The sequence below is a fragment of the Melospiza melodia genome, chromosome 5 (genome assembly GCF_035770615.1).
Source record: "Melospiza melodia melodia isolate bMelMel2 chromosome 5, bMelMel2.pri, whole genome shotgun sequence".
Taxonomy (NCBI): Eukaryota; Metazoa; Chordata; class Aves; order Passeriformes; family Passerellidae; genus Melospiza; species Melospiza melodia.
Window position 1 is genome coordinate 82,211,828 of NC_086198.1, and position 262,442 is coordinate 82,474,269.

The 262,442-nt window shown below is 40.8% G+C and overlaps 6 protein-coding genes across 11 annotated transcripts; 3 read left to right on the top strand and 3 right to left on the bottom strand.

Annotated features, from left to right (window-relative positions):
• The first annotated feature begins 13,778 nt into the window (after positions 1-13,778).
• LOC134418799 (complement C1q tumor necrosis factor-related protein 7) lies at positions 13,779-128,619 on the top strand. 4 transcript variants are annotated; one of them, XM_063157657.1, is made up of 34 exons: positions 75,371-75,446; positions 80,866-80,954; positions 81,462-81,563; positions 83,357-83,458; positions 84,278-84,454; positions 84,626-84,773; positions 85,916-86,052; positions 86,994-87,125; positions 88,993-89,202; positions 91,362-91,465; positions 94,216-94,356; positions 94,772-94,928; positions 97,001-97,230; positions 98,123-98,300; positions 99,482-99,638; positions 100,730-100,877; positions 102,856-102,994; positions 103,824-104,027; positions 107,386-107,478; positions 109,282-109,373; positions 111,130-111,297; positions 112,706-112,811; positions 114,239-114,348; positions 114,468-114,564; positions 115,808-115,906; positions 118,455-118,631; positions 120,560-120,763; positions 121,237-121,326; positions 122,106-122,219; positions 123,527-123,661; positions 125,421-125,543; positions 126,155-126,213; positions 126,660-126,837; positions 127,873-128,619. In XM_063157657.1, the coding sequence occupies exons 1-34, from the start codon at positions 75,398-75,400 to the stop codon at positions 128,059-128,061; spliced, it is 4,638 nt and encodes a 1,545-aa protein (XP_063013727.1). In that variant the 5' UTR covers positions 75,371-75,397; the 3' UTR covers positions 128,062-128,619. The 4 variants fall into 4 exon arrangements, with proteins under 4 accessions (XP_063013729.1, XP_063013730.1, XP_063013728.1 ...); XM_063157659.1 differs by lacking the exons at positions 75,371-75,446; positions 80,866-80,954; positions 81,462-81,563; ... (29 more) ...; positions 126,660-126,837; positions 127,873-128,619 and adding exons at positions 13,779-13,967; positions 14,045-14,157; positions 61,763-61,961; positions 62,841-63,086; positions 63,825-64,829; XM_063157660.1 differs by lacking the exons at positions 75,371-75,446; positions 80,866-80,954; positions 81,462-81,563; ... (29 more) ...; positions 126,660-126,837; positions 127,873-128,619 and adding exons at positions 28,715-29,144; positions 44,576-44,767; positions 61,763-61,961; positions 62,841-63,086; positions 63,825-64,829.
• An 885-nt stretch (positions 128,620-129,504) lies between these two features.
• Positions 129,505-163,511, bottom strand: FBXL5 (F-box and leucine rich repeat protein 5). The gene is made up of 11 exons (XM_063157661.1): positions 163,365-163,511; positions 151,712-151,927; positions 149,936-150,031; positions 148,965-149,148; positions 146,534-146,716; positions 144,093-144,218; positions 143,464-143,612; positions 143,187-143,269; positions 140,679-141,401; positions 137,802-137,950; positions 129,505-130,145 (listed from the first exon to the last, which is right to left on the bottom strand). Exons 1-11 carry the CDS (start codon positions 163,500-163,502, stop codon positions 130,069-130,071), a joined length of 2,124 nt encoding a protein of 707 aa, XP_063013731.1. The 5' UTR covers positions 163,503-163,511; the 3' UTR covers positions 129,505-130,068.
• A 4,680-nt stretch (positions 163,512-168,191) lies between these two features.
• On the top strand, positions 168,192-185,950 carry BST1 (bone marrow stromal cell antigen 1). 3 transcript variants are annotated; one of them, XR_010027858.1, is made up of 10 exons: positions 168,193-168,570; positions 172,295-172,424; positions 173,451-173,586; positions 174,069-174,151; positions 174,745-174,821; positions 177,343-177,435; positions 178,917-179,003; positions 179,446-179,505; positions 181,002-181,113; positions 182,577-182,692. XR_010027858.1 is itself a non-coding variant. In XM_063157663.1 (9 exons), the coding sequence occupies exons 1-9, from the start codon at positions 168,404-168,406 to the stop codon at positions 182,689-182,691; spliced, it is 948 nt and encodes a 315-aa protein (XP_063013733.1). In that variant the 5' UTR covers positions 168,192-168,403; the 3' UTR covers positions 182,692-185,950. The 3 variants fall into 3 exon arrangements, 2 of the variants coding, with proteins under 2 accessions (XP_063013733.1, XP_063013734.1); XM_063157663.1 differs by lacking the exon at positions 181,002-181,113 and having other exon boundaries at positions 168,192-168,570; positions 182,577-185,950; XM_063157664.1 differs by lacking the exon at positions 182,577-182,692 and having other exon boundaries at positions 181,002-181,126.
• Positions 185,951-199,178: 13,228 nt separating this feature from the next.
• LOC134418802 (ADP-ribosyl cyclase/cyclic ADP-ribose hydrolase 1-like) lies at positions 199,179-224,424 on the top strand. The gene is made up of 8 exons (XM_063157665.1): positions 199,179-199,539; positions 213,201-213,330; positions 214,621-214,756; positions 215,450-215,532; positions 217,194-217,270; positions 217,893-217,985; positions 220,174-220,260; positions 222,068-224,424. The coding sequence occupies exons 1-8, from the start codon at positions 199,301-199,303 to the stop codon at positions 222,147-222,149; spliced, it is 927 nt and encodes a 308-aa protein (XP_063013735.1). The 5' UTR covers positions 199,179-199,300; the 3' UTR covers positions 222,150-224,424.
• Positions 224,425-240,489: 16,065 nt separating this feature from the next.
• Positions 240,490-243,220, bottom strand: FGFBP1 (fibroblast growth factor binding protein 1). Its single transcript, XM_063158057.1, has 2 exons — positions 243,158-243,220; positions 240,490-241,607 (listed from the first exon to the last, which is right to left on the bottom strand). The coding sequence occupies exon 2, from the start codon at positions 241,580-241,582 to the stop codon at positions 240,866-240,868; it is 717 nt and encodes a 238-aa protein (XP_063014127.1). The 5' UTR covers positions 241,583-241,607; positions 243,158-243,220; the 3' UTR covers positions 240,490-240,865.
• A 17,380-nt stretch (positions 243,221-260,600) lies between these two features.
• FGFBP2 (fibroblast growth factor binding protein 2) lies at positions 260,601-261,191 on the bottom strand. The gene has a single exon (XM_063158101.1). It carries the CDS (start codon positions 261,189-261,191, stop codon positions 260,601-260,603), a length of 591 nt encoding a protein of 196 aa, XP_063014171.1.
• Positions 261,192-262,442: the final 1,251 nt, after the last annotated feature.

Here is a 262,442-nt window from a genome sequence, read left to right on the forward strand (position 1 = left end):
AAGGAGGAGCTTTTAGCAGAGCTTGGTAACCAAGCAATTATTGTTTAGCATCACCAGCCTGAGGCTGCTCAAGCTGGCAGTGAAACACACTGGAGGCGAACTGTGAAAGAGGAACACCAAGAACGGAGGCAGTGGGGCTGGCCGGCGGTCCCAGGGACAGAGAGCCACGATGGCATTTTCACAAGTGCCACCAGAGGGCAACAAGAGGCAGAAAACGAGAGAACCTCGGGCTCTCTGGGGCTGGGCAGCTCTCGCCTCCGGGCATGGAATGGCCTTTGACTTGTCCTGGAGAAAAAATGTTCCTGTGATTTCCCTGCAAGGGAATGCGGGAGGATTTTACACCTCAACCCTTGGTAAAGGTTTCTGTGTGTCCGGGCAGAGCCCCCCGGCCCCGCGCTGTGCCCGCAGCTCAGCATCCCTAGGGACGGAGCACGTTCCTAAACCCGGCTCCTCCGGGGCAACAACGCACGGGCTGCAACGAGCGCAACCAGTTTTCCGCTGCTTTCGTTTCTTTCTTTATTTGTTTTGTTTTCTAATGGGGTTGGGTTTGATTCATTCCTAGGAAAAGTTGGTTGGATGGCTGATGTGGGGAGTGAGGCTGCAGAGGGAACCAGACTCAACCTCAGGCACACAGGGCTGGTGTGTCTGTGGAGCAGTGGCGCTGTGAGGATTTTCCACGTCAGGAAGGAGGCCATCACCTGCTCACATCCTGCATCCTCCTCATCTTCACATCCCCGCACTGCCCTGCCTGAGCGCAGCAGCTCTTCCCTTCCCTTCCCTTCCCTTCCCTTCCCTTCCCTTCCCTTCCCTTCCCTTCCCTTCCCTTCCCTTCCCTTCCCTTCCCTTCCCTTCCCTTCCCTTCCCTTCCCTTCCCTTCCCTTCCCTTCCCTTCCCTTCCCTTCCCTTCCCTTCCCTTCCCTTCCCTTCCCTTCCCTTCCCTTCTCCAGAGGGATTTTCCCCCGTTGCTCAGCAGCAGACACTGCCCTCAATGAGGGACTTGGGAGCAGCGATTCGATCATTTCTCACCATGCAATCCAACTGTGAACATAGCAAGTGTTGCTTTGACATCACCCTTTTTTTTTTTTCCTCTCTTCCTAAAAGTTTAAAAGTTGCAAATAAACCAAGAGACTGATTTTCTGGAGAACAGCTAAGAGGACTATTCTATTTCCTATGCCTTTTCTTTGAGGAGGAGGAAGGAAAACAAATAACTTACTCTTTAAATAAAATAATTTAGAAGCAGCAGATGTGAATTTGTGAACTCATACAGAGATTTTCTTTGAATCATGGGGAGACTGGGATCTGGAGCCTCCCCCCTCACTGGGGAGTGTCCTCACCCTCTCAATGATAAAATAATCTCGTTACCTAGTCTGTAAAGCTGAGCTTATGTCAGTAAGACTCAGAGGATCCACCCAAGAATATTATCACAGCTGAACATCAGGATATTTTCCTGGAGGGAGGGACAAATTCAGATATTCTGAAGCAGAGGAACGAGTTGTCTCCCACACTTCATGACAGTCACTTTTTTTGATTCATTGCTTTCAATATCAGTATTCAATAATTAATATTTCTCTCCAACTCAAAGCAGCTCTTCCATTCTCCTCCATTTTTAATTTTTCTTTTGCTTTAAAAAAAAAAAAAAAAAAAAAAAAGAAAAGAGAAAAGCAAATGAAGTATTTGGAAGCAGCTTAGCCAAATTTTTCTCTCAATTGGCAGCTAAATCAAAACAATCCATGAGCTGAAAAACCATTATCTAGACTTTTTAACCCCATACTGAAAGGTGTCAAACAACAATGTTTGAAAATAGCAGATTCTTTTTTTGTGGGTAAAAACCATACACACACAAATTCTAGCACAGAGGTGGAAAGAGTAATTTAGCTTATGTAGAAAATAGAGGGAAGTGGGCAGAAAGAGAATTAGCTCTTTGTGTATGTGGTGGCATACAAGTGGCATGCTGAAGCCACGCTCCCTTTCTATGGAATGAGTGTAGAGTTCCTTGGTGCACTGAGGCCTTGTGCTATGTTGGAGGGGAAAAAAAATAGTAATTTTAACCAAGAACTTGTGGGAAAAAAATTACCTCTTTTCTTTCAAGTGCTGTTCAAACCCATTTGATATCTCAACCCATCTTAAAGTTACTGCTTCTCCTTTCACTGAACTGGCACCAGGAGGGGCCCTGGGGATGGGAGCAGCCTGTCCCTCAGCGTGATGGCCTCTGGCCCTGGTGCCACTTGCTGTGGTGCCAGGTCTGGATGGCTGAGCAAGTCCAGGGAAGTGCACACCTGGGCACAGTGGGGTGCCCTCCTCCCTCCCTCCCTGCTCACTGTCCCTGATGCCAGTGGGATTCTCCCTGCTGGCTTCACCAGCACCTTGATATGGGCAGGGTAACAGCCTATCCAGGTGGGGGTTGCTGTTTATCAGATCTGCTAAAAATAACAAAAATGCCCTATAGAAGTGGTTCCAGTTTTCAAGTGTTCCATTCTCACTGGAAGGACAGGCTTTTAGCGGCAGAGAGGGCATCAAAGAATGATCATTAAAGCCACAGTTGCTCTCTCTGCACTGGGGCCATTTGGGAGCCAAAGGAATTGTGTCTCTCAAAGATGAGCCTGTTATGTGTGAGTCCATGCAGGTCCTTCTGTGCTAGCAGAGCAACCCTTAATGAGCCCTTTTTAATGCCACAAAGAGGCACAAAGACACATTAGTGCAAAAAGAGATCAAGTCCATGATTCCTTAGCAATTCCTAATGATGTAATTCTTTTGCTTTGCAGCTCTAATACTCCTGGGTTGTTTGGCTGGAGTCACTTAGGAAACTTCAAGAAACTTTGGAAAACAGCACTGCGGAAATTGGAGGTTTCTCTCATATCTGTGGGGATAATATATTCACAGCAAAATTAATTGCTCTGGAGTTAAAATCATGTCCAGAAAATCATGTCCAGAAAATATCAGAGGTGGAGAATGAGGACATTTTGGAACAAGAGAAAAAAGATATTTGGAAACATTTCAAATAGAAACCCTTTAGAAAACAGGTCACCTGGGACACAGAAAGGATATCCTCATTTTTCATCATTAGAAAGAAACAAGGCTGTAATTAAAAACACATTCCAGAATACTGATCTGTTTATTCACTATAGATGGTCTGAATTAGCAATTGGTTAGGAAACACAGACACATAAGGATAAAAAAATAAGGGTACATAAGACTGGGTTTTTCCTTTTAGACTTCCATATCCAAGCGCAGACAAGTTTTTAATCTAATGATGCATGTTCTTCTCTTTGCTGGAGTGAGGTAGTTTAACAGCTCCCAGCCTTAGATGGGAACAGGGCATGGCTGTGATGGCCTTTGCAGCTTTCTGGCCTTGCTACCACTCCAACTTCTGCTGCGTTCCATGATTTTCCAAATTCCTTGCTGCTCTTCATATTACATTTGTACCTTCATTTCCAAGTGGTGAGGGCTGAGCTGGGGGCTGGGTAGGGACAGAGGGGGAGGTCCCAGCCTCTGGCAGTGTCCCTTCCTGGGCAGTGAATCTGCAGAGCCTCTTGTTCCTGGCAGCAGCAAGGAAAGCGTTAGCACTCCTCCGCTCCCCTCTGCTCCTTTTTCCATAAAAACCATTTGACCACACCCATGGACTGTTGGGACCCTGGCTGGAGATACATCACTCCACCAGCCAGTTTTGGGCTGCCCCTCACTGCTGCTTCAGCACCTTCCCTCCATCTGCAACCATGCCTTGCTTTACCCAAGCACCAAGCTTTGCTGTGAGAGCAGTGGGATAGGAAGGAGCAGAGTTTCCAAGATTTTTCTCCCAGTTCAGTGCTCCAGCAGCCAGGCTGGGCAGCCTCCATCTCTCCCACAGAGAGGGATGCTGAGCCACAGAGCCATGGGAGGTGGCTCCAAGATTGATGTATCTTCTGCTTGAGGCACTCCAATAAAAGCCTAGAATGGAGCCTGGTAGATTTTAGTCTCTGTTTCTTTAATTCAATGAAATATATCCTTCAAACCTAAATCAAGCCCCATTACCCAGGGAAGTTTGTGCTCTCCCTGTCTCAGCATGTGGTTGCAGTATCACTGTCTCCAGCCACATTCCTGAAAACTGGACCTGAACTGGACTGAAACACGAACTGCAATATCTTGTACAACCCAGCATAGACAGGCCACTGTTAGTTTCTCAGCCTGCAGAGAAGAGGGTGGTGATGCCAGGGGGTGGCAACATATTCATCCACCCAGGTCTAACCTGCTGCCTGATATGGGTGGGCCCATCCCTACAGCATCCTGCTGCAGGGATCGCTCCATCACTCCATCCCTGCTCTGTCACAGCCCATTCACCACCTCTGATGCACTCTGAGTCCTCCAGTGACTGACTCAGTTTGCTAATTAGGCAGACAAAAGATCTAACTTCGTGCTGGGAGTGCCAGGTTAATGGGCTCCCACCAGCGAGGTGTCCAGCGAGTGGGAGGACCAGCAGCAGGAGCACAGAGCTGAGCAGGACAGGGTGCTGAGGGGCAGACACCCTGTTCTTGGCAGCAGGGATCTGCCAGAGAAGGTCAGTCTGTCTTTTGGATTGTACCTAGTGATGTCAGGTTCCCCATTGCCTGTGTGTTTGAAACCATACATGCTCGGCCCACCATGAGCTGATCCCCAATCTCCTGTCAGTAACAACACTCAATTGCAGGGAGGTAGCAGTAAATCTCCACCACGGCAGCACAGCCTGAGGATTTAAGATAGGCATTAAAACCTTTAGCTGTGCCTGTTGAAGTTGCTAACTTAAATTTCTGGTCTTTCTGCTACATCTCTGAATGCATGATAGACAGATTTTTCTGCTAACCAAAAATAAATGTTCTGGCTTTTTAAGATAAATTGCTCATTCTGGTCACTGCTGCTATGCTACCTCAACAGCTTTAAGTAGTCAAGTTAATTGTGACAGCAGTGATTTGTTTGTTCTGAATCAGAAGTTTCATTACAGAAAGTTACTGGCTATATTTTGTTACCATTAGTGTCAGAGAACTTGTATAAGTCAGGAAATGCATAGAGCCAGCAGTCTACTCACTTGGAAAGGTATCTGTAGACAATAAAATTTTATGAACAGAAGTTTAATGGCATGGATCTTTCCAGACCTTCTAAAGAGCCTAAACATAAATGATTTTTAATGCTGAATCCTTTTAGTTAAGTATCTGCTGGTAGCACAGGCTGCATCCTTCTCCACTGCTGTACAATGAGGCCATTCTGTACAATGGGGCCATCTGTAATTAATGAACCCTCAACCTTCCTGCATTAGTTTTGTCGAAGCTTTGGAGGAAGGTGTCGATTAAAAATTAAAAGAACCTGCTTTCCATTGAATTAAAGAGCATTTAAAAAAAGAAATGCCACCCTCTGATAGCAGTTTAGCAGCCAGGAGGATCGTCTACCAGGCAGCCAGAGAAGGAACAGCAGAAATGAATATACATGCACATCCATATGTAGTGCTCGGTTTTCTTGAGCAATTGCCATTTTATCCTGGAGTAACCCTTGAATCATTTGCAGGAGGGTGTCAGATAATGCTTTCTTCCAACCCAAGCCAGCTGTATGTGCAGTGTATGGCTCCTGGAGAGCCATATGGTGCCTCCTGTGCAAGGCTGATATTTGCTGGGTTCTGAAGATAGCTCTCAAGTCTGTCTCATGGCAGGAGCCCTGAGCTGCACTTGGCAGCTGCCCTTTCTGCCTGGGAGACTCATGGATCAAGGGACACATTGGAAGGGTTGGAAGGCAGGACATTTTCTGAATTATGTAGAAAAGCTGTCCCTCTTCAAGGAGGAGATTTTTTTTCAGTTTTGCCATTCATACAAACCACTCTCAACAGATAAAGTAAATGCGTAATTTTTTAAATGCTTTTGTCTTTCTGATTACACAGTTCAATAATTCAGTACAATTCCTGTCCTTCTTGGAAGTATGCACCCTTTTCTTCTCCAATTTTTTTCCTGTAGTGACTAAGTGTTAGAATTTAATCATGAGTTTTGAGACTGGGTAACTGTGCTGAGACTCATCTAAATGCTGCGTTTCTGTCTGGACAGGTCTGCCAACATTTCAGCATAAATTGTTTTGCATGCACACTTAAAAATTCACTTTTTTGTTGTTTCAATTTATTTTACAGTGATTTTTTTTCACAAATGCTCAAGGCCAATAGAGTTTGGCCTTTCATAAACATATTTTTGAGAGTTTTGAGTGGTTGGTGTTCTCTGCACTTCCTTTACTTTTGAAGGACTCTCCTTGTAAAATATTTCTAGAATAGATGCATCCCTTCACATCCATGGACTTGGCTCCTTTTTTAAATAGCATTTGTCCAGGGGAGTTTCATATGCAGGTGAGCATGAGAGAGTTCAAGTCTACACCTCTTACTGCTCAGGAGGGTGCCTGGCCATCAGGCTATGCCCAAAGGACATTCTCTACCCATCTGTGTCACACCGCAGTGGAGAGGTTGTGGATCCAAGGATCACTGAGTGAATGAAAGCTTTATTTTCTCTTTAGCCCCATGTTCAGTGTCCTTGTTTGGAAAAGGCATATCTTCATTCCCACATGTGCTTTGGTAGCCATTCCTAGCACTAGCAAAGTTAGTGTTAAAATAAACATAGCACTGCCCCCTGCATTTGTTTAGGAGTTTGGAGCTGGAAATGTGGGAGATCTGAACAGGTACATGGCACAGCAGAGTGGGCAGGCTCTGGAGAACCTCACCTGATGGCTGTGATTAAATTCCTAACTCTGTATCAGCTTGTGTATTGTGGGGGGATACAGTATGGGTAAATGAAGGTGGTATAGAAAGTAATCTTACCTCCTAAAGAGTTGCAGCTGAGCCAATTATAAAGGATTAGGAGCAGGCCTGATGTTAACAGGCCACAGCTGTAGCCAAGCAGCAGAGTGTTATAAAAGAGTGGGTTGGTTGGCTGAGGGGAACTGGAGTCAGTGGCTGCTGTGAGGACAAGACAGAGTCAGTGCCTGGAGGAGCTGCCTGCAAGAAACATCAAGGAGGTACAAAACTCTAGTAATGTGGAACCTTTGCAATGTAATGACAATAGAACTCTAGCACTAGAATGACAACAGTTTATCTCTACCTTTTTTCCCCTATTCACGTTCCCGGGGGAAAAAAATGGGTTAGAGGAGTAAAAATGATAGGTAAGAGACAAAGAAACTATGGAGTTTGGTTTTAGCTGTGTTAAATTAAAGGAATTGGCAAGATAGAAAGCGTAGAGACTAACAGTAGAAGTTAGATCATTATGAGAAACAGGAATATTAACTGCTTTGTACAGGGGTGATGGGATCACATAAGATTATTATTTTCCCCAAAAAGATTTAACAAAGTTTTGTAATATCCTCATAATTTGTCAGCAATTGTGAAGCCTAGGCACCTCAGTCAACTTTTCATATTTCACATAATCATCAATATCTATGGGAAATACAATGAAATATGTCCTGTTCTTAATTGATTCCTTTTGCACCGCATTTTTCACACAGACTTGGCTGTTGGCCTTTCTTTGCTAAGTGAGGGTTTCAACAAGTGAAGAAGATGGATGGCCAAACCAATCAACTCCAGAATATGAAAAGGTCAAAGCACTCAGCGAGCACACTGCAGACTGCTTCCAGATAGCCCAAGCATAATGAGTCAGATAAGTTTCTCTTAGAACAAACAAAATAAGGAAACTAGAAGTAGTTCAAGGCAGTAATGTTTTCTTTATGACCACCATGCAGAGCACTGTGGAGTACAAAATAAGATAAAAATCCTTTCCTGATCTATCCTGTTGAAATAGAAGAAACAAAACTAAACAGTTTGCATTTGCAATGATGAATAGATTTGTGTCAACATTTAAAGTAAATTAAGACTCATGTATGCAAGCAGAGAGATATTGCTAACTTTTTTGTGTATGGTTACAGCTTCCTTCTTTGTATAAGGGTTTTAAATGAGAGGCTTGTAGAAACACAACCTCTGTGTGTGCCCTTAGCTCCTGGGCAATGGGCACAGCTGAGCAAAAGGAGCACAGGAGGCTGCCATGGCCTCTCTTTGTGGTTTCCAATGCCAACTGCTCTACCTTGCAGTAACTGAATTGAAGCCCAAGATTTAATGTTTTGGTGGGTAGTGCTGGGGGTTCAGCAGGGCTGTGGGAACTCCACTGGTGTTGGCAGAGCAAGATGAGGATCCCCATAATAGTCTGGCTGCTGGCATCCCAGGGCCAGCAAAACCTGCCTTCTCACCTGGACAAACCCAGTGCACCTGGGAAGGGAAAACTGGTCAGAATGATCAGAGGAAGTATTTAGTTGCCAAATCCTCCCAAATCAGTATGTGTGCTAATTTTTAATGGGTTTCTGTTACTTTCAGGCTTATCTTTAGCTGCTGCTCTACTGCACTTGGCAGCAGAGAAATAAATATGAGCCATTACTGCTGCACTATCTTGAATACCAAGCATGTTTTCATTCCATCTAGCTAACATGAGTAGAAGATAAACTGGCAGCTTATTCCCTCTTTTTGTACCAAAATAAAGGAGAGTGATAAGTGGAGACCTCGTGCAGAGGCAGCTGTGGCTCTGGAGGGCACATCTGTACAATCACATATGAGATAAAGACAATAATACTGCTCTGAAAGGGACATGAGTGACAGATGTGTATTTTATTTCAATTTTCATCATGAACAGTTTGTGGGGATTCTGGAGAAATAAAATGTTGGGTATTTAATGAAACATCTCTAACCTTGTGAAGGATCTTCACCTCATCCCATGTGAGATCCTAACTCCCACTCAAGTAATGTGGAGGTAGACCTTGTTGTAACTTTGAGGAAGAACCCAGTGATATTACCCTGGCACTTTCTGAGAAACACAGATGTCCAGGTCTGGGAAAAGAAATACTTGGATCTGCATTTGATACAAAAGCCACTCTCTCTGCTTTGGCAAAACAGGCTAACCAACAGAAAATTAACTAGAAGATCTATACAAAGATGCTTTTTGCAGATATTGTCAGCTTACAATAGCCCCCACGCATTTCAGGAGCCTTTTAAATGTCACTGGCTTTCAGTGATGGACTGAGGTGTCAAAACCTTTGCAAGTCTGGGCTCTGGTGTTTTAAGACTCCTGCTGGAAAAGTGTGGTTGAAGGCACAAGGGGGGGGAGGTGGGGTGGAAAAACCCTCATGTGGACGTGTAGGCATGTGAAGTGAAACTCCAACTACAATTTTAATTGCAAATGTGTAGTGGAGGAAATGGAGCTGTAATGCTCTGCCCCATTAAGACTCCAAGCCCTAACACTGGGGTGATCTGACTCACTGGAGGGTGAGAAATTTAATGTGCTGTACTGCTTGCCACAAACAACATTTGACTTCAAAACAGTAAGTATACCAGAGTTGTTCCAAGCAGATAAGATTTAAACCCAGCATGCTAGCTTTACATTGGTGACTAATGATTGAATGGAGGTGCAGAACAGAGATATCTTTAGGTAGGTAATCTCACTGAGTAAATGAGATTTGGACTGTGTTTTCTAGCAAAATTAGTCTTGGAATAAATTATATTTTTTTGAAAAATTACAGGCCCTGTTGGAAATGTACTTTGTATCTCATGTGTGGTTAACCCATTAGTACCTGGCTGCCTCCCTGAGGTGCACAGCCCCAGCACCCATCTGGGCATGAGCTCTTCCCGTGGATCCATCCCCATCCTTCAGCCATTCACTGGATAGCATCTCCAGATGGATGAACCAACTGGAAATCATAGAATGGTCTGGCTTGGAAAGGACTTTAAAGGTCATCTAATTCAAATTCCCTGCTGTGGGCAGGGATGCCACCCACTGGACAGGATTGCTCAGACCACATCCAGCCTGGTTTTCAACTCCTCCAGGGATGAGGCATCCACAACTTTTCTGAGCAAGCTGTGTCAGTGCCTGAACAACCTTCCAGTAAAGGATTTCTCCTTAATATCACATCTAAACCTCCTCTCTGTCAGTTTAAAGCCATTCTCTCTTGTCTTATCATGACATATCTTGTAGAAAGTCCCTTCCCACTCTCTTGTAGGCCTCTTTATGTACTGGAAGGTGCTATGTGGTTTCCCTGGACTCTTCTCTTCTACAGGCTGAACAACCTCAGCTCTCTCAGCCTACCTTCATAGTAGAGATGCTCCATCCCTCTGATCAGCTTTGTAGCCTCCTCTGGACCCACTCCAGCAGGTCCATGTCCTTTGTATGTTGGGGGCCCTGGAGCTGGATGCAGAGTTCCAGGTGGGGTTTCACAAGAGCAGAGAGAGGGACAGAATCAGCTCCCTTGACCTGCTGGTCATGCTGATTTCTGGGCTGCAAAGGCACATTGCCAGGCCATACTGAGCTTCTCATCAATCCAAAAGCAGTGTCCCTCAAAATGTGCCAGGACTCATCACAAAAGGAGAACCCCTCAAAAGCAGTGCTCCCATCCCTTCCTCTTCCATGGAGCTGTAAAGGCCAGGAAACTCAAACCACACTGAAAGAAGCAAACAACAACAATGAGAAATCCCCCAATGCTCACCCATCGAACTAAGCAAAAACTTCCATGTTCTTTGACGTCTTATTTCTATGTAATAGTCAAATCTTCTTCTCATTTGGGGCCACTGGACAATGACATATTTTTGTTTACCTGGATGAAGCCAATCTTCTGCATGAGGGGACAGTTAGGCTTCTGGGTTTTAGCAGCTTTGTGACCTCCTGGAGTGCACTGTGCCATTTATACCTGCTCATTGTCTCAGCACTGGGGCAGGATGAATCCTGAGCCCTCACACCCACATCTTGGCAGCTGAGCTGAGCACTAAATGGATGTGAATGCACTCAGCCATAGCACAGGAAAATCCCAAATCCCAGCATCAAAGGATACTTCTCTTTCTAATGCCACAACATCGTAATTCCTTCCTGCCAACAAAACAACTTCTTAGGGGTTCACAGATGAAGGATTTTGTTTGATTGTTGGTTCAGATACTTGTGTTGGAAAAAACATCCTTTATATTTATTAAAGCCTGCTGCATCTTAAAACATTTTGTTCAGAGAAGGGACTTGAAGATGTAACCAGGAAAAATTATCAGCTGCTTGCCACATGAGAGGATTAAGGACCACAATTTGTCAAGGGTGTGACAGCTCTATTCCTTAGAGCACATGTAATCTCATGCAACTCTTACAAACATTCATGAGGTTTGTCTTCAAGATGCAACAATCTGTTATGCAACAAATGTCCACACACACAGGACCATATGGAGACTTGCACCCACAGGTGAGCTGGGGGCATTTGCTTTCCCATTGAAATTTCCCCAAGATGACCGATTCCTTTTTTCCCAACCCCTCTGTTGGCTGTTCCATTGTACCTGTGAGGACATGAATGCCAAGTTACCATTCCTGGTTCAGCTGCTGCACCAGGAAGCTCAATCCTACCTCAGCTGTGTCTAAACAAAGCCAAAAGCCAGAAAATCGGTGATCTGGTGAAGAGCTAAAATGTGAAATAGTTTCCAAGAATTGTAACTTTAGAGGGATTAAAAATGAGCCTATCACAACCACCAGTGAACAACCCTATAAAAATAAAATCTTCCAAAAAAATTGAACTGTGTTTTCTGTTGAGCATTTAGTCCTCCAGGGATTGCAGAGCTCTTTGCAACTTCTCCTTCACTCTTAGCTTTGTCTCCTTCCTCTGGTCTGGAAGGTCTGGTAAGCCAATGAAATGGATTCAACTTCTCCTTTTTCTGACTTTTTCTATGTTGGGGCTCACATTCCTTTCCCTCTGACAAAGCTTTAACTGCATCTCCCCCCTTAAGCCTTCTTTTCTATAACCTAAGAGTGGAAGTTCCAGCTGGTTCTTCAACTTGGTGTTGTGGACCACAGAAAACTATCCAGGCAGACTTAGTGGGCATAAAATGTTAACATATTAAAATAAATATTTGATTTTAATTATTGATGCTATAAAATTAGTGTGATTAATCTTATGTGCTACTTCACCAATAGCTATTTAGCCTTGGTCACATTTGTATGAAGCAAGTAAATAAGTGGCATTGAGGAAGATTCCCAGCCCAGATATAGGTATGAATCAGTGGCAAAGCCTAAGTTCTTAATTCCCACCAGAATTCTCCATAGACCATTAGAAAACACTTTTTTTTTTTTTGTTTTTTCCAATGTGATGGGCAACATCCCTTGCTTCCCCAGAAAGACTCATCATGAAGAGGAAGCACCATCTCATGCTTCCCATGCTTCTCATGATCTTAGAAAGAGATCAACTGAGGGAATGAGGACAATAATCTTTGGGTAATCTTTAAAACTTATGTTTGGTTCCTACAAGGATGCAGGGCCAAATTTCCAGAGGTGCCAGTACCTAAAAAGACAAGCTAAATGCAGGATCACAAAGTGAAAATTAAGATACAAACCAGGAATATTGAAGTGACATGATAGGATGTTATTTCTACTTTCACTATTGCTCACCAGTAACTAAGTTCACCAGCAGATCCATAAAGCAAAATAAAAATAATCTGATAGAAATACTTTGGGGGAAATTTGAGATTTGTAAAATCTTAAAATGAAGTTTTTACAGTACCATATGAATTTGTAACGGAGTTTTCTATAACCTGGTTATTACCATCTAGCACTGAAATGAAAATCCATTAGAAGAAAGAAAAAAAAAGGTTTGGTTTTCCTTAAATCCTTTATCCCAGAACTGGGCAGTATTTTATCCACATTTTTGAATGCATAGGACTCTTTTTTAATTGTCTATTCAAAATATAAAACACTTAATATTTCAGTGCCTGGGAAATTAGAACATTCAAACAAACAAGATCTCTCTTAGCTATGTCACACGTGGCACTCCAATGTTGGCTTGGTTTTTCACAGAAGATTCATTTCCTCTTTTAGTAGCATAAAACACCTTTGAAAATTTCAGTTTAATGGTTCCATCTTCACTTTCATTAGTCTCACAAGAAAATATGGCTTACAAAACTGAAGTCACTTACTAAAAACCACATCAGCCTCAGGCCACCTCAGCATCAGCAGGTCAGTTGGATTTCCAAAGGTGCTGGAAGATTTGGAGCACAGCCTAAGGTGGGCTTTTCAGGACTCTCATTTCTTAAACAAAAGTTTGTCCTGGTACCCATGGAGAAACTCAGAGCCTGAAATTCTCCAAATCACAATATTTTATCATTTGTTTATTAGTTTGTTTGCTTTTAGCTACTCTGCAGAGAAAAGTCACATTTGCAAAAGGGGACCTTTCCCTAAGTTCATAAATGCACACCATGTGTGTCAACCATAACTGGTTGAAATAAATTCCTTGCAAAGAGAAGGAAAGTCAAAATGGGCATAGGCAACTCTCCTCTATGAACAACACTTTACATGCTTCACTATCTCAATTTGAGCAAAGCAGGACAGAGCCATGCCCCATAAGTGGATGTGTTTGAAAACCATGCCTCTGTCTTTCAAGTCTCTATTACATTTGTGATTTTGCTCGGCCGTGACCCTCAGCTTGGTGTCCCAGCCACCCCGTGCTGGGGGCACCCTGCATTGCACTGTAGAGAAAGCCCCTGGACTGTGCCCCAAGCCTCAAAGCCAAGGACTGGAGACTTGTGGCCAGTGTGGGGACCAGGTTCCTTTGGGAGCTCTGAGCACTTCATGTATTTGAGGCTGTCACTTCCTGCACTTTGAGGCAGATGCTGCTCCTCCCAAATCCCATGCTGAGGGGACTATATGCCAAAAGCAGCTTGGTTTTTCCCTCTTTCCTGTGCTTTTACTAAGAAGGAGACAGCGTAGCCTGTGATGCTGTCCAAAGATGATATAACATTACCTCAGGGAGGCTGTGCCCCCAGTGCTGGTAGGACTCTGTCACACCACATCAGTCTGGAGCACAGGCTTGCTCCTTGCTCCACGATATAAAACAAGTTCCTTCCAGCAAGAGTTTTACAGCAAGCTTACAGTTGCTTTAAATTAGAAAAGTTGGCAGGTGGCCAAGGAACGGAGCAGGAGCTTGTTCAGCTGACGGAGACACAAAACTCTGTAAGAGCATCAAGCCTTAGATAGGTTTTCAAAAAGTACCTTTTTTTGTCATCTCAGCATTTAAATTTCTTTTAAAGGATTTTGAATCACCAAAAATTACCTGCTGGCTTGAATCTACAACTCTTACACTACCCAAACAGAGCACGTTGCTTTCCCTGAAAAATCAGATGTCATCTACTCAGCTGTGAAGGTAAGTTGTAACTGATTCTACTTTCCTGAAGTGACTTCTCTGAAATGCATTTGGAGAAAGGAATGCAATAGAAAGATCTTTCAGAAAAATGCATATTTTTTTCTGAGATACATGTAATTCTGTTAGAAATAGACTGTTGTGGTGTCTCGGTGAAATCTGCTTATGTATCTTCTCCTGTAAGAGATGAATAATAAACTTGGACATTTATTGCATGTCAGAAAGTTAGCAGACAGATTGTTTAAAAAATCAAGGATGTAATATTCTGGCAAAAAAAAAAAAAGTTTAAAATGTCTACCTTTCACAGGGTTTAGGGTGATTAAATTACCTAAAACATTTTTAAATTATTCCTCTCTATCTAGCAATAATCTTACATTCCACCAACCCAGACCAGAGATTATTTGGGTTTTTTTGCTCATGAATGATTCCATCATCATTCCAAATCTTCACTCTAACTGCAGTTGCTATGGTTTCATAGAAACTTATTTTGCAAAGAAAAAAAATCTATAAATACCAAATAAACAGTTTTGCTTCAGACTTGCACTATTGCAAAGTTAAGCTCCTGCATTTATCTTATTAAACTCTCGAAAATATATCCATTTGTTATTTTGCTGCTGTGTTTCTTCTGCTTGGTTGGGTTTTTTCCCAGATCACTTTACTTTTTGTGTTTCCATGCTACCAGCAGTGTGCTTTGTGTCTAAGAGTAGGCTGGTGAGAGACTGTGTGTTGTTAAATACAGATGAAATGCTGAGTGTAAGTGAATAATCACAACCTTGGGCTGGGTAGGTGAGAGTATCAGTGGATTAGCAGTTTCAAGCTCCCTTTTTTTTGCTGGGTCTCTGGTTACCATTAGCCAGGCAAGGCTGAGGTAAGGCTGCCCAAAACCTGATAGTCACACTGGGGGCTAATTCCTCCATCCCACTCATTTGCAAGGAAATGATGAAGCTTTTCAGGCTGGAGTTTTAGGAAAATATGGGTGTGAGCACAGCATTACCCACAGCCCTTGGAGCTGTACAAGCTGTGGAAATTTAATAACAGGAACCTGCTTCAGAAATCACACAACTGTTGTGTTGTATAGCATGCTGGGTTTGAGAAGCAGAAAATCCCTTCCTGTAGTGCCTGTCCCCTGTTTTGCCTGGCTTAGGACAACTTCAGCTGTGCCACTGGGGCAGATTTACCCTGGTGAGCATGGAGGGCTCTCAATGCCTCCAATGCTGTGTTCCCATGGATCACACTGTAAGAAATGCTTTTAAGAGCAGAGGAACACAAAGCAGGGAGGGCAGGGAGAAGAGTGCAGAAAATCAAAACTGGAAGTGAAGGAGCTGATATGCCTGCCCACTGTCATGGAAGAAATGCTAAAATCCTGTTGACTTTGAAGCCCCTGTGTTAAGTTTGCGCCAAATGGGAATCCCATTTTTGGGGCTTCCATCTTTGCTGATCTTTGGAAAGGTGGAGCTAGGAACATTTCCATCAGGTGTCTCCTGGGAGAGAACTACACAGTGTAGGGACTGGGAAGTGTATTGACTCTCTCAGTGCTTGCCTATTCCTTGTCTTTCCTCCACAATACCCCACCAATCTGGTGAGTAGGTGGGAGTAAAGGTGGTAAAAACTGCTCTGTGTTGCTTATTGATACTGGAGACAGGAGGGTTTCTGAAGCTGAACATCTCAGCCAAAGGGACTGCTTCTGGCTCAGCAGCAATGACAGAGAAGGATGCAAACAAAGAAGGTAATATTTTGTTATTTCATGCCCTTCATCATCTCCACTGTTGCACTTATCCATGGCTCAGTCTCAGTGGCAAGGTGAGGAGATAGATGGAATTCCACATTTCTGAGGGCTGGGTTTGAGTGCCTGCAGGAGAAGTTCTGTCCCATTCACATAGCAAACTTATATCCTTATTTCTCTGTGACATGCCCATTCACAACTCTGTCCCATGCACTGGTAAGCTTGATTTTGAGAGTCCTTAAACAGATGCTGTATGAACATTACATATACCGTTATTGCATGATCAAATAACATTCCTGTTACCAAAGGATCACCTTGCAAATGATGAAACTAAAATTTAGATTCACCAGAAAAATTTACCTTCACAGGGAAGCAAAAATCCTAAGGTTTCAACCTTTTACACAAGTAATGGTCATTTAGAAAGTGTTTCTGATTCAGAGACCTTGCTTGTCACAGATACAAGACAGTTAAACTCCATTTTCACTGCTGAACTGGATTCTCTATTAGCAAAAAGGACAGCAAAGTGATTGCCTTGGCAGAGAAATCTGGAGTCTTTTTAGGCTCATCTTCATGGTCCTACCTTGAATAAAAAGGCTGCAAATGAAATAACCACCGGGCAGATTTGTATTTTGGTTACAGATATAGGGCTGCAACTGTCAGCAAAGGTTATTTATGTCTGCTCCCTTCTCTCTACAGTAGAAGGTGCACAGCACCTCTCTGCATTTCTCTGTTGGGCTGAATCTGAAATCTAGATTACTCTGATTTCCCAAAGCTGAAATAAACAGTTTGTGTTTGTTGATAAATTGGGATTCAGCTTTCATTTTCTGAAAAGCAGTGTGAAACTGTTCTTGGTTGTCTGAGATTCACCTGATGCTGGATGCAGAAGGGAAAGCCCAAAGTGATGAAAGCAGAACAGCAAAGCACCTGATTCAAGTCTTCAAAGATACTTTACATTTTCATTAAACCTCCGAGCTGGGATAGGGCTACATGACCAAGGAGTTCACACACTTCTGTGAGGTTTAGGTGTTGGGAAGAACAAAACTGTTTGGTATAAAATTAATTCTTATCACAGAGGATAATGGTGACCACTATTAAAGGGGAAGAATAGGGTATGAGTAATGGGAAAACACATCCTGGCAGTGAGAGATATACAGTTATAAAATAATCCAGAGGGAAAGAAGGGAAAAGTCTCACTGGCTGGGATGTTTCACTTACTCTGGGCAAACCTAGTAGAAACCTGTGGGGAGCAATCATTCCTAGGCTGAGAGATGTGATAGTCCATATGTTGTGCTGGCTTAAATGTATTGGCTCATCTTCAGTCTATCTACTGCATTTGTCTTCCTCATCCATGTGAGTGTCACGTCTCTCAGACCCAAATGGGGCCAGATCTCAAAAATTTAATGGAGATGGTTGATTATGTTTGGACACCATCAGGCCACCCATCCTATTTTCAACTCACATTCTCCCCTTCTCTTTTGGAGAGACCCCAAACCCAAAATCAGACATCCTGCAAGAAACAGGAACATCTCCTTGGCAGGAGTCCAAGGTTGAAGTTAAGGGGAGGGATAAGGAAGGTTTAAGGAAAGGAACTGTTTGGTTAAGGGAATGGGGGCTTTGGGTGTATTGTAATTAATGCACTTTGTTTTATTTGTCTCTCTCTCTCATTTTTCTTTTTCCCTACATTCTGAATAGAGAGAAAAATAGAGATATTTTCTTTCAGGAAAAAATGAGAGTGGGGAGAGCATTAATAGCTGAGGTGGGACCTGAAATGTAGTTTAAAAAATGTGCAATAAAAACAGGGAGTGCCTTGCTATAAAAGCAAGGGGAGCTGGACAGGCAGAGCTGAAGAGATGAGTGTCCAGCCTGCTCACCCCACCTCTTCCCATTGCTGTGGTGGCCTCGTGACTGGAGCCCGGCCAGTGTAGGAGCCCCATCACTGCAGCACAGGAAAAGTGATTTGTGAGCTGCTGAGAGATAGACCTCCCCTGGGTTTTTTACCCCTTGGAAAAAAACAGAGAAACTTGGTTTTCTTCTGGATTTGTCCAGGAAAATGCTCCCTTTTCTTGGAGGGGGACTCTCTTGGTGCTGGAACATACATCTGCTATTCTCACTAGCAGTTACGACGCAAGACCAAAAGTCTTTTTCCTTTTCAGGAGTCCATAAAAACTTGATGTTATGCCAGCTTTGCTAGGCCTGCACTGATGTTCCTGCACAGCGCCAGTCTGCTGCCTCTCAATGCACCTGGGGATTCAAACTACTGCCCCAGCATGCCCCAATCTGCCACTTCCAAGCCTTAATCACTATCACTTAACAGTGGAAATGCAGACAAGCATGTAGATTACTCTTTGCATCCATTCCCCCTTCTAGAAACCATGCTGGTATTTATTTTACAGAGCAATTGGCTCCTTTGAGTCTCTGTAAGTTCCAGCTCTGCACAGACATGCTCTGAAAATTATCTCCCAGAGACTGTCCTGTTTTGGCCCCTAAACCTGAGATCATAGCCCTGCATTAGCAACCCACACAGTCCCACTCATCTTTGCTTGGCTCCTCCTGTGAACTACCAGCCTGGCAGCTGTGATGGTGTTTACAGGGGTGCCAGGATGAGGGAAGAGACGAGAATGTTGACTCCGTGTTTCAGAAGGCTTGATTTATTATATATATTATATTAAAACTATACTAAAAAAATAGAAGAAAGGATTTCATCAGAAGGCTGGCTAAGAATAGAAAAAGAATGATAACAGAGGCTTGTGACTGACCGAGACAGTCCGGACAGCTGACTGTGATTGGCCATTAATTAGAAACAACCACATGAGACCAATCACAGATGCACCTGTTGCATTCCACAGCAGCAGATAACCATTGTTCACATTTTGTTCCTGAGGCATCTCAGCTTCTCAGGAGAAAAAATCCTAAGCAAAGGATTTTTCATAAAACACGTCTGTGACAGGTATCCTCCTTCTCACAGACCTTCCATTTTCCTGGTGTGTCTGTGTGCTTCCCCAGGGTAAACCACTGTTCTGCTTCCTCACAGGAGGTTCCTCAGGGGGCAGCCCTTCCTCCCAAAACTACAGTGGTTGATGAGCCATCCTGTAGCCTGCTCAAATGACCAGGGAAGGCACTCTCCAGCTTCTTTGATTTCCCAGTGGAAAGACCAAGGCTGCTTTGTCCTTTCCTAAGTTACTGTTTGTGCCATTCATATTCCTGCTATGAAGTGGTGCTAGGTGTCTGCAGATGACTTCTGAGCACCAGCTTTGATGTGGGGCAACAAGAAACTATTCCAGGGAGAGGTAGCAATTTTGGGAGTGGGAAGAGGATGGCCTGCACTCCAGCAAAACAGCTTGCATAAAGCTGTGTGTCCTGGTGTCTGCATCGCAGCTCCTACTCCTCTTCTGGAAGAAGGGAATGTTCATTTCTTTCCCTAAGGGAAAGGAAAATAAAGAAAAAATGTTCCCCTTACTGACTCAACTTCATCATCATTAATTTCTCCATGTGTCTGAAAGTCCAAAATGGGAATGCAAAGATCAAGTAATATTAATAGACAGATGGGAACAGTTTAGGCAGGATGAGCAGGACCAGTAGTCCTGGCTAACTGTGAAACAGGTTATTCCCTCTCCCCTCCTTCCTGCAGCCCCAGAGGGAGTGGGCACTCCCTGTCCTGGATTGGCCCCTGGGGTCTCAGAGGGGCTGTGCTGCATGGCCTCCATGGACCTCCATGGCTCTGCAGTGAATATTATTTGATTCTCTAGAGAAGGGGCTGTATTTTTCTGCATTTTAAGCTTTACAGATGGGTTACACAGCCTCACATTGGACTGGGGTTTTGGAAGCTGCACTGGAGACTGCCTTCAGCTTTTTAAGGAGAATTGAGAATTTCCTCTGCAGAGCTACCTAAGATGGCTGTCTCCATACTGACAGGCCACACACCTCAGTCCTGATTCAAAATTCCTGTTCATGGAATTTCTCAGACAGAAACACATCCCTTTGCACTGTGTCACATCTGAACAGTGCATCCTGCACTACCAGGAGGTGCCTAAACCTGTTCTGTACAGTGAGAGTCTGCTCTGAACCTGCTGGAGTGCCTGCCTCTGACAGGTATACACAATTTGTTATCAAATGCACATAATCCTTAAACTCACCAGGAGAAAATACCCAGGAAAAAATAAAAGGGCACCTTGGGAACAGGAGCTGTTAGAAACTACTGCTTATCTTGTATTCTCCCTTTCTGCAGACATGCTCTGTCCTTGAGAGTCAGGGCTGCTGCCTGAGACTTTTGATTGCCAAAGGCTGGGAAAAAAATGTTTGAATGGTGTGTGTAAAACATCTGTTTCTGCAGCCCAACAGGGCATGTATTAAATCCCTGTAGTGAGAGTCAGGTCACAACTGAGGTCAGATCAGTGCTCACAGTTCCTTTAATGTGTGTCACACAAGGACATGCACAGGCTGGGTCTGCTGTGGGTGCAGCTCCAGGGATGCCCCAGGGCATATTTGGATTGCTGTATCTGGCAGGATTTAGCCCTAGATTTCCCCTCCTGCAGATAAGGACTTGTAGCCAGGAGGATTGTTTTCCTACCTCCTGAACAAGTTCAACACCCATGTGAAGCACTTTGATGCGATGTGTCTCTTGGCCATGTCCAACCTGACTCAGCAATCAGGAAGTTGTATCACCTCTGCAAGGACAGGCCAGGGCTGTAAAACCTCTCTGTCCCTTAGTTAGGACCATTTTCTTTATCAGAAGGGATGGCTGGGACACTCACGACCATCAGTGCTAATGCTTGAGCAGCCTCTGCATTGACTCTGGCACGAGCTTTGGATTCCTTGTCATTAAGACTTGATGATCCCACAGCAGAAACAATTTTGTTTGCATGGAAGAGCTGCCAAGACACCCTTAAAAGGAAGGCTCTGCCAAGATCACACTGCTGGAGATGCTCAGCACTGCTCCCACCTCCCCAGGACCATCCTGAGCCAGCCCAGGAGCAGGCATGGGCCTCCCCTGCCCGCTGGGCCCCAGGGCAGAGGGGACACCCTGATCCTGATTCTCTCAGCCCCAGAGGTGGGCAGGACATGGCCTGGCACAGAATCCCCCCTCAGAGAGAGCAGCCCAGCCATGTTCTGTGCACGCCTCCATTACAGGCTGTCAGCTGAAGCAGATGTTTCTAATTTATCACTGAAACCAAACAACTTAATCCACCAAATATGCAGCAGTGGGGGGTGAGGGGGGGGGCTTTCACTTAAAGCTGATTTATAAATTGGATGATTAAGGTTAATTTGTCTATGAATGAGGCAAATCTGTGTCAGATATTGTTACTAATGCTTTCTGCCTCTAATTTTTGCAAGTCCTAAACATCCAAAGCCTTTTCAACCTGAGGCAATGGGACACATTCCTCTTCTGCTAGCCAAAAGCATCTGGCACTCTTTCCTTTCATCAACAGCTCCAATATTTATCTATTTAGCCCTTCAGAACATTATTTGGGTGTAACAGATGCTGCAGCCCTCTGTGATATGGGTGCCAGAGGCAGGCCTCAGCAGCAACCCTGGCACACACCTTCTTGTTTTTGGGAGAGTTATTTCCCCTTGGCTGCCTGGCAGTGATGGCTGGAGGACAGCCTGGCACCAGAGAGCCCCTGGCAGTGAAGACTGTACTCAGGGCTTGCACAGAAATTGCATCTTCACAACATGCATGAAGGCCCTGATGGGAAGGGTCCTGAGTCCAAACCCATTGGACTGAGAAAATTATTGGGTTTCCCTATGTTTATTGGGTTTCCCAATCAATATGTTTATTGATCCTGGAGGTCATGGCCAGCCTCAGATCATCTGTGTTTCAGCACATGCACAGCTATTGATCCATCCAGCTACAAACAATACCCACCCCCTGCTCCTACAAGCAATACACATGTCCTGCTTCTGCTGACACCCACCTCAGCCCCCCAGCTCCTACTGCTCATAGCTCGTGCTGCTGTCCATGGAAAAGGCTCCTCTCCAAGCAGTGGCACTCAGCTGCCATGCACAGCAGCACTGAAGCAATAGCAATGCAGCAGCCTTAAAAAGACCCTAAAAGCATCAGCCTTGTGTGCCTATGAAAGGTGAGGGGGAAAGGCAGCCCCAGCCAGAGCAGGATTGTCAAAGCAGCTGGGCATCCACAAAACAGAAAATACCTGCTGCAGGAATGGGAGGGGGTCCTTGAGTAGGGCCTTGGCAGCCCAAAGACCCCCACCCTGTGGTGCAAGGATGGGAATACCAGGAGTACAAATTAGCACACTAAACCTAGTTACATGGAAAAGGAACAACTGTACTGATTTGTTCAGCTACACCTCTAAAAATAAGGATTTCACTAGGTGTCCTTGCCTGGTAGACATTGTAGAGCTCCTCATTCCTCACAAGGCAGTGCCCCTGCTGCAGAGAGGGACCCAGTGGCACAGGCTCACCCCTGGATGTCACACACAGGAATGAATGTGTGACATCCTCTAACCCAGGGGTGTGGGCACCTGTACTGCAGCCATGGCAGAGCACACTGCTTTTGGATATTTGGACTTTCAGGCTGGATTGCAGTAGCTGAGTGGGTTGTAAGGAAATACATAATAGCCTCACATGGGGTCACTGCAATGGGGACAAGGCTCTGGGATGCTGTTGAAGGACCAGTGCCCCTCTCCTCAGCAGTCTATTCAGGTGTAAGCAGGATCTCCTGGGGCTGCAGCAGTTAGGAAATCCTTCTCTTCCATTATTTCTATTAAGTGGTAGCATTAGACAACGTACCAGGATGTCACTGAGCTTCTCTTCAAGTGCAAATACCAGACTAAAGGGAAGAGTGGAAAGGAGAATAGAAGAAAATCAGGAGGAAAGCAGCAGCAGCAGCAGTGGGAGCAAGAATCAGAGCCCTTGGTGCTCTGCTACAGCTCCTGCATGCCCATCCCTCCTGTACACAAAATGTGTAAGGCAAGCTGGAAAATAATAGGTTTGAGAGGAAAACTGAAGACACCTTGCACAATACTGATCTTGAAAAGAGCTGAAGCAATTCTAGTTTTCATCTAACAAAAGAAATCAATCTTTTTTGTAATTCAATCCAGACAAGCCTGTAGCACTTTAAGAGTTTTAAGCTACATGCAGTGGGAGCACCATAAACAATTTATTCTGCAATGCTGCAGTGTGCTTTTCAGTCATGAAGCCTTTTCCCAAATGAAGAGATGGCATTCAGTTCACTTTTACCAGAGATACAGCTCTTTACTTCTTGAGAACCGGGCTGTGCTTCAATGGGGATATACACTGTCAGTGGCTTCTCCTCTACCTTCCCTCATTCTGTACCCATAAGGGATGGCCAGAGATATCCTCAAGTCTGAAAGCTTTGTGCTTGCAGGAAGGAAATTAATTGCAGCTCATTGCAAGAAAAGAACTTTTACTTTGATGTTTTCCTTAGCTTGGTCTGAAATAGCCTCAACCTCACTCCAGACCTGACGAAAAGTAATGCATTTGAATGAACAAAGTTGTTTCAAATTTCCAGATATATCTTGTACATGATATTCTGGGGCCCTAATTTTTATTTCTGCTTGTTTTTTTTCCAAGGTTATAGAGCAGAAAGGGATATAGATTTAACTTATGGGAGACTTGATGTGTGCATAAAGGACCATTTTCTTAAACTGTCAGAAGATCAAACGTAATGTTTTGCAATCATGTTCAAGGTACGCGAGCAGCAGAGTTTGGATGGCAAAGTGACACAAGCTACTGATGGAAAGCCTGCTCTCTAATTCCTGGGGAGTTTATTTTGCCTTTCTACCTCTGATGAAGTAGCAGTACTTGAAATAGGTTTTTGCTTTTGGCTGAAGATACATTCCGCAATGGAAGAATGTCCTTGACTTAAAACATCTCCAGGATTCATCCATGTTGTCTGACCTCTGAGAGGAAAGGCAATTTAATAAAAAATCCTTTCTGACCCTCAGATGGAAGATCACGAGTGCAGGCTCAGGACATTTATATCTGAGCGTGAGAGTTTCTTTTGCTGGGTTTTAAAGTTATATGTTGTTGATGTTCCTAAATTATACAGCTCAGTGAAGCATTCAAAAACAAATGTTCAGCCCCCCTGGGGTATGCTCAAGGCCTAAGGATAAGCTTTGATGTGGATACAAAGCCATGATGGCTGTCAGCTCCTCAGTCATTTTCCAGTGGCACCACTGTGACCAGAAAGGGAATATATATGCTATATATATGCTTTCACACAGTTTTCAGTCAGAACTTCAACTTCTCCTGCTGCAAACTGAATATCTGCCTTTACAATCAGTGCAGCAGCATGGGTGCATGTCAGCTCAAGGACTGGCTGCTCAGAATTCAAGACAGAAGTTATATGAGCAAGGTATTACACATCACAGGTTTAAAAGGGAGATTTGCCTTTTACATTTTAATGACATATTAAAATAAATTACAAACTAAAAAGTCAGAATTCTTTCCTTTTTTAATGTGCACTTTGAAGCATCAACAGGAATTTGCAGATCCTGAGGCCTTGCCCATTTTTCCCTAGTCCCCATACTTGCTGAGACCACATGAGTTAATGTCATTAGTGTCATTAGCACCTTGCCTCAAGTGAGAAATTGCTGCACTCCTAATTTGGCTGGCCTGGCAGGCCCCAGCAGGAATGCAGCAGTGTCTAGAATGGGGGCTGACAATGTGGGACATCCACATAAGGGTTGCAAAGGAGCTTAACTGGATCCCTCTAGGTAGCAGAACTAATCTAGCATACATCTGTGGCCCATACTGTATTTTTTTTTGTTTTCAACAGAAGTGATTCATCATTTCCTAGGTACATGCCATATACATATACATACATACATATATACATACATATATATATGTATGTATGCATACACAGCATACATACATATATATATATATATATATATATATATATATATATATATATATATATATATATGCAGCACCAGGTGCAAAATAGCATTACTCACCAAAATCTAGGCATGAGATCAAAATATGAGGGCCATGCTTATGAGCCACTCATTTAAACATTCTTGTCTTTCAAGAAAATACTATCTTGCCTTTCAATTCTTCCCAAGCCCTCCTTATGTATGAACTGAATTTCAAATTTGAAATTGATTGCAGGTGTCTTAAGTATATTTTTCTAGGCCTTCAATTTAAAAAAGTTACAGCAATACTCACCTTCATACAGTTTTTGATCATTATGATATGAATTCTCACTGACAGCAATAAAGACCATGGGGACCTTTCCTCATTTCCAGAACCAGATTTTTTTAATTTGGATCCTATTTTAGACTGTCAGAAGGGCTGTTTTCTGAGGAGAATTATTCATTTGATGATCCCTATTACAGCTGCCTACCACATGTCCAGCAGCAGTGTTGGCATTTTTCATTCCCCCCCCCTTTCAGCCTCAGCACTGGAACCCATTACACAGCTGGCATCTCAGAAGTGCCGTGTTACTTTGACCCTTGCTTCAAAAAATTATCTGTAATAGCAAGGTGGCTATTAATAACTAATAGCAGGAATGCACAGAGAGCTGACAGCAAGGAGGATGGCAGCCCTGAGAGATGACCACTCAGTTTCTTACTCTGCACAGATTGTAATCTCTGGCAAATACCATCCTTGTGCCCTAGGTCCACATCTGTAAAATGAGGTACAAGGTTTTGGCTTCCATGCCAAATAAGTATAATCAAATAACTGGGTGATCAGCTATGGCAATAACCACAGGTTTGTACTTACCTGGGATAAAAGATGCAAAATCCCTCTGGATCACAATCACATCTTGCTCTTGGAGGTAATGGGGGTCAGGTGTGCTCTATGGAATGGAAACCTCTGAATAATAGTGATCACTGAAGAGATAGCTGCCAGCTGATTAGACCTGCTTTTAGCAGATGTTGGATGAGATGAACTCAAAACGTCCCTTCCATCCCAAATTACCCCTGTGACTCTGTTCTGATGCTGCCCCTCTGCAAACACATCCCCTGGGACCACTGGGTACCAGAGTGCACATGGACAAAGCAGTGCTGCAGGACACAGCCTGCCTCCATCAGGGACTGATCAGGCCATGGACTGAACCAATTCAGGGCAGATTGATGCCTCCACCAAAAGCACTTTGGTTCTTGTAGCCCCAGCTCATCCTAGAAAGAGTTTAGGTGGCCTTAGGTAGAACTGGGCCTCCATGGAGCCAAGCAATTGCAGGTTCATCTCAGATGAGCTACCTAAAGGTAATGAAGGCTTACCATGTTGGGGAATATGCTTTCTAGTTCCCATTTACCTGCCATTTCATTTTACATCACCACTGCATCAGTGTTTCAGTCCTTCTTGCTCAGCCTTTACACAAGATAGCAAAATTAAGCCTTGTGGTTCCTATGGACTCTCTATGTGGCATCTCTCATGAAGTTATAAAGTTATGAAGTTATAAAGTGCGGGCTTTGTAAAAGCCCTGTACCCTGACATTGGAAATAACACCTACTGGGATACATATATAAATATATACTTGGGTGTTTTTAAAAGCAGTGAGTAAAATGAGACAATTTTCAAAGTCTGATCAGCGCTCCCAGCCTGCAGGCAGCACAGCCCAACCCATCTCTTGGGTGGAAAGATAAATGAGAAACATAGGACACTCATTTATATATAAGGATCTACACTTCCTTGGAGGGAAAGAAAAAATATTCTCATGTTTTTGATGTGGTTGACCATGACACAGACTTCACCCTACAAGTCTTGTACTTTTCTGTCTGTGTTACAGCTCCTGGGGCCCTGGCCAGGCTTCCATGGTCACATTCACAGTTGCAGCTGTAACTGTGACCCTTCTGTTGGGAACTGTTTTCTTAACTCTGCATGGACATCTGTGAATGCACACACAATAATATCCAGTAAGGCAAGGACATTTGCAGTGACCAGCTGCCTCCGGTTGAGAGGCAACATTGCACAGGGCCACAGCAGAATGAAGCACCCAGAGGCTTGCAGTGCTTACACAGTTGTGGTGGGGCTGAACTGGGCTGGGGATAAATGACATCATCCAGTCCTGGGGGCTGCAAGTGCACTGCCCAATGGCTTGTTGCTTCCTCAGTCAAAAGCCAAATCCCTGGGGCAGAAACCAAGTCATGCCTGGGCGTAATTAAATGTCACTCAGATTAGTACTGTGGTTTAGATGTCCCTACTGAACTGAACCCAGCTCAGCCCTCAGAAATTAGGTGTATATTCTGCTTGTCTCAAAACACTTCAGAGAGCAGCAGGTCCCAGGTCCCAGGCAGTTTTTGAAGCTTAGCCTCTGGTAGTTACGGACAGAAAGCTGGAGAGGATCCCGATACGCCCCACTCGCGGGACTGCAGCCTGCAGCCTGGGCGTGTGCGAGCAGGCTCCGTGCCAGGCCTTGCTCCTACACACCAGGTCACAGGGCCTCCAACATCATAAAACAGGACTGAAACTCAGAAATGCCAGCTATTTTCCAAAAATAGAGAAGATGAGCTGGGACAGAGGGAGAAGACGCGTCCTCGCCGATGGTTTAGCAGTGGGGGAAGAGATCCAGTGTGGCAGCTGGCAGCAGCTCACCCCAGCATGGATGAGCAGTACAGCAATAGATTTCAAACATGAATTTAAATTAAAAAAAAAAAACCCAGCAAATATTTTGAAATTCAAGATCTATGGTTTGATAGTGCCTCGTATTTTGAAACTGTTAGCAGAGAAAGGAAAAGTGAAAACAACAGGAAGAGTGAAAGGAGCCAAAATTAATTTACTATGGGCTTATTGTTTCAGTTTTCAACAAAGGAAATGGATATAAATGGAAACTAAATTGAAACTGAGGTCTCTCTCATTCAACAAAATATATCACTGCTACTAGTCAGCAGAAAGACAATTCAATTACTTATAAACAACTTTGAAGTTATAGTTGTGTTTTAGTGTCGTAATAAAGCTGAAAAAAATCCAAAACAATAAAAGCTGAACTCAAGTGTTCAGGTTCAAGAAAAACATGGATAACACACATACAAAATGTGTAGGGATTTTTTTCAAGTCCATTGTTCACACAAGAGAATAAAAAAGAGATCATTTGATCATTCTTCATTAAAAACTATTACTTCCTTAAGCTAGAAATGCTTGTTAAAAGTTTTGAGGGCTTTTTTGTTTGTTTCTTTTATCTTTACATTTCATAAAGCCATTAAAATTGAATTTACAATATTTTAAAGTTTGATTCTGGACTGTAAGCTTATTTCTCTTTTTTTCCTCTTTTGAAACTGAATACAATGGAATGAATGAGAACTTTGATTTCCTTTCTTATCTTTGCTGCTGCTTTTTTTTATCTTCTCCATAAAACCCCTGTCCTTAGTGCCTGAGAATTATATGACTATGTTTAAACTATTGTCTTTAGTCTTGAAGATGTAATTTGAAAATGGAACAGGGAATTTTTTTCCTGGAAACCCTGCATTTACCTATTTTCAGTTACAATATCTTTTTACTTTTCTTATTTGTCTCACTAGTTGCACCACCGAGGACTTGTTGCAAAAGCTGTGCTTGGTTTTATGAAATTTAGTAAGTTTAAGTAGAGAAAAGGCAAGAAATAGAGGGGAAAAAGTAGTAAACAGATCTTTTGTTTGAAGGAGAAAAAAAACCTGGAAACCACTCCTTTTGCTTTCAGGTAATTAATTGAATTTATGATATCCAAAATGCTAAACTTCAGTATGGGTTACATTTCCTGGCTGGGATGCAGAGAGATTCTCAGAAAATCGAGGTTTGAAATAGAAAGCCAGCGGCAGCCTCATCTGGAACACCAGGAACCTCAGCAGAGGGGACAGAGCTTGAGAGCGCTGCCACTTGGGACCCACGAGCTGAAATAGAGAAGGCTGTCATCTTTGCTTTGTTTCTAAAGGATGTGAACAAACGAGAAGGCAGAAGGCAGCCCTGTGCTCGGCTGTGGCTGTGCTGGCAGCCCTGCTCCCGTGCCCCGGCGCGGAGCACACATGCCACAGCTCCTGCTCTTATGTTACTGCTCAAGTATGCACCCAGCACAGAGCCAGCAGATACTACAGGAGATTTATTCTAGTTCTTGAGGTCAAGGACTCCTCTGCTTTGGATTCAGCAGAGAGGGAACTCTTTCCTCGTAGCACCAGAGCCTCCTGTCAGTGCGCGCCGCAGATAAAGAAACATCTGAGAGCGTTTTTAAAGGGTTTATCCATCCAAAGCACTGCTGAGCTATGTGCTGTCTCCAGTGTCAGAGTTAGGAGGCTTTCAACAAGGGACAATATTTGCACAAAGTGCAAGCCAGAGACTTCAGCTGCTGCAAACTTTTGCAAGCCATGTAAGTAAAGGGCTTTATTTTGCTGAAACAAAGTTTGTGTGTTCTCTTGCCTCATAAAAACACTGAGATTATATAAATTTTAGATGAATTTCCTAATACTAGAAATGTTGCTATCCTGCTGTCTCTTTGAATAATGCATGTATGTCAGCAGAATAATTAAATATCTTACTTTGTTTTGCTTGTGAGTCTTGTAAGGAGCAGAATCTGTAGCCCCTCAGGCAGGCTCTGTTTGCTTTTCTGATCGCTTTTTCATTCTGTTCCTGAATCATTCCTGATCTCTGTTTGTGATCAGCACAGAGACCTTTCAGATTTCTCTGATTTCTTTTGTTTCAAGGACAATGAGAAGCTTGCAGGGAAATGAAAAAGCTGTGAAAACAAAGAGCATAAAAGTAGTTTATAAAGTGTTGTCAGTGAACCCAAAAGTGCTGTGTAACCCTCATGTTGAACTTGTGGTCTTGTGAAATTTTTAGTGCTTTATAGTGAGGTTCAAGAAGGCACAGATTGTGTGACTAAGAGGAACATTAAATAAAAGAAGAAATATTTTGATTGCTTTATAAAATGTAACTTTATGTTCATGCTCATATTTAACTTTGTCGCTTTCTCTGTGGCTATCTGGAGCTTATGGCAAGGGATGGATCACCTCTCTCTGAGCTTCACAATGTAACCTAAAGTCATGAAATATTTCCTTGTCTTCTATGTAGTTCCTATACTTTTTGGTGTCAGTAGGCCTGGCAGAGAGCTGTTGAAATGTCGAATATCTCTTCTTCTCTGTAAAGTCCTCCCTGCCATTTTGATTGCTGCCAAAATGTAGACATGGTGATAAACAAATGGAAGCTACATTAGATTCACTGACTAGGTACAGGTGGTAGTACCCTGAGACAGAAATTTCACTCAGATTTCTCAGGGTCTTCCTGTTCAGAGAGTCTCTAGTTCCCTTGCATTCCTTATGCAGAAAGCATCTGATATGACTTTGCACATTCTATTTGGCTCACACATTTTCCCAGTTCCCAACAACTTTTAATAAGCCCTTTCCTCCAGGTCCACATGCCTGAAAGGTGCAAACCCTGCCCCCCAACCCTCCCAGTGCAAACCCTGCCCTCCAGCCCTTCAACCCTGTCACATACCCACAGGTGCCAGCACAACTGGATTTATTGCAGATACGCCACTGCAATCACCTCCTCCATCAGGTGCTCAGAGGAACAGGGATGCTGCCCTAAATAAATACCTGTGCCACGTCTCCCAGCCCTCCCCTCGCCCTTCATTTCCATGGCAGTGCATGGGGAGAGGGGAAATGCCCATCAAGGGAGATGCCCACGAGTCTGTGAAGGCCATGGGCAGCCCCTCCCTGCTGTCAGCCCGGCACTCAGACCTGAATGCCAGAGCAGCAAGGGAATGAACAGACCTGCTGGGCTGGGAGATGCAGCTTGCTGCTCCCAGGAATGCTGGGGAGTCACCTCCCTAAGCAAGCACAGGGAAAGGCTCTGCAGAAAGAAGATTCCAGGGTAATGAGGATCACACCTTGAAGGTGCACTGGCAGGAGCAAGTCAGAGGTGAATGGTGTGAAAGTCAAACTTCTCCAATGATGGAAGAAGATGTTGTTTTTCAAGAGTGTTTGGAGAATGAGAAAAAGTTTAATTTTCAGCACAGAGATGGGTGGGAGCTGTTTTCTTTGCAAGACAAAACTCTCTTATACCTAGCTGGTGCAACCACACTCCCAGAAGAAAACAGCAGTTTATATTACAGTTTTTGAATTTATGTATATTCATAAATTCATGTATATTCATGTGTTCTCTTAGCAAATGCATCTTTTGAGTTCTAAAGATTTCTGAACCTTTCATATAGTCCTTTGCTTTGAAGCAACAGATGTCAGCAAGAAGCAGATGGTTCTAGCTTTGAATTTGAACATCTTTAAATACTTTGTGTATATTTTATAATCAGGAATGCACTCTATCTTATTATGCAGAACTGATGCACTAAATGAAAAGTCTCCATGTCTGGGTGCTTGATGTCGCTTCCTAGCTCACAAACCAATAAATAATAAACCACATATTTTTCAGGATTATTTGTTATGAGATATTTTCATCTAATTATTCAGCTTGTGTTTTCAAGCTTGAAACAAACTGTGAAATGCTCTAAACTGACGTGAGCTCAAAGAGAGCAAGCAACAAAAAGAGCCAAAGGAGCTGCCCCAGTTGTGAATTGCATTTTCACTCTGCTGTATTCTGTGAGCAGGCTGAAAGTTCCTCTTGCGCAGTTTCCCAGAGGAAATAATGCAGTGCCTATAGAAACAACTGAACAAAATCTTTTGATCTTTTTTACTCTAAACTTCCATTTTCAGGCGGTACAGCTATGAAATTTGATGAGTCTAAGAACATAAGAATCTAAGAACATAAGATCTTAAATCAGGAATAAATTTGGGAACGTAAATAGAAAGAAGAGATCTGAAATAAGAAAATAACTTATTTTCTTTCAAAGAAAAGAAATCATACAAACAGATTTTATCCAAATGGTTTGCTATTGGATCTTAATTTACTGCTCTAAAAGTTCTTTTCTCCCTCTCTACTTGATTTTCAGTCCTGAAGAGTTTGTTTTTTCGAGAAATCACCTGAGACAACCTGTGACATGCAAACTGTTTAAACTTTACTTAGTTGATCTTAAGAATGGATTATTGCACATATTGTCAAAGGCTTTATTAGCTGTAATGACAAAAGAGATATTAGTAGTGCCTATACCTAGTGCACCAGCCTGGCTTGGAAAAAGAGAAATGCCTCATTTCAACCAAGCTTTGGAGCTTTTGCCTCCCTCTCTGAGAAGGAATGAGACTGTTGAAGGGTTCCTGGTGCTGAGGGGGTGCTAGAAGGTCTCAGTGGTGATGCAGGACATGCTCTTTCCCTCTCTTTTTTCCCTCTTTCTCCAATTCTTCTTGAAACCTTTTCCTTTCTCCCTCTTTCAGGATGCAGGATGTCCTAATGCCAGGCACTTCCATAATACAGGTTTTCCTCAAATCAGCCTGTCCTCACTCCACAGCACCTTGGCTGCTGTCCAGGCTCTGTGGAGCAGAGAAGGTTTGGGATGGAGAGGGAGCCTGATGGGGGCAGAGTGCCCAGCACAGCTGCTGAGCCCAGCTGTCCACATGGATTGCGGGGCTAATCCCCATCTCTGCAGGCACAAGTGAATTCACCCACATGTGAGCAAAGCAGGAAGGCTTTTGACCCTTGAAATCTGATGTCCAAGGCTAAGGGATGTTTTAATTACTGCCTTGCACTTCATTACTGCCTAATGTTATGCATTTCCTGGTGGTTTCCTGACCCAGACATCTTCTGGGACAGGTCGTTACCCAAAACAACAGAAGACTGACAAATCCAGTAGCTTGACAAAAGAGTACATTTCCTCCAGGTCCACTTTGAAAGTTTTAAGATCTCTTTTCTATCCAGTACTGTAGAGACAAAAATAAAAATAAAAAAGGGAGAAAAAAGAAAATTATTGAGGTGCTCTATTTTAGTATATTATTTGACAATATCAGGTTTTCAGGTTTAGGAATCTACATACAAATGAAAAGGAGTTGTGAAAGCTTCTGATTGATGGACTGTCTTTCTTTCTGACAATTCTAATTATTTAAGGATTGGAAATGTTAAAATACTTGAAAAACCAGAGGCAGTATTTTGCTACTTGACAGCAACATAACTCAGAGATTGGCTCTCTCAAATAAATCCTTGCAATTTGAAGAGGTTACAACCTGATGTGTGATGGACTTAGACTTCTCTGGTGTCTATCTCAAGCCCTTTTTCTCTTTGTGAATCCTTTCTATCCCTCAGTGCTCTGGTACAACATTTCAGCACATATATATTTATTTTGCCAACCACCTCTCAGGCTTACAGACCTGGGGCATGACTCAGTGACTGTAGAACTGAGATCTTACTAAAAGTCTGTGAAGATGCAGTAAACTGAAGGTAGCTCTCCTGAATTCTGGAAATATGTGTCCATCAATGGCCACCCACAGATAAACAGGTTCTTTGTAAAGAAGGAGAGAAATCAGCTTTTAATCCTTTCCATGGTGCTGTGTGCCTGCAGCTTTGCCATAGGTTCAGAGGTAAAGAAAAAATCTCCAAACCTGCTAGAAAGCTCTCAGTCTGGGTGTTGTACCAGACAATCAGCAAAACTGACCACAAAGGACCACAAGTAGCAAAATTTCCCCAGATGAGCAGTGTGGAGAGCTGAGAGCAGTGACCAGTACTGTGTGCCTGTAGTGGGAAAGCCCTTGGAAGGGCAGGAGGCAGAGCAGTGACATTCCAGAGTGCAGATGGAAAGCAGGTCTGGAAGCTGCTCTGAGCGAGCTGCTGCAATGGAAGGGTACAAGGGAACATGGACTCTTTGCTGTGGATCTGCAGGAACAAATACAACAAAATCCTTTGGTGTCAACAGATGATTGCTCGTGCAGCTTTTTTTTGAGTGACTGCCCATTTCTGAACTGCAGTGAACTTCACCTAAGTAACTTAGTGAAGTAAGAAGTAAAGTAACTTATAAACTTGATATCTTAAATGTAGCTGGGGAAAAGAGTGAAGGAGAAAGGGGGAAGGGGAGGGAAATCTGCTAGCATTCATATTCCAGAGAGAATTCTGTTTTATTTGTAAGGTTTCCTCTGTGGCTTTCAAGTTATTTCCTGAAATCTGCAATTATATTCATGCAAGATCTGCTTCCAGCTTTTTCTAAAACAATGCTGAAGCAGAACAAGTGATAAGTAAACCAATTTTTTCGTTGAATGTCACCTCTGTTTTTGTTTATCAGCTGATGCTCTAGCAAGTAGTTTCTGCCTTGAGGGGCTGTTGATAGATGGTTCCCTGAGACAGCTCAGTATCTCAGCTACCTTGTCCCTGTGAAGTCCTTTTAAAACACTGAGAAAAATTTCAGTGTTCACCACAAATTGATTTTGGAGCTTCTTGGTAGCTCAGATCCTTGACAGCACCGAAGGCATGTGGTGGAGCATGTGGGCAAAGGTGCAGGGAGTCAAAAGAAAGTATTGGGACTGTTTGGGGTTTTTTGGTGACAATCAGGACCAGATTCAGTTTCACATGGCTGCAGCAACAAGGCACTGCCAGCATGCCCAGATCACTGCCTCAGTGCATGAACAACCTCCCACCTTCGTGCACAGTCACCAGTGTGGCCTCTGAATCGCCTCCCTCAGAGGAAAAAGGGAATCCTGGAGTGTTGTATTTGTGGGGTGCCCCATGGAATGGTGAATCTGACTCCATGTTCTCAGAAGGCTAATTTATTATTTTTTTATATTATTTTATATTAAAGAATGCTATAATAAACTATACTAACTAAAGAATACAGAAAGGATACTTACAGAATGCTAAAAAGATAATAATGAAAATTCATGATGCTTTCCAGAGTCCTGACACAGCTTGGCACTGATTGACCAATGACTGAAAACAACTCACACCAGAATCCAATGAAACAATCATCCAAACACATTCCACATGAGCAAAACAGAGGAGAGGCAAATGAGATAATTATTGTTTTCCTTTTTCTCTGAGGCTTCTCATCTTCCCAGGAGAAAAATCCTGGGTGAAGGGATTTTTCAGAGAATGTGAATGTGACACTGGAGGATTACAAAAATCCTTCAGGGTACAAGAGAGCAACAAAATGAATGTCTGAGCATCCCAGGTGGGCAGAATAATCCCCACTTACAAAGCTGAAGATTTGGAAACTTATATGACCACTGTGTTGACCACAGCATGGCTGCTGTGTTCTCCTCCTTAGAGAAAATGTTCTGTCCCCATGGCCTTTTCTTGTTCAGGAACTGTTCTCTGGTCAGACTGGCCACCAGTGGTCATAGAACAAGAGAGTTAGAATCCATATTATCTAATAATTAAAATATTATATCAGTATAATTATTGCCAGACACCACACACACCTCAAATTTTTTAATCTACATATGTGGAGTCGTCCTTCTTTTATTTATACCCATTTTTGAACATTAGTTAAATTCCTGTCACTTAAATGGAAATGAGAGAAAAAACAACTACAACTTTTGGGGATTTCTGCTTAAATGATAGAAGTTAGAAGATGAGACACATAAAAGAACACAATACCTGTGGGGTTTGACAGGTCAAATACAATATTTTTAAGAATAGACATGAACTCAGTGCATGAGAAAAGTAATCTTCATGATCATCTTCCTAGTTGAAAAAAATTACAGTTTCAGGTCAACAGCATGCAGAGATGCCTGGAAGGTGTTGCCAAAGACCATCCCAACAGTGCATTTATGCTGTAAATATCATATTTGAAATTAGTCAGCAACAGCTATGTCCTCTTGATTTGCATGCTAATAAGATGATGAAATGATGCTCTGGAGAGATGGATGCACAGCTAGCAGGCAATAAAATATTTTACTTCTCTGAAGTACTGAAATTTTAGAATTCTCAGGGGTGTGTTTCTCTGACTTTGCACTTAAATAAAGAAACACCCCACTGTGGACATATCTAAGATACCACCTCTTCAAATGTCACACATTTCTTTCTGAAAACAGCACATGCAGAAACTAATATATGGACATTTTTTCATAGACATGAGCTATGACAAAAGTTTGCACATTATCAGCCTTCTTATTCAGAATAAGGCTACCTTATGGTTGAGAACAAGCTGTCTTGCAGGGCCTACTGGACTCTGAAACAGAGCACCAGGCCCTGTTCCAGGAAAATATCAGTTCAGGGAGAAATATGAAATGCCTTCTCATTGATAAATGCTGTTTCCAAGACAATCTCTCTTTGAGCTACAGGGCCATTTCCAAAATGTGAAAGGATCCTGACTCCTTGCAGACAAGGGAAGGATGTGAAAGTCCAGAGAGGCACTTCTGTGCATGGGATGGTGATGACTGTGGTCTTCCTCCTTGTGGCAGATACAGCAGCATGTGGGTCTTTTGACAGCTTTTGCCTTCAGGGAAGCCCTTCCTCACTTTTTTTTCTCACAAAAAAAGAGTGAAAAAAACTTCCTCAGCATCTAATCACTGAGAGAATTGTTCCATGCAGGATTTTATAAATCTTATCTTGCTACATTTATGGAAGTTATGACCCACGCTTCTGCAGTCAGGGCTGTGGGCATATTTACTCATACTGATTTCACTGTAATGCTAGATGGCTGCCCCTTGTTGTAATGAGGTCTCAAACATTTTCCCTGTTGCTCCGAGCTGGTATTTTCCAGGTCATGGGAGTACTTTCCCCAATGTATTACATATTATGGCAGTGTTATGTCTTTGAGGGCTCAGTTTTCATGCAAGTGCCTAAAGTCATTCTTGAAGATGATGCTCCAGTGCAGACAGGATGTTTGGCTGATTTCTGCCTCAGATGGCTTTTACCATCTTTTCTTTCTTGCTGCCAGGGTTTTCTCTTGCTTCCCTGGGGACGCCAGATGCATCTAATGAGTCAGTTCCAGCTTCGGAGCTGAAACGGGTCATGGACAGCAGCCATATGTTGTTCAGATTCTTGCATGGAAGGGAATTTCCTTTTTCTCTTGCTGGACCAATTCACTCAATAAGAACTTGTTTGAGATCAAATTGGCACTGCTTTTAGCTAACTCAAACCTACTTTTCTAACCTTATCTTTAATTCCAATTTTTTATTATATGCTAAAATATGTTAAAGAAAAGTGGTGCTTTGGACAGCGTGGTTGCTCCCAGCTTCAGTGATAGAAAAAGAATGGTTTAAACACAAAAGCCACAGGCTGCAGCTGGTGAAAAATGACAGCATGTAGCTGGTGCCTCTGACAACAGTCAGAGGCAAGCTTCTCCCCAGTGTTGCATAAGTAGATATATAATGTATAATGTACTGCAACATCACAGCAGGTTTCCCAAATTGAAAACAAAGAGGAATAAAAGACTGCCGTACCTTGGCTCTTAAATCCCTGAATGTGTTGCCTATGTTGATTAGTTACTTTGATTTGTGCTTCCCTGCACAGCTCATTTTTCCCTTTAATAAGAGTTTGGCTTGTAAATTGTCACTTGCATTTGCACCAAACAGTGCAATTAGGCTGGAGTGACGGAATATATTACATTGTTTGTTTTCCATTATGTTTATTCCAGATGGTTTTTGTCACTGACTCTTTTTCTGAACTGGGCTGTTAATAAACATAGGATAAATCTAATGAATAAATTTGCCTGCTTGCTGCAGATCTCTGGTGGTGGCTGAGATGGGTTTATGCAGCTGAGTAATGGGTGCTTAGAAAAACTACAGAAATGTCAATTCTTGCTTACTTATGAGAGGCAAACTGTGCCCATGGTTAGTGAAGGGTTAAAGAAGATGCTTGTGTGGTGGTTTTTTTTTCTCTAAAAGATATACATTTAAAATTTAAACTGAGGTTATGATGAGTTCATGGCTGTGATGCTTCTCTGAACAAAGGAAATATTTTATGGTACAGCTACAGAGTGAGAACCCATTTTCAAGCTTTTCATTGTCAGGAAGCTCCTCTGTGCCCTTGAGTCAGCTGTTTCAGTTTCTGTCTTGGTTCCTGAACAAATACTTCTTTCCTTCCTCGACCATCTTGTCTCGTCAAATAGAAGTTGTTAAAAGTCCCTGACTAGGCTGGAGATACAAAATCAATTTTAGAAAAAGAACTGGAACATTTTGGAGAAAACATATGGGATAAAGAAGAAATGTGGATGTCTAAAGGGCAGCAGGATTCGTCTTAATCTGTTCACTTGCCAAAGTGGGGTTGACTGGAAAAAAATGAATGCTGTGACAGCAGGTCTTGGAAAAGTCATAAAACTTAAGGAGTTTTCCAGTAGTGGCCTCTTAGTTTTTTCATCAGAAAGGAGCATAAGAAAACCCAGCATAAAATACAACATAGTCTGTCCTACCATCTTGCCAAAGTTTCAAAAGCTGCATGAGAAGAGGTGACTGTTGTTGCTCAGCTGTGGGATCTTGGTTAAAGTGAGTCTTGGTTAAAGAACACATTTTTTAGAAGATAAGCTAAAAGCAGATTTCAGTAAGTAAGTTTTGTTTCTACAAACATTTCCCACTTTCTCTGAACTCTTCCAGGGAGCTTATAAGCAGGAAGCTGCCAGCAGTGCTGCCTTTTGTCAGTGCAATGTCTTCTCTCGTGTCTGTCAGCTGCTTAGCTCTGCTCTGAGCAGCAGAAACAGTGACTCTGCCTCTGGAGGTAGTGCAAGGCAATGCTTCCCCAGGTGAAAAACCAAGTGATGAAGACTGGAAGGAGAAATTGTCCATCTGGGCTCACATGGACCCACTTGCAGCAGGCTGGGGGCCCAGTCAGTGCCATGAGCTGGGTGGCAGGGGAGAAGGGAAAGTTTCTAGGAACAGACAAGGAAGGGGAAGGAGAAGTAAGAGGTATGGGAACAATAATTGAAGAAGGCTCCAAAGGAATGCTGAGATAAAAAAGGCTAGAAAGATATGGCTGTTTTGGTAACTGAAATATAAGGAAAATGACGATACAGCCTGTACCCGCGGCACTGGATGCCTGGCCAGGCTGCGAGGTGTGAGAGTGTTAACTCTTCTGGAATTAATTCAGGACATTCCAGGGCTTTAATTCACAGAGTAAAAATAAACCTTGTGCCAGGCTTGTTGCCTATGGGGCTTATGCTCTGCTTTTTGATTCAATCATTTAGGAATGCAAAGCTCTTCTACACGGTCTGGGCTTTAACAGCATCTTTGCTTTGCCATTACCGGTTGCTGACAGTGGAGCAGACCCACAGAAATGAAATCCATGGTAAAAAGGCCCATGACTGCCTGCAGCTGCTCAGTCAGGCTGTTCATGTAGGGTCTGATTCACATCTGGACTGTGCTTTCCCTCCTGTGTGTCTCACCCACCACACTCTTCCTGGGCACCACTGCACGGCCGCTCACACAGCAGGGCAATGGTGAGTCTGCTCCATAGATGCCCAATGAAGGCTGAGAGTTTTCTGTGAAATAAGATAAATTAACCGCTTGTACATCAGATTCCTGAGTGTTTCACTGGTGGGGAGAAGGAGAGTTTAGCTATCCCCAGCCTGCTCTCTTTGCATGCATTGTCACACTAAAATGCAGCAAGGTGCAAGTTGGACAGCAGAACTCAGAGGCAGACAAATGGGGCTTGGCCAGGATAGGACTTGGTTTTTGTAATTATGAACAATAGTTCCCTCTTCTGCCACTTCATTTACTCCAGTTTCTGGCCCTTGGAGGCCTCCAATGAGAGTTGCTTCTCATTTCACATCTTTCACTTACTTTCAAGTTGACCATGATCAAACACTTTCGTGTCACTTCCCACACCACAAGGCATTTCTTTGGGTTGCAGATAAATTTGGATTTCAGAGTTAGGCTTCCTCTGCTCCCCAGATCCACCCGCTTAATTTTTCCTAGGATTCTTGAGGCTGGTAGTACTCTAATTCTCACACTGACACCTACTAAGAAGGTACATAAGGGAAAAATATTGTGGTGGGTTTTTTTGTTGTATTATAAAGTGGAGAAGATGCAGTGGGTGTGTTATTTTTGCTGATTTATTTATGAGTAGTTCTTAGACAAAGGAGTATAAGAGAGAATCATGGAATATGGACCAATTTCTATTTGGTTACTCCTTGAAAAACTGGAAATGACCATGATATAGTCTGATGATTTCCTCTGGATTTACACCAGTGCCAATGAGAACATAGTTGAGTCCACTGATTTTAAATCACATCCCAATGGACATGGACAATATATGCAGTGTGTTAAAACCTATCTGAAAGATGATTAAGAGTTCAATAACAATGCCATTTACTGAGAATTATTTAAAAATGCATTTTCTTGCTTCACTACTTCCATGCACTCTCTTCTGGTCTTCTGTGATTATTCCTGTATTCATTGTATACCTTGGCCATAAAAATGGGAAGCAATTGCAAAGTCTGTAGTGAACTTTGTGAAGTATTTCACACTTCTCATTTTATTTGTCATAGTATTTTGCTGTCAGCATAGACTTTCTGAGTCTTGCCTTTTTAACTCCAGAATGCATTATTGTATTTGAAAACATGTAGCGTTTTCATTTCATATAGAATTTTGAAAGAAAAATAATTTATAACATCCAAAAATTATGCCATGAACCAAATTTATTTTATCCATCTCCTTTATGAAAAAGATATTTTAGCCTGTTTAAAGAAATGTTGATAGTAATTATTGGATCTCAGCACTGACCTTGTTAACACCATCCAGGATGGTATTTAAAAACTGTTAAGGAAAACTGTTGCACTTAAAGATCAGTTGCATAGCAATTTTTGTAGCAAACTCAAATAGAAAAATGTTCTAGGTCTATTATTAGGCTCTATCCAATTCTACTCATGCTATTAAAGATGATTCATAAAATACTGCACATCTGATCCAAGCCAGATTCTGTCCTTACAGCTTGCATAATCCTACAAACCACACCAGTGCCCATGTATCACTTGATTCCCATCACTGCCCCCACTTAGTGATGCATTGCAAAATGTACAATGTACTTGAAGTTGATGACCCTTTCACCTTAAAAGAAAAAAAAATTGAAAAAGTGCCTGTGCTCTCACGGGAGTAGAAAACAGAAGAATAGCATTACAGCATGAATCCTCCATGGAGCTGGATGTAACAGGAGCTGCACCTTGCACTGAAGATTTCATGAGTCTTCTCCAATTTATTTTCATCTCTGTAATATGCTAATGGGCTAGCTTTACAGTGTAGCAAGCTGCCAGAGCATTGCAACAACTGCACTCAATGCCAGATGCTAAAAAAGCTTCTTGAAATATTACTAAATAAGGTATTGTGAATGTTCTTCGTGGGAAAAATAAGTCCATTCCCTGAGCAGCAAGAATAAGGGCATCTCTTATGTCTAATAGCTGTTTGTCAAGTGCTTGTGCTTCTTTATGGTGTCTTTCTTCCCTTTCATTTAATTTCTCTAACTTTCAATCCCATCTTGATATTTTTTTTAACTAAAATGATCTATAATTTACTATTGCTTTGTTATTGTTTGTGATACATCTTGAGCCATTTAGAGGAGTAGCAACATAGCGAGATTTCAGGATATAAAAACCTCCCAGTATCTGAGGGCTAGTTATTTGGAAGAAAATGGTGCTAAGAGCTAGAAGTCGGTACTGTTGCTGGATGTGTTACTGTATTTCCTGTATTAAAGGGTTTTTTAGGATAATAAAACACTTTCTGCCGTTTCCCTTGATGGCTAACTGCCTCAAGCAGTGTCTGGCCAGAAGGTGAGCACTGTACTCACTTGGTGAGTGGGAGCAAGACCTGGCTATGAGGGAGGGCAAGCCATGTTTCCCAAAGGATTATGATTATAATGCTAACACTCAAAGCTGGAACTCAAGATACTTTTTTCCACAGCAGGGTATTCAGCTCTGGGGATAATTAAGTGGCAGCATAATTAAATGCCTGCATCAGCCTGACTCAGTCCACTCCCAAAGGCACCCGCAATAGCCCTCGAGGCAGCACCAGCCCGCTCTGGCTCCTTGTCTCCCTCCTGCCACATCTCCCGTGCCACAGCAGGCTCCTACAGGAGACCCAAGGGCCTGCTCAGCACTCCCTGGTGCATGAGTACTGCAGATCTGCCCTGCCTTGGGCTGGCAGCGAGGCTGTACGGCACACGCTGGGTCTGCTGAGCCCACACATACACAGCAGGATGGTCACTGCAGGGGACAGGGACTGCCACACAGCCCCTGCTTTAAAGGGTAATGAACCTCAGCCAGGGAGAGCCAGGCACAGGGGCACCCCACAGCAGGAGCACAGCAAGGAAACAAGCCAATGGAACCTCTCTGGATCTGCTGGTCCGTGTGAAGGACTCCTGGATACTCCTGAGGCTGTGCGGTGCTTGCATCACCTGGGCACAGCATGGCTTCAGGGAGAAAAGAGACAAACCCCCTCTATCTAAAACATCTTCTATCTGCTGCATTAGCTCTCCCACAGGTTGCCAAGATCACTTTATTTACTGTTTAAAATTTTTAATGGAAACTGAAAAATCTCCAAGATCATCACTAAAATGTGCAGTTGGGACAAGCGGAAAAACTAAATTTATCACTGGAAAAACAAAGACAATACTCTTGTGGGTGATTAGAAATCAGTTTAGCACTGCAGTTACAGCCCTTCAGTGTCTTCTTTTTTATATATAAAAATAGTTTTTCTCAGCTTTCTTCAAGCCTAATCAGTAATCATTTGTTTTGTTGGGTTTTTATTGGTCTGACAGTTTTCACGTCTCTCTCATGCACAGCCTGATTTCTTACTTTGCTAAAGGACAGCTGATAAAACTCAGTTTCAGATAAACCAAAAATTACATTTATGCCATAAATACCCTCTGTGATTATGGGAAGACACGGTCAGTCTCTTTTCATTGGCAGTGAAATCAGTGCATGAAGTATGCTTGAATATAATTGTTCTTTGTTTTCTCAGGAACATCATGCCAAATTCCCTTTTTTCAGCACTGTCCTTATCTGAACCTTTAAACCCTTTCTTTGTAAATCATGAAAATTCCCTGTATACCCTGTGAAATCCTTTGTCTCTCCTAGATCCATATCCATTACACTCAATAAAGAGAAAAGGAAATATGTTACCTCATGAGCACAAGAGTCATACCAACTGCTGTGGTGAGATTTTCCCAGTTGCTATTGATTTACAATGGAATCCTTATGCTTTTCACTTAGCTCCTAATAGTGTTCAGAAATGTCTTAGTTCATGGTCTGGGCTATCAGAAGTCATTATGCATATGCATTATGCATGAATTACATATTTCAGTGGTAAAGTCACCAAAGGTCTTGATCCTGAGGATGTACAAGAGATGTTACAGAATCACAGAATGGGCAGGGCTGGAAGGGAGGTCCTCCAGTCCAACCCCTCTGCTTAACCAGGATTCCCTGGAGCACATTATTCAGGATTGTGTCCAGACTGCTTTGAGAAGGAGACTCCACAACCTCTCTGGGCAATCTGTTCTGGCACTTGGTCAGTACAGAAATTCTTCCTCATACTCAGATGGAACTTCCTGGGCATCAATTTCTGCTCATTGTATCTTGTCCATTGCTTGGCAGCACTGAGCAGAGCCTGGCTCCGTCCTCCTGCCACCCTCCCTTCACACACTGACAGACGTGGATGAGCTCCCCTCCCAGCTGTGTCTTCTCAAGGCTGAACGGGCCCAGCTCCCTCAGCCTGTCCTCAGAAGAGAGATACTCCAATCCTTTCATCATCTTTGTTTCCTTCTTCTGGACCTGCTTCAGGAGCTGTACATGTCTCTTGTAGTGACAGGTGTAGCACCAGCTCCTGTCACAGAGCTGGTCACCTTTCACAGTGGCTGCAGAGCACTGTGAGTAACCAGGAGCTTTAATTACCAATTAACAGCTGAACCACAGACTGCACCAAAGATTCCTCCCCTCAGCTGGAGGCAAGCTGGACTGTGGGTGGGGGCCAGGACATGCAAGTCATCATCCCTCAGCATTAGGCTCTTTCTCTGTCTCAGAGGGCTTTGGAGAGCAGCAGCGAGGCTGTTTTCACTCAACATGAAATTTCCATTATGAATTACACTGCAAACACAGCAACAAGAAAAACAAAGTATTTCTTTCATTATGTTTCATATTTATCCATACTCTATCATCATCATCATATTATAACCATCACAGTGTCTCAGCAATGGCAGGATGGTGCATGATGGACAGACCTGGACATCTCTCCCTTGCAAGTAGCTTACAATAGTTGTAAGAGCTTTTTTTCTCTCTGTTTGTGCTTTATGAGTATTAATTAACTCCTCTGGTATCACTGCAGGGCAGGAAATCATTGCCCTCCATATGGAAATGGAGAAATGAAGAGGATTATGTGATTTGCCCAAAGGAGAATTGTTATCAGCCCTAGGACAAGAACTGATGGTTTTTCTTAGTGCCTAGCCCTGTAATGCAATTAGCAGAGCAACCTCCCTTCCCCTCATCTTCTGCTGTGCTACTCTCCACCTGTGAATGGCACTGACTCCAGCAGTGCTCCATATTTGAAGCTGGATTTTGCTGTTAAGATTAATTTCCACTCAACAGGATGACTCCAACCAATACATTCTGGCATCTAAGAGAAACATTAAAATGTGCCTCTGAATTAAAGGGACACAAGAATCCCCTTTAACCGCAGCATGAGCCTGACGCTGAAGTAATTTTCCAGGAGCAAGCTGATGCTGCAGCAGCATTTTTTGTGCCATCTAGTGGCTGCAGAAAATCAAATGCCAGGCTCTGCCCCAATGTGCCACCCAGCTCCAGTGCCACAGCAAATGCTGCTCCTGCTCTGACAGCCCCTGCCCCTTTCAGGGCTGCTTGTGCCTCTTTTCCTTTTGCTTTCACTTGGGTGGCTGGGAGCTGCTAAAATTCTGCAGAGCTGCAGTAAGAAGCGGTGTGAAGAAAGAGATAAGTAAATGGGTATTCTCAGGACTGCTCTCATCTTATCTATATGCTGTGTTTCTGTGGAATAGGAAACACTTTCTTCCCTGCTTGGAGAGTGGGAAGGAAACTGTGGGGACTGAGGAAACAACCAGTGTACACAGAATATTAATTTGTTTCCTGAGGAGAAGGACACAAGCAAGGTGCCTTGGAGAAGGGAGCTGGCTGCTCCACTGGGCTGGACACCTTCAGGGAGTACAATCAACTCTCAGAGAGGACCTCAGGTATGGGACTAAGACCTGGGATTATTTTCAGCCATCTTTTTGATTAACTTCTCAAAAAAAGGGATAGGGACTGATTTTTTGCATATAGCCATGATCTTTAAAAGCATAATCAAAAGAAATAATTCTCTAGTAAGGGCAGTGAGGAAGAACTGCACCATATATGCTTAATTAAAAAGAGCCTCTCAGAGTTAAGGAAAGCCAGATAGCACCATAAGCAACAGTGACATTTTTCCTACATTTTAGTGGAAGACACCTTTTGTAAGGGATTTAAGTTGCTTTTAACCTAACACATTCTAACTGAAAATAGTCATGAGAAGAAAGAGTTCTTAATGCAGATAAGAGTTTAAGACACAAAAAGCAATAAACAAAATGTGTTTATTTCTCACAGTTGACGTTTGTGTTACACAGAAAGTCCAATACTATCTGCTGAGATAGTTTTGGCCCAGTGAAGCTAAGCAGCTCACCAGACTTGGTCAACATTGTTTCATGCTTTGTCTGTACACACATTAACACATTTGGTAAAAATAAAACAGCTAGATGAGAAAAGCTTCCGTGTTTGGATTGGACTGCCCTTGACAATCCTTCAGCATCCCCACGGCTCTGGGTCAAGCCAATGCCAAGACCTTGGTAAATGAGCAGTCCAAAGACATTGAGTCCCTGCCATCCTCCAAAGCTCCTCCCTCAGAGGAGCCACGCACCATGGCCAGCAGTGGGACAGGTTCCTGCTGTTCCTGCTCTCACCCCAGCACAGGAAAGCTGCAAACAGATTCTCCAGATCCAGCTGTGCCAAGCCCAGCCTGCCCCCTGTGCTCCCACACTGTCCCTGGCTAGTCAGGGCCCCCCACTCCCTGACTGACACCATGAACCAGAGCCACAGGAACTCTGTTGTTCCCACTGGACTAATTTTGACTGAAAGAGGGCAGGAGATGCATGTGGAGCACCCAGCAGAGCTGGCTGTGCCCAGGAGACCAGCGTGGGCAGGCAGGTGTGACCCCTCCTGTCCCCAGCCCTCAGTGCCTGTCTGCACCCTGTGGAAGCTGAGGAGGATCTGGGGTGGCTGTGCCAGCAGAGCTGCGAGGGCAACAACCTCCAGCAGTGTGGCTTGTAATCTTCATCTGGCACAGCTCTCTACAAACAGAACATCTGTCCACAGCCTAAAGAGATGTTTCAAAACTGATTTAATTAGACCAGCACAAGCACCCATCTGGATGCTTTTAGCTCTTTGGCTCCCATTCACCCAGCAGACAAAGGCAATGGATAAAAATCGTTTTCACCTGCCCCATTTGCAAAGTGGTCAAAAGGAAAGGATGATGCATCAGCCATGCCAGAATCCTAGACTTGTGACAAATATATCTGGTGAATCCTGGTGAGGTGCTTTGTGAAGGTGCCACCTGAGATCTCTGCTCAAGGTGGCCACACTGCAGAGGGGCTGTGGGGAATGTGAGCCTGCAGCTGGGCAAAGCCCAGAGCTCAAAACTCATCCTGCTGGGGCCAAGGAGGTCAGGAATTACAGAAATTACATTGCACTGTGCCTTGCTCAGTCATCTACCACAGGGAAGCCTTCCCTTACCCTTCTGGCTCCCACTTTCCCCTACACAACAGTACAGGATAGGAAAGAATGCTGGTGATTTAATGCAGTGCCAGATGGGTTAAACAGCTCATGGCAGTGGCAAATCCACAGACTAAGGGAGCCCCAGCAGACAGACAGAATGGCAACAACAAACTGAAGAGGGACAGTTGCATTGCAAACTGGCACACAGGTTTTTGCAGTGACAGACTGACTGTATCCTTAGTTTATATAACTCCTTATTTTTGCTTGGGCCAAGCAAAAATAAACTGACTGATTCTAGATTAATTAAAATGTCAACCAAGGATCTGGCATTCATCTAACAAATTATTTGAAGATAAACAAATGCAAGTTTGAGCATAAACGTTAGAAAAATATATTGTGGAGTTTAAAAGAAGACGAAAAATGTCACCTATGAGAGCTGAAAGCACCCTTGCTTTTTCAGCACTATTTCAAGACTGAAGATAACCCAGATCTCTGTTAGATTCTTTTCTAAACTCCTAATAAAAGGCTACAGTTTATGTATCTCATGCTTACTATCCAAATCCTTTTTAAGAAAAAATAATTGGAATTTTAACTAGCTACAGATGGTAGAGATAAAATTGGTCCTTACAAAATCTGTGTTTAAAATAGGATTTTCATGGAGAGGATTGTTTATGTTTGCTAATATTATCCAGTCTGTCTATTTGTAAACAGGAGTCAAAGGTTTACAAGCTTTAGCCTGTGATAAAAGTAAATCAGCATGAGGGAAGACCATGAGCAATGAAATCCCCTGGAGCTGTGTTATCCAGCAGGATAAAGACCAGACAGGCCATAGCAAGAGGCAAGCAATGAAGGGAACAGATGCCCTTCAAAAAATGTCTGTTGTTTTCATGGAGAGAATAGCATTGGTAACTCATCACATGGTCTTATCAGACTTCATGTGCCCTTGGCCTTTTCCTGCTATTCAGACTAGACCAGGATGGCAAACAGGCATGCACACAGCATTCCTGGGCTGTCTGCTGTGTCTGGGACATGGTGCAAGCTCATGGGCAAGAGGGATGCGGCACAAAGCCTCCATCTGGCCCCTGCCCACTGGGATTTTAGCTGCCACTGCAGGTGAGGAGGCTGAGGAGCCTCAGCCAGGTCCTGCTGCTCCTGGGATGAGCCTGTCTGCTGCCACTCTTGGAACACAGACATTCCTCCAGGCAAGAGCACAAATTCCCTGTTTGCTCACCCCAGGGACACTTGCACCACCTTTTGCTACACTCACTTTTCCCTCTCAGATTCCAAAGGCAAGCTGAGCTGCTGCCCATGTGCACTCAGGGAACAGGAGCCCCAGTGTTGTGTCTGTGCCACCCTCTGCACACAGATTTGGCTGCCCCAGCAGCTCCCAGCTCTTGGTGCTTCTGGGCCTGCAGCACACAGCAACAAGGCAGAAACATGGAAGCTTTAAAAAATTGTAGAAAAAAGAAAGCCCACAGCTTCAAATCAAACTCCAAACCAGAACAACCCCTTTGGGTAATGGGATCCCTTTTTTTGCCAAACCCACTGTATTTGCTAATAGTCAGGGGTGAGTCATTGCTGCCCCTCTCCACAGCCAAGAGTCTCTGGAGAGGAGGCTGCTTTGGCTGTGATTTCTTCTGTACAAGTGGTACCATCTGCACAGCAGCTCAGTTTCCAGGGCTTAGAAGAGAGAACTGGTCTTCAGAAGCCCCAGCTGAAGGGAAGGCAGAGACAGTGCATGAGGCCTGGGGCTATGCCCTACATCCTGTGGCCTCCCAACAAGTTCTTCCTCTGTAGCTGCTGGCCTGCTGCATCCCTGCCAAGGGCTGAAGACAGGCTCCAAACAGGGAGAAGTGACTGTGACATCTGGGCTCACCACAGCTTCAACATTCTCCACAACAAACACTCTACTTCAGCCAGATTTCTGGCAGGAAAAGCAAGTTCCATGTCTGAGATTTCCATTTAAGGACTTTTCCCAACCATCTTTTAACTCAGCCAGCTACAGCGTCCCACAGAGGAAAGAAGCCTTCTCATTGCCACCTTCCTGCTAACATTCCAACTTTTTGGACAGGTGCCTTTTTCTGTCCCATGTGGGCATGGAGAACAGAAGTTCTGGAGGAGCAGAAGTTCTGGAGGAACAGAAGTGCACCAGGGTGGCCCTGGCTGCTCCTGGGCTTCCTTCACATGCTGCTGTGTCTGTCCTTTCCCCTCACCTTCAGCCTCATGTCTAGCAATTAAAGCAAAAATCACAGGGGAATCCACATCCCAATACACAGGGAAAAAAGGGGGAAAGGGTCTTTTCCCCACATGCCTGTTGGGAGCAGGGCAGATTTCGACTTTTGGGCTCCTGGTAGGAGAGCTCAGCAGTGCCAGGGGCTCAGCACAGAGAGGGGAGCTCTGTGCTGGCAGGCACAGGAGGAGGAGGAGGAGGAGGAGGAGGAGGAGGAGGAGGAGAGGAAAAGCCACCCTGACAGGCAGTGGCAGTGTCCCCACCCTGTAACCCAGCCAGCACTGTGGCTGTGACATGCAGCCACCAGTCACACACTGTGTACAGCTGGCTGCTCATGAGGAGCAAAACCAGGGCCTGGGCAACCTGACAGTCTGAGGTTAAAACAGATAAATAAACAAACTAGGTTTTGAATAATAATGAGACACATCTGTATTAAGAAATCATGATTGTTTTGTTAGAAGTGTGCCAATGAAAGCAGTATTTTATAGAGTATTTGAAAGGCTGTCCTTTGAGCTGTTTGCAGCTGGCACACAATTTATGCAGCTTTGATGAACTCAAAGGGTTTTTTTTTTTCTTCCTATAAGAGCCACTGATTTCACCTAGAAAAACATTTTATATATATGACTTTCCTTGGCTTTAAAGTCTAGCAGAATGACAATTGCTCCAGTGGGCAGAGGCCAGATGACACAATTCAGGCAGCTGCATTTTTGCAGCCTTTTTTGTTAGAGATGATGGGTTTATGCTGACCTAAGGACATAACATGAAAACTGTTCTTGTGTGTCATTCACAATCTTGCTTACTAATGTTAATACACCACAGGAAAACAGCTCTCACAATTTGATGGACCATATTACAGCTAGAATTTTTAATTGTAAATTTATAATACTAAACAAAGAACAAGCTGTGGCTATCATAATCTTACTACCTTTCTGAGAAAGAGAACATACTAATGAGCAGATTAATCACTGTCTCTTAAAGCAAGAAATAGAAGGAACTGAATGAAATTATTAGTTAAAACAATTTCATGGGGGCAAAAAGGTTTAAGGGAAACAAATGCATTCTGTGCATAATTAATTTAACAAATTTACCAGTTATGAGAAATGTTGTGAAAAGCCAGAGTTTAAGCTCCTTCCAAGTTTGTGGATAAAGAGTCCAACAAGGCTGACAAGAAAGCAAGGACTCAGAAGTATCTCAGTTTGGAAGGCCTCAGCTGGAGGGGAACAGGCAGATAGATAACCTTGTGCAAGCCTCTCTGTGCTGCCCACATCCCTGGGACACTGCCCAGACAGAGGGCAGGGCCAGAAGGGCTCCTGATCATATTCACCAGAGTCCTTCAGAGGTGACATTCATCCCAAACCAGAGACAGAATGAAAGGACTGTTACAGCTGATTTCATCATTTCCCCAAGAGGACATGTTGGGACATCAATTAATTTTATTGAGCAGGAGCAGCAGTGGCTTTTGAACTTCTGAGAGACCCAGTTTCCTGCATTAACAAAATAAGCACAATAGATAAAAAGCCATAAAAGAGCAGCTATGCCAAGAAAATTGTCTCCAAATGAAGTGTTTTGATATTCTTTCCCATGAGTTGATAAATTTATGAGACCTATATTTTTTAACTTTACAGTGTGTGTACAAACATATAGATATCTGAGCAGACATACATTCACACTTTTCCAAAGACGGAGGAAAAAGAGAAGACTCATAGAAATCACAGCATCTCACAGGTAGAAAAGGAGAATTCTAAGAAGGAAAAACATGACTTTTGAGCCTAAGAGAGTTTTCAATTGCAATTACCTGTCCAAGACAGGGTAATTTAAGCAATAAACAAAATCACAAATATCACACTAGAACTTTTTGCAGAGCCCATTGAAGATAACTAAAACAAAGATAAAACCAACAAAACACTTATTGCATGTCAGCTTATCAGCTAGAAACAAATCTAAGTGCATTGTAATTTAGGCCATCAAAGAATAGATCTGAATTAAAGAAAATTAATTCCATCAGTCAAAGTCAAATAGAAAAAAAAATCTTTAATAAAACATTTTACATAAAATGTATCCACCATGCTCCAGGGCATTGAAGAAAAGTTAAGTGAAAACAGGACTCCTTTGGCTGTAAATGTAAGGATATGTGTGTGCATACACACATGTACACAAACACTTGTTTTTCTGTGATAAAAATATGCCCCAGCTGAGGGAAAAGTGACTGCCTGAACTAATCTGAAAGACTTTAAATTGCAATAATTTTTTTCAGTTTTACATCTTGATTCCCTGCCATAAAACTTAAATAGAAAGAAAGAAAGGTCATTTTAACCAAGGCAAGAGAAAGCTTCTCCATGTTTTATGTATTTCAACTTTATTTGCAAGTCAATATGTTCTGAATCTCTGTAGGTTTCCATTAAAGTGGAAATTGCAAAACCCTTTACCCTGATGGAAATTTGAAGCTGATACGCTCTAAGCCCTACATGACTCCTCTTTTTAATATATATTTTATTTGTATTAACAATTATGTGAGGACATTTCTGGGGGACAGATCATTAGAAGTGATTCTGGCATACTGTTTGTCTCAAACCTGCCAGAATTTCTTAAGAAATAAATTTACATCAAGGTCACTGTTTGAAATGGAAAAAGGCTCATGGCAATCTGCTGCCATGGAGCTGCAACTGCAAAACAACACTGAATTTATTGTCATCATTGTAAACTATATCTGGAGACACTTGAGGGAAACTCGAGCACAACTCCGGACACGACAATAACAGAGAATTTTATTCACTGATTATGGAATTGTGAAGAGGATTCTCTACAATCACTTCTCTTTGTAACAAATACATGTATTTTGGCATATCCCAGCACATGCCAGTGCCTGGGGTTGTGTTTGCACTGCAGCTGCACACCCTGGCTGTGACTGTGTGGTACCTGTGTGTCCTGTGCGCTCCGTGCCCCTGTGATGCTGTGTCAGGGTGTGCCAGCTGGTACCCAGGCACAGGGCACCCTCAGCCTGGGTCACCATGGAGCCCTCCTGGCTGTGCACACCAGTGCTGCTCTGGGGGTCTGATGGCCCCAGCTGGGCTGGGGACAGCCTGAGGTGACTCCAACACTCAGCAATTCAAGGTCAGGTGGAACTTGTTGACAGACTGAGATCAGGGGAAATTAAAGCGAAAATGAGATTTAACTGGTTGCTAAACACTCTGTGACCTTCAGACCATCTGGGAATGGCCACTTGTGTCCCATGGAGACTGTGCTGAAATCACATCCCACCACATGCAAAGTAAAGCCTGCTCCCCACCACACCAAGGCCAGACTTTCCTGCTGGAGAGTGGCATGCTGACTGACAGCTGCAGCTTTTTTGTGCTGTTCCCTGGAGGAACCCAAGGAAACAAACACTTCCCAGACAGGATGGATTTCAAAAGAAACCAGAACAATTATTGTTGCAAGAACTTCAGTGAGAAAACACCTTCTGTCAGGAATGACCGGTTATCAGATGCCAGACCTCATCTGCACTGTAATGAAAAAACTGAAAGAATTATGCTGACTTCATCCATTTTAATCTCCCATGAGAGAATTGATTTGAAATACAAAATGGCACTTACTTAAGAAAAGCAAAATCTGAAAAGTGCTCTTGGAATTACCTGCTTTTACATCAACAGAGCAATATTACCCCTGATGGTTTTGATATTGTTGTTTAACTGGTGAAGAAATAGAGTCATGTAAGATTAAAAAATTGCCATGGAATAGACTTTTCTGATTGAGGAACAGAAATTAGATCTTCTGAAAGAAAACTCTGTGCTCGGTTTTCTTTCTTCGTTCCTCTCCATGAATTTGATCAAATGCCATTAATAAAAGAGAGATTTGCATTTGATTTCAGTACCTACAGAAGCAGGCTGACAAATAATTATGTGTATCAAACTGAAGTAATTATATCACAAGAAAAACTGTCATTCTTCTAACAGAATGTGTGTCAGAAAAATTTGTGTTAAACAAAAGAAGACAAACAAAGACAAACCTCTCCTCTCCTCTCCTCTCCTCTCCTCTCCTCTCCTCTCCTCTCCTCTCCTCTCCTCTCCTCTCCTCTCCTCTCCTCTCCTCTCCTCTCCTCTCCTCATTAACTCTTTTCACAAAAAGATGTGTCAGGCCAGACTGTGACCAGGACAAAGAGTAGTCTATAGTAGTTAACCAAACAGGTGGACAGACCCTCCAGAGTTCTATATAACAGCATGAGTGTTTCACTTTCAAGGTTAGTAAAAATTAGAAAACAAATAAATGAGACAATACTTCCATTTTCTTCATAAACTTTTTAATTGAAAATTTAAAACTTCCTGCCTGAATAATCCAAATCAGAAATACAGAGAAAAAAAAATTGTCAGTGGTATTTCAACATGAAAGAGCTCTTAAAACAGACTTCAGGTTTTTACAATGTATTATAAGAACAATCCAAAAATTTTTTTCAAATAAGCAGGTTTGTCCCTTCCCAGTACATGGCAATTCATGTACTAAACAAACTCTAAACAAACTGGACTGAGACTCTACAAATCCAAACAGTCCAACATAGAAATGGTTCTCATTAGGGGACAGATGAAAGCAAGACAAGATTCTGAAGGACACAGGTTGTCTACGTGGCTCAGTAAATGCTTCAGTGGGGAGAGGCATAAAGATCCATATGGAATTAAACAACATTGGGATGCCTTGTGCTGAAAACTGTTAATTCCATGTGTGTAGACTGAACCAAATGCTTTCTTCCTCTTTGCATAAGTACAACCTGCAGCCTCCCAGAGCCCGGTGGGCACTGACATCCCTGAAGTCCCTGCCAGCCTCTCCTGGGGTGTGCCATCACCCTGCCCATGGTCCAGGACCCCATTTCAGCCCAGCTGACCCCCATCCACAAGGTGATATTCTGGTCTGGCCTCGGATGCCATGGCTCCTGCTGGGGATGGGCTCTGCCTGGTGAAATCCTGCCCTGCCCCCCTGTTCCCTGTGAGTTCCACCTCTCCCAGCCCCAGGGAACAGCCAGCCCTTGCCCAGCACAACAACCTGCACAAGATATGGAGCTGTAGAACATCAGCCTCATCAAGCCCAAGTGCAGGTCCTGAGTGTGCTGGGTACAGCTGGGTGCTGGAGATACCAAGGGGGGGCTTGGGTGCAGACAGCCCCCCTGGCCAGTCTGCTGGGAGCAAGGATGCATTGTCCCTCCTGCTTTGCTACGGAAACAGAAACCTTTGTTTCAGTAAGAGAATATCAAACCATACAGAATTTAAATGGAATTTTATTTCACAGCTCCAAACTGTGAGCTGTCTTTTTAATGTGCCTGCCCTTCTGTCTCACAACAAGGTCAGCCTCTCTGAAAATAAAAGTTTTGATTTAATCAGGAAGAAGCATACTTTAAAAACTGTTATTACCCAAAAGCAGACATTACATAAATTTTATTCTATTTTTATATCTTCCTGGCTCCAATCTCCTGAATCTGACATTAACCATAACAATTGCACATGTGACTAAACCAGGCCAAATTCTTCTTTTTCTGTTCCAATATAAATATGGAAGTAATACTGTTGGAGTAATAGCTTTGAGGTAGGCTCCTCCAGGAGAACAGGACTTTTCTCAGAACAGCCAGAGTCAGGAAAGTACGCTGATTTTCAAGCCAGGATTTTACTGACGAGTCAGAGCAGTAAAATGGAGACCACCAGGGTTGACATGAGAGCCTGTCAGTCCCAGAGGCTGGGGACACAAGCCAGTGTTGGTGGCATTCTGAAAGCACAGGAGGCTTCAAAGCTCTCATGCCATTTCAAAATGTCTTAGGCTTTCAGAAGTTCAAGCACCACTAATTTACAGTAAAACCTCAGCTCTAAAACACATTTATCATTTGTGCTGAGACGCAGCCACTCACACCTCTGTGAGATTCAGATTCACCATCACCTCTCTCATGTCTGACTTTCAGTTTCTTGAAGCTCTATGTTTCTTGCTCTTGACCAAGCCAGCATTACACCAAGGGTCAGAAGATGAATCCCTTGCAGCTAACTCTGGGCAGTGAACACTGCAGTGCCCTGTGGATGCAGTCCTGCAAGAAAGCTGCAGCACTGATATGTCCCCCATGTCGCTAACACTGTGAGGTGTGCACAGCCTGGGTCTCACACTGCTGTCCTGAGCATCTGTGCAGCCCAAGAAGGAAAAACTTCCGGTTTTCCTCATGGAAAAGCTATCAGCTTGATTTGTTGCAAGTGTACACCACAAAGCTTAACTATGATGGGTTTTGAAAAAATTTACTCATGTCAAGCCATGGACAGATATCCTCTTCCATTTACAGCAGGACAGGGACAAGACACTGCCATGGAGCTGAACAGGGCTGCTCCCTGCCCCAGGGCACAGCCTCCACAGCTTCCCTGACAGAGCAGTTTATGGGCACCTTCCCCAGCTTGCCTCAGAAAAATCAACCAGCTCAGTGCAGTCTAAGCCTTTAAACTGCTCCTTTGGTCTCTGCCTAGTTCAGTGTAGAATGCAGTCCCTGGCTGGATGCCTGCTTTTCCACACAGTTCCCAGAAAGGCACAGTGCCAGGGTGATATCATTGGATGAACTTCCAGAAGAAAACAATGTTCTGAGGGAGGAGTGTCCTTTTGAGGGTCTGGAGGCTTTCTTCTCTACACATTTTTCCTCTCACATGGTGAATGAACACTGTTCTTTGGTGCCATGTGCTGTACCAAGGGAGCAACTGGGTGAAGGAGAATCCGTCAGAGGTGTCCATGATCTAATAAATAACATTTACCTTGAGGGCATGAGAATTTAGCCATGCCCAGAGACCACAGCATGTTCAGCTATACATCCAGTGAAGCTCCCAAAGCAGCTCTTGCTTTGCTGGCTGTGCCCCACCAGTCACTCCTGTGCAAAGTGATTGCTGTCACAAGGGGAGCTCTCTATGGGCTTCTGCTGACAAAGCCCAGGTGGGAACACAAGCAAGCACAAGGTATGAGGCAGGGGAAGTCTGACCCCATGACTTGTGGCAAGAATCTGTGACTTTTCTTCTTATTTGTCCCCATGTACCTTGCAGTTTGACATTTTTGCGCCCTGTTTTTCCTCTTTCCAAACCATCCAAAATGGTTTACCCAGCCTGTTTTTTATTTCTTTTCATTACAAGGTTGGCAAGGCAGAATGATCTAAGACAGGAGATAGAAATTTTCCTGGTAAGGGCTGGAGAGGAGCCAAGAGGAGGAAGCCTGCTTGAATTGAAATACTTTTCACAGGAGATGGGCACACTGCTCTAAGCATCTATCCACATCTTTAGATGCCTGTGTGCTTCCATATGCTGTATTCCAGTCCAGATTCATAACCAACCCTTCAATTTCTAGGTCATCCCTGAAGACAGCTTCTAATTTATGGCTCCTATCTCTTTTTCCTGTGTGACCACTGCATTTTCCTATTTTATTTTAAGGAAATAGAGAACACATTTCAAATAATCCTGTACCTGAGGTGTAGGTACGCTCATATTCTGAGTCTCCCAGTGTTAAATCCTGGACATTTTTCTCTACACTGCAAGCAAACACGTATTGTCTCCATGTCACTTGCCAACTGTAAGCAACTGGCCTCACTTCTTGGCATTCTGTCAAAACAAATTCTGTCAGGTTGTATTTATTTGTGTGTTCTGGTACAGCTGGCAGTGAAACTGCTTTGCCTGCCAGCATTCTTGTTAAAATTCCCACCAGCTGAGTCAAGCTATCTCACCAGTACAAACCTTGACCAGGCTCTCTGGCATTTTTCAGAAAAACAACCTTCCAAATAATGGCAGTACCTGGAGAGACTATGTCTAAAGACAGATACTGAGAAATAAAATTGCTCCCACTCTTCTGATACTTTGAAAATCAAGCATACTAAACTTCTGGTCTTGGTTACAAGCACTTGATTTTTAATGGAGGCTTGAGACATGGTTGAAGAATCTGGCTGCATTCAACATAGTTATGAAGAGGATTGTTCAAACATGACTGACTGCAAACTTAAGTGAGTGAGACTGTTAAATGTCAGCACTGCTAATGAGGCCTTTAAGGATTTTTTTCTCAGAAATATTTAGCTAATGGTCCTTCCCACTGGCTGATTGATTCCTTTTGGCACTATCAGCTGCCATTTGGTACTGGGAGTCAGAAGTTCAAACTTCTCAAATACTATTGGGTCACTTTCCCCTTCTTACACAAGGGAAACAAAACAGTGCAAAGCCCTGTGAAGATTGCTGGGTTGTGTAGGTAACCCAAGCCCTGTGGTAATGGCCAGCTGTGGTCTTGATTCATTAGAGTAAGGTGTGGTGTTACAGGTGAAGCTCTGAAGTCCAGCATAGCCCCCAATAACACAAAACAAGCTGGGAGATGTATAAAGCTGTGGCCAACTGAAGGTGGGTGATCACTGTAAAATTCATGGGGGAAAAAAAAAAAAAACATCATTAAGATTCACATTTTGATGGCATAAAAATCTTACAGAGCAAAAAAACTATTGAATGTGGCATGTCAAGACATAAACACCTGTTTCTAAGGTCTTGTAGAAAGGTAAGTGGTGGTGGCAGATTTAATGGCAGGTTTGAACCCTTCAGGCATGGGGACACAGCTGATTTTTGTGGATCATGTTTTGAGAGGGAAAAGACTGGCATAGCCAGTGAGATTTCACATTAATTGCTGAAGATGTCTCTCTCTCTTTACCTCTCATCTTGACTTACTATCTCCTTACTCACTTTGTTTCTCCTACCCTACAGTTCCTAGATGGGAGAGTTGGGGAAGATCTGTGCATCTCACAGCGAGGATTCCTGGTAGCTATGAGGGGCATTTGGGGCCTTTGCATTTGGAAAGCCAAAGGACATATAGAGTATCTTGCTCTTTACCACTAATCCATTGCCAGGGCTGCAGACAGAAAGGGCCCACAGGTATCACAATTTCTCATCTATGCCTTTGTGCACAAGGAAGTTAAAACACATCTTCTACTGCCTAAACAGCTGTGTGTATGCATTGGAAGTGAATTCAAAGCTAGCAAGGCAAGACAAAAGTAAGAACATAGCCAGGGTAGCTTGTGACTAATAGCTACTGGCACTTGACCCAGTTTTTATTTACAACAGATTCATGGGAAATCTTCTAGGCTTGTTTCAAAACAATGCCAATTAATAAATTTTAGAATTAGCACTACATAGTTGAACAAGTGAGAAAGATTAGATCATATACCAGAAAGTCTCAAAACTGGCAATTTCTTACAATCCCTGAATTTCTAAGTTTAAAAAAATGTTAGTGACATAGTCTGAGTATAGCAGCAATGAAATGAGATTTCCTAATGTCTTGATGAAAAGCCTGTGCTGAGCCCTGACTTCAGTGGGGATCTAACTTACAGAGTACGTTCTCGAGGGAGATCATAGAATTACAGAACAGTTTGTGTTGGAAGAGACCTTTAAAAATCATTTAGTCCAACCCCCCTGCAATCATCAGGCACATCTCCAACTAGATACCTTTGCTTAGAGCCCTGTTCAACCTGGCCTTGAATGCTTCCAAGGATGGGGCATTGACCACCTCTCTGGACAACCTGTTCCAGTGTATTGCCATCATCAGGATAAGAAATGTCTCCCTTGTGTCTATTTTAAATCTACCCTATGTTAGTTTAAAGCCATATTCCCTTGTCCTATTGCAACAGGCCCTACTAAACAGTCTGTCTCCATCTTTCTCACAAGTAACACCTTTAAGTACTGACTCCCTCAGTGAGTGTTCATAGGAGAGGTGCTCCAGACCCTTGATTGTCTTTGTGGTCCCCTCTGAACCTGCTCCAGCATATCCATGTCCTTCCTCGCTGAAGATCCCAGATTTGGGCACAGCATTCCAGGTGGGATCTCACAAGAGTGGAGTAGAGAGCCATAAGCACCTCCCTTGACCTGCTGGCCACTTGCTTTTGATTCTTTGGATCTGCCACCTTAACAGACTGCAACAAGGTCCAGAAAAGTTTTTTTAATGTTTTTCCAGTATTAAATGAATGAGATAACTTTAAGAACTTACTTGGAAAATCTGTTTTAGAAACCATTTGGAGAAAACTTGTATAGTGAAAAGTGTCCCTGCCCACAGCAGGGAGGCTGGAACTAGATGATCTTAAAGGTCCTTTCCAACACAAACCATCCTGTAATTCTATGACTAGGACTGATCAGCATGTCCATCATCTTCCAGTGAATGTCTTGATGTGCATTCTTCCTCTACCTAGTGGATTTGAAACTTATTGAAATGCCATTTCCTAAACGTGGAATAACATTATTTTAACTCCGAGTTTGTATAATTTTCATTATTATTTTTGGTGATAGCTATAATGAAGATGTCTGTTATTGTTCTGAAGAAGAGTACCATGTGCTTATTCTGGCTTTCAACTTTTGGAAAAATACATTGAACTGCTCAAATGTTGTTTTTCTCTGGAGACAAATCACTTGGCATATATCAAGGACTTTGTTTCCTACCCCAGTTTATGGACAAAAATTTTTTATCTTTGAAAAGGACAACCAGAAGCCAAGAACAAAGTGTTATTTATGATTCACGTTCTGCCTGCCAGTTAACTCTCTGTGAACAAATATTTAACTACAACAATAAAACTGCAACAATAGGTGACTCCTGAGGAAGTGATCTGGGAAGTCTGTTATACCCTCTAACTTCTTAAAACCCTGTGAACTGAAATCTCTGATTTTGGCCTCCTAAGTCAACCTGAAATTTCAAAAGCCATGGTCATATGTTCTTTTTCACCTTTAACTTTTCAGTGGTGCTTTGAAGGGCACTCACTGGGAAATAGGGGGCATGGGTTCAGCATTGTCCTTCTTTCCTTGGTCTGAGGAGATTCCCTTTTGAGTCTCTTTCCAAGAGACTGCACTAACAGACAGGCATCACTCCTTGTTATAAAATAACTACTGTTATGTACAAAGAAATGCAAGAGTCTGAATTCAAAGGGCAAGAGAATTCCTGATTCCCTGGGTTAATGCATGGTTTCCCAAATGTCGTTTTTTGGCCACCACTGTTGGAAGCAGCTTTCTGTGTTCCCCCCAAGAATAAATTCAGGTCTGCAAACATCATCGCCTGAGCCATTATAATAATTTTCTCCCAAGTCCAGCTCTGTTTGCCTAACTGCATTCCCACCATTCAGTTGCACAGCCCTGTCACTCCTTAAGACCCCCAACACGTAGATGAAATCTCTGTATATTGTCCTCTATGCCTTCTCCATCCTGAACTGGTTCTCCAAACACAAAGCCCCAGCCATCTAAGGCACATCCCTATCTCAACAACCCCATTCCCCTCACCTTCTCCAAATGACATTTTTCCCATGGTCTATTCAGAAATACATGTCCCAGACCAATTAATTTCCTGCAGGCACATGAGAAGAACAGCAGGGGAGGTCTGGGAGCTGGAGACAGCTTCACACATCAATAAGGTACTGGCCAGCCAGTGACAGGAGCAGCTGTGTGTAGGTTTTTACTCTGATTTGTAAGATACCCTTGACACAGGCAAAACTAGAAATTGTTGAGATAGTTTTTGCCTGGCTTACATGCAACACAGTGTGGGAATATCCAGCCTACTGATTCAGACTTTCATCTGGCAAAGGGCAGGATTTTTTTCCAGTCCTTGATCCTTAGGTCATGTCTGCTTCTTATCCATCAGCTTTGTGTAAAATGCATATGCAGCTTGAAGCATGAAGTCCCTCCAAGCTGTTCCCTCCTGGCTAAGTGTTTAAAGTTTTTCTTCTCTGCAGAGAGCTTTTTTGTCCCTGATTTAAGTCCCATGAAAATCCATGAGCTTTATTTGAGTTTGCTCAGTAGTACATCAGAGCAAACGGTCGCTGTGAAGTTCCTCTTGTAGCTAACAACTGCCTTGGAGTTATCATTCACTGCTGTGCTGTAATGTTCAGCATTCATATGTTAATCCATTTGTGGAGACTGCTATGCCTGACTATATGGTAAGGCTTCATCAAATAATAGCAAAATTAATAGTTTGGTTTCTGCTAATTTGATGCAAGACGTCTAAAATGAAAAGCAAAATGTTTATCACTGAAGAGAATTTTGGAGCATTGTTTATTTCTCTACAAATATACTCATTTTATATTTTTTCTGCATTATCACTGATAACCATAACATTTTCTAATTTTCCACTCTGTAAAATAAAAGATTCTTCATAAAGACTGTGTATGACTGTGCATGCATGTATATACATATATGCTGATCTTTGCTGAATAGCTCTGACCATGCCATCCATATACCAGTTGAAATATCATGAACTGCAAATAAATGTAATGGCTTGGGGTTTTAAATCGGTTAATGCCAACCAGTATCACAGAGGGGAGAATGAGAACAACAATTTCTAGATTAAAAGGTTCTGCAGAGGGATCTGGACAGGCTGGACCAGGGGGCTGAGGATGGTTGTGTGAGGTTCAACAAGGTCCAGTGCCAGGTCCTGCAGCCCCAGGCAGTGCCACAGGCTGGGGCAGAGTGGAAAGGTGTCCAGTGGAAAAGGACCTGGGGATGCTATTGACAGTGACTGAACATGAGCCAGGTGTGCCCTGGTGGCCAAGAAGCCAATGGCACCTGGCTCGTAGCAGCAACAGTGTGGCCAACAGGACCAGGGCAGGGATTGTCCCCCTGTACTGGGCACTGGTGAGGACACACCTCAAATCCTGAGTTCAGCTTTGGAACCCCACTTCAAGAAAGACACTGGGGTGCTGGAGCATGCCCAGAGAAGGGCAGCAGAGCTGATGAAGGGCCTGGAGCACAGGTCCTGTGAGCAGCAGCTGAGGGAGCTGGGGGTGTTTAGCCTGGAGGTTTGGGGGAGACCTCATCCTGTTCCACAGCTCCCTGAAAGGAGGTGGCAGCCAGGTGGGGGTCAGTCTCTTCTCCCAGGGAACAAGTGACAGGGTGAAAGGAAATAATGTCAAACTGTGGCACTGGAGGGTTAGATGGGGTAGCAGGAAATCTGTCTTCACAGAAGGGGTTGAGTAGCATTGGAACAGGCTGCCTAGGAAAGCAGCAGAGTCACCATCTCTGGAAGCGTTCAAGAAACGTGTGGATTTTACATTGTTTAGTGATGAACATGGTGATGATGTTGGGTGGATGGCTGGACTTGATAATCTTATCTTAAAGGTCTTTTCCAACCTTAATGGTTCTGTGAGTCTATGACTCACTGTAAAAAAAAGATAGACTGCATTTTACAGATATTTTTTCTCAATCTCCCATTCCATTTTTTCTCCCTACAGAAACCTGTGGATTCCAATTTCCTTGAATGCTGTAAATTACTCTGACAGAATGGACAGCTCCAACAAAAAAACGCACACAAATTTTCTGAGAAGACAGCAAAGGAACTAGAAAAAACGGCTTGACTTGTAGGTTCTCACCTGACCCATGATTGACTCTCTGCTAATGCAACACTAAATTTAAGACACCTTTGTATATCAGGTACTGCAATTACTCAGCATGTCACTGTTTCTACAGTTACTTTTCTTTAGTATCCCAGTATACAGTGGGACAGAGAAATTTCTACCCAATCGTTTATGAAAACACCCAAATACCATATATAAAAATTTAATCATTTTTCTTGCAAGATATTGTGACACAGTTCATTGTATATGACAGCCTAAACCAGGCTTAAAAAACTCAACCTGTTAGCAGCCCATTCACACCCCACCATCCCCTGCAGGGCAGGGCAGGGCAGGGCAGCTGCCTGGTTCCACCTGAGGATTAGGGTGAAGTGTTTATTTGTGCTGTTTCCAAGGGGCACTGAAGCTGTAGCTCTCTAACTGCCTCCCATCCTTTCTGCAGTTTCAGCAAGTTTCTGCTGCAGTTGTTTAAGCCGGAGATTCATTTGCCACCACAAGGGCAAATTTCAAAATGAAATGAAGGTGTAAGCTTTATCCTGACTACAGGCACATGCCTCTAGCACAGACTAACTCCCTCCAGCAAGAGGGCTTTTAGCTGTAAAGCTTGTATAGGGACCAAAGACAAAATAAACTATGCAAAGGTCTTTGCATTGAAAAAATCCAGATTATTTTTTCATGTGTCAACATTTGGCCCCAGAAAGCTGAGATTCACCAGTTACACTATGTCAGTCTACAGTTACTTATTTGAAAGTCATACAGCAACTTGTACAGTGCCCAGAAAAAGCTCCAACCTGACAGACTTTCCTCCTTGCCTCCTACATGGATTTTGGTAAGGCATAAATTCCAGTTTGAGGTCTGCACCTCTACTTGTGCATAATGCATCACAGTGTCACACTTATTTGCATACTCAGAGCCATTTCCATGTGCCTAAAGTGTTCTGACAATTTTTTTTTCCCAGATCTGAGGATGTTTGTGCTGCTGTACATTACAAGTTTTGCCATCTATACAAGTGAACAACCTCTTCAAAGCCAGAGCAAAGGAGAAAATTACTACACCAGATATATCTGCAGCATCCCAGGTTTGCCAGGCCCTGCTGGTCCCCCTGGAGCCAGCGGATCCCCGGGGCCACATGGACGCATTGGTCTTCCAGGAAGAGATGGTAGAGATGGCAGGAAGGGAGAAAAAGGTGAAAAAGGGAGTGCAGGTATTGAATATTTATGTAAACTAACACAGTAGTAACAAGAAAGCAAGACCTGTCATCATCACTGTTATACACCTATATCTATATCTATATCTATATCTATATCTATATCTATATCTATATCTATATCTATATCTATATCTATATCTATCTATAGGTGTGTATATATATATATTTATATATGATGAGTGTGTGTATGTGCCTGTGTGGGTTTAAGTGTGTCCATATATAATTACAGTGAGAGTATGCACATATATCAGTGTAAAGAAATGTAAATACACAACCTTTCTTCACACAGATGCTAAGAAAAAGATTGGAAAGAATGAAGTATGCGTGGTCTCAAATAAATAGTCCCACCTGTGCCATTGACCAGGCTTAAAAGATTAGCAGGTGCTTAGGCATGCACTAAAAATGCTCTATTTTTAGGAAATGTGTAGTGCACAAGTATGATTACACAGGTAGTCATGCTGCTGTCCCTGCCACCAGTAGTGCCTGGTAGTTCAGGCAGCAATAGGTTGATTACCTATAACATTCTTTAATGTGTAATCAAGACACATGAAGATAAGTAGGAATTAGTGGCATTCCTTTTGCAAACTTTCTAAAACATTTTGAAAGTATTTCTAGACTATTTTGAAATTCTGACCATGTTTTTCTTGTTTGTTCAGGCACACACAGTAGCCCACACAATCATTTACTGAGGTGATATGTGCAACAATTAACTAACTTAAAATGTTTTTGAAGGTTTAAGAGGAAAGACTGGGCCATTAGGACCAGCTGGAGAGAAGGGAGACCAAGGTGAGTCTGGTAAGAAAGGACCTGGAGGATTGACTGGTGCCAAAGGTGACGTAGGTCCAGCTGGACCACCTGGACCTAAGGGAGATAAAGGAGACCGAGGAGAGCCAGGAGCACCAGGGGTCTGCAAGTGTGGAAAGATCGTGCTGAAATCTGCCTTTTCTGTGGGCATCACCACCAGCTACCCAGAGGAAAGACTACCAATTGTGTTCAATAAAGTCCTCTTCAACGAGGGGGAGCATTACAACCCATCCACAGGGAAGTTCATTTGTGCCATCCCGGGGATTTATTATTTTTCTTATGACATCACCTTAGCAAACAAGCACCTCGCCATTGGGCTGGTTCACAATGGCAAGTACCGCATCAAGACTTTCGACGCCAACACCGGCAACCACGACGTCGCTTCTGGATCCACGGTGATCTACCTTCAGCCAGAGGATGAAGTATGGCTTGAAATCTTCTACACTGACCAAAATGGTCTCTTTTCTGATCCAACGTGGGCAGACAGCTTGTTTTCTGGATTTCTCCTATATGTTGATACGGATTACCTTGATGCTTTATCAGATGAAGATGAGCTCTGAAGCAGATGGCAAATGACATTCAAACTGGAGGCGCCAGCAAAGGATTTTATTCATCTGTGTGGGGGAAAACAAAGCTGAAATGGAAAAAAAAAACCCTGGGAGTTCATTCTTGTTTTGATTGGAGCCAAACCTGAGTTCATAAGGATGTTTCTAGAATCTAGGATGGATTTTTTAACAAACAGCAGGGATATCAAAATGAACTGTAATTAACATAAGACTGCATCACTCCAGGACTGACTCTTCCCTAAAATTACATTTATAATACTATTTAAACAAATTTAAGATACTGTACATTGGATTTTATATAAAATGTATTAATTTGCAATTTAGAATGGCTATTTTGTATATTACATTAAAGTAAAATTGAACAATTCACTGCAATCTTGGTCATTTTAAGACAGGCAATACACTAAAAACAGATGGGAGAGGAATAAAATAAAAATGACAGTTTCAGGATGCCATTGCACAGGTCACAAGAACAGTCCCATCTGATATTTGCACCAACAAATAGCACTCATAGGTAACCAACCTCACAGTAAGTACAGGAAGATTTGTACTAGCTGAGGACTACTCAACAGCAGTCATAAAAGTCTAGAACAAAGCTATCAAACATATGAAGAAATTGAAAGCTGAAAGATCTGGAAACTTAGAGATAGTCAGTATTCAGTGGGTATTTTCAGTGTAATTCCAAGTGTCTTTGCTATTCCTTAAATGCTATCTATTATCTTTATGAGAAATGTGGAAAAAAACTTTAAACTTTTTGCTGAAGATAATTGTGGATGCCCAAAAATGACAGGTCAGTAATCACTAATCAGAGTAAATGATATGAAATTAAGTGAGTCACACCATTAAAGCAGAAGTTATGTTTCAACATGGCCAAATGCAATGAAATAAATTAAGGTCACACACAGGATGAAAACTGCATTCAGCAAATCAATGAACTTGGAAAAGGTACACGGGACCTCATGGATTATCAGCTAAATAGAAGTTATAAAAGTAGGCTGTTGCTACCACCCTTTGGATGTATGATAAATGGAATTAAAAGTAGAGATGAATAGTGGTTACATAGGAAGAAATTACTTCTGTCAGTGTCTCAAAAACTAGAAAGTTGAAAAAAAAAGTTTATACTTCTATTCATGGTGCTTACACAAGACATGCAACAAGGTCAATTTACTTTTCTTGTCAATGAGGTTAAGAGGTGATTTAATCACCACCTGCACCCATCTGGAGATAAAATATCTGGTAGTACCTGGCACTTCCCTCTATCAGATAGGAGCACAGCAAGGTCCATTGGTGAGAAACCATATCAATCCTCACTGGAAATGAGCAATCCATTCTACCAGTGGCAGCAACAATCATTGTAAAAATACCTAGGAACATCACGAGTTCTCCAGCATTCAACACCAGTCAAGACTGGCAATCTTTCATTGGGTTGTTTTACTTTCCAACAATTTACAATCTTTTATTCATCCCAGATTTACAGAGACCTACGATTTCTAACAGTTATTCAGATCATATTAAATGTTAGTGGTCTGTGTTGCACAACTCTTGAACCCACTTTAGTTATGACCAAGGCAGACAGAAATTTCTAGGTTGTTTCTGTGTATTTGATGGATTAAGAAAGTTACAACAGATTAAGAAAGTTACAAGCAGACAAAATGACACAAAGATGCTGCTGAGGCTGCAGAACCAGCAGGAGGGTTATGTATGGAACATCAGCCTGTGCACTCTGTACCCTTGCCCTCACTTCTCCCACATCAGCATTCATGGCTGTGAGTGCAGGACTGCTGCTTTATGCAGTGAACAGGTGCAAAGCCCGACCACAAATCAAACTGGCAATGCTTGTACAACCATTATTTTATTTGACAGTGAGAGATGTCTGATAGAAGACAATAGTAGATTCTTTTTCTAACTAGACACCTAATTTATTAGTGTCACACAAGGGCTGCTTTCTGTGAAAAATATGGAAAATAACACTTGGAGATTCAGTTTATCACCCTGCTGTACAATCATTTATACATCTGCAAATTAAGGACAATATGAGTGCAAAATGCAGTCCAATCATAATTTACAATTATGATTGATGGTGATGTCTCACAGCCATCATTGCCTATCTGAGGCACAAAGACCATCAGCATTGCCCAGTGCTGCCTGCACTGAATGCCACAGGACAAAATAAGGGTCAGATCCAGCCCATGACTTCCAGGAAGCATAATTCAAAAGATGCAGGACTGGACCCAGAATGTATTTATCATGCAGAAAAAGCAACTAAAATTAGTTTTTAATTAGATTATTATCTTATAAAACATGGAAATAGGTTTAAGACATTCGAATCAGTATAAAGTTTACGTTAGGAGTAACATATTAGTTTTACTAGAGTTAGAAAATCTGATAAGCCCAGCCTTAAGGAAAGAGTATGACGGATTTTCTCCAGACTCCACAGGAATGTATTGTAGTTATAACACATCTGGAAATTTTCAGACAAAACTAATTTTTCTCAATTAAACAGAGATAATATACAGCTTCATAGTGAAATATTGCTGGTTGCAATCCTAACTATAAGCAAAGTGCTCCCATGTAAAAATCTGTAAAAACGAATCCAATATAAAAGAGGTATTTCAACCACACCCATGCTGAAAATGACACCATGGGAATAAATAAACCAAGAGTTACTGCTTTCCTTTTCTTAGCAATTTCACATTTATGTTTGTACAATTACAGAAAAGTAACGTTAATTTCCCAAAGTTTTCCCATGTGGATTCTACACTTTTTTGAACAGTTTAATATTTTGGCATGAAGAGTTAAAAATAAGTCATTCTCTTGGATTATTTCTATAGATTTTGGCAAGAAGAATACTTCTACTACACATATGGACGCCATATGTATACAAGTACCATGTGTCCCTGCCCTCATTAAGGGTCTCAAGACATTATCCTAAACTAAATCATTGCTATTGCTTGTATATTATTTGAAAACATATCAATTTTGATGACATGATATTGCATTTGGGTATTTATCTGCCTAAATTTGAATTTATATGAAAAATATCTTGGGCTGATGTCTTCCCACAATTCACACCAATACACTGGGAGGTCTGCCTGGTTTCAAAACACTGTAGGAGCAAAAGAGCAAAATTTCTTCATGGTCAAATTTGAAATTAATCAATGATTTCTACACAATATATTGGTCATTCTACACATGCCTAATGACATATAAAATTAGGCATCCAGACCAAATTAGTCATCTAGTCTCTGCCTGCAGTCCACAGAGAGAAAAGAGAAATAAGTGTCACCAGGAGGAACTGCAGGAGGAAGAATGTCTTTACTGCAGCACCAACTCTTGGCCTTCCTGATCAAGGCTGCAAGAACTTGTATGATACAAACCTCACACCGCCAGGAAACCATCAAACAATATTAAGAACAACATTATTCCTGAGATTCTTAGGTAAAAGTATATATATATATTTACTTGGGATATGTGTATGTAAAGATAAGTAAAAATAAAGTTATTTGAAACAAAACAGCTCTCCACAGTCCTCTACTCTTTCAGATTTCTTTATACTTGGTGGACTGATGTTAAGGAAGAAATTAGTCACATGTTCCACTGCTGAATATTTTTAGCCTAGATAATTATTTAAACATTTCTCTAGATTTTCAAATTTTTACGAGTATGTCACGTAGAATAAATACTTTCACTTTTTTTACTATGGTATTCCTGTTCATATGGTCAGGCTGTTATACAATTTCTTCAGGAGCAATAGATCCTCAACATTTTACAATGCTGAGACAATAGAGAGGAAATAATTACTAATGGACATCAGTGCTGAGAACATTATCTACATTCTTCAAATCTTTTTAAATCTACCTAATACCATTTAGGTACTATTATGAGAAGCAAAAATATACAAATCTGGAAGCAATTTATTTCCTTTTCTACCAAGTATGTTACATCAGTTGTTGCAGTTCATTTAATACTCTACCTTCCACAGCTCACTGACTAGGTTCTGTTCATACACCAAGATCTTTACTGAATAAATCAGTTTCCAGTGATTGGTTTATTTATTGATTTATTTACCCATTGGCAGGGAATTCATATTCAGAATAATTGTACTAATGCTGTACTAAGCAGTTTGGTCAGCAGGAACTTCAGTTGTATGTGGAAATGGGGCTTGCTTTGGATACGTCATTCAGTAGCTGAGGAGTCACACCCAAGAAATAATAATGAAAGTACACAGGAAAAAATAGAGTTGAGAAAGAAATACACCACTATCTTTACCAATGAGTAATGCTTTCAAGAAGCAAATTAGTCCTTTCAGTATAAACTATCTAGAATTCAGCTCAGAGAGCATTTAGAGATCATAAACATTTTTCTGTAACTCCTTAGGTCAACACTCCCAACTGAGATTATATCATCATTTCTGAATTTCAGAGGCATAATTCTTCCTCACATACACAGGAAGAAATTTCAAAATACTGTCACAAAATCCTTGGTTACTGATATCTTGTTTTGTCCTAGTTGTATACATCAGATCAATTCATCAAAGTTGCTACCTAAGGGAAAAAAAAATTAATTAGACATATTATACATGCATCATTTAATAGCAAATATTCACAAAGAGAAAGGTGTCTTGGATTATTTGGCTCATATTCCTCAATTTTGAGTATAATTTTGGTATAATTTTGGAAGCTACCTGTTGAAAGAGGTGTAAGGAGATTTTTCCTCCATGCACATTGTTCTTGCAGCAGCAAGTATTAGTGTAAAATTTCTCTTACCTGACTTTAATTTCTAAAAGTTGAAAGAACATTGTGGGGGTTAAATTATTTGTTGGCTCTCCTGTTACCAGTGCAAAGAAATAGGTGGGGTAAATCTCTGTTTGGATGATCCTGTATTAGAGACTTTCATTAAGAAAGAAGGAATCAGGAGGTACCCCTGTCTTCACATCACCTGCATCTAAGCTACTAACTTAGGGTAGCCTTTAGCTTTGAGATGGCAACAGTTCAATAAGATGTCTGCTCTTCAAGAACAATCTACTAAGTGGAAAAATTGGCTGAATATAATTTGGCAATTTATATGTCTCAAAATTAGAAAGAAGATGTGGATTGATGAGAAGTATCCTGATAATGATGGAAGTGTCCTCTTGGCAGATCTTCCATAAAGTATTGCTCAGGTTCCTCCTGGGACAACTTCAACTGAAGTAACCTGGCTGGTCCCCAGAGAGTTTTGCAATATATTAAGATAGGCTAGCCTTCCTCTCATGCCTCCAAATTCAATACACACAAGTATATATATATAAAAAGATATTTTTAAGGAGACTTAAGGGAATCCTGGAGTGATTCTACTTACACCAAAGTAAAAAATAATAAATTTGTTTCTTTTCAGCTTTAAAGAACCTATCCTAAATAAAATAAAAAATATAAGGGAGAATTTGTAAAATTATCTCTGTGGTAGAATAACCTTGTTTATGGCATCTTATCAAAGGGACAAAAATACTGACTTCTTGAAAAATACAAATGAACTATGGTTCTCAGAGGGCTCTTAAGTAATATTTTTGTAAGAAGAAGGTGGGATTTTTTAGAAATTAGTGAACTGCATGAAGGAAATGTACCAGCAGTGATTTTTCTTTCACTACTTTCAATGAAGTGTTATCTCTAGGCTCAGAAGAAAGTGAAAAGGACTTAAAACTTTTGAGCTGAACAACAATCCCTTCGATCATCTGAAAACTTTCCTACCACTGATGTTGATTTCCCTTCCATGCATCACTTGCCTTCATGCACATTTTGTCAGACATTCTGATGTGTGAACACAGACCTCTAAACTGCATGTGACAAATTACAAAAAATGTTAAATTACAAAAAATGTTATTTGAGATTTCTCTCATGTCAGAGTAAGGTGTGATCAGTTTAAAAATAATGAGGATGAGCAGAGTTTGTTCTTTCTTGTTTGTAACCTCCCTGAAACTGGGATCACTGTGGGGTTGCACACAATACCTAAATTCCTACTCTAAGAACGCAGCAACATGTACTCATTCTCTAAGTGCTGTATGTGGCTGGTAACATTTGCTGTTTCCTTCTGTTGATTCGACAAATTTTGACTTTGATTCTAGGCAGGAAATAAGAGGGGTCTATGGCAAAGCAAACCTTACATTATCATCAAAGCCAGAGAAATAACTCCACTGCTCACTGTCCCCTGCTGAGTTTTAAAATGTTTTAACTCTGAACTGGGGGCCTATGATGCCACTGCCCGCTCTGGGCCACCCTGCACCGTGGGCACCCCAAGCTGCAAGGTACTCTGCCTGTTCTAAAAGCCAGCCTTGACCATCATTGACAAAACAGCAATAAATGTCCCAGCGTGCCAGTGTCACACCGAACAGCTCACACCACCACCTCAGGTGCAGCACTCAGTGTGATCAATGGCATTGGGCTGGCCATTCTTCATAAAGCTGACCAAGATAAATGACTTGCTCTCCACCCCAGGAAACACATGTGGTTCAGATTGTGGATGTCTCCTGTGAGCAGAGTCATTGCACTGACATGTGTTTTTAAGCAGCTTTCCATCCTGTTAAGCAAAGGACTGACTACTCCTTTAGGGTCTCATAGTAATGTCCCTTACATAAATGCTCTTCATATTTGTCCATATTTTAAACTGTTTGTACAACTGTTTCTGATACTGGAGTATATTGTTGGGACACAGACTTATTAGCAAAACAAGATTTTGAACCTGAGTTCTTGCCAAAATTTTGTATGAAGTTTCACCCACTGAATCATTTCCACAGTCCCACATGCAGTGATTCTTAGCAGACAAAAGAGATGTGTGCTGTGCATGTTACCCTAAGAAACCTGTCTCCCTATTACATATCTCTCCCTTTCCTGAAAGCTTTTGCCATATAAGATGTTTCTAGCTATGAAAACTCCTCTTTTTACAAATAAAAATGCATACCCCAAATCTCTTTTAACTGCTATGTTTACTCTTCCCATGGTTTCCTTCTTAGTACAGTATTCAGAAAGGAGAAGCAATTTATCCAACTCTTTTCATGTGATTCCAACTACTAAAACTTTGCAGTAATAGACCTTCAGATGTTACAGGCACTGTTTACATACAGACAATTATAAATAGGTCTAGTAACTCCATTTAGTATTCTCAATTTTGTTTACTCTGATCATACTAGAGATATAAATACACATGTTAACATGAGAAATTATTTTGTTAATAATTCAGTGCAGCAGAAAATACTCCCCTCCAGACTTGACAGGAAAGTTAAAAATCCCTTTTTAGCTACAAAAATTAGGGATGTATATAAGACAATCCACCTTTCTACAAACCATCTCACAGTGCTGACATTTCTGCCATTCCTAGTATCAACATAATCTGGTTGTCAGTATTTAACAAGCAGATAAATAATCTCTCCTCTGTTTCTCCAACAGGGGCTTCAAGAGTGTGATTCCCTTTAAGCAGGCTCTACAGCAACTATCACAGACTTCATATTCTTTTTTTTTTCTGCTACAGAAATATGAAAGTATATTGATAACTCTAGGAAGTTATGATTTGCCTTCTTACTCTGAGCATTTACTAATACATTTTTTAATCCTGGGGTGGCAAAAAGCCTGTTAGCCAATAACAGCTTCTGAGAGATTATATCTTTTTTAACTCTGCTATGTTTCCTGTAATTTTTCCCCCAAATGACAAGCTAAGAAGTTTGCTGAGGCTGATGCTGATTTGTAAAGGTCCCCTGTAAAGAATAATGCAGTTTTGCTTCCTTGATGCTTCTCCAGTAGTTACTCTTAGTACTTCAATGCATTGGAACACAGAGAGCACCAGGAAAACAATTGGCTACTAACCATCTGATTCAAGGATTTATCCTTTCATGAAGTTTCCAGGGATTTTTTTCAGAGTGAAATTAAAGGTTTCTAAACTAATCTAAAAAAATATTTACTTTCTGGAATGTTGTCATGTAGTCTGATTGAGAGGTTTAACACCTCTCTTTAGTCAACAGAGTGAACCAGTCTCTTCCATAAATGATTGGTATTCAGGAATCACTACTCTGGTTCACACAAATCCCAAGAAGGTCTGTGCTGCTCTTGCACTCACTTTAGAAGCAGTACAGAGAAATTGAGTCAGACAATTTAACAAAGTTAGATACTCAAAGTTAAGATGAGTATATTTATTATATTTCAGCCTGAAATTACCATCCTTGACCCTGTAAAAATATACCATGGATATTTGCTTTTTAAAATAACTGCAGTAACTGAAAAGGTCTGCTGGAGCTGCATCCTCTCCATATTTTATTTATGATTTCCCTTTTACTTTAGATGAAAGTGTTTACAAAAAGAAGCTTTCCAAAGTGTTTTAGTAGTTTAAGCAGGAAATCTGACTCTTTCTCTTTAAAAGCACAGCTGGGGGGCTGCTTTTAGGGGGAGTGTGGTGTTTGGTTCTTGTGTGTGATCCAAGAGCTGCTCTGCAAGAAAACCCAGGTAAGAAGCAAACATTTTCCTTAAGCTCTGTTTCAGTGCATTTAGTGTACTTTCATGAATGAGACAGATTTAAGTAGCACAAAGTCCTCAAAATCATTTTCTAGGTACATTTGATGCAATATTTCTTTTAAAGAGCGGTGTGAGAAACTTCCCTGTGTTTTTGTTGTTAGTTTTCAGTGCTTGGAAATCACCTCTGAGCTGGTGGAGAGCTTTATAGCTCTTGCATCCAGTTGTTTATTACATTTTAAAGTGTCTGTTATAGTACTTAACTTCAAGAAATGCTACCAAATTGTTAAAGAAAGCTACCATAAAGCACTTCTTCAGTCTTGTCAGTGTTCTACATTTACATGTGCCTTTAGGAAAGACTGTTTAAATTTGATACAGAAAGCTTGATATGAAAAAGAGATTTATGTGCCAAGTGATAAAAAGGCTGCTGCTCCTTGCAGTGCTGTACTTTTTGTGCTGTGAAGAGGGGATTTAATGAGCCTTGCCAGCAGCAAGGAAATGTGGCCATTTTTAGGTGCACAACCCTTAGCCTGGTGAGAGACACTGAGGGAAGTGGTGCTGAGGCAAACGCACAGGTGGTTTGGGAGGGAGATACATTTGTCTAGGAAAGCCACTTGCTCAGGGTGAGTTCAGCTGCCTGTGCTGGTTGAGACATATCAAGAAATCTGATCATACTTGGGGCCAGTAGTTGCTAAAGCTAAGCCTCAGGCAGGAGATAGATTCTCCTTTTTCATTTGGTACTTCCTAAGAGATAAGGAGGGATATGAAGATCACTCTGCATCTTCTAGGCTGGACTGGAAGAGCTTTTTGAAACAAGTATGCATGAGGCTGTACACACCCGGTACAAAGAAGTGACAAGGAAATCACAGGTGACCTGTGTCAGCCTCAGTTAGCCCTCTTGCCAAAGATTTAGCCAGGCCCCACATTTCACTGCCACAAGTTGTTTCATGGGGATTTTAAAATCCAGAATAAACAATGCTGTTGTGATTTACTTCATCTGTGAGCACAGCACATCAGCCCTTGGGTTTGGCACAAGTGCATCTAGGCTGGCACAAACTTTGTGCCAGGAACAAGTTACAGCCACGGCTGCTTTTCCCTCTGGGAAAGGCAAAGCAGGACGGGAACTTGCAGGAAGAGTAGCAAAAAATTGAGTTGTGTAGATATAAATGTAAAACTTTCCCCAGTGCTTGTAAACAAATACAGCCACTTTCTAGTGGAAACAAAACCGAAGTAATTTGGGGGATAGAAGTGATTTCAGCCCAAGGCTGAAAGCAGGGGGAAAGGGAACGCATCCCTGTGATCTGAATATTGTAGTAGGCTTTATGGATCAAAGATGGGTTGTTTATGTAAAAAAAAAAAAAAAACAAACACGAGTGTTCATACAGCAGGTACTGGCCCACATTATTCACTATTATATGGAATAACTGAATGCATACATATATTTTTAATCATTCCTTTATGAAAAAAATCAAGTTTTTTTACACATACTAAGCCTGTATATGTTACATCGTGTAATTTAAGTGTTTGGGGGGGGGGGAAATGACAGGTGGAACATCTCTCATGATCATTATGCACATATTGAAGCATATCTGAGTAACTCCTGAGTTGCTTGTGACAGCCAGGTATCAGCCACTGCCCAGGAGAACTGCAGTGAAAAATCCCCAGGATAATCATGGAGGTTAGTGTCCAGTTCTTGGAGACAAATATGTTTTATGATCATTTTTCACTGAGAATAATAGGAATCTTTCACATGTATAGCTGTGAAAAGTGAAATAAGTAAGGCAAGACTCTCTTTTAAGTTCTTCTCACCTGTCAGTACCATTCTAGTTCTTTCAGATCTGCACAATTAATTTCTGTGCAAATACACAGCAACTCTTAAGTACCAGTGCTGGAAGCAGGCACCCTCGATGTGTTTTGGATTTTTGGCTATTTCATTTTGATCCATACTCAAAGTATGAGTGCGGATTAAAAGCGCGGATTAAATTATGTTCAAATTATTGTTGAATATACTTAGCCTTGCGTAGGTCACAAAACCACGAAGTTATTCCGTTTGCTCACCTGCAGAGCAGTTTTTGAGGTGATTATGTTTAAACAGTAAAATGTCAGGAGGGGAAAGGAATGCCCAAACCCCAATGGTATGAGGAGATTAACTGTAAAGATAAGGCAGATGTGTATAAGTGTATATATAAGATATATTGGTGTGAAGCCAGCGCGGACGGCTGTCCGTCCGTCCGTCCCTCAGACCGTCCCTCCGTCCGTCTGTCCCGGCCGGGTCCCCGCCGCGCGCTCCCGGCCCCGCGCACGCGCAGCCCCGCGCAGGCGCGCTGGCTCTGCCCCGGGCCGGGCCGGGTGCCGCTCCGGGTCCCGCTCCGGGCCGGGCCGCGCCGCCGCCGCCATCGCCTCTCCCTCCCCGCTGCCGCCTAGCGCTGCGGGTCCCGCCGGGCCGCGGGCGGAGCGCAGCGGCACCATGTCGGCAGCACGGCCCAGCGCCGCCGCCGAGGCAGAGGCAGTGCGCGGTGAGTGACTCCCAGCGGCGGGCGCGGCTCCGGCGGGCTCCGGTGCCAGTCCCGGCGCTGTTCTGCGGGACCCGGCCCCGCTCCGGGGCTCCCCGCGGGCACAACGGCAGCGCTGCTGCGGGAGGAGCGTGCGGCGCTCCCGGGCTGCTCCTCGCTCCTCCTGTGTGCTCCCTGCTGGCATCCGAGGGTGGGCGGGGGTCTGTGCTTGTCACACTGGGTCAGCTCCGGCTTCGAGCGGGCAGGCAGCGCTGCCCTCGAACGACCTCCTCCTATTGCGGTTAAATGTGGTTAGATTATGAAAAGCCCTTCGTTTTTCAGATATATTTATGTAGACGTGCAGTATTTATGTAACTGGACGTGAACGGGCCAGTCAGCCTTGTCTCCATACCTGGGGAGGTGATGGAGCAGATAATTCCAGAGGTCATCACCCAGCGTGTAGAATAAAGTCATCAGGAGTAGTCAGCATGGCTCTGCCATGGGGAGAGCAATCTGACAGCTGCCTGTCACGGCATGGCAGGATGGATCAGTGAGGGGACAGCGATGGGTGTTGTCTGTCTTCACAAGGGTTTTGCACTGTCTCCCATGATATCCGTGCAGGTAAGCTCAGGAAATGTGGGTTAGGTGAGTGGACAGTGAGGTGGATCAGGAGCTGGCTGAATGGCAGAGCTCCGAGGGCTGTGGGCAGCAGAGGAGTCCATGGCGTTCCCTAGGAATCAATAGTGAGTCCAGTCTCACTCAATTTGTTTGTCAACAACCTGGACAATGGGATAGAATGTGCCCTCAGCAGGTTTCCTGGTGGTACAGACTGGGGAGTGGCTCAGGTATGCATTTATGCTACGCCTGAGGGCTGTGCTGCCATTCAGTGGGACCTCGATGGGCTGGAGTTGGGCAGAGGGAAACTCAGTGAGGTTCAGCAAGGGCAAGTGTGGGGTCCTGCACTTGGGGACCAGCACAGGCTGGGGACTGACCTGCTAAAGAGCAGCTCTGCTGAAAAGGATCTGGAGTCTTGGTGGATGACAAACTGTCCATGAGCCAGCAGTGCCCTTGTGCCAGGAGGGCCGGTGGTATCCTGGGGTGCCTCAGGAATAGGTGGCCCGCAGGTCCACAGGGGGGATCTTCTCCCTCTGCTTGACCATAGTGAGGCCACTGCTGGAGTGCCATGTCCAGCTGTGGGCTCCTCAGGACTGAGAAAGACATGGAGCTACTGGAGGGGTCCAGTGGAGGGCCGTGAAGATGCTGAGGGGTCTGGCCTGTTTCTCTTGTGAAAAGAGAGTGTGGGAGCTGTGCCTGTTTAGTCTGGAGAGGGCTGAGAAGGGATCTCATTAATGCAGGGGCCTAGAGAAGGGTGCCAGGCTTTTCAGTGGTGCCTGGCAACAGGACATGGAGCCATGGTCATAAACTGAAAAGTTTCACTTCAGCATGAGAAGGAATTTTTTACATAGAGGGTGGCTGAACGCTGGAAAATGCTGCCTAGGGAGGTTGTGGAGTCTCCCACTCTGGAGATACTGAAAACCCACCAGGACACATTCCTGTGTAAGCTGCTCTAGGTGACTGCCTTGCCATGGGGGTTGGATGGATGATCTCCAGAGGTGCCTTCCAACCCTATTGGTACTGTAAACCTCATAATTTGTGCTTGAAGTGTTTCTCATGGGTATGAAGATGTATAGATTTATTGGCATGCTATTTTAATGTCACACATTAAATACTCCTACAATGTAATGGAGTGAGGTGGTGGTGGGAAACTGGTAGAACTGGATGTCTAATCTTTCTGCATGGGTTTATGGTTTACCTAAATAGAATGCATAAAAGATCTAATTAAGAGCAGAATATTAAAAAAATCAGTAGAACAAAAATCTAGTGAAGTATAAACATACTTGGTTTTCATCAGCATCAAGTTTTACCAAAATAAAATGTACGTACCATCCTTAAGCACATTTTAACAAAATATGGCACAGACAAATTTTTAAAGACAATTTACAATTTAATTTACCTAATTCACAGTTGAGGGATGTTTCCAGCTCTTCAGTGTCTGCATACATTTCTTCTGTAAGTTTTCTGAGTCTCACTGTACCAGCTTGTGCTAGGAAGTGCTATGCTGTTGACAGACAGAGTCCAAACAATTTTCAGAGTTGATTGCATGGAGAAATTGAGGCACCTTCTAGTGATTTTTTTTTTTTATAACTAGATAACCTCTAGTTATTTTTTTTTTTACAGAAGCTATTTTCCAAGAATAAACAGAATAGCTCAGCAGTACTCTTCAGAAGAAAACTAGTCGCTAGTTTCCATATGTGATAAATGTTTTCTTTTCCTAAGTATTTTGCTCTGTTACTTTTGCTTCCAAAATACCTTTAATTTTGCAAACTTCATATCATCAAGTGAAAAGTACAATATGAGATATTCTGGGTAGAATTCTGTAGCATTGGTTTACTTAATTGCAGTATAAATTATCCATCTATTTGGTTGGGTTTTTTGAAGTTGCATTTTGAGAAAGGCTACACCTTGAGCTGAAGCCTTCATGTATCTATTCAAAATTTAATTCACTTCCCCTCACTTCTCCAGGATTCAGTTTCACAGATTTATAAATAATTTAAATTTCCGTGTTCTATATATTATGGTTTTGAATATGCTGACAACTGCTGTTAGCTATTGTGTTGCCCAGTTATCAAGTAAGAGTAGATTTGAGTTTCTCACTCCTTTGTTAGAGTGATACTTTATGTATTAATTTCTGATTATCATTTTCTTGCCAAATGATAGGTAACTATTTAAAAAATAATAATAATTTCCCTGTGCAGTTTTCCAGGTGCCATTGAAAAGTTCTGCATTGTCTGTTTGCCCCACTATCTGCTTTTGCTTTTATTTTAATGCCTGTGATAATATATCACCTCTATTCTGGGGCCTTTTTAGTTTGTCATAGTTGTCACCGTATTATGTTAAATCTGTGGTGGTAAAAATATACACACCCCCAGACTGCTTTTTTCAGGGAAAGGGAACTGTATTTTAAGACAAGTGGGAAGTAGATAATTTTTCTGGAATCATCAATTTGTCACATCCCTCAAATAGGTGGTTTATTTTCTTCTAGCATGGAATGATTATCATTCTTGGCAAGCTTTTCTTGAAACATGTCCATCAGCTACTTCTTCACTTAATATTCAGCATAATTTCTATACTAGTCTTTCAAACATTCAGTCAGTCTCTACTATTTTTTAATGCAATCTGTTTGCAGAAATTCAGTATTTTACTCTAATCCAATTATATGTGTGCTTAATGCCTTTATATCTTTCTTAAATGGAATGACATGGCTATATGTCAGTCCCCTAGTCAGACTAGTAAATAAGGGCTTCAAAAGAAGAATTGCTTTAAATAAAGAGCCTGTGTCTGGTAGTTATTGCCTTGTGAAACCAGCACAACTGCAGTGTTGCTGTGAATTTTTCTTCATTGTTGGGTTCATGTCTTACTGTGCATTTATGCAGTTGTATCCATGAAAAATACAGCAGTTTTCCTAGGATCTGTGCTGGAAGTTACCATTCCCTGTTTTCATTAAGGTAACTGATGCTTGGTCACAGCATTAACATCTGTCTTGTGCCTGCTTGCTGCATCCTTTGAGATCCTTGCAGAAATTCTGAGTCAGTGTCAGTGCAGAGAGCTTTGAAGCCACACTGAGATCCAGAGGCTTTGGCCCTCTCTGAGTGCAGGTGAAATCAAGGGAAAGCACTGCATGACATTTTCAGGTTCTCAGGTTTAATTTCAGTTTGACTATCCAGCAAACTTGTTAGTTCTACCTGACATAAAATACGAAGCCACTGTAGGATAATTACACTTCCAATGTAAAACATGGTGTGGATATTTTTAAGCCTTCTGATGGTGATCCTGCAAAGTAATGTGTTCCTGGATATCAGTTTTACTTTCTTCACTTCAAAGATGTATTTTGAAGTTGAGCACAACTTAGTTGGCTGTAGAGCCCATTCACATAAGCAGAGCAAAAGTGTTTGTCCAGAGAAATAAAGTAACAAAACCTTTTTTTTTAATGTGGCCATTTTTTCTACAGTATCTCATACTACAGTATCTCACAGTATTTGATGCAACTACCAAAGCCTTAAAATGGTTTTCATTATATATAGAAAAGATAATGACCCTGTTGTCTCAAGGAGCAGATGAATTAATAAAGAATTCTGCATACAGAGCATAAGCTCTGATGCTCTATGAGTGCCTAAAGTAGCAGCAGATTTTTTTCTGCCCTAATTTGTATGTTTACACTGTTGACCTAGCTTGTCTGGGAATGTTTGCAGACATTTGTAAAGGATTTCAGATCATCTAATCTGTTGCTTTCTAGTTTGCATTTATCAGAATGGAATTGAATGACAGATTTGCTGCAATTAAATAGAATATGTTTTTGCATGCTAACTGAACAGAATAAAATAGTAGAAAAAATTCACAAGAGGAAAATCTAAAGGTAACTCTAGACCAGCTTCTTCCTTGAAATATTTTTTTCTAAGTCTTGATACCTGGGTTTGTGTCCCCACGATAGTTTGGTGTGGTTTTTTTGTTGATTGAGTTTCTTTGAGGGTTGGGGTTTATCTGTTTGTTTGGTTTTGTTTTTTAACTTAAAAGTTGCACTAGTGAAGGTTCCATAACTGTTTAAGGGACTCAGTTCCAGTGTTAGAATAAAAAGTTAAATTTTTTTCCAGTGTGTACCCACCTTTCAAACTGCAATTAAAGTTCATCATTTCCATCTCCAGCAGACAGAGCCTTTTTTCTGTGTGTCATAATCTTTCATGAGCCTGAAATTTCAAAAATTGCTAGAGTTTTTTCTCAATTCCAAAAACTTTTCAAAGGCCATCTGTGAGAAAATGTGACTTTCTGAGAATTCTTCTTGTGTTTTCTGTACACAAGTAAAAACTATTGCACCATTCAAATCATTAATAAATCTTTTAAAGGTGTTAGATTGAGGCAGATGCTGAAAATTCTTGCAAAATAAGGGATTAGCACTTGCACCTTGTTCATTCTTTTGAAAGTTTCCAAATGCAATGGATGTTTCTTTTCTAGAAATACAAGCAATAAATTGTATAATTTGGAAATATTAGAATTCTCCCAAATCTCTTGATGATTCTGAGTAGAATCAGTAGTGATGAGGTTTATCTTAATGTATTTTTCTTTTCTAAATGTTGGTGGACTAAAAGTGTGCTTAAGCATTTCTTACAGTGGTTCAAAGTATATAATGAAGGATAGATGTGTTGTAGTTTAAAGGCATTTAAATTATAAGGACTGGATTTAAAAAAAAAATGTTTCATTCATTCATATTTTCTCATGCAAGTTCTTTCTCCTGGAACATGGAATTCTGGTATAAATGGTTTTATTTTCCATACATTTATTTCAGAAAATACTTAATTTAAACATATTTCCATTTTTTTTTTTGTTTTAGAGTTGCCACCTGTTCCTTCTACATCAAGGACAAGCTCTGCAGAGCTTTCAGTTAGGCAGCGAATGAGAGAGAAACTAAAAGCAGCAAGGGTAAGAATCCTTCAGAAGTCCTGTTTGATTGACCTCAGTCCTATAAGGAACACCCACTTCATTCTGCTTGCTTTGTGCTATGTGGATTTGAGTTGGGATAGCTGCTTTTTTATTTCTGAAGCTGAAAGAGTACTCAGTTCATCAGTACAGTTAAATTCTGTATTGCTATTTTCTTTTCTAAAGTTAATATTTAATTTGTTGATAGTAACCTAAAAGGTGTCATTGTTTTGTAATTCAGATGATACAATCATTACAAGTCCCTTCTGTGTTCTTTGCCAAAAAAATTCTTACACTATTTCGAATGCAATGGATTTCTTTGTGTGTTTGCTGTACAATTTAATAAGGTGTATTAATATATAGATCTGGAAAACCACTTAAGCTGATTTTATAATTATAGATTCTGTCCCTAACACAAATATTAGTGTTGAGTTCCTAGGAATCATTGTAGCTTTGATCTATTTCTGTTTCTATTACAGTTAAACATTCTTTTTTCATTTGTTTGCTTAGACAAAAGCTGAAATTACTTTATCACAAGAAGACCCCAGCTCACAACCAAGGCGCTTTAAAGTCACCAGAGAAAGGAAACCAGGAGTTGGAGTGGATAAAAGGGTAAAATGTGCATTCTGTCTTGCTGTTCTTATCATAAGAAAGGGAGTGTGAAACATGAAAAAATCAAAGTCTGCACACTCTTGAAGATCAATTTCATTTAACAGAATTATGCTGCTGTTTGAATTAGTAACCAGAAAGGAACCATTCTGATTATTGTTTTAATTATATATATTTAACGGTAATAAATTGCTTACATTGCAGTATGGATATCATGTGAAACTTGTGTCATTTAGAGGTTCTTGACTTCTATTGCTTAAGATCCCTTGTAGTATTTAAAATTTACTATAACAGGAGCTTTATATTAATAAGGCTCCCACTGTAATAGAGCTTTAAATAAATTTGAACAATGCAATTGCTAAATGCCAGGTATTAACTTTGTTGTTGTATTTTATTGCATTTCCTTGTTACCATTTTATATTGAGGTTTTTTTGTATAAGCATGTTCTTTGTCAAAAAATGAATTTTTTATTAAGAAAAAAAAACCAGAGGCTCTGCCTGTGCAGAACTGGCACTCATATTCTTCAGAATTCACAAAAAGAATTGCCTGTAGAAAATGTGTTCCAAAGAATGTGTTACTCCCAGGAAATAACAGCATATAGCAGTAGTACCTTGATATGGAATTCCAAACAATATGATTTAGCCTGGCTAAGTCACCTGTCTAGGGACAAATTGCCATGTTGTGTGTTGTGGGAAGATTCTTGGCAATGTTATATTATAAGAAGTAATTATTTACAGCTTTTATTAAGTAATACTGTTTTAATATATTTGTATTAGGAAAATACAGAAGTGATATACTTATTAGAGTTGTTTATTAATTTTATATCAAGTATATGTGAAACCTTCTACATGTTGGTTTTCTTTCTTGTACTTATTTATGCACAAGGTATTGTTTTGTTGTTAAACAAGTGGCCATCAGATTGACAGAGTCTGAAATTTTCTTTTTGCAATTATTATTTTGAAATATGGATGTAATAGAGGTAAACTTAAGAATTGTCTTCCTTTAATCTAACCATTAGGCCACAAAGAAGAAGAACCGATAAAATGGAAGAACAGATAGAATGGTAGATGTGTTTTTGTTGGTTAAGCCTAATGACAATCACTTTGAAGCAGTTAAATGAAGTTGCTGAAGCAACCTCAGAACCAGTGACCTTTACAGTGATCTTGACTGGGAGTGGATAAACATGATACCTCTTTTCAAGGAAAGGCAGGGGTGTGTCACCCATGGGGTTAGAGAGTAGCCTAGCAATAATGTTTGACAGAATAAACCAAATAATCAAGTGTGTATTTCAGCCACCAAGCAATGAACACCACATTTACAAACAATACCAGAGAGGGTTTTCCTGATTGCAGCAGGGCTTGTCTGAGAGGAGCCCTGGCTGCCCTGGCTGCAGCCCCTGCCCGCAGCACCCCTGGCCCTGCTGCCCTGCTGGGGCTGTCTGCCCAGGGCAGCCACTGCTGCCTCCCTGCTCTCCCTCTGGACATCAGCCTGTGATTGCTTGTGTTCAGGAGTGCAGGAACAATGATCCCAGCAGCAGTGCAGACAGCTACTGTCATTTAAGCAATGAACCTTTTCTTCATACTCTGCAGTCTATTTCTGGACCCAAAGGAATTAGCTAACAGTTAGATGTACCCTTGTAAAATAAATATGCAATCCCTTTGTTCCCACAGTGGTGATGTTTTCTTTTGTTATTTTTTTCTGTAAAAATCCAATATCTAATAACTGTAGTCAATTGTTTGCATTTTTTTCTGATTCACTAAATGTATGCTAAAACTTATGTATATGTTTTTTTGCAGTCTGGCAATGATAAATTCAGGGAGATGCCAGAGGGTGACTCACACTTACCATCAAAAGTAAAGTTTCGTGATTCTGTAAAAAAGCTTAAGCAAAAGTCAACAGTAAGTACCAATTCCTCCATTTCAATAATGAATATTAATTTAATTTAACCTTTATATGGCTTCATGATTCTGTTTGAAGAAGGAGACAGAATTCAGTCTTAAGCAGTGGCGAAGATTTTATTTCATTTAAAAATTCATAAGCAGTATATGCCAGCAATTGAAGTATATAAAAGGAACCTTCATCCAATACAAGAATGGCTTTGGGACATTTGATTAAAAAACCCAAAAAGCTCTAGTAAATCCATCTGGACACTACTGGAGTTTGCAGGAAAAATGCGTCTTCTGTTTAAATCTTTTTTATTGAATGCCACCAGTTGGCAGTTAAAGCATTTTGCATCCTAGTATATTGATATTTATTAGCCACAAAGTACTAATGTTAGTTCTTTTCTTAGAGGATTCATCCTAAAGCTAAAGGGTCCTGGATCCTTCAGAGGCAAAAGGCCATTAGAAATTTCTCTTGATATCATTTACCTGGGTACCTGCAATATGGCCAGAACTTAAACTTTGGCATTCTGATTCACAAATTATTTAGATTTAAAACAATAAGAATGTTAAAATTAGACCAGGTAACTTTTTAAACAAAACTTTGCAAGAAATATTGAATTAATATATAGAAATAGAGAAAGTTTCATGAATCATTTACAATTTCAGTTAGCTTCAGCATTTGAGTGAGTTCTGTGTGAGATAAAATAATAATTATCTTGTAACAAATGTTTATACATGCTGCTGTTTCATATTATTAATGGGCAGATTTATTCAATTTATTAACTTGCCCTAATTTTCTTAAGAATACCATAATAAATTATCTTCTTTTTTTAGTTACAGAATGATTTTCCTTCTGAGGAAGAAGCATATAATTTCTTTACCTTCAATTTTGATGCTGTAGCAGAGAAATTGAAAACTGGAGCCATGAAAAAGAATGGATTAAGTGAAGAAGAAGAGGTAGAAGAGGAATGTGACGAAACTCATGAAGATGAACAAGAGGAGGACGAAATGGTGAGAACTATAGGATTAATTTTAATATTTTTTATTCAGACTTTTATTAATTTTATTTGTCTATATAAAATAGCATCTTTGGTTTCCTTAAAAATTCTGAAAGTGTACTTTCTCAAGAAACTTTCTTAAGAAACAGACAAACTAACAGAGAAGTTTGCACTTAACCAATAGGATGAAGACGTACGCCTAGTGAAAGATGATTTATTCATAGGGCAGACAGATGAAGACCTTGTAGTAGTGAAACCTGTTGATTGTGAAAGCTACACTGAGCAACTGAAAAGGGAAAAAGAATTTCTCTTCATTCCCAGCATGTTAGCAGGTATGAAGATTGTGCTTATCCATCTGGTCCCTGGATTTTTGCATGGCATGGCACCCTCTGATCTGCTGAGTAAATCTTGTACTGACTATCTGGCAGCAGAGAGAGATGTTTCATTGCAGCTCTCTGACGCTGTTCATCCAGTCGAGTGTGAGAATGTCTGGCAGATGGATCAGCTGGGAGCATGCACACCTCAGCAGGTCAGCACCTGCTGCACTGGCAGGTGTGCTCAGGGCACCTCAGTTGCTTGGGGGTAATTTCCTCACTGCTGTCTGTAGGAAATGCAAAGTGCTAGCCTCTCTTCTGCTGTTATTTATTGTATGCAGCATTGATCATATCTCTGCCTTTTTTGCTTTATTCCCACAGAACTTCAAAGTCCTAAAAAAATGTGTTATATTATCACTTGCTATTTGATATTTGAACTGAAAGAAATAGAAGCAAGTCTCCCAGTATGTACTGGAATGGTACCAATGCAGCTTGCAGTGCAATGTCGTAATATTTGACACTGTGTGCCTCTGTTTTTTCGTGTCTTGTAAATTAGTTCTGACTACTTCTTGTGTGATCCACTGTGTTCTGATTTAGGGGAGAACTTTTGTTGTAACCCTCAGCACAATCCTTCCCTGTTTTGAGATTGCTTCTTCAAAAATACTGAATCCATACACACAGTGAAACAGCCTTGCAGGCAGGTCTTCAAATTCCACCTGCTGTTATTTGGCTGAAATAACTCTTTTAGGCATGTTTTGTATTTTGTATGAGACTGTCTTAAGCAAACTATTTATTAACTGAAGGTCTGATTAGTCTGAAAGTTTCATTTTCCATTGGAAAGACTTAGAAATGCTTCTCTAGTCAGTTGGTGCTCCAGGATTTTTACACTGTTCTGCAAGCAGCCATTAACACTTATTGCCACTAAGTAACTTGGAAGTAATTTTTGGTAAGGAAATTTTTAGTTATTGGTTTATTAGAATTGTGATGCTTTGTGGTACTAGTATGAGATATCTATCTTGATTAAGATAAGGACCTTACCTTTGCAGTAAAATACTTCTGACAGCATGCTTAATACACAATGCCAATCATTTTAAGAATTAACAAGCTAAAACTACAGTTACAAGATAATTTACATGATTTTCTTCTTAATGTCTCATTAGTGCCTGCTTCTGAGAAGATGCCTAGAAATATGCAGCCCAGGTACCTTGAGGATGAAGGTCTTTACACTGGAGAAAGGCCCTTTGTAACACAGTCTAATCAAAATATTTTAGAAAACAGAATACTCAGACAGGACCAAGTAAGTCACTGCTACCTTTTTAGTTGTAACTTTTATCAGTATTTTATTTATCTTTATAAGTATCTTATTTTTGTTATAGTTAAGTAAGTGGATGGTCTTGCTAATATAGGGCTTTCATCTCCAAAATGTTCAGCAGCATCAGATATTGGGAAATAGATATTTTTGTAGGAGCCTGTTTTTAGTGTAACGCCACTGTCAGAACATCAGACTGGGTCTTACAAAACTGATGTCTTTTCTAAAATTTTTGAATGGGGAGTTTGAACCCAGTTAGTTTTCTGCTTGGCTTCATGGTGTTCCCACATCAACATTTGGCTCAATGGTCAGGTATTGAAAATAATAATAAATATAAATACAAGGTATATAGAACAGGTATGAAACTAACAGGGTAGGGCAGCATCCTTGGACAGCTGCACTGGTTTAAGCTGTATTTGAATCCAGGTAATGAGAGCAGAGGGATAAATTAGGACAATGCTGAACATGCAAGGCCATGGATAGCAATTGCTTGTTAAATACTTACCTGGTTGGCTTTCATAGATGCTGTTTAAGTAGTTCAGGTTTTGGACTAGAAGATTTGAAAGGTGCATCTGAGCTGCCATTGAGCTCTTGTGTAAAACAAGACTTAAAATTCTTTCCATTTAAGAAAATAACATTTAAATAAGTGACATGTTGATTTTTTTTCTTTCAAATCTATAACACTGAATGTTGAAGGAAAAGTAAATCAGTATAATCAAAGTTCGAGCAACATCTTGGTCTTTTAATTTCAAGACTTACCTCTAGTATATTTTAAGATTTCATTTTGGTGTATTAGGAAAGTTTTGGTTATTTCAGTCACAAATAATCCATAGTCACCTTTTATTCTGTATTTTTTACAATAATTATGATTTTGCAAGTAATTCCTTTATAAAGTAAGAAACAATATATAATTTTCTTTTCCTTTGTAGGGGAAAGAATGGTTTGGTGATGATGGCAAAATCTTAGCATTGCCTAATCCAATTAAACAGTCTTGTACTAGGCCTCCAATATTCTCACTTGAAGAAGGCCTTGCACCAGAACTTGAAACAGTCTATAGGAAGGTAAGCATATTTCATATATGAGATTCCTGAGACTCAGTGTCCCAGTTCTTCTGCACCAGAAACCCTGGTGACATGAAGGGTTTTGTGCTAAGAACCATGACTATTGATTGGTTTTTGTGATTTCATATATGTTCTTTAAATCATTTCTACTTTATTAAGTATATATATCTGTTTTTTCCTTTAAAAATGCATACAAATGGATGAAGAGTTTAGGTGGTGCTGGTTGAAGGAGTAAAGTGTCAGCTCCTGACAAACACCTTAAAATCTGTGAGCCACTGAGATCATTGTGAGACTCCCTTGGATATTCTCATGTCAAAGTAGAGTAGTTCTATATTAGTATATATATGGAGTTTGCTCATGTAGACAGTGACTAATTTTGAGTTATGTAGCATCAATTTAGATATTTTGGGGAGGTTGTGGAGTTTTTTCTTTGTTGTTTTTCATGTTTGTTTTGTTTTGTTTGCAGGGGTTTTGTTGGTTTTTTCCAGTCACAGCGTACCTACCCTGGCAAACAGCAGTTTCAATGTGCAATCAGTGCAAATCAAAATAAGTTTCAATTAAAACATTCAGCAATCTTGAAGCAAGCTTTACTTGTTCTGCTTGCCAGAACTCTATTACCCTTTGGAAAAGCTGATTTTTAAGACTTTAAAATAGAGTGCTCATTTGGGACACATAAGTGTTTCTGACTGTTGTTGATAGAGATTTAAATGTGGCTCTTCAGGTGATGCTGGTGATAAATATGCAACCCACAGGGTTGCATATCCAGTAGCACAGATCTGTGCAGGGTGCTTCTGCAGGCAGGAGAAATTTCCTGTTTAGATCATGTAAAGGTAGGCCAAGGGAGCTCATGGTTCAGGAACACCATGTTAACATGAACAGTGACATAGAAATATCTAAGTCACAGTGGTAAGACACTGAGCTTAAGGGTCCTTTATGGGCAGAAAAATAGTTAAAGCATAAGGAATTCAAAGTTGTCATTCCTATGACACATGGTATCTTTTGATGAGAAACTGAATGTGGAAGGATCAGGTGGACTCCAGTGTGTTTCATGGGCATTTATATCAGTCCTGTAACAGAGCTAAGTAAGTCCTATGCAACAGCTAAATTTCCTTCCAAATCCTTCTTTTTCCTGTTCTCAGGAAGGGACTACAACAAACACTACATAACTAAAAATCTTTTTCAGCACCACAGTGCCTCTGGTGAATGTCTTCTGGTGAGTGTCTTCTGAAGGATCCTAATAAGGGAGCAGGAGTAGTCAGGCTGGAAGCAGTGTTAATTCTCTTCTGATTTCATTAATTTGAGGCTGTAAGCCATGGATGTCTTTCTGTCCAGTGGATTGAAGTAGTTTTTTTAAACTTTGTTGCTGAAAACTTTCATTTGCCTTTGTTGGTCTGAATTTCCCTGGTGTTTGAATGGGGAAGCAATATATAAAATATTAGGAAATATATTATATTTCCTAATCTACACAATTTACAAGGAGAGCTCCTTGTCTTCCTAATCTACAAAGAGAGCTGTTCTGAGGGCTGGACCCTATCCTAGAGCTCAGTTCTAAGAGGAAACAAAACAATACTAAACGAATGTGTCAAAAGAGAACTAGCAGGCTCTGCTTTTTCTAATCCAGTGTCATTCTCTTCATTGCTCAGCAGAACTTTCAGCATAGGAAGATGACTTCTTATTTCAGCCTCACATGGACTATAAAAATACTTTTTTGTAGAAGTACCACCCACTTGTCAATAAGGCAAGAAGTTAACACAGTTTGACTCAGCATTTAAATGTAGCTAAATGGGACATTTTCTGACAAAGAAAATCCTTGAAAGATACTGTTGTAAGAATCTGTAAATCTATTTTATTCTTTTTTTTCTTTCAGGCAATAAAAATGACATCTACCAATCAGTATCTTGTTGGACCTGGAGATTTTCAGGGGATGTTTCAATTGGATATTGATATTTCTGGACTGATATTCACCCATCATCCCTGTTTTAGCCGTGAGCATGTGTTAGCAGCTAAACTGGCTCAGTTATATGATCAGTATTTAGCAAGAAAACAGAAGAATCTTACCAAACTTCTCACAGACAAGGTATTTCTGTTCTGTCTCCCTACTTTGTTGAGACAATGACATGACAGTTTAAGGTAAAAGCTGAACTTGTCAGAAGTTAAAACCCTAAATATTTTACTGAGTTGCTATGTGTTCAGTGCAGAATTGCATTTTTAAGATTAAGAATTTATTTGATCTTTGAATTTGAATTTACTCTAAGGTAAAAGGAATACAATAACATTTTGCTTAGTATTCCTTAGAGTACCCAAAATGTTTCCCAGTGAGTGACAGATTAGACATTACAGGATTGTGTACAGCAGCTCTGACAGGGAGACAGCAAAAGACATTATTCAGTGATGGAGGGAAGTTAGTGAAGTTTAGTTTCAGTTATCAAATCAAAGTAAAAGGAAGCAGTTTAATTTCACCAGATTGTACAGAAGTGGAACCCATTTCCAGGTATGTGTCTGTGACAGATGCTGTATTTTAAATGCAAACTGCTGCCACATTTACTGTGGGACTCTTGTGACATGGCAGAACCCAAGGCTGCATGTACACTCCTCTGTTTCTGGCTCTGTTTTTGGCTTGCTGGGTGAGCTTGACAGGGCTGCTCATCCCCTGTGTACCACCTCTTCCTCTCTCTGTACATTGGCAGTAATGGCAGTGGTCTTCTCTGGTTTAAGTGTGTACATGAACATTAGGCATTGTCAGCACAATTCTGATGTCATCAGGGCACACAGGAACACTTGTCTGTCAAAGATTAGTTGGATTATTAAGTACATATACATTCAGATTTCCATAAACTAAAGGTCATTATTTTATACAGTAAAGAGCTATTATATGGAGAAAATAATCATTGTATACAAGCTCATTTTTATATTAGTGTAATGAGGGTCAGTAGGTGGTGTAGAGATATTTCTGAATTTTTATATAAAGCATTTGGTTCTAGTTCTAATGATGGACAGACATTTCATAGTGTTTCAAAATAATTCCTTGGTATACTTTGTTCTATTAGTACTTTTGAAGGATTTACTTTAGTGCTCTGTGAAGCAGACCATTTAGACATTTCATACAGTGTCTCAAAATAATTCCTTGATATATTTTGTTCTGTTAGTTTTGAAGGATTTGCCTTAATGCTGTCTGAAACAGAACAATTGGGTTATCCATGTCTTCATTAAGGTTGGAAAAGACCTCTAATACCATCAAGTTCAGCCATTAACCCAGCACTGCCACATCCATCACTAGCCCACTAACCCCCAAGTGCCAGTCTGCACATCTTTTAAATACCTCCTGGGATGGTGACTGTCCCTGCACAGCCTGTTCCACTGCTTGACAAAGCTTTCAGTGAAGAAATTATTTTTCCTAAGATGCAACCTAACCTCCCTGAGACTTGAAGCCATTTCCTCTTCTCCTATCACTTGTTACTTGACAGAAGAGACCAACATCTGTCTACAGCCTCTTTTCAGGGGTGGTTTAACCTGGAGATCCTCATGGGGGACCCTTATTGTTCTCTACAACTGCCTGAAAGGAGACTGTAACCAGATGGGGGGTCAGTCTCATATCCCAGGCAAGTCAAGAGGATTGACTGGCCAGAAGCTGTGCCAGGGAAGGTTAAGTTGTACATCAGGAAGAATTTCTTCAGTGAAAGGGTGATTATATATTGGAATGCACTGGCCAGGGAAGAACTGGAGTCACTATCCCTGGAAGTGTTCAAAAAATGACTGGATGTGGCACTTAGTGCTATAGTTTAGTTTATAACTGGGAGGTCTTTTTCAACCTTAATAATTCTGTGATTCTATTCTGTGATTCTGGGATTTTCTAATTCACTAAGGATTGCCTTTAGTGGCCCTTCCTAGTCCCAAAAAAGGCTTTTGTGAAACTTGGGGGTTTTTGCTGACTTTAGGTCTTTACCCACTTCCACCCTTCATTCCTGAGCTTTCAGAATGCTCTCTAGATCAGTCTTCCCCTTGATTAGATCTGCTGCAGTGATAAAAGTTAGTAATTCTTCCTCCTATATCCAGGGATCCTAATTAAAATGTCATGCTGAGGAATCGCCTCACAGACTGGGCAAAACCCTGTAAATGCAGAATCAGGGTAGTTCAGGGTTTTCTGTCATTAGTAATTGCTCTTTCCTTTCAAAGTGCAGCACACTGGATACCTTGTTAAGCCATCTGTTAATTGCCTTTTTTGTTTGTTTGTTCAAGCTGCATGCCTTGAGGAGTGCTGTGCAGTACAGTGTGGAAGGTGCTGGTGGGGATGGTGTTCCTGTGGCTCAGCAAAGCATACCTGAATACAAAATGGAGATCAGGTGGGTAGGAATTCATTCAATTCTTGGCTTTTAAACTTGTATTCCTTTTTTCCTTTAAGTGTTGGTACAGAATATGATTCATGTCAGACTTTTAAATCCTCAAAATTCTTCTAGAGCTATTTAGAGTAGAATTTAAGAGTTCTCACTGATAAGTTGCATAAAACATTATGAAGAAAATACAGTTTAGGCTGAAATTTTCATTCAAAAGTGGTATAATTTGATTATATTTATTAATTTCTTAGTAGCTATTTACTGCTATGTTTTCTATAATTAAATTTAATTACAGTTTCAGTATACTTCACCTTGATGCACAAAGCTTTTGCAATGCAATAAGGTAGTTTGTTTAACAGACAAAACTCCTAGTTTTTTCCATCCTCTTCCTCATTACACAAATGTTCTTGATTTCCTTCCCATTCTAAGGTATTTTGGCCATGTTTTTGCCAATGGGTTAATACAAATAAAGTGGTAGAATTTTGTTTTACAAGATCACAGTTATTGTTCTTGGAGAAAAGCTGAATTGTAAAAATGTGCTGCAGTTTTTGGCTTGGTAGTGACAGTTTGTATTATTTTTGGCAAATGGACAGTGATGAGCTGTAAGTGTTAGCAGTATGATAAAAAAGAAGTTATTTTGGATATCCATACTGAACAGCCTTTTAACTAGCAAATAACAAAAGTCTGAAAGATTTTCACAATCTAAGAGTAGGCAGTAATGTATTCATTTAAAGAAACAACTATAAAGTGATGTAATGGGTCACATTATACACACACAATTTGACGAAGAAAAATGTTCTTAATACCAATTCTACTTTCAGCCTTGAAATTTTCATCTGCTAAACTTATGCATCCACACACTCCTCTTAGAACATAAAGCAGTCTATAATTTATTATTTTATACTGAAGGAAAAAGAATTCCTTCAATTAAAATGGAATAGCTTTTACCAATATCTTATTAACATATCTGCTAGAGGACAAGGAGCAGGAGGTGTGCAGTTACCATACTGTACCTCAGAGACAGGAGCTGTCTCTGAGGAGACATCTCTAATGGAGATGGGAAGATTCACTGTGGAAATGAGATTCTTGGGTTTTGGCACCTGAGGCTTGCTTGGTGGTGAACTCCAGCAAGAAAGAATACATCTTCTGTGTATCTCATGTGTTTTTCTATATCTTGAGTGCTTTAGTTCAGTTTCATGCTATTATGAATCTGGAGAAACTCAGCTGAAATCAGTGAGATCAGTGTTGCTCAAGTAACATGAAATGAGTTTGGCGGGGATTACTCTAGAGCTTTTCATATCTGTAATTCATTTTGGCTATAGCTCTGTTACTGGAAGTTGTTACATATATGAAGCTCAGATGGGCTCAGGAATTTTTGCTGTCATGGTATTCAGTACTAACTTGGACCACTTATGTTGGTAAAATCATCTGACCTGCCTTGTCTCTCTCTTAACGTTGCATTTCCCTGATGGTCAATGTAGAACACTCGTGAGAAGTTACAGACATATAGCATGGAAAATAATCTGATTGTTTCCTCCACCCTGCAATAACATAACAGATGTATACCCTTTGCTTTCTGGAGATCAAAGCTGTAATTTTCCATTGGCTTGAGGAAGAAATGTCATCTGAATACAGAAAACTTTTGCAGATTGGGAAATTCATCTTCACTTCCTGAAGCAGGAAGCCAACATATGCTGTGGATTCCATGATTCAGGTTCCTGTGGGTAATGTATTTTAGCAGAGATGATTCTCTGCTGAAAGGTCCTACTTCCAAATCCCATACATGAGATAAGTGTGGTTACTGATCTCTGTGTTCCTCGTGTTTCATCTTCTGGAGTCATCTGGTAGACAAAAAAGAAAAGGTTGCTACATGGATAAGTAATGTGCAAACTGCTAGCTCATGAAGTGGACAAGTTACTCATATTGCTTTCTGAAGTCTGCATTTCTTCTTTGTTCATTGTTTTCCCTAGATTGGCTTATGCTGTTAAATGATGTATGATGTTTTTCTTCTCTTACCTCTAACTCTCTCTCTGTTTTACACATTCTCTGAACATTACAAGTAGCAATGTGTTAGTTTACATTGGGTTTTTTTTAATCACAGACTTGGTTTTGTACCAGGATAATAGGGGAAACAGCCTGTGCTTGTTCTGTATGGACATTTATATTTGAAGTGTGTGATGGTCATTAAAAGTGCTAATAAATAGCTCTTTTACAAACAAATTAGAGAGTTGAAATGTGAAATATCAATTCTGAGACACAAAAAAGACTGTGTTAATTTTGTTTGTATTAAGAATCCTCTACGTCTGTCAAAGGACTTATTACATTACTTCATCTCTTCAGGTCCTTCTTACTGGAGCTAGAGGCATATGAAGTTTAAAACATCTTTTGTAATGTACACATATAATGAGCATTACTTCACAGCAGCAGTGTAGGTTTTCTGGGCTGTTGTTTACATGAATTTACTTTAAAATATTTTAAATTATGTACAGCTGTAATAAGCATTTCTGAAAACTGTCAGATCTCTGCAGAACAGACTTAACTGAAGTCAGATTGTTCCAAATGAAAGAGACTGGAATACAGGAGGAAATCAAATCCTGCAATCTTCAAGTCTGGGTTTTATGTTCCTTGGATTTAAACCACTGCAGCCATCAATCAGCCTGAAACCCCTGTCACTTGGCTTTTGGTATCCCAAGTTTTCAATCTGTTCCACTGAGTGAGACAATTCTGATTGATTTTGTGCTATGTATGTGTATTTCTAGACAAACCAGAAGACTTCGTGATGCTGAACAAGAAAAAGACAGAACATTGCTTAAGACCATTATCAAAGTTTGGAAACAAATTAAATCCCTCCGGGACTTTCAGAAGTTCACTAACACACCCATGAAACTTTATTTGAGGAAGTATGTCTTGATAACACTTTTTGTAATTGATTTGCTAGCAGTGGAGTTGTAATAAGATTAATTAATTTAGAAACTTAGAATTTTGATATGCAGAAGTAAGACTTTGAGCAGTGCTGGCACTTTGAACCTGCCGCTATTCCTTTTGAATTTGGGGAAGAGGAAAGGTTTAAATAAGTAATAACTGTAGCAGAAAGGAATGTCTACAGACTAATGAGTAATGAAAGTTACTATCTGGAATTAATATAATTATCTGCTATCAGTACTTACGAGTATCTATGCTAGTCTTTTTAAATAAAACATACTTTTGATATATTGAAGTTAATTCATGGAGAAGTAGCTTTCTGTTATATGTTACAGACTTAATTGTGACCCTTATGTAATTTTATGTAACATGCTGCTAATGGTTGTTTTGAAGGGAAGAGGTTGATCAGAAATCAGATGAAAAAGCATATGAAGCAGAAATCCAGGCTGAGATAAAGGAATTGCTAGAAGAATGTATGGAAGAATATGAAAAGAAAATGGAGGAGTATAAAACTGAGCTACATGACTGGAAATCCTGGAAGAAGACACAGGTTTGTTTAAATCATTCAACTTCACAGAAAAAAAATTACTAGTAAATGTGTCAAAAATTTCTCCTTCTAATACAGAAAAAAATTTCAGAGTTATGTGTATATTTTATGTTCAAATACATTCTGTCTACTTAGAATTTGTCAGTCAGGTAGTTGTTAATTAAAAAATTAGAATGTATTAGGTTTTTGTGAGGCGCTGTTTTTCTGCTACTGATTTTCAGTACTTCAGTTCTTTCTTTCAGTTTGGTAATTTTGCAGCATTTCTGTTAAATTAATTTCTTTCTTGCAAAGAAAAAGCATGGATGAACTTTGCGTCTATGAGTGATGAAGCAGAATAATTAGGGGTGTTTCTAATGAGCTAGCAGTTGATATCATTTCGTGTAAATATGTGTTTGGGAATGCCTCGCTAAGTTTAGGAATGTCTGAAAGATTTAATTAATATTCTAGCCTTTCACCTTTGAAAAGCTTTATTGCTAAGAATCTGTGCTGTAGTTAAGGTCTCAGTTGTGCTTCACTGGGACACTGGGAATTACAGGTGCTGCAGCAGCACCCTGCAACAAGATGATCTTTGAAATCAGCTGTGGCAAAATCAGGTTTGCTTTCACAGTTAGCTGGCAGTATACTGGATTCCTTGGGGTGATGGTGATTATACTTTATTATGATTATTGCCCAGCTTGAGCACCTGGGTTTTTGAATACCAAAGAAAAATAAAGCTTAAGAAAATGCTTCAAATACTGTTTTCAAGAATCTAGTGTATCTGCTGATACTTTAATGGAGAGACTTTTCATGTACATGCAGCCTCTATGGAAGGCTTTAAAATATTTGAGAGGAAGCCAATATACAGGAATTGGAAATTCCTGTTATCAGAACACAAGTGGGCACATGACTCATTAACATCAGGTAGATTCACTTGTAGGATAAAATTAATAAGTGTAAACCTTGAAATGAAGGCAGGTAGTCATGAACATTGATCCCAATGCAAACTGTTCATCCATGCCTTCACAAATACCATTGTGGCATCTTTTTATTGTGATAGTCACAAACTATCTTGAGACTAAGAGGATTTTGGTTCTTTCCTTTTAGAATGAAATTACCTTTCTTTCTTACCCTGAAGTGCCTTATTTTATTTTACTCAAAGTACTTTTCAATTTAATCACTCCTGTTGGTTTCTTACTAGTACAGATCACATGAATCAAACACACTAGAGCTAGGTGGGACTAAATAAATATAAAAGCAAATACAGGAGCAAGAAGGATAACACAAAATTCGGCAAAGAAACATTATATTTAAGAACAATATGTGAACAAGTTGTTTGGCTTCCTGCTTTAGTTAATGAGCAGAATCTGTTTGCTCTCTTTCCTCTTTTGCTTATGATGTGTTAAGTTGTGAAGTGGCTTGGTGTTTCCAAGCAAGCTGTACTTCCAAGTAATCCAGAAGTCTGTGGAAGGAGGAATTGTTTAGCAGCTGTTTAAAGCTGGGCATGCATGTAAACACTGGAGTTTTGTAGCTCAAGAGATGCTGGAAGGCCTGTGTTGTTCTGTTTGTTTATTCTTGTTTGGCACAAGGGAGGGAAAGGATCATTCTGCTCATGCTAAAGATATTGCTAAGCCAACGGCACTTGTGCTCCAGAGTTTGTGGCACATGTGCATTTGTTTTGTCAGTGTGTATGCAGACAGTGCATCTCAAACAACTGTGTCTGCTGGCTGAGTAAGCTCCCTTCAATCCTAACAGAATGTACGTGGTAGCTCAGGCAAGTGAGAAGGCAGCATCTAGCCAGAATGTTCAAGAAACATGCTGATTTTGAAAGTTGGTAGAGAAGATTAAGTCAATGTTTTGCTTGGAGCTCATTATTATTTTGAAGTGTAGGAATGGAATGTATTGCTGAATTCTGAAACTGATGCAGTCCTTTACAATGAGAGAAACCTTTTATGTGTTTGTGTGTAATACTAAAATTATGCTGTCATTTTACTGTACATACACCATCTGTGTTTAGCACTTGTGAATCAAGAGAACAAGAGAAAAAATTGCAGAGATTGAAACACATTCAGAAAGAATGTTATTGTTTTTATATGCAGAAGTCCAAGAAGAAAAAGAAAAAAGATACTCTTGTAGATGAGGAATCAGAAGATCATGATTTTGGTGAGGAACGTATAAAACCCATCCCTCCTAAAATGGCCAATAGCCTGGAAATAGAGCAGCAGGTTAGAGAAAAAGCTGACAACTGCAGAAGGAAACCCGGAGAGCCTATTCTAGTTCCTGAGCTGACCCTCTCAGGAAGCATAACTCCAACTGAGCAGTGTCCTCGGTAAGATAAATGTTGGCCAGCAAATTACCTTATTTGTGAATTTCTATAATTTATTAATTGCTTGTTTATACAAGTTCAGATGCATGAGCTCACCATTCTGTTTCACCTAGTGATGAAACCTCTGCTTTTGAAGGTGATATAACCTAATTCATTTTCAAGTCACATATAACCTTGTACATAGTGCACTTAAAAAATGCATGTCTGCACAATCCCTTTGAACCCTCTACTGTTCCTTGAGCATCTGCACAGAACAGGGTGCAGATACAAAGAAACTGGTTTCACTGCTGGCAGTACCACTCTCATTAGCTAGTCCTTTGCACAGGGTCTGTGCTGTACTCAACAAAGGGAAAAGAAAGGAATTGTGTACTAAACCAGAGATTGCACTGTGGATAAAAGAAATAAATACACTTGTTTTCTGTTACTTTCCATATTTGCACACACAATTTAACATGCATCTGCTGTATTTCAGTAATTTAAACACTGCTTTGTTTTGTACTTGGTTCACAAATAGCCTCATCAGGGAATACTGCTTGGCTGTTGTACTCCCAATGACTGAAAACCTCAAAATTTTAACTTGATATCATTTTTGTGCTTTGGAGGAAGAGGGTGGAGAAGAATTTTTTTTTTCATAGATGACTTCTTTTATATGGAGTTAGTTTTTGTGGATCCAAAATTTTACTTGATCATTTTAAAATAATTTTATATTCACAAGAAGCTAAAGCACCTGTTAAGTAAGAGTTCTGAAGTCATTCCTGTATAGTGACTTTTTTGCAGGAATACCATCTATTTTTAGGTGGGTTCTTTCTCCCCATGAGAAATCAGATTTTCATTAAAAATAAGTAATAAAAATGTTATTAAAAATGCTATGATAGCTTGTTTGACATATTTACAGAGCAGAAGTTTTGCGACGAGAGGATGTGAAGAAACGCTCAGCATTTATTAAAGTCCTTTTCAACTCCAAGGAAGTGTCAAGGACTGTTACCCGACCAATAAGTTCCGATTTTAGAGTTCACTTTGGACAGATTTTCAATTTACAAATAATCAATTGGCCAGAGAGTTTGAAACTACAGGTAGATGTTGATTTATTGCAATAACTTTTAAAGATGATATAAAATGTAATTACTCCTGCAGTGCTTGTGTTTTGCTCTGTGATAGTGTCATAAAGACTGAAAAACTTATGAAAGACCTTTTGTAAATCATCAATCTTACCCTCCTTCCTTGCTTCCCCAGTCTTTAACTTTTAACTTTGCTGCTATGTTTTTGATGCTTATGCTTTCTAGAAATATATAGTAAAAAGCTATAGTTTGGATGGGAGAAATTAAATAATTGGGACTTGTGATTAAATATGTTAGTGGATCGGCCTCTTGATTTTGGAAAAACTGATTTGTGTTGCAGATCAAATTACTAACATGGTCATCTTAAAATGTTATTTTCCACACAGTAAAACCCTCATAATGTTTACTGGAGGGGAAGAAGAAAAAAAATAATTTCTAGTAATGTCCATAACTGCACTTGACTTGATCAGCAGTGCAGTTAAATCAAGGTACTGCCAACCCCAAATCCAAGTATTAATTAATAAATGGTTCACGTATGTACTTTTCAGAGTTAATATGAAACAGGATCAGGATCCTGCTTCTCCCTTTACAAGACTCCTCTGGTTAGGTAAAACAGGTAGTTCAGGGAAAGATGTAAAAACTCCTTGTCTGCTTATTTATTTAATGCATAAATTGAAAAGGAGAAGGAAGACCATTTTCCTGGATTCAAAACAATTGAATGGAGAATCATCCACCACTCTGAGCCTGCAGCTGGCTAGGAAAGAGAGGAGCAACCTGCAGTGCTGCCAGGATGGGGACTGTGTGCCACATCCTGCCTTTCATGTCAAGGGAGAATGAGCCAGGCAGAATCCCTCCAGAATCTTCAGCTGATCCAAGGGAATGTCTCAAGCAGTTGCAAATTGTACAGTGATGCTCTTAAAAGCCTGGCTTTGTCATACTTGTCTCAGGTGCACTAGAATAGTGAAGAAGATGGACTTGTAGGAAGAATTCACATCAAGTTAAGCTGCTGATAGCTGCTGAAATGTCTGCTAATTGGATATTTTTGAAAGTGAAATGATACAATTGCCTTAAATTATTTATTTCATGCTTAAGCCATAGTAAAACCTTTTCTCTGAATACCCTGCAATATGTTTTCAGCTTCTCAAGAATGCCCATGTAAATTGTTTCTTCTGTTCCCCATCGTATATTTTTTCTAGATTTATGAAACTACAGGTATCAGCAGTACCACCCTGTTGGCTGAAGTGTTCTTACCTGTTCCTGAGACTGCAGTTCTGACAGGCAGTGCTCCTCTGGAGGAAATAGAGTTCAGCAGTGATCAGCGTGTGATGCTGGATCATGAAGGAGTTGGGAGTGGTGAGGACTCTGGCTTTCCTTAGCTCAGTGTTTCTTGTTTTGCTGGAGCCATGTAGCAGTAAGAGGCTGGAGTGGGTTTCAGAATACACCCTGCTAGGAGCCTTCACAGCTTCTGTAACTGAGTCTTCCATAATTGTCGTGATTTTTATTATTGAAGTTTGCTGTGGAATTTTTATCTCTTACTAATTTTAAGCTCTGCATAATAAAAATGTGTCTGTTTATTATTTGTTGTATTGTATTAATGGAGCTTTACAAGCTATAGAAGATGTTTGGGATTTTTTGAGCATTTGAGTAATCAGGCCTCTGACACTGCAGAGCAAGCAGATACTAATCATTATAGCTCTAGTGATTTTAATGTTTTAAACCACTGAAAAACTGTCTGTAGAAGTGTATATGCAGAATTTTTTGTCCCCCTGTTTGCTTTGTTGGCAACCTGCACACACCTTTTCCCTGGGGCTTTAGGCTGAAGATAAAACAAGGGAGAGATAGGAAAAGGGGAAATGAAGAATACATAGCAGCATATGGACTTGTAAGTGTGTATAATGAATTTGAACAACATTGGGAGATGACTGGCTTGCATAAATTTGTCATATATAAATACAGATAAAGCTGAAGGAGAATAGATTAAAAAATGAGGAAAAAAATAGGGTAAAAAAATCATGACAGTAAATGTCACTGACTATGATGACCATATGTACAATTGTGTGTCAAAAGCTTTAGGACTGACTTTTCAGTCATACATAATTCTTTTGACTCTGAATTTCTGTTTTGTTAATATCAGTATGCTGAATCTGAAAAGTACCAGAAGTATTAAATGGTGTGCATCTGTGGAGGAAAACAATGAGCCTTTGGCATAGCCTTTCCTTCCAGCTCACATGGAAGGCCTTTCTGTAGGTGTAATAGAATCTTTCACTCATTATTGTAGAACAGAGTTCTTCCCCACAGCACACAGCAGAACCATGGTTCCACATGAACCTTTTTATACAAAGGCACAGGTTATTTGACTACTCATTTTCTGGAATATTTTTAAATATATTAAGATACTGTGTTTGAATGCATAAATACTACTTTGTATTTTTCCCCTTTGATAGGCGTGTCCTTTTCATTTGAAGCTGATGGTAGCAACAGAATGACTTTCATGACCTCTGGGAAAGTATCCAGTAGTGTCTCTTGGGCAGTTGGAGACAAAGGAATCCCCTTAATTCCTCCAGTATCTCAGCAAAACACAGGCATTCCAAGGTAATAAGACATGAATTTTCAGTGATTCATGGGAAACTGATTGTACTAGTATTAAAAAAAAATATTTCATAATCAAGACTTTAAAAAATCTTTTTCCTCATATTTAGATATTTTACTTTGTGCTGTAACCCTCTCCAGATATCTTAGGGTACATGTATTTGGTAAATGTATTTTAGTTAGAAATTATACTTTTTAGCCTATTATTTCTAGAAAATTCAAGCTAATTAATTCGATTTTATGATTTTCTAATAGAGAGTGAATATATTGTCAAGGAACCTTCCTGTAATTATTTTGCTGAGAGCAGAAACTCCACTTCTTTCTTATCTGAAGTGCATTTGGAGAGGCTATGTCTGATTTGCCCTGAGGCTGCAAGTTGGTTATTGTAGATTATTTGTCCATTTTGTTGCTTTTATTTAATTCCGTAACGTTGAAGAGATGATGCATAAAGGCTGCTTTTGTAACATCCTTAGGCACCTTCATTATAAACCCTTAACTTTTCCCATAGTTATTAATACTGAGCAAGTATCAATACTTCTTCCAGCTGATTAATTTGTCAGGTTTTTTATTTAGAGGCTAGACATTGGCTTACAAATCATTCTGTTACTATTGTTAACCAAGCTGCAGCCATTCAAGTACTTTGCTGATCAATATATCAGTATCTGCTGACTTCAGTGAAGGCAGAATAGATGAGGTCAAAATGTAAAGATGGATTCCCAATAGCTAACTTTAACTCTGGAGACTAATCACTGTAATAAATGGAAAACTGAAGAATTTCAGAAGGAAGTTTTCTGTGAAACACTCTTCTTTGAAACACCTTGTGGAGATGAACAGCTCTCTGTGACTTTCCATTGTCTGTTGGGAAGGTTAGAGACAGGATTTTCATGACTAATGTTAGCTTTTGCTGCCCGTGAGCTTTTTAGCACAAATGTGATTCAGTTGGCATTTGTTCAACACTGATGCCTAAAGATAAACTTGATGTCCCTGCTTTATCTGCTGCTCCAGTAACTACTGGGTATTTCTTTGTAACCAAGCACAATACAGACCTATAAGTTTAAAATTTTTCTTGAAAGTGCTCAAGTTAAGTAGAGATGAAAGACAAACTAGCACCCCTAACATGAGAAGGGGCAACATCCACTGCAGTGGTATTTGGCTAATAAATAACACACATGTCCTGGTGTATTGGCCTTATGTGTCAAGGTTTGAGAAGCAGTGAGCCTTCAGAGGTGGCTCCTGTGAGAAGATGCAGATGGCAAGCAGGGCAGTGTACAAATGGCCTGCAGACTACCTACCATGCTTCCTTGAATACAAGAAAGTGAGTGGGAGCACCCAGAGGATAAAGACTTGGGACTGGTAGCTACAGGGAGGATCATAGTGGTGCTGCATCACAAGAGAGAAGGCTGCTAGGGTTTCCCAAGTGTCCTCTCCAGGCAGCAGGCAGTGTGGCCGTGGCAGGCAGAGCAGAGTGCTGGCAGCAGTCCCAGACATGGTGAGGGGATGATTCAGGGTCTGTGCAGAAACAGCGAGGAGGGGGCAGAGGTGTGGACTGAAACACAGAGCTGAAAGCACCGTCCAGGAGGAGAGGTCAGAGACAGGAGCTAAGATACAACACAAGCAAGGACTGTATGTCTGAGACGTTCTTTGTCCAAATTTTTATGTTACCTTTCACTGTGTGAGGCAATTTATCTTCTTACTTGCAGCAACATGGAATAGCATAGGTATATCAGGAGTATATCAAAAAGCACCTTATTAGCTGTATAAAAGTTGTCTTCCATCTTTTCCTTCATATTTCCCATTTACTTTGCTTTGTGATTGATCATTCCCTCAGTTTCATAGTTACAGCTAAGAACTGTGAACTGGAATCTACTATTCTGGTTGTGAGGAGCTTTTTGGGTTTTTCTAAGATTGTTTTAAATACTTTTTTTATATTGCTAAATCAAATGTGCTTTAGGTGTAAGTTGTGTCAATTCTATCTTTTTAGTGCTTTAAAAAATATTGATGCAATTGCATCCATTGGCACATCAGGCCTAACTGATATGAAGAAACTAGCTAAGTGGGCAGCTGAAGCAAAACTTGATCCCAATGACCCAAACAATGCAGCTCTGATGCAGCTGATCATGGTAAGTGGTGTTTTCAGAGCTGAGGGGCTGCTGGAGCTGTGGAGCTCCTGATCAACAGGACCTCCCCGGGCAATCTGCATGCATCCAGGGAGGTAGCAGCATTTGAATTTGTGATGGACATTCTTGTGTGAATGTTAAGAAGCAAAATATCTACTAAAATATGATTAATGCATTTAGTACTGGGTTGTTTACATATTAATGAATATGATTTATTAATTCATTCAGTAGTGGCAAAAATAGGTGTAATGGAATGTGCATACAGATTGGTTAATAAATTAAAAACAAAATATGGATTTTGAGTTTGTTGTTTCCTTAAAATACATGGGAATTTCCAATGTACTTGTGTGGTACTAGATAAGAAGCTGCTCATTAATGAGGATTGCACAGAGATCTCAGGTTTTGTAGAGGCTTCAGCTTTTCTAAACAACAAATTGAGGAGCTGTTTACATAGCTGTTTAATTTACATGGCTGTTTATTTACATGGCTGTTTATTTACATAGCTATTTAAAAGCTGAAGTTCTGTAAATGGATCTCCCTTACTGTACAGTTTCCTAGGTTACTCTGGCATGTTATAGTTTTCATACTCTCTGATCTTTTGTTTATGATAGAAGGAAAAAGAATTTTATTACATTCTGTAATGTATAATCTCATATGCTTTGCTCAGCAAAACACTGCTATAAAATACTTCGTGTTTGGTCTGTGTGATCCATCTTTATTGCTTTTGCTTAAAATGAACATCCTTGCAATATGCATGCAAAACTTATAAAGGCTATTTTATAGATTTTTGTCACTTTGTATGAAAAAGTTCATATTTTTGTTACTAATTTAGATTACTACAAGCGGAGAGGCACACGTTCCTGATTTCTTCAGATTGGAACAGTTGCAGCAAGAATTTAATTTTGTTTCTGATGAGGAGTTTAATAGATCAAAGAGATTCCGACTGTTGCAGCTCAGAAATGAGGAGGTGGCAGAGTTCAGAAACTACAAGCAAGTCCCTTTACATGAACGAGAAATCAGTGAGAAAATCTTCCAGGTAGAATGTTTTCTGGAATACTTCTTTTCTAGTTTAAATGCTTATGATATTTGACTTGCTGTTAAGTCAAGTGTTTCTTTAAAGAATGTAAAGCTATGCTGACATGAAAAAAAAAATATTCCTTCAGTCTTTTCTAGTGGTATTTTCATCTAATTAAACTAGCTTCCTTCCAAGGCAATATTTCCCTAGCCATACTTCATTCAGAGTTAAATAAAACAGAAAAACTGCTGTAGGCAAAAATGTTATGAGTTAGTAGTTTTCGTTAAAGTTGAGATACTTTTTTAAAAAGTGATTTTAGATATAAAAAGGTAATTTAGAGATAATTCAGGTTTAGGCCTATTAGCTTTTGAGCCCGTTTTTGGGGGAGGGGATGACTATTAGAAGCAATGACTCTAACAAGAATTAAAACCTTTTTTTGTTTCATTAGAGCCTGTGTTACAGATATTTCTGTTTTAGTACATTGCTCCAATTAGCTTACCTTGCCCTTGCCTGTCTGTTAATTACCTTATTGAAATGCAATGTGTGCAATTTTTTATTTGGGTTATACTTCAATTATTTTTATCTCAACTCTGTTATTACTGTTAAGTCATGCATATTTTTTTTTTTTTTGTTCTTAGCAATTCATGTAGCTAAGGAACATTTTAGTATGTTCATTGGCTTAGGAGGGTCAGAGTCATCTCAGATTCTGGCAAATGCTGTTTCATCCCTACTTCTTCTGACATAGATTTACTTGAAAAATTCTTTTTTTCCTTTCTATTGTATGATAATATTTTTAAAAGATATTTATTAATTCAGACATATCTCTTTGCAATAAATATTATTATTTTTGTAAGTTTAGATTAGTTCTGTATCTTTTATTTAAAGATGCACCACATGTTTGCTGCACCTTTCTGATCCAGTTCATTTTATGGGCTATTTTCATTTATTTTATGTAACCATTCAAAATTTGAAAACCATAGTTAAAGAATTATTTTGATGGAGGTTTGTTGGTTTTTTCCATTAAGATAAATTGGATAAACCCATGATTGCCATTCCAAGTTTATTTTATGTGCTGTGATCTTCAAAATTAAGTTTCAAGTGATTTGTTCCCAGTTGATTTACTAGCTGTTTGGCAAAAAGGTCTGGAAGTTCGTAGAATCATGGAAATACTATTTGTAAAATATTCTCTGGAGATCATCTGGTCCTGCTTTCCACTGAAGTGGTGGTACTGTTGCCAGCACTAGATGAGGTCAGCTGTTTATTTGTCTAGCCAAGTCTTGAAAACCTCTAAATGGGAGACTCTACTGCCCTTTTGGATAACCTGTTCCAGTGCTTCATTATCCTTCCAGAGATTGTTCAAAAAAAAAGAAAGAAAAAAGTCACATCCAACCTGAGCCTTCCAGGTTGCGTTTAATGGCTGCTTTCCCTTGTTGTATTGTCTGGAACTAGAGAGATGATTTTGGCACCCTGTCCTTTTGCCCCTCAAAGAGTTGTGAGCAGATCCTGCATTGCTCATTAATCTCTTCCTCACCAGCCTGATGAATTTGATCACCCTGCCCAGTGCAAGAAAGACTCTGAAACACTGGAGCAAGTCCAGTACAGAGCTATCAGAATATGTGCACTGCTGAAGCCATGACCTACAGGGAGAGGCAGGAAGGACTGAGGTTGTTTTTGCCTAAGCAGGCAAGGCTTGTGAGACTTTCTTACTGCACCCTTCAGGCACCCAGTGGTGCAGGGAAAACAGAGAGGGACTCATCCTAGAGGTGAGATGATGATAGACACAAGTTACTCCCAAAGACATTGCAGTTAAACATATTGAAAACATTTTTCACAAAGAACGTGTTCAAGTTCTTGAGCTCATTGTCCATCAAGTTTGTAAAATTGCCATCTCCAGAGATACTGAAAATCCAAGACCCTGAGCATTCTAATTGGAGTTGTTCTGATTCTGAGAGTTTGGATCAGATGGCCACCAGAAGTCTCTTCAAACCTACATTAATCTAAGATTCTGACCTCTTCTTGTAGGTCATGTCCTCTAGGCCCCTTGCTGTGTTAGTAGCCCTTCAGTGGATCCCATCCATTGTCTCCAAATGCCTCTTGAATTGGCAGCTGCAGACTGGCTGCAGTATTTCAGGCATGCCCTCTGCAGTGTCTGGCTGGAGAGGATGGTGGTTTGTCTGTAGGACATGCTGATCCTTATCTATCCTGTGGTTTGCCTTTTGCCAAAAGAACTTGTCACTGGTTGCCATTAAACCCACACTTATTTTAATATGGCTGTTATTCTTCTGGTTGATTTCCAGACTGTGCCAGTGCATGAAATTTTTTGACCCTCAATGCAGAATTTTCCCTTTTTATAATTGAGGCTTCAGTTGTCATAGTTTTAAGTCATAAAGAGCCCTCTGAACTATGATTCAGTCACTCACATTAACCACTCTTCCTAATCAAGTATCCTTGGCTAAATTGCTGTCAGTACACTGAGTTTCCTCATCCAGGTCACTTGTGAAGAAATTGAATATAATCAATCCCAGGGGCCCTTTGCTTTTTAGAGGACACTAATTAGACATTGAGCTGTTTGTTCTTACTGTTAGAGCTCAGACCTGAAGATTAATTTTACTGAGTACTTTTACATAACTAGCTGTGGTTCTGAAGCCAGTTAGATTGTCAGATCCTGGGTGAGCCTCTTGTAAGCTCTGGTTTTTGCTTGAAAGCTGAGTGTTACCTCCAGCCTTTTCTTGTTTTATGAGACACTTTCCTAAACTTGTGAATAGAAGTTGCATCTCTCAGTAGAGCTTTCACTGTAGTCCATCTATCTCTCACAGCCCTGAGAGATATCCCACCAACATACTTCTCCCTAAGAACCAAGAGCAGTTCTACTCACCAAGTGAGTTTTTCACCCTATGAAAAGTAATTACTAATTATTTGGAAAAGTACTTAATAGTATTAAAACACAGTTCAGATTTCTGACCATCTTCCAAGAAGACTGCATCATTTCTGTTTGTAAAGAACTCTTCCTGTTAAAGCTGCAATAAGTGAAGCCACCTCCAGTTCAAATGGAATTTCAGTTTATAACAGCAGGTCAAAGTTCAGCTTTCAAAGAAGAGAGGGAAATTGTCAAGTTATTCATTGTAATTTAAACCACATGAATCTTGTAACTGAATGGTATTCTTGTCTCTATTCATGAAAATTTAGCATATGTTTTATACACTAGCATTAAAAATAGCTTTACATGAACGAGAAATAATTCACAAACTCCTCAAACTTCACTCTGCTGTGGTTTTCTGTGGTCCATACATTATTATTAATGAAATACTTAGCATTTTTTCTTATATGTGATAAAGTATTGAATATATATTGAAGCACAAACTGTAATAAATATCTTTAGGACTATGAGAAGAGAGTGCAAGAGAGGGATGTGATTGACAGCAAAAACTACCTAGATTCACACAGAGCAGTTGTTGCCAACTATCTGCAGAAGGTAAGATGCTAAATATGTGCTTCACATATTCCTGTAGGCTGTATGTTGCTTTTGTACTTGGATACTTTGTTTCCTTGAATATTAAAACCTGATTCATCTCTAAATGTGACCTACAGACATCTTTAAAATTCCAAGTTAGGCCTGAAACTGGAGTAATTGAACAAATGGAGGTCTGTGTTATTTAATGCTATTGAGAATGATGCAATATACAAAATGACAAGCCATTCTGTGTATTTCTGTCAGTTCTGTAAATTCTTCTTTGCTCCATGCCCCAGAGTTTTATACTGTTGAGTCCCAGGAATTCAGTGATTTCCCTCCTCCCCATTTTCTTTGTTGTAGGCTGTGATGCTAAGAACTTAATTAGCTCCACGAAAGTAGCCCTAATCACTTCTAAAAATCATTTAATGTAATACACAGAATCTTGTTCTGCAGCCTAAGGCAGAGGGCATATCATCTGTCACATTTACCTTCATTGTGGTATTACAGTAACATCTTCCCTTATATTGATTAAATTAATTTTTCTAGTTTTCATTATATTAAGATGACATTCTCTTTAATCCTTAGGGAAAAAGAAGGAAAATATTCATCATCTAACCAAGAAAAGTTTACAATTTCAGACTGACAAAAAAGCAAGTGTGAAACATGGCTACCAGTTTCTTATCAGTTGTGTAAATATCAAAAAGTGTATCAAATCCTAGCCTGCCAGCAAAACATGAAATATGATGATAAGGTTGAATTAAAGTAGGACAAAACAAATTATTGGTTAGAATGCTTCATGAAAGAAGAGTAGGGAAAAAAAGTGTTTAAATCTTCCAGGCAACTGCCAAAGTCCAGATTAGTATGAGTATAAAAATGATTTTTGACAAAGCTGTCATGTCTGTGTCAGCCCCATATGTTTTGCATGGCACTGAACATATGGGTTTTGCAGCACACTGAATAGTAATGGAGTAGTACAGAATAGCATACATTATAATACCTTTGTTTGCCTCTTTCTTAGATTGAATACAAGTAGCCTTTTTTAAAACAGTACTTGGATACTTTACATTTCTGTAAATTGTCAGATGGGCTAGAAAATTAGATTTCTTGTATCAGAACTGAAATTCAATTCACTCCAAAATGTGATCTTTATATGTGTATCACTTCTGATGTTGTACTAGCACAGATTATAAAGCCACTACTAGCATTAGTGCTAAGAAAAAAGGATAAAGGCAATATTCTTTCAGTCTGCTTCCACATACTTGTTAGGAGATGAGGGAAGACTTTTATCTCTGTGCTTCACTCTATGACCTCAACAAAGATATGTAAGGAACTAAGAATTTTAAACATTTATTTGAAATCACAGGATATTAATGCAGGCTTCACCAGTTCTGTAGCCCAAAGTATTTCTTTTGATCCACATAACTGGTGCCATAAAGATTTCTCTACAGGCTTTTTTGCAGCTTCATTTAGATGTGGAAAATAGATGTCTGTTGATGTCATTTGTTTCTGTAATTGTTTCTGATGGTGAGCTGTAAGCAGATAAAGGCATAATTTTTGATTGTATGTTTTCATATATTCTTCTGTCAATCTAGCCAGTCTGTTTCTAGAGAAGCATTGTATTGGTAAAATGGGCTGCTCTTACATTCTAAAGAAATAGCTGGAGAAAAGAAATTTTTCTTTCAACTGTGACCCTCATAAAATTCAGAAAAAAATGAAGAATATGTATGTGGATGTTTTGTTTGTGTTTAACAATCAGAATGCAAATATTGGCAGTGGGTCTGGGTTAGAAATGCACTTCTGTCCCTTCTCCCTCCCCGTTCACAGGTTCGAGAATCAGTAATCAAGCGTTTCCTCATAGCAAAGCACCATTTCATTCTCTCTGACCTTGTCAATGAAGAGGAGATTCCAGGCCTGGGGTAAGGACCTATCTTTATTTGTTCCAAATAAAAGAAATTAATGTAAAACCACCTGCTTTTTTAATTTCTGTTTTACAAAGTGTGTTGATGTGACTAACTGATGTGACTTTGTGTTTAGTATATTAGATAAACTTGCAATCACTGTGTACACCTCTGCCAATGCAGTTTGTTGATAAACACTTCTGTGTACACCTCTGCCAGTACAGTGCATTGATAAACAAAGTGTAGTAAAAACTTCTTTAAGAAAAAGCTTGCTTTTGACAGAAATAAAGTGGCAGCGTGTAAATAACAGGATATGATGCATTTCTGATGAGCTGAGCATAGTCCAGCTGGTGCCAGATTGAATATTTCCAATTTTCAGGCAACTATCAGAGTTAGTAACACTATTACTGACTGGTTCTGTAGGTGATGCCTCCTTACAGTCAGTGCCTATAACCTGTAAATAATGTGCAATAGATTTTAACTGTAATTTTCTTTGTTTTACTTCCCATATACTTCTGATGCTGAATGTTGTCATATGCTGTTTATGTTCAAAAAATATGAGTTTGGAAATTACTGCTTTTCTCTTCTAAGATAATTGTTTCTTTTATTACATGAGCACTTTCTTTAGATTTTTGTTTCAAATCACATACCTATCAATTTTAACATATATCAGTCATCCCAGCGTAGATGGTTCTTAGTGTTGTTCACTTAAAATCTGTGTAAGTAAACAAGTTGTGAATCTTATTTTTTTCTTTCATGTAGAAGTTGCTTCTGTTCACTCTAAACACAGCATCCTTATACAGTCAAAGTGTTTTCCAACCAGCTGTATAAATCTAAACAGTCCCATCTGCTGGAGACACAGAGACCTGCTCTCTTACAAGAGACTTCATGCTTTGTTTTAGTTGATGTTTTCACACCACAGTAGAGAAACATCTGAACAAAACTACAATTCGCTTTTTGTTTAGAATCAAATGCTTCATTTCTATTTTCTCATAATGAATCCTAATTCATATTGTATTCTATTTGTGAAGATTTATGGTTACTGAATTTAAAATACACCGTGGCTTGTTTAATATTCACTTACTGGGATATTTCAGTAACTCATTATTTTGTGTTATTTTAACAGTAATTACTGTGGGGTCTTTATTTAAGGAAGAAATACCATTAGCTATCAGTTTTTAAATGTGTCTTTTGAATGTCTGCAGTTGATAGCAATGATGTAAACATTACATACATCTGCATACATGAAGCACACATCTTCATTTTATTTTTTTCCTGTTTTTCTTTTTTCCTTTGGTTCTGCTTTGCCTTGGGTTATAAGTTCTGAGGGTCCAGGGTATGTTGTGGTGTATTGATTCTGCTTCCTCCCTGTAGCCTGTTATTCAGTGTACATAGCTGTGTAGAGAGATGCTTTGCCTCTTCTGTACAGTGCTTCTCCTCATCTGCTAGATCCCTTGTTTATAGCACTGTAGTTTAGATCTGTCTTGAAGCTGTGTAATTGTCTTTTTTGCACCTAGCTTAGTTTTGGGGGGAAAAAGCCAAACAACCAATCTTTTTTGCACATTGAAGTTATAATTCCTGAAATATAAGACAGAACTGGATTAGTGCAGTACTAACAATTGCAACATTTTGACAATTCAGAATGTTTTGTTTGGCACTAGCAGGAGCAAATATTTCCTTTTCATGTTAGTGCATAATTTTCATGTGTGTCATGGTAACACTGGAATGCTGGATTCTATGCAAAACTGACTAATACCTGGTTTATGATTATTAGCCTTTTGGGACTCGGCCTCTTTAAACTGGCAGAGCCAAAACGACCATTAAGGCCAAGAAGAAAAGAGAGGAAGAAGGTCACAGCACAGAATTTATCAGATGGAGACATAAAACTGTTAGTGAACATCATCAGAGCCTATGATATTCCAGTGAGAAAACCAGTGATGAGGTATGTTTAAAAGCTTCTTTCCAGTACAGATTCATTTTCTGGCTTCTACTGTTTTGAAGACAGATGAAGCAACAGATGTTACAATTCAGCCATGTGTTTGTTTGATTCTCATGATAAAAACATACATATATACATTTCTCTTTTTACAAATGATGATAAAGGACTGATACTTTGTAAGTTTGTAGATTAATACAATAATTTTTTAGTAGCTGTGAAATTCAAGACATGTTTTACCAGAAACTGTCAGAAAGATCAGTTACAGCTTTGACAGCATTATAACTCTGGTAATGCCAGATGAATTATCCCTTAAGGAAGCTTCTTGATGATACTCAGGGAAATTTTAATTCATAATATCTTAATTAAATACCAAAACCAAATATTAAAAAACTCAGTTCTTCACTGTGAGGTACTATATTTGTCTCCTGAATACAGCATGTTGATCTTCTCCTTGATGAACCATTTAAGTTAATAGACTGAGCCTAATGTGGCTCTAATTCTAAAGGTGACCTTTACACTCATGTAGAGGTTGTGTGTCATGTAGAGACCCTGAACAGTCTGCTTCAGCTCCAGAAGCAGTGTATTAATGTAGTGTTCACTCTCTCCTCCCCAAAATTAATACACCTTGCATTTAACTCAGAGGTAATTCCAAGCTGGCCAGTTACAGAATTCAGCATTGTCAGCTGTTCTTTCTCTTACTGTATTAGAGGTTCTGCTGCACTCTGTAAATAAATTGATACTGAGAAAAGCAATTCATTGACAGGAAAAAGAAGATGGAAAATTCAATTCTTTACCAGAATTACAAAAATAATTAAAACCCCATCCAGTCTTTTGCATTATATGACATCTTATTTTGAGCTGTTTATATGTGAATAGTTACTCTTTTATGGTCTATAATGTGGTCTTACCACAAAAAAAAAAGTTACATGGAAGTGCTGTAAAAATAAATGTTTAACATATATAACATATATTGGCTTTTACTTCACACACAAATCTGTAATATTCATATGAATTATTTTTTGCCATAGAGGCCTTGCATGAAAACCATGAGATCTACACTGCTCATGAATTCTGCAGGGATTCAAGTACTTGAACTTAAAAGCTTGTAGCTCAAAGAGATTGTGTGGGGTAGGCAACAAAAAAGTCTGCAGTTAATAAACCCTTCAGAAAAGAGAGCCTCCAGGCACAAAGTACTCTTGCACTGAGGCTTGTAAGAAGTATACATTCAATACCCCTTTCTGGCATTTTATTTGTGTTATTTGATCTAATAAATATCTTCCCAGGGTTAAAATTGTAACCAAAACCATCAGTATTTCCAGAATTCTGTATGGCTAATAGACAATGTGAGGGATTCACATTTCGTAATGAATTCTCTGTTTTCCTGGTTGTTGTTGTCTGTTTCCTCTTGTAGCAAACTTCAACAGCCATCAAAATCTTCAAGGTCCTTTAACGAGATGTTTGCAGCCTCTCCATCAGCTCAGAGCCCACCCAACAGCCCAGACTGGGCATTCAACCAGGTATGGTACAAAACTGACATCTTCTGGGAAGCTGTGAGCATTTTCCACAGACACTAGCATTCACCCTTAGAAAGATACTTTATTGGCAAGGTTTCCTTGCCCACTCCTTTATCTCCAAAAGGAGAGTAAAGCTGCAAAAGGTTCAGAGAAGAATATACAGAATGGCTCCTGCCCAGTGGAAAATGGTGGGACTTTGAGCCAGAGCACCCATAACTGCGAGTTGAGGAGGAGAAATATGGTAGAAAGTCAGAAAATCCTGAATCATAGACACTGGATAAGGATTGACTATTTCCTGGCACTTTAAGCACAAATGTGAGTGATGGGCAAACGAAGCTGGTAGGAGTTAGGTTCAAAAGGAAGTTGTGATTCTGCATTCAGCAGTTGGCCCGTGCCCAGAGAAGTTGCTGGCATGTATTGTGGATGAAAGAGGTTGCTTTGTGCTGAAGTGGGTGTTGGACAAGTATGTGAAGAGTGATCCATTGGGAGTTACTTAATAGAAAAATCATTACAGACTTAGGAAAGTCTTTCATCTGAAAATGTTTGAAGTCTGGAAGAGTAATAGGAGAAAATACCATCTATGCCTGCTCAGTTCTTACTTTCCTGTGTGTGTTGGCTGCTGGCTGATTTCACAGTCTGCACTTTGGGTCCAGTACACCCCTAGTCTAAACCAGCACAGCCATTCTTAGGGCTGACACTGAAATTTCAATTTCTTGCTATTTAAAACTAAATTAAGCATCCTTCTGAATGAAGATGAAAGACCTTCAGGGTTTTTACTGTTTTCCTTGTGATTTTCCTTCAAAATTACAGCTTTTTGAAATGTAGAAAAGCTTCTGCCATATGCATTTGAATGTTAAATAAGGCATTTTTAATCACATTAGGGGTTTGTTTTGTCTAGATGAGGTTGCTTATCTGTCATAGGAGCCAGTTTCAGGGACAGCTGGGATTGTAGCTGTAGGCATCTTGGATTACAGATAAGAGGATACAACTGCACTTTTTTCCACTGTTGTCTGGATCACATGTTCTGATTCAGTTGCTTTCCTTGATTAGATAGCCTGTACCTTTTCCACTCTCAGGAGAAAATGTGGTTTTGACAGTGTATATAAATACATCAAGTATTTAGAATACACATAAATTTTTTGAAATGCTAGTGTATAAAATATTCTTAAAAGAATACGAATTCTTGAATTTATGAATTCTTCATAAAAGAATGAAGATATTCTAAGCATTCTTTTATGAAGATAATTCTTCATAAAAGAATGCTTAGAAACCCATGAAGTGCAATATTTAAGGTGTATTAAATTTATATCTGGGCAGAACCAGCCTGATTGCCACAACATATGTTTTTCTAAATGCTTGAAATGTGTAATTTAATGTGCCCTGATGAATTTCCAGAGGTCTGTTTCCTTTGTTTTGATATCTATTTATAGGTTTTGGTCCGTCCTTTTGTAGAAGTTTCTTTTCAGCGAACAGTCTGCAGGACAACAACAGCAGAAGGTCCAAGCCCTTGCTGGAATGAGGAACTTGAGCTTCCATTCAGGTATGGCAAAATGAAACCAAATTGTTTCTGCACAATAATAGTTTAATTTGAGCATGCAAATTTATCCTCTTTTTCCTGTATTGTTCAAATCACTTTTTTGATTTATTTTACCTCTTCAGAGCTCCTAATGGTGACTACAGCACCCACAGTTTGCAGTCAGTAAAAGATGAAGTCTTCATTAATGTTTTTGATGAAGTACTTCATGATGCTGTAGAGGTGAGTTCATAATTGAAGGACATTGTACACTAGAGAACATAGTGAGCTTTTTGAAGTTGTCAGAACAAGACTTTTCCATATAATAATTTCCCCATCCTGTGCCTCTCTTTTCTCTATTTTGTCATTCCTTATGATTTTATATCTAGTCAATACTGCAAGGTTATCAGAGGGAGCAATCTTTACAGTGTTAACCTTTGTACAAATTCAGCTTGTACCACATAAAATGCTGCTAGAGTTGGGCACATCACAAGTGTGTAATATGTTTTACTGATCCTTAATGAAAATCCTAAAATTGAGAGACATCAACAACAGAATCTGACATCTGTTCTTAACCTTAATCAGAGCTTTTTACTTCATTCCAGATGAGTGATCTCAGTTCTTGTATTTTTTGCTAACTATCTTGTTGTGCTTTGTCTCATCTTGTTTTACAAGCTCTTTGGTGAAATTATAAAAAAAAGCCCAAACCATCTACTGGTTGTTTGCATTAATTTTTTTGAATGAGACAAGAATTGCAAGTACTAGTAACAAGAAATTTTTGTAAGCTCTCAGTGATGGCATAACTCCTTCCCCTGTTGAATCCAGTGAAAGCTTTCCTAGTCAATTCAGCAGACACAAAAATAGCAGCACTCAACATTCTTGAAAACATAGCCCAGAAATAAATAATGCACACACTTCACTGGGAACAGAATTCTGTCCTCAAAACTGAAATGATACTTGATGAAGCAGAAGGAAGAAAGCTACACACTTGAAACTTGGATGTCATGCCAGAGGTTTTTTAAAAATAATTCTAGGCTGATCATGAAAGATTTGGAAATCTGATAGGCAGTACACATGAAAACAGTTTTTCCATTTCACAGGGTTTACTTAGATTTTCCTACAATTTTAACTTCAAAAAGCTTTTCTAAATATTAATGAAATATTTTGTTAGAAGACCAGAGCTTCATTTACTTTGTCTGAGTGTTGTGGACTCCTTGTCAGAGCTTTAAGTTCTCCATCACTGGTTATACAGGACTTAAACCCTAAAGTGCAAGCATGTTTTGTCATGGACTGTGATGTTGTTATATGTTTTCAGCATCTGGTGTGCTTGAAATTGTGCAGAATAATTACTGCTGCCCAAGTAATGGAGCTGATACTTACAGGAAATTAATACAGAATTTTTATTAATGCCTGGATTCAGTTGGTGATTGAATTTAAGGAAATGAAGATGTTTTACAAAGCATTATGTTGGGCAACTTTTTAATAGGATGATCATGAGAGAGGAAGTGGAATCCACACTCGTATTGAGAGACACTGGCTGGGATGTGTTAAGATTCCATTTACTACCATATATTTTCAAGCAAGGGTAAGTGATTTTATTTGAAGTAAAGTACAGAACTGAGAATGGAAAAGGGCTGGAAATGGAATGTCAGATTTAATTATATTCTTTGTAATTGTTAGTTTATTTTTATGGAATAGTTTGAAGATGTCTTTGAAACCACTGGGATTTTTTGACATATTTGCTGAGTATTTCCCAGTAAGTTCAAGATTTTGAAAGGGAGAAGAGATAAAATATACTCAACAGTGACAATGCAGCCTGACTTCCTTCAGTAGCAACATTAAAAGCACCGATTTTTTTAGGTGGTTTTCTCAGTGGCTTTTGAGGGCTGTGGTATTGCACAGCCTGGATAGATGAACTGGGAATAGAATCACCCAGATATGAGAGGAAATTTGAACTTTTTTTCACACTTTCCACAAATCACAAGATTTTGATCTTTGCCTCTCCCAATCCCTTCTTTCTTCCATTTCTAGAACTTTTCAAGAGAAGCTTTCTCCAAGAAATAGCCACAGTTAGTCATGGGAGTAGTAGTAAAACACACTCTTCTTCAGAGGAAATATTTTATTGTCCAGCTACTCATCCTGGACTTAGTTTAAGGAAGCTACTTCTTTCCATTGATAGTCCTATCACATTGTAACACAGCTGTAGGGCTTCTGCATGGTGTAGATCAAGTCATCTGATCACACAAGTCAGAATCTTCACGAAGTAAGAAACTGAGACATCAGTTGCATTCCTAATGACACATTCATTTGTATTCTGTGGCCCTAAGGGGCACTTTTCAGAGCCTTAAGGACTTCAAGGCATACTCTGAGCCTCCCAGATGCTTTGGGTGGAGGGAAGGTCTGTAGGAGTCTCATTTGATTTGAGTGCAATGCTTGATGATCAAAGTGGTTTTACTGGGCTGTCTGCAGAGCATAACAGAATGTGATTGTCATGGGATTTAGGAAAGCATGAAAGCACTTTTCATTGCTGAGAAATCTTGGACAGTGTGTGTCTAACCAGGCTTAGTCCACTTGTTTCTGCTACATCATTAGTACTATGTGCTCTTCAGCTTGGGAGATTAATCAGTTAATTTTTCTCTTTGAGAGCTGTGGTGCCCTGTACCATGAAGCTTTCACTGATTTTAAAGAAGATGTAAGTAGTAAGATCTGACTTTCTTTTCATGAGTCTTTGACCATCCTGTGCAGAAAATGTCACATAATGTGATCACCATTGCTGTAGGTCAGCAAACAGGAAACAACATGACTCAGTGCTCATTTTTAGGGAATTGTTCCATGTTGAATGAATGAAATCCACCTGAGAAGTGTGTCTGCTCACAGAGAGACCTAATGGGCAGATTTGACATTTTAAGACTGCTTACCAATGCAGCCACCATCCACAATCCATCTGTAAGGATTTCCCATACAGATGTCAACCTCTGTTCCTTAGCTTCTTGGTCTTTCTGCTGTAGAACCAGAGTAGCTCCAGAATTCCTGTCAGATACACTTCTGAGTCTCTTTGAGGAGGTGTTGGAGTTTGTGATTGCTTAAGCAGAGTGTGAGTGCTTGTACAGATTTTCCCAGCAGTAGAAATTCTTTGCATTTGAATAGGATTTCATGTGGAATTTGAAAAAGCCTGATCAGCACAGTGCTTATATCAAGGTGCATCTAGCAGCTAAATTTCAGTAGCAAGTAAAGCATTTCATCATCCTGTTCTAATACACTGGAGCAGAAATTTTGAGTGATATGTTTAGTTTTTTCCTCATCAGAACTTAATTTTGTTCTGAAGTGTTTGATGAGCCATGCCAGTGAGTCATCTGTTCATTTCCCTCATCCACTGAAGATACCTTTTCTGGTGGCAGTCACCTCAAGTGTGTCCAAATCAGGAGCTTACTGATTTTGCTTTTCTTTTAAAGCTGGCTACTTCCACTATGGAAACCTGCCCAAGCAAGTGTGGGCCTGCCATCTCTTGTCTCAGACAGCCCTTCAGAAAGTCCTTATTCTCTGTTTGTGCTAGCAGGGGGAGCTGCAAGGGCTGGTGGGGCTGGCAGAGCACTTCCATACAGAAGCATGATAAATGGTCCAGTTCCAGTTCCACCCAAGAAGCATCAGTAGGTTGTGCATGGAAGAGGGTCCATCTGAATGCTGGAGCATCCTTCCCACAGCACTCATAGGCAAAGGCCTGTTGGTCTGCTGCTGCCTTGAGAAGAATAGTCATCCAACCTGTATTTTGCCATTTTCTCATTTTTCCAGATAAACAGCCATGTAGAGTTTGCTGTTTGAAATAAAAGTAGTGAAAGGCCAGCACTCTTTCTTTCTCTGTGAACTAGTGTGTATGATTTCCATTCCATTAAATATTAGTGTTCATGATATGCAAGAGAGGCTGAAATCAAGTTGTGATTAATACATTTAACAGTGAGATACCTTGTGTTTTCCCCACAGTTAATCAACATAAATGTCATATTCTCTCATTTTATCATTTTGTAACTTTAATAACCAAAAGAAGAAAATATGCAGACACAAGTAGCAAATTTATGTGAGAGGGAACTTTTGCTTTTTTGCTTTTAATGAGAAGTATTTCTCTGTATCTCTTGTAGATTGATGGTACATTTAAGGTCAATATTCCTCCAGTCCTCCTTGGCTACAGCAAAGAAAAGAGCATGGGCATGGAGAGAGGTTTTGATTCTGTGAGAAATCTGAGTGAGGGCTCATATATAACTCTGTTCATTACCATTGAACCACAGCTCATCCCTGGAGAGTCTGTCAGAGAGAAGGTAACTAATCACTAATTCATCATTCTCTTGCTCTTTGTTTCCAGTGCTGCAGTTCTTGAGATGCATATTAATAGCTCTCCTTAGTGTACCAAAGGACATGAACAAGTACAGAAGGACACTCATACAAATTTGGAGTGGTTTATTTCAAATTTTTTGAAATAAAGATCTCAGTTCAGTTTAATTAGATGCACCATTAAGTGAGGTGTGCACTTAATGCATGAGAAGTAACTTTGCCCAGGTATCTAATTTTAGTCCTCAGAGAAAGCAAATTGGCATTCCTGTCTGTGAGCCTGTAGTTTTCCCATGTTCCTGTGTAAACAATAAAGCATTTGTGTGAGTATTTGTGAACAAAAGGATTTAGTGGACAAAAAGGAGGTGGCAGGTGCGAAGAGTATTTTCTTGCTTCTGTGTTTATACTGTTCAAATGGGCATTTATTATTTATGGCTTCATGCATGCCTCGAGATCTTGAAGATAATTCCTGAACAACAGCTGCTGTTTTTTTCAGTTTCATTAGTAAACCAGAAGTGCCTTAGACTAACAGCAGTAGTCATTACAATTCTATGCTGCAACTCTCCAGCTGCAACACATACACCTATTATAGAATGAGTTTGGCATATTATGGAAAAAAAAACAAAACCTAAATAATTTGCCATACTTTCTTCCTCTTCTGACCTGCAGTTAATTTGAAATGCTTGTGTAGTGCTTTAGGATGCTAAGCTTAATTTTAGTTTAATTTTATGATACCTTTTTTGTTTCTTTACTTATTTTTCCTCTCTTTCCTGCTGTCCTTCCTGAACCTCTATTAGATGAATGAAATGCTTAAGAAGGTACAACATTAATAAATTAGTTGAGATACTCCTGTTGTTCCCAGTTTAAGATTTAGCTTGGGTTTGTGCCATTCAGCAACCTCTTTGCAGTTTGTGTTACTTGACTGTGACATAGTAATTGTTTATTTGCCAGTAATATTTGCAGTAAATTGCTACATTTACATTACAACATGCCAGAGGCTCTACTTTCTGCTCTTAATTATGGTTGAGAAGAATCACCACTGTGTGCCTTCTCTTCTAACTTGGAGCTCTAGCTGCAGGGCATGCCCAGCTGTTCCACCTCAGGTTAGTTTAAGAAGAGTAACAAATGACAAAAGTGACTTATTTTAAACAAAAATACTACAAAGGATGAACTTTTATTCTCAGCAGCACTAGAAGTATATAAGGAATTCTAAATAGATCATTTTGACCAATCTTAATACCTTTAAAAGATGACATCTTAGGTATCATCATGAAATAATTGTCATTGTTATATAATGAATATGTGCTTTTGAGTCCTACATTTGCTTCTGAAAACCCCATTTAAAAATGTGGAAATTCTAGACACCTTTGAATTATAAGGATTCGTCTAAAAATCACTTGAACCTTGTCTGCAAATATTTTGGCATTGAGCAGTGTTGTTGCAGTATTATTTATATAAAAATCATTGGGATTTTATGCTTAATGTCAATTGTGGTTTCAATGGAGTGCTGTGGGAATAGCACATAGGATTAGTACCTAACTATAACTGTTTATTTTTTACTTAATATGTGATGTTACATCCTCATGCCCCCATGTTACTTGGCCATAACTTTAACTGATGGCTACAGTTTAACTTTCACTACATTCTTCAGTGCTTTAATAAAGCCAGCTTATATGTATTGATCATTATGGGCATTCATAAGTAAGTGCAAATTACCTGATTTTCCATTGCCTTGACCTTCCTTTTATGTCTGTAAGCAAAACTTTATACTACAAGGCAAGTTCAAAGTGCTATTGGAAAAGAATTTAACAATATTTTTATTGTCCTCTAAATGGTGAAATATGGCTAAATATAGTAAAAACTTAAGTCCAAACTATAAATAAAACTGGTTTTGTATAAATTATATTGTCTTTTGAAGTTTGATACCCAAGAAGATGAGAAACTGCTCCAGGCAGCAGAAAAATATGAAGCTGAATGTACATCAAAGTTTCCAAGCCGCCAGTGCCTAACAACTGTAATTGACCTTGATGGAAAAACAGTTTTTATTACCAGATATATCAAACCTCTGAATCCACCACAGGAGCTTCTTGATGCTGTCCCAAATAGATCTCAAACAGCAGCAGTAAGTACTTAGAAAAGATGGTGAAGTCTCTGGGATACAGATTGCAAGATGTTTGTCAGCCTGTGCACATGCACATAAGCAAATCTCAGCTTTGTGTCTCTGCTGCAGAGCTGCACCTTTTGCAAAGGAAAAACTACAGATACAAAATAAAAGTAGTAATGACTGTGAATTACTATGTGTAATACACAGTAAGTCCAACTATAATGATACTGCAAAATAATATTTGTTTTCTCTGGGGAAAAAATAAGTGTATTAATGAGTATTGTCCTTTAAAAGACAAAGAATTGTCAAACCTCAATGGCAGTAAATCGTATCAGTCTTTGATATAAATTCTACAGTGAGCTAGCTGCTACTGTACTGAGGTTACTCAGTGTTTTGTCACTAAGTGAAAGCAGCAATATTCTTCACATCTGGTATAACATTAGAGCATTTTGAATTAAAGGGGTGACCTGCTCTGTTTTGTTTTCTTGCAGGAACTGGTGGCTCGATACGTTGCTTTGATTCCTTTTTTGCCAGATAGTGTGTCGTTTGCTGGAATTTGTGATTTATGGAGCACATCAGATGTAAGCAATGTATTACAAAGAAGTTCTTTATCCTCTTGAATGTGATAGTACATCCTAGTGGTTGTGTTTTTGGAGGGAGGTTGTACTGGATTAGCTCTTGAGGTCCCTCCAAACGTAAATTATTCTGTGATTCTGTTATTGTGAGGAATATTTTTATTTGAGCCATTTATTTTAAAGGATAAGGACCAAAGCTTGAAAGAAGTTGCTTATTCTGATCTGAGCCAAAAGTTTTATCTTTAATAGGTTTCAATAAGTAAGAATATGTTAGGGCTTCAAAGCATCTCCCATTTTTTCTCAGTTACAAACCTGTCCATGATGTCATAGACATGCTCAAGTGAAGGGATGCTGACTGATGGAGACTTTACAACTAGACTTAAAATGGATCATTGTCATTCCAAGGAACTACAGGAAAGACATTGCATGTAGTGTGAGCAATAATGAGATATTTAGTATTCTGTCACACAAATCCTGTAATTTAGAGAATAACAGCAGATATTGTTTATCATAGATGAAGTTTTTATCATCTCAAAACTTTTATGGAGAATGGTCTTTCTAAAAAAGACAAAGACCCTGGTTGTTGTGATCTCAGATCTCATGTATTCTCACACCATTCACTCTTCATCCTGTGTGTTGAAGCAGTGACCAATAAACAATAAAGATCAGTTGCAAAGATCTGAGAGGACTCCTTGCTTCAGATGTGTTAAGAAACATTATCAAATATTCTAAGTTGATAACTCCCTAGAAAAACCTTTTTTTTTTTTTTTTAATATCTCAATTAGCAATTTCTTTATCTTCTGGCGGGAGATGAGGAGGAACACGCCGTGCTCTTGTGTAATTATTTCCTTGGAATGGGGAAAAAAGCTTGGCTCATCATTGGAAATGCCATTCCTGAGGTAAGAGCATTCTTTCATTTGGCCTAAGTATTAACTTCTCTTTTGTGAAGTCTTTGGCCCCCAACAATGGACAGTTGTTTCTTGCTGGGATGTTTTTCCAGGATATTATCTAAAGATTGGTGCTGGGCACTGATTCTTTTCAGAGAAGTAAATAAAAAATTGAAAGTTTATCTTAGTATATGTCTGGGTTTTTTTCCTGGACCTCAGTTTCCGTGCCTAAACTGGTAGTAGTTGTCAGCACAATACAGTAGCAAGCATCTGTAACCCTTGATTTGACTTTGGCTTGTATAAATGGTGTATCTGATGGAGACAGTCCCTTGACAGCATGTCAGTCATGGATGCACAGGGTCTGAGTTAGTGTGGGGTTTGGTACAGGTTCAGAGGTGACAGGAGAGGCCTAGGGGCATGCCAGGGATCCTTAGTGGTCACACACATCTGCCTGGGCTGCTGGGAGCCACTGTGGCAGCAGCTGGGCTCAGACTGGCCCAGAACTGAAGCAGAGCTTGTTTTACTGCTTGGGAGATGCCTCTGTTTTCAGGGAAGTACTCAGATTTGCAACTAACCACTACTGCTCTTTTTTAAAAGGTGCTAACTGTTTATAATGCAGATTTCTACATACATATGAAAGGTTTGTTTGGTAAAAATTTTTAAGCTCCTTTCTTAAGCACATTTTGAGATACTGCAGTGACAGGAGCAGGTACTCAGATACATTCGTTCCCCTCAAGATCTGATGGAGTTGCTAGTCACTAATAATGCAGTTTATAAAGAGGAAATTTATTCCAGTTATTTCAAGATACCTGGAAAATACAAGGGATGACAAGAACACAGGAGAGCAGTTTAGGGATTCCTGGTAGAGCATATGAAGAGAGCTGGGAAATTCCTGACATGCCTGAGAGTGAGGCTGATGGCTGAGACACAGAGTGTGCTGCCTGGATGGAAATCCTTCAGCTCAGAGGTTGCCCATGGATGAGGGCTGGGGCAGTAGCCAAGCAGGATGTGTTGATACTGAAGTGCATCTAGTAGACATTCCTGTATGTGGAATTTCACATCTGGTTGTTGCTGAGACAAGAGCTTTCAGATTCTATATGTAAAAATTGGCTTGGAGCTCTGCATGTCTGACATTTCTCTCCCACATTATTATATAAGTGTTGAACTGTAATGAACCTGTCAGTTCTTCCAAGCAGTTTGCCCTAAAAAGCACTATCAAACTCAATAGTAAAAATTTAGTATTACAAGGAAAACAAAGCATACTGTCCTTGTAGCCAGTTTTCAAACATCTTTCTCATACTTTTTTTTTCCCTTCCTAGGGCCCAACTGCATATGTATTAACTTTGGAACAAAGTCAATATGTAATTTGGAACCCCAGTACTGGATGTTTTTATGGGCAGTATGATACTTTCTGCCCCTTACAAAATGTGTACTGTCTGATCAGCTGTGATAATGTAAGTGTGCCCAGTCTTGTCACAATTCTATACATAAAAGAGTTAATAACTTGATTATTTTTTGGCATCATTTGTTCATCATTGTAAACATGTTTAGGCTATCATTTATCAGAAATATTATTAAATCTTAAGTAGGTTTTTCAGCTACTTTAAATAAGAAAGATTTTTTAAATCAGCATTTAGGTAGATCAAGAGATCTGCTAATGTAATTTTCATTACTGAGTTTTACTTCCATGTTTCCCAGAGTGGGTGGCCTAAGATTACAGCTGCTTAGGTGAGTAGTCATTCCTCAAAGATAATAGTTTGCAGGTGAAATGTGACTGAAAATGAGGAAAAAAGTATAAAGAGTCACTTGAGTTGCCCATGTGACATTAGACACAGCCTGAATGGTTCAACATGCACAACACAGAGCTAGCACCTCAGGGCACAAAAACAACACTGATTTTCAGCTTGGCATCAAGTCCCCCCATTTATTTGAAAACTGACAGATAATACTGGTGCATGTTCATAATGTATGATTAATTGTGTGGCTGTAAACTCTCAGAGGTAGTGGGGGGAGAGAGGAGAGATCGCAGAGCTGTGCAGCTCTGGGCAGGGGAAGGAGGAGCCACAGGCTGGGAGGCTCAGAAACCTGGGAAGTGTCCTGCCAGCAGCATTCCCTGACTTGGCTGGGAGCCAGACCTCCCACGTTCTGGGGACACAAACAGGGGCACGGTAACGAGGTAGAAAGATGGTGAAAGTCTGGAAACGAGGAAATAGAAGGCAAACTTAAAAAAAGAACCCTAGTGTTTATTTGAATGGAAACTGGAAGTTGAGTTTAAAAGTTTGCTCCTCAGTTTTTTGGAATGCCGTGCATTATGAGTTTTGTTATTTAATCTTCTATGTTCTATTCTAAACACAGAGCCTAACTTTAGATGAAAATTTAATATTCTAAAGCACATTTATTTTAAAAGTGTCACTTCTTTCACTGAAAGCATTTTGGGGAGTGGTAGAGTTGTTTGGTTTGGTGTTTTTGTAAGCAATGCTAAACCTGCAGTTAAGAAAAATGTAACTCAGTTGTTAATTGCTGGCAGAAGCAACTAAGGACTTACTTGAGCTGCAGAACACAACATCACCTTTCAAGGCACCTAATTCCATTCTCAGTGAGACTGGGCAGTCTCAGCCAGGAGAGTCACACCAGCTCACACCCAACTGGGGCAGAACCAGCTGTCCTAGAAGGCTCTGCACAGAACCTCAGTTACAAAGGGTCACACACATTTACATAGTAAGTGGTGGTACATTTTGCAGCCTTAGAAATAGTTATTTAAAGGCTGTTTAGAACAAGATTCCTACAGTGCCTGCATGCTCCAGACCAGGCATAGAGGCCAAAATGAATATCTGTAAAGAAGGGGAGTGTAAGACATGGGCTCCACTTCTGACAAAATGTGCACAGAAGCTGTGACTTGTGTGTCAGCAGTCTCTGCTTGTATTCTGCAAGGTACATTTAAAAAAGCAGTACTCTAGGGGTGCAGCAGCTACCAGGCATCACAGCCACAGCAGCACTGGGGTGGGCTCTTGCAGGAATCTAATCAGAATTCAGAAGGAATTGTGCAGCAGTCCAGAGGGGTGGAAATGCAGCTCAGAACAGCAGAAAAGCAGCTACAGGAGGTTAACATCATACATTATTTTATGCAATAGGATTTTATTGCTTCGTAAGTGGAATGTGTTCCATAGGTGTTGATTATGTGCTGAAAGCTAAACCAGATTTGCTTTCCTGCAGATTTGGTTTAATATGCAAGAATATGATTCCCCAGGAAGGATATCTTTTGATATCAGCAAACCAAAACTTTGGAAGCCTTTCTTTTCAAGAAGTTTGCCATTCCCTGGTCTCCGCAGCATTCAGGTATTGATGGATTATTGCCAGCTCCAAAAGAGGGGTTGAGACATCACAGACTTGGTATAAAGAAGCACATACTAAGTTCTTTGGACTTCTTTGGTTAAGTACATTTATGTAATAGCATTGGTTTTTAAAAAAGATTTCCTAGTTAATCCTTTAAAAAATTAAAGCAGGAATACTGAAAAAAGTTGACTTCATACAGATTTAATGTTTTTGCCCTCTATCTGAGATCTCAGGGCAACAGTGAAGTAAATGGAAAAAATCTCTAAACAAACATATCTAAAGTACTAGCTCAGTATTATAAAGAAAAACTCAACTTTTGTCTCATGGCTAAGAAGGCATTTTTTTCAAGCTGTATGAATATCACTAGTAAAAAGCCAGAAATTCCTGTACAGTTATGAAAGGTGTAAGCAGTTGAAATAATTCTGGGGGGAAAAAAACCCCAGAATTGCACACAAATATGTAGTTAAATTTTCATCATGTCTCTGTTAAAGAATAGATTCTTTTTGCATAATTGTAAACTTCTCTGAGCATTATCAAGGCAGAAACTCCTGAAGTTACATTGTTATATATTTAGAAGAGATTGCACGTTTTAATATTTATTTTTTTATCACTAGCCTGAAGAACTAACTTATGAGCATTCGGATAAGGCTGCTGCACTGGAACTGCAGAGCAGGTAATGCCACCTCCAGAACAAGTGCCATCAGTGCTAATACCAGAGCATTCCTAGGTATTCATGCCTAGCTCCTAAAAACCTGCTTTCAGTGCCAGGAGAATGGCCTAAAAATCAGAAGCTATTGTTTCAGGGCTTTTTAAAATTCTCTTCTTCAATAGAGATTGCCAGGTAGAAAGAACTAATCAGTCATTGCTCCACCATTTTACAAAGAACAAAATGCTGTGGGGGGATGAGAGGAGAGGGTGTAAACTAAAAGGTGTTGTAATTCCATGGCTTTCCATGCAGACACTGACAGTGCACTCATTACTACACAGCTGTGTTGGCTTTTCTGCATTTGTAGTTTAACTGAGGTCATGTGTGGTTCTCAGAATCTGTACTGTCTGCCAGGGGAGATCAGTTCAGATGTCCAATACTAGAACTGTAATAATCAGTCTATCTTACTGCAGGATTGAAAAAATATTAAAGGATAAGATTATGGAATGGAGACCAACGCGCCCAACACGCTGGAACAGATACTGCACCTCCACCCTGCGCAACTTTCTGCCACTGCTGGAACAAAATCAAGGCAAAGATGTAGAAGATGACCACCAGGCAGAGCTGCAAAAACAGCTGGGAGATTACAGGGTATACTGTGAACATAAATGCCTTGTGCATAGAAGCAAGAAGTTAAATCCCTAGGTTTTAGTATCACCTTCTGTGGTATAGAAGAGTATCCTAGGCTAGTTATTTCTTCTACTGCCAAAATTCACCAGAGATTTTATACCAAAGAGAAACCATTGTAATATTAATAGAGTGAAAGAGTGATGATCTGGTTTATTTCATTTGTAATGTTGAAGATAAAACAACAATGCACCCAATAATTTTATATTCTCATGTTCAGCAGAAACGTGTTGCTGCACAACAGCCACTACTGCAGTACATCCACACCAGTGCAGCCTCCCCAGCACCAGCTGCTCTGGGGCTGACTGGTGCAGCAGTTCTCAGGGTCAGTAGGAACCTGCTGCTGGTGCTGAGCAGTGCCACACACAGTCTACTCACAGGTGCAGGAGCCCACACAACATGCTTTTCTTCAGCTTTCTAGTCTTTGCTTCACTGTCTAAAGACAGAAGAAAATTGACTGATGTGCTCACTGCAGCCAATGGGTGCCTGTGCATCATTCCTCCAGGCTGTTGGAAGGGCCTTCTGCTTTCCACATGGAACACCTGGGACAGTTGGCAGCTCTGGCCAGCTCCAAAATGAGTTGAGGCTTCAGTTCCTGTTGAGCAGGAGACATTTGCACTGAAATCCCGAGCCAGGAGAACACAGTGATTTAAAACAGCCCCTGAGTGGTTTTAAGCTGCAAGGCTAAAAAACAACGAAGCTCCACTATCCATGTTCATTAATATAACTTCATTCTAGTGGATTCTAAAGAACTTCACTTACAACTTAAACCAAATTAGAGAGGAAAAATGGCAGAAGCTTCCCTGGAGTATGTGAAAAAGGGAGGTGTTATCAAATACAAACATAGGTTCTTCTAGGTTCTTCTATGCATCACCTGCATCACTTCAGGCTGGCAATAGAGAATTTGTTTTACTCAGCATGTAAATTTTTTTAACTATGTATTTATTCAGGTGCCTTCATCTTTTCTTGTCACATGTTTTCTTTTCTTTCTTGTTCCAGGTCTCTGGATTTCCTATTCATATGCCATATTCTGAAGTGAGACCTCTAATAGAAGCTGTACACAGCACAAGAGTTCACACCATTGATGTTTCCAATGTTGAATTTGCTCTGGCTGTGTATATTCATGCTTATCCCCAAAATGTTCTCTCTATATGGATTTATGTTGCTTCACTTGTGCGAAACAGGTAGTACAGACCAGTCTGAATACTGCAAGAAATTTGCTTATATAGGTGTAAATATATGATTTCTCTCACTACTGAACTATTCCAAGTATTTTAAAAATCAAATAACATGATTTTTAGTAGCTTTATTTGCCCTAAAAGCACTAATTACTGCTAAGGAAGAGACTGACAGCATAAATTTCCAGTACTAATAGGTGATTTTTATATAGTCTTTTATAGCTCCCTGTGGACCCTCACACTTTAAGCATTACACATCTCCACGTAAGTGAAATGTTTCCTTGGTATCCCTGTAGCTAGTCAGTTTATCTACAGCTCTTCTTGCTCTTCAAAAGACACTTGTAAATAAATTTCTCTACCTCAGTTCCTGAATTTTTAGCTATGAATAAATTTTATATACCTAAGAGCCATCAGTGAAGAGACCATACTTCAATTTTTAAGAGGCTGCTTCATATCCTGCTCTATTTTATATCTGTATAATGCCAGCACCAATTTTTTTAAAGGCAGAAGACATTTTCTTAAGTTGTTAAAGATGAAGGCTTTAATAAATATTTTTATTGAACCATAAGCAGAAGCTCATTCCTTTTATACAAGAATTTGATTAAATTACTTAGGAGTGTGAAATCCTTGTCTGCAAGTTAGCAAACTTGCAAGTAGAAGATTATCAAAAGATTAGTTAAAAACCAAATTCACTTTCTAGTATGTAAGTAGTTGTGCTGTTAATACTGATATACATATGCTTTTCCTGCTGTTGTCTTGCTAATCAGACTCTTCAAGTAAAAATGACACTGGGCTGAGCTTAGGAAGAAGGTTCAGCAGGACCCTGAACTTGCCTTTGTTGAATTCCAGATGGTTCCTTTGTGGCCATCTCCCCACCCTGCCCAGGGCCTTCTGAAGGGCTGCACAGCACTCAGGGGACCAGCCCAAAGCTCCTCCCAGCTTTGTGTTGTCAGTGAAGCTGCTGAGGAGGCACTGGACCTTCATTCCAGCCACTGATGAAGACGTTAGCCCAGTATTGAACCCTGGGGGACACCACCAGTGGCAGGCCTCCAGTACTCGTCCTTCACCCACTGGGCTCTCCCTCACACCACCACACACACACACTCATCTATTACTCATCTCTTCCTAGCACGTTTCACTCATCACAACAGAATTTCTGCTCCTTGCCAGTCTCCACTGCCCAGAGAGGAATCCTTCTAACTATTAAAGCAAGAAGGAAAATGCATTGCTGTCTTTTCACAGAGTTCAGATTAATGAAAACTGACTCCCTTGGAAGCTACTTCAAAAATGCAACTTAGCAGAGTCATGGGAACCATAAAACCAAATGAAAAACCCCCATACATTTTATACCATTGACAGCTCTGCAACCATGACAACACCCACTCACCTGCCCAACCTCTGCAGCCTTCTGGCATGGCACTCTAAAAGCACAGATATTCAACTGCTGCACACATTTATTTATTGGTGGGAATGTTTTATTTATGTCTTTCAAGCCCAAATACAAAACCAAATGCAAAAGGAAGGTGGCAATTTCCCTAATTTTGCAATAAAAAGAACAACTTCAGGATGAGAGAAAAGGGGAAGAAACCAGGCTGCTAAAGATGTATAATTGTTATCCAAATGCAAACAGTAAAATTCAAATTCTCTGCAGAGGTTTATATTGTACTTACGGATTCAAAATTAAAAACTAAAGTCACCTAACACAAAATAATTCAGTAAAGTACAGTTAAGTGCCAAAATTGGAATAAAGTGGCATTAAAAAAAAAAACTGAAGATTTTCCCATCTTCCCCAAATTATGTAAAATAAAACCCAACACCCTTCAAGCCAAATGAGGTTGTGAGATTGTTACAACACTGTACAGTACACTCATAATTAAGATTCTGAAGTTGTGGGCAGGGTCAGGCTAGTATACCAAGTCTCACTCCAAGGATTGTTAACACAAGATGCGAGCTGTAAGTAAAGTGCATGAGAGGAAGCCTGCTCAGCTAAATGGAGTAGAGGATCAGATGTCAGCGGTCACTCGCCAGAGCGGCAGCAGGCCCGAAAACCACACTGCAAATTCTGGCATCCACTGGCGGTTTCAGCATGAGGACCTGCACAAAAACAACACAAACGTGAAAAGAAGGAAAGGCCACTCATTTAGATTCATAATCCTCATGAACTGGTGGTGACTCAGAAAACATCTCATTTTTCACAATGCACTACACTTCACTCAGTACCATGAAGTCCGAAATGCTGCCGGTACTATCACGGTGTAAAAGCCTCACTTGGAACAGGTATTTTGAAGAGATTTTTGCTCCACAGCTTTATTTTGAAGAGATTTTTGCTCCACAGCTTAGTCCCATGAAGATAACACATCCCAAGCTACACAGAAGTACCATAAGCAACGCTAAATGAGCAACTTTATGCAAGCTGCCACAGCTTCAGAACTGAGTGGTTTTGACAGTGTATTTTTAATTCTCATTTTTCAAATTCAGATGATCATTACCAAAGAAACCATAACCTCTGAAACTGTGTCTGTGATAATGGAAACAGGTTTTTTGGCCTGGAAGTATTTTTTTTTCTCCATGAACACTTCATGGTTAGCCAGACTCTCACATACTCTTGACTGGAAATTCAAAAACTATAAATAGAATCACCTTAACATCACTGTAGTCATCAGAAGCCATAAGGCTAAAGATGAGCCATTCAGAAAAAATAATGAGTTGAAAGCACAAACCAACACTGTAACTACCCACCTCCACTTACCTTCACTTACTCCTTTCATGCAAAATGTTAAAGTGACCATGAGATAAGAAATTACTGCATTTATTCAAACAGGGTTTAAATTCCTGCAGCCATATGCCTGCTTTGAGACCCATTTACACTCAGGCTGGCTCAACTCTGGCACCCAACAAACACTGGAAGTGGGTTGCTGAGCCAACTCAAACAAGCTGGTGAAGACCTAACCAGGACAACAGAAATTTTCTCCATTTGTATGAGAAACAAATCAACAAAGATTTCAGCTGTTTTTAATGTATTTAGAAAATCTTTTAATGAACTAGGGCACCATACCATATTTGGCTTTTTACCACCTTCAACAGTAAAGCCATAATTCAATTAATTTCCAAGAGTCTGGGGTCTTGAAAACAGCTTCCTACTTTATGCCACAGACCAATAAGCAATACTCTATACTGTAAATAAATTAAGATACATAAGACTGAATGAAACCTGAAACTGTAATGATAGACTAGAGTTACAGTATAGTGAACTTTTCACTGGTCAATAAACTCATTTTCCTTTTCAAATCCTTTTATTCACCTGAACTAAATGTTGATCCTCCATGTCACTTCCGAGCTAGGGTTTGAAAGCTTCTCCGTAAGTCCTTCAGAAAGAAGACTCGGTGCTCCTGAGCAGCCCTTGGCAGAGCATGTTCTGTGCAGCACTTCCCAAGCTGGCTGACCTTCCCAGCACTGCCACAGCTGCACAGCACAGCAGGGATGCTGAAGCAACTGTCACATTTCTAGCAAAATGCTTGTTGACAAACATACAGAACCACAACATCTCAAGGAAGGGAATTCTAAGTATAATTTAATATTGTTTTCCATCCTTTTCTTGCTCATTTTGTTATTCCTCATGCTCCTAACTAGAACATACCAATTTCTAGGTCTGAGCAATGCTCCATCTAACACTACCTTCACCACTGGCAACAGCAAGTGGTGTCTAGGGACATGATGAAAGCCTATCATGCACCTTCTGTGCTTTTCCAACTACCCTACCTGTTCCATCAGGGACACTGAAGTCAATGTCCTTCAGTACTTGTTTATGGCTCAGTTGTGCGTACAGGTTTTTAACCTCTTTTTAAACCTCCTTCCACAATTCTCCACAGGACCAAGTTCCAAAGTGCACTACACTGTGCATCTGTGTAAAATTCACCCAGTGCCCTTGAGCTCTAACACTGCAAAATTTGGAGAACTACCACTGCACATTCACCTCATCTACTGCTTTCCCAGTTCTGTAACAGTCATGCTCCCTTTTCAGCCACCTCATTCCCACACTGAAACATCCAGCTTTTTGAGTGTTCAGTTCCCTAACTTTTTAGAAGGCCTCTTCTGTATCTTCTGTAACTCCAGTGCATACTCTCTCTCCTCAGGATGGGGAGACCAAGCCCACCATGCAGTGCTCCACCTGTGAGTGCCCCAAGGCTTCCAGGACCATGCACAGCACCCTCTATCTTGTTCTCACCACCCTGACGATGGTGACATTGGTGGCTTTTTGGCTGCTGCTGCAAATAGGAAAGATCTCAGAATTAGCACCAACAGCTCTCTGAAATCATTATCTGCACACTGCACCTGCCAGCTCTGAATTCTGTTTCATGCAATCACAGTTTGATTATTCCCAGCCACCCAGACCTTCAACACACATACAGCTACAGTGAAGCTTCCAGAAATCATCAGTATCACTGTCATTACTTGAAGACCACAAAGCACCACTCAAAAACATGGAAATTACTGTGTGCATTTCTTACACCACAACATAGGAGAAATGCTGGGTAAGACTAATCTCAGCACAGAACTCTTGGGAGGGGAACAGGGACAAAGTTGTCACCTCCCAGGTTCCTCTCCTGAACAGTAACCATTAAGCCCTTTCTTCCCTTTCTTCCTATCCTTTAGTTAGCTTTCAGTTTTTAAATTTAGGCCACTCTAACAGCAACTTCAGATGTGAAAAACTTGGATACTTCTAAGTAAATTGAACCATCTGAAATGCTTCTATGTTCATTTCCCAATTTATTAGGCACTGACTTACAAATTACATTAAGCATATCACAGTGAAATTTCACCCTTCTTCCCACACTGCATTTCTTGCCCCATGTTGAATCCTCATACCACCACTAACTTTCCTTTACAGCCTGTAATAAAGAATTCAGATAAAATAAAACATTCAGTGTTCAACCACATCTTCTGAAATCTGCCCTCCCTGTACTCTTTCTTATCATATATGGGCAACTCCCATCACTTGGAGGGTATTCTATGTTCTTGTTATAACAAGGCAGTAAGTATCATTAATGGCTGTTTTAACAGTAAGGCTATCTAGGTTTGAGCTATTTATGGTTTGACATGTCAGCTGATCTCCTCCATCATAAGTCATTTACCTCCTCTATAAAATCCCTAGTGCTTACTTTGCTCTTTTTTACATTTGGTACAGAGAGCAAAATTTAAATGCCTTTACTTTTGATAGCCACGGACACTGGGTTTGTTTTCCTGGCTTTATTTACCTTTGGCCTTTATTACCATTGACCTTTGGCTACATCTCTTTGGTTTTGTAACCTCTGACTTCCCCAGTCTTTCCTACTGACCTCATTTGGACCAGACTTTGTTTTAGAATTCTGTTTAAATTCAAATGGCCTCTTCAATCTTGCCAAAAGAACACGTCTCTTCTGTTTCCTCTGGACTCTGTATACGAGGTCTCCCAACTCCTCTCACCTCACTGAAGCATTAAGGTTAAGCACTCTGGTAACTGCATATATTCCTTTCATATTGGCCAGTGTGATGGTCATTTCAACCTAACAGTGGAGATGAATCACTTCCACAGAATCACAGGACAGTCTGGGTTGGAAGGGACCTTTAAAAGCCATCTAGTTCCAACCACCTTGCAATAATCACACATCTTTAACTGGATAAGGTTGCTCAGAAACCCCTTCCAGCCTAACTCCAAACATGTCCAGGGATGAGTCTTGCACCACCTTTGTGGGTAACCTGTTCCACTATCTCCCATCTTCACTTGCCCATTACTGCTTTCAGCACAGCCCAGTTAGCAATGCACTGGGTATCTAGGGGACACTGCTCCATACAGCAACTTCACACACTGCACACTTTGAGGACCAGCTGATGATCTGAATGAACTTTGACAGTTTTGATGGGCAGGTATAGCAAGCAACCACTGGGTGTTTGCAGTGTCAGGTTCTGACTCATGTAATAGAACATCTTGGCAGGGATGAGCCAGATACCATCACTGCTGGATGTAACAAGGAGCCCAAAATGTAGTCTTTTAAAACAACATGTGATGGAGGTGTGGGGAAGGAACAGTACATGCAGTGGAACATAAGAAGGCTATTTCCCTCTGTGAAAGCTTAGGAGGTGCTAGCAGTGAAGTGCTCAGTTAAATGTGTTTTGGGTTCACCTGGGAAAGCAAAGTTATTCAGATTCCCATCTAACCTGCCACAGTCTACATTACTGGTTTAGTGACTTCTAAACTGGATTACTGTAATGCTCTTTACAAGCACATCTGATTACTCAGATGCTTAGGGGACTCAGAATAGAGGTGAGGTCTGTTTACTTGTGGTGAACATATAAAGACGTTTGGTAATGTAGGAGAGGAGCAGATCTATTTGATTACTCCATTTTGTTACATGTACTAGTAGAACAAAAATTAGTCAGAATTCCCTAGAATGAAGTTTGGCATCCCACCAAGAACACATGACAACACGGATCAATACCACAGTAAAAGAACCTCTCCTGCCAGGGCAGCTGGCTGCCACCAGCATATAATATCCTTCCAGTGGAAATCCTTCCTTCCTTCCACAAATAAGTACTCACTTATTTGTGAGTACACTGGTAATCTGCAGAATTTAGACTGAGACCTACACTTGGAACACTGTGCTCCCACAGAAGTCTGCACACAGTGGTCCATGATCCTTAAAAGAACTTGCAAAGTCTTGGCCTGACAGCTGAAAGACAGAGCAACTATGACCAGTGACTTTTAAATGCTGGAAGAGTGAATAATTAGAGTCAAACTTTATTTCATTAATGCCCTATTTCTTTAATTACAGAACCTGAGGACTACATAATTTAAAAAAACCTCTAGAAACTCAATCATACTTAAATGCTGCAAAGAGCTACTGCTGCAGAAATTAAGGAGCTCATTTTTCTAATGCCAAGCTGAAAGCACTCCAGGCTTTGAAATGGAGAAACGAGTCAGAAGAATGGACACAACTGGAGAAAACAGCCTGAGGACAGTAAGAACTCAGTGGCAAGATGTAACTCAAACATTAAACTCTTCTTGCTGAGTTCAGTGTGATCCACAACCAAATTAGTTTTAGGCAAATGAAATCAGCCATTAGTAGGGATGTGCACTGACAGATTTGTTTTCAGCTGCAGCTGAGATTTATATAACTCCAAGTCTCCTGCACTGTGAAAAACATAAGAGATTCTAAACATTAGTATGCAAACCAAAAACTGAAGTGAAGCTAACAGTAAACAAACACAAAATAGATTTGGAAGTATATGCAAATTCATGGTTTCTGGTCATAAAAACTGTACCATGTTACTGGTGTGCAACAGCAGTCAGACTTAAACCCAACTACGTCACCATAGCTGCTCTACTTTTCTAATCTTGCTCTACTAAAAAGGTAGAATAGTAACTGCTGAAAATACAAAAATTGCAACCAATGTGCCTACCAAACAAGCCCTCCACAAAGACATTCCAATGAGGCTGGGTTGTGTCTAAGGGGTCCCATTAGGCTTAGTGTTGATAGGAAAAAAAAAAATCCAAATATAAGCTGCAGGTAAAAGCAAAGCCCTTATTCATCAGCAGATGACAAAGTTGTATCTTTATTATTCATAGATGGCTAAATTCCATGCTGTTGGCTCCTTGTTTTTTTCAGACAGGTTTTCCAGTCTCTGAGCCCAGAGTACAACTCCCTCCCCAAAAATAATCACTGAAATTTTCTTTGCTGGTGGGCAAAGAAAATTATGAAATTATTCTGTACATGCTTACAGATCAGTAAACTTTGTAGAGCAGTTAGTAATACAATCTGTAAATGTGCAGATAAACAGCTTCAGGTATGGATTGATTTAAACTTGCAACAGCTACTGCTTTCCCTACTTACTTTAGAAACACCAAATGATACAGAAACAGCTGCTGTAGAAATCCTGCTGCCCACAGAATGGAGTAACCCATCAGTTTCACACTGAACAGCCCTATCACAATGAAGTTTGATTGAAAATGCAAGGAACAAAACCCAGACAAAACTGCAGGGGATTGATTTATAAAGGCTACTTTCCATAAAGCCATAAACTCCTGAGATGACATTATTCCTCAAGAGATGTAAGAAGTCAGACCCTTAGAGGCTCACTGTCCTGTGCACTCCTCTCCACAGGAATAACTGTTGACCCAAAGGCATGCAGGAGGCTTTAGAGAACTAAGCAGAGCTTATAGGCTCACAGATTCCAGCAGGCAGTAAAAGGAAGGAAGTAAACAGCAAGAGGATCAGACAACTTTACAGAATGATTCAAAAATATTGTTTAAATTGAAATAATTTCTTGAGGATACTATGAAACAGCCAAGCTTTAAAGTGGTGGACTTACACAGATTTGGGCATTGTAAACTAATATAAAGATGTTTTGGTGGATTTTATAGGGACAAGATGAAAACCAAAAATGTCTGAGGACAAATTATGTCTGGTCTTACTGGCAGAAGTATAAACAGAGGAAAAGTAGCAAGCAATCGGATGTAAAAGGAACAGGATTCTAACTGGTTTTTGAAGACATCTTTAAACTCAATGCAGGAAAGAGAGTCAGTGAAGGATTTTTTAAAAAAGTACCTTAAAATTTTCAGGTGGAAATGAAAGACAACAGAAAGTAGATTTTTAAATGCTGTAGTCTAGACAGAATGCAAGAAAGTAACAAAAAGCAAGTGTCTCAAAAAAAAAAAGCAGGGTCAAAAAAGTGCATAAAGTGCAAAAATTATGGAAACAAGATAAGATTTAGTACTTTCACTTCTAATATTACAATCCAATCCAAGTGTATCATCTTGTATCTATTTCAATGGATTGAATACCAAATATCAGTACAGATTTACTTGCATACCAAAGTTTTGACATCTGATTCCCAGGCTGGGACTGCATCTCAATATAGATGCAATTATTGAGCTGGACACCATGAACTAGCAGGTAATACAATTTTGGTTTACACACAATTAGATGTACAGGCCTGTGAACTTGGTTATCATCTTCCTTTTCCCTTGCCTTCTGTTGCACTTACCTGTTTTAAATTCACACACGGAATACCAGTCACACCATGGCTCCCATCTCTAATGCTTGGAAAGCTTACTTAATAGACTGAATTCCAATGTGGAAAATACCAAAAAGACTTGCACCATGAACAGACTTTATGCATTTTTACACATCCTTCTCCAGATCCATCCCTAAGTTACTGACTCAAGCAAAACCAGAAAAAAAACTGAATTACATTTTCCATAAGGACGTGTGATGGTAGAATCAAAAATATCCTATACCAAAATTAGTGCAACATGGGAGGTTTGCATGGCAAAACACACAACATTGGTTTCCTAAAAATCCCTGCTTTGGTACCAACCTAATGAAGCCTCTGTCTGAGGTTATGACCATACAGAAAACACACAACTGCATGGTTTACAGTGGAAATATGGACAGGGCAAGTGTGTAATAGCAGTTATATGGAGACTTACTTTCTACCGCTGTTAGTTAGGCTAAACTAAGTTAAGAGACACAGGCACTAAAAATGCTTTCCTATGTAACACAGAACTGTACTAGTGTTACAAAAAAAAAACCAATCAAACAAAAAAAAGGCAAAACTGATTTAACAGTCATAATTTTGTAATTAATCTGTGAAACCCAGTGCTACACAGACATTAAAACCAGGTGAGTTTTGGTGGTTCTTTTTCTTTTAAAAACTCCCTACACCGAGCATCACTCCCCAGAAAAGCATCACATCTTCCTAGCAAGACATTACCGTTAATGTTGTCACAGTAGTAAAAGTGTTCATCTTTCAGAGAGGGGCATGCAGAAACCAGCTCCTGCAGGCCTGCCCCAGTTACAGAGAGACAGCCTGAGAGGTTCAGGTGCTCCAGATGTGGCAGTCCTCCTCCCAGAGTCAGCGCCCTGTGGGGACACAAGAGACGTTAGGAGCCCGCAGCGCAAGCACAGACACCATGCTGCACCACCCCATCACAGAGCTGCTGCACCTCCTGCAACACACACACCCCTAGGGAACCACTGAGCTTCAAACCTGGCACTTCTGTACTCTCTTTTAGAGGGGGATCACCCCTGAGCCACACAACAGACCTGAACAGATTTCTACAGAAGCAAGACTTTAGCGGGAAACCACTTTTTTATGGATGACACCAGACACGACCGACTATTTCAAAGAACTACAAAGCCATTCTTCTTCAAAATACCAATTATTTTGTCAGCTCTTCCAAAGTGATGTATACTCCTCATCTCACACTAAAATATGACACACTCCCAAGTTTGGTTATTTTTATGCTTCCCAAAGTTTAACCCTTTTTTTGTTAGACTTATTTTGGAATCCAAATTAGTGTTTTCCTAGGACTGACAGCAGAGCTTCTCTCTGCCAACGCACCCTTATTGTTCAAATGTAGTTCTCTAGCTTTCTCTGAGCGTAAGAGAATTTGGCTGCTGATTCAACAGGCACACAGATGTGCCACACCTGAGCAATTACTCCATTGAACCTGCTCTCTTCTCTGTGAGCCAGCCCAAGCTCAAGCAGAAACAAGCTCACCCACCTGAAAAAATCCCACCAGGCTTGAATCACCAAACTGCAGATTCAAGCCAGGATTTACAACTGAAGATGCCTTCAGAGCATCACTGTACAATCTTCTCCTGTCAGCAGGGAGAAGTAGAACGGCCACAAAAGCAGCCAACAGGTAACAACTCACATGGAGTAAATGGACTGGCATGTGTTTGTATTGGGGGGTTTCACTCTCTTCCCCCAGGGACTCCAGTACTCTTGTGACTACAAGAAGCACTTGTTGCACACACTCTCAGCTCCTAAATACTTTTACCCAGAAAGCACCAATAGGAAACCAGTAATGCAATTAAACCCTTGCTGTGACTCAGTGACCAAATCTCCCTTTGCTCCCACACTACTGAGTCATGAAAAACCAGACCAGTAACCTGTAAAATACACACAGCACAACCTAAGCAGCACCTAACAAAATCTGTCAGGACAAGTCCACTGCAACACCTGAAGAGAAACAAGCTGCAACACAACGCCCAGCTATCTGAAGCAAACCCTGAGGAAGGGTAACACTGGTGAGGGAGTGTCACAAGAATCACAAGTGACACCTGAATAGCTGGTACTTGTGAACATCAAATGGGGACAGAATCTCAGGAGAGACAAATTGATGCCAGCAGCACCTCACACTACTCCTCAGTTTACCAGAGCAAACAGCACAGAAATGCATGAAGTCTTCCCACTCCAAGAAGCTTTAATTAGCCCTTAGTGCTGCAGCACACCTGAGCAGGAGGCTGCAAGTACCCCAGCCTCATCCCATTTTCACTACAAAGCAGTAACTACATTCTTCTGACAATACAAAGTATCAGTGGCAACAGCAAACAGAAAATTCTGTAACTCACGAAGCCATCTCCATGTTCAAGTCAAACATTTTTTCTCCTCCTTTAACTGTTATATGAGGCTGCATTGAACATGTTGTTCTGCACATACAGAATTATCATAGAATCATTTGGGTTGGAAAAGACTCTTGGGATAATCACATCCAACTGTTAACCCAGCACTGCCAAATCCACCACTAACAGCACCAAGTGTCACAGCCTTTGAATACCTCGAGGTATGCCACTTCCCATGGCAGCCTCTTCCAATGCTTGAAAACCTTTCAGTGAAGAATTTTTTTCTAATGGCCAATCTAAACATCCTCTGGTGCAACTTGAGGCCATTTTCTCTTGTTACTTGAGAGAAGAGACCCCACCTGGCTACAGCCTCCTTTCAGGTGGGTGTGAAGAGCAGGAAGATCACCCCTGAGCCTCCTTTCCTCCAGGCTGAGCCCCCCCAGCCACTCCTTAGCAGACCTGTGTTCCAGAGCTTTCCCCATCTCCACTGCCCTTCTCTGGGAATAGTCCAGCTCCTCAATGCCTTCCTTGCAGTGAGGAGCCCAAAAGTGAGCACAGGATTTGAGGTGTGGCCTCACCAGTGTCAAGAACAAAAGGACAGTCACTGTCCTGAGCACACTATTGCTGATACTGGCCAGGTGCCACCTGGGCACACCTGGCTCCTGTTTACTCACTATCAATCAGCACCCCCAGGTCCTTTTCTACCAGGCAGCTTTCCAGCCACTCTGTCCCAGCCTGCAGCACTGCCTGGGGTGGTTGTGACCCAAGGGCAGGACCTGGTACTTCACCTCATTGAACAAACTGACCTCAGCTCATTGATTCAGCCTGTCCCTAAATTATATTGTTATCCAGACAGGTTAATCGAGATGTTACTCCAGTTTTACAGAATTTTAAGCATACTGCAGGCATAATCAAAAGATTAGTGAATCAACACAATTCCTTAACAATAAATCACTAACAAGTCTAAAAGCATTAATACTGTCTAGAATAACAAATCCACAAAAATACCTGACTTCAAAAGACATATATAAAAGATTTTACTGTTATCTCCAAAAGAAAAGCTGGAAAAACTTTTCAAGTCTAGTACTGTAACTATTTAAGAGGGAAAGACCACTTAAAACTTACCAGTTTCTTCAATAAAAATGTTTCTACTGAAATTATGCATTCATCCCAAAACGGTCCAACAAATAAAATCAGAAAAAATATCCCACAGCAAAATAGTTTGAAAACATCTCCTCACCTGAGAGCACGGTCTGTTATCTGGTAACAGCCTGACAGACTGAGGAACTGAAGAACTCGTGCAGTCTCTTCCTCTGTTTTTTCACTCCCAGAGTATGCAGAGTCTTTTTTCTCTGACTGCTTAGTCCTTATTGGTTTTCTACACAGTGCAGAGGACTCTGGAAGTGCTCGAATAGTTCTTAGTGCTGTCCCAGCACAACAAAAGGAGTGACCGCAGTAAATGAAGTCAGTAGAAGCACAGTGCTGCTGCCACCCTCTAGTCCTTAACCCATAAATGTCTCTGTTGTAGCACAATGCAGAACAATTAATATGGGATGTTGGTTCCATAAGACAAAATCCTTCAACATTCCTGTGTCTCCACTCTGCAGCATCTTCAATGTCAGCTAAATCATCTGCATCTAGCATCCACACATAAGCAGAACTGAAGTTTTCTGAGCCGTCAGGTTTAGTCCAGTGCTGCTCACCATTTCCTCCCTGAAGGAGATTTTCATTGCTGATTTCATGCAAACCATTATTCTTCTGGTTAGACTGCAGTGTAATCTCTCTGTTTTTCCACAAAGTCTTAGCACTCCTGTTCCTGCAGCTTTTCAGAATACCTCTGGTGTGATGAGTTGATATGATACCCAGTGCTCTGGAAATCCTCTCTATAGACACATCTGTAATTTTTTCACATCCAGACAGATCAAGGTGGCGTAGATTTTGACAATACCCAACTGAAGACCAACTGAAATCAGGGGGGGAAAAAAGTGATTTGGTTGAGTGGTGGTGGTTAAGTTTTTATAGGCTTTGCTCAGAAACAACTGTTAAGGCTAAAAGTACGAAAAAACACTTCACAAATAAAGTACTTTTATTAATTCACATAATATATAGAGAAGCTACCCCAGGCAGATTAGATTTGATACTCCAAGTGCTCTGTATACACCTAGAAAAATTATGTCTAGAGAAACATTAAATCATTCATGAATCAGTAACAACTTATATTTCTCCATGTACTGAGATTTAAAAAAAGTCCAAAGTTACTATATACTGAATAAATGTTTGAATAATAGATCAGACTGCAAGTACCAAATACACACATAACAATATTGAAAAACAAGTGGATTATACTCACCAGAAGCTACCACGAGACATCTGAGTTACTAAACATTAAAATTACTTCTTAAAAGGCTGAAAATACCAAACCAGCAAATTTCACCCCCAAAATTTCATCCCCAAAAAATACATCTGAGATTCCATACTCAGTTTGAAGTATTGTAACAGTTGTAATTTCTAGAATTTTGAGTTTCTCAAGTTTGGCTGAAATGACAGTGTACTTAGATCATACATCCTCCTTTCCCATTTTTCCTAGGAATACTAGATGGATTCCTGAAACAGAACCTGTGTTTCTAATTATTCCATCATTAATTAAAAATCAGACTTTTCCATTTTAACAAAAACTTACTCCCTTAGTCTTACCTTTTTCAAGTGGAATGGAAATTTTACCTACAGTAATATTTTTACATTATTAGCTATAAAAGTACGTAAGTGATTTAACTGACCTTTACCTATCCATTGTTAAAGTTACCATAATTTACTACTTTAAGTAAATTTACTATAAGTAAATTAATATTAAATTTTAATTTATATAAATAATTTATCTGATTTTACTATAAATTTACTATAAGTAATTTACCTCTATAAGTGACTATTTATATTTAGAGCAAGCCAAACTCATTTTCTGAGTTACAAATTGCAGTGTTGTAAATACAGATATATGATGAGTGGCAAATAAGGTAAATTTCACTAGATACTGACTTCTGAGCCCTGAAAATTCTATTAAGCTTTTATTTCAAATAAAACTTCTTATACAAGCTGCAGGGTGTTGCTACCAGCATCCATGCTGGTAAGATTTTGTGTGGTGCTCACACTACCTGAGAGCACTACATGATATAAATGCAGAACACTGCAATACCTGCTGAGTTTCAATACCACAGTCAGACCCACTGGTGCAGGCTCTGCATCCATACACCATCCCACTGACATCAATGACATTTCTGCAGGCCTCAGTAACACTCAGGAACCCACAGACAATACACCTAAGCCTTAGAGCTTTGCCTGTCATTTGATTGGAGTGTCTGAAATAGCAAAATTCCACACCCAGCAGCTGTAGCAGGCCAAGAGAACTTCCTTAACTGAGCAACTCCATAAAAATCTATGGACAAGTTCTTAATACTAGAGCAAAACCAAAACTATTGTTATGGGTAGGTACACACTGATAGGTAAAAAGCATCCAAGAGTGAACACAGAGAATTTTAAATGGCCACTACAAAGTTACATGTTTTACTTCATATTTTAGTGATTTGTTACCCTGGTTTAGTTCTTAGTCACAAGTCACATGGGAGTTAATAATTTGATTTATCTTTATTGCTTTCATTCTTGGCAATGGACTAAGAAATGTTTGAATGTTTCTGCCCCACATTCAAAAACCTGGATTATAAGTTTTTTTTAAAGGAAACAACAATTATCTAACCTTTCAAATACAGAGTCTGAAATATCAGTTTGAGTGAGATCCAAATATTCCAAGTTGGGGCAAAGCTCCAAGATCTGTCTAACCTGAAAAAAGAAAGGAAAATAATCAGCAAAGATACAAGCCACTAGGGCTGCACACAGTGTCTAAAGACAACTTACAAATTAGCCTTGTTTTGGACTGCAACCCACTTACACTCCCCAAACACGTCAGTTATTAATTAAAGACTGCATAGCCACAATTATTATTGGTGCACAATTAAAAGTTTCAAATCACACACCATTTTGCTGGACACTGCAGAACTGTAGGCCAGTACCAGTGTCTTCACTGAGGAGCCTACAAGCGGGAGGACATGATGAATTAGGCCATGAAGTAAACGTTTTTCCATTTGTGCTATATTAATGGCAAGTGAATCTTCAGCTGCTTCTTCTGCAAAATAAACCCAGAGAGAAAGAATTAAAATCATTAAAGGACTTGGAGAAATATTTACTACAGGTTATGTACTGCTCAGGGCAGCCCGGAGCAGCTGTTTCCAACAACTTGCTTTAGATATTGAAATTCTATCTCACAGAGCATTTATACATCCATCTATCTATCTATCTATCTATCTAGATATCTAGATATATCTATTAATTTAACATCTTAGGACAAATTTTAGATCAAGCCTAGAGTGCATCAGGATGCAAGATGATTAATCCAAACTTTCTGAAGAGACGAAGCCTAGTCTGTACCTTCAGACACATCTCCATAACTCTTCTACCACCTCTCATGTTTTCTCTTCCCTAGACAAATTAATTCCAGTCATTAAAATCAGATGCCTGCTTGTCTCCTACCAACTCCATCTCCCATTTTTCCACTCAGCTTGTTTCTTACAGCTATGTCATCTTCACCAAAATCAATTTTACCTACCAGATTCATCTATGTCAGCATCTTCATCCCATTCCTGGAAAGCACGACTTTCATCTTTTCTGTTTTTCACCCATTCCTCATCAGGTTCAGTCTCAGTATCTGCAGCAGGACCACTGTACCAATCACCTACTCACCACCACGCCCAAAAAGAAGAAGGAAAAAAAAGTTAATAAAAATTTCTCACTGCAGCAGAAATCAGCACTGAAAGCTTTTCAGTATACTGTGACCTGATTTAAGAGACATAAATGAATTTCAAATTCATCTCAACTAAGACTGGACTAAACCTTAAAATAATTATTTGTTTGATCTTTATCCTTAAGCTTCAAAAGATTCTTAGAATTTGTTTCAGTACCACCCCAGAAGTCACAGCTTAGTCTGCCTGTCTGATACACACCTGCTGTCCTCACTTAGTAGGGACCAATGTGATCACAAAAATAACAGAAACAATTATGGAATATTTGGACTGTCTAGGTGCTCAAGTTCCTTCTGGTAAATAACTATTCATCAGCTTTTTGTTTAATACTTGGTTGAAGAGATCTCTCTTTTCCTCTGAAATATCACAAATATACAGTTAACCAGCCTTGTTTTAGCCCCTGCATATGACAACTCCAAGACCACAAAACACCAAATTCTGCAAGTATCCTACTTAAAACAGCTACAGAATACTTGTAACATACATATGACTCAAATCAATACACAATCATTTTTTAGAACATCTGGATGAACATGAAGATCAGCAACAGCTCTGCTGTTTTAGCTGGTGGAGCACCCCTTCCCCCTTGAGGTTACTGCACAGGCATTAATTTACTTCCAGTTTGGATATATGGCAGCACTGGGCTCAGGATAAGCAGCTCTGCAGCCTCCCTCAATGTACACATACTGAAAAACAAACCACCTTATTGAACTGTCTCACAGGGGGGAACCCTACTCTTCCTAAAGCAAGAGCAACTCCTGTTGAGTCATAGCTAAAAGAACAATGTTTCTTCTATGAATAACACAATGCTATTGTGTTATTGAAATCCTAATTGACTGTCAACCATGAAGGTTTTGGTAACATTTCTCATCATCTTTAATCCATCTTCATATTGCATAAGAAGCCTCAGAGGCCTTCTGTGTACTAGGAGGGGAAAAAAAGTAAAAAATTTAACTAAGCCTACATAAAAATACAATTTTTTTCCCCTCCCTGTTGCAGTAAATCCCATCTGAGAAGCTTCCACCCAGTTAGAGCACTTCTGTACAAACAACTGTAGTAGTACAAACAGTACATCACGAGAGCTGCTTCCTGTGTTGTGCCAAATCAGATTTAGAAGCACTCATTTTAGCAGTTGCCTATTACCTTGTTTTTGTTGTGTGTGTGTGCAGCACTGAATTATCAAGACACTGTGCTGCAAAAGCAAATTTAAGAATTTGAACTTTGGAGCCTCTCTACTCAGTCTTTGGAAGCTCAGGAACCAAACTATTGCTTTCAGGAAGATTTACCCAAATAAAAAAAAAATCAGACCAAGAAGTTATTTAATTCCTCCCTGCCTTGTACAAATTTTAGAAGCCATAAAGAATTTACTTTTTATGTATCTCTAAAGCTAAATTATATAAACACAACTTTTTCTCTTAAAATCTCAAATGCATACAAAAGACTTATTAAGCAGCACAGGCTTTCTCCTTTCACTGAACTACACTGACGTGACAGCACTGAGAAGCCTGCAGTTCCACACTCCAGTGATTCTTTAATACTCACATAAATATGGACATAAGGCTACAAATACACTGATGACTTGTAACTGGCCTCACTGGAATACAGAGTATTTTGTCTATTTGAACAGGTACTTTTGCAAAGGTCATACTTCTCAATAGGAAATTCTAATTAACAGAAGAGTTTGAGGGAAAAAAGTTTTAAAAAAACACTTACTGCAGTAGAAATTAAAGTAATATACCTAAAGAATCAATAGTAAAACTAAACATTTATTCCATTTTCTTTGAAGCTTAACTAGATTGTGAGGAAACATTAGAACTCCAATTATTTTAAACTTCCTCTCTGCAGTTATGCATTTCATTTTTACCTAGTAACCTAAGAAAATAATTTTACTGACATAAGTGTAACAGCAGCATTTATAATTCAAAACTCCTTAGATTATTTAATAATTCAGAAGTTGTATTAGTAAACATATTATCAGCATTCATACAAGCAAAAAAGGTGGGGTTTTACCTCAGTTTTCTAGGTAAGGTGGATGCAAAATGTGCTCAGGAGTTTCAATCAAGACAACTTCTAGTTTCTTAATTCTACAAGATTGATGTATGTTTTGGGGATTTTTAACATTCAATCAAGTTTCAGGACACTATCCTTGTCACTTGCTCAGCTGCCAGGATCAGCCTATACTAAAACACTCTTTTTTTCAGGCCCAAAAATTCTGATAATTGATGTGTTTCCAATACATGGGACTTACCTCTGGCCCAGCGAACAGGGTAAAGATGCTTCCACAGAGATCCAGTTTTAGCCAACTGTGACCATTCAGTGCTTACTTGACTACACTGACATAACTCTTGGGGATTAAGGTAACTGAAAATGGTCACCATTACTTCAGGAGGGAGATTAGTAATATTTGTGGTGTGCCCTGTTACTTCGGTTTCTGAAATACAGAAAGCACGTGTTAATTGAAGCACAGCCTCACAGCTTTAAGAACAGCAGTGCAACTCACATTTTGACTTGAAAACCAAAAGTCAAAAAATGTGTCTGAAAAAATTTTAACAACTGTTAAAGATAGGTATTGGTTTGGCTTTAAAAAGCTTTCACTGTAATGAAACACCTTGAACAACAACAACAAACCAGGCTCAGTTTTCTGTTTGCCACTTTCTCATCTGGCTCATTCATTCAAAAAAAAAAAAAAGTAAATTAATGCTACTCAACCACAGAAAGATGAAAGCCATACCTGCTATAAATGAAATGCTTTAAGAAAAATGCCTTCTGTTGCAGATGGTATCTGTACCTGGTCTGCCACATTCCCAGGAAACAGTACTAGCACGCAGAACCTACCAGCTGGGACCACTCTCGCTGGAAGCACTCAGCCTCTTGACTGGGACACAGAAAAGTTCATGCTCAACTCTTGGCACCTGCCTTCAATTTTATTTCTAGCTTTAGCTGCTTAGCATTGACAATTTTAACTTCTGAATGGTGATGAGCCATTCAGGCTGTAAAGTAATAAATATTAAGATGAGATAATGCTAAGTACTAGGTGAGAGACTAAAATTTGACCACTGTAATTAATACTTCAATGGACAGCAGTAGGAACTATTTCCAACAGCTCTCCCTGATCACCATACTGCAAAGACAGCTGCAAACTATATAAAATAACAAATTCAGAGCTTTGGTTAGTGAGGCCTTTGGCTGTTTTAAGAGATTTTTAATGGTTTTTTTCAGAAAAATTTGCTTGAAAAAAGTATTTCTAAAGTAGTTTCCAGGAGTCCTTTGAAAGAGAAGGCTTTACTAATAGTGGAGTTTTACTTCTAAAGTGCCTAGAACTTTTACAGAGAGAGAAGCATTGGATTTTTGTTTTGCAGAGAAGCTCCAAAAGTGAGCATAATGTAAACTTTACCATGTCATAAGCTATTGCTACTTCAAAAAATATAATTAAATACTGCTTCACTTATGAATCAATGTATTTATTTGTACAACTAGCATGTTGCTGCATGAATTACAGAGAATTTTGCAGGAAAATACAGTTAAGCCTGCACAGGACTGCAAGCTATTTTACTTTCTTCTCTTTCTTAAAAATTAATGAAAAACACATATTCTCCTCTCCCAAAGCCTGAAACACAATGATTGCAGAATTACTGTCCCCAAACTGCTATTCCAGCTAGATTTAACAGCAAGTAATGCCACAAAGCTACGTCTGTCACATTCATCTGTTAAGACTCAATAGTATTTCACAGAATGGACCATGATCTTTTCTGAAGGCTTCACCTGGAGGGCAGAAAACGACCAGTTGAGTAGTTCAGAGAAGTCAAGTTTTATCAAGAAAATCTGATACACAGTAATTAGTCAAGTTTTTCTAAAGAGAGCAGCACATCTTATCAATATCACAATCTCAGCCCTTGAGAGCTTGCTCTACATATCAGACTCACACCAGCCTCACACTTTTGGTACATTAACTCCCCTTCCTTGTGGCATCAATTCTCTTTTGTTAAGAGAGAAAACTCTAAATACTGACAACTTAGGCTGATTCAGGAGTCATAAAATGAGCCTGAAGTCTACTTTAGTAGTTATTTATTCTAAGTTTCACCAGAAAAGGTAATTGGAGATAAATGCAAAGTAAGTACCCACTTTCAGAACACACATTTCCTCTCACTTATTCACATGCTGCACAGATTCATTCACTTGCATTACTCACAGATCCTTTCTCATTCCTGAGAGGCCCAGGAAAGTTAGGTAGAGGAGCTGGGAAGGTGAATGCTTTTAATCTGAAATATTGTCACTTGGGTAACTATTCTGTGTTATTAAAACATCAACAGAAAAAGCTTACAAAGCTTACAAACCAAGAAAGAAATGCAGAGTCTGGAAATAGAAAATATAATTTCAATGGAAGCATGAAATTAGAAGTTAATTACATTTTCCATCTGTTTATTGTATCAAATATTAATATGGGAGGGAAGAGAGAAGAAGACTGTTGACAACAGGTAAACAGTGAAGTACTATCTACCTTACAACCTGCCAAGATGCTCATATTAAACAACAAAGTTTCTGAAGTTTCAAAACTGGTTTGCAGATATGCCCATTCTATAAGAACTACTCTTTCTGCCCATCCATAACTAGGTACATCACTAGGTGTATTTTTAAAATAAAAACTGCAGTTTGAAAGTTACTTTAATTAGATACTTCACCTTGATCTGCCTTCTCATCCACAGAATACTTAAAGACCTTCTGAAGCTCTTCTGCTTGATTCCACTTACTGAGACCTCTGAATTCTTCAGCCTCTTTCTGTGAGCAGTGCTGAGCAATTACTTTCTTCTTAATATCTTTCAGCTCTTCATAAGTGAAGTATTCCATCAACATTGGCTGAAAAACCTAACACAAAGGAAAAAGGGAAAATCTGGTGCTGACAGAAATAGTCAATAATGCTACACAGATCTACCAAAACGGAATTTCCTGTTTCAAATTCTCTCAAAGTAAGACATGTAATGCCTTAAGGGAACCTAAGGACAGGACCATGGAAATTTTAAATTCTAACTCTCTCCTTTCTGACAGAACACAGCACAGTATCAGGCAAGTTGTTTTAATTGTTTTCCCCACCAGAATAAGGAAGGGATTAAAGTTGTTTAACCTATATAACTTATCAAGGTACTCACATGGAAGGCAAAGTGAAAAGGAAGAAAAACATGAGAAAAGACTTCTCATGGACAGACTTGAGAAGATGCTTCCCAGTTTTTGGATACCCATAAATCACCAGACTGGCAGTACTAGTCTGTGTTTCAAATATAGGTCAGAAGCTGTTTGGGAGTGTCAGTTTGAGTCATGAAGCACTGGTTTACAGGACGTCTCTTTTCTCATTTAAGTTCTGCTACATATCCATTTAAACTACTTGCTGCAAACAATCCTAGCCCCAATGGACTTCTGTTATCAATTTTTTTAAGAATTAGAATTTCAGCATAAACTTCCTATATTCTCAGTTTCAGAACATGTCACTTTTCAGTCAGAGTACTGAAAAATGACACCACAGTCTTGAATGTGAATTAGCATAGCAATAAAAACAGAGAACTGAAAAACCAATGAACCTCTGAGCCAGCTGTCCCTATTCAGTTATTCCAAACTCCAAGGAAGGTCTTCATCACATTTGAAGAAAATCTTTACCTACCTCCTCTTCCTCTTTCATATGAGGAAGGAAATCCCTGGTAAAGGCCTCCAATCTCTCCTTCAGCTGTTTGGCATAGTTTAGCTGTTCATATTCGTTCTGAGAAGAAAGCAAAGACTTAATGGTTACCCAATCTCATCCAGTCATCCAAGGATTGAACTGTCCAATAAAGCAGTGCTTCAAAGGAAAGCCCATTATGCCCTTCCCATGCATGCAGCAGGTTTGCCCTATTTCATGGTGAGAATGTGTTTACTTAATGATGCTGACACTGTACTGGCCTGTTAACAGGCAGAGCAAAGGTCTCATTTATTGTCTTAGCATACCTGAATTCATTTCTCTAATCCCATTTTTACTTTGAAGCAAAGACTGAAATCTGCCAATCTACAATCACACAAAGTTCAAAGTAGTAGCAGACTAATTTAAGTATTTGCATGGTTTGTATATAAAGTGTTCTATGATAAAACAGCTCTACTTGACCTTTTAACTGACTACATTTTACCTTAGTTATTCTAAAATTCTAACTTCCAAATTATAATCAAAATTTACAGTCAGGCTTGCTATATAGATTTTTACTTTGGAAATGGAAAGAACTCTTAAATAAAGATGTAACTGACTTGTAAACATTAATCCAACCTCATGTATAAATCTGTTAAGAGTACTCTCTGAGTCACTAGTAAGAAGCTGGTTCTGAAATCTGCCCAGTAATTGCAACATACTGAAGTTCCTTCTAACTCTTACTGTGAATGTTGTTTTTCTTTTCAAGCATCTACAACATCAAGAAATCCTGACTATTACAGAGACAAGATTAAGCCATCAGTTTAAATTAGCCACTGAGGAGATCTGGTTTTGCACACTTAAGAAATCAAGTAGCAGAATAACACTAGCATCCTATCAGAGAAGGTGAAACACAAAGCCAAGTGTTCAATTTCCTTCTTTCCTCCATTTCCTGATTAGTTAATGGACACAAAACAAAATTTAAGATTTATTATGCATAGGGGAAAAATCATTTGTAGGGTTCCCAAGTCAAAATGAGGCTTAGACTGTAAAACTGAGTCAATCAACTCCATATTTAGTATTTTTCTTACTGAAAATCTGTACCACACATACTAGAAATGTAATGTGGGATGTCAAACTGGAGACTATAGTTCTTACAGGGCAGGAAGGAGGAGTTGAGTTGGGTACCCCAAGAGAAAGACATGGAAGAATTCAAGAAAAATTCTACTGGAGCAGAACTTAGAGATAAGTCACTGTCAAAAAAGCCAGATGCAGAAATAATATTTAGAGTTCTTTGATGACTAGACTACTAACAGGACTGCTGAGCCACAGATTACAGGAAGGAGTATATGAGTCACAGAATAAAACAATGCTGCTTTTTTCTGTAAGTCTGGGAATCATCTCCACTTGTGACAACAATCACAAAAAAAAAGATCCTCAAGGTTTCCTAACTAATTAAGAAAACCCTATTATTTCTATAGCCAGGAACTTCTGAACAATTAGTCAAACAGTCTTTATATTTGAAACTTTCCTGCTATCTCTCCAAAACACCTCAAATTATATGGTGAAGACTGTCTGTCACAAAACACATCTCTGAAAAGACTTTTTAGGAGAAACTTAGTAATTGTGGTGAATGGCAAAAGAATTTGTGTTTCGGACTAGAAATAAAAGTTTCTTCTTCCTCATTAGTTTCATTCATAAAGAATATGAAGAAGAGCCAAGGCAAACTCATATGTAATCACAGCATGTTTTCCTCAGGTCACAAATCTCTCACAGCCTACTCACCTTGACATTCTTTAGCCCCTTCTCAAACAGGCTAAGCATCTCGGAGAGTTTGTTGTCCGAGTGCACGTTGTACACGGTCCGGCTGCGCTGCTGAAGCAAACCAATGATACACTCATTTTCAATCTGCTCGTGCATCTTAAATTCCTTGAATGTAGCATAAAGGGATTGCAGCAGAGCCCGAAAATCATTGTTGTTGGAGAAGTTGGTCTTGGAAAGCTAGGAAAAAGAAAAGTTCATAAAAAAACAATAAAAATCATGTCAAACTCAAATCCTTAGAACAGGCATCAGCTCCAAAGAATTCATCACTTCCCTTACTAATAAAAGGTAAACACCGTCAGTTTTTAACATAAAACAAAGCCATTAAAATCAAAGTTATATTTAAGCAACATAAACTAAATCTTGTGAAACACTGAGGTAAACAAATGTAGAAAGATTTCCTGGCAGAAGTCAATGCAATCTCCCCAGCCCAGCAGATCCCTGACAGGACCTTTCCCAATGCACATTTCTGTCCCTACCAAAAAGCCATTTACAGACCCCTGAGCCCATCCTTAGGCATGTACTACCCATAAGGAACATTGACTCCTACCAGTGAATACAAACTACATTAGCTGCTGGAGAAGGTTCCCAATGGAGCAAAACCCAACAAATCAAGAGATCAAAATTCTAGGTAATACAGTAATGCCATTTTTACATGTGTACAGTTACCATCAGCAATAATACATTTAAAAGTTGCATTTTTCTTCAGTGAATGCAGAAAACCAGAGACTTTTCCATTCTTATGCTTTATTCCAAGTGCAGCTGAAAGAATCATAGCCTACAGCAGTAGTAGGCTACAAGACCAAGCACTCTAAAAGTAGACTGCAATTCAGAAAACAAGCTACCACAATATTCAAAAGTGGCTTACCTACATAGACTCTGGAATCTATGAGTTTTACAAGAAATGGGAATCTGAGACATACGTATTAGTTACATCAAAAACAACTACAAAGTGAGATATGCAAAACTTTTTTTCATTAAAAACCCCTAAATGTACTTACTCATTGTGACATTGCATTGCCACTTCATGGCAGGCACCAGCAAAATGCAACTGAAACATGCTGGACACCTGCCAAATCCTTATGCAACTCCAAGTCAGCTGTGCATACTGTACATGACATGCTGTACATATGAGTAAAATGACTCTCACTATGGGAAGAGAAAGTTACTTAGCCCCAGAAGTCAGAAAACACAAGTGAGGCTTAAGAGCGGTTTTTAGTTTTTCTTTTATTTCCAATACTCCTTAGACCAATTACTGACAGAAGTCAGAAAAAATTGATGTCTGTAACACACTGTTAGGATTTGAAGCATATGTTGTGCTGTATTCCTAATGAGGAAAGATTTTGGCTTCAAAGGCCATTTCAATCCCCCACTAGGCCCAGAGAACGCAGCCCTAGAAGCAGTCAGTGGCACTTCATGAAACTGAGGGCTTGACTTTCTGCACTGAAAAGCAGAAGGCTGAGCCAGCACAGGCAAAGGGCACAGAAACAACTCCTCAGGACAGGCTCCTCGCCTCCCAGCACCTGTGGGTAACATCTCAATAACTAACTGGGGTTTCTCAGGTGCCATTTCCTTTGATTAATTAAGGACAGTGTTGATATAGTTCATTCTACCCATAAGGATCCACAAAGTGATTGAAGGCAATCTCCAAAAACCCTTTTCCCTCCAAGAATCCCACGTGCTCCCAAATGCTTAGCACTTTGATTGACTTAAAAAATGTAAACAAGACTGCTGAAGTGGGTTAACAGGAAGGTTCCACAAATCTGCTGTATTCTGCTGTTGGCTTTAAAAACAAATCATGAAATTGTTTCTGATAAAAAACTAGAATCTTATCATCTTGACTCAAAGCCTTTTCAAGACTCAAAATGTTCTGTTGAATCTACCTATTGTCATCCACAGATCAGGAATAAATAAATAATCTCTTTGTGCATGGAATTTAAGAATGCCTGTTAGAAATGGATTGTTGTAGAAGCCACTGTAGCATGAAGCACTTGTATATTCACCTCTGCTACTGAGGCTTCCAGCAGATATCCAACAGATTAGGACTTATGGAGAGGATATTGAAGTTCAGTAACTATACTTGAATCAGAAATCACTGCATTAAAAAGGTCAGCCAAAGCTGAGAACAACTGGCTTTTCAAAGGACATGTAGCCTAGCAACAAAGTCACTTGGTCAGACCTATAATTTCATTACCAGGATTGATGAAGTCTCCTGATAGGGGACCAAGATTATTAACAGACAGCAGCTACTCCATTCCAAGGTCCACTTTTCACCAACTCTAACAAGGAAAACTAGTGCAGGAGTTTAGCAGGGCAAGTAGAAAAATCCCACACCCCCAAATTCAAAGAGAGAATGGCAAGGAAGAGGAAATGGACTGTATAATGGATTTTTTTTTTGACTTATCAAAAATATAAAGCACGGCACATGTGAGAACCCTGAACAGGCTTAAAACACACAGCACTAAACCACAGCCCTCAGTGCTCAAGAAACTTGGGAACTTTCTGGGCTTGTGAAGACATTACATTTAAACAGCTGTACCTTACAGCACAACTGGTTTTGTGTTTGGAATGCAAACTCTAACTGAGGAGCAGTACCACAAGAGCAACAGTTTCAGTGGCTCCTGAAATTCAGAATTATTCACAACCCAAACAGCCTGAGCAACCATCCAAACAACACTCCGTCCTTTGTACTGCAATGTCTGTTTGAAACACTTCAGAGACTTATGGCTGATACAGGCATTGTCTAGAAGTAGCCAGGAGCTTTTAAATTTACTTTATTTATTAAACTTTTATTTAAAGAAAATAAATGATGCAATTAAAGCATAGCCAGACTTGAAAAATCTCTGTAGCTCAGACAAGTATAAGCCAGCTTCAGTTGAGTGTCCACCTTATTGGACTATAACAGAGCCATTAACATGGTCAAGGTGAATGTACAGACTTGTAGCAAACATTCATCTTTCCTTACTAAAACACACTGTTTAATTTTTGTGCTTTAAGAACAAGATACCAATCCTGGCAATACTAACAGCAATTGCTCTTTAGACAGTGCTTCACGTTCACAACACTCAACTGAAATAACTCCACCCTCAACTCTTGCATCTCCCTCATGGCTTTAGTGCTTTCATTAAAAAAAAGTGAAACTTTCTATCTGATGAAGACATAGACATGTCTATCCAAAATATTGTGAATAAATAAGGAAGCTCAAAACTGCTAATTAAATAACCAAACAAAACACAGTATTTAACTTGGTTTCTGGAAGTGTTTTACACATGTGCCAACATGGAAAAATGTCTTCTTAGAAGAAGGAAATTAATTTTCCAGCAATGTTAGTTTACAGTGAGTAAATTGAAACAGTTTTTTCCTATTAACTATGCCAAAAATACATTTAAGGAGTGAAAAATGTTTGCTTCTTCCTTCCAAGCATACTATGAACCAACAAGGAGAAAGCAGCAAAGAGGAATAAAGAAAAAGTACACTGCTCTTATCAGACCAGCACAGCCATAAGCTTATGCTGCATGCTAACATTCCCAGTTACAAGTATCTCTATTCCCAACTACAAGCTGGAAAACAACAAAAATTTGAGGAAGGAGAATAGGAGCAAAAAAATTTATTTTTCCACTCTCCCTACAGATTTCACTAATTTAAAATGGAATATTTTCTCAAGGTTAAAAAGTTTAATGTGGCTACATATTCACAAGCTGCTTAATTTCAAATGAAATTTTTCGCTATAAGCACATGAATTGTGAACAACCACTAACCTTAAAAATTCAGTCTGGAAGCTAAAAAATTGAAGGCATTTTTTCTTCCTGGTCTTCTTGATCAATTGTTCATTTTTATGTGTCATCCCAAGTTACATTTTTGAGAGGTCATTCCTCTATATTCTGTTTTCTGTGTATAACCACATCAAGACAATCAGCTGATAGCCATAGGAGATGAAATAAAAGATATACTATTCCTGATAATCAATGTAGAGTGGAGTTCTACCACTAGTTAACTAATTAGATTTAAAACTAATTTAAAAATAATAAAATATTTTTCATTATGGAGCTGATAGACCATTCCAATTAAAAGAAAAAAGATATCACAATAATTATCAGGAAAGTTTTTCACCCACAAGGTGGCTGGGAACTGGAACAGGCTCCACAAGGAAGTGCTCACAACACCAAACCTGACAGAGTTCAAGAAGCTTTTGGACAACGCTGTCAGGCACATGGTGTGACTCTTGGGGTTGGCATTCTTGCACAAGGCCAAGAATTAGCTTAATGATCCTGACGGGTCCCTTCCAACTCAGAATACTCAGAATTATCCTATTCTACCATTCTATGAAAGAAACCAACTGATTTTTAGAATAGAATAGCACCAGGAGAAAAAAGGAGCAGGCATTACCAGCCAGCTGTATCTTTTCACTGTTACATTCTAAGATATTAGCACTCTGCACATGCAGTAGCACTAAAATTCAAAGGACAAACCCGGACTCTGCAAAGGCATTTATCTCAATTCCAGGCACAATAAAATGGAGGAACAAAATCTATAACAAGGTGTGCTTGTGTCAACAGCAAGAGCATGTGGTTTCATGTTATAGTTAATCTGCTGGAAATGAGGGCGTGGGCATGGAGCAGGAAACACACCGAGGGAGCTGCCCTGCCTCTGACTGCACATTGCTGCTGCTTCCCTCAAGATGTGCTGGCAATCATGCAGCTGCACCATGAATCCCTCTGGTGAACTGATCCAGGGAGGAGCTCTGCCTTTTACTGGGTTCATTCTTCACCAGGCTGGAGCACTGGTAACACCCAGTTACAAGCCATGTCCTACTTAGGAACCCCCAAGAAGTTCAGCTGATATTGTCCCCAAGGAAGAACTCAGGTGCTGAGGTAGCCAAGCCAAGAGAATGGCTGTCCTCAGTGTCACCTCTCCTTGGCTTGCTCTTTATGTGAAACAGTAAGAGAATTAGCTAAACTGCTCCACACTCCCACCCCTTTATGTGCGTGAAGCCTTAAACCAGGGGAGAAATCAGTTTTCCACCCTGGGCACTTATCTTGGCAATGGGTCAACCCAAAATAATAGCAATTATTTAAGCAGGAAGGACAGAATGTGGCAGAACTCAACAAGAAATCCAAAGCTTTCCCATGCCCTTTTTTCTGATGTTGTCTTCTCAATGCCACCCCGTCCTCTGTGTAATCTTCTAGCTGTTTTGCAGCATCACTAAAGTCTTGAAGTTGCTTTTTAAAAAACCCAACTACTCAAATAAAAAAAACCCAAACCAAACAAAAAGCCCCACAAACCAAAACCAACCAAGAAAGAGCACAGAAGATTCAGGCACACAGAATTACAGAATTATTTTGTTTTCAAAGAACACTGGCAACAGGGAAGGTGAAACCTCATATTCTATTTTCAAAGGCTAAGATCAAGCTGATAAATGCCAAACATCAGCACAGTGAAAAAACCTCCTGTATTTCCATTTTCATTGGTTTATTCCATATCAGTGTCTTGTACTATATCCACAGTCAATTTTGTCTAATGAACACCTATAGATGAGGTTTTGAATCATGAAGAGCATTTCACAATGAGATCTGAATTACAACATGGGACTAACTCAACCAAGATTTTCAGTGATGCAATTGCTACAAATGTCAGATCCTCTTGGGGTTCACAGTAGAAAGCACAGCCCAAAATGCATTGATAAAATCAGCTAAGCCTCTTTCACCATGTGATTTCCACAGGCAGAAGCTCACCAAGGCTGGAAGAAAAAAGGATATCACCAGGTCTGTAGAGAAGAAACAAGCAAAAAAAAATTTAAAACCAATTAAAAAGCTACTAAATATATGAGCTACAAGGACCTTGAATGAAATCATGATGAACACTTGCAACTATGCTGTTATTTATCTACCTGTGTCACACTATTCTACATGCCATGGAAGACTTCTTTCCTGGTTTATACCCTCAAGGATACAGGTTCCTACTAAGACCTGCTCTTCTGGCCCTCTGCAAGGTCATACCTGAAGCCCCAGGAGTGAAATCTCCCACTGCAGTAACTCACAAAACAGAACCAGAGCAAAAGTGTCTTTGCACCTCTGCACCAGTGTGACTCCACGTTCCTAACACAAAGGTGAACACGGGAAAAATTCACCACCCCAGTTTAATCCATCTTGGGCACTAACTGTGAAAGCAAAAAGCCAAGTCTCAACAATTACACCTTGCAGTATTTAATCAGTTAAAGCATATTCTAGGATAGCTGCACAAAACCTGTACTAACACTGATACACACCAATTACAGTTCCTCAGTCCCTGGATTTTTAGAAGACATCAGTTTCTTTCTTTCTTCTTTTTTTTTTCTTGTAACACAGAACAGGAGAGAATAACTTGTTGCAAAAAGGACAAAGGTGGGTTGTTACTGCTCTCCAGAGCAGACTGGGAGAGAGGATGAAAAATCAGAGCAGTATGTGAAAGGTGAACAGAAAACTTTTTTCATATAATGCTGGGGCAAAAATAGTTCATAAGCAATTACTTGGGAGAAAAAACTGCTACCATGTCTGGCAGGCAAAAAAAGATATAAAAGAATCTGCTAAGTAAGAAAAAATAGGTGTTTTGATAGACAAAATTAAATAAACAATGAGAAGGTAGCAACAAGTGCTGGAAGTGTCCAGAAAAAAAAGTGAAATTGCTGTACAGCTCTGAAAAACCTCAAGAAAGATAACTGGTACAGCTCCTGATGAAACAGACATAGACAACAAATTGCCCCTCTGTCCCTGGATGCTAATGAGGAGATTTAATTTCCTACTATCAATGAAGGAATTTCCTTCCATCTTTTGCCTGCAGTGAAAGCACAGTCTGCCTAAGTCTGCAGATTTACCAGGACTAAACACCTCAAGCAGCTCTTTCTTCCCAAACATAGGTGAAGGCAGATGCTCAATGCTACAGCACATTAATTGGGAATAACCAAAAACTATGAATTTCTAAACACACACTTATTTGAAGCAACACTGGAAAATGAATGGCAGTGTACTGAAATATTGAAAAGGGATTTCAAAAGGAGAAAAAAGCTTTACCAACTTTTTTATTAGAAACACAGATACACTTATCTTCTTGGAACATGCATTTTCTGCTCTCAAGGGCATCAAGGGAAAAACATTTCACTTTGAAACAGCAAGTCCTAAGTTAATTGGTTGAATTTTTCAGATTTCAGTCCCCCTGGCTGCCAGAAAAAGCATGATCTTGATGTGCTTATATAACGCCCTGTCCAATGCTTTACAATGCCAAATCCACTCAATTCTGAGTATTTTTCACTTCTAAATGTTTCATCACACTACAGATGACACAAGAAAATCACGAATTTAACATATGAAAACACTTCATTCTATTCAGCAGAAGCCAAAGGTAAGTGCAGGTAACTTGAACAAAGCATTTAGACTTCAAGAGGACAGAGAACAGAGATTATAAGAGAAGAAAAATGATACTTTAAGTCAACTATTTAACAGGAAAGGCAGATGACAACAGAAAAAAATAATGTCTTCTTTGCTCAAATCTGCATGAAAAAATTAACTAGGAAAAATATTTACAGCAATTAATTTTAGCAAAGAGTCAGAAGTGTAGACTAGAAAAGAAAAATACTAGTTAAATATTTATGCAAGTTGAATGCATTCAAGTCACCAGAATATGACAAAATTGATCTAAATTTCCAGGAAGAACTAGCCAAAGCAATTACTGAACCATGAGAAATAACTGCAGAGGTCTTTTGTAGAAAGATGAGGTCACGGGAGACTGGAGTCAGGCAAACAAAAGAAGGACCTTATATCCTTTTGCTCGAGCACCCAAAGGTTTCACAATAAAGCTGAGCTGTTAAAGCAGCTGTTCCCTCCTGCCATGGTTCATCTTGTTCCCTCCCATACTGACAACCTGGTTCTGGAGCTTGTTTGACCTCTTACTGAGCCAGTTTTACTGAATCACCTTTCGCTTCAGTTGCCCAGATGAACTAGCTGCTCATCAAGCAGCCAGACAAGCATGAAGGATATCATCAGCAATTAACCCTTCCAGCAGCAGCCAGTTATTACAGCCACTCAGCCACAGGATGAATCCACACCAGTTTGGAGAGGCAGACACAAGGACGTGAGAACAACCAACCAAACACCAGTACCTTCATTACAGCATTTACGAGTGCAACATTTTATGTACTCCCAAAGCACCCTAAACTTGCTGGGCAATTCTGTACCACAAAGATTTGAAAACATGCTCTGGCTGCAGTGACTCCACAAGCCAGCAGAAGTTTGAAATCCCATACTGGAAGACATGGTGTCTTGTTTCTGGGGAAGGCCTAGCCAAAATTTAAGTGCAGTCTGTAGGTAGACCAGAGTCTGCTACTTTAGTAGTCCCAATCTTGAAGCTATAAGAAGTAATAACTGGCCAGCACAGATTTGTTTAGAGAAAAGAATCTGACTTCCTTTTGATAAGACAACCAAACCACCTAAAAGGAAAATGATACATGTTACAGATCATGAGCTCTCTAAGGTTTTTGGTATTGTTTTGCCTTACAGCAAAGTAACTGAGCCTGCAGGAATTCACAGGGCAGCTCAAACACTTGCAAACAGTGCTCTCAAGCCCAAGCTACCAGTCTCCAGCCAAACCAAAATGGGATTTTCATTACCAGCTGAAATCTGTGTTTCATTTGTGACAGATACAATGCTTTCAGACACAGCTAGGAAAGCTGGTATTACACAAGTGGCACATTCTCGAGTGCAGAAAACACAAGACCATAATGCGACAACAGAGACTGGACATCAGCACGCTGACTGGGACCAGTGCACAGTGCTCCATACAGGACAGGAGCCTAATGACAAAAATGAAAGGGAATTTGAGCATCAGCCCTCAGAGAAATATGGGATTAGAGGAGCACAAAGCAAGTACACTGCTGTTAAAAAAAGAACTGCAGAACAACAAATCTGCTCTCCTCGACACCAGCGCTGTCCCGTTGTGCACAAGATTTCAGGCAAGCACAGACATAATCAGGCTGAGGTTTCACAGCAGCTTCAGTCAATGCAGCTGCTGCCTGTCACAGTCCCACTCCCTGCCTCCCACTGCCTCACTACCGATCTGACCAGGGCTTGCTGGCAGCACCACATCAACAGAAAACCTACCCTGCTTCAGAAAAAAAATGTTTTCTGCCAGTCTGGAGCCTGAGTCACCTCAAGCACTGATGGGAGCCAGAGAGGCAGGCAATCATAACAGCAGCAGTCAGATAGCTTAAACTGTTAGAGAATGGCAGCTTAGTTCTGACAAAAGCAACAAGTACACTGAGGTGCAGCGAGCCTGACCCACGTGATGGAGGAGAATGAATCCGTTTGCTTAAGCTAAGATGGAGGACAGGGCTACAACTGCAGATCAACACAAGATCCTTCTGCAAACGGAGAACGGTTCACTAGAGATGGGAAAACAGAATCTGCTCTATTTGTAGCAAAGATGACGTCAGGCATCAGGACAAGCATTTCAGTTATAAAGACTGCCTGCTGTAGCACTCCACTGCCTACAGGGGGGACATCCTCAGAGCACTTTAAGAATTTTCTCATCATCAGAGTAGGAGATAGATGTGGCAACAGTGTGGATCTCCTTATTAAACATAATCCTAATTACTCACATTATCCAAGTCCAGGGCAGTGTATACAATACAGGTAAAAAAGTCATTTAGGAATGCAGCAAAGGTACAGGGAGATCTTCGCTAGCAACAGCTAAAAAAAGTAGAATAACTTTCCTAAAGCACTAAACAGCTTAAATGTCCAGTTTACTGTTCTGTCTCACATGAAGTCCCGGGAGAACAAAATAAACTGTGTATCTCTGTCCTAAAGGATCATTTAAGTGCCTACGTACTTTATCCATCAGAAACAATGTAATTGTTCTCCTGAGAAGCAAAGATGGACGAGCCCATTTCACCCTCACTAACATTCGGGGGAATTTACCACATTCAGACACTAGCAGCAACTATATTACAGCATAAAGGGAACCTGATGAACACAGGTAACATGTAATTCACAAAATCAAAGAACCCTCAAGGTCAAAGTAAACTTACCAAGAGCATGGCTTTGGAGATTACAATTGCCATATAAGCAGAACTACAGACTTACCTAATTGCAGCATCTCAATCACACAAGAAAGAAATGCAAATACTGGGAGCTTTTCTGGTGCCAAGTTGACATTATAAAAAGTCACAGGCATGGCACACACCCCAAGTTCTGCAACAGGGTTAAAGGACGTAAACCTGAACACTTTAAAAAAGTGCCATTCCTTCCTGTTTGCCCTTATTCAAAAGAAAGGGGGAGCAAGAAAATTCCTGTATAAAAACTGTTAGAAAATGAAAGGCTATGAACATTACAAACTGGATAGTTTTAATAAAATTTTTCAATACTCAGGAAAACCAGTAATTGCTCCCCAGGAAGCTTTATCAGGCAAGGTAAATTTGGTCAAAACTTTGTGGGAGGCTCAACAAAAGTGACAAAAATGCCTCTCTAGGAACAAAACCCAAGCGACTACAAGATCTGGATGTTTAAATGAAACCTGTTTAGCTCTGTCAACAACACACTAAAACAGCTACCCGGAGTCAGTGGGGGTGTTTGTTTCCATTCAAATAAATTCATTCTGTTCCGATAGCACAAATTTTTCTGCCACCACAGATTAAGTTAATTGCAAATGTACTCTCAACTAAAAGGCAAAGTGAAAGAAACTACACAAGGTCTCCCCTTCTCCTGCCCCCAGACCCTGTGGTCAGCCTGCACAGTTAGCAAATCCTGCAAAAAACAGCTGTAGGTTTTCTTTAACCTGTTAGCAAATGGAAGAGGCACACGAAAGGATGTGGTGAATCGCAGAGCAGTGCAAGGTGCCATGAGGAAATCGGGAAGCATGAGCTCTCCCATGCTGCTGGCAGCAGTAAGCCATTGTAACTGCCCCTCATGGAACTTCACCGTTCTTTTCAATCTCTCTGGCCAATCTGGCTCTCCCAAACAGCCATTTATGCCCGGAGATGGGAGGCAAAACTTCTTGCAGCAGGAGTGCCGGCTGTGAAGTATTTGCCCAAAACCCTCCCACAACACTCAAAGCTGCTGCAGGGAAGTCTGCCTTTCAGGTGACACACCAGCCTTGATTACTTAACTACTCTGATGCAAGAATAAAAATTACCTTTGTCCACGAGCCAAATTACTTCTACTAAAAATAAAAGCACATACCTAGGGTACCTTTACACCACCGACCAGCAGAACGTTGTGCGCAGACCCCAAGCACGGTCCCGTGCCCCGCCTGAGTGCAAGCACGGCAAGCACGGCCGGGCCGCGCTGCCCGCGCAGGGAGCGCCAGGCCCGGGGCGGCTCAGCCGGGCTGCCCGGGCGGGGGGCGCTCCCTGCGCGGCACCGCCGCCCCTCCGCGCCGGGCCCGGCGGGACGCGGCTCCCGGCAGGGCAGCGAGGGCAGCCCCAGCCCTGCGCGGCCGGGGAGCGGCACCGGCGGCCCGTGAGGGGCTCAGGAGCCCCGCGGCAGCGCAGGGCAGAAGTTACCGGTGGGGCCGGGGCGCTGACAGCTGCGCACTCCCCAAACCCTCCCGCCCGCCCCGGGGCAGCGGTGCGGGGGCCGTCCCGGCCCGTTACCTTGTCGCAATAGAGCCCGACGAGCTGCTTCATGCGCCAGTGCGGGGCGGAGAACACGTCCACCTCCTCGGGGAAGGGAGCCATGTTCTCCCCATGGAGCCGCGCCGCGAACGGCGGCGCGAACGGCGGCGCGAGCATCCGCACCGCGCGTGCGCCCGCCCCGCGTGACCGCGCCCGCCGCCCCGCGCGTGCGCGGCTGGCCCCGCCCCTTCCCGCCAGAAGCGGCAGAGCCGGGCCTGCCTCGGCCCGGGCGGCTCCGGCCCGGCGGGTGTGCCTGTGGGATGTGCGCTGCTCGGCAGCACAGCCCTAGCTTCGTCCCTGTGGGCTGCAGTACTGCCCGACTGGAGATCCCATGCCTTGGCAAGGCCAAGGTAGCGGCTTGCGGATGTAAAAAACATTTACAGAATCAGTTAGGTTGGAAAAGAGCTCTGAGGTCATGGAGTCCAGCCCGTGACCGAGCACCTTGTCTGCTAGAGCATGGCACTGAGCGCCACGTCGCCTTTCCTTAAACACCTCCGGGGTTGGTGACTCAGTCACCTCCCTGGGCAGCCCATTCCGATGTCTAACCACCCTTCCTGTGAAGAAATTCTTGCTAATGTCCATCCTAGAGCCTTCCCTGGAGCAGTTGAAGACTGTCCTGTCCTACAGCTATTTTGCCTGCTACAGCTCCTCACACGTGTTTTGAGAGAGCACTGAGGACCCCCTTGGCATCCCCAGGCTAAACACCCCCAGCTCCCCCAGCTGCTCCTCACAGGGCTTGTGCTCTTGCCCTGCTCTGGATGGGCTCCAGCACCTCAGTGTCCTTCCTGAACTGAGGAACACAGAACTGGACACAGGATTTGCAGTGTGACCTCACCAAGAAAGGTCCTAGGAAAGCTATTTGTGTACGCTGCAGCATGGAATCTGCACCCAACCCTTTGCAGCATTTGTGCCAAACAAGTAAAGTGTGTTTGTTTAACATACGAGGCAAATGGACCAGAAACACCTGCCTGTCATACTCATCTGCTTGTGCAACATTTCAAAGTAAACAGGAACACTGCCCCAAGTTGAGATTGCACATCCATTTGACAAAAGCTGTAACTGTCAACCAACACGTAGTGTTGTAAAACTGTTGACCAGCATTGTAATGCTCAGTAAATGTCACCAAAATACTTCGTCAAACACACAATAGATGCAGCAGGCCCTTGTGACTGAAAACTGTACAAGGTCTATGTTGCAGATATTAAATGTATTAGAGCTAGCAAGGTCATAGGTGTAAGCAATTCATTGTAAATGTGTTGAAATATTTTCAGCAAAGTCACGTGAGTTTTTAGTCTGGTATTTCTCAACATACTAATGCTGGGAATAAAATGCTGGTAAAAGCAGTAAATAGTGAACTAAGCAGAAGAGCTCATGAGTGTTACTTAGCTGACACTGTGCACAATAATCTTTTTATCTCTTTATCTAAGGAAATGAGTCTTAAGCAATTGCAGAGCTAGGCATTTCCTTTTCCGTGAATCCCTTCCACCTCAAAGGACTTTTGAACACACTGACCTATTTAGCCATATTTGCAAATATGTACAAACCTTGGAAGGTTAAATTCTTACAACTTTGGTGTGGGAAAAGAAAGCAGTTACACAGGAGGGAAGAAAGGAAGGCGAAGCACAGGTGTTACACAGCTGGCTAGCCAGCACACAGCTGTGTTTACTGCTTGGCAAGTGAGCAGAGCTCTGGGCTTGGGCTGGAGCATGACTTTCACAGAGAGTGTGCCCTGGCACACAAGGGAGCAGGTGAGACCTTGTGTTACTGCTGTAGGTGACTGATGCACTGAAGACACAAACCCTTAAGAAACAATGTTTGAAGTTCATTGCTTACAGAGGAGCTTGTGAATATGAGGTCCTATTTCCAGGCCTAGAGCATGTGGCCATACAGAGTTGAGGTTTTTCAGAAATTCATGCTTGAGTAGTAGCAGAGGATTAATGTTACCATCTGTTACACCTTCCTACTGCTGGAACTTACCACTCCCAACTGATAGAAATAACAGGAGAGAACATGTTGGTTCCTCATCTTCTGGGGTTCAGAATGTAAACATTTGCTGCATTTCATGGTTGCTTGGGTTAATATTCAGTTTGTGAACTGTTACAGACATCTTTTCACTAAAAATCCTTTCTTAAGATTTTTTCCCTTCTAAGGAGCTGAGGCCTCAGAAACAAAATGTAAACACTGGTTATCTGCTGCTGTGGAATGCATCAGGTGGATTTTTGATTAGCCCATCGTGGATGTTTATAATTAATGGCCAATCAAGGCCGAGCTATCTCGGACAGAGTCTGAGAGAGCTGCCTTTTGTTATCATTCTATTCTATTCTATTCTATTCTATTCTATTCTATTCTATTCTATTCTATTCTATTCTATTCTATTCTATTCTATTCTTATCTAGCCTTCTGAGGAAACCTTTCCTTCTATTTCTTTTTAGTATAGTTACAATGTAATATGTATATATATCGTAAAATAATAGATCAAGCCTTCTGAAACATGGAGTCAACATTCTCGTCTCTTCCCTCATCCAAGAACCCCTGTGACCACAGTCACAGTGAACTACAGTATCTCCAGAGACAATATGCTGCCAATTTTCTGACTTTTCTTCATGAGCAATAACATCATCTAGGAGAGAAGGGACAGAGAGGAAGGAACGGTGATCTGCATCCACCGTGAATTGGCAGATCTCAGGAGGCAAGATGGGCAGCCAGTTTGTGGCAGTGAATTACAATACTACAAGAAAAATTACCTGATACAATTATTAAAATACTGAATTTTCATGGACTAGTTTAAGGGTTGACTTGGTAATTTTTGACAAGAATTTACAAGAATTAATGGAGAAATGATTCTGAGGAGGGATTCTTCATTAATGTAACAGAAAAAGATATCATGAGATTCAGTGACTGGAAGCTAGAAGTAGACAAGTTCAGGCCAGAGCTAAGGTTTTACTCTCAACTCTGGAACCCTGGAAATTGTTAGAATATTTAGAACAAAATATGAAATATTTAGAACAAAAATATGAACACAAATTTAAAATGGCTGTGCTGAGTCAGATCAGAGGCCCTCCTGGCCTGATGTTGTGTTTCTAGACATTGCCAGTGGGGAAGGGAAGCTTGACAGGAGCTGAAATGGGGATCCTAACAACTCTTGGATCCAGTTCCTCTGGGATGTTTTGACAGGTTGTCTATTTGTTAAGGAACTCACATCTTCTTTCCCAAGGTGCTGTGTCCTAACCAGGTGTGCACTTGGAGAAACGTTCAGTATCTGTGTGACTTCTTAACTTATACTGTATAATTTAAGCAAAAGTTCTAACCTTGATGCAAAAATCAGTGACAATTTCTGCACATTTCTCTATAGAAGATCACATCACATTCTGGTTTCTGTTAGATTTGAAATTACTGAGCAAAATTAGATTGCAGCAAAGTCAATAATAAAAGAAAATGTTCAGTGACTTCTATGATTATTGCACTCTCTAATCCTGAATCCAAAGTATTGGCTTGAAACCATTTTATTATTGTTCTGGTGCCCTATCAGCATGGACATAGAGAGGTTAGGGAGAGAAATAGGAATAAAAAGCATTAGAGAAGCAACAGGAGTAAAGTACATAATTTCCTGTATCTCCACCATATCAAGCACAACATTTCACATCCATTTCTGAGTAAATCTGAAGTAAGTCTTTCCTGAAGACTCTGCTGCAGATAGCAACCAATTGGCTATATTTCATCACATTTATAGCAGAAATCCATCATCAGGAATTTACTCAATGATTAGCCAGACTTTTCCTTCAGCAAAATCCACCAGCTGAGTACCAGTGTATCAACAGAAGTATAACACTACATGAATAAGTACACAAAAAATAAAGTTATAAATTCACTGAGGGAAAGAAAGAGAGAAAGAAAGAGAGAAAGAGAGAAAGAGAGAGAGAAAGAGAGAGAGAAAGAGAGAAAGAGAGAAAGAGAGAAAGAGAGAGAGAAAGAGAGAAAGAAAGAAAGAAAGAAAGAAAGAAAGAAAGAAAGAAAGAAAGAAAGAAAGAAAGAAAGAAAGAAAGAAAGAAAGAAAGAAAGAAAGAAAGAAAGAAAGAAAGAAAGAAAGAAAGAAAGAAAGAAAGAACGAACCAGCATGGTTCCTCAGAAATGTGAGTGCAAAAATACTTGGAGGTTGAATTTATTTTTTTTAAAGGAAAAAAACCCAATGTGGTTGTATTTGCAGCAGTGTGTACCAGGGAATATTCTGAAGATTAGATTGATTGGTGCCTTTTGACGTTCTAACAGAGTACTTAGGGGAAAGAACCTGGAGGAGGATGACAACAGAAGCTGAAGACATTTGTTCAGTGCACAGGGTATAAACTGTAACCCTTATGTTTCTCATTATGATTGATTCATGACTGCAAGGCAGGGTTTTTTCACGAACACATGATGCACATGTCATCACAACAAAATGCCACTGTCACTGCCCAGGGCAGAGATGGAAAAAGAGCTGACTAATGTTACCCCTGATAAGATAACTCAGAGACTTGGATATTTACACTGTCTTTGCTGTAACTGCATATTTTAGGTTTGGTTTTTTTGTTTGTTTTGTTTTGTTTTGTTTTGCTTGCAAGCATTTCTTAATGGTTTAGGAAAGGGAAGCACAGCAACGAATATTAAGCGACCCAAAGGCATCCTAAGTATTCAAGCGGTTAGGGTTTTTTTCCTCCCTTTATGGATATATACTGCAATTCTCTTCAGTTATCACCAGGTGGCCTTTAAAGTTTCTCGTTTTTCAGAAGTGGGGAATAGTTTAGACACGAGGAAGTGATGTATCCCTCTGCTGCAATCGTTCCAGGAAATAGTTAGGTTATAGTTTCCAGCAAGGTTTTTTTTTCCGCCTTTGTCTTCTGTGCTGAGCTGTCGCTAGTACTGAAAATATTAAATGTTCAGACTGCAGGTTTCCATTTAAATTGAACTCTCCTTTTTTATTTCTTTTTTTTTTTTTTTCTGTTAAGTATTGGATTGTCAAGAATTCGGATTGTCAAGAATTCATTATGATGAGCCTTTTTTTCCCTCTTTTATTTGTCTCTGTTCTATGTATGAACAGCTTCTCAGCAGTGCAGGGAAAGAAATGGAAAGGTGAAGGTACTACTCAAAACCTGGAAAGTATTGTCATTGGAAGATGCTATGAGTATATTAGACTTGTGAACCCTGCTGTTGGGTAAGTTTTGCTTGTTTCTGGATTATTTTTTTATGTTCTGTACAAAATGGTTGTTAATCAGAAGCTGGAAGTTATGCTTCTAGCCATGCTAGTGATCCTTTTGAAGCCAACATGCTTGTAGCTGTCTGGAAACAACAAAATGACTTTGATGGATGTCATATTTTAACTAAAGTAGTCTAATTGAGGCAAGATTTTTAATTCTTCAATTCTTTATTTCACTTTTTTGCCCACTGCACCCCACCTTTCTTTCTGTAAGGAGAACAACAGAGAAATGACAGGGATGGTGTTTTGGAAGTACCAGATCTGACAGTAGTCCTGGGAAGACAGCTTTGCCTTGCATGTCTTTGTGTCAGATCATATTCAAAAGGGAACACTTCACTTTACAGCTGTCCTGTGGTACTGAAGGAACTGTTTAGCCCATCCACCTGAAAAATCAAGTGCTAATCAACTGCTCCAGTGGGGTTATCTATGAGCTTCTATTGGCTGTGCTAATTATACAGAACTGGAGGTAAATCACACACTTTGCTAAAACAAGCACTTTTCTGTCTTCCTTGCATTGTAAGGGCTTCAGTAAAGAGGAAGAAAATAAGAAGGACAATCTCCTGGAGTTCAACCCTTTATTCTACCACTAAAAAGTTGTCCTAAAAGGGTGAAGAGGTATTTGCAGAGGGGCTCTATCTGTGTTCCAATGGCATTGAATTGCTTTCTTTAAACAGGATTAGATATTGCAAATATCACCTCCACTCCCTAACCTCCCATTTTCAGTTCCTGTTGCAAAAGAGGAAGATAAAGGACTTAAAACAAATTTTTCCCTTTTAACAAAGGCGAAACAATATACTTCTGCACAATAATACTCTTAACCTATTAGAAGTGTTTTCTTTTAAGTTTTTTATGAAGGAAAAAAGATCATTGTCATGCAAATAACACAATGCATGAATTTCAGTGGAACAGTTCAAGCTTACCAAATTTATAAACATGTCACAATGGAAAGTGGAAGTAAACTTTAAGGGTAGATTTCTACATTCCTACAATATATTACATAATATAAAATATGTGAACTTAATTTACAGTTGTGTAGGTAATCTGGTCATGCAGTAGGCTATAGATAGGTAGAGCTTCTGCAGGACTTAACAGATGCCACTTCATTTATATCTGAAACAGGACATGAATAATAATCCAGAATATGCTAAAATGAGCAACATAAAGGATAGTTACTGTAGAAATTTGAACTGTATTGTTAATTGTTGGACTTTTAGAAATATAAATGCAATATTCTGGAAAACATTTCTGTGTGTCTCATGTTTATGATAGTTTTGTGATTTACTGAATTCTGGCTACATTTTCACAACATGATTTTAAAATTTAGATGTTTGAATATGTTCATCAATGCTCAGGATAGCATGAAGCCAGGCAGGACATTAAGAGTACTTTCCTGAATTTAGACCAAAAATGGCATTATTAAAAGAAGAGCTACTCAACTGATTTCTTATAATGTGAGGATTTTTCTCTTTCCTTTAGCTCTAGAAGCTAATAATGTAAACCAAAGAAAATGGAAATTTCATATTGCACAGGTGCAAAATAGATATTCTAATTATTAATATCCCATTCTGTTCATTATCTGTTTCTTAGTTGCCTCTGGCTAGCTTTTATAGAAACGTGACCACCTGGATAGGTTTTTCTTCTGAATTTATGTGCAAATTTTCTAAAAAGACTTTGCTAACTTAAAGGAAGCTAGCAAAACATGTCTTTACACTGCAAGATTGTTAAAACATAAAAATGTTTGTAGGAACAGAAGAAAAACTTTCCCACATGTTAAAACAGAATGTGCAAAATGGCAATCAAAAGAGGCATTTTACAAAATGCTGTGGCCATGCAGAAGTGATGAATTTGAATTAAGATCATATTTGACATTTCCTAACAGGAGTACGCTAAACAACACTAAGGTTCCTATAATGCATATAATTCATAATCATATGCATAATTCATCCATATTTGTTTATTTGTAGCATATAATGAAAGCTTTGAAAACAATTTTTAACTAAATAATGTGAAATTAATCTGACTTATTAATGTCTAGTAAGATTAGAGGGAATTGTCCTGAAAGCAGTCCTGAACAGCAGGCCTCCCCAACCCTGTAGTTTCAAAAGGTGTTTTTGCCAGCTAACAAGTTTTGAGTCTCAGAGCAGAATAATCCTTTTGATTTACAAGCTGTTCAAAACTGGGTGAGAAGTCATGAAAAAAAAAAAAAAGCAATATGTGAGTTAACCAGAAAATTACTGATGGATGCACCTGCCAAGAAAGATCTTAAAAGTTCAGTTGATCATAACCCACAAGTACTAACGTAAGTGCTTTGAGTAGAAAGCTCTTTAGCAAAATGAGACCTAAGTATATACAGTATAACAGCTTGAAATCAGAAATAGGGTCCAAATTCTTTTATTAAGTAAATCTGTTTAAACCTTGAAACTAGTGATCAAGGATCATATTGCATCACTGAAAATTTTCAGGTCAATATCCATATCTGCTTACAGTATATAGGGAATTTTTATATAGTTGTTGGAAGCATGACAAGAGATTTCTTTAAGAAAATCTGTGGTCTATTTCCTGCAGAGCTCATCACATGGGCTCCTTTAAAGTGTCTGTGACATTCAGTGTCACAAAGCAGCTCCCTAAAGAACCTGTACCAGCAGAAACCTTGCTGTATATGGATAATACTAACTGAGCAAAGCACTGTAATGGCAAAGTTTGGTTTACTTATCAGGACTACTGTTGTTCAAGCTAGAGCTTTGCAATGACAGCCATTCATGTTAGGAAGGCTGTATGCACATAATATAATTATTCTGTTGTGCAGAGTGTTCCTGGCATAGATATTGTCACAGCATTATGTGGGGAAGGTATTGTGGAAAAGTGGTGAAAACAGAAATTCCCTTCCTAATTACTCCAGGCAGGCTCAGAGCTGTGACAGGTGAGATCCTGAAAGTCCAAAGAGATAGGGCACTTACATCTCTAGACAGCCTGTCTTGTCCCTCCATGGAGGTTCTTGTCCCCAAGACAGAGCTGGCAGAAGGGAAATGTAGGAGTGCACAGCCTAGCATCTTATTTCAGCACTCCAAGTGTTGAATGCTAGCAACATACTTGTACTTCTTGTAGCTACTGCATAGTGACAGTGTGTGTACAGTCCCTGGTCACTGTACTCATTCCAGCAAGAGAAAACTGCACAGTCCCAGGGCCTAGAAGCTGAAGGCATCTGTCACCATCATTACTCTACCATCAAAGCTTTTTAGCAACTTGTCCTGCATTTGAATCTGACATTTTAAGAGTAGTATTGCATTCCAGCAGCATTGCATGTTTAGCTATGGTTTATTTGAAATGGTGTTTTGAATCTGAAAAATTTTAAAGAAAGCTATTTCTTCAGTATTTCTACAGTGTTGAAGAGCAAACTTGCTGTGTATACCATACCTACTAAGGTTTTTGTTGAATCATAATGTGTTTCTAATTCCACACTGTAAATGCTAATATTTTCCTTGCTACTTCTTCCTTATCTGCTGCAGTTATGACTCAGAAGACAAGATGTCTATGCTCTTCCTGAGCTACCCTGACTTCAGTTTTCTGCCTTAACCTTATATGAATTTTAATTGAGGTACTTCAAAGAGTTGAGAACATGCATCTTTCTTGCTCAGCTTTGAAAAAACAATTTTGCTATTTGTTTTTTTTTTAATGATTACAGTGAGAAGAATTGTTCACAGATATGGGAAGCATTTAAAAATGCATTTATTAACAAGGATCCTTGCAGCATTCTACCTGAGGATTATGAATTATTTATCAACCTCACATTTCACACAATTCCACCTAACAAGGTAATAATTTTTTATGTTAATTGCCCTGTGACATTCAACAGATTTTACGTGACACAGTTCAAGACTGACGAGTCATTCTGTAACTGATTTGTGAGTCACTCTTTTTGACCAGTCTGTAGTTTATAAACTAGACTCTGTAGTTTATAAACTAGACTCAGACTTGATAGCATGTTTCAATGTGTTTGGCTCCATTTATTTTATGCATTAACTTCTCAGCAATGTCTCTCTTTTCATACTACAGAGACCTCCCCTTTTTCCTGTTGTGCTGGGAGCTCTGCCACAGTCCCTGAACTTCCACTTCTGCTTTTCCTTAAGTTAGGTGCTCTGGCTGCCAATGCTGTGCCTGCTATCACCTTTTGCTTTTACTCCTCACAGCTAAGTCTCATGGCAGTGCCGTGTTAAACATTGACACACTGAACAAGCAAAAGCAGAAATGAGAGAGGGTGTTGTTGTGTGCCAGAGAACAGTAAGGGTTTGATGTGCTGGCAAAGAACCATGGAAGTGGAAAAGATGTGTTGTGCCTCTGGCACAATTATTCCTCATTTCTAAATGCTACAAGCTAAACCAACAAATACTACTGTCAACATGGCTTAATTCATGAGGAGTTCTGCAAACACAGAAATAACATCTAGACATATGGGGTTTTTTTCACACCATAAGCCAACATAGCAACGTTGAGAGATTTCTGGTGACATATATCTGGTTTATAAATATCTTCCTTTTTTCTTCTTCCCCTAAATCTGTCTGCTGAGGCAGGCAAAGCTAGGCCTAACTATATTTAAAGTAGGACTATATCCCTTCTCATCAAACTACTACTGTTCCTCAAGTCACTTGTGATCAGAATTTACACCTCTGGAAAATTAAAAAACTTTATTCCTTTAAAGAGATAGCTAACATTTCTGGTTATTAGCTTGATTTTGAAAGAAATACCAAAACATGTTTTCAGCTGTTTTCAATACCCCATAATCTCACTGTGTCTGCACCCAGGTGTTGGTACATTTCTTCTCTATGTTTTTTTTTTTCTAGTCTCTTTTCTGGGAAAATAATCAGCTGCTAGTCACCAGCCTTGCTGCCAGAGGACGTCGCTACATGTCTGTGGGTGATACTCTCTTTGGCTTCCTTGCAGATTTTCTGATCTGGTGTGGGCAGGCAGACAGCCCTGGTAAGACAATGACAGCTGTGTTAAACATTTATCTGTAAAACCATAATGGAGACCAACTGCTGTGTCCTGGAGAAGCTAAATTTGCTCTTACCCCATGAAAAATCAGGGATAACTTCACTGTCTTGTTCTCTCTTGTATCATGTGAATATTTAACACTGCAGTCGGGGGAGCACACAGTGAAATCTACATGGTCCTGCAGCGGGGATAAACCTCTCATTCAGTCTTCTGAACCTGGAGCTCCTTGCATCCCAGGAACAGAGTTAGAGCCATTTCAGCCAAATTACTGAATCCTCAGAATGTCACTGTTTGTGTAAACTACAGAGGATGGAAGATAATTGAAAAAATACAACAGCTTTCAGTGCTATGTCAAACATAGGTTGTGGGTCAGTGAGTAATGCACAAATATATTTAGTTGCTTGCTAAAGTCAATTTTATAGTCATTATCATCTCTCTAATGGCACAAATCCCCTGCCTTCCTACAGGCCTGGACTATGAATCCTGCCCCACCATGGCGGAATGTGAGAACAATGCAGTGGATTCTTTCTGGAGGATTGCCTCAGTCACTGTAAATATTTTATTAGTGCTGACTTCATACATCTGTGAGTGTGTCCAGTGTGGTTCAAGAAAACACTGCTAGTTCACAGCAGACTTAAACCTGTAACTCTACTGGATTGTTTCCCCTGATAGAAATACACTATTTTAGACTAGCTACAAATGTTTTAGCAAGGAGAACTTAACATTCACCTTAGCTAGATAATGTGTTAAAATTCTGTTAGCTTTGTTAATAAAAACCATATACTAAGCACAGTAAGCATACTGATTGTCTACTGATTACAGGTCCTAATTTGACAGCTTTGCTGAAAACCCTTTACTTACATATCAAACTCAATAGAGAATGCCAAAGTGCTTTCTTTTTGTGCTGAAGAATACTTATAAATGTGAGAAAATAGCTTGAGAAGAATCATTGAATTAAACCATGGCCTGTTTGGTTCCTGTCCTTTTTACTTCAGTGACCTGCTAGGGTGCTAGTCTAGATTATTTTTGTGGTTCCAATAGTCTTTGTGGTAAAATTCTTTCCTCGGTTACTGTTGTTTGCAATAAAATACCAAGTTACATGACAAATCTGAGAGATCTGAAAAGCACTGTTATCTATTGCAGTATGCAAAGCACAGCTCTGGGGTGATCCAGGTCTTGCTGAATGGTTCTGCAGAGGGAGGAGCTTATCCACAGCCAGGGTAAGAGAACCGACTGATTTCTGCCCGGAGTCTGTGTAGTGTGATTTTCTGTGTAGAGTCTGGATGACTACAAAAAAATAGAAAAGTCAACCAATTGTTTGGGTCGTCTGCTGCACAAAGCATGGGAAGTGTGGCTGAAAGGACCTGTTGCATCAAAGGCTGCTGAGTTGTGGGGACAACTGTTAATTGTCCCTAGCTGAAGGAATAATACATACTGGATGGGAACAATCCTTTCAACTCCTGCATTTTACAAACTGCTGTGGCAAGCATGGTGAATGCTCTAAAGGCTGCCCCAGAGTCAGCCAATGTACTGTGGCAAAATGTGTATATCTTCAAAAAGATGTGAGTCAATGAAATTTCTCTTCAGGGACATGTATAAATAGAGTATATTGTTATAAGGAGTGTAGCTTTTGTCAGACCTACCAGCAAACTTGGTAAGTTCTAAAGGGAAAGTATTTGTTTCTCCATGACCAAGAGTGAATGTAGTTTGAAGTCTCTTATTGTTTCAGAAAGCAAAAAAAAATGTTTGTTGAGGAGGATAATAGCAAAGATGAGCTGCTTCTTCTTCTTAGTTCCTTTTATATTAAGGACAGGTGTATTTTTCCTGATTCAGAGGTGTGCCACCATGCAGAAGCTTATCTAAGCTTACTTTCAGAATTTATTGTAAAAGTACAACCTTTAGGACTTTTACTATGTGTCTGTAGTGACTGCTTACCTGTGGTAAGAAAGGCATCCTTCATTGCCTCAGCAACTGTCCTGTCCAAGGCAGATCAAAAAATTGCATCTTTTAAAAACCCATAGAAGAGACTTTCTTCCTGTGTATTCATTATTCCCTAAAAATAACCTTTGAAAGGCAATTTTATCTCTGGATGGGAGAGAAAGAAGAACCATGTTTTCCAAAACACCTCCTAACTACTTACCTCTGTCCCTCAGAACATCCACCTCTGTACACAGCTTTCAGCCAATCACAAAGACTTAAACTGTCTTCTTGGGCTGGTCAAATGGTCAGCTGGGATCAAATCTTCTGCAGGTGGTAATACCTGGCAGCAGGTCAATACCCAGAATCTATTATAGATTCCTTATTTTAGAAATGGATTCCTTATTTCTGTTAATTTACAGATTCCTTATTTCAAAAAGCATCTCACACACACATTAATTCCCCCAGCCCCCTGGGTTACCAGTCTGGTGGTATTTTAACCAGTGAAATCACCCCTGGAACTCAGCCTGCCAAGGAGAAAACAAAGCCAGTAACTCCATCTGTTTTCTTTGCTCTGTATCTTCTGGTCCATTTATGACTGAATTTGTTTGAGAGATCATGTTTGAAAAAAGCTGGAAGTTGAATAAGTAATAGCAAAAGTAATGTGAAAGATCTGCCTGTCTTCCTAACCATCTCTCTGGTCTGTTTTCAAGTATTTCAAGCACTTTTCAAAGTTTATTCAGTTTAAAGTTTGTACACTTAAATCACCATTAAGTCACCTGATATCATTTCAGTTAAGATTTATTTCTCATTTCATGGCAAAATAACTTTGCTCATTCACACAGTATGAATTTAGTTGGCGGATTTCTTTAATAATAGAAGCCAGTTCAAAAATCGGTTTTACTGAAGTCGGTTGTACATTGTTCCTCCACAGTTTCTGACACCTCTAGTTAAACACTTCTCCAAATTTGGGAGCAAGCTTCTTTTTTTCTGGGAATAGCCTATGCATGACTGAGTAAATGAGCTGGAATCTTTATTTTTTGTTATATTTTCACTATGTGTTAGGCAGGCTTGGACACCTTGGACAGAAAGGCAAACGTGCTGTTGCTGCTGCTGGTCTCTGGTCAGCTACCACCACACCAGACTGGACCAGAGAAAGCAACTCCTGCTATCTGTCCTCCTGTTCCCCTTCTCCAGAAATCTGAAATCATTTGCTGACTTCATGAAGCACCAGCCCCTGGCAAGCAGCACAAGTGCTAGCACGGCAGAGCCTGAAGGGCTGGGAGAACAGACCCATGTTGTCACTGCTGGTCCCAGGAAGGCAAATAATGGTCCCTTCTTCTCTTTAAACGTTCTGAGACCTTTGTGGAGGTCTGAGAACATTTAAAAGGGCTCAGAGACACTGTAGTGCTGATACAGACATTTAAGAAGACACATGATATCAAATAGTAAATTAGAGGAGAGACCCAGGCCCAGACTTGGACCAGGCATTCAGCCCTTTCAAGCTTTCTGAGTGAAAAAAAAACCCTAAAAGATAAGAAATCATTACACTGTATCTTGCTAAAAGGGTTAGAAATCTATGGCTCTGAAATGCCAGCATCTCACAAAAAAAAAAATCAATCTAGAGACATTTAAACCAACCTTTGGATTTCATAGCTTCTTAGATTAGATATTATGAGGAAGTATCAAAGGCTTTTTGATTTGTTTTTGCATTTTTGAAAGTTCATTCTTGTTCACTTTTAGGTGAATACATTAATACAGAAGAGGAAAAGGACTATTTGATTTTCATGTTCTTTATAGTTAATTTTTTTTTTCTTCAATCAGTTTTTTTGCAGATTATGAAATACCTAATTTCCAGAAAGACAAAATCTCACAGATTGTCATTTGGGTTGTGGATGATATTGAAGGACCAGATAGGTAAGTTGTGTCTTCAAAATAAAAATTAGTTTCTCCCTTTTGAACCTGTCTTTATAATTTCACCTTATCTTTCTGTTTGATTGTATTTGCATACTACTTAAAGCAAAGTATTTTAGATGCTTTCATGTACACAGGAGACACAACCTGCCATTCTCAGAGAGTAGAGAAATACCAGAATTAGAGAAAATACAAATAAATTCTAATATTAGATCTGGAGCCAACTCTTGGTTAGATGTGTGTGTATCTTAGACCCCGAATGAAGATAGAGCATGAACAGTTTTACTAAGAGTCAATCTGAATTTCAGATTAAATGCTGATTAGTGATATTTCTTTCACCTTGCCATATGCATTCTTTTCATTTTCACCTATCTTAACTGTTTGAAAATTTGTAGAAGCAGGCAAATACCAACTGGTGGCTCTTTTTTCTCTCAATAATTAATCCAGTAATAAAACGTAGGCTTTAAAAGTGTCTAATTTTGCTAATTTTGGTAATTTAAATAAAGCAAACAAATAATTAATAAGCAAATATAACAAAACTGATCAGTCCAAACAGTTTGGGCTGTCTGTTGTGAATTTTACCACAATGCTGTTGAGTGTACATAACATAGTTCAGATTAGCATTTTTCAGTCTCTCTAAATAAAAGAATCATACCCTCTGGGAGTGAAAAAACTTACAGCTAATCTTTGCAAAAGTTGCCCTTTTTACGAAGAAAAGCTAAGACAAGCACTGAATTTTAGTTTATGTTTCAGTAAATGGATGCATGGGAGTAATTGTATATTTTTATTAATTGTTTCCTACAATTACTTTGTTGGTCTCTATATGCTTTCTTTAGTCATGGGTATTTACTGACCAGCAGATAAGTAGCACTGGCCTTAATATTTTATGTTGGTGCAGGTTTAGATGTCTCAGTAGGTTCTGTAAACTTTTTTATATTAATTGGACTACAAATTAAAAAACCAGTGCTAGAAACAAGAGCTGTGTTTAGGAATGTTTCTGAGTTTTTTCTCTCTGTATTTTTCTATTATTCAGTATTCAAGAGAGAGAACAAGATTCAAACAACAAGTATAATTCTCATTTATTATAACATACTTATTGTGTAAAGACAGATAGCATCAACTTTATCACTACCTAAATAGTTGCCAAAGAATATTACAAACAAAACAATATTTTACAAAATTATTTAGGTCTTTTTCTGTCTAGTCAAATATTAAACATAGGATTATTAGTGAATAGAATCTGATAATGCTACACTGGCTGAAGCTAATCTTCCAGACTCTGTAAACTGTGAAAAGGATGAATTGTGAAACCACTGTAATGTAAGCAAATGAAACATAAAGAGCAGTGTACGCCATTCTTCTAGTGGTGTTATGGAATACAGAAGAGGCAAAGTAATGGGGATTTACTTTACTAATTCCATCAAGTTCAGTGAAAAAAATATAAAACAAAAGATTTGCAATAATATTGAAAACCTTCTTCACAGAGATTCATGTGGAACTAATAGTGTAAAGACATTAGAAACCAGGCTGAAAACTCTTGGATTTGATGTCACTTGCACTGACAATTACAAGTAAGTGAAAACCTTATCTATTTTGATTCTTACTGTGCAATACTGAAGTGCTATAAATGTCATGTCTTCAGGAGGGACTGATATGTTGGAGGGATGATGTCACATTTTTAAGACTTGGTATTTTTTGGTTGCTTATTGAGCAAAACAATCCATCTTACTGTATGATTGAGTGGAACATTGTTCTTAATGTCAGACACAGAAGATGGCCTCACGTACTTGGATTTAAAATCTAAACAATAGTTAAAAACACTATTGAATGTCTGCTGAATTACCAGTTATTCACAATAGCTTTCACAGCTCTAGTATTTCCTATAGATTGTAAGATAAATTTAATGAAGGGAAGATTTAAGCGTGATAGTACTGTGAATTTGTTTCATTTTTTCATGGTTTTTTTTCTCAGTTGTCTGCCTGAAAGGTGGTAAATAAAATGGTATTTTCACAGGTCTGTAATGTTCTTACTCTGCCTGGATTATCCTGATCATTCTAAGTGTGCCTTTGCATCGTAAGTAAAAGAAGTTCAACCTAGCCCAGTGTCATTACAACTGAATAAATTAGGCAGAAGTCAACAGATCCCACCTCTACCACCTGTTATATATTCTTCATATGCAATACACAGTGCTCTTGAATTTGTTAGTTACTGTGGATTGAATTAGCAGTTTCTATTCACAAATTGTGCACAGCTGTCTGTGAGCTGAACCTGCTGTTCAAAATTAGGTGTTAATGGGTTCTCATTGATCACACAGTAACACTGTATATCATTGATGATGTGAAGTTGGTACATATCACTGTTCTGATATAAAATCTATTACAAATTTGAAGTTGCTTTCATTAATAAAATTTCTTGAATAATCAAATTATAGATCAAATGGCAACAGATCTAAAAGACATTTACCCAACTATTGGAATTTTCAGTTCTAAATTTTGAGGAAGTTTTCTTTTATCTTCCATTTTGTGTGAGACTTAATCTCTAGATTTTGATGTATTTACCTTGGTCCAGTGAGTTATCTACAAAGAATGCAGATTACGTCCAAGACATAACTTCTTGATTAGCAAGCATTGCTCCCAAACTCCCTACTTATTCATATTTATCTATATTATATGAGGAGCACTATATTAATTTATCATGTATTTCAGTGAATTTACAGTAAAGATTACTGTTTTCAATTCTGACTATGTTTCGTTATCTATATGCTATGGCATATATAGGTACACATGAGATACTTGAACATCTGAATGAGAACTTCCTCACTGTTTGGAATGTTGTAGAATATATCAATACATAAACACTGATTTGTGGTTATAGTCTTCTTATGGATAATCCATGCTTTATTTCTTTCTTCCCTATTCAAATTTTTGTTTGTTAATACCTGTGTGATATTGCAATGACAACATCTGCAGTGAAAGTCCTGATTTGCTGTCCCTGGTTATGGCAGCAGAGGTGCAACTCCAGCTTGCCTGCCTCTGGGAGGGGCTGTACATGCATTCCTATATTGATGGAGTGCTTCCTGCAGTACAGAAAAGGAGGTGGACAGCACCTTCTGTAGCATATGCCCAGTTCTGTAACATATGTCAGTTCTTCACTGACAGAAAGTGAGTATTCCCTATTCTTGCTGGTCACTGAAAAATTTTACTCATCTTGCAATGCAACATGTATTATTGCATGCAAATTATATCCTAGCATATAAATGTTATGCAAATGGCAGGGTTATAAATCCCACTGATAGCTCCAGACCTCTGGGCAGTAGGTCATAGAACAGACTTCCTGTTAGGGCTTTGGTTACAAAATGCCACTTGCTCAGTGGATTAAAATAGGGTTTCCTTGTTCTGCAACTGAATGGTCACCCCAGGACAACGTGTCAAATGAAAACACAGTTATCCCCTTCAAAATAATAGCTGTGAACATAATGATAATAATAACAAACTGGAAGAAGAGCACAGGACTTTGAAAAAAACAATATTTTATTGAGGTCTTGACAGAAGATTTTTCTCCTCTCCCAGGTTTTAAATAATTTTCCTCAAAGTTTTGTGATGTGTGTGTGCTACTCAGCTGAGGAAGCCTGGATGAGAAGGTTTTTGGAAACCACTAGTGTGTTTTTCCTTTCAGCGGAGGGTGAGCATGCAGTTCTGCAGTATTGCCACAAGGCGTTTGCAGTGTGCAAGCAGGGGAGCAGCCGCCCCTTCCCTCCCATCCTTGTCGGTACTCACAGTAACACAATCCCTGGTGAACTTGAAACACCAGCCTCACCCTCTCCTGGGGTAACTCCAGAGCAACTCAGCTGTTCTCATCCTCCTTAGGAAAAGTTTCCTTGCTTGTTTCCTTCATGAGCACTGTATTCCATCCTCCATGCATGGCACTGTAATAAATTTGATTAATTTCTTATCTATCCCAAATCACAACAGAGCTTCCCAATCTAAATGCAAAACTATCATTTCCTCTCCCTGAAATTTAAGTAATTTAAATACTTCAAGCCAATGAATACTTACATTCTTCCCAGAATCACTCAATTCTCTGCAGCAAATAACACCACCTCCATAGAAACGAGCTGCCTTTTCAAAAAGAGCCTTAAGCAGATGCATATAAATGATTTGATGATTAATTACCTTCTTAGGCATGTTTTCTGTGTTCTGTGGTGGTCCATTAGCTGGCTGGGGGCTGGTCAGTGGGGGTATCACTAATTGGAGTGGGTATCTGTTAGGAAAAGTTTCCTTTGCAGAGCAGGTGCTGTCAGTGTTCACACTTCCACACTAAACAGTGGGGCAGGCATGCAGGGGCTCCTGCATCCCCTTTCACCAGGGCTGGTTGCTGTTCCAAGGCTGATGGCTGCCCTCTCAGCCTCCACAGAATAATGTCCTGAGCCCAAAAAATCAGAGTTGGACAAGTGACTTTTTGTGTCACCACAACTCCCATTACACAGGCATAGCAAAGGAGAGAGCTGGGCCAGGGCAGCAGAGGGATGGCCCAGAAGGTGCTGTAATGTACCTGGGGCTTCTCGCATGGTGGTGGTGCCCCTTACCTCCTCTCCAGACCTGAACGATGTTCCTGCTGAGTCACATTTGGACTTCGGCTTGTTAAGGTGACGCCCTGACGTTAGAAAAAAGTTGTGAGTAAAAAACACCCACTAGATGGCAGCGATGGCTTACAAATGCAAGCAGGAGGGAAGCCAGACAAGCTGTTAGTGGTGGCATGGATTATTTGCATTATTGCAATGTCAGGGAGACATGGAAGTGGATCTGGGTACTACTGCCCCCAGTGCAATACAATCCTCCAGGACCACTGCTGTCTAGGAGAGCACTACAAAATCACAAGCATTAGGCCAGAGATAGCACATGGATGTGAAGAGACAAGAAGGCACCTGTGTGAAGGTAGAAAGAAGAGTTCCCAGGGTTTTGCAAAGATATTCTGTTTATAGAATCATGACAGCCAAAGGGAATCTGTTGGCAGGCTCATATAAAGAAACTTCTAGCTTAGCACTTGGGCCACAAACTTCACCCTTGGCAACAAACCCCTGATATTTAAAAGAATCCTAACTCAGCTCTGTGCTGTGAACATCCTGTTTGTTTTCTCTTCTTCAGATCTGCACCAGCAGCACAAAGAGGACCTATATCTTCAGACAGAGGAGGCAGCTGGAACAAGCTCATGTTTGTTTCTTTTGCAGGCTTTCTGTTCAGATTTGCTTTAGTGTACTGAGTTAATCAACTGAATCCATATCCTCTGTTTGCCTTAGCTTTGCCTTGGCTATAAATTTTGCTTCAGCTGATTTCTAACTGCAGTTTCATCCTACTTTTGGGACTGCAAAACTTGCATATTAAAACCTTGCATACTAGATAGTGGCTTGTTTCCGTATCAAAAATTATCCCACTGCTGCTAGAAAGCCTCACCCTTCATTTTCTTTTTCTAGAAAAATTCATGGCTATTTCCTCTTATCTTTATTCTCCAGAATTAAACCAAGACTAATACTTCCTGTTCACATATTTCAGAAAGAAAAATGATACTATGCATACATCACCCACAGAGATTACTTGTTTGTAAAACTATCCTAGCATCTGACCTTGGAAACTAAATGACTGATTATCATGTTTTGGGAAGGTGAAACACAAATTTAAGTAGGAGAGATCTTAAATTGATACTCACTTGGTACAAGATGCAATAGGTAAAACAGTGGAAAAGTAAACTCATTTTCATAAGTGGTCCAGTACTTGGGCCAAGCTTCAAAACTGGGGTACAGCAAGATTCTGGGTGCATATTGCGTGCAGTAATTTAACACATAATGTCAATTGCTTCATCGTCTGCGCAGCTGTTCCTCAGCTGGCTGTTTCCTGGCCCCTGGATAGCAAATAGTCAGAAATACCAGGTCTAGAAAGTTCCCCAGTTTTTCCAGCACAGTGTGATTTATGGTATATCAAATTCAGATGAGAACCTGCCAAGTCAGACATTGGCCTGCTTGCAGTGACCTCGGATACAGCGTTCAGAACACACTGAGGAGAGAGCAGATGCCATCCTGGAGGTTTCTTGGGTTACTTGTGTGAATTCCAGTGCTTCAGCTAGAGGCTCCTCTAAACCACCAGGACATCCAGCTACCAGGATGACCCATAAGTCTACAGAAAAAAATAGTCATTCTACAGAGAATAATTGTATGTCGCTATTTTTTGCACCTTTTAGCTTCTGTATTATTTATTTGTGTTTGTATTGACTGGTTGCCAGGAAACTTGGAGAGGATGTTCCTGTTATCTCAGTGAATCTGATTTAAGGGTCCATAGTAGATTTGCATCCTTTCAATCCCTGATGCAACTGTATCATGCTGTATGTTTGAAAGAGAAAGTATTTAAAATATGTTGTAGTTGCTTATTTGTCTTGCTTCCCTGCCTGTAATAATCTTTAATTCGGTTTTAATGCAAATCTCTTTACATTGCACACATATTTGGGTTTGCCTACATCACAGGAGGGTTTAGGCTCCAGCCTGGAGGATTTTTGTATCTGTTTCAGACACAAAAAAGTACTGAAAGTACAGAAGTACTGAAATCAAAAGTTACAGACCTTTAAAAATCTGGGTTGTATTATGCCTCAAAATTGTTCCCTATCTGTGCTGTTACTTTAGTTCTTTGATTAGTTCCTTGAGCATCCTGTTCATTTTTTATTGATTTGTTTCATGTTTTATTGTTTACAGCAGCCACCAGAGTAGTAAGAAAGGTATCTGTAACACCTCAGATAGCTAAAGGTGTCCGAGTCACACCTCAGATAGCTAAAGCCAAGCAATTCTGATCAATCTTCTATTTGCCCACAGCAGATGGCATCAGTTGTATTTGCTCACAGCAGATCTTATCAGACACATTTTGGGCCACAGGCTGTAGAGATTGCGTGTGTGAGGCTCCCAGGTGTCCCAGCCATCATCAGGGCTGGTGTGTGCTACCTGCTGAGTGTGTGTGAGATCCAGAGAGCAGCTTAATCCCATTAACCAGCCATGTGCCTCTTAGGCAACTTGCAGCCACAAGCCAAGCATCCCAGCTGGCCAACTTTTGCTTTCCAGCTTATGAAAGCTTTCCAGCCTCTGCATGTAATTGACTCCAGCAGCACAGTCAGTGCTGGCACTTACACATGGTACCAAACATTATGTAGAAAGTGTTCTGTAGAAATTCTGTTTTGGAAAAAAAAATTAAAATATTAAATAGGATCACTTCAGTTTAAACAATTGAGATTATTTAATGAATAGCCTTATCTCAAAAACAACACACTGAGAACCTCTTGCAGTGTTTTCTTATTTCTAATGTTCTTTCCTCTTTTCCCATTACTTCAACTCAGTAGCAATGATAGCAATTTTTTTTCTAATACCTGTTCAATAAAGTGTCTCAAACTTGCTTAAAAAACTTGGGAATATCTGTGAAGATTTTTAGCTAACCAAATAATATAGCTAGTAAAAAAAAAAGCAACAAGGCAAAGTTCTAGATGCAGAGGTTTCCTGAGACTTTTAGAGGCAGCAGATTTCAAGGTGAGTGTGAATCATTTGTTCTGAGTTTAACATAATGGTTTTGATCTCTGCAAAGAGCAGTGTGACTGGTGTCTCAGGCTGAGGGGCAGGAGTGTCAGCAAAGCAAGAAACAATAAGGTCATTTGTTACTCCCAGAGGGAGGGAGAGACTTGAACATGACTTTTTTTTTTTATTATTTCTACGTGTATAAGGGTGTGAATAGCACTATTTGCAGATAAACGTTACAGTGAAGTGGTGACTGTCAGCCAGGTGAGCCTGTGCTATGTCTTGAACACTCAGAAAATGCTCTGATTAGCAATGTCTAATGTAAGAGCTGTGCCAAATGTGGAGAAATCATACTGTCCAAAAGTCATCTACCCTTTTCCTTAAACTCGTTCAAGCCTGGGGAAATTCACAAATATAAATTCAAAATGTTTCAAGCATTCATATTTGTACTAGCAGTACTACAAAAACAGCTATCTCCAGATGTGAATTTGAGGGAGAAAATGTTTCAGATGAAAACAATATGTATATCACTTATTTTTGAGTCCTGTTGGATGCCAAAATCCTGTGTAAATCTATTCCTACCCAACTATTTGTAGCAAATGAAAACATCAGGTACAGGAGCATTACAAGGTTTTCTGCATTTGTGCAGACAGACCTGTGGAAGCTACTGAGACTGAGGCAGTATTTCCTGCTGTGACCATTTTGTGGACCACGTAAGAACTCAGTTATCTCACATTCTTCATTCCTGTATAGAAGTTAGTCTCCCCTCCTACTAACCTTCTTTTTCTTTTTGCTACATGCATTTCAGTCATTGTATCTGGCAGAAGCTGAACTCCAATTCAGAGTAGTTCCTTTTTTCCAGCTTGTATATGCATGGACACATGTACATCTGCTCACACCTGCTCTGCCTATTTTTAAATGCAAAGTCCTGAGTGCTCTGGAGTAAAAAGTTATGAGAATAAAGCGAGGACAACTTGATCACCTCTCTGCCCTTTTTACACTGCCGGTGTTTATTTTTGTCATATTGGTCTCGATGTGATATTCAGCTGACATGACTATGTTTTCAATCAACAATCTTCAGTGTAGTGAAATGTGACCTGAAACCTCAAGAATTTGAATAATACTTTTTGTTCCATTAAAGATAACTCTTTTATAGTGTTTTTCTCAACTGAATTACCTAGAAATAATTCTGATGTGTTTTGCTTCAACAATAGTGTGAAGTGGAAGAAGAGTGCTTTTAGCAGAGCCAAGAAGTTTGGTTTAAAATAGCTCAGTATGGGGAGGCACAGTATCTTAATTTAGCTGAATGTCAGGGTGGCTCAAACACTTCACAAGTTCTTTTTGATTTTCAGGTTTTTCCTAATTTCAGCTTCTCCCTGGCCAAAATTTGCATGCAATTTTATGTAAGAGGCAAAGAATATAATCTGTCAGATTTTGTTTACAATCTGCAGGCATCTGATTTCCTAGCTTCCTGAGAATCATGAAGGCAAGCTCAGAGATCCTCGCTCCCTGACAGCAGCAGCATTCCCAGTGCAGGCTGGCAGGGAGGCTGGTGCAGGAAATTGGAGCCTGGGAGGGTGGCACCAATGTCCCCTCACCCTGTGCCAGAGGGCCCGTGCTGCTGGCAGCCCCTTCCTCCTACCTTCTCCCTGTCTCTGCAGCTAAGGTGAACCTGATCTCCATTCAGATGAGCTACTTTGTATTTTTAGCAGAATGTGTGAGCAGAAAGTGATGCGGTTCCTGTATGAGGAAAACAAAGCTGGAAATTATAGTGTACATTTCCTCCCAGCGGCAGGCAGTGCTGTTGAAGTGATGTAAGTGGTCTCTCACTTGTGGCCATTTGACTAGGAATACCTGTGGGCTGTGGGGGCAGTAAATGTGGTAAATTCCATAAGTGCAGACAGAGATGATCCTCCAGAATTCCTCCAGTATGCCTGGAGTATCTTATGCCCTTAGTTACAATACTTAATAAATAATTAACAAAGAATCTAAGTATCATAGGCAGAAGTCAGAATTCTAAGTCAATTCTGTGGGGAATTCTGAATTACCAAACTGCAGGAAGATTTTTTTATTTTTTCCCTATTTGTGCTGGTAAAGTAAAGAGTGCTAAAGAAATTACAGGTGTTTTATCTGCTACTCTGTGTCAAGGTACAGATGTGGAAAAGATCCTAGGTTACTTTGTGCCATTCTGAAGAGCAGCAAGCAAAGAAGAAAATGAATAGAAATAAGTATCCCATGGAAATTTTAATCTTCTGATACCAAGTTCCAACTGTAGGAAGTGCTGGCCTGTGTTGAGTTCATTTTTACTTATCCCTTTGCTTTGATGAAAGGTACCAGAAGATCCAAAGCTGGTATTTCCACAACTCAGAATGTATGTTCTGGGCTTTCACCCAGAACTTTCTGTCACTACTGCACATTAGCAGGGGGTTAGATGACATATATCACTTGACATATATCACTTCAAAAGCAGTTAAGGACACTAAGCATAACCAATAGTCTTGTAAAATGCAGCATCAAATCCCAGACAAATATTTCTACACATGTATACAAATACATATTTTAGATAGCTGCTAACTAGACAAGATCTTTGTCAAGTTTTTTGGGTTTTGACCTTTGAGCCATCACATAAAGCCTTTACAAGTGGCCTGCCTACCCTGTCTAATTCTTTTAGAAGTAATTGTGCTATTTATACACTCCTGGAGTTGAAGAGCCTAATTCTGTATCAACTGTGTTTCCTTGGCTGCCTCAGTGAGATGGGAGCCTTATGGGTATTTCTCTTCAGAATGTGTGAGCAGCATAACAATTAGTCCTGGCTAGAAAACAGGCACTCAGTTTCATGAAAGTTGGTAGGATTACTGCATGTGCTTTTCCCCTGCACTGAATTAAACCTTGAAAATGCTTTGCCCTAGAAAAGTACAGCAACCTCACCAGAATCATCAGAGATTCCTCACTGATAGGATGTAGCTTTGGTAAAGCTCTCACTTACTTGCAAACTCAACTATCACAGCTCTTTAAAATTTTTTATAAATTAAATATGTCTTGAGTAAAAAAACACTTTCTTCATATTCTGATTCAAGTAGAATTAATGAGTCATTAAACATGGCCCTCCCACTCTTCAGAGCTGGGCTTTAAACAATATAGTTTGGAATGTGTTTTTCTAGTTTGCCAAGGGCATAATTTTCTGAAAGGCATAACAAAAAGTGGTGAAGGTGATACAAAAGAATGAAGCAACCTGTTTCCCCAAACTGTTCTGGAACTACTCCACATCCCTCCCCACTGGAGCAGTGTGTTGGTGTGTAAGAGATCTCTTGGCATGTTGCCTCGTTCCTTGACAAAATCAATGTGCAAACCTCAGCTATGACTTTGTTTTGTTACAAACCCAGCACTTTGGCTAAAGAAAAAAGGAATTGGGAATTGCAAAATACAAGAAGCAGCACTGGTGGCAGCAGGAAATTCTTCAGGAGCAGCAAAGCTCAGGATGCACCTGTAGAATTGCCAGGCTCTCCCAGGGAAGGAGCAGATGGGGTGACACTGAAGAGAGCCAGCAGGGGAAACAAGCACAGAAAGGGGAGGAAGACACTTGGTCCAAAGAGGGAGAATTTTTTGGATCCTTTGGGATCTTTGTTTACCATGAACAAAGAAAGAAATCAGTAATTGGTGTGTGTTGCCCTGTCTGACAGAGAGCAGCACCGTCAGTGCTGTCAGGGCTCCAGCTGGCAGCAAGAGAGCTCACACAGCCAGCACACAGAGAGGCTGGGCTGCTCAGACACACAGGGGACAGGAACCAGGCTGTGCTATCTGCATGCAGAATGGTCAAGGACTGGCTGTTTCCAAACAGCCCTGCCTGGACATGAGCTTTGAACGCACATCCAGTCATGTTGTATTAGTTTGTAGGGCAGTCAAAGCTGCAGTGCAATTTGAAACATCAGAGCTGAAGGACAGATGTCACCACTCCTGAGACTGCTCAGGGTATGTCTCTGTTCATGTCAGAACATCTTACCAGTTGCTTGATTCTGCTGAAATAATATGACTGTTCATATATCACATCCTAGAAAGAAACCATTTAAAATGTGTCATTCCAGTGCCATTTCAGCAGAGCACAACACCAATGGAAAAAGCAGACGATCAATTCAGGAATCTTAAGCTCTGTTATTGGCCTTGAAAAGCTTTTATTTCTTATGCTGTCTCCATAGCCTAGTGTGAAACAATGTCATATAAAAAATTTGAGTTTATATAAAAAAATAAAAAATTTCTACCAGACATACCATAGTTTTCTATGGTATGTCTGGTAGAACTTTCCTGATTGGGAAGATTTTTAGAGAAATTAATATATATAAACACAAAATTTAAAAAGCTTTTCAAAACATCCCTGAACCATTAATTGAAGGAGAACTTCACAGGAAAACAGGCAGTAACCATCCATACAAAGACAAACATACCTTACCAGGCAATCAGAAAGATTTTGTAAGTTAATTTACTGATCTCGAAAAGTTACTGCACTTACTGATAAAAGATTTCTTCTCAATGCCATAACACAGTGTTTGAAGAGGGGAAAAGATAGTTTTCTTCCTATCTTCTTTTAGTGACCTCCCATGTGAAAGTAAGCACATTTGGAAAGACACAAATTGGGTGAGATGGAGATTGTATTTTAGGACTCAAGGACTCAGAGTCCACAACTTCTGCTTTATGAAATCCCTAATGGAAATATTTTTTGGGGGGAAAAACCCCTAATCTCTCCTGACACAGCCATGCTGAAACTCTTTACCCCAGCTTCCCCTAATCTCATCAATTTCTTCCAAAAATACTGATCTAAGAGGAAGCATTTCTTTAAAATCTTTACAAAGTCATGTGGATGGGAGTCAGAACCCTGTGAAAGGCTGAACACCACAGCTCTCCATGAGACACTTCTGTATGCTACAGCAACAAATCTTCCAAAAGAATATCAGAAAGTTCTCCACAAAGGATAATTTCTTCTACTATCTAGAGAGCATTGTCCAGATGAAGCTATACTCTTTTTCAGGGGTACACAGTGAAAAGACAAAGGACAAACTGTGCAGCAATGAAATTCTGATTAAATATGAGAGAGGCTTCCCAAAGAAATTCTTGATTCTTCATCCACAGAGATGGAAGAAAAAACTGAAGAACTGAAGAACACCCCGAGTACCCAAATTTAACCTTATAGTTAGCCATGATTTGAGGAATTGCTGGGGCCAGATAATCTGCAGACATCCCTACATCATTCAGTGATATTTTAAGTTTTCTAAGAATGGAAAAGATTAAATGTCTTCTTTCTGGAAGAGCCTGTCACACATAGTATTGTCTCTTTTCTATTTAATGACACTACTGCCTAACTGGAAAGACAGCTTTATTTTTATGGCATCCTTAGCCATACATAGAATTTTAGCAGTCATAATGGATGACTGCTATTTTTATTTTTATTTATTTTAAAACCTGTTGCCTAACATGTTTTATCAAGAACACTTAAAATTCTAATTTTAGCAGCACAAGTAATATTCCACAGTATGTTGCATTCACAGTCAACCTTAAGCTACCTGGATGTTTCTCTTACATGTAACTGGCTTCAGCTCTTTTCTTCAAGGAAACATTGGCTAGTTTTCCATCTGTCTTCAATTCCCTAAATCCCAGTATCTTTGGGGATCTGTCTGATAAAGTTCTTTAGTTCCACTAGCTAGTCATTAGAAAACATTCTGCAAATCATTTTCAGGAAATGATGGTTCCAGAGAGTCACAGCCTGAGGCTCCTTTGAAGGACAAGAGCGGCTTTGCAGTGACATAAGTCCACTTATCCTTATGGCCCTCAGATGTGTCTCCTCTGGGACTTGGATTCAACACGTGTGCTTAAATCAGTCTTTGCTATGGGGGTGTCATTTTCTGCCCCAAACTCCTGTGTGAGTGTTGTAGGCGCAAAGAGCCCATGAGACATGAGAACAGACCTTGCCAGTGAAGAGAATGTGAAGTTTGTCAGTCACCTCTGCTTTATCAGTGTTCTTTGAGACTGGGTCACCTATCCTGTTCAGCTGTGGCTCCATCTTTTTCTTTGTGTTTTTTCAGCTTTGTTTGTGGGAGCCATTCCTGGTACCCTTCTACACCTCACCAATTTTAGCTTTGCTTTAAGTTTGGCTTTCTTAATTTCTTCCCTGCTTGTCTGTCACACACACAGGACCAGCTAGGACTCCCCTGGTCCCATAGCTCCTGACTTTAGAGACACCCAGGTGTTGCTTCATCCAGAATGGACCCTTAGAGACACATTCACCCCCTTCTCCCAAGTCATGCCACCTGCTCACCAGCTCACACCATCTCTCCCACACCCACATTGACTGCAGGCACCAGCACCAGGGACACTGACCCACTGCTGTACTCACACCCCAGTACACACCTGGGCACACAGACTGGAAAAAATCACCCAGGGAAGGGCTGGGAAGGAGCTGGAGAAGGCAGGACAGACTGGCCCAAGCAGACACAGAGCACTGCCAAGTGAACTGACCAGCCAGCTATTCATATACAGTTGCCCTTCTAAGTCCCTTACCTGTCTATTTTACCACTCTTGCTCCTCACAATCTACCCAAATCCCTCTTGTCCCACCTTTGCTTCCCCTCCTAAATGTCTTAGTACAAGTCTTGTGTGATCATGAACTGCTTTTCTCCTGCACCCCACAATATATCTCAGGAAGAATATTACTTGGTTTCCCCACTCTGCCATTGTTTCTCCAAGGTCCCTTGTGGGTGTGCAGATAAGCTTTGCTACATAATTTAACAGTCTGGGAAATGCTTCTACATTCCTCCCAGACAGTCCATCCCTGCTTCTGCTCTCTCCTTATTCTTTTTTCCAACATTTGAGCTTGGTCAGGAATTCCTGATTTGGCCAAGCTGGACTCCTGCCACAGCTTTGACTTCCTGCCCTTTGGAATAGGCTACTCTCATGCTTTGAGATTGTCCTTGAATCAACTTGTTCTCTTGGCCTCCTTTGATGTTCAGTGGCTCCTAACATCACATCCTGGGTCACACCCACCAGGTCTCTGGAGAAACCACAGTCATTCAGTCACAAATGTTTCTATCACACCAAACTTAGTACATTTACAGTTCTGTATCTGCTCTCCTTCATAAAGCCACTTTTCAACATTCCCTAAGCAGTAATTTTTGACTGATAGTCTGTTCTGATCACCAAATTTCCCATCCTGCTGATTGACATCTAGAAATGGGTCACTGACTCCATCAGTTTTGAGAAAACTACTTCTAGATCATTTCATCCCCCATACAGGACAAGGGAGCACAACTTCCCTAGTGTACCAGGTCACTGAAAGACAACCCAGACACAGCTGGTGCCCAGCACCAGAGCACTGACCTGCCCTGAGAGGTTGGCTTTGCACAAACTGCAGGAGTGGGGCTGAGGCAGAGGGCTGCAGAAGATGGCAAAAGAAGCTGCAAGCATGGAGGGGGGACCTTCATGAGCAGCCCAAGCAGGTCCACTGGGCCCCGTGTAAGCTTCTTCCCATTTGCAGATCCGACAGGTGATTGACAGATGGACCAGCTCATCCAGTGACTGACACAAGAATAAAATGGCTTTGTGCTGGTGGCCCTGTGTCACCCCTCACCATGCCCCTCAGCAGTGCACAGGTATTGTATTTGAGAAATAGGAGGGAAAAGGCATGGGGGAAGGAGACTGATGTGAGCCTGTGCAAATACAGGAGGGTTTGGTTTTGTCTTGAATCAAGAGTTCTCGTTTTAGATGTTGCTTTGTCACGTGCTCTTGTGCTGGCTCTTTCTGGTTCTCCAATTCAAAATGGGTACATCAGCCTTGGGGTGCAGCCCAGCATTAAGCTCTTTGTGCATGTACTTTTCCACATTAGTAAAACAGAAAGCAGAAGCACTATCATATTTGTTAGATTTGGTTTGTTAGATTGCTACTTCTTTCTTTCCTTATACCCTCAACTTCCTGCCCAAGTTTCAATAAGCAACTACATCCTGTTTAGCCAGGCTTGCATGTGGGGTAGTAAAAAGGTCACCAACAAAAGCTACGAGGCACAGTGGTGACATTTGGTCCTCCCACACTGTCCCTGTGTGAGAAGGCATAGGAAAAAGCAGCTGGTTCCAGCTGAGACAGCAGAGTGCATTATTGAGAGGACAGCAGGCATTGTGTTCATCAGCACAGGCTGATCCAGCACTCTCATTTCCCCACCCAAACACCTCTGAACAAAATGAAACAAATCAACTTCCACATGGAAAACAGGCTGCTTACAAGGGATACGGGTAAAAGACATGGAAAGCCCCTGCAGCCTGTAGTGGGAAAACTACAAATAATGACTCACCAGTTTCCAGAATTAATTCCTGTGCCCTGGGTCCAGCAGCTTGAGCCTGTTGCTCTGTGGTCATAGAACCACAGAGTCACTTGGGTTGGAAAGGCTTCTAAGATCACTGGGTCCAACCATTAACCCAACAGGTCAGGTGGGTCTGCTCTTGCTGCAGCACTCCTTGGAGAACTTGTGCATGAAGCAGCCTGGATGAATTCCCAGTTCCAAACCCAGGAACATACCCTCAGTCCCAGCCCCAAAACGTACCCTCAGCATGGAGCAATGTGTGTGCATCCACAACTAGTGCACCAGTAACAGAGATGAGAGCTGGTGCTCTCCTGCCCAAGTGGTGGTGTTCAGCTGCAGGTGAAGGCAATGATCTGCCCAAACCTCTCCTTCTTCCTGAGGAAGGGCAATACTCATCATGATGACCTTACTTGCAGCAAAGATAAGAATAAAGTGGCCATATTGAGAACACTCAGAGAGTGCATGGTCACATTTGTGACTAATATAGGTATGAGGACTTGGGAAAGTAGTTACATTCAATTTTCTATCCAACAATTCTTAAATACAATGATGCTTAAAATCTAATAGTTTTTCTGTTTGCACTGAAAAGTCCTGGGTGCTTAAGCACAAGTGCTTTAGCAAGTGCACAAGTGTCTACTCAGAGGCAGATAGCAATTAAGAAATTACTAATTTTCCCAACAAATTAGTTCGGGAGCACCTCCTCACAAAAATTCAGTAGCAGTGAGACAATGCCCTCACACACACAGAAAGCATTTCTAATTTTGAGGACTGGTGCACAACTCATTTCTTTACAATTTTTCAGGATACTTAGAAGAAGAGTTCAGGACTGAAATCTTAGAGATTTGAAAAGCTGCTAGTGTCTAAAAAAACCCAGTGAAAATACAGTTATGTGTCTTTAAACTTAATGGTCAATTTTACATGTACATTACTGATTGCTCCAGTGAGCTACTTAGACACAGGTCAGGTACAAATTAAATCTCCATTTGAAGGAAATGGATTCAATGTAATAGTCCAAAGTTATAAGGTAAATGCAGCAAGCCCTCAGCTTTAGTTGCTTGGAGGAAGCTGAGTCTATCTCTACACTTACTACAAAGTGTATTAAGTATACAAAATTTGATACTACAGAATTTGATGCAGGGCAGTTGCTGTATGCTAGCAGAGCCCTGGACTTTGTATACAAACCACACAGGAAACACAAAAACGTTTATGAACTTTCAAACAGCTTCTTCATGCAGCAAGGCACGGACATAAAAGGAGGCAATATCCTTTCAAAGAACTGAGAAAATGCTGAAGAGGTTAAAAAACTTTTCAATATACTATGGAACATTGTAGCTTTGGATTAGCTGGCAAAGGTCTGACAGCCAGTTATCTCATCCATCAGGCAGATTTTATATTGCACCTGCAGCAGGTGGTGTCACTTATTTAGCACAGCACAGAACTTTGTGTCACTGCTGTTTGCAGCCTTGCAAGTGGGAAGAGAATTTCCCTTGAGCCTGGTTTACAAAAGAAAGGAGTCCTACACAATCACTAGGTTTGCTTCTCTGTTCCTCTCTCTGTCAGCCTCTTTCCTCACAAATTCTCGTGCACTAATTAGTCAATTTCAACCAGAATCTTATGTAATGGGCTGTAGAAGCCTTCTTTTTTGTTATTTCTGTGAATGGAAGCCACAGTATCCTGTTCTGAAGTGAGTAACCCCCCCCGATATCTGATACTTAGGGCTGAACATATAATGTCATCAGAAGTATTCTTAAAGAATTTACAGAGAAGCAAGTGTAAATAAAGTCAAAATCTGTGTGGAGTAACATAAAGTGATCAATATGACAATACTGAAGAAGAAAACTATCTAACATCAACCAGGTGAACAAAAAGGATTTGGGGTTGGGAAGGGAGTGCTGATGCTCAGATCAACCCCAGGCAGTTCATCTGGTGAACAGGAGTATAACATGTCCTGTGCTCCCAGCAGCAGATGTGGCTTTGCAGAGGACACAAATGGAGTGTTCTCCATGTGCTTTAGATGGCCACCAGCACAGGTACAGAGAGAGGGCACCATTGGCTCTCTGCCAGTGGGGGCTGCCACCAGGAAAATAGAGAGCAACTTACAGGTTAAATAATTCCCATATGCTGCAGGTCATGCACTGGGCCCACAGCACAGCTCACCAGGAAAATTTACATTTTAGCAGCATCTGCAGAGGAGGAAAAAGAAAGAAGAGTAAACTGGATGCCCAGACACCGAGTTACAAAAGCTTTTTTTGCAGGAGATGATGTTTGTGATTAGATGGCACATATTTCTTCACAGCTGTCTCCTTCTGCTGGCTGGTTTTCTTGTCCCGACCCTGTTATCACTTAATTTTCAGTGTTCCTCTCAAATATTCTCTAAATGTTATGACAGCACTGTGAAATTGGGAAACACTGAGATTACAGTCACTGCTATTCCAACAAAATCCAGGAAAGATATTGCTTTAATTGTTATAACAGCTTCTGCTCTTTTCAGATCACGTTCTCTCATTTGTAAGTTCCGCTGAGGAGTGACAGCCAGAAATTACAGGTGTCCACAGGACTGGGAGTGTTTAGTGGCACTGTGGATATTGTGGTTGTTTGGAAAGACTCAGTCACACCTGCTGCACACCTTTTATCAGCAATTTCCACCATGAAGGATTCTTTCTTTCCTCAGCCATGCTTTGGGTGCCTGAACTATCTACATTTGACATTGATATCTAAAAAAAGAAAAGGACAATCAAAAGCTTGATTGATCAGGCCTTAGGAATAGCTGGAGGGTAGTCTTTTATCCCTAGCTGCCTCAAAAATCTCATCCCCAGAAGTCTCAGGTAGCAGTGGGAACCTGCTGCTTTTGTCTCACAATGCTCCTATGCTGTTGGATAAACTGGACTTAACACAGAATCATTTTTATCAAGTTCCCTGCTGCAGTACATGGTGTCAAGGCAGAGGCTGGCAATTAAGTTCCTGAAGTATTTCTGTATTCTGGTATTCTACAAACACTTTCTAATCATCCTGCCTGAAGATTTAGTGTAAAGGCTTTCAAAAATTGCATACACCTTGAAAAGATTTGTTTAGATTTGATATCTTGGAAATTCACACAGCTCAGAGGACTCCGGAAGTTGGCTATCAGTTAATGAGGTACAGTGCTTTCAAAAACTGTGATTTTCCTTATAGAATGGAAAAATAAGCACTAGGAAAACAGTTCAAGAGGAATAGAGATCCATGAACCCTTAACTGCAATCATGGGGGAAATCCTAAGTTTGGATTTCAGTAGGGTCCTGTTTACAGAACTGAATTCCAGTGGAATAAAATCATTCAGCTTGAGGTCATTGGCATTGGGAAAACTCCTCAGTGAGGAAGTGAAATCCAGCTCACTCCACAGAGCTAAGGGAATGCCAGGCCCTTGCCCTGCTTTTCCCCTCCCTTCATCCCTCCTCATTCCACTTTATCTTCTGTTCTTCCTTCCCATCCCACTCAGGGGATACTGTTTCATCTCTTCTTTGCTGAGGCACTTTTATTATCTTAATCACACCTCTCATGGAAATACTAAAGGGCCAGAAAGTTTGCAAGGAGTGATTTCATGCTTGCAATCATGCTGGGAAAGAGTCTGCCACCTTCTGAAACACTGGGAGTATGAGCTTTTACTGGTTTTTAGTGCTGCCTGCTCAACTCTGCTTGACCTATTTATTCACCCTGATGAGGCTGCCAAGGCTTGCTGAAAGGAGGCTTGACATTTACTTGTCTTTGACACTCCTTATGTAGTTTGAGGTGTTACAAAATCAGCAGCAAGGACACCTTCCAGAGCCTCTGAGTCTGCACTCATCTTATTTACTTACTCATTCTTGGTGAATCGTTGTGTTATCTGAAAAGTTTACACAAATCAGGCTACTGAAAAATAGCAATTTTTTTAAGTTTTAAGCCTTTAAATTAATTATTCCATCATTCCACTCTTAAAGTGACTCTTACATTACTGAAGCTATATATTTTCAATACCCAGAACAAGCAGATATTGCAATGTTACTGCATAAACTGCTTAAGATAACTAGCTGGTTTTCCCAACATATTTTCTTAGTTAATGAAACTAAAATCAAAAGTAGAAAACACAGGAAAAAGAAAAAACAATACAGCAAAAATATTAAATTCAAGAACTTCTCTTGTATTTGTATATAATAAAATAGTTCACAGTTCAGCTGAGAATACTTAGCATTCACATTTACAGGATGGTGAAAATAAAGAACAATCAATGGAGCCTGCCAAGGAAAACACACATGCTTATTGAAAGGGATATGGGGAAGAACTTACTTTATGAATTAATTCTTACTGAATGTCTCCTCCAGACCTTCCTGCACTTTGTGCACTCTCAGCAGTGGCGACCACAAGCAGTGCCATAGAGAGAACGCCCTTATGAGGAGATGATATTGTTGTGACTGCCTGACCACTTCAGGTCTGGAGGCCTGATATGTCACTTTAAAAGTGAGGTTTCACTTCTGCAAAGTTCCCATGATTTCTGGGAAAATATAATCAGAAAAATATGCTTAGCAATACCACTTGCCAGTGCAGGCTTTGGTCAGAGCACAGCTTTTCTCAAGTCTTTCAGAACTGCTTAGGACTGGCTGAGATTTGTCACAAATTTCCTTTTTCAAATTCAATCTGTTAAAGACAGATGCTTGGTAAGCAATTATTAAAAATCTAGGAACAATTTATAGTTTACATTCTGAATTGCATCGCTTCTTTTGTTAAGATTTAGAGATTTGAGTCTTATTTGGTTTTGACTTTTTGACCAAGGAAGTAGAATTGCCCTGTTTGGAGATTACAGTAAGGAACTAACCCTCTTGCAGAGAACACTTAATACTTCCTTAAATGATTTCACACAGCCTCAAACATCCATAATTACACACTTGTCTTAGAAATTCATGTGACAACTAATCCAAGCCTATGGGCAAGGGAGAGAAGTAAAATAACCCATTGTGTGATGATAAACTATGTTTGTATGGCCACTGCAAAGTCTATCCTGCAAAGTTGCCTTAGGTGAAGTCAGATTCAACACCTGTCCTGCCCAAAACGATTAATTTAGAGCAAACAGACACGTGGTGGTTTGAACTCATCTTTTACTGGCACATTAGATGGAGCATGTAGCTGCAATTATATGAACGAGAATTACAAGAACTTTACAAGTTATTTCCTGCGGTTCCCTTGAGTGCTTTACCGCCGATAACTTCCCCGAGTTTAACTCGGGGAGGTCACGGCAAAGCGAGGCACAGAGCACAGACAGCACCCAGGCTCTCCCTTCCCGCCCCAGCCCGAAAAGCTCTCGCTGGGCTCCAGAACCGGCGGAGCGGACGGGACCGGCGGGGCGGGGGCGGTGGGAGCGGCACCGGGTCCGGACCGGCCCCTCCGGAGCCCCGGAGAATCTGCCCCTCCGGACCTGCCCCTCCGGACCTGCCCCTCCTGGGTCAGCCCAGGATCCAGGGACAGCCCGAGGATCCCGGCACATCCCGGGGATCCCCGGAGGGCGCAGCGCTGCCCGTTCAGCCCCGCTCTGCGGGCGGCCGCTGACCCGGGGCGGGCGGGGGTCAGCCCGGCCTCCCGAGCATCCGCCGGGGCGGGGGCGGCGCGGCTGCTGCAGGAGCCGCTGTCCCTCTGTCCCTCTGTCCCGCTGTCCCGCTGTCCCGCTGTCCCGCTGTCCCTCTGTCCCCGCTACTGTCCCGCTGTCCCTCTGTCCCGCTGTCCCCGCTGTCCCGCTGTCCCCGCTGTCCCTCTGTCCCCGCTGCTGTCCCTGCTGTCCCTCCGTCCCGCTGTCCCTCCGTCCCGCTGTCCCCGCTGTCCCCGCTGTCCCCGCTGTCCCTCTGTCCCCGCTGCTGTCCCTGCTGTCCCTCCGTCCCGCTGTCCCTCCGTCCCGCTGTCCCTGCTGTCCCTCTGTCCCTCCGTCCCTCTGTCCCTGCTGTCCCTCTGTCCCTCCGTCCCGCTGTCCCGCAGCTGCCGCCGCCGCTCATTGCGATGCCGCTGCAGCAGGGCTCAGCCCGGGCCCGGCAGCGCACCGTGCTCCTGGTGGGCATCGCCGTGCTGCTGGCCGCCCTGGTCCTCGCCGTGGTGCTGGCCTCTCTGCTGACCCACGGCAGGCACGAGGTCAGTCCCCAAATGCTGAAGTGGAAGGACAGGGGGACCACGAAGAACTTGCAAGAAGTTATTGTGGGAAGATGCTACAACTACATCACGGCGCAGCACCCGGAGCTGGGGTGAGTACAGGTCTGGGTCAGGTGTCGGGTGAGCAGAAACTGTCTCGGCTCCACCTGGCTGGCTTGGCAGGGGCAGGGAGAAATCAGAACCCTGTTTTGTAGGAAAATGTACAGACAAACTCGGTGCCCCAGTGGCGGCTTTTGAAAGAAACTACCTGCAGGGGCAATAAAAGTAACACTAATCAAAACATAATTATAAATGGATTTTACAACTTCCCTAAAGCCAGCTGAAATAAAAGCTGGATTCTAGCAGGTTTGAGTACATGGAGGTGAAGCAATTTGCTGTAAAGCTGATCTGCCGAAGTCTGTAATGTGACACTGCAGCCCTGTAACCGAGACTACACAGGAGAGAGGGAAAGGACAAGGTTCAACACAGACTTATAGGGCAGGCAAAAATGTTAGGAAAACATGCAGAAGTACCTTGGTGTTATCAAAAGCTGTTTTTAGCATGTGGATATGACTTCTTGATGAGCTCAGAGAGCTTGCATGGAGAAATAGAGGTGGATCACAATACCAGCTCATCAGTCCCTGGAAACCCCTTCCCCCAGAGGTGTCCTTGCTCAGCTCATCACAGCAGGTAGTGCAACACCCCTGGCATCCCGCCCCTCCTCTCCTGCAGAAGAAATTCCATGGGCCCAGGTCTGCCACAGTGTATTAGAGCTGAGAACTGATTTTCTGATCCCCTTCGTTGCAGAGAAAAGCAAAGTATGAAATAAGGAGTGCCCTGGACCCCCAGCAGGTGCTGGGGACACCCAGGATGGCTCCAGAGCAGCCAGGGTCTCTCAGCAGGGACCCATCCATCCCTTCTGTGGCACCACAAAGCTGCCCTGCCCAGTGAGCCTCTGGCAGAATTTTCCATCACCCTGGACTGAGTGCTGTGGGGCTGCCCCACGCCTTGGCCAGGGGACAGAACCATCCTGGTCTTTGTCCTGAAAAAGGCACCCTCTTGTTTTCATGAGGTGATTTGAGCTGATGAGAACAAAGCTGTGTATAGTTTGCTTGCATTTGGGTTTCTTTTGGCTTTGGATATCCTGCACTGTATGAAAAAGCTGATCTGCAGTATTTGAAGGGTCATGTGGAAAACCATGGCCTGAGCACACAGAGACTTGTTCACTCTTTATGTCAAATATTTGCGTGGCTTTAGTGAGGGAAAGGAGGATTCTTTTGCAAATAAAATTTAAAAGTTCCTGAAACTTGCAAAATCATATACATGTTTCTAAAAGCATAAATTAATTTATTAATTTAAGATTTATTGCACTCAATATTTAAATCTGAAATTGTTTTCAGGTCTAATAGCCTTTGTTACATGGGCTTGTTTCATTCAAATTGAGGTGCTGAAGATGTGAAAACCACTTTTGTGTGAATGTGCTTTCAGCCACAGCCACGTGTGTTGTCACTGACAACACAGTCTGAATCTGGACCACAAATATCTCAAGGAATTATTTGTTTAGGCAATTAAATCAAGGACAGTTTTTAAAAAAATCACAAATCCATGATCACAAGTTTTCTAAAAAGTTTGTTAGTACAAAGTGCAGTATTTTGGCCTATTTATAATCCAACAGAGCTTAATACCTCTGTGGCTGTGAGCTCACTTTCTTTCAGATTAAATTACTTCTGTATAGTAGGACCCTTTTTTGTTTTACTTTATTGAAGTGACAGATTTTTCTGAAGCATATAGAACAGAAGAAGGAAAACATGCTTGTTTGTGTACATCTGAAATGTTCAGAGGTTTCCTGAATGGAGAATTAAATGCAGATGCTTTTCTGGAAATCAAAGCCAAGATTGCTCATTTCTGAGCTCTGTGCAGTTTGTGTAACCAGCCTCTCTGTCACTGGCACTTTCTGATAATGACCTGAGTGCCTTTAGGACACATCAGAGAGTGGGACCTTTCATCATTAATGCAGGCCTTGGATCCTCTGTGGTATGGGATCTGTGGTGCAGTTAATCAAAGAGAAGAGTAGGGACTGGGAACTGCAGAAGCATGGGCAGAGCTGTGGGCTGGGCAAGCTGTGCCCTCCACTCTGCCAGGACTGCTGCTGCCACTGCTTCCCACCATGGCAACTTCGTTACCTTGGTAGGAAATCTTTTCATTTTCTCATAAATTTGTCCATATTTTGTTCTTTCCCTTTTAATCTTACACTGATGTATATATTTTTTAAAAGATCTGCCTTGGGTAAACTCGTGGACACTTCCATGTATTTTTAATTTTTTTTATATGAGAGTCACTAAGTTCCACCTTTGAGGATATTTTCTGAACATTAAATCTATTCACTGTGATAGTTAGTGACATTTACTACACTTTAGAGTGTCATATTTCAGATTGGAATAGGTGGCAGGTTTTGAAGAAAAGGGGGATGGTTGACATGACAATGGATATTGTACTGTTTCTGGCTACCACAGGTGGCTTTAACAGAGTTCTACAGCCTCCATTTAGCTCTGCTTTTGCATCTGTGTGCTGTAAATCATTTCAGAAGGCTTCTGACATGGTAGTGTACACCTTCACTACCACAACTCTAATTCTAGAGGATACCTCTTTGCATTCTCCCTCATCTTGCTGGAGCCTTTCACCATGCCCAGTCAGCTCACTCTGGTTGTGCTCTTCTCTTTTCCAACACAATCTTTGGGCTGAACCCAAGCCCACAGAGGCCACTGGAAGGCTCTTGCTGTCTGCAGCAGAGCTTTGTAAACACCTCATGCAATCAGATTTTATCCTGTTGATTTGTTTATTCTTAAAATTCATCAAAAACTCTGCATTGAACTTGCTCACAAAAGGACATTTCTCTGGTGCTGTGTTACAGCATCTGCTAGTAATAATTTTGTTCAACTGCTTGCATGCCATACAATCCTCAGATTTATTTCTGCTGCTGGTTGACTCTCAATATTTGTACACATGCAATTTCCTCAGTCCTCCTGCATAAACTTTGTCATGGCAAAGTTCACGAGGAAGAGGAAGAGAAAGAGAGTGCCAAACATTTCAATAAATAAATAAAGCATTTTCAGTATTAGTCCTGTTCTTTCGGAAGAAATGTGGATGGTATAGCAGCAGGCTTTAGGGGGTTTGTTCCCTGCACACAGTGTCACACACGTAGATAATACTGCCAGTAAGGAATAATATTTCTCTTTTGACTTCTCTGGAAAATACTGGCTCCAAAGCAAGTTTGTCACACTTGGTAGTCTTACCTTTTTTTCATTAACAGAAGCGGGAAGTTCTGATTTCACTGGTCTTGTAAAAATCCCTTGTGGCCATCAGTATGCATGGTAGTTTGGGCTGAACCAAGCCAAAAGGAGTTTAGTCTGAAGCAACAATTTGACCTCCAATGACTTCCTCCTCTCCTTCCCAGCAATAGGGACTCCCTCTTGTGGCTGCAAACCGCTCGCGAGTCTCACCTCCAGTCTCACACCGCCAAATTTCCAATAGTTTATCCCTGGCACAGCCAGAGCAGGGAGGGCAGCCGGGGCTCAGCGCTTTGGGCTCCCCTGCGCAGCTCAGGGAGTTCAGCAGATCCCTGCTGAGACCTGAGTTATGGTGGTGACACCATAACCCACCCATCACTCCAAGATGCTGCTTCTGGTGCTGCTTGGGCACCTCTGTACCTGTTGGGGCAGAAAAAGGGGCAACAGCTGCAGCCTGAGTAAGCTGGGTTAGGTTTCCTCTTCACCACATTTGAATTGGCAGGGTGAGGTCAGGAACCAGCAGCACTTTGTGACCTGGGGAAGGAGTGGAGAAGCCATGCTATCTAAAAGGTCATAGTCACTAATGCCCAAAGCATAAAAGATGCTTTTTTTGCATCTAGAAATAACTGATTTTACATTTGCAGCTCAAGAGGATTTTCATTCTCAGCTAGTGACTGCTCCCCCCTCACAGCTGCAGTCACTCCTTGGTCTTTAATTCACAGAACCACAGAATCCCAGAATGGGTCAGGTTTGAAGGGATACAGAGGTCAGCAGGTCCAACCTCCCTGCCCAAGCAGGAACATCCTAGAGCACATTACACAGGGCTGGGTCCAGAGAAGCTGGCAAGGATCTACTATTTATAAATTTAATTAAAAATTGTTTGAAGTCAAACCAGCTTATTTTTTGTCTAACTTCTGACAGGAAGAGGGCACCAAGGACACAGACAGGGAGCAGTTTCAAAAACACATGTAACTGCCAGGCCAAACAATGCCACTGTGCCTGACTAAGCAACACAAAAACCTGATGATGAAGCTGAAAGTGTAACACTTCAGTACAGCTTTCATGCAATCTTGTATGGACACAGAATATGTTTCCCCCTTAAATATAATTAGATCAACCAATATTGTTTTTATAGTTAGTGGCAAGTTCTGTTGTAACAAATTTTAAGTCTGTAATTCCATTAAATTTAGTAAGAGTTGGTGCATGTCCAGGAGAGCTCTGTCTCCTGACTGCACAATCATGAATGCATTTTGCCTTCCCATTCCTTTGCAGCCTATGGAGATACATTTTGTCAGAAAGAACATATGGATCATGATTTTGTGTGAGATACTGTTGCATTCACAGCATAATTCCCTCCTGAAAGAAATCTGGGGTTTGTTGTATGCTTACTTTTGCATTTTGCCTTCATGCTTTACTAGGCATTTTTAATCTAATTTCTTTGTGTTTGTTCACTGATTGTTATTGCTTTCACATCAAGCATGGCACTAAATAACCTTGATTTGATTCAGTGTCACAAAAATCCTAGCTTTATTTCACAGCCATGAGATTATACTGAAACTTACCTAAGGTTTGTTTTTTCATTGAGAAAATGTGCCTTGCATGAGAGAAACCATTACTGAACCAGTCTTCTGAAAAGCACAAATTACTACCCAGTTGTAATGCATTAAACCCTCTTAGAATGCTCAGCAGATTTCTAGAGCTCCCTAGTTGGATATCCATCAAAGGACTCAGTGTTTGTTTGTAAGACTATGCTTTCTAAAACAAATCTGTTGTCATTGCTGTGCCATCTTTTTTGGTCCCAGAGCAAACAAAAGGCTTTATTTGCACTGTCTGTGGAACAGGACACGGGGGCCTGGTGACAAGCTGATGTGAGCCATCAGTGTGCCCTGGTGACAAGGGCCAGCAGTGCCTTGGGTGCCTGAGAAGGAGCATGGGCAGGGGGGGACACAGGGCACCTTTCCCTCTGCTCAGCCCTGGGGAGATATGGCTGCAGTGCTGGGGCCAGTTCTGGTCCTGTCACTGCAAGGGAGGCAGGGACACACCTGGGCACATCCAGAGAGGGACCGTGATGGTGACTGAAGTGTCTGAGACACAGAGAGGGGTTCAGAGCCTGGGACTGCCCAGCCTGGGGAAGGGAAGGCTCAAGGTGGTCAATACCAGCTGAGGGGAGTAAAGAAAAGAGAGTCAAGCTTTACTCAGTGGTATTCAGTTGCAGGACAAGAGGCAATGGGCATTAATTACAGTACAGAAAATTCTATATAAACATAGGGAAAAAACAGGTTTTTTACTATGAGGGAGATCGAAGACTGGAACTTGACTGGAGACTTTGTAGAGGCTCCATCCTTGGAAACATTCAAAACAAGACAGATCCTGGTCCTGAGAAACGTTCTCTGAGACAGAGGTTGGGCTGGATGATCACCAGAAGTGCCTTCCTTCCTCATGCTGCTTCATTTCTTAGGAATTGCCTTTGGACTTGTAAGAAGTCCACTGGGAAACCAGGACAAACAGCAATGAAGAAATGTTTTGGCTCATCTCTAATGAAAATTGTTTTGATATTTTGTTCCTACATCTGGTTTGTCTCTCAGCATAAGATGGGCACTGTATCATCATCATAGCACACTGCTTGTTAAAATACCCAAGTCCTAACATTTGTGTTTGCCATTAAAGTTCCCCTCCCCTATTTCATGTGCTTGTGTGCTGATTTTAATAGCTTCTCTGTGTTTACCTTTATTAGATGAAACCTACATTGCTCTGCTTTTTATTTATTCTATCCTTCAATGTTTATAACAAGGTTTTTTTTACAACTATTTTTCCCTATGTTGTATACAAGTGACTTTGACTGTTCTTGTAGTTTTTTGGTAGCAAAGATTTCCCTGTAAATATTAACAGCTGTTTGAGCCCTACTTAAAATACACTTCTGTTGAAATATGCTGTACTGAGCTTTAATGGGGAACTGGAATATAATGTTTAGTGGGCACAAAAAGACAGTGATGAGTACTTGAGGATATAGAGGTGGGGCTACTGGCTCTGGGGTTTGTCCCTCTAAAGAGTCCTCATGCTGCCTAAAGCTAGTTCCATGCTGCTCTGGGCTGTGAGGTAGGGCTCTGTTTGGGTTTTGTTGTCATCTCTTTCTAAAGGAAGCTCATTAGAAAGAATTAACTTTCTTTTAGCAAGAGACAAGTTCATAGGGCAGTGGGTAGCTATCATCTATTTGTTCTTGAGATCATTAATCACCAGCATATTTATTTCTGTTCTTCTGGACTATAAAGGCCACTGCTGGGCTGCAAAAAGCCATCCAGTTCTGTGCAAAGCTCAGGCTCAGTTCTGTGCTGAAAATCTTCCCTCCCAGGCTGGAACTCCACAGAAAACCCAAGGTCTGAGCATCCAGCAAGGGTAACAGGGAGATGTCAAAAGTTACTTTGTCCTTTGTCCCTGGCCAACATCAGTGTACTCCTAAGGGGCAGAAATGTTGTTGAGATCTGAATTTATCTCTCACTTCACAGCCAAATGTCAACTCACCTATCTGTTTTCTATACTGAGTTTTTATCATATAAAATTGTTATTAAATGACTCTATATTTCTTATCTACACAAACTTTTTTACATTAATTTTATAGTTTATAGATGTTTAATGGTTCTTACTGCAAGATTCCATAGGATTTCAAATAATTTTTCACGTTTAGCTTAGTTTACACATATTGCGTCACTATTAAAATATCCTTTGCAATCAAATTCCCCCAGAAACTAGAGTGAATATTATTCTGTCTGTGCTGATCTTCTACATGCTAATCAGAAGTATTTGCTGATGAAAAACTTTTCAGCTTAGTTTTCCACTGTACATCTTTGCAGCTATTTAGTCATGCACAGTCAGTTAGCTGCCTGCTCTTTACATTTTCTCTTGTTTATTGATTTTATAGAATTGACTCTACAGGGCAATGCCTGGTGGCTGCCTAAATTATAGCACCACCCTAGGATTGAAATTATTCAATTTTTTTATGAGCTGATTGCTGTAAAAGGGAATACTGGTCTATCCCACTTTTCCCTGCTTCTGTTCTTCTGTAACATCTGTGGAGATGTCAGTAGAAAACCCTACACTCAGAGGTGATATAATTCAGCTGTCATTGCTAAGGTATGGTTAAAACTCAATTAACACCTCAGAGCACCATGAAGAAATGTATCTCTGGTTATCCATAAGGATAGGAGGAATAGATCCTTTTTCCCTCTATGGTCAGATGAAAGTCTGTCTCAAGTGTTCAAGGGAAAAAAAAGCTAAAGATGCATTCTGTCTTCCCAGGGATGACCACAGAATAAGGAATTATCAAGAAGATCACTCACAGATGTACTAAAGCTCCAAGCTGTTCCCTTGTCTGTGTCCTGCTGATAGAGCCCACCCTGGAAGCAGGAACTTCTCCCAAATTACTGCATTTATGCCACATTCCAGCAGCTTTAGTGCTATTAAAAACAAACAAACAAACAAAACAAAACACAACAGTGTAGTGCAAGTTCCTGTAATGGTTGGGAAAAAGTGAAAGTGCATTAAGCCATTGAATATTTCCCTGTACATACCTTAATTTAGGTCACTGTTACAGAATTGTTCTTAGAAGTTTAACATTAACATTGAAACTCTGCTACAAATACCCTTTCTGATCAAAGGGTAACATGCCAGCTAAAATTTATTCCCTCTATATCTGTTGATGACATGGTCCTCACTTGGCAGATTGAACTAAATAGAGCAACTCTGATCCTCTGTCAAAATGTAGTCCAGGTGAGATTTCTGCCCTTCTGGGGGCTCTGTTCCACTCACAGAGCACCTCTGCACACACCACCTGCTTTAGCAGCTTGTTTTTCACCCAGGAAGGCTGAAATCCAGGCAGCAGAACAGTCTGCTCATGTGGATGAGCCCTTCACTGGGTGCAGCTGCCTCCTCTTGGCTCAGCCCTTCCCCGGAGGGGACAAGGCTCAGTGTTATCCTGCAGCAGCAATTCCCCACTCACATAAAACACTCCAGGAGCCATATACCAAAGCCACAAATACTCCTGCCCTTAAAACCCTCTTGTTGCTGCCAAAGGTGAAGGGCTGGTGTGCTGAGGAGCTGGCACTGGCTCCAGGCCCTTCACTGTCCAGGAGCACACAAAGCCCTGGGGTGCCTCCAGCAGCAATCTCACTTAGGGCTCCTTTTCCCAGACCTGCAGGCTCTCCCTCTTTGCCCTGCTGAATTTACTTGCTCTGCCTACAGGCAGCCTTTCCAGAAGTGATCTGCCTGTGAGGCAGGGCTCTGGATCTCCCTCTCCATGCCCAGTTAGTTCTTCCAGTGCTTTGGTTACTGACTTTTGAACTATGTAATCAGCAGAAAGCAATACTTACCAAATCAGGCTGCCAAAAAAATCAAGCATGTCATTTTTATGTTGACAGAAAATCTGTTACCAAAAGTGTTCTGGTGGCAGACAATTTGCAGTAATTAAACTAAATGGGAAACAAGAGGCTTGTGCTTATTGAAGACACTGAGCTTGACAGATCTGATTTTCTTATTTCATCGCTTTCCTTGCTAATTTTCTCCCTTTCCATTATCCTAATGCTGAAACCAGCAGGTTAGTGTCATCAAACCCTCACCAACAACAGTGACTGACCTCTCTTAATTCGTGTCTGTCTGATTTGTAGGACAAAGATGCCCGATGGGAGGTTTGGGTGCTGCAATGACAAGAAGGGAGCCCATCCATTGTGTGCTCAGCCCCATTTCCAGCCCCGTGCCCTGCAGATGGGTCGGGTTGGAAGAGCCCCACGTCTTTGGAGTTGCTGCTCCCCAGGAGCTCCTCTCCCACCTGATGGCACTGTTCTCCTTGCTTTTAGCTCCCAGCCCAGCTTCGCTCCAGGGAGCCTCGGCTGCCTGGGCAGCAGCTCCAAAAAAACTGCTCCAAAGCAGCAGCGAGACACGGCAAGGCTGGAATTAGAGAGGGGAAAGCTGAAGAAATAAAACCCCAGGAATATTTAGGGCAGAAAAGGTAGCTAAAGGATTCTGAGTTACAGAGGGCTTCCTCTCAACACAGGCATAAACATATAATTGTATACCAACTGTATAATTGGTCCTTGTAAAATTTCTGACATAAAGACATAGCTACACATAAGCTCACATTAAAAAAGAGGTTGACTACAGATGTGTAAATTTTACTGCTGTCCACAGCCATCACAGTTTATCAAAATGCAGCAGATAAATTGGCACAGGCAAAGGTAGGGTCTGTTAGATGCAGAAATATTGCTACATCATTTAGTTCATTTGACACACATTCCCTTTCTGAGATATCTGAGTTTTTACACCTGAAACCCGTGCCTTAGATGCCCAGAAGAGTGAAAACTGGCTTTATGTCTTTAAGGATCTATGTTACAACCACAAACATCTCGCTGACTTTTTAAAGAGTCAGATTTCTGAGTGCTTAGGTTCATCACAGCTCTGGCTGGTGATGGTAGCAAATGAGAAGGATTTTCTTACACAAATTGCAGAGATTTGATCACTGCACAGGTTAGGGACATGGGCTCAGGGGAATGTTCCCAGCTGTAACTTTGGAGCTTCACCACAGGGCCACAATTAAAAACTCAGGGTGGCCCAAAGACACTGCAATGTTTTAGAAATGAAATTCTGGACCTTGGAAAATCTGATCTTGATTGCAGGGGAGAACAGGTGTCACCAGCAAAGTGTCTCTGCCTGGCAGGGTGATTTAAAAACATGGGCAGAGTTGGTTGAGTTCTCCAGAACAAAGTCTGGAAGTAATTCTTTTCTTGTAAATTTGAAATGGGTCCCATACTTTAGGCATCACTCTCAAATTCTTGAGTAGAAGACTGGAGACAACACTGCCCTTCTTCAGATGTTTTCAGCATTCAGTGTCCATCCAGTGCTGAACTGAAAGCAGACTTTGTTCATGGTGTAACTGAAATCAGAGGGGATGAAACTTATCCTTGATATTATACCAATTAAATCAGCTTCAATTGGGGATGAATTTGCTCTGTCATGTCCAGTTAAAGAAAAAAAAAATTGTAAGGCAAAATGAAATCTATAGTAACAGTTATTTACCAGATAATTCAGTGCTATCCCATTCCTTTCAGTCTAAGGATATTCTTTCAAGGTTAGCCAGACCAGTGTATGGATATGCAAGAAATAATGATGCAGAAGCTGTCCATTTTTCTAATATACCCATTAAAATTTGGCTGCTGGGATAGATGCTAATGGAAATATTCTTGGCCCCAGCTTTTGCTTGATAGATTAACGTGATATTCATATACAAGGCAAATGGATAGAAATGCTCAAATTTATTGGAAAATGGAACTTCTACCCCAATGTAAGGACAAATGGAGGATATGCTTTGCAGTATGCATAACATTTGAATTTAATAAGGAAAAGTTTATTTGTATCCCAACCCTTATTGTGTCCTATACTGAGTTCAGGGTAGAATCTCTGGCTCAAAAAGATCCTAAGACAAGTTCTTCAGTCCTTGTTTTCCAGGGGAATGTTGCAGTTTTCAAGTTCACTGAAGATTTCATGTGTTCTTTCTGTTAGCTATTACTTCACATTTACCAGTATTGCCCAAATTCTATTCATAAAAAGAAAACTTGAAAAAATTAAAGAGAAATAGAATTTTTTCAAGTCTAATTGAAAAAATTAAACTTGAAAAAATTAAACATTAAGTATGTTAAATGTAACATATTTATGTTACGTATCACTGAATTTGGATTCAATACTTTAAGAGTCTATAGTAGAATAAAATGTTTTAGATATTTCAGCACAAACAAAGGTAGCCTCAAAGGAAGAAGTCCATTAGCCTGAAGAGATAATATGGTATTTGCAGATAGGATGCAGAATTAGTTTGTATGCAACCCAAAATACACAAACAAATGCCAGAGAAAGAGAGAGCCCAAGGCCCACAGCAGTATGGCACATAAGAGTATTCCCCATGCACTCTGGATTTATCTAATTCAGATAATTCTGATTAACTGGTAGAGTGAGGATCTCTTTTGTGGCCTTTCTTTCTTCTGTAAATCCAGAAGGAACACTAAATCAACACATTCTATGACTTGGGAGCAACTTTAAGGGAAAAGTTTCTTTCTCAGGCATTTGTTTTTTGGGTTCTTTTGGCAAGGCACATGTTCTTGTTTCAACCTGAAGCTATTCTTGCTGGAATTTTTAGCATACCACATGCCAGCCAACTTCTCATATTGTGTCAGAAGGCCCAGAGCTACAGAAAGTCTCTGTCCTCTCCTTTGCTCAGTGTGAGTTAAATGCTGCACACCAGACAAGTATTTATTTCTGTGCTGGAAAAAGGTCAGGTGAAAATTTATTAACAGAATCTACCTCCACAGTGAGACTGGAAAGAATGGCACATCTTCCTGGAGCTGTGTTTGCAGTTCCTCAAACCTTCTCACTGCTTATCATCTGTAAGCCAAAATCACAGTTCTATGTGCCTGGTAATCTCTTCAGGGTGTGAGACAAAATTTGTGCTCCATATCCAAGAAATAGCTTTCCAGTAGCAAGCCAATGATTAATTAACATTCATTTGTAAAAAAAAAAAAAAAAATCCCAAAAATACCAAACCAAACCAAAACAAAAACGAACAAAACAGGTAGGTAAGTGAGAACAGCAAAAAGAAGAGGTTGTTTAGCTTTTTATGTATTTTTTTACATTGATGATTTGTATTTTTATTTCTAAAACAATACTTGAAATTGCCTAGTTTCCATAAAAGCCCATCTTCATGACTGACATTCCTCCCTGTGATGCACCTGGCAGGTCCACAGTGATCAGCAGCTGTAGAAGAGCCTCCCTCACTTGCAGGCTAAGACTTACCAGCTTTTATGACATTAAAGATGCAATTTTGCTCAGCTCTGCCAGGACTGTACATACAGACTCTTCTCTCAGGTACTGAGATGTTGACACACATCATGCACTGCTAAGGATGGAACACTGATTCTTTGGGTTACTGACTCAGCAATCTCTCTTAGCATGATCATAAATCACCTGGCTGGTTTCTTTGTGCCTCTCATGGCCATGGCTTGAGTCTACCAGCAGAAATGTTTTATATTGTGTCTATCTCCTACCTCTCTGCTTTGGAAATAAAAAAACGTGGACTTTTTTAATAGGTTCTTGAAAAATATTTTATCTTCTGAGACCAAGCATAAAAACTTTGCCATACGAATGGATATATCAACAGGTACCCTGTTGTCTTATTTATCAAGAGTTCTAACATTATTATGGTGCAAGGATTCCATATCACCAGAGTTTCACGCCTTCTGAGTGTTTCTCATAGGCATCTCCTCTAAGCACTGACTCTTCCCAGTCTTTGTAGCAGCCTTCTGACTCCAGATCCCACCAACCCACTCTTTTATACCACTGTTCTTATTGGCTACAGCTGTGGCCTGTTAAGATCAGCCCTGCTCCTAATCTTTAATAATTGGCTCAGCTGCAGCTCTTTAGGGGATAAGATTACATTCTATACCACCTTCATTTACGCATACTGTATCCCCCTACAGTACCCAGCTGTCACCTGGGGCTGTTAATGCTCTTACATAAAGCAGATCTCAGGAGTAGCTTAAAAAAAAGAGAAATAAATAAAGGTCTGCCTGGAGTCATTTGACAAATTAGAAAGTGTGAGCCATATAAATGTTTATGAGATGTGCCTGTGCTTACAGCCAAGCTCTACAAATTGTCTTTATGATACCATTGACTGTGCAGAGCAAAGGGGACAGCTGCCTGTTCTCTAATGTCATCCCTCCATCAGCTGGAGCCTCTCTTTGGGATGATTCAGTGTGTCCATGTTGTAATCCTTAGTGGCAGTGAGAGGTATTTACAACTTCCTAACCTCTAAATAAAGTACCAAAGTTTGGAGTATGGTCTCTGTGGGTTATTTATGCTTTGCAGACAGAGAAATGTCCTCCAGGAGAAAATTTAATGCACCCAAGTCAACAGCTGAAAATTAGTGCATAAATAAAAATAATCTCAGGTCCCAAAAAGCTAAATCTCTGCTTTTGTTTTAGATAAAATTACAGGGTTTTTTTTTTCTAGGATCAAACTCTCTGCAGGGACAAGCCATATTTTTGGCTCGCTGTATCTGAGGGGACAGTATTCTTTGACCATACTTTTAAAATGTAAAACCTATAGTCTGAGAAGCTATTTGTTTCTTATAATTTGGTGTGAATAATCAAGAAATTTGATCTTTTGGTTATGTAAAATCATCACTGGTTTTTTAAGGGGTAAAGATTTAAGGGGTAAAGATTTTTTTTTAAGATATTGCAGCGAACTAATTTGAAATGCAGGAAAGAGAGATATTTTGAACTGTTCTTTCCTCAGTATATACTTAATCTGCTGAAGATACTCTGCTTTGGTAATGGATCATGTATTTGGTGCCTGGGCATAGTTGGAATTCTTCTAGTGTTTGACCACAACAGAGAACCTTTCACAGGCACAAATACTCATAAATATTTACTAACTATGTTTTAATCTTTTGGCAGAGATAAGGATTGTCTAAAAATATGGGAATCATTAAAAGATGCCTTCATTTACAAGAACCCCTGTAATATCACACCAGAAGATTACCAGCCTCTGATGGAGCTGGCAAGTCACCCTATACCCTGCAACAAGGTAACACCAGTGCAGGGTGGGCTGCGGTGGGATGCCAGGTCTGGGCAGGGGGATCTCACCATCTCACATTTTACTTTTGCACTTACTGCAAAGACTGGGCCTTCACAGCATTAAGTTGCTGTGCTGTAGCATAGCAATGCTTAGGATGAGCGCGAATAGGCCTCCAGCAGATAATAAGCAGAAATTTTACAGTAGAGCTACGAAACGCAAGTAGTACACGGTAAGAAAATGAAAGTTTCTTTCTGAGTCAACAAAGAGGGGAAATTGCTGGGATTCATAAAATTAGAGGGTTTTTAGAAAAGTGGTTAAAAAGGGCAGGCCTCTGAAAGCAGATTTGTGAACATTGCTAATACAGCAAAAAGTTTTCTAAGCAGTAGAGCAGACGTGAGAAATAGCACAACAGACTTCTGTAAACTGACCTTATAGATTGCAACAAGGTTATTTAATGTATATCTTTAGAAGGTTAGTATGAATGGATCTTTGTGCTTTGTCTCTCATGAACAAGCCTGTGTTTTAACTACCATTACGTGTGTTTCATATGATTGGATAGAATTCTTGTCAATATGTTTTGCTCTATGTGTGATTGGCTGAAATCTAGGCCAAAATGGTTTTATGCTATGCTGTAATGTCACACCTCCTTGGCATTCCCTGTGGATCAGAGAGCTGTTAACATCCTGTCTCCATTTTCCTAACAATGTACTGAGATTGATGTGTAGAATAAATAGCTCACGACACTGGTCCGGATCTGCCCCGTCTCGTTCGTGAATGTAGATAATGGCCAGTGGCACTGCAACAGTCCTGCAGCTGCACCTTTGGGCCCAGTAACCCTGCCCATCTATCACTGGGAATCATCCCAGTGTAAGGCTTGCCTCAAGCCAGGGTCATCCCAGGGAGGTGACAGGGATGTCCCCATTCCCTGAGCATGTGGCTCTCTGTAAGGAGCACGCCACCATGCTGTTAGAGGGGCTCTGCTTCCAGAAAGCTGTTCTTCCATGTGCAGCTCAAAAGCAAACAACAAATTTGGGAGCTATCCTATGAAAACTAGCCAAACCTTTCTTTCAAAATCCCTTAAACCATGTTCCTTTACACCAAAAAAACAAAACAAAAAACAAAACACCCAAAATATTCTGCAAACAAGTGTTCAAATAAGAACTGACCCACTGAGGTGAACTTGCTGCATTTCAATAAAACTCCTTCATTGTCATTAACTTTTTGGTTTTCTCCAGAGCAGTTTTCTGGCCAGCTGTGGTATAGCTTATCACTCACCAGACATTGTACCTTATTTCACAGTCACTGTTTTGGAGCAAGACAAACGACCTCGTTCATCGCTATACAAAATCCAATCAGAATTTCCTCACCTTGGAGGACACCTTGCTGGGTTATATGGCTGACAGAGTTTCATGGTGTGGAGATCCCTCTGCCCCAGGTAACCTACACCTAAACACAATCCTTTTCACATCATTTTCTAGTGATTTAATTTAAAATTTTAACTGTCCAATATTTTGGAATTCTGAAAATAGCACCTATTTCTCAGGTTAAATTAAAAACCACAACTTTGGATGTTATTTTAACACCAAGTTGCTGCTTTACCTAATGGCCACATCTAGCCCCCTGTGCTTTGCTTGCTTCTGCCCTGTGGTTCCTATGGGACAGACTGCAAAGCAGGAATGTTATTCAGGAAGGACCTGGCCACATCAGAGTGCTGGGGCAGTGTGCAGGTGCCTTGGGGCTATCACTGCTCACCTGACTCCTGGCTTGGGGCTTAATGCTAGGAACCTTTAGACTGGGCTGGGATTACTGAAAACGTTGGGCAAAGTTTAATTTTTCAATGCAATCAGACCGTGCCTGTCAATAGCCAGCCCGTTTCTCACATTTGGGATTGTGTGTTTTCCCTTCTCTGTTTTCTGAGAATTATTTGTGATATGAGATCTGCAACTGCCTCCCTGAAAAGAGTGTGAGCAAACAGGACGGCCTTTGAGCAGATGCAAATTCCTTCTCCTTTCAGAGCCCTCTCCCCATTCAGCCTTCTTGCTTTGACAGAGGGCAAATCTTTTTGCCCACAAAGCCACATAAGCCTTGCAAAAATATTCCCTCTAACTGTAAATGTATTTTTTCTCAGGAATCAACTATGAATCTTGTCCAAAACGAAATGAATGTGAGAGCAACCCTGGCTCTGTGTTCTGGAAAATGGCCTCCAAGATGGTAAGATCTGGACTGCATCTCCCTGAATCCAAAAGTGAGGAAAGGCACTAAGTTCCTGACAATGCCAAGAAATATGATTTTGCAGATCTTGACTTTAAAGATGGAATAGTAGAAGTTGACAAAAGCTTTAGTTCCAGGTGTTAAAAATCATGGTGTAGGATTCCAAGGTCCCATATTTTATGTACAACATTTGATGCCCTTGTAGTTCAGGCATTCTTTTTGTGGACAGAGGCTGAGTGTCATTGTCTGAAATAACCCTTGGCAGAGACCTAGAGCTCTGCAAGTAATACTCACAGTTATAGCAATCATCTTAATTAAATCACAGAACGTCAATTGCTACAGTAAAATCTATTTTAGCCTGCCAGTGTGGAAAACAGCACCCAGATTGGCACAGACATTTTCCAAGAGGCCGAGAATCCCCTTGCACTTCCCAGCATAAAGCTGAAGAGCACATCCTCCCACATCAGGGCCTGGCAAGGCTCCTGTGATGTCCCCACCCACGACACATCCAACTCCCATCCCAGGAATGAGATCCTGCTGGTCCCAGCTAAGCACTTAGCCTGCCTTTGTTGAGTCAGCACTGTACAGGAACAAACTGCCAGAGAAACACCTGATGTCCTGGGTTACTTTGATTTTACCTGTCTCTCAAGATTTCACCCTCGGTATGACTATCAGTAGATGACTACCCAGGTGGAAAACCAGCATTCCTGTATGCTCCAGTTCTCTTGTGTGCAAGAAAAAGTCTGCTCATCATATAAAAAAAAGGTGTTTTGTGAGTAAACTAGGAGTGACAATGGTTGAGTTCCAGTATCTGTGAGAGATAGAACCACATACAGACCCAGGTTTGCTCAGCTGCAGGCTTCCTTGCCATGTAAATTCAAGATCTACTAAAACTCATGCTAAATACATTTGAAAGTTACACATAATGAAACTTCCTGAAACTTTGCAGCTCTCAAGATTTGAATTTGAGCCACATTGTTTATGAGGACATGAAAGATTTGATAAGTACAGTCACCTGCATTAAGCTTCTTAAAAATTCTTTGCCTTACCAATGGTGTATGTATTTAGCATAGGTACTTTATAGACCTTAGTAGACTTTAAATATGGGCATGGGTTTGAAAGAATAAAAAAGCAGTGATTACATGATCTAGTATATTAAAAATCAAGTTAAAAAAACCTCAGTGATAATTTTACTAAAACATCAGGAGAGGAAAATCCCAAGCCACAAAAGAACACAGAGCATGAGTCACAAGGAAACAAGTATGTAGTGTTCTGTGTGTCCTTAAACTGGGGATAGCTCTGCTCTGGCTTGTCCTTGCTTTCTGAGCTAAAGCAGTCTGAGGATTGCTGTGAGTTCCTACAGACAGCTGCAGCTGTAGGGGCTCTGGAAAGCCCTGTAAAAACTGAAACCAGACAAGCTGCTGTACCAGCCCCATGCACCCTGAGACTGCCCATTCATACCTGTCTAATGGGGCTTTGCCACAGTTTTGCCATAGCCTTCAGAGACTTCTTTTTTTGGCACTGAAATGTTCTGCAAAAATATTGCCCAGATCCTGTGCTTGTGTTAGGCAGTTCTGAGGACATCAGTGAATTCTACGAGCCCCAAGCCTGCCATGCACTGCCTGTAGTGTCAGAGTGTAATGTCCCTTGGTCTGGTTCAGTTTGCAGAAGCAGCTTGTGGTGTGGTTCAAGTGATGCTCAATGGATCAGTGGAAGCTGGAGCTTTCAGGAGCAGCAGGTACTCACCCAACACAAAACCATTCATGTCCCTGTGGGGCTGCATGTGCCTGCCTGCCTGGGAGTCCCAGTGCAGAAGGGTTGTGGTGAACTCACCCCTGGGTGCTGTAAAGCTGATTCTTTTCACTCCTTCTGTTCCGAGACTGTGACTGAAATCCTCCAGAGGATGTGGGGGTATGCAGGGTGCTCTTACTTCTTATTTAATTATTACAGTTTCTTTGATTTTACTTCACTAGACTTGGCTACCTGGCTGGAAGTGCAGTCACGAATAATTTCAAAAGATGAAGAATATTCTTTCTGGGGGGACAGCCATGGTCGCTTCCCTAGCACCAAACCAATAGCCAGGAAACTGAATGGGAGAAGAGGCACTAAAGATGCCAAAACTTCAGCTTGTATCTGTCTGCAAGCAGTTTCAAAAGTTCCCCTGAAAATGAAATAAGAATGGGGAGACAACATTTGACCATAAGGCAATTAAATAGTCTGTGACAATCCATTGGCAAGATAATGTTCTCTCACGGGGTGTAACAGCAGCACTAATAAGCACTGGTGTTTGGGGAGCATACTCTCTACATCTTTCTGAGAAAACTAAGAGAGTTTTGATGTTCTATGTTCCATTCTTACAGCATCTTTGGAAGTATCGAGATCTTTAACCTGGATCCAGATAAAGTCACTGAAGTGCACATTTGGCTCATGCAGAACATTGGTGGCCCTCAAAGGTAAGGCACAGTGATGAGCACTGTGGGGAAGGCACAGGGCACAGCTCAGGTCTGGCAGCAACACTGTCTTAAACTCATGAAATCTGCTTTACACTCACCTTCTAGGTGCTGACTTTGCAGGAAAAATAACATTTGTACTGTTGTTTCCTCTAGTATTTTTGTAGGTACTGCTGAACAGTTACAGGTAAAACACAATGACATTTTCCTTGCTTTCAAGAGGTCCCAAGGCCTTTAAGTTCCTTTCAGCTCCACTGAGGTCCACAGACCTTTGCTATGGGTGCAGCACTGAAGTCAGAGACCAGGCTATGTCTGCAAGGATAAACATGTCCAGGTATCCATCCAAACATGGATATGTTTGTCCACAGCAGCAGTATAATTATGCTCAGCCATTTTTGAATGACAGATCAGGTTGTGGAGTCTCCATCTATAGACATTCTCAAAACCTAACTGGGACCTGAGCAACCTTTTCCAGCTCATATTGGTTTGATCTCAAGCTGTTTCTTCTTGCCTAAATGATTCTGTGATTTTTAATAACAAATCTATAGTTGAAATGCTTACCATGGAATTACTGATACCAGAACAGCAACCTCAAAGCACATCTGAGCCTTTCTGAGTGATGTTTTTCATCCCATTCAGATTCATTTGCAGATCTAACACATTTGAAACACTAAGCATGATGCTCTGTGCCTTTGACCCCTCCTTTCAGAGCCAGTTCTGTGGCCATAATGCCCTGCCACAGTTTAATGATGTCCATGACAGAAAGAGCAGCTGTGGTGCCATGGGTCAGGAGGGAGGCTGTGATGGTGCAGTGCAGCTCAGGAAGGAGTGAGGCCCCTGCTCAGCCTGCCTCACTCTCTGACTCAGCTCCAGCTCGTGTTGCAGCCCCTCCCTCAGCCCAGACACCCAGAGGTGTCCCCTGTGCACCTGAGCTGACCCCCCTGCCATGGTCCATGGTGTGCCTCCGTGCTGGGGCCAGCGCACCAGCCTTGGTCTTGTGCTCCTTTGCATAAAGGTTTGCTGGAGAAAAGGAAATTGAATAATCTTTACATCAGTGTCCCCTCACATGGCACTGGATCCTTTATCCCATGATTTCCCAGCATCAGACATTTCTGCTGTGCTCCCCTCAGCAGCTCACACACGGCAGAGCCCTGCCAGCCCCCTTGCTGGACACATCCTCCTCCTCCTGTGACAAGTTCATTGCAATTCCCTTTTTATGTTCTACTTGCTGCTAAGGAGAGAGTGGGGGGTAGCCCCAATAGTGTGCATTCCTCGTATCTTCTGATTTGTATTCCATGTTGAATCACTGATAACTTGTCAAGTCTAGTGAACAAAGAAGAGCTGGCAGTGCTCTCTGCTAATGTCATATGTTAGGAACTGGATTTGTCTCCAGTAGTAGAAGTGAGTCCTATACTCTGGATGAGGAGATGATTTTTACCTTGAGGTAACAAGGCTTTTGCTGTGTCTCTGTCTGTGCCTATGACATTTGTCAAACCTCTCACTACAGCTTTGGGGCCCTTGGGCTATTTAATTAAATTAAACATAGAGATACAGCTCTTGAAGATATGAGAATGCTACCTGCTTCTTGAAACCTTTATCTGGATGGGAAAGAAATACACAAGTTAGGGCTCCTACCAATGCAAAAGCGGTTGAAACATCCCCTTTCCAAAACAGAGCAGCTGCAGCAGCTGTAAACTGAGTCAGACATACAGGAGGTGCTCAGAGCCTGCTTCATCCCCTGCTTTCTTATCAGTTTCCTCCTATCTCACTTCCTACCTGGGACTTCACTGCTGGCTTTCATGGCCTTTTCTCACCACACAGAGGACTTGACCCTTCTGCCCTTGGACAGATTTAGCAAGCCTAGCATTGTGCTGCTGTGGAAGCACCAGCAGCAATGGAGCAGTTCTGGAGCCCCCTGAACTGGGAATGGGACTGAGTGATGTCCCACAGATGTCCCCCTGCACAAAGCTCTCATGGAGATGCACAGCTGGACACCACATGGACATCACAGAGCCTCTACCAGCAAGGGCCAATGGCAGCCAAAGCTCCACAACCCCCATGGCTTCCCAGCACACTGGCAAACAAGCTTCTAAAGCACCTTACCTATAATAAAGCTGTGCCATAGTGTGGAATTTAGGTGAGCATTTTGTACACACAAGGAACACAGGTAACTGAAGTCTTGTCTCCACAGTGAATCCTGCTCAGGCCAGTCCATTCAGAGGTTAATAAACATTCTAGAAGAACGAAACTTTAAAATCATCTGTGAAGACAATTACAGGTAATTATCCACTCTTACTGGTGATGACTCTGCTAACATAAAGCTAATATTGCAGGTTTACAGCAGGCTAGAGCAGACCTCCCCTCACTGCCATGACATCCCTGCAGTGGGGCTGGGTCCTTCTCAGGGGCTCCAGCCCTGGGGCTGGCTGGGGCTGGGGCTTGCTCTCCTCCCATTGAGCAGGTTCAGTTGTTTTCAGGAAGGGACCAATCCAGCAATCCAGCCACCAGATTTTCTTCTGACTGGGCTTTTACCTAAAACACTGAACCAAACAGGCAGCTTTCTTCTTGCTGCATACAGATAGCACAGGGTGCCAAGGGTGGTCCTTACTTCCTTCACCATGGTTTGAGCATGCTTCCTGTCCTGCTGCTTTGTCAGAGAGTGAGGCATGAGACATGATAAGCATTGCTAATCACTGTAATTTACCATTGTCAGGAGCAAAAAAGAGAAGTCTGTGAAACAGCAGCCCAAGTCCTGACTTGCCTGAAATCTCCATCTTCCTGCTGAGGAAATACAAAAGCCACAGACCCTTTATCCCTAGGTGTGGGTTCAGAGACCTTCACATTGAGCAAATTTTTTCTTTAGAGACATTAGAAAAGTGGCAAACATTCAATATTGCTCATATCTTATCTGTCAGGAAGAGCTTTTCAGTGTCAAGGACTCATACTTGGATAAGAACATTTCCAAAGTAAACAAAGATTTCTATGAACTTCTGGGTTTGTGACAATAGTTGAAGTATGGAAAAAATGATCTGCAAAGGGGACAAATGATAGGTCTTTAAATCTGAAGGCAGAGCAATATATTTCTGTCTGGGTACTGCTGAACCTGATTAATGGGTGCTCTGCACTTTGTGAAAAAATTAGCTCTGATGTGGAGCATAAATCTGCCAAATCGTTTGCTTTCTCTTTGGGTAAATGGAACCTTAACCAATACTCCCAGGACCTGTAAATAGGTACAGATTATTTCAGCCTAGGATGAATTAAGCTATGGGGCAAGGCAGGGAGGGGAAATATATCACAGCTTAGACCCCTTGTGGCCCAGCCCAGGGAGGAACCTGACACTCATTGCTGTGTCTCACAGCTGAAGGTAAAGTGACAAGTAGGGCTGTTTGTCAAAGTTCAACTAACAGATATATAAACAACTGGGTTGAGCAATACAGACAATCAATTTTGCTATTTTATATGCAGAATAACAATAAAATAAGAGATGTACAGGTAAAGCCAAAGTTCAGGATAGACTGTGTAAGTCTATTGCAAACAGAACCGTGTGGGTCTGTATCAGCTGAGCATCTGCCTTTTCATGCCATGTAGCAACTGCTGCTGGTCATGTTTGCTTTTGTCCATCTCAACTGTATCTTTCAGAAGTGACTCTTAAACTGGATTCACTGGATGCATTAGAAAAAAATGTCATCATATCTGACATTCACAGCAACAGCTTTCTGCTGTAGCAGTGGGGTTTACCAGTGAGTAACACAGATGGTGAACTTCCAGCATGGTAGGAATTCCACAATTCCACAATCTGTGCAAGAGATCTTTCTTCGTTTTTGTAATTATTTTTTATTTTGCAGAATAGCTGTGAGGTCAATTCCTACTTTGGTTTGTACTGATTTGCCCTTGTCCCTAGAAACACCAAAGTTACCTTTCTGCAGCAAGATTAAAAAGAATTACCCTAAGAAAATCCACATGCTTAATAAGCAGGGATGTGACATGCACTTTGACTTTCACATTGCATTCAGTAACTGTGAAGTAATTCTGTTGTACTTGCAAATTGATTATTAAATATTTCTTTGTTTTGTGTCTTATTTCAGGCCTGTTCAGCTCCTTCAGTGTGTGCACAACCCAGACCACACAGACTGCAGGCTTTGCACCAACAGCTCAGCAATTCCCTGAAGCAGAGTTCTCTGTGCCACTGAAGAATTCCCTGACTTGTGTGCAAAGCTGGGGAGGATGTGGCTGCAGAGCTGAGAGTGATAACAGTAGCATGGTGTGTGCTGAGTGCATAACCAGAAATCCTTGCTGTGATACTAACAGCCAGATAGCAGGAGATGGTACCTGAGCTGTGATGCTGTACACACACACACACACACACACACACACAAACACACAAACACTGTTTTAGATGGGCTGGGGCTGTGGTCAGCAATTGAGGGCAGATGCTTTGCCCTGGTTTGCTCCCTTCTGTACAGCTTGCCACTGGCACAGAGCAGGGATTCCCTGGGACATGCACAGAGAAGAAAGAGACTTTCCAGGATAGGCAGAACTTGCCTAGATCAGTGCTGGAACTTTGCCTGGATCATCTTCCTTCCTGCTGAAAGGTTAAGCAGGAAATGACCAGGGCATGCTACATTTTCCCTGCATCCCAGTGCAAATTTCCCCAGAGGGGAATGTTGCCCATTGGCACATGGTATAAATCGTGGCTTTCCCAGGTACTGTGACGCTTCTGACCAGGTAAAGCAAGCAATGGAATAGGCACAGCAGTTCTTGCCTTTTAATGGGTATCACAGTAAGCAGCTGGAGGGAAGACAGCTGAGCTGAGCTAAGAAAAAACCAGAACCTGCTCAGAGGGTTGCCTGCACCTGTAAAAGCTGCTTAGTATGCAGCTGGGAGAGAAAATAGTGAGGCTGACTCAGATAGCTCCATTAAAATCCTACTGGATACACCATTGCTGGTCAGATTACATTTTGTTCTTAATATAGCAGTAAACAGCAGCCTTCCAACTTTCATAAAAGGTCCCTCAGGCCACAGCTTGGCCATGCACTGGAATAGAAACAAACATCAAACGGTTGCCACAATAAGGAGTCTCTCTTGACCTCAGTTTCTGCAGTGAAAGGTGATGCCTTGGGGTGTAGAATTCACAAGCACTGACGTGCTGTGGTGCACTGAAACAGCAGCTTTCAGTGATTTCCTTTGATTTCCATTTTACCAGTCTAAGTGCAGTGTTTATAGCAAAACAAGTGTCTGAGGCCAGCTGTGGCCACGGCTGCAGTGCCATTGAGAGCAAGAGAGCAGAGCAGGCTTTGCTGCAGACACACTCCCTGGTATGTGTCTGAGGTGACAGATGTACTCCTAGTGCTGAGGTGACAGTGTGAGCAGCAGCTGCCAAACCTGCAGGCACACTGGGGCTTCCATGGTCCCACAGGGAGAAGGTTGTACTGCCACGAGTTTTAGTGACTGCCCAGAGTGCAAAGCATCGTTATGGAACTGCACAAGCTGGTGTGATTCTGAGCATCTCTAGATAAGCCTCATCTCTTCAATAGCAATAGAAGCCTGCACTGAGCCTGGCTGGACCAACCCAAGACCTCACTTATAATGTTTACATTAAATGAAATGTATTTTTATTTGTAAGATGTTATGTAACTTCTTAGACGAATCAACATAGACACAAACCAATACTTTCAAATAGGATATTTCTGACTATCACTTACAAGTTTGTCTTCATGCTCACTTTTGTACTTCTGTTGCAATATATTGACTGTAAAATTAAGATCTCTAATAAAATTGCTGATGAGAAATGTTCTTAATTCAGTTTGACATTGTGCAGAACCTGAGAAAGTTAAGAAAGAAGGATTCTCAGAAGACCAAAATAGGGCACCTCCTAAAAACAACTCAGAAATCTGTTCAAGGTATGAAACACAACATGCAACCACCCAGGGGAGCAGAGAAACAGAGCACATCCTCCCCAGCCTGTGTTCTCCATCTGATACAGAGAAGTCATTGCCTTTGTAGGTGGCTGGAAGTGAAGCATCCTGAATCCTTATCTTGAGCATAGATTGTTCTTGGCCATAACAGTGGAGAAAGATGATTGTTCTTGTCAGTGGTGATGTCGTAAGATGGTAAGAAGCCAGCTGTGCCTTTGGAAGCTGAGGTGCACAATTAATATGGGCAACTGTGCTGGGGTAAGTGATGGCTTTGAAATGCAGGTGGCTGGCAAGTCTGGGCTGCCTGGATTACATACATGGCAGAACATGAGCCAGCTCATTTCCAACAAACACTTTTATCATGCATGATCACACATCTGAAATGCTGTGCAGACATGCCCTACCAGAAAAGTACACTTGCAAATCCTATTGCTTTGCTGAAGACTTATCAAGCAAAAAACCCTTCCAAACAAATACTAAGTGTTCCAAATCCACAGAAAATAAATAAAAGGAAAAATAACCATGCATTTTTTCCCCACTCTCTGGAATAAATGCTTCTTAATATGGTTTGGGAAAGGTTGGGTTTTGAAAATATGTTTTTAGTCTGAAAAAGCTAACTCTCATAATTTGCTCAAGGTAAATAGGCTGGCTTGTGCCTCACCCCACATCAAACACTGCTACAGTGCAGCCCAGGAACACAAGAGGAATCTGAGTTACTGTGTGATAAGGTGATATCAATGTTAACACTCCCAGACCCACACAGAGCTGCAAAAGCCACTCTCTGACCCTGTCACAACAGCACTGCTGCTCCCCTGGTCTTTGATCCACTTCACTTAGCCAGAGCAAGCAATAAAATTACTAGGAAACAAATTAAATACAGAAAGATCTGTTCTCTTTGCAACCAGCACCTGGCATCATGTTTGATTTCATGTAATATGGAATTGTTTAGGTTGGGAGGGGCCCTAAAGTTCACATAGTTCCACCCCCTGTCATGGGCAGGAACACCTTCCACCAGACCAGCTTGCTCAAAGCCCCATTCAGCCTGGCCTGAGCACTGTAATATGGGGAAGAAAATCTTTGAGAGGGGTTTTGATTTGTTTATCTGTGTATTGGCAGCACATTGTGTGGTGGGTCTGGGTTCCCCTGGGCTCTGGCAACAGGGGAGTGGTTTTGGATGGAACCTGATGTCATGGCAGCACTGCAGTGTCCATCAGTATGAGGCTGAAATTTAGGAGTTTTTTGGGCTACCCTTCATGCAGGTTCCTGGGAAGACTCCCTGATACTCAAAGCAGTGACCCTCAGACATTGTCTTGCATAAAAGAGCTCAGTAGAAAGAAGAGAAAAATGAGATCAGCAAGTGTTCAGGTAGGAAACCTGGTGAACAGGCTGAATCTCAGAAACTTTCTCTTAACAATGTCATTTACAGGCTTAAAATTACGGAATAAGTGATCCTTCCTATTAAATAACTGATCCTTCCTATTAGACAGTTTGAAGGGAGCAATGGCTGATCCAAAGAAATTTTTTTACATGGAAAATATGGAGGCTGCTGAAAAGATTAAAAACAAGTAGTATGTTTGAGTGGTTATCCCTCTGCTTTGCCAGCAGGAATCTCATTAAATTCCTGATGAACCAAGAATGGCAAACAGTCTGGGATAATACACTTTTCCTTGCTTAGAAAATAAAAAAGATCTTCTATCTATTGGGAAAAAAAGTTGTTTAGTTTGAAGAGCATGTTTATTTTGAGCAGTGCAGGGCAGCTGCCTGCTTGCTGTTCCTCCTCTCCTGTGGGGCAGTGATTGCCCAATTCAGAATAGCCAGGAAGCAAATAGAGCAGCATGTGCTCCACACCAGCACATTCCACAGCAATACAGCTGCTTTACCCCCAGTTCACTTAATTATGAGATTTGGGCATGCATGGAGGGAGAATAGAGCAGAGAGGGTTAAAATCCATGCTAAATATTTTAGATAGGATTTCTATCACTTAAGGTCAGTCACCTGATTGCACAGACTCCCTGTATAAACAAAAGGACAAACCAGGCACCTCCTGAGAGCACTCATCGTGCTCTGCAGCAGGGAGGGCAGCACAGAGGGGATGATGTGCTCTCCAACACAGGATCCTTGTCCCTCTCCACTCTCTGTGAAAGTTGCCTAGATTATCAGCTCAAATTCATAAAATTACCTTCTGGATGCTTAAAGTTGCATAAAATTAGCCTCAAATATATTTCCCTGTGAGAAACATTATAAAGCCGGAAAGGACATCTAAGGATCCTCTCAAACGCAGCAGATAAAAGGCTTTTGCAAAATATTTAAAAATTATAATTTCACAATCCATTTTCTGAGTATCTAAAGCCACAGTCCTAAAATTTGCTGATGATTTCAGGAACTGACTGTGTGATAATAAAGTCTTTTGAGCATATCATATGCAGCCAATTAGAAAATCTGCATTCTGCTAGAGAAAAATAATTTGTTAATCATCTGTTCACTCTAGGTCATATCTTGTTTTCTGTTTGTTTCTGTTGCCTGAATTTCCAAGACTGAGATCACATTTGCTCGCTTTATGGCTTTCTTTTTCTGCATATGCCATACTTCCTTAGATTTTTGGCCTTTTCTCCCCCCATTTTAGTTACAGGAGCACAGCCAAAATTGCATGATGGAAATGCCATGGAAAAAATCTTACCATTTCTTTCCTATGGCCTAGTGGAGTAAAAATGCAACAGGTGTAAATTATATTTACACCTTCAATATCTTAAAGGGTAGCTTAAAAATGGGGGGTGGGGGATGTTTCTTGATGAATCTATAAATTAGTCAACACAAGGGAGTGACAATAATGGTTTGCAGAGGACTGGGAAACTCTGGGGGGAAACATTTTTTCATTCTTACTCTTTTAGGAATACTAATCAAATCCATAGCCCTCCATTGCAATTAGACCTGGGACCTCTGCAGCTGAGTTCTGAGCCCTCAGGGAATGGACAAAAAGGCCTCCTGTGTGAAGGCATCAGCAAAGTTGTGATCCCCGTGGGTCAGACACAGAGGGGTGTGTGACTCACTGAACAGCAGCCACACTGGGATGGGTGATGGACCCCTGATGGTGAGACCCCACACAGAGCACAGCTCTGTGCTCCAATAGCCCACATCCAGCCCCAGGTGACCAGAAGGAGCCAGCTTTTCCTCCCTGCAGCTGCCTTTCAACAACATCAGTTTGTGGTTACGTGCTTGGGTTACAGCAGGGAAACATTAAGTGGTCTAGACAGAGGTAAATTACAGAAACAAACACAGTTGTAATTCAGATTACTCATTCCCTGGGTTAAAATGCTACTAAAAATAGGAAGCAGGAAGACAGTTACAGTCTCCATATTTTTTTATGTTCCAAATTTTCTTGAGTGATATCAAACACTGTTAATAGGTGATACATGGGGCTGCTTCATGAGAAGAAGTAAAATAATAATACATGTCTTGAGAAGCTTCAGCAGGTCCTGGTGTGTTTAAATATTTTTTCATTAATCAACTACATTTTTGTGCGAGCTGTAGCTGTACTGAATGTACTGTGTAGCCAGGGATTAATTTCTACGGCTACTATTATGGGACACTGGGCAAACAATTTAATCTTCAAATTTGAGATTTCCTGCCTGAATGGATGGCATGATAAGCTGATATTTTGCAATATTTTAAGATCCTGATGGTTATCATAATGTCTAAAGTGTGGTTATGGATATTACAGCTATTTAGTTTCATCCTGTGTCATGCCTCTATTTCATCCTCAAATTGTGCTCCAGGTAACACAAGTTGTGCAGTGCAGCTCTGCTCTCATGCTCTCTGATAACATGAGGTAGTGAAGCACTTTTCACCACAGGCTGTTCCACCTTTACTGAAATTAATTTCTAGTTTGCTGTATTGGCCTGGTTGGGCAGGGCTCTGGGCTAGTGAAAGGTGTCCCTGTCCTGGCATGGCAGCTGGAATTGGATGATCATTGAGGTCACTTCCAGTTCAGGCCATTCCATGATTCATTCCGTGATTACACTCAGGTGTTAACAACTTCCTCTTGTATGATGTGTTAAAGATAATTTCTTCTGTGGGGAAGGGCAGCTTTTTCCTCCTGACAGGAATTCTTAATCCAGGCACTTCTCCTGCTCTTTTCCTGGTGAAATAGAGAGATCAACCTTTGTAAACATTTCAGGATGATACATTTGCTAGAATCTGTCTTTTTTCTTTACCCTCTCCCATTCTTTAATATTCTTTTAGTGCAAAGATTTATCTTGTATTTCCTGTGGCCTGTTGACTGACGCAGCTGAACTGAAATTCACTCCTTACTTTTACTGTGCTTTATGAGTTATAATAAAATGATTACAGAAAGTATTCACAAGTTTGCTGGGGCAAAGTTGAGAGGCCATGTGAAACCAGCCCAGTTTAAGTGGTTCTCTGCCGTGTAAAACCAACCCAGTTATTGCCACAATAACCAGCAGGAGTGGGTGGACATTGAAGTTAAAATACTTGGGGTCAGGGATGTTTCAGGGAACCTCTCTTCCAAGTATGTCTTTCATTTGATCTATTTCGCACATTATCATTCATAATGTGACATCATGGCATCAATTAACACATTATAGGAGGCAAGATTTCTTTTTTTCCAACTTACCCTGGAGTACCCTCTTATCATTTGACCATGGTTAATTGATTGCAAAATAACCTTTCTCTTTAATTATTAGCCCAAACATTCTAGTTTAAGAGAACTATAACAAGTTGATATTTTTCCTAATCCAGAGCTTTTGTTGCTCCATCTTCCTTGAGAGAATGAATTCTACACAGAAATATACCTGCAAGTACAAATTATATGGATCAAGCTTTACTTCTTAGCTTTCCTTAGAGCCTAAAAGATTTCACTAGCATCAGCATTTCTCTGTCTCAATTTACCAGGAGAAAAACAGTAATGATGGGAAATTAAAGACCACTTTACCAATGTCTGAGTTAGTTCCTAGTTTGAATACTGAGTTGAAACACAGAAAATCATGGAGACATAGCTGTAGACCTGATGATGCTCTGCAGTCACCTTTAACTTCCCAACCCTGCTCAAGGGCCACACTTGTGTCCTGTAAGTGTTCCCTTTGGCCATAACTCTACACCTTTTTCCCGTTTATGCCATTTTCACTCAGTTCTCCAGTACAACAGAGATGTCCATGAGTAAGCATGGACTGTGGAATATGATTGAACTTTGAAGACTAAAAGAGATGATCTACATTTCAAAGAAAAGGAGCAAAATCACTTAATATTTGATGTCCTTTTGGTTTGGACTGTTTGTGTTCACTGTCTCTCAATATTGTCTCAAAGGAGCAGAGATAATTTATTGGGAGATGATTGGGATGATCTCGGGATGTGCAGCATGACAAATCATACCAGTTTAAATGTAACTGCTTTTTAATTACAATGTCAAAAATGATACAGTCCCACTGCAGAAACATACCAGTGTGCCTCTCTAAAATTGCCTTTCACTCTTTTCCCTGACATAATCTTCAATTAGTTCAGGGAAGGTTACTGTGGTCATGACTTGACATGATGAAGCCTGATGTAGTAAATTAAAAATGAATAGGAAATTATTCACATATCACTGCCTGTGTGGTTTTCAGCAGAGGGTGAGTTGTACTGAATATCAAAGCCTGGGCTGTCCCCTGAGCTCACAGGCACCTGCAGGTCAATGAACCCTGTTCATTGTTGCAAAACATCCCTACCCAGAGATAAGAGTGTTGTGGTTACCTGCGTTCAGTTACAGCCTGGTTAGCACTGACAGGGATATTCCAGTTAATCATTACTGAGCCAGAGCCCAGCCCTTTGAGCTGCTTTGTCCCCAGTTCTGATTCCAGGCAGGAAAGAGCCCAGCCCATGCATGTGAGCCTTGAACACCCTGACTGTCCTACAGTCGCAATCCATGGCATGCCAGGATTGCTGAGGAGCACCCCTGCAAAGGGCAGTGCTGACAGTGGGACACTCCCCAGAGAAGGAGGGCATCAGCCATTCCCTGGGCCTGCACAGCAGCCCAAACCTGGGGAAGAGGAAACAAGAACCACTGCAGGGAAAAGCTCCCAGAGGCTGGATAGGAGACCCTGACACTGGAGACCCAGCATTTCCCAGAAAAAAAGAGCCGTAGGACAAGGGAAGAAATATGATGCATCATTGGCAGTGGTGAATTTTCATTCCCTGTGTGATTGCCAGGATTCTTGATTGCCCAGAAAAGTCAGCACTTGGTAAAAATATTGTAATGTCTGAGAGGTTTCATCCTGCACCCTGCAGCTGAATGTGCAGGCAGAGGAGAGGGGGATTGGCCAGCTTCTCTGACCACTTCCACACTTAGCAGCCAGCAAAGCCCTCCAAACACCCACATGTTTTGGGATGCTCAGAAAATGCAGCGAATTTAAATCAAAATCATTGCTTGAATGAAATAATACATATTTATTGGTAATTTACACACATTACTAACAATGATGATGGACTAGCATAGCAAAGAACCTTTAATTTTGTAATTATGTATTTCCCTGTCATGGATATAGTATCTTAACACAGATCTTAACAAAACCACAGCTTTTGTTACCTACTGAAACAGAACAAACTGTTCCGTGTAGAAATATTGTTTCATGTGATGTTCCTGCCTATAAAATACACAAGATAGCCTCAGGTAAAGGCTCTTTTCATGGCTATAGAATTAAGCAAGCAAAAGCTGATTAACATTGGATTTTGACATGTCAGCTTCAGTTTTAATTTTTTAAATTTCCTGCAATCAGCAGGTTCTGTGGAAAGTATGCTGCTTGCAAGCCATAGGGTTACTTAGGGTAAGTCTTTCAATGAAATAACACAGCAGTAACAGAAACTCAATCTGTGACCTATAGGACCTTGGACAATGGCACACATCAAAGGCACATGTATAAACTGCAAGAAGCACAGATAAGATTGGCACTGGTGTCACACACTCCTAGAGCTGCTGCAGTTTGTCTCTGCTCTCTCCGTTTCCTCTAAGTAACAGCTGTGGTTGCAGGCAGCATGTGAAGTGACACAAGTCTGTCCAAAATACATTCATATACAGGGCATTGCAGTGTCCCTCAGCTATGTTTAAGCTACAAGGTGTCCAGAATCCTGGGTGAATGCTGCAGCCCTTGGAGAAATCCAGGACTACATTTCTTGATGGAAAAACAGGTGAAGTTCAGGCGAGGCCACGCACATTGGTCTTATGGTTTATTTCCCCAAAGGAAAATCATGCTGCAACACGTTTCTCTTTCCCCCGTCTTTATAGTTTTTATTGTAACAGGTCCCTGCTGTTACTACCAAAAGAAGTATTCAACATCCTCAGATGGGATGGGAGTGCCTGTGCAGGGCTGCTGGTGAGCTGAGCCCGTGCAACCTGTCCATTGCCTTCTGCAACACTGCTCAGCATAACCATTGCCATTGCTCTGCTGCTGCTCATTATTTCCCATCTCTTTCCTCTCCCAGCTCTTGCTCCTGCTGATCCAGAGCACCAACACCTTGCCCTGTTAGAGTACTCTGTGCTGCTGCTGGTAACTGAGCACAGCAAATATTTGGTTACACGCAGTCAAACACGTCCCTCATGTCCTGAGGAACTTTCTTCATTAACAGATGACAAAGAATGAAAGAGCAGTGAATAACTGCAGGCTTTTGACTAAACTGAACTCTTAGGTGTGACTGTTTGAATATTTCATTACACATTTGAGCCACCTCTTCCTATGAATGGCCATTAAATGCAATGTCTAGCACCAGGTACCACTGCTTGAGTCTATTGTTGTATTATTACTGCTCTTTGAATTTTCCAAAAATTTGGGTGAAAGCCAATATTTTATATGTACATCTTTGTGAAAACTGTGGTGTACTCCAACAGCATTTAACTTGAATTCTTGTCTTCTGTGCAGTGGAAGCACAGGAAAAGTTCAGCTGTAAGTTGTATGAAAGGGATCAACCTCCATCTCTGGGACCTTCCTTGGAATGTGGGGTTTTGCCTTCAAGGCAGGATGGATACTGCAGAGCTGTTGGTGTAGTCTAGAAATCCAAAGAAACAGTGAGGTCAAGAATGTTATTTCTTGCAAGATACAGATTTCAGTAATTTAAATGTGAATGTAGAAGATATGAAACTTTTTTAATTGTGCAGACAATTGTAGTTTTTGGACAAGCATTTTAAAAGTCGGCACACAGTGGTGACTGGGATCATTGGCTTATTTCATTTGTTGCATCCATTGATCATGGATTTTGAGATGCTGACCACAAAAGAGGCACATGAATTTCCCAAATTGTTCCAAACCGAACTTTACCTACTAGAAATGCTATCTTCATCAGACTTCACTTCCTATTAGCCTCACAGTGAGACATCTCCTTAAATCTCAGCGAAGCAAACTGGATTCTGGAAAGAGCAAAGAAAGCATTGCTCTTGTTGCCAGATAGATGCATATCCAATGTGCAATAGAGCAACTGGGCACAAAAGGAGCATTGGTAATGGTTTTTCTACAATGATTTTCAAAAGAGGTTTCTTTCATAACTCCAGTCTGGAGCCTCTGAAGCTCCTGAGTGGTCTGCCCTGTGGTGCACTGCCCAGATTGTGCCTGTTGTTTGTTGACATACTGTGCACCAGCAGTATGTCTGTCTGGTGACTTAGTACCATATGACTAAACAGAAAGAGAACTTAACAGCCTCCATCAGAGCTCTGGAACATAATACAGCTCCCTCCAGCTCATCATCTGATGGGTCAAACCCAGAGACTCCCAGATTCCATCAAAATATCTTTTCTTATGGCATTAAGAGTTCAGAGGTCAAGTTTTAGGGCATGTTGATAGAGTTCTGAGATCCAGAGGCATTTGTGAAACACCACCACTCCAAATAAAGGAGAGAAAAATAGGACCATGAAATTGGCTAGCCTCAAAGATGCTTCTTACAAACATCAGACATGTTGTGGTCTCTTGCACACCTGTGATTGGTGGATGAAATCTGAGGTGACTCTGATGAGCAGCAGCTTGTCATAGTTGGTTGCAGTAACAAGAACATTTAAACTAGTGAGAACACGCCTAAAGAAAGCCAACATTTCAAGTGTTGCTGCAAACAGTGAAGTTTGTTTCCTCCTGCATTTAAATTAGGAGGAATACTGTGATAGCAGCCACTGGATTAAACTAGCTCACTGCCAATGATTAATTGAACTTTGGGCTGCAGGTGAGTAACACCCTTAAGAACATCCTGTGGCTGCAGCTCTCCTCACAGAGAGCAGCAGGTGCAACTTCCCCAGGATTTTTCCTGTTGAAAGCAGTGAGAAAGCTCAGAGAAGAAGAAAAACTATTCTTATCTTCACTTACTGCGTCTGTTGTTTGGCACATTCAGAATCTGTTATGAAAATTGTTTACCAAAAGTGGTTTCTTAATTAGGCACTGGTGGCAGATATTTTAGATTGATTGACCAATTAAGTCAAAATTGTGTTGTGACTGTCTGAAAAGGTCACAGGTTTTTCTTTAGTTTTAGTTTTAGTATCAGTATTAGTATGGTATAGTATAGTAATGTATTATAATATAGTATAGCTTAATAAAACTTTTGTTCAGCCTTCTGAAACCATAGAGTCAAAGCCCTTTATTCCCCAGCTGGGGTTCACCCAGCATCAATAGTGTCCCACCATCAGGAAACATTGTGAGCCCCCAGCCTAAGAGTGGGAACAACACTCCATTGTAACTGGGTGTCCCAGCCACAAAACCAGCCAGAATGAACACATTTGGATACTTTTGGGCACACAGTGGTTCCCTGGGCAGGTACAGTACCTCTGGTGGGGTCATATGGGCTGGAGTGTGTGCTGAACTCCTGCAGCAGCTGTGCCTTGTATTCATGAAAAAGCCTAAAAGACATGGCCTAAAATCCATGACATATGAGAGTGTGAAAAGAGAGCTGTTGAGGGATAGACACTGATTGTGCCTCTGCTATTTTCTCCTTTGATCCTGTTTTCAATTTTTCAATTAATTCTATTTGCAAGCCCCTAATTATTTGGCCTCCTCTGACTTACTCATCCATAGTTAATTACAGTAGCTATTTCAAAAGATAAAATTAATCCTAAATTATACCCAAAGTTACTTCTGAGCTGTGCTTATGCAAGTCCAGAGGAGCTTCCTCAGCACTGAATAGACAAATAAATGTCCTTGAAAACAGTGCTCTGGTAAATGGGTGGGGCTCAGCAAGAGAACACAAGGCCACTCAAGGAATAGAAATGCAAAGAGAAGTCAAACTCAGCATTCAGGAGATAGGAAGGGTGATATGCAGACCGGTGCTATAAGGAAAGTAAGAGAGTTTTAATCTCCAGATAACCTTTCTATGCTTCCTGAGGGTGAAGCCAACACACAATGGAAATGTCAGCTGTATTCCAGACCTGTTACAAGAGCAAGTATGGGGTGAATTCAGATGAACCATGCAGGTGGGATCACAAGCTCCTCCATTAGCAATCTCTGCTTTCTGTGAATTACACTTTTATTCCACTAAGAATCAGCCCCACAGAATCTCATGTGATCATTTCTGAACATTTCTTTTGCAGGTACATTTTTGCTCCTCTATTTTGAAAAGGTCAACTTTACAAATGTCTACTAATTCTGTAATTTCTACTAGTACTGCTGACATTTGATTGCCTGGTATCTCTCTCCTCACAGTGTAAAGCACTCAGAAATTGTGGGTCACCATTATGAAATAAGGTAAGAAAACAATTTTTAAGGTAATAATAAGTAGGAGGCTCTTTGTATTTGGAGTTTGGCTTTTGAACTGCTAGTGCAGACTCAATTTATATTTTTAAGCCTTACTCACACTGTGAGGGTAAAGATATTCACATTTTCATAGGATTCTGTGGATTGTAGTATAAATGAAACATTTATATGAAAGAATGTTCAAGATAAAACTACTGGATAAGAAAACTGCGTTTCTAATTGTTAATATTTAATCTGCCTCTCTGAAAACATAAATTTTTCTGCTCTTGTTTTTAAACCATCATTTTAAATTTTTTTTTTTAAATATCGTCTCTGTAAATAACTGTTGAAAATTGCCTTAATTATTGATTCTCCTTCAGACCTGGGCGACTTGTAAATATTCTTCCAGTCCCCTGCCTGTGTGAGATGAGCCACACCAGAGCATTGACAGTCAGAGCACGAAGCAGTTTAGGGCAGGGAAGGAAGCTGCATCTGATGGAAATTCCGAGAAGAGCTTGGGCAGCAGAGTGCAATTCCTCTCTGGGCCGTGGCCAGGCTGTCACCAGGCAGAGCCCTCCCTGGCAGGGAGATGGCCTGGAGCTCTGGAGACCCCCACAGGCAGCAGCTGATCCCCGACCCAGCTGGGGCTGTGCACCCCAACGCCCCCCCTGCACCAGCACGGGCAGCCCAAGGGTCCCCGTTCCTTTGGAGACAATATTTCCTCTGGAACTGCACATTATCCAGCATCCCTAGTGATCCAGCTGCTCTGAGCTTACTCCTTAGCTCTCTTCTGTGCCATTGGCACGTGTAAGTGAGGAATGTTCTGCACTTCTGAGTTTAACACCTACCTGGAGGCCTCCCTGCCATCCCTGAGGGCTGCAGGCTTTGAGCAAGCAGTGGGAACAGAGCTGCCATGGCATGTGCATCTGTAGGAATTCAGCTGCTGTGGAATAGCCCAAAAGAAGTGCAAGATCTTTCAGGGAACCACACCAACTCTAGGGTGACTCTAGAGACCACAGCACCTTCAGGCAAAAGATGTAAAGGTAACTTAAATTATTTAAATTATATTCTATTATCTAAGCACACCTATTACATATAATTAGTGCACATATTATGGATGTACAGAACACATTCCTGTTACAGATAATAAGGTAATTCCTTCATTTTAAGACTACTTTTAACATCAAAGGCTCTGGCTGGCTGGAGCAACTCTCTTCCTTGGCATACACAAAACACCACAGAGTACTTGTATGTGCACACTGGTGGATGGTTTGAACATGTCACAGGCTCCCATTATATAATGAAGTCCCTTTGATGTGTCTGTTTGTTGCCTGGAAATCAGTGTGAGACCTACATGTTCCACTGGGAGCTTTGGATTAATTATGTTTATCATTTCCACGTGGGGCCTGGTATGATCTGGGGCCAAGGCAGGCAGTAACTTTGGCTTGATGGGAACATTTCACTGTTCTTCCACTTACTCACTATCACTTCTTTAAAAAACAGGTATTTCCTGGGGGGTTGATGAGCAAATTTGGAAGAAACTGGTGGCTAAATAAAACACATACTTTACGTGGATAACAGTATGTTTCCAAAGAAATCCCTTGTGTGTGAATCCTTGTTTAAGAGATAAGCTGAGCCCTAAGGCATCCTTTCCTGTTACAAAGCTCTGCACACAGGTAAAAGCTGTATGACATGGCCAGTGCCCTCTCTTTATCTGTGACCATATATTGTGTAGTCACAGCAGTGGAAGGAGCAGGAGGGACACACAGGTGCAGTCTGAGCCCTCCGGGCGCCCAGTGCCTGATAACCCTAACCCTCCTAGGAGCCTTGCATGCTGCCTTCTCCTCTCTGGCTCTTTGAAGAGAGGTGATGACTGCAGCCAGGGTTCAGAGTTCCCCTGCTCGGCCGAGGAGGGAGCAGAAAGAAGTTCCAGGATGTTAGAACACAGAAATGCCCCAGGATTTGCAGAATTTATGTGATAACAGGCAGAGGACATGCATGCTCCTGTCAGGAGCATCATCCAAGTGACAAGACTGCAAGAAACACCTGCAGGCTGGAACCTGCTGAATTTCCCATCCTTGAAGCTGGATTTTCCCTTTTGATCAATTCCTGTTGTGGCATCATTGTTGGAATAGCCTGGAGGAACAACCTGTATAATATATTGAATTGGAATGCAAACCCAGCAAAGGCACGAGCGAGGTGCAGCAGCAACCAGCAAGTGTTGAGCTGCCTTGCTCCAGGCAGCATCAGAAAAAAACAAGGCAAAAGTGGAAAAGGGAGGGGAATTTATCCTCCAGGTTCAGCTCTGTGTGCACAGGGAGCATGGCAGTGTGGAATGTGTCCTGTCTGAGCACAGTCCCCACCAGGGTTGGCCAGCTCCAGGTGAGGTGAGATCAGGTGGAAATACCCATTGGGGCCCTGGGGGAAGAGGAGGGTGGGAACTCCTGGGAGCAGCAAGGCTGAGTCACTCAGTTCCGTTCTCCTTCAAGCAGTCAGGCAGCTTTGGAGATCAGATACACAATCTGACCTGTTCCACAGTGGCAAATGAATAAAGGAGCTTGCAAAAGGATTGGAAACTCATTCAAATGAAATGGTGAATAAAAGTGGGCATAAAATACACTGCAGTAAATAGTAATGAATAAAACTTTGAAGGAGCTGCAATTTTACAGATTCTTAAGAAGTGCTGCACTTCCAGAGCTATTTGCCTGACATTAACAATGTCTTCCCATTTCCTAGTGAATACAAAGAAATATGTAACTTTTTCCAGATAAAACCATCATATAGGTTGGTAACTATAGGAGATAACTGTTGGAGAAATTCCAAATTTGCCTCTTCTCTTTTTAAAATAAAATTGATCTTTTGACTCTCCTAAGTTTGAGGAGAGTTTAAGAATTTGCAGGAGTATGTGGGGGTTGAGTCTTTCTAAAGAGAACATGCATCATCTAGAAGAGAAACTCCCTGAAGCTTCATCTCTGCAGATAAAATGAGTTTCCTCTCTTCAAAAGCTCTTTCTTCCCAAGTAAATATTCAAATTATAACACCCAGGGTTGTCTGGAAAACAAACTATATTGCAGAGAAAGTAATCTAATTTTTCACCAAGATACTTCTAATTTCTTTAAAATATCTAGAAGTTAGCTGGATAGCTTCAAGAGCAAATCCATGCAGTTCTTGTGCAGAATGGTCTAATTATGAAGATGGGAGAAAGGAACCACAGGAACTCCAGACCTCTGTCTGGTAGCTGATCAGCCTCTGATATTCTTCCCATGATTGTCAAGGTCATCCAGCCTTCCTGTACTTTATTTCCTCAGGTGTGAAATAGGGATGATTTTTCCATAAGTCACATTAACACTAAGAATGCTGAGACTGTAGGTTTTCAATATGAGGACTTGGACCATGCACTCAGAATTCAAACCCATTCATTGTTCTCCTTCCCTGCAGTCCTGCCTGCCCTGCTAGAAAACGTGTTAGAAAAGTCACCAGCATCAAGTCCTTCAAACATGAAGTTCTGACACAAGGACAGCTGGTGCACCTGGGACAAAGAGTCAGGGAATTGATCTCAGCTGTGAACTTTTGCATAACGAGCAGAGGTTCTAAGGTGAACAATACCAGGAGATGTTTTATGGATGTTAACTAGCTTGACTCCACAATCACCAAAGTCATACTGACTTCAGTCACTCTCTAAATGCCCCAAGGAAAGACTCATATGTGATTGCAGTCAAGTGATTGCTTTGTGGATGTTGCCTGATAAAACACAGGGCTTGGTAGCTGCAATGAGACCTTAGACCCTCTTAGCCACAGAGTTGTGGTCAGTACAATTATAGAACAGGCTGTGATGAAGTTAGACCCCAGATATATTTGCTTCAGACCCTGAAATGTACCCTTCTGAAAAACATTCAAAACTACACTCTCCTGGAGGTAAAAAATTCCAAATTCCATACTTTGGCTGGGACAGTTTTGAGATGTTCACTCTCACCATAGCCCACCTTCTGAGGAAAAAGGCTGCACAGAGATCTCCTTTTTCTGCTGGTGCTCCACACTGTCCTTGCACAACTGCTTGCATTGAAGGTGAAATGCACCCATGAGCTGCTGAGAATGAGCATGTTTTCCTCCTGCAAAGGGCCACACGTGGAGATAAAAGCTGGCCCTGAATGGAAACGAGAAGATGAGGCAGAAGAAATGTAAAGCATCCCTGGAGAGGAACGTGCAGCTCCAGCACGTGGGTCCAGGTGCTGACAGCCCTGCACATGGGGATGGAGCTCACAGCTCTGGAATCCTGGCTGGAATTTGCTCTGGGATGTGTCAGTGGCCCAGTGTGCCTGGCTGGCTGGCAGCCACAGGGAGAGCAGTGCCTTCTGTGAGCAGAGTGATGTGCTTCAGGCAACAAAGTCCTCACTCAGTGCTGCCCAGAGCAGCAGCAGCTGAGGGGAGGTAGGATTGGGTGTTTTCCAAAATATCTGGAGCAAGTAAGCCTCTTAAGTCAGGCCTTCCCAGTGCTCTGGTTATAATCTGGAGCTAATAGAAAGGTGTCTGGATACCAGAGCAGACATTAATAATTAATTACTGTGGTGTGTGATTGCTTGGGCCAAATAAAGCTCCTGATACTTCCTCTGCATTTTTGACTTTCTTATCTCAATCATCTCCTAATGTGAAGGCACAAAGTGTCTAGCAGCTTCAATTTGCCAGCCCTTTCAGCATTTATGTATCTCCTTTAATAACAAAGAACTGGTAGCTGTTTTCCCACCCTTCTTGGCACCAAAATGGCTTTGTCTTGAGCCTCCCAGGTGTTAGTGTTAATGCCCCTTTTTACTGGAATTTTGCTTTTGGTGGGCACCAGTCCAACCAAATTTATCCTGCATGGCCTGGTAACAGGCAGTGTTTCCACTGGGCATGCAGAGACAACATGTTTGGTAAGAAGAATCTCTTTTTTTTGTCATTTTTACTTGGTGAAATACATCTGAATCCTTCTCAAATGCAGTTTGTCTGACTAATAGTAGCATCCCACATTCAACTCATTGCTACCCATCTTAAAACTATTCTGTCAATGACATATTAACAGAAGGAAATTTTCTCAAGAGACAGAAATCCTAGTTTAATTTGCTAGAAATTATCAGGGAATTTTTTTTTCATAAAAACTTCAACTTTCCTCAAGTGGATCACTAGCAAAGACCATACTTCTGTGCTCAGATCCACAAGAAAAGTGTAAGCTGTATTTAAGAAAAGCATAAGTATCTTACAGTTCTTCCAGCTGAATTTTCAAAAATTAGCAAAGATCAGTTGTCATTATTTAGCTTTACATTTTTTAAAATCTTTGTTCTTGGAATTTTGTGGCGGGTTTTTATGTTGTGGGTTTTTGTTTGTTTGCTTGTTTGGGTTTTTTCATTAGACTTCATCTTCAACACAGATGAAGTTTAATGAACAGATAAATATTAGTGTCCTCCATACAGAAAAAATAAAATAATATAGAATTTCAAAAAACCCTGCAGGCAGTGTTGAATATGAGCTGTTTATTTGCTGAGTAAGGGATCCAGTCCTGGGCCTGTGTACAACCTGTATAACTCATTCTAGCCCCTGTTTACCTACCAGAAAGTTGGTACAATGTGCTTCAGACTGTAGGAGAAAAGAGGGAATTGGTGCTGTCAAAGTGTTTTGACATCCTTTGGTGAGATTAAAAACTGAAGATTTGCACACTTATTGACAAGTCAGAAAATTTTGTTGCCCTTCATTACTACCATGATGAAAATCTAACGATAATGTAGCTCGCTATCAAAAGCTGAAGTCTGCAAAGCTGCAGAAGTGTTTTAAAACTACTTTTAAACAACACTTCACATAGATATTCTGGAAACTCATTCTTTGACTAAGATATATTTCACTTATAGAGAAATCTAGTAAAACACAGAGAGAGGGAGGAAATACTTTTAATGTATTTCGAAGTTTATTTTTCTTAATAATTTTTAGGTCGAAAGCATGGTACATTACCAAGAAGTGCATGGCACTGAATTCATCCCTTTGGCTAGCACAGCTCAAAGAGGGCCAAGGAGATGACTGATACACTTCTGCACAGAGCATGTAACATCCACTGGTAACACATCCATTGGGAAGCAATCTGTGGGCACAAAGCATCTATAACATCTTCAAATGTGGCAGTCTGTTGTGTATATACAAAATCAGAAAAATATATTCCTTCTTGCTTATATACACTATAAAACATAAGAATAAAATCTGGAATGGTTTTCAGTAACTTAAAAGAGACCAGACTTTCCTGATTTAGAGCTTTAGAAACACCTCCTCAGCATCGCTTGTCTTGGACCATTGTGATAAAAAAGTTGCAGAAGGAAAGCAAACCTTCTGGACAGTATTCCTCAGCCACCTTTTTCTGGTCAATGTAATCTACATCTTCCACACAGTCTTGAGCACTCTGTTCCAGCCTTTTTTCAGTCACAGAGGCATCTGTTGGAGCCTGAACAACTTCTTTGGTGTGATGCATTGTGTTCTCTCTGGCAGGACCCTCTGCTGTTAGCAGGCTTGAGTGAGTCAGCCTGAGGTGAGCACTTCGTGGGCCTTTCCTGCATAATTTGGATTTTAGTACACTTTTGGGGTCTTGACAAATCTGCTTCTGCTTCTTGAGGGATCGGGAGACTTGTCTCCAGTAGGATTTCTGGTTTGCTGCATACTGTGCACAGCCAGAAGGGTCTCCAGAGAACTCACACCAGAACTCTCTGTCCCCCTGCCGGCACCGCACCTGCACAGTAACAGCGTTTGTGTCCAGCACTGACCACGTGCACTCAGCATTTTCCTTGGTTTCAAACTTGCCTTTAGGAGATGATTTTCCTCCTTTTGATTTCTGCCCCTTTTCATTTCCTTGTTTAGATTCCTTTTGTTTTTTTCCACCATGTTCTATGCCTTGTCTTCCCTTTTTTCTTTCCTTCTGCCTTTCACAGTTGGCCAGGAGCATCTGGGAGACCAGCATCAACACACAAAGGAGTCCAAAGCTTTTGATCCTCATGGTCTCTGTCCTGCCTGGTATCTTCCTTCAAAAAAACCAAAACAATAAAAAACCTTTTCACTTAATGCTATATTACATTTGACAGTTGAAGTTTTTCAGACATGGCATTGCACTGCACTTTGGTACCTATTAAAGTGATGTTATCAGCAAAATGATCTGTCCTTTGTGTAAACAATACCTGGTTTAAATACCATTATGAATTACCCTTGTGAGAGGCTGTGGAGTAACTTTCAGTTACTTTATCTGTGCAATGGGGAACAGAAGAGTCACTGCCAGGGCATGCTACAGCCCAGTGACTGAAGTACCTTAATTAAAATCTTTTCTGCAGTCAGAGAAGAAATTTGGACTTTGGATTTGTCAATCTCAGATGGATATCTTAAATTATAACAATAAAGCAGTTGTTCCCACAATCTCCCATGTTGTGAAATGACTCATAAGCATTTTTGACTCCAACCTCTGGCTATTCTTCAAAAATATCCCAGACAGAAAGGAAACTGTTTGGTTCAAGTTGAGGCAAACTATTTTGTAGGCATCCTGAAAATCCTTGTAATTCACTGGTTATGCCAGTATTTAAATTTGTTCTGAAAAAAATTGGTTGTCTTCGTTGGTTATGGTTGTCTTTCCAGACAGCAAAAAGTAACTCTTGATGCATTCTTTTCCACCTTGACTGCTAGACAAAGAGAACTACCTTTTTGCTGTTGAAGATAACCTGCAGAGTACTGGGCCGCGCTTAAAGCCACCAAATTTCAGGCATAAATGTGCAACTTCAGTTCTGAAATTTAGCTAGTTAGCAAATTATTGTCAAGGTGATCCCTGCATCTGCACAGAGCATGCTTATTTCTGTAGGTGTTTGCCTTTATAAAACAGCTTTCAGGATGAAAGAAGGGCTTAAACCTGGTATTTTGATGATCAAAATCCTAAATGTATTTTTATGTTTCCATCATAGTTATCTCTGTAGCCAAGATTTTGTGTTAGAAAGCAGAAATGAATGTGCAGCCAGGCTAACAAAGAATCTATTTCAGCATTCAGTTATCGGCAAATATTGAAATAATCTAAATACCTAAGTAATCTAAATATCTAAATAATCTAAATTAATGTAAATTAATTTAGAAAGCAGAACACACGGGTAGCAGCTTCTACGAGCAGGCTGTACTTAGTTTTCACTAGACTTGCTTCATGCCCTGTGCCATACCCAAATCTTCCTTCCATGGACCCCTCCTTTGGGAACCTCATGTGGCACTCACGGTTCTGTTGCAAGCACAGCAAACACAGCATTCAGTTATCTGCAAATATTGAAATAATCTAAATATCTAAATAATCTAAATTAATGTAAATTAATTTAGAAAGCAGAATGGACAGGTAGCAGCTTCTATGAGCAGGCTGTACTTAGTTCTCACTCGATTTGCTTCATGCCCTGTACCATACCCAAATCTTCCTTCCATGAACCCCTCTTTGGGACCCTCATGTGGCACTCACGGTTCCATTGCAAGCACAGCAAACACAGCATCAAATGGATCAGGAATTCCCAGTGCCCTCCTGCTGCAGGTGCAAAGGGAAGGTGAGTGCAGTGCATACCTTGCAGGGGCTGGGACACCCAGGCACAGCTCCCGGTGCGATTCCCTCCTCCAGAGGAGCCGGAGCTGCTGCAGGAGCAGCGGGTGTTTTTAAAGGCAGGGACACGCCTTCGGGGCTCCACAGGGATTGTTACAGCACAACAGGACTCTGCAGGGCCATGCTCACCCACCTCTGACACACCTCCCTGGAACAGTGCCAGTCCTCATTCCCAGCACAAAAAAAGCACCTGGCTATGGGGGCGGCAAGGTGAGCTTGCGTAATTTGGGTGTTCCTTTGGCCAAGTCCTTCCCTGCTCTTGAACAATGATAAGAACTTTATCAGATCATGAGCTTCTCTAAAGTCTCTTTTACCAGCTATTGAGGGATGTGTCCTGCAATGCCCTCAACATGTTGCACTGTCATTGTGCTTAGCAGAATTTGATAATGATAATGAAAACAATACCACAAAGCATTTCTAAGTTACCTTTTGAACCTTTTGTTACCCCGTGTCGCAAAAACTGGCACTGAAGAACTTCAAACACCCAAAATAAGGAACTATTTGAGTAGTAAGGAACACCAGTCCAGAGGAGGGCCACTAAGTTTATCAGAGAGCCGCTCTCCTGAGAGCACAGGCTGGGGCAGGAGAGTCAGCTGGAGAAGAGAAGGCTCCAGTGAGATTTTCCAGCAGCCCTTCAGTGCCTAGAGGGGATCTACAAGAGAGCCAGGGAGGCACTTTGTACAGAGCATGTAATAACAGGACAAGGGGTGATGGCTTTAAACTGACAGAGTGTGGGATTAGATAAAATAGGAGGAAGGAAGTTTTTTATAAGGGTGGTAAGACGCTGGATAGATTAACCTGAGAGGTTGTGGACTTCCCATCCCTGGGAATGTTCAAGGCCAGGCTGGATGGGCTCTGAGCAAACTGGTCCAGGGGAAGGTTCCCTGTCCATGGCAGGGGGCTGGAGCTAGATGGCATTTAAAGGTCCCTTCCAATCCAAACCATTCTAGGATTCTCTGATTGTATGACTGCATTTAGGACAGTGTCCATAAGCATGAAACTCAGAAACAAATTCAAACTCCTGCAAAATTAGTGACAGACAGGTCTAAGGTTCAGCTGCACAGCAATGGTCTATGTTCCCCCCTCTCTGCCAGCTTTTGTGTGTGAAAGGTGTGTGTTACATCATTATGGGACCACATTGAAAGAAAAAGCATTAGATAAATCTAAAAACACATTCAGAGCTGGGGAGAGGAGTCCCTCTTTGTAGCTTGGTTGCTTCAGGTTTATGGAAGAAATGTGAGGCATTTGTTGTACGTGCTTGGGGAATATCAGAATAAAAGAAGGTTGCAAGAAGAGAGAAAAGCAGAAACTGGTGTAAGATATAGACAGGCATTCATCTTTGGTTCTTTCCCATCCAGTGTAAATGGAATTATATGAAGGGACAGGGCTATAGGCAAGGCATTGTCTAGACTGGTTTGGCAATGAGGAGACTGTTAACTTTCTTTAAAAAATCACAAACAAAAATTAGGAAGAGAGAGTGCAATTCTGCAACTCATGCAGGACAGAAATGCAGAGAATGGGATGCATTTACTTGAAAACCAAAGAGTTTGATCTGTATATCAGAGCTATCTCCCAAGACACGTCTGCTTTTTGATTGAGTTCAGCCATCACATGTGCCCTGCAACTTTTGATTGGCATGAGTATGTATGAAACTATTTGCAAGAGTCCACTAAATGTGAAAGATTTGTAGTTAACACTGGCAAGGGATGATGAATTAGGGGCAGGGATGACTCAGGGATCAGAAAATAAATAATAATGTGTGGTGGAATGGAATCAGAGAAGTAGGACAATGCAAGAGGTAAGTAAGGCAGACATTGTCATGCCCAGGAATCCTAAACCAATACCCCACAGTAGGCACAGCACCATCTGAAGCATTTAGTATATTGTGGGATCCTCAAAACTGCAGATGCATTAGTGTGGCTGTGTGCTGCAGCTAATGAGCCTCTCATCAGGGCTAATTACCCTGGGGACAGCATAAAACCAAAGGGCCATGCTAAACTCATGTTCTGGTACTAATTTAGGTGCAGTTTTAACATGCCCGATTACTTGGGTAAACATAGTATAAATTAAAATATTGGCAGATGAGGGTATAGGTTCAGCTATGAGAGCTTTGAGCAAGCTGCTCTTTTGGCAAGGGACTGCCAAAGCCAAAACCCTCACCAAACTGCCAAAACCCTCAGCAAGCCAAAAACCTCACCAAACCACCTTCCTACTGCAGCTGAACTATGTGTCCAGACAGGTAAGAGAGGGAGGTTACAAGTATTGAAGAACCATGGGAAATGTGACCAAGCGCTGATTTACAGGAAGGAGCTATGTGTTCCTGTTCCAGCTCTGTCACACACTTTCTCAGAGATATTCACTAGGAGATGCCAGATGTTCTTCACCTGGAAAGGGAATGTTCTTGCAGGTGATGTTGCAACAATTTTTTTGTCTGCATTTACAAAATGCCATTTATTGGTGACATTAACCACAAGGTATTGAAAATATTTAAGCACTCCACCATTCATCACTTTCAAAATTCCCTGTTTTGATGGCTTTGACAAGCAAAATAAGTTTCAATGTCAGTGTTAGTTCAGCTGCTCCATTTTCAATAGGACATATGAGCCTACTTCACAAAAATGGGGGAGGACAGGTGGAGAAAAGGCTGCAAAAGTGAAAATCTGCTTTCTGTTCCTTTGGTGCTCCCTCCCTGAGCTTGTGGCAAGCTGGACATGTCAGCTCTTCCCATCTGTGGTGTGCAGGAGCTTCTCTAGAGTTCTGCAGTCAGGTGTTTGTTGACATGGGCACCATCATCTTTGAGATAATCTGTCTGAGCCAGCTGGAGCTCCTGCCTGACCTGCTTAGATGATTTAAAAATCTCAGGAAACCAAGATTTACATATTTAGGTGCATAAAAAGCAGCCTCAGCCTATGGAGGTTGGTCTGGACATCAGGGAGTTTTATTGCTATGCCCTCAGAATACCTTTTTTGTTTGGTTGTTATTAGATATTAACAGATGCTTTGTGGATGTCTCCTACTTACCTGGCATGTAGTACACATTCATCCTGTACCTCAGAAATCCTTCTGGGAGCTGTGCTATCAGGTGATCAGAACAGCCACTTCCTTCAATTTTCATCTTTAAAAGAAAGTACACAAAATTAAATTATGAGCTCAATTTCTTAGATGCTTAATTAGTACCTAATTGCCAACAAAAAAGTTGATGCAAAAACCTGTTTATAATATCATTTCCAAAAAAGCATTTTGTCCTTTCTGTCATGCACATCTTAAAATACCCCTTAGTTGTGCCCTTTGCTGGGCTGAAATGCTGTTTGCTTGTAAACTGCATGCACAGATTTGCCCCAGAACAAACAGTGCAGACAATTCATCAAAAGACAATTTGATCCATGCAACAAATGGCAAAGCTGAACAGCCAATTTGGCAAGGTAAAACTTATGGAAAGCTGTTTAGTTATTAAAATAAAAAGGCATGGGAAAAAATTGGCAACACTGGCAAATAAATGTAGTCATTGAGAATTACAAACATAGACACTCAAATCCCAGTGTAAATTCTGTATGGAAAATCTCAGACCAGAGATACTCCTGTGCCTTTTGTCTCAAATTTCAGACAGGTAATTAGCATCTTTAGTTTTTCATCAGAAGTGTTATAATTAAATCAATAATTAAATTCTGCTGTTTAAGCAAAGAGAAGAAGAGGTTTCATGCTTATTATTATGTTACGATTCATTGGTGTGGAAGAAGCACAGTATTTTCTCAGCTAGTTCTTATTGCTGCTTAAATATTATCCACATATATGTATTTTTTATATAGGAAATTATTATCATTTATACTATTAGTTGCAGTGGTGCATTATTTGCAAACTGCAGTTTCATGTGGTGTCTTCTCTGTGACATCAAGAGGCTCCTGTTCATTCATAGCTTTTTCCTCACAGAATAAAAACTAAATTTTATAAACAAACAGTAAAACTTTTGTATATAAAATTTATATTTTTATATTATATATAATATAATATAAAAATATAATATAAAAATATAATATAAAAATAATATAATAAATATAATATAAATATATAAATATAATATATAAAAATAATATAATAAATATAATATAAAATAATATAAAATATAATATAAAAATATAATACCATATAAATAATATATAATATATAATAATATATAGTATATTGATTATATTATATTATATTATATTATATTATATTATATTATATTATATTATATTATATTATATTATATTATATTATATTATATTATATTATATTATATTATATTATATTATATTATATTATATTATATTAATTTTATTATATTTATAAAATTTATATTTATAATATTTATTTGTGAATAGTAAATGGTTGATTGGACTCCTTTGACCATCTAAAAATAAGGTTCCATAGAATATCAGCCATTTGTCAGTCATCAGTGTGGCAACAAGATGTTTTTCTCTGTGCAAATGCTCAGGCAGAATGAATTAAAACAGACCCAGGATCAGTGATGTGAAGAGCTGCTTACATTTCAAATTAAGGTCCATCAGTTCTGTCAATTCAATTCAATACAAGCACTCAATTTGTGGTGTCTAGGCACATACATCATCAATATGGAATTCTGGCTGTGATTAAAACCAAGCAGCCAGTTCTGGTGCTGTTCACTAACCAAACACAGCAGGCCCAGGCTGTAGGTGCCATCACTTCTGCAGGAATTCCTGCTGAAGGACCAAGTGTGTCCATGGACAGGAGTGGCGGCCCCAGCTCTGCCCCCCGAGCAGTCACTGTGTGCAGGGACTGAGGGCTGCTCTGAGGGCTGCTCTGAGGGCTGCACTGAGGGCTGCTCTGAGGGCTGCTCTGAGGGCTGCACTGAGGGCTGCTCTCTGGCTCTCCCATCCCTGGGGAACAAGGACTGAGGGCTGCTCTCTGGCTCTCCCATCCCTGGGTGAACAAGGACTGGGGGCTGCTCTGATGGCTGCTCTCTGGCTCTCCCATCCCTGGGGAACAAGGACTGAGGGCTGCTCTGAGGGCTGCTCTCTGGCTCTCCCATCCCTGGGGAACAAGGACTGAGGGCTGCTCTCTGGCACTCCCATCTCTGGGTGAACAAGGACTGAGGGCTGCTCTCTGGCTCTCCCATCCCTGGTGAACAAGGACTGAGGGCTGCTCTCTGGCTCTCCCATCCCTGGGTGAACAAGGACTGAGGGCTGCTCTCTGGCACTCCCATCCCTGGGGAACAAGGACTGGGGGCTGCTCTCTGGCTCTCCCATCCCTGGGTGAACAAGGACTGAGGGCTGCTCTCTGGCTCTCCCATCCCTGGTGAACAAGGACTGAGGGCTGCTCTCTGGCTCTCCCATCCCTGGGTGAACAAGCTTCAGGCAAGGAGCTGAAACTCCATTTCCTGCTCGACTGTGTGAGCTGAGGAGTAACAAAAGGCAGTGAGCTATCAGCCCTGAGTGCCGCAGCCCTGTCACACAGCAATAAAATACTTGTCTCGCAGGCAGAGACACCTTCACCAGCTCTTGTGCATCTCCCTGCCTGTGCCCAACACGGCAGAAAATGATTCCATGGCCTACTGGCCTTTCTCTGGAAGGGGCTGTTTAATTTAAAATGTAGTGATGGTTTCAGTCCACTGAGGTCTGCTAATTAATTATTCTACATGGAGGCACAGTTATTTGAAAGAAGTGGAAGCAAACTCATCAGTTAACAATTTTCAGTTACTTCTGACCTGGGATTAAATTCATATTAGTTAAATAAAGATTTTAAAAAGGCATCATTGAGATGCCTCTCTTCATTGAGACTTTAACACCATCCAATTATTTCACAAGCTGGCCAAAACTGACAACTGAATTTGGCAGAACAGCACCCACATGAAAACCAATATCATGAAACCCAAATAAAAAGAAACAAACACTATTTAATTCAAACAAGTATTAACTGTAAGTAAATCAAAGAACAACAGAAATCAAATGATTGTTTTATGTTTTTAAGCTAATTTTAAAAGAGCAATTTACAAGATTAAATAGTAAGGTTATTTTATAGCAAACTCCAGTTCATGCAGAGGTTCACATTTACATTTAAGAACTAAATTCCTCAAACATTAGTAAATTCAGTGAAAGCTGCTGCTTCATATAGTGGCTATCTCTATGTGAAATTAGCAGCTTAATAATTTTATCTGTCATTTTTAAGCCCAGTATTACTGTTTACCTTCTTCATCTATGAAGCCAGTAGTTTTTACTTGTGGTGCTTCTTTATTTACGTGATGCATTATCCTGGCAGCGTTCTGATTTAGAGATCCTGGCATTCGTTGCCACCAAGGTTCTGCTCCCAGCTCCTGTGTGCACTCAGCAGTGGCTGACCTGTCACTGAGCTGCTCTCTGACCCTGCTGGAGCAGGCAGAGCTCGCTCCCAGACCTGCAGAGCACTGCTCTGTCTCTGCAGGCAAGGACAGCGGGGTTTCCACAAAAACACAGCTGGGTTTGACTCATTCAAGCAGATCCAAGCCCGTGATGGTCATCAGGAATGTTTCTGAAATAGTGAGGAAATTCCTCTTGTTTAATGAGATAATACAGAGAAAAAAACTTTTACATTAAAGAGAACACCCAAAATTTTGATGCTAAATGGAGCTTACAAAGGGTTTTGCCTTGGCAGGAGGAGGCCTTCTGAATTCAAACAAGGAAAATTTGAAATGTCTCCTCTCCCTTAATTTTATTGTGGAAGTATGTCAGACTGACCTTATAAAAGTTTGCTTGACATTGAAACAATTCAAAGAAGTATAAATATTTGCCATTAAATAAACATGATTATCCTCTTCTATACAGGACCTTAAATGCTGATGCTATGATAAGAATGATTGCTGGTATACAAGACACAAGAGTTGGTGGTAAATATATTAAAATCTAAGCAGAGCCTAAGATTTTGATTGTTTCTGATAATGCTGCAGGATCACCAAATAAGAGATGGTATTTGATAGATAAAAAACCCAGAACTGTTTTTTCTTCTTCTGAGGATTTATCTTTCACAGAATACAGGGGATACATTTTATATAGAAAGAAAAAAAGTCTCATAATAAAAATAACATGAAATAAAAGGCTATTAGACTGAAATGTGTTTCATAGTGATCTTTCCAATATCTGTAAGGACTTACCTGAAAACCTGAATTTGTATATTTTCATTTACTTTTGGCTCTAATACAAGTTAATCACATCTCTACCTTAAGCACAGCTAAACATTCTCCAAGAACAGTAATTTCAAAGTCCTGTGGTTTTATTTGAGCAGGTTGGCTGCTAGATATATTAGCACAGATTCATGATATTCAGGACAGGCTCAAGTTGGTTTGGCAGCCAGGGGAAAACACTGATTGCTGTCTTGCTCTGCTAAGAGTTCCACAGCTTAGAGCACTGCAAGAGCCTCTCTGTCTGATCAGAAATACAATCAGACAAAGGATGGAACTCTTACAGAGAGATGAGATGAAGTGAGTAAAATGACAACAAGATGCCACAGTAAATTATTGACTGACTTTAGTCAGCTCAGGGTAATTGCAAGTCATGCACTTATGAGAAGGCAGAAATGGAAACATTGCATGAAATCATCAGACAGCATCAGTGGAACACAAGGGATGGTCCTGCTCCCCCCAAGCCCTGAGCCTGGTGCTGCTGCAGCCCCTTCCAGCTGTGATGAGAGCCTGAGCTCTCTGTAAAGCACTGCAGGGAAAAGGTGCCCATATGCTTCCAGCTGAAAAGCAGAAAAACATTTTTGCATTAAGGCAATGCTTGTAGAGTTACTTCAGGAGGATGAAGGTAAGAAATGAGATTCAGCCCTCTTCTAGTTACAATCCAGCTTCTCATAAAGGTAAGATTTATTTTTCTTAGTGGGAAATTTAAATTACTTAGGTATTTGTTTTGGGATTTTTTCTGATGTATGCACTGGTCAGTACTGAATTACTTTGTGTAGACACAGCAGGAATACTAATTGATCCTGCCTAGGTGAAGGGAACCAAGATCAGCAAAGGAAGTATGGAACATTTCAAATACTGACTAGATCAGTGGTGAAATTCTTCCACACTGTGAAGTTGTTGTAAAGTGACACAAGGATCAACATTAATGGAGTTGAAGACAGAGTGTGTACAGGCCAAGATGTGGTAAAACAGAGAGACATTCTTCCATAGCTGCTGACAACTTCTTCTGAGGTTGTGTCTGATCTGTAAACCACATGTGATCTGAACCTTTTACTTTCAGAAATCAAAGGCACTTGGATTTCCTTTCTAGTTTTACTCTAATGCAGTCCTGGTCACAATACATGGACTTTCAAAAGTCTGGTAATTATATCAGTGATAACTCTGGTCTTCATCTACTCTCATGACCCTTCCTATATAGCTTAAGTCTGTAAATAAATTAAGCTGTATCAATAAATATATATGTGCACATATATAATTAATATAATGTAATGTAATGTAATGTATAACATATTATATTATATTATATTATATTATATTATATTATATTATATTATATTATATTATATTATATTATATTATATTATATTATATTATATTATATTATATTATATTATATTATATTATATTATATTATATTATATTATATTATATTATATTATATTATATCTATAATGTAATAGGCATTGAACAAATTCTTTCTTTCTTTTATGGTCATCAATATTAGTGCTTTTATTTGTGAATTTGTTGAAAAGACTGTTGCGTATTCTGTGTGGAGAGAGAAGAATGGATGGTTCCACCTTGACTAAGAAACCATACTGCATAAACTCTCTTGAGTTTATCACTGCCTTATAATTTTAGGACTGGTTCCAAGCACAGCAAGATGTTTCTAGCACTTGCTATGGAATAAACATGCATTCCATGCACACTTTTTAAGTACAGTGGGAAAATGGAAACAGGAACCAAGAAATTGTTCCAGGAAAAGGAAACCAGGAAAGAGGAGAGGAAAACCAGGGACTTGGTGGTGTAGGAGACTGTGCTGGGTCTGGCTGGGAGGGATGCAGCTTTTTATAGCAGCCCATATGGTGCTGTGTTTCAGTGAGTGACTAGAGCAGTGCCAACAGCATGCCCGTGTTTCTGCTGTCACTGAGCAGCACAAGGGCCTTCTCTGTGTCCCACTGTGCCCCTTTCTCAAGGGGTGTGCCAGGGCCAGGGCAGGAGAGCTGACCCCAGGGATGTTCCATGCTGCAGGTCACTGCCCACAGCAGTCAAACTGGGGCTTGTCCCTCCAGAGTAACCCAGCTTGAGACTCAGTGGGCACCAGCCTGCTTGGGGGAGGTGTAAAGAAAATGTCTTTGCATCACTTGCTGTTGTTTCTCCCCTTTTCCTTCACTTATTATAATGTATTTACCTCTGCCCACATTCCTCCCTCTCTATTTCTCTCCCAGTTCTCTCCCCCATCTCACTGGAGAAGGAGAGTGAGTGGCTGTGGGAGGCTTCACTGATGCCTGGGCTCACCCATCACAGACACATAAATCCTGCAAATAAATAACAGGAATTTTTATTTCAGTGGATTCCAGGCGAAAAGGAACCAACACAGGGTTCACTCCCAGAGCTTTTCTGTCACTAAAAAATGCTGATGTCCAAGCTGCATTGGCACTGCCTTGGCTCCTAAACCCCAGCATTATCCCAGCAAAGACAACAGGAAGGTGCAGTCACAGTTGTAACAACTATTTGACTGAGTTAGATTATTCCTTCTTCTTTTGAAGAAGCTATTTCAGCTCCATAGAAAAAGTGGCCTTGGGCTAACACAAGCTATCCCTCCACAAGGCAGGTCAGCTCCAAAATGTGACCTGACCACTGGCAGGATTAGCCATGAAGTTCATCCTCCATGATCCTTGGGTCTTCCCTGAAACCCAGCATAAGCTGCAAGGCTCCAGAGCTCACATCTGGAAGGGGCTCTGAAAACTCCTGCTGGAAGCTCAGCAAGGCAGAATAAAGACCACAGAGTCTGCATTTCACAGCTGCTGTGTGGGCTGGCAGCTCCCAGCACTTCCACATCTGACACAGCCTCTGAGAGCACAAAGAAAGGACAAGGAAATGGAAAAATCTTATTTGCCATTCTCATTTTACTGATCTCAGCAGGTTCAGCTATGTGGTGAATAGAAGCCAAAGAAAAAAAGTAAATAAGTTTCCTCATCCATCTTTCTGAGTTTTAATGCAACTTGTCAGGGTCAGCAAAAGCTGAAAGGATGCACATACCTCAACATTTATGATAGATTTGGGGGTTGCTCAGTTAACTTAGAGAAGACATGACATCTCTTGGATCATTTCTAACTCTACAGCTCCTCCATGTGGAGACCATCAACAGACAAGAAATTAATAATCCTAAACATTAGGTATTAATACATTTCTAATGGTTTTGCAGAGAGCTAGAAATATTCTAAATATTTAGGATTTTTTTATGAGTATTTAGGAATAATTCAGTCCTTTTCAGCCAGAACTTTTATGAAAATGAGTGAAAAGCAGTGCATCAGAATATCACTGCTGAAGGTGCAGCATTGCAATTTCAATTCCAGTTTAAATTACCACTTTCCCCTCTGATATAACATGAATGCACCAAGTGTCCTTTTACTCATTTTTAATTCTATTTGTTCTTCTGTGTAGAGGAATCTCACATCGATGTCCTGCTTCATGCCATCAGGAAATTCAGGGACTTTTCTCCTGCAGTAGGTAAAGAGGACCTGAGTTAACAAACCTGTTGGTTGGGAACAGGGCTGAGGGCTGTACCTGTTAAAGAACAGCATTCCCATAACCACTTCCCACTTTTTCCATCCTCAGCCTTCAGAATCTGAGTCATAAACTGTTTAAAACAATCTTTAATTACTAGATAGTGAGTGCTATATGTGTATGATTGATGACACAGGCCAAATGACTGCAGGTTCTGCAGAGGGATCTGGACAGGCTGGATCAGGGGGCTGAGCTCAGTTTTATGAGGTTCAACAGGGCCAGGTGCCAGGTCCTGCCCTTGGTCACAACAACCCCAGGCAGTGCCACAGGCTGGGGCAGAGTGGCCGGAAAGCTGCCTGGTGGAAAAGGACCTGGGGGTGCTGGTGACAGTGACTGAACACGAGCCAGCTGTGCCCAGGTGGCCAAGATGGCCAGTGACACCTGGTTTGTTTCAGAAATAATCTGGCCAACAGGACCAGGGCAGTGATTGTCCCTGTCCTGGGCACTGGTGAGGCCACACCTCAAATCCTGTGCTCAGTTTGGGGCCCTCACTGCGAGGAAGATGCTGAGGGGCTGGAGCATGTCCAGAGATGAGCAGTGGAGCTGGGGAAGGGTCTGGAGCAGAAGTTCCATGAGGAGCAGCTGAGGAAGGTGGGAGTGTTTAGTGTGGAGGAAAGGAGGCTCAGGGGAGTCCTTATCACTCTTTAGAACTCCCTGAAAGGAGGTGGTAACCAGGTGAGGGTGGCCTCTGCTTCCAGGTAACAAGTGACAGAACAGGAGGTCATAGCCACAAGTTCTGCCACAGGTTTAGATTGGATATTGGGAAAAATTTCTTCACTGAAAGGTTGGTCAGGTACAGGTACAGACAGTACAGGTACAGACTGCCCAGGGAAGTGGTGGGATCACCACCCCTGAAAGTGTTCAAAAGCCATGTCACGTGGCACTTGGGGATGTGGTTTACTGGTGAACAGTGGTGCTAGGTCAGGTCTTCACCTCAGATCTGAAAATAAATGGAGCTACCCAATTCCTTTTGACAATGGTATTTTACAGTGTAGTTGAGCTCAGCAAAGTACCCTTAGACCTGCCTCATTTCAGCACCACTAAAAGTCTAAAACTGCTCCAAAGTAGGTCAAGCTGCTGACTGAAGTGTTCTGTATGGTCTACACCTGAACAGGGCTCAATGGCTGACCCACTGCTGTGGTGAGACGGGTCAAGAATAAAAACTGCAACATTTGGACAGCTTCTGAAAAGACAAAAAGAGATTTTTGAAGGTCAACAAAACTAATGAAATTATTTCACAAAATAATTTAAACCATAATTTATTTAAGTATTACATAAAGGGTAAAAGCCACTTTATTCATTGCTGTCTTCTTGCCATATAGACACTTGTAAATTTTAGTTTTGGAATAATCAGTGAAACCTTGGCATCATCAAAGGCCCTTTCCTGTTAACCCATCATTGTGTTCTCTGTTGAGCCAGCTACTCCAGACTAGCTGCTTAGTATTTGTACAAAGCTTTTTTAAAATATAAAACCACTAGGTTTTAAATATTATTTTTGTTCCTCTCCTTATCAGCTTTTTGTTCCTTCTCCAAATCATTATATTCAAGGTAATGAACGGAAAGAAGTGAAGAGTAATGGTTTTAATTAAGTATAAGCTTAACTAAACCAGAGAAATACTGCTGCATTCAGATGGGAGATTTGTACTAAAGCCATTGTAAATTTCTGGAGTGTAAGAAACAGGGGGTCTTCTCAGTGTCTCTCTGAGAGCACCCACGTTGGAGTGGGGTGAGAGGGGAGGATGGGGGCAGCACTCCTGCCCTCCTGCTGGGCTGTTTGGCAGAGGAAATGGAGAGGTCAGAGCCTGAATTTTTCTCACCATTTCCTTCCTTGTGGAGCTCCTAGCCTAGTCCCTAGGCACATTCCTCACTTCATTACGGCTGCATTTGTTGGAGTGCCCTCATGTTACACCAGTAAGACAAATAAAGGGGCGACCAATGTCAGCACCAGCACATTAATTTTTAGGGGTCACAGCAGCAGTGACAGAGCAATGCAGGGTTTTTACATCTGCAGCCAGCAGAATCTCAAAGGACACCTCTGTTTCCCTGCCTGACTAGGGCCATTGTGAGCCCTGGGGCAGCAGGAGCCCCCATGGGAGGGGGGCTGTGGTGAGCAGGGGTTACACAAACACTTCCACAACCTGCTGAGGAGGGCAGGGAGGGGAGCACCAACTTCCTCTCCACATCACCCATCTGCCTAATTTATTCTTGCTCTGTACATACAGCAGCATAGCTGCTCTGGAAATCCAGACCTGGCCTCCTGCCTGTCATTCAAGCAGTTTAATTTGTATTCAAGATGGGAAAGCAAACAACATGTCTGTGAGATAATATCAATGTCCTGTCATCTACTGACTGCACCTCCTCCACTCTGAGTTCTTACTCCTGTTCTTGTATATACCACTTCTATGTATGCACCACATAACTTTTTGCCACTGTAAAATGATCTGTGAAGTCTGATTAGAACAATTCTCACTTGCAAGAAGAAAAGCAGAGAATTCAAAAAAAATCTGTGGTGTGCCTGGCTTCCAAGGAGAAAGCAGAGACCGGGAACAGCAACAGCAAGAGAAACAGAAGAGACAAACACAAAGCTTCTACAGAAGCAGGAACAGCAGTGGGAAACTTTGGGGAAATTTTAGTTTTTCCCTTGTTCTTTTGTGAGAGGTATCTGTGCCTTAAATCCATGTAATATAAACTCTGACATCTACTGAAAAATCAAGAATGCAAAACCAAATGCTTGCAATTACAGTGCAAGAATGACCAGAGAACGCACCTAAACAATTCTCTCAGAAAACACCAGAGTGCACTACTGCATAGCTGACATCAACTCAGAGTATGCTGCTTTAAACTTTGTCCAGTTGGACTTGAAAAGCTCCACAGATGGAGATTCCAGAGCAGCTCTGAGGAATCCTGCATTTATCCTCCTTATGTTGTCCCTTTCACTTAATCAGAACCTCACCCCTATGAATTTTTGACCAGCATCTCTCCTCCTATCACACACATCAGTGAAGAGCCTGGCTCTATATTCTCTGTAGCTTTCTCACATGGATTGAGGGCTGGCTATTAAGTTCCTCCCCAAGTCTTCAGGCTGAACAAACCCATTCCCTTGGCCTTTTCTCACAGGAGGGTGCTCCAGTCCTGACCATCTGGACAGCTCTCCATTACACTCACTCCAGTCTTTTTTGGATCTTAACTTAGTGTGTCAAACACACATCCTTGCATACACAGGTTCTCCAAATGCTTGATTTTGCTTTTTTATTTGGAGACTTCCATTATCAAAGTAGCAAGTACTTGGGATGCTTCCCTGGAAACCTGAACATGAGGACTCTGAGGCAGGTGGATACCTTATATTGCACTGAATTAACAGCAGAAATAGCAGGCCTGGGTATCAATGGTCTCCCCACCTGCAGGAATCCAGACAAACTTTTTTGCCTGCTGCTCCTCTGTCAGGAAAATAAACACAATTCCACCTCCACTTGAATGGATTTCCTGAGGTACTTACATATACAGGACTAACTAGTTCACCTAAAAGGAATGAATCAGCAAGTTTCATGAATTCTCTCATGAGGCACCCAAAGATTGCACTAAACTCACCACAAACACTTCTCAATTCATCCTTTCATTTATGAATAGAACTTTCATACTCAGAAGAAAACTGAAATGTCATGATTATACATTTCTGGTGCTAAACACAATTACATGGCAATGTAGACAATACAGTCACAGTGCTGTTACACTGAAATGGGGTATTTCAGTTAACATCCAATTTTTAAACATTTTGAAACAAGATCATTATATTTAAGTGATTTGCTGAGGCTTGCATAGCATTGTCAATGAAATGCAATCCATGGCATGCATCACCTTCACCTCTTTCTAAAAGGTGGTGTTCAACTATGGTCCTGAGCATGTTACAGAAAGCATTTTGTTAAAGGGAAGCCTTTGGTGCAAGACTTGAATTTCTGCTTTCAACAGTGAAATTTCAGGTGGTCATTCCAGTCAGCAGAGTACAGGAGCCCTTTGCAGCAGAGCCCTGGTCTACTGAAATGACACACAAGCTCCCTGGGAAACAGTGTGCTGGGATGTGACATTGTCCTCTGCTGAGCACAATTAGTGATGGCCACAAATTTTAGATTATATCAACAGTTCTACAAAGTGACAGACAACTCTGCTGCCTCCTGAGCTCACTGTGTACACAAAGGGAAGATGGCACGAAGGGGAAAATGTTCTTTTGGTGAAGGTGAAACCTCTTCTTTTCTCCCACTAACAGTATGGTGGGTGACCAGTTGTCCCAGGTTTCTCCCAATGCAAGTCACTGTCTCATTTTTGAAGTCATTCCTGCTGTGGATAGTACTGCAAAATACTCACTCTGCAGAGTGGATTTTACATCATATGTAATGGGCGTTTAAAAATATTTAAAAGCACACCTCAAGAAAACCCTCTCCTCCCCTCAACATTGCAAACAGTTCCCTAGTGTCACTTTGATGCATTGTGTGTGTTTGCAAATCAGACAATTATATTAATTTCTATGACAGAATTAGGTGAGTAGGTGTACTACTACATTTTTTACTCACAGCACAAGAGCCTGGCAATGGTAACTGAGATCACAAAAGAAAATTAACCACATTGCATTAATGGCAGAGAAAAACACAGCTTACACATTTTATCTGCATTCAAATTATATTTCTGCCTTGTGCATACAACCTCCTGCTCTGATCCTGTGTTCCTGACTTGCTATTCTTTTCCATATTTATCAAGAGGTTAGGTGAAAGAAATTGATTTCAAGTTTTTGGTACAAGGCATAAAGTTTAATGATTGGACAATCATGATCTGGAATTGTGTAGTGAAAATTACAAATCTGAGTAAAGCTGCAGAAGTACTTCAGTCAACAATACCTTGCAGAAACATTGCAAGGCAAACACAGAGCACTGTTAAATTCTACAGTATGAAGAATTTCCAGGCACATCCCTGCTGTCAAACTCACTTGGGAACAAAAGGAATCATTGTTAAATAATAACCTGAACATGACTGTGTTGTAATATGACAAAAGGCCATTAGATCTCATTTTGTTTTTTTAGGAGATTTAGGCAAGTGCCCAAGCTGCCAGGTAAGTTACTTTTCAGAATATCTACTGAAACCAAACATTAATAGTACCACTAACAGGTCCTGGTAACACTGAACTCTGCAGGATGCATCACTGGTGAACACTTTTCATCTGCTATGTTCAAAAATATATTCTTACATTACTCTCTGATTTCAACAGGTCTTTTTTCCTGCTGGCCAAAAATCATTATTGCAATATAAACCTCATAACATTGAAAGTATTAATATTCATGTAAACTTGTTCACAGTGGGAAAGCAGTGACTCAGACCCCTCATTTCTCTTACACATTCTACCAACAATCTCTTAAGAAACAAGTGTCAAATACTGTGACTATATACAAAAAGCACCTGTTAAAATTTCAAGAAATCACACCAAGTAACTTTTCAAAAAATCTCATTTTTATTGTTTGCACTAAGTGCATCATCATTAACAGCTTTCATCTCTAACAAACTAAGCAAGTCAATACACACAAAAACATACACAAGGTCAAGCAGATCCTAGGTTACATAAATGCAGCACACCCAGGTGTGTCACAAACCAAAGGGCAGTTAGTTCATCCTTACACTTTAAGCACAGTCACTCCAGTTTTGTGAATTTTTCAGAGCTGTTAAAAAGTTTCATTTTTTCTCTAAAAAGGAAACAGCTAGGAGATTTATAGAAATCACTGATTTTAACCAAAATTCTTATGTCTAAATTATTACAATGCAGCAAGGACCCTTCTTCAGCTGTAATACCACTGCTCTGCAAAACAAAACAAAAAAAAGAAAATTAGTCACTTCGCTGTATTAGGCATAAATTATCATTAGCAGCCTAAACACTTGCCAGCTCACACTGCACATATTCCCATTTCTCACAAGTTTGCCAAGTCCACTTATCAGCTCCTGGCTTTCTCTCTGAGCTGGAACAGAAGTGGATATAAAACCAATCACTTCTGCAATAAAGGGCTTTGCCTTTTTAAATGCTGGCTGAAAACCTGAGACTTACCTAACAAGAGCCTGCATGTGATCCCCTATTGCTCTACAGTAACAGACTCACAAACCAAGACAGTCCACTTGGGTTTTCTGCAAGGGATTTATGAACTAATATTTTAGATTAAAATATTTCATTATTAACCAGCAGTTTTGATGAATAAGCTTTATTCCCTCAGCCTCTGAATGCAGTTTGTTCTAACTGAGGCAGTTGGCTGGATATGATGCATTTATTAGTTATTGTACTTCCCTGGTGTAAATCCAGAAGGCAGCACAAGAGGAAAGGAGTGACAGAAGGCAAAAATCAGCCCAATTCAAACAGTTAGAACTGAAATACCATAGATTAAAAACAGATAGGGCAAACACGTCAGTACATACTGAAGACCTCACAGGAGGTTTTACAGGAGTCCTGAACCAATATGGACCACTGGAAATTTAAGCTGTCCAGCCCCCAAAAGCCTTGTAATGCTAGATTTTAGCAAGTGAGCTTAGCACCTCGCTGTCCACATCCTGGAGACCCCCAAAATAAATAAAAAAATTATAGAACAGAATTACTCTCAGGGATATTCTGCTGTGCTTCCAGATTAGTTTTACCTGAAGTAAACCCTTAGCCCCTAAGGATGCCAATGATGTAGGAGCAGACACCATGCAGAGATTCCCAGCAGTGTTCCCGTGCCAGCTTCATTGCTTCTGTTTCAATTTCAGACCCTTGACCACGCTGGGCTGGGTCAGAGTTTTGCCCTGCTTCTCTCATAGGAATGGAGGCTTTCTGGACTGATTTTTCCTGGTCTGCTATCTCTTCTGGCTCCATACCAGCAGCTATTTGCCTCATGAGAGCTTCTGGGGGAGCCTTTTGGCACATGGTGGTCTTCAACACTTCCATGGGTTCGCAAGCGTGCGGGACCTTTCTGAGCTCTGCTGCGATCTGATTCCAGTAAATCTTTGGGTTATTTCTGAAAGCACGACAGACTGATGGCTTGCCACTGAATTCACACCAGTAGGACAAGCCTTGGCTTTTGCATTCAATTCTAAGTTTCATCTCCTCGACATCGCCACTCGTGGTTATTGTGCAAACATCTTTGGTTTTAGTCCGAAATTTGATTTCTTCACCATTGCTTCTCTTCTTTGGCTTCAGCTTCTGTCCCAGTCCTCCCATGCCACAGATCACAACTAGGAAAAGGAGAGCAAAACTCTTCATGGTGAGAGGAGGGAACCGTGATCCTTGAACAGCACGATCCAAAGAAGTAAAAGCAGTGAGTAAATGGCTGCTCACAATTTAAAGTCTTGGGGTACAAGGAAGCCTCTTTCCAGCTAAACACGGGATGTAAGGGTTGGGCTTTTTTATGAAAATAATAAATCACACTTCAGTAGACAAATGCCCATCATTTATAGCCTGAAGGAGTGTGAAATAACCTTGGGAGTGTGAAGTCCCAAGAAGGTAACAAGACAAGTCTTGTAAATGCAGTTAAAACACAGAACAGTTGTATAACTGAGAAGCACATTCCTATGCAGGATGAACATGTCATATTTGATTTTTAACAAATATTTTCCATTCTCCAGCTGCTTTATAGCCATCTTCATGCTAGAGCTTGTAAGATGATATCAAAGTAAAAAAAGATGTAAGTACCAAAGCAATCTCTGCATCTGGATGATTATAAATGTCCTGGTAGTGTAAGTGTCCTGGTAAAAAAGCTGATTTGTGGGATGAGCTTTCTGCGGATTGTCACAGTAAGGATGCAACTTTAGCTCTTCCTTTTGTCCACACATGACATGCACTGGGAATGCATGGAAGGATCAGCTGCACATTCTTTGAGCCACGTATGTACACACAGAAAAGAAATAAAGCTTAAGCAAAATAAGGTATTACCAGTCTAAAAAAATACCAAACATCTGGAAGTTTTATGATCATTTTCACAGTCACTTTTAGCCAACATAGCAAGGCAGCAGAATAATTTATCACAGTTCTCAGCAGCAGGGAACAGACTACAGAGCATGTCAGACAGGTATTTGCACTTCATCACTTTCTTTTTTTAAATAGATATTTTCCTGTTTGTAACAAGTGAGCTGTAAAAATGCTGTAAAACAAAGGCAGGACAACAGAAATACTGTAGAGTGTAGAATCCTGTCCTAGCAGTTTCTGCTGCACTAACTAAAAACAGAGCTAAGGAAGAAAAAGCACTGTAACTCCCTTAGCATTCAGAAGGCCATGAGGAAAAATCCCTCTCCTGCTGTGGCAATCCACAGTACTTTTCTGGGTAGTGAGACCCCCAACTAGGCACTTCTTCCAAAGACATCTCTGCTACAGCCAGCCTGACCTGACAGCTCCTGGAAAGGGCTATTGGATTGTTCAGGAATGCTGCAGTAACTGTGGGGTGCTGCAAACCCGGGGTTTGAGACTGGCCATACGTAATGGAACAGAACAGCAGTTTGTGTATTTAGTCACTCACTA

Bases quoted from the DNA above. Each gene is read 5' to 3' on its own strand.
- LOC134418802 (XM_063157665.1), top strand. From the start codon at position 199,301: ATGCCGCTGCAGCAGGGCTCAGCCCGGGCCCGGCAGCGCACCGTGCTC. The intron at 199,540-213,200 runs GTGAGTACAGGT...ATCTTTTGGCAG, and splicing joins GCGCAGCACCCGGAGCTGGG to AGATAAGGATTGTCTAAAAA. The intron at 214,757-215,449 runs GTAACCTACACC...ATTTTTTCTCAG, and splicing joins TGGAGATCCCTCTGCCCCAG to GAATCAACTATGAATCTTGT.
- FBXL5 (XM_063157661.1), bottom strand. From the start codon at position 163,502: ATGCTCGCGCCGCCGTTCGCGCCGCCGTTCGCGGCGCGGCTCCATGGG. The intron at 150,032-151,711 runs GTGAGTAGGCTG...CTTTCTTCTCAG, and splicing joins AGGGGCTAAAGAATGTCAAG to AACGAATATGAACAGCTAAA. The intron at 130,146-137,801 runs GTAATGTCTTGC...GTTTTTGTGCAG, and splicing joins CTACTGTGACAACATTAACG to GTCCTCATGCTGAAACCGCC.
- FGFBP2 (XM_063158101.1), bottom strand. From the start codon at position 261,191: ATGAAGAGTTTTGCTCTCCTTTTCCTAGTTGTGATCTGTGGCATGGGA.
- BST1 (XM_063157663.1), top strand. From the start codon at position 168,404: ATGATGAGCCTTTTTTTCCCTCTTTTATTTGTCTCTGTTCTATGTATG. The intron at 168,571-172,294 runs GTAAGTTTTGCT...TAATGATTACAG, and splicing joins CTTGTGAACCCTGCTGTTGG to TGAGAAGAATTGTTCACAGA. The intron at 172,425-173,450 runs GTAATAATTTTT...TTTTTTTTCTAG, and splicing joins ACACAATTCCACCTAACAAG to TCTCTTTTCTGGGAAAATAA.
- LOC134418799 (XM_063157657.1), top strand. From the start codon at position 75,398: ATGTCGGCAGCACGGCCCAGCGCCGCCGCCGAGGCAGAGGCAGTGCGC. The intron at 104,028-107,385 runs GTAGAATGTTTT...AAATATCTTTAG, and splicing joins TCAGTGAGAAAATCTTCCAG to GACTATGAGAAGAGAGTGCA. The intron at 118,632-120,559 runs GTAACTAATCAC...TGTCTTTTGAAG, and splicing joins GAGAGTCTGTCAGAGAGAAG to TTTGATACCCAAGAAGATGA.
- FGFBP1 (XM_063158057.1), bottom strand. From the start codon at position 241,582: ATGAGGATCAAAAGCTTTGGACTCCTTTGTGTGTTGATGCTGGTCTCC.